This window comes from Accipiter gentilis, chromosome 10 (genome assembly GCF_929443795.1).
Source record: "Accipiter gentilis chromosome 10, bAccGen1.1, whole genome shotgun sequence".
In the NCBI taxonomy this organism is placed as follows: Eukaryota; Metazoa; Chordata; class Aves; order Accipitriformes; family Accipitridae; genus Astur; species Astur gentilis.
The window spans coordinates 13,976,886-14,265,243 of NC_064889.1; the positions used below are offsets into that span (position 1 = coordinate 13,976,886).

The 288,358-nt window shown below is 40.8% G+C and overlaps 4 protein-coding genes and 2 long non-coding RNA genes across 10 annotated transcripts in view; 2 read left to right on the forward strand and 4 right to left on the reverse strand.

The window, feature by feature from the left end:
* The first annotated feature begins 2,668 nt into the window (after positions 1-2,668).
* Positions 2,669-18,882, forward strand: LOC126043711 (uncharacterized). The gene is made up of 4 exons (XR_007507504.1): positions 2,669-2,742; positions 11,505-11,617; positions 18,545-18,685; positions 18,770-18,882. It is a non-coding gene; the product is annotated as an uncharacterized LOC126043711 (long non-coding RNA).
* FBN1 (fibrillin 1) lies at positions 17,623-176,390 on the reverse strand. The gene is made up of 66 exons (XM_049812484.1): positions 176,278-176,390; positions 175,824-176,098; positions 161,056-161,138; positions 160,034-160,132; positions 152,975-153,070; positions 151,303-151,398; positions 120,717-120,914; positions 117,296-117,421; positions 112,635-112,760; positions 108,559-108,717; positions 105,029-105,187; positions 103,592-103,732; positions 102,669-102,788; positions 99,010-99,135; positions 96,762-96,884; positions 91,778-91,900; positions 90,369-90,521; positions 88,087-88,140; positions 87,059-87,184; positions 83,760-83,885; positions 82,983-83,102; positions 81,895-82,032; positions 80,854-80,904; positions 78,132-78,257; positions 77,071-77,295; positions 75,072-75,197; positions 74,851-74,979; positions 74,213-74,338; positions 73,953-74,078; positions 72,937-73,059; positions 69,177-69,302; positions 68,226-68,351; positions 59,081-59,203; positions 58,410-58,532; positions 56,521-56,646; positions 54,854-54,976; positions 54,133-54,255; positions 53,083-53,247; positions 52,625-52,693; positions 52,387-52,512; positions 50,928-51,050; positions 50,122-50,280; positions 49,110-49,181; positions 47,148-47,273; positions 45,939-46,061; positions 42,836-42,961; positions 41,919-42,035; positions 41,390-41,518; positions 40,998-41,117; positions 40,430-40,555; positions 38,257-38,406; positions 35,789-35,854; positions 34,931-35,047; positions 34,446-34,565; positions 32,672-32,794; positions 32,117-32,248; positions 31,382-31,507; positions 30,621-30,827; positions 29,887-30,012; positions 29,547-29,669; positions 28,490-28,606; positions 27,565-27,693; positions 26,612-26,731; positions 23,009-23,240; positions 21,322-21,496; positions 17,623-18,901 (listed from the first exon to the last, which is right to left on the reverse strand). Exons 1-66 carry the CDS (start codon positions 176,383-176,385, stop codon positions 18,512-18,514), a joined length of 8,811 nt encoding a protein of 2,936 aa, XP_049668441.1. The 5' UTR covers positions 176,386-176,390; the 3' UTR covers positions 17,623-18,511.
* An 18,631-nt stretch (positions 176,391-195,021) lies between these two features.
* CEP152 (centrosomal protein 152) lies at positions 195,022-225,748 on the reverse strand. 2 transcript variants are annotated; one of them, XM_049812485.1, is made up of 28 exons: positions 225,660-225,748; positions 224,144-224,266; positions 221,216-221,316; positions 220,909-220,975; positions 220,341-220,685; positions 219,660-219,828; positions 218,748-218,888; positions 216,554-216,693; positions 216,062-216,262; positions 214,444-214,591; positions 213,127-213,218; positions 211,058-211,221; positions 210,269-210,476; positions 209,323-209,436; positions 209,070-209,200; positions 208,762-208,890; positions 208,482-208,617; positions 207,533-207,712; positions 206,709-206,981; positions 206,091-206,222; positions 205,140-205,790; positions 203,313-203,484; positions 201,655-201,834; positions 198,003-198,084; positions 197,781-197,887; positions 196,853-197,009; positions 196,501-196,604; positions 195,022-196,250 (listed from the first exon to the last, which is right to left on the reverse strand). In XM_049812485.1, the coding sequence occupies exons 2-28, from the start codon at positions 224,228-224,230 to the stop codon at positions 195,235-195,237; spliced, it is 5,427 nt and encodes a 1,808-aa protein (XP_049668442.1). In that variant the 5' UTR covers positions 224,231-224,266; positions 225,660-225,748; the 3' UTR covers positions 195,022-195,234. The 2 variants fall into 2 exon arrangements, with proteins under 2 accessions (XP_049668442.1, XP_049668443.1); XM_049812486.1 differs by lacking the exons at positions 220,909-220,975; positions 221,216-221,316; positions 224,144-224,266; positions 225,660-225,748 and having other exon boundaries at positions 219,660-219,802; positions 220,341-220,468.
* A 2,782-nt stretch (positions 225,749-228,530) lies between these two features.
* SHC4 (SHC adaptor protein 4) lies at positions 228,531-262,714 on the reverse strand. 2 transcript variants are annotated; one of them, XM_049812492.1, is made up of 12 exons: positions 261,375-262,714; positions 251,851-251,921; positions 244,663-244,726; positions 243,606-243,725; positions 242,218-242,271; positions 238,937-238,988; positions 237,475-237,601; positions 235,315-235,492; positions 233,878-233,938; positions 232,311-232,490; positions 230,597-230,850; positions 228,532-229,845 (listed from the first exon to the last, which is right to left on the reverse strand). In XM_049812492.1, the coding sequence occupies exons 1-12, from the start codon at positions 261,954-261,956 to the stop codon at positions 229,690-229,692; spliced, it is 1,899 nt and encodes a 632-aa protein (XP_049668449.1). In that variant the 5' UTR covers positions 261,957-262,714; the 3' UTR covers positions 228,532-229,689. The 2 variants fall into 2 exon arrangements, with proteins under 2 accessions (XP_049668450.1, XP_049668449.1); XM_049812493.1 differs by lacking the exon at positions 232,311-232,490 and having other exon boundaries at positions 228,531-229,845.
* Positions 262,715-263,181: 467 nt separating this feature from the next.
* LOC126043710 (uncharacterized) lies at positions 263,182-265,186 on the forward strand. 2 transcript variants are annotated; one of them, XR_007507502.1, is made up of 3 exons: positions 263,182-263,251; positions 263,585-264,236; positions 264,669-265,186. It is a non-coding gene; the product is annotated as an uncharacterized LOC126043710 (long non-coding RNA). The 2 variants fall into 2 exon arrangements; XR_007507503.1 differs by lacking the exon at positions 263,182-263,251 and adding an exon at positions 263,397-263,474.
* A 4,871-nt stretch (positions 265,187-270,057) lies between these two features.
* SECISBP2L (SECIS binding protein 2 like) overlaps positions 270,058-288,358 on the reverse strand; it is a 31,460-nt gene continuing 13,159 nt past the window's right edge. Inside the window, exons 4-18 of one of the 2 annotated variants that reach the window (XM_049812488.1) lie at positions 288,275-288,358; positions 287,617-287,846; positions 287,504-287,528; positions 286,591-286,706; positions 284,547-284,678; positions 283,911-283,994; positions 282,677-282,844; positions 282,371-282,512; positions 280,547-280,716; positions 279,189-279,321; positions 278,031-278,193; positions 277,120-277,340; positions 276,315-276,469; positions 275,623-275,842; positions 270,058-274,641 (exon numbers count right to left, since the gene is read on the reverse strand). The exon at positions 288,275-288,358 is cut by the window's right edge and continues 52 nt beyond it. In XM_049812488.1, coding sequence (XP_049668445.1) covers positions 273,965-274,641; positions 275,623-275,842; positions 276,315-276,469; positions 277,120-277,340; positions 278,031-278,193; positions 279,189-279,321; positions 280,547-280,716; positions 282,371-282,512; positions 282,677-282,844; positions 283,911-283,994; positions 284,547-284,678; positions 286,591-286,706; positions 287,504-287,528; positions 287,617-287,846; positions 288,275-288,358 — 2,720 coding nt within the window. In that variant the 3' untranslated portion in view covers positions 270,058-273,964. Of the gene's footprint in view, positions 274,642-275,622; positions 275,843-276,314; positions 276,470-277,119; positions 277,341-278,030; positions 278,194-279,188; positions 279,322-280,546; positions 280,717-282,370; positions 282,513-282,676; positions 282,845-283,910; positions 283,995-284,546; positions 284,679-286,590; positions 286,725-287,503; positions 287,529-287,616; positions 287,847-288,274 lie in introns of both variants that reach the window. The other variant, XM_049812487.1, reaches the window with a different exon arrangement.

A 288,358-nucleotide genomic window follows, 5' to 3' on the forward strand; every position in this document is an offset into this window, starting at 1 on the left:
GAGAACTGTGAAACTGATACAGCCCTCATCAGAATGCTAAGGGTACTGGCACTGCTTTAAAACTACCTCCGTAGTCAACTTCAATAGTTTCTATGCACACAGATCTTCAGCAAAAGACAAAGGATCGCACACTTTAATAGCCGTGGAAGTATTTTATTCTCTCTGAAAAAAGTAATTGGATTCATGTTTGTTAATGCCCAATACCCAAGGTCAAAAAGCACGTTCATATATTTGGCCAGAAACATTTCCTTGCAAGAGATCAAGATGTCAGAAAGTTATGATTGATCAACAGTAGGTGCCCAAGGGATTTGAATGAAAACATTTGGAAGTCTTATATCAATAGCTGTCAAGAGTCCTCTATCTATAAATGCAGTTGGTTTTAGTAAACATCTGTTGAGTGTTTTTAATTCACCTAAAGAAAATATATTGGAATTAATTTTTCTGGGACATCAGATCATTAATTGCCAAAGAACTCTGGCACAATTAAAAGGAGCAAGAGTCAGACAGAACACTTCAAACACTAGTTAGGGCAAATTCTGAATATTTGCTGAGTGAAATGCAACTGTTCAGGGTTTGTGCGCTACTTACTACTGAAAGATGACAAAATCTGCCTAAGGAATAATTACTGAAAGAGACAGCTGTGAGGTGGCACACACTGTTAGCCTCGTACGATCTGTATACAAGAAGCAATTAATATATAATTACATCTGAGATACAGTATAGTCGTAAGACTCAGAGTCCTTCTCTCAGAGTTCCTTTTCTCCATCAAAATGAAACTTAGAATGCTTCTGTTATTTTACAGACGCAAAGTTATTCCTAAGGGCAAGAACTAGTCAGCTATGTCACTGTCTCCCCAGGGAAGCTGTGGAAACCCCTTTGGCTTGATGCAGACAAAGAAGGGAAAAAGCACACCACAGAGAACAATCCTGCATTGGCTGATGGGATGAGTAGATGACCTAACGGGTCTTTTCCATCTATAATTTTATTCTGTGGCTTTGATGCTGAAGGCCCTGTTGACATCCACAGTGCTGTTGCTTTCCTGGAAGCTTTAATAAAGATCTGGTTTGGAACTGAGAGTAACTAACACCACTGAGCAAATAACTCTTGTATGGGGTGACAGGCAAGAAGAATGCCAGTGGGAACATGCCCCATCATGCTAGTTGTGTTTATTCCGGCCCTTAACATCAAGATTCCCCGAAATACTTGCATCAATATATAGTAACTGCAATGGACGTCCGTGTGCTGCTTACTTCAATACAGAAGAAATACAGTGCATAACCACTTACTGTACTGTTTACCCAAGATATTGCTTGGTTATATAAGGTCCCATGTCTGGCCTGTCCTGAAGACTTTAATTCATTAGGAGATGCAGGAATTCATCTAAAAATCCTCGGTCAGCAACAAACACGCCAGTATTTCTTCTCTGTTCTTCACCTAGTCTGTTACTATCAGAAGCCTACTTCCTCTTCACTACAGCACATCCTTATGTTAAGATTGGTACAAGCTCACAAGAGCCACTTTGTCACATTTATTCTTCAGCCGGAAGACCAGACTTTCTATTTTACCTTGTTGCCACTGGAGTCACTTCTGGGGCAAACACAAGTACAGTTATATCTCAAAGTAGAGCAGGAAGATTCGCAATCTCTCTTGTCACCCAAAACTTGGGCTTGATTCTCCATGTGAGATACACCACTAACCCCTAGGGCAGAACCAGTTTGCGAACAGTTTCTGTTAGTCCATAGGGGAGAGCTCCTCAGCTAGCAGTCAGGTTTCCAACAGTCTGCAAAGTCTGAAGGTATTTTGCCAATACAGTAACTGAATGAAACATGGTAGAATGTAGCCTATGGCAATGCAGATCTGAATCTAGAAATCTAGCCTGCGGAGGCATGGTGGTACCAGAGGAATATTCTGGCTCAGCTGGAGCAACTTCTCAGATCTGAAAGAAACTTTGCCCAATGGGAACTCACAGCAGGTCACAGCTCTGTTTCTCATGACGTTGGCTACATCTGTTCCCTTTTATGCAAGAGAAACACTTCATTAGGGCCCTACGTAACTTTCTGTTGGGCAATACTGGGCATTCCTGGTTTCATCAAATGATGAATCAGTGGGTCCCATTATTGCTTCATACCTCATCCAGTAAAGTTTTGGGTGGGTTCTTGGACAAGAATCTTGGCTCTGAAAGATGTGTTTGATATGATAGCCTTGGACACAGCTGTACAATAATTCAAACACTTCTTACAAAGTGTATGTGTTTACTTACATCAATAAGCATAAAATTAAAGCCATCTCTTTTGCTATTGTATAAAATAAAAAAAACGCAACTCCATTATATCTCTTGGAATTCAGGGGGACCCCCCATATACAGACGTACCCCGCTATGTGGCTTAGGAAGGTATCTTAGATTCCAGAGCTTTCCTTCTACTGCAGAGTGGCCCTGTGGAGAAACGGGCTCTGGAGTTGAAAGCTGACTGTAAGGGGTCAACACAGGCCAGCATCCCTGATACTCAGTGAACCAAACTGCACAGGTACGCGAGGCAGAGCAGAACCTGGCACTTAGTAACAAGTAAGTTGCTATTTTTAAACACCACGTTGGTATCTTTTTGAATGTTTCTTATGACTTCAGCAGATTATTACTTGGCTCTGTTACAAGCCAGTTTTCTCTCTAATTTCCAGAGTAAATTTGAAGTCTGACTGCATCATAAAGCAATGAAGAAGCACTGGGCTGTTATGTAAGGATTGAAGGTAGCTGCGATTTTAAAAAATACAGTGGGAGACTGACTGCTGCAATCAGTGGCATTCAGACTGAAATTTAACAGCAAAACTCTTATAATAGTGAATGGAGAGAAATATTTTGAGTCTTAGGCCCTCAGATGTCAGAGAAATGTTTTGAGTCTTAGGGCCTCAGACGTCATCCTTCTCCTTCCTTCAGTCTGGACTGACGCGGGGATGTTGGGCTAAGATTCTGGTAGCTACCCTTAACCCAATTGTAGACTAAATCCGGCGCAAGTACAAGTGGACATCAGGACTAAGACTTGCTTCTGCCACAAGTCAGGATTAGTTTCTTTCACTCATTATCCCACAACAATGAAATAATCTTTTCCAGTGACCTATGCCAGGTCCTGTAAAACTTTTAAGCATGGAGTTGAAGGTACAGACAGGACATTTGATCAGTACAAATCCACACTCAGACTTAACATGTCTAAACCTAAAATTGTCATTAGTAAAACAGGTAATTGAACATAGTGTCAACTGAAAGCCTGTTTAACAAATCAGTCTCTCGCTACAGAGACAAGTTCTTGGGTGGAGAAATAGTTCTGTTCGTTCCCATTCTTACCTTAATGTAATATTGCTGCTATATTTTGTCCTCCAGAAAGCACTAGAGACTGTGGCATTGCAGCTTTTTCTTTCTGCTAACTGCCTCACACAGATGACACACCCTAGCAGTGCTGGGCCTGAGCTTGGGAACATCAGCCTGTTCCAAAAACCAGTTCCCACATAACTACATAATTTGCTGCTATCGAGTTACTGGGCTAGCCACAAATTGACTAATGTAATACTCACTGAAGATCAGGAGGTTGTAACATGAGTGTTTAATTTCCAGGGGAGGGTGATTTGTCCTTTAATATCACAAACACTTTAATTATCAACACAGAAATAAGTACTAAATCCCCATCTGGCAGCCATGCACAGTACAAAAAGAAAAGGGAATCTGCAACCTTTAACTTGCAGCAATGTACCTAGACATTAGGGCTCTGAAATCTGTCAGTGAAGCTCATACCACTGGTGCTTCCCTATCTGTGGGGAACAGGCCAAGGACAGGAGAGCAGCTGGGACTCAGCACTGCAGAGCATTACTTGCCTTAGCGTGACTGAGGAACATCATTCTCAGGTTGGATATCACGCTCTCTCACTTGGTGCCTTCAGCCCATAAACCAAACAGCAGCAGTCGTCAAGAGCAATTCCTTTCCCCCCACATGCCTCACTGATAAAACGAAGCTTTTCCCGAGAAGTTATTTCAGTCTTAGAAAGTCAAATTAGACTTTTTCTAAGCTATAAGGGTCTTTTGAATTGCTCCTTGAACTTAGGCTTCACATCACTCACTGCTTATTTCACGTAGTCTATGAACCAAACTGGTTCATAACCTGCAAAGAAAGACACTGCTCCAGCTACAACAACAGCTTAGACTAAAAGAAAACAGCACCTACTTACATCTTCTTCAGTAGCTCAAAATCCTGAATGCACTGATCATGTTTTCTTCACCAGACCAGCTCAACAATATTTCAAATCCTCAGAATGCAGGGGAATGAGAAGAGGCTGTAATTATTGGCTGCAGATGTTTACACCAGCCAGTCTCCTGCTAACTACCTTTAATTGCCAGTGTCCTCCAGCACAGGAGAGCCACATAAACATTTGCAGCTGTCAACAGCCATTCCTTGCTTATGCAATTTCCCAAGGTTATATGAAGATTTTTTTGTACCGGGCAGGAAAGATTTGCACTGAAAAAATGTTACAAACAACCTTAGGTATCACACTGAATATACCAGAGAAATGACTGCAAAATAAAGGTAGTCTGAATTCACTGATTGGAAGCTTGCAGGGAGAGTTCATTGAAAGTCTGCTCACCCTCTGCTAGGGCTGCTAATCCTCTCTGTAACAACCTGCTTTCTGAAAAGATTTCTAAATGTCGAACCATAAAATCTAAGCTAGGAAGTTATTTTACAGTAGGTCATCCTTCTCTGGATATTGCAATACCAGCAATCTTTCTTAGCATTTAATTTGCATAGTAATCAGTGAAGAATTTGGTCCTAGCACTGTTATATCTCCAGCTAGCTGTTGTATTCACTACATTATTTCATCTTATTAATCTGAAAATGGTTATCATATTTCCATCTAGAATGACTTTATTTGGTCTACAACTACAATTTGTCTTAGTGGCATTGGTAAAAATATGAATTAATTTTGGAAGAGGTAATATTTTAACACCACTGGACTGCCACTCTGTGGGACAAAGAGATTTTTATTGCTGGCGATGAGCAAATAAACACATTCAGCTTCCCAAATCAGGCAGAGATGATAGGACCAAATGGTTTGCATGTACTTACTATGGACTTCATAGAATATGTTTCTTCCTGTTTAACCCCTCATTCTGTCTCGCTTTGCAATTACCTCTAGACTTCAGAGCTACCAGCAAGATCTATTTCATACAGTCGCTCAAAATAAACCATTTGGTTATTTGAGCTCCTCAAGCTCCAAGTGTCATAAGCACAGCTCACCCTTTCCCACCCATGTACATGGCATCCATAGATGTTACCTGTTTTCTGTCTTAACATCCTGAAGATCAGGTGAGACTGAAAAGTCAGTCTGAGCAGATTGCAGACACAGGGTCTCTTCCTGCCAGCTCTGCAAAGGGGAAGCAGTAAGTGCCTTTTGTTTGGTGCTTATGCTAGACCATGCAGTACTGAGAGTTAATAGATCAGTTTATATTTCTATCCTTCCTGAAAAGAAATTTGGCTTTACGCCACTTGCTTCTTCAGACCTGAAGGGACCAGGTACTATGGAAAAGGATGAAGATGTTCATGTGCTAGTCTAGGCGGCATGCTTTGGGGCACCATTTCATTCCCTAGAGCGACAATTCTGATGCCATGTAATTTCAGGAAGCAATCTGTGAAATGACTGTAAAAGCAGAAAGAAACTGTGCATTCAAAGGAGCAAAACGGGAAATAAAAATAATGGATTGGTTTTCAGAGTCCAACCTGAGATATATTTGGCTCTAAGTAAAAAACTCTGTGGTATCACAGCACAAGGTGGTCAAAGGATTCTTTTTTTTGTTTGTTTTTTTCTTTTTAAAGAGACATTTATGGCACTTTAGGTTAAAAAAAAAGAAAGTGAGAAACACTTTCCTAATTAGCCTCTATAATGAGAGGGAGGAGTGGAAAGGAACCCCTCATACAGCATTGATTGAAATCGTGTCAAGTGCTGTACAGCTGAACATTTTCACAGTGACTATAAACCATGAGCTAATTTTAATACTCACTGTTGCTTCGTCTGTATTTGTGCCTAAACGTCTCCTAGTAAAAGTGCAAAGCCACTGGTCAGCTTCAGCCAACCTGAACCAAGTGGTAGGTAAATGTCTAACAGCTGCTGAGCACATGTACGCCTTTCAGGGAAGCAGCAGTGAAGGATAGGCTGGATTAGTTGCCACCCAAATGAAAGGATGCAGCATGAGCTTCACCTGTATTATACTGCAGCAAATGGGAAGGATGCTCTGTCTGTGTGGGGACTAAACCTCACTGAACCTTGGCTCTTCCTAGACATCCAAAAAAATCCCTGTACAGGGCATGCCTGTAGGGTGCCAGACTGCTCTTACTTCAGATTTGAACTCCCACCCTAATATCAGTGTTGAAAGAGCTCCATATAGCAGAAGTCCCACAGTGGAGTTGAGAGATGAGCTCACCTGTGATCAGTGGGAGGGCGACTTTAAAATAGCTGTCAAAGAAAAAAAGTTGCTTAAATCAAAAAAATGGAGAAAACCTTTTGGTCAACTTAGCAAATGGGAAGGTATGGGAGAGTTGGCAAAACAAGAGGAAAGCAGTGAAATAGCTGTTAAATAACAGCAATTAACTTCCTTAGCTTTGTTTTCTGGAATAAGATGCTGATCATTTACTCAGGTAGATGGGAAAATATTGTCACCAGGGGTCGTATGTGCTGGGGTGATGGGAAAGTGTGTGAGCAGGAAGCAATTAAATGGTTGTAAAAGAGTTGGACAGAATGTGACGTAGTGCGCCAGGTCCAGCTAATGAACCTGCCTGAATTTATAGGTGGATAAAACATGTTAAGTTACGGGTCATTTGAGTTCTCAAATGACAGGTCAGATCTGTGGAGCGGCAAGCATAGCAGCATTACTGAAATAAGCATCGGCAAGTATTATGGGTCTGCCCTTATGTTTAATAACATTTAATTTTATAAGCAGTTCTGGATGATATCAAGTAGCTGTTCAGTCAATTAAATGCACACAGAGAAGTGACTGTGGATGCTGGATTACTGGCACAGGGTCAAGGCACTCCTGGGCGGGTGGGACATCTCTCCATCCATACAAATTTTTATTCGTTTGTTACTTACGCTCTGGCCCTCTGAAAGCTCAGGGCAAAACTCCACTGACCTATAAAGTTCTGCTTCTGTGCCAAAGTGTCTCCATCAGCCACTTCAGCTGCTTGACACCTATCATCTCACACCCAGGCCTGTTGGTATTACCAAAGTGCTATTCTCAACACATCTGTCCGAGCAGGACCCAGGCTCAGCTGAGGGAGCACCGGGGCCCTTCTCTGCTCTCTGCTTTCCCTTCCCCCGTTGGAGCTGTGGATGGCTGCGCGGAACATGGGTGAGATCCCAGGGGCGCTTCAAGGATTCAGGGTAATAAAATCTTGTTTCAGTGAAATCAATGGGAGTTTTGCCATTGACGTTGGTGGGGCCGGACTTCATTCATAAAGCGTTGACTGTTATAATAGATTTACCAGCCCCGCAGGCAGCCCATGCAGCAGTGTAATAGATCTAGCGCTCTTGCTTCTAGAAACGAATCCCCTGGCTCAGGCCAAGGTCTGCAGAGAGCAGCTTCCCTGGGCCAAGCCCTTTATCCGGGAAACCTACCACCCAGTACTCCACTGTAAGCCCGGGGCTGAGCGGGGCTGCCTCATGCCTCTGCCACAGGAGGATAGGCATGCACGCCGTCCAGCTCTGGGAAAATCCAAAAGCCCACGGAGGTGTGGCCCGGGTGGTTCTGCATTGCAGCGAGCTGGTCCCTCGAGCAATAGCAGCAAGGGTGGACTTTCCCGGCTTGCGCCGTGGCCAAGCTGGTCCTCGGCAGCCTCGGCACAAGCCACCGTCTGAGCCAGCATCTGCGCGAGCAATGGGGTGAAGCCTGGCCCATCTGTTACAAGGCAGGGAAACTGCTGCGGTGGCCAGCGCCGACCCTGTGCTACAGCTGCGGAGAGGGCTACGGTCTGAGTGCCGCCTGCCATGTGTACTGCCCTGGTGGGACATCCACTTTATTTAAGAAGAAAAAAAGGAGGGGAGAGAGGGAATCCTGCTCCATTGTCCTACTGCAAGTGGAAAAGGGCTGAACTAATTCAAACCAAACTCAGAACAGAAACTCCTCCCAGGCAGAGACATTTTTCTGTCAACTTTCAGCCCTGGGAGAATTTTTACAGCTGAGCAATAAACTCTTGAAACAGAGGTTAAGGGCCTCACTAGCTCCAGGCTTCTAATAGAAGCAGCAGCACAGAGCAACGGGCATTCTTTAATCTGTAGGAATGTGTCAGGCTGACGGGAAGCTGGAGGTACTGGGGGAAGGAGGGGGTTAATCGCCACCGTTGCCCGACAAACATTTCCTAATATTGTCACTTTTTACCCACAAGTTACCATTTCTCTGTTACTATAGAGGCAAGATGTTGATACTGGATTCATTTTCTGTGTTTTATTCCTTTTTGTCATTTTTCCCATGAACTAATAAGCCACAGTGGATTTGAAAGTATGAGCAAATGTGAACACTATACAAAGCACACTTATGTTCTATTGACATTTTCTTCCCACCCTAATAATTTAGAGCTGTTAACATAAAAAAAAAAATTAAGATGATCATACTTCCCATCACTTTCATTTCCCAAGTTTATGAAGGAAGAATCATGAGTAATTTCCCATAGTTATTGTTTGCAGCATAACACATGGTCTCAATTACTGGGATAAGAAACAGAGGGAGGGTATTGGTGAGGATAAATGATTTATCTGTGCATTTCATTCAAAATTCATTTTCCATGCTATAGTTTATATTACTCTGATCAACCATCATCTTTCTTGTTTCACTTTATACACACAATCCAACTATTCTGAGCAGGCCCCTGGGTCACGAGAGCTCAGTTTGCTGACATATTTTTGGAGCATTGAAGCATATGCAGAGTGACCCTCTACCAAACCTACTTGCTGCTAAAGGTATCTACCCAAGAAGGGCAGGTCTGGACAAATCTAGACCAATAGGACACAAAATAACTGTTGGCTTTCACTTTTGTTTTCATTTCCAAGGAAAGAAAAAGGGGCAACAACTAGTATCAGGATACACACCCCCATAGAACATAATTCTGTGTATTAATATGCATTTTCTTTCTGGCAGGTGGAGGTATTTCACTTGCCTTTACACTACTGTTGCCTTGAAAATGCCATTTCTGCATTAATGTAATGACTGGCTGCAGGCCTGTAGCTGATCTCTCTGCACGTGAGCTCTGTCTCTGGACCAGATGTACGGAAGCATCATGGTACATTGCTTCTTCTGCACAAGTAGCAGACCAGTATCATCAACACGTGACTGTGCTGAACCAACTGGTACTATAAAGCAGCAACTTTAGCATGGATCACAGCAGTTCGGATGTGGCAGAATAACTAGGTATTATTGCAGGACTTTGTTGTTGCAGTAGATTTGAAGAGCGTGCTACTGCCTGGCTGGGATGGGCTGGTGGCACTGCTGAGACTCGCACAAATGGAGTTTGGTTACTTGCAGATTTCGTGGGGATGGGGGTTCAGCTGACATCAAAGCCAGGGTTTAATTCTCTTTTGCATCTGGTGCTTAAAGCACAATGTTCAGCTGCTTCTCTCATAGGACTGCTCCTGGTTGAGATGATGTAGGACATGAAGTATTTCATGCTCAGGAGGCTGGTGGAGAGGTCCCTCTGTGTAAATCCTTTACCAGTTGTCTATTTTTTTAAATGAATTCCTGGCTGGTCTGTGGGGAACTCAAGACTGTGCTGTTTGTTAGCACAAATGAGCCCAACACAAATAATTGGTTTTTTTCAGCAGAGGGTTGTGCAACTCCTGCCATACTTGGCCTTCAACCTGGGCCTGGTGGTCACGTTGGGACCCACAATTTCCTCCCATGGTTTCGTCTGTGCTGTCACTGTGGAGCAGAAAACACTTTTGTTCCCAGCATATTTGGGGATATAGGAGTGCATAGTAGGCATATGTGTGGGTAACAACATGATCTTTAATAACAATCAGTCTCCTAAATGACATAAATTAAGTGTAAATGCATAATGGGAAAGTCCACATGGAGCTGGCTTAGTTGAAGAGTGAACTTTTGAAATACAGTTCTTTTTCCTGGTACGTGGCAACTTGTCTTTGCTCCGAGAACATGTGTAGCAGATATTTCTCAGCCTTTTTTTCTCCCTTTCATTGCTGGGTGCTGCTTTCAGTCTTAATCCATGTGACACAGACATCAAACATGATTTTCAGATAAAGACCAGGTCTCCTCAGGACCTCCGCCCATCCCTCACTCAAGCTTTCCTGTGCCATACAGCAGCTCTTGCAGCCCGTCGCCACTTGGGATTCTTCAGCTCTGGCCTCGTGGTGTATCACGCCACAGTTGTACCCCAAGAGTAGAAACTGTTGCTGGCCTAACACGTGGCAGCATCTTGCCTCCGTGGTGCTTTGAGCTTAAGAGCTCTACTAACAGAGAGAGGATCTCGGAGCTTTATGTCCTTTGTTGCAGCTACTTCTCTCTGGTGCTACGAGGATGTTGGGATCTTGAAAAAAGTACTGGGACATCTTTTACAGGAGCAGATTTGAAAATTGGAGGCAAAAACCCGATAGTGAAAAGCTTTCAGTGAAGGGGACTTAGGCCTTTGGCAAGTACAATTGAAACACGTGGAATGGGAAGTCTGTTAAATTCTTTCTTGGTCAGTTACCCTTTTTTTTAATTCAGTAAATGAGGAATTGTCTTTAAGGGCTTATTAATCTACACTCAGCACTTGCTTAGGTCTCATAACGATCTGGTCCCGACAGACCTTGGGGTTTTTTTCTGTTTGGTTTATTTGGTAACTTCTTACCAGCCAAAGTCCTGTGGGACAGCATTACAGTCCTTCTTAAAGGGCCGGTTGTCTCAGGAGCGTCAGCTGATGGGGAAGGCTTTGCAGTGAGGCTGGTGGCATCGTGGAGCTGGCTACTGTGAGGGCAGATGGCTGTCGATTCACGTCAAATAGTGGTTTTGAGCAGCTGCCCTGTAGAGCCAGCGCTGCCGAGTCGCTCATTCCCTTTCCCCTCTCTCCCAGTTTCCTGTTGTTTCAGCTTTGCGCTGATGTGAATACAGACTGACAGCGCGGTTCCCTTCATATTCCTTGCTGCTCTGCGCTGGCACCTTCCTCCTCCCTTCCTGCCCATCCCTCCTATCACGTGTTTCTCAAAGCAGCAGCAACTTGTGCTATCACCTTCTTCTCTGGACTCAGCACTTACATTCCCAGTTCAGCTGTTCATATTTTGCCTGACAGTTGAAGCCAGCTCCTGCTCAAATATTTTCCATCTACAGTTTATGTTTGGCGCAAAAAGAATCTCATGATCGAGGGGTTTAATGATGATATATATTTTTTTATTTAAAGAGACAAGTTTATGTCTGGAGATCCCTTTAAAGTGCCTGAGTGAATCTAATGAAATCTGCATGAGAAGTGTTTTCAGCTCTTTTCCATCTTTAAGGTATCTGTGCCATGGCAGAGCTGGCAGCACTGGCAAGCCGAGACCTGTAACCCTGTCGGGCACCTCTAGGCTGGAGAACTGGCACCACGTCGCTCTGAATCTCAGCAGTTCAGGTAGAAAGTCCATTTCCCCGCTGTGTGGTTGGATGTGAGCCACGTTTAAATGCTATATGTGGATGAGGACCATAGGCCTTGTTCCCCTGTGTAGATTCCTTAGCTGAATTTACCCCTCAAAATGCAAACACGCAGTACGATCTGGATCTTTGTCACATAAGCCAAACCTAAAGTCAATGCGCTCCAGGCTTGGAAACTGCACATTCAACTTCAGATTAAGAGTTTGGGGAAGGCTTAATTATTTGGAGGTTTTGCTGGGGCAGCACAAGCCATGTCAGACTGCTGGCTGGACATGCATGGCATCACCTGCGGTGGGGACACCACCCCCCCCACCACCCCCCCCCCCTTGCTGCTGGTGCAGCATCACAGCTGTGTGCACAGTGCAGGGCTTTGGGCTCCTACCCTGTGAACGAGTCTCTGCATGGTTTGTTCTTGGGACTCACCTCTTTGCTCTTGTTGTTTTGTTTTTACCGTCAAAATTCAAAATCAAAGTGAAACTCAGCCAAAGTGCCAAGAGTTAGATTTCCTGGTTACAGGTTGAAACCAAGCAAAGAGTCCATGGTTTGTATGGTTTCAACCTAAAATCATAAATCATCTCTTACTCACCTAAAATTTATTCCAAATTTACTCAAAACTTGGCCCAGATTTGCCTGAAACTTGGCCCAGGGTTGCTTGAAACTGAGCCCAGCTTCAGAGAGAGGTTCATGAACCTCAACAAACCTGGCCTGAGCCTTGAGTTTGTAATGAAACCCAAAACCAGGGGAGTTTCACCTGGTTTGGGTTTGGTTATAGACATTTCTCACGGCTCTAGTATTTATTATAATTACAATAACAACATATTTAGACAGAGCTGTGAGCGTACACACAACATTGCAAAGTGAAAAATTTCAGACAGCTTTCCTGCCTGTCCGAGCTTACTGGCTGAAGAATGTACTGCACTACAGCTACAGTCAAACATGGTCCCACACGGGCTGCCTAAAAAAAATAATTTCTTCTGGGTTGTCAGAGACAAAAAAAATAAAAATCACCCTGAAGCACCTCACATAGGAATGATAGGAATAAAGAAGCCACCTCCAAAGAAAACTAAGTGGTAGCCCTGTTTTCCTGGCTGGTTCATCCAGCAGCCTCAGAGACGAGCCAGGGAAGCTGGCAGAGCCCAGGTCCTGCTCACCAACAGTGTTGCTTCTGATTATCTCCATGCAGCCTGCTGACCTGGATACTTACCCCAATTTTTTTTTCCAACAGAAAACTACTGGGTACTGTCACTCTTTTTTTTTTTTTTTTTTTTTTTTTTAACTGGTGCCGCTGCATCTGCAGTGGCAGCATCCTGTGTGGAGTATCTATGGGGACAGCCACCGCAGGGCATGCGTGCTGGAGCATGGGGCCATGCCCCTGTCTTTCTGAAGGTGGGGGGGGGGGGGGGGCAGGGGCCCCACCAGGCTCTGTCTGGGACATGTTTTAGTGCAGTGGGGCAGTTCCCACAGCTTTGTGCCCACTGGAGCTGTCACGGCTGATGAGCCCATGTGGTTCCTAGTCCTCCTCTCCAGGGACACCTCAGTACTTCGGGGTTGCCCCTGGCAGAACGGCCATTGCCTATGGGCTCTCTCAACCCAAAACATCTGGTTCTCAGTTCCTACCCTGTAAAACAAGGATGACAAACACATCCCAACCTCGCAAGGGTGTAGCGAGTCTCAACACGTGTGTCTGCGAGGCGCTCACATCCTACAGCCCTGGGAGCCATAGAGAAGCTAATAAACAAACAAACCTGCAGATGTGAGAGCCAAGCCGGGGCGAGGGCTGGGCCCATGCTGCAGCCATGTGTGAGGGAAGGGTCCAGCCCAAGAGAGGGAAGGAGAAGAAGTCCTTCCTGGATACTTAGCAAAGGTTAGCACAGCGTGACTTTAGCCTGGAAGCACTGAGATGTAGTCATCTGTCTAGACTCTTCACAAAATACACATACATTTCTACATACACATATAAGCATGTGCCTAAGCAGGTTGAGGACTCGGCTGTATGCCAACAGGCAGCAATGGCACGTGCTGGACTGGCCAGCACCAGCACAGGGCTGCAGCCCAGCTTTCCCAGCACGCTCCTGCTGGCCACGCAGCCCCGGCCTCCATGGCCGCTTCCTGCCATCGCTGCGCTGCGCAGGCCCGTGTTCAAAATAGAAAGGACAGCCTGAAATACAAAAACAAATGCTTTGGTGACCTCTCTGGCGTCAAGGTTCCTCACTGAACTCAATGGGAAGCTCATAACTGAGGAGTTGGCTTGGGTGTGATATTCCTCAAAAGCATTTGTTACGAGGGTGTGAAATATTTGGCAAGTTTTAAGGACAGCAGAAGCAGATCGTTGGAATTTGTCAGAGCTGAAGTCATCGGCATCTTCAAGGTTTTTGCTGCACAGGAAGAGGGTCTCTTCTTCGCGCAAACTAAAGCACGCAGCCCACTCCAGAGGGACCAGGCCCTGCCCTCAAAGTCTCTCTGGGGGTACCAAGGAGCTCGGCGAAACACCGCTGAATGCGGCAGCACCACAGAACCCTGACGCTGAACCACCTCCACCTTCCTGGCACCAGCAGTGCCTCTGCCTGCTCTGAAAGCAGCCGTGGTGTGGGGCCAGTGCTGGCCACGGCAGCTCCTGCACGTGGACGGGCAAGTGACAGCTCAGGAGGAGTGCAAGGCACTAGGGCTGGTGCAGGACCAGCATCTGCGAGTGAAGCGGAAGCCACAGGCGTTGGGGCGTTTTGGGCCACTGAATGACTGCAGCATGCTCCCCCCTTCCCTTTTCTTTCCCTCGTGCTACTACTGCAACCTCTGGAATCATTTGCGGTTTCGTTAGTGTAAATGACGGCATATTTTGCCCCAAATTACAGCTGCCTGCTTGCCCCATCTTAAGTTTTCACAGCATCCAGAACCAGCGTGATCCTGCAGGTTAACATGACACACTGGACCTGTGCTGCCGATGCGCAGTTTGCATATGGAGCCCTTCTGCACAGAGGTGTAACCGCAGGAGCTCACACAGGGGCCGCGCGGGTTTCTGCAGGCGTCCAGCACGCTCAGGCCACAGGCAACAACTAGAAGCTCTGGGATTTTCTGAACACAGGTTTTAGCCGAGTGTTACTCTGCCAAGATTGCGATAATACGAGGGCTTACTGTGGGCGAATACTCTGGTAGGACACTGCCAACCTGGATTTACTGCATTAACCTGCTGTACACCCTATCTTGGCCTTAGCTGCTGGCCACTCCTGCAAACATGAAGCCAACCAAAGCAGAAAAACTTGAAGACTTGCTCTGGGGAGAGGGTGAAGCAGGCAAGATGCTGAGCCCAGACGTCCCAGCTTTGGGAAGCTGGTGCATCCCATTAGCTCCTGTCCTACCTGGCGCGGGGCAGCTGAGGGGCACCGAGAGGGGTACGCAGCTCCTGCAGCTCCGCAGGCAGCCCCGGCCTCGTCAGCTGCTGAGCTCTGGCTTCCCCTCTGTAACTACAAACACAGGATTTTCTTGTCACAGCAGTGAAGCTGAAAGAAGAGCAGCCGTACCCTCCTCGCCTGGCGCCTACTCGGAAAGTAGCAGCACTGCAGCACCACGTAAGCTGTTAACCTTGCTCATTTTGACAGAAGCCACCAGATCCACAAGAGTACTGCGAGGCTTTAATGGTCTAAGTATGGCATCCGTTTAAAGGGGGAATCCTAAACATTCCCTCACAGCAAATGTCAATTTTTAAAAGCAGCGAGAAGGCTTTTGCAATGCCAGCGCCCCCACGCCCAGCTTGGCCTAGAGCAGGGGGTTTGATGCAGGCTGCCTTGTACCGCACTTACCTGCCGTGGTGCGGCCGGCGGAGACCGGCGGTGCCCAGGCTGGCTCCCAGGGAGGCGCAGGCAGCTGCCAGGCAACAGCCGTGCCATGCCGTCTTGCTCTCCAAACAGCTCAGGCCTGTTTGTGCTGAGAAGTCTTGACCAGATTATCTCTTCCAAAGCACAAAGCTGAACTCGAATCATAGCGTAGAATATTTATCTTAGGGAAAACCTGAGTGTGACCCTTTGGGACCTGCCATAAGCAAGCAAACACTTCAGGTCCTTTGAAAGTCAGCTTAAAAGGGAGACTGTGGAAACAGTCGTTCTGCCAAAATACACGTCAGCTGTCAAGTTTACAAGATACTGTTACAACACACAACAAGAGAATGTTTTGGTATGTACAGTAACAAGCCATCTTTGTTAGACTCTGTTAACCAAAAATTGTATTTATTATCCATGCATGCATCTATGCCAAGTCATATGCACAATTGCAATGGAGGGAAGACACTGTTATTTCAAATAATTAAAGATTTCACCGTTTCCTTGAATTTGAAAAATACCCTGTAACTGCAAATGGATACACATTCAGAAATGCACATTCACACTCAACTTGGTCCGTCTAGTGCTTAAGAATCATTTTGGGATCCCACTGTCAAAGTGAACAGAGGAAATTATTTTAAATCACACTGTAGATTACAAACCACTTTTTAATTGCAGGTCTCACACAGTATTATTATGCAACCTTTGTGCTTCACTGAGACTCTAAGGAAACTGCAGAAATTCAAACTAATGTAAATAGTTGTATACATACAGCAACTCAAACTGACAGGCAAAAATGACACACCATTTAAAGGGCACTGCTGCAAAGAGACAGATGAATCATTGCACAAGAAAATGGATTTTTATGTGCAGATCAGTACAGCAAGATTGGGCTTTCCATTTTTAAAACACTAAGAGAGATGCTGTCAAGATTTCTTGTTTCTGCAGCATAACAAAGGTGATTTGCAGAACTGTGCAGGCAACACTGGGGCTGCTGGAAAACAATCAAGGAACCTTTGGCGTGATAAGGTGTTATACAGCAGCTTAAATGCTAAACCAACTCTGCTGGACAGAGTCCTGACAGGTCTTTCTGAAATCATTCTTCTCAGTTCATCTCAGTGTTTAAGGGCTACAGAGAAAATACTCAAACCATGCACTTAACTATAAACCATACGATCTTGCACACTGCCACTGGCACTAAAAATCACTCCCAACCTGCTGAAATAAGAGTGCCATTTACAACTGTAAAGTTCTGATTATATTTCACCATAGTTACGCAACATGTGGAAAAAATACACTCTTCAACATTTTGGCACGCTAATAAATAAAATCCAGACATGGTCTATTAAAAATATCAAAGTAACCCAGTGCACATGCTCCTTTTTATATAGTTACATTTGTTATGCAGAAGAAATCAAAGAGAGCTGAAATCTAATTACAGAAAATAATACAATTTGGGGTGAATTATTACAGTACACTTCCCCTCCAAAGCTATTATAGCTCAATATATGTTCCCTCTATCAATTACAGTGCTGTCCAATCAGCAGGTTCAGCGACACCGCTTGCTTCATGTTTTCTTCCAGATGTTATAGCATCACACCTCAGTACTGTTCTGCTGCTGCTAAAAGATACACCATGGCACTTGTGTATACAAGAACACCCTCATCATCAAATAATTAACTTGGTATTAAAACCCAGCTACAACTTGTGATGGTTTTTGATATTAGATTATCCCTTTGTTATCAGTCTTAGATTATTTGACAATAGCTGTTGCAGTGGGGGTAAAAGAATGGAATGTCTTAAGGCAGTTTTAGCAAACAAGACACTTCAATTAAATGTGTTTTCTGTATAATGATTTAACATTCACTTCTGCATGTTTTGGCTGTCAAAGTTACTTATTGACAGGATTATTCAGGTCAAGTCATTAGAAATGTTCTAACTTGCTTTCTGGAGCCACACAATAATTTGATAGAGGTCCACTGCTGTTTAGATTTGTGAAGGTTTCTGTAATTCTTCCATTCTTCCTTTGCATGAAGAACGAACAAATGGCAGCAGCACAGCTTCAAGGAGAAGTCACCTGTGCAGACAGACAGATATACAACCAACCCTACTGACAATGCCTGAAATTCAAGAATGCAGTTTATCACACTTTTAGCAAGAACACAAGGCCACAGAATAAACTAAAAAAAAAACTGTTTTATTGTGACATTTATGACATTGAACCCTTGTTGATATGAATGACTACGGGTACTCTTGACACGTTACATAATGTCATGGTGTAGGATGGCACTGATTGTCATCTGACTTTTGAGAATGTTTAATGGTCCCTACTGACCTCAGTGCATTTTGGCAAGTCACAGAAACTTTATCATCAGGTTTGTGTATACAGTTAACAAGTAGTTGGTCTTATAAGCACCATTACAAACCCTCACATTAAGGGTATTATTAATCTAGTTTACAAATGCTTCATTGATAAAAATAGCATGATTACAGTATACACACACTTAATTTACATGTAATGTATTATAGGCATAACTGAGATAAACTACTGAGCTAACTTTGGTTGATTGAAGTATTTAGACTGAATAATGGCAATTTTGGCTTCTAAGTTGTGTAAATATTACAGTGCATTTATAAATCTAGGTTGAAAATTTACTAGCACCAAATGGATATCATAAATGGCTGACCTAGTAAGTTGTAGTTGGAGAAGCGAAGTTTAAGAATTACAAAAATAGAGCTGTCCATCAGTTGAAAGCACAATTCTTGTACCTCTGCTGAAATGATGACGTGTCTCAGCATCAGTGGCCAACTTCCAATGATAAAAGTCCCAGTTTTCAAGATTCAACATATCAAGGTAGCTCAGCTACACTTAAAAGCCTGAGAAAGTGGTTGTTTTGAGCTAGGGTATTCATCCTGTACCTTGTTTATGTAATAATATAATAGTGCTTGTTCATACAAATGTACTCATGTAAGATTGTACCTATGATATGGAGAATCTGATTGGGAGGAATATTCAGTCCTACCTATCTATCTTTGGTTTAATTATTTGGTCTTTGGTTGGTGAATTAATGAAGCAATATCTGAATTTTCATTTTCAGGTTATCTCCCAGCTCACCACTGAGGTAGTCTTTGTCATGTTTCTCTTCAAGCTGGTTAAGTTCCTTCTTTTTATAGAGTGGAATACTACTGATTTGTAATGAATAGTTTCCAGGCACTGGCTTCTTCTTTGTGAAATGAAGGTAACTTATCCCGTCTTTCTTATTGATTCTAAAGTAACCGTCTTCATTTCCGGAGTCAATTAAATATCGGTTATGGTTTGTCAGTGTTGTGAGGGCAGGAAGCAGTTCCAGGATGCGATCTTTGTTACTGAGATCTGAGATGTTGATGGAGAAGACTGCTGCTTTCTCAATATCCCAGCTGGCGAGACTGATTGGCGGCTCCAGCTCTTGCTGATCCTGCACAAGAACAAACGATGTTAGTTGGCTCTGTCAGAGATCGTTTCACATGCGCCTATGTGGATGTATTTCTTACCCAGCTCATTCATTATTAATTAAATAATTTTAAAAAGGAGGTTCTGTAACATCATCTGTCAAATCCACTCTTATGGGCCTAGGACTTGTCAGGATAAAGTACGGTCTTCGTCACTGTCCCTGCATGGGTAACGGGAGCCTGAGACACGCACTGAAAGTTTCTGCACGTGGGCCCCGCTGCCTGACAAACAAAGCCTCTCTGTGCTTGGAGTCCACGACCAGTCTCCTACAAAGAGAGCAGCAAAGACATACTCCTCCTCTCTGTTGGGGGAACCACAAGCTCATGGGAACAACAATGTGCAGAAGAGAGCAGGGTCTGTGGGGGAGGCACGTCATTTAGGTGGGAGTTTTCTGCCTTGCAAGATTTGCTTCGCTTAGGTATGGAGCCAGGGCGGCCCGCGGGTGCAGCAGGGTGCTGGAAAAGCAGCGTCGCCCCGCACCTCCGAGTGGTGGTAACTGGGCTCCCCCGAGTCCCCTGTGCATGAGTCACCTGTAGCGGCAGCACGGTAACATTTCAGACCTGCTGTAACATTTTCAACCGGAAAGCAAGGGGAGCTCTAAGTCACCTCTGAGACTAATCACAGACAGTACGGAAACACACTGAAGAAACGCAGTTTACAACCCCTCTCTGCCCAAAATCAAACGTCCACACTCTTCTGGGCAAAGCACTCTCCTGCCTACCCGTATTAGCAGAGCGCCATGCACTGAGCACCTAACACAAACAGCTAACAGGCTCCCCAATCCATTTGTGTGGGGAAAAGCAAGCTCTTCGGCACAAACACGTGAGCAGAGAGTACAGGTGATAGTTAGCTCAGGGTAGCGATGGCAACATTTTACAAGAGTGTTCAGTGTCTCTTGGTTATATTTAGAATGCAACACACACGTGGGCACACCCAGACGTGTACTCTCAGCTGAAGGACTAATATCTGCACAGCCTAGAGACCTGCTATGAGCTGCTGCTTCTCTGGCCAGGTCAGGGCAGACCCCTTCACCTGTAACATCACTATCATCTTAGACCAGATGAAGAAGTGAGAAGTCAAATGACTGTGGGCTTGGTGATACTTCTCCTACAAGCTGCTTCCAGTTTGCGGAAGTCTGTACATAATTAATGTGAACAATAAGGTTTAAATCCGGTGACTAGTGCTGGACGTTGGATTGGATGACCAGACTGAGCAATTCTGACTTTATATTACACAAAGTTGAAATAAGCCAATGCAGGACTCCCTGGGAAATGCAAGGAGTTTGAATTTTGTGCAAGAGGGACTACAGTAACATTACACATTAGAAGATCATGCTTCTACCACATGACTTCTGCACTCATACTGCGAAGCCCAGCTGAAGAACAAAACAGAACTACAACCACCTCCATTCCATTGTGTCTTGCTGTTGCAATCAATTCAGAACAAACCCCAGCAGGGGGAGTTTGCTGAAAGATTTACTTTAATGCTTTTTTGAGAAATGTTTTCTAACACCCAAGGATGAGTGAAAAGGGATGCCTATCCTTTGCATAAACACAAAACTTGTCACACAGCAGACTAGTTTTCATGTAAATGTAAGTGCTCGAACCACTTATTAATATTTGCTTAATAAAAAAAAGCCAGTGACAACAGCTAAGAAGTGGAGTCTTGTGATCATCGCAGTAGATGATAAGCATTTCGCTGACACAATTACCCCACTCGGAGGCAAATGGAAACCTGCCTCTGTCCCCAGCGACTTCCGAGCAATGACAAATGAAGCTCTGCCTCCTGTTCTGCTGCCTGGACCAGTGGTGAGCACCGAGGCCGGCAGCCTCGGCCCCAGGATGGCAACCTGGGTGACTGACTGCAAGGGTCTGGAGAAGCCCCATGAAGGGCTGCAGCTCTGGACTGCCTCCAGGTGAGGTGTTTGTGTCCAGAGCTCTGCGTTTGCTTTGGAGAGGGCTCCAGCCCCAGACACACAACACAGCGCTGCTTGGCAGGGCCCACATCCACCCTGACCAACAGGTCCTGCTTTTCTGGCCACAAGGTCACACAAACGTTTTATGTACCCGCTGCCCTCTGACATCAAGAGCTTGCTTTGCTGGTGAGTGGACTGCTCTCCAAACAGCTGGATGGCCATTTATTTTAGTGTTTGATGCGACGTAGATATTAGGTACGCAGGGGCTTCAGAGGATGACGTTTGCCTAATGACAGTGAACAGCTTTAAAAAGCCAACACACAGACTACTCGACATCCAAAACCAGCTCTTTGGTCTTCTTGTTTGGGGTGTACATTTTTCCTGTGGGATTGTCTCTGGGCTCACCTCCTTCTGAGACTGGCTTTCACAAGACAACCGCAAACCCCTTCCCCCCAAAATGGGTCAATTACCTCTGCTTCATTTGCAGTTTCATTAGTGCTTCTGCGCTTCCTTCCTCTCTTGGGATAGCCATTGATTTTACATTCATAACAGGCTTCTGGAGAAAGGGAGTTGTCATCTACTTCTCCACTGAGCGAAAGTTCTTGTCCTTGACCTTTGCCTAGCCCCACTCCAGAAACACAGTGTCTGATGAAGGAAGAAATAAAAAATTAATTCCAGTGAGACGGAGATCTTACCAAAAGCTGAATTTGGGGGACTGCGAATACAGAGAATAAAGCAATTATTTTGCACTCATTTCCTAGGAAAAATTTCTGCTGAAGTCAACAGGCAAAATTCTCACCGAATCACAATGCAGCTACCTCCAATTTCAAGAACCTGGCTCCATGAGGCTTTGCCTAAATTAGACCTGCCAATATTTAACAGTTTTAAAAACACAGACTTAAGCTCTGAGAAGTTGTTAGTAATTTCTGTTATCCAACCTGGAACATGTTAAAAGAGATCAATTTTCAGAAACTGCTGAAAAATCTGAAAAGTGAGGTCTTTCATAATGTATCCCAAAGCTTTTAGTCACTTCTAAAATTTAAGCCACAATCTTTCTGCGCTCCATTTGAGTTGCTTGGTCCTACATGATGCACAGCCCTAACACTGGGGCAAGTGAAAATAAGAGCACACAGAATTTTATTTCAAAGACTGGGTGAAGCCACCTGTGTAATATCATTTGCCTTTGGAGCTTGTGGGGGATGTCATTATTAATTTTTTTTTAAAGGAGACAAGTGATACACCACAAATCATAGTGAGGGGTGTTAGCTCCCAAGTGGCAAGCTCAGAGAACTTGGCTAGCTGCTGGAGTGTGCAGCAGAGAGGTGAAAGCAGTAGCTTAACGTCCTGGTTTCAGCTGGGATGGAGTTAACTGTCTTCCTAGTAGCGTATAGTGCTATGTTTTTGAGTTGGGTATGAGAAGAATGCTGATAACACTGACGTTTTCAGTTGCTGCTAAGTAGCGTTGAGACTAAAGTCAAGGATTTTTCAGCTTCTCATGCCCAGCCAGCAAGAAGGCTGGAGGGGCACAAGAAGTTGAGAGGGACACAGCCAGGACACCTGACCCAAACTGGCCAAAGGGATATTTCATACCATGTGATGTCATGTCTAGTATATAAACGGGGGGGGAGTGGGGCTGGGGGGATCGCCACTCTGGGACTAACTGGGCGTCGGTTGGTGGGTGGTGAGCAATTGCGTTGTGCATCACTTGTATATATTCCGATCCTTTTACTATTATACTATTGTCATTTCATTAGTGTTATCATTATTAGTTTCTTTTTTTTCTGTTCTATTAAACTGTTCTTATCTCAACCCACGAGTTTTACTTTTTTCCCAATTCTCTCCCCCATCCCACTGGGCGGGAGGAAGTAAGTGAGCAGCTGCATGGTGCTTAGTTGCTGGCTGGGGTTAAACCATGACACTTAAAAGAGATAATTGAACCTGGTAGTCCTGACCACATTTCATTAAGCATTAAATCCACATTACTGCTGTCCCTTGATTACCTTTCCCCTCCCTCATCTCCAAAATCAGGAGGTGCATCCACAATCCTATCCCTCTTTCATTGGTGATAATCCTCCCGGTTCTGCTGCTCCACACTACAAAGAAAGGAGCGGATTATGTCCCCTTTATGTCTGTTAGTTTAAAATGAGAATCCCTTACCCTTGTCCTATTCTGAAGTAACCAGGTGGACATCCACAGACATAGCCACCTTCAGTATTTGAACAACCATAACTGCATGGGGCTTGTGCAGAACCGCATTCATTGATATCTTGGCAACCTCCACTAAACTGTTCATACTGAAATCCGGTAGGGCACATACATTTATAGCTTCCCAAAGTATTGTGGCAAGATGCTCCTCCACAAATGTGTGCACTGAGACATTCATTTTCATCTGGAAAAGAAGCAGAACATACCACATTAACTTTTATTCTCAGGTAACCTTCAGAAAGGTCGTGCTTGACTGTTGCTAAACATGCTGCCACATCAGACAGACAGAAACGCAGAACAGGGCTTGTCCTCACCTTTGGCTAGGGCAGCAGTCGCTAGGAGATGACTACAACCATACAACAGAGCAACATTTGGGCTACTCTACAGAAGATGTTTCATGCCACGTCAGCTCATGCTCTGGAGAGCAGAGAAGCAGAGGCGGCAACTTTTTTTTTGTTCCAGAAACAACCAAGAAGAATAAAACTTTGTACAGCCAACAATCTGGTCCAGTAATCCCATGTTCATAATGCTATTCAACATTAAAGAAAAAAAGAGCAAGGGATCAAGCTCTGACACCTTTTCCAGGCACTGAAAATCCCTCCCTACACACTCACATTTAAATATGAGGTACAGGTAAGGTACAGGAAGGAGTAGTAAAGTAAAAATAAAAGCAGCTGTAGATACAAAAGACTGCCACATTCTGAGCCAGCTCTTTTCCAAACTTCCCAAGTGCGGCACTGTAGGAGTTCAAGGTCAGTTCAGGCTTATTTACTGTAAATGGCTAGTTTTTTAAATGTAGACGGTCTGAATTTTTTTGTCTGATATGGCAAATTGCTTTGAAACATTCTGAATGCTATTGTTCCCTGTTTTCTGTGATAAAGCAACTGCATATGCACGTTGCGCGTGTGTGCACATGCGTAAGAAATGCCATCTGGACACTGTATGGATAAAATGTAAAGCACAAAGCAGCATCTCTGATCTAAGCATCCAGGTTACAGGAGAATAAGTGCTAATTCAGAGCATTATTGTCTTTTTCCAAACAATGTGACTGTTTGTTCTTTGTTTAAAAGCAATGCCTTTGCTTATTGCAGCCTGATTTATGGCATGGTGCACTACGGAATTGCCTGGGCAGGGGATGCAGTCACACACAGCACAAGACATGGGAGGAACCAAAGCATTCTTCAGTGATTATCTAACTATGTGTTGCAGCAACATCAAAAGTCCCTGAACACTTCATTAAATAAGCTAAAAAAGACACAAACTGTTTGCAGAATTGGGATTGCCAAGTAATATGAAGGAATTGTCACGGAAAAACCTATTACATGAATTCTTCCCCTGTGGTACACCCAGGAGATCTAGATAAGTATCTTAAGCATATACAGTTACAGACGTTACAATGTGAACATGTGGAGACCACAAGGTATTAAAACCTGGGGCTGAATTCTGTGTTACCAAAGCCTGTAGGAGTTTTGCCATTAACTTAGAGCGATGCTTCAGTACTTGTCATAACTAACACAGCCATTATGTCAACATCATAAATGCACATTTGTGCCCCAGAAAGTTACTGCACCAGAAGGAGATAGGCTCACTTTGCCTCACTCCACAGCAGCAAGAGTGTGGACACTAGTGAGGTTAGCTCCCATATTTTGGGTGACTGTGGAAAGAAAAAATATGAAGAAAAGTGAAAAAAACCAGTTACGGGAGCCTCGGACTCTGCATAAGCTGTGCTGTCAGGCAGCAGCCTTGCTCTCCTGTGCTCTGCAACACGCAGCTCTTTTGTGCTCAGCTTCAGCAGGAAGGAGAGGTGCCGTGAGGATGGAGGAAACCAAGCCTCCTTTCCTGCAGTTTTGGGTTTCTGCCTGGACTGCCCCATGTCCAAGAAGGTGGAAGCGCTAGCTGAGTCCCTCCCCAGTTACTGCTCTCAGTGTGATTTTCCCTGGTGAAGTTTCTGGCAATCAGTATTTGTGGTGCCAACGTTGAAGCTGTTCTTTCAATGGGGGCAATACCAGTGCTTGTGTATTTTGAAACTGATATTCCCTGTATAAAAGCCAAACAGTAGTCAACGCGCTCAAAAGCTGGAATAACAGCGCACACCTGGTTTGGAAATACACTTAGTTTTAACTGTCACCCAGGAAGACTTGGAAACTGCCAAGATGTTCCGCAAAACTGAGCGCTGCACTTTTTCAGATTCTACAATGTCCTCCAGCAGCCAGACACGGCAGTGCTGGTTTGTTTGGTTGTTTAGGTTTTTTTACCCTCCTGCAGACTAAGTTCTAATTTAACCCTAAGCTCTGCTAGTTTAATTAATATTCAAAACCACCATATGTTTGTGCTCCCTCCTTGTTCTCCTGTATGTTACAGGCATAGAATACTGGACCACAAGCAAGCAAACGTCACAGCAAGGACTGCATAAAATGTCAGGAGGTTTGGTAAGCGTAATTAAAAGCAGAGGCCTCCTTAGAGCACCACAGTGGTAACAAGCAAAGGCATTTTTATGTTTTTGCAAGCAAAGAAAGCCAAACAAAGAGTTATGAAGCCCTTTGTTCTCAAAGAGGTCATCAAACACATCGCCGGGTACCCACACAAGACTAGCTTGTATGAAGCCCATTAAATGTGACTAAAACCACACATAACTGTCACTAGAGAAAAAATGATTTATGTTTCCCTTGTTTGAATATGCTGCACGCTACACTGCTGAAACGTACAGAGACTTTTCCCGTGACTTCTGCAGAGGACCCAGTTCTGTCTGCTCAAGTCATATCCAGCATCAATGGTCTGCACGTGCAGCACCATCTACAAGGGCTCAGAGACTTGGGATAGAACCAAAGTTTAGATAGGGAAGAAATAAACATTTTAATTCACCAGTGTATTTACCTCTTAACATAAATAAAAAGCACTAGCATTTATTATTTATAACCAGAATTGTCCTATAAGCACTTGTTATAAACTGTATCTCAAAGCTGCAAGGAAGCATCTTTGGACAGATAGCAGGAGCTTTGCTTAAATATGACAAATGGTTAATTCTGTACATAGAAGAGGCTTAAACACAGCAGCCTTCCTGTAGGTGTTGTGAGAATGATAAAAGCACAGATCAAGTAGGATTTCAATAGAGTTTTAGATGCTTTGGGCCAGAAGTTTAATTTTACAATTTAACTATCCATATTTGTGGTTCTGAGTCTGCCAGGTTCAACCCACCATCAGCTCTCATACAGGACCTGTGTCTCAGTAGAGACTGTTGCGTGGCTGGGTAAGACTTCCTTTGTTCACACCACAAAATGCATGAGTAACACAAGTTCCCTCAAAGTCAATACAACTTCTAGCACCCTCAAGGGTAATTTTGTGCTTAAACACTTGTAGAACCAGGACATAGGCTACTGAGTGCTTCATATCCACTCTGCCTTTCACAGGAGTGCGCATTCGTAATGAAACCCCACTGAACTTACTAAATTATAATCAGAAAAAGAAAATACGACAAACTACACCATTGCCCTTCACTTCTTGTTGCTAATGAAGGTAACACGCATTTTAATGTATGAATTTAAAAAAGTGACTTGCCAACACATTGGTTCCATTGGTAATGCTGGAGATATCCTTGTGGGCAGCTACACCTGTATCCTCCAATTATATTTTGGCAGCCATGCTGACACCGGTGGTTTCCATCACATTCATCAACATCTAAAAAAGTGAGATATACTCTGAGTTTTGGAAAAGAAGCTCAAATTATGCTATATTTGACAAGTCTGTTACAAATAATCATATATATTCATATATCATATATAGAGGTATATTTCAAGATCTTCTAAAAACCTGACCAGTGCTGGGACATCACTTCAGGCCTTTCAGGTTTGGACTTCTGGCTCCACAGCAAGTAACTTAAGGACTGAAAACACTGAAAGCTCAAATTCAGCCACAATTTTCAGAGTTTTTGCATTCTGCTATGGAGCAGACAGCAGAAAGCCATTTGTATGTGGGACCCCCAAGGCTTTCCTAAGGCTCCCAGCTCCACAGCAGACAGTCCCTTGCTTTTACCCAAGCATCCAACCTAGGAATCCCAGGCTATGTCTTTTCAAAGCAAACCAAACTCTATCCCAGGAGAAGGCTCTAGAGGCTCTAGGGAGCCAGAGAAATAAAGTCTGCAGCCCTTGAACTCTCTCTTTAGCAGGTTACCTTGGAGATGCAAGACTTCGTGTCCTTGGTGAGTCCCTCAGAAATCTGTGCAGGATTCAACAGAAGTTACACTGAACTTACGAAGCTTAAACTAAAATATTCCAGGCTAAATTGAAGCCTCCTCAGAAAATATGTGTCCAGCTTTTTAGCATCCTGCAATATATCTATTTATTCAGGCCCATGGAGAGAAATACTGCCTTGTTGCTAAATTTCCATATCCCACTCCCCTTCAATCTACACATGCTTACTCCATAGGTGCCTCATTGGGTGACAGTATGGCTGAGAGAAGATGAAGGAAAGCAAGAGAAGGCCAAGTTAAATGCACTGTGTGTTGTACCTACCTTCACAGCTAAGCCCAGTTTGATCAAGTGAGAAGCCACGTTGACACTCACAAACAAAACTTCCTGGTGTATTCTGGCAAATGCCCTTCGCCCCACATAAATTGATTTCAGTAGCACACTCATTGTTATCTGAAGGAAACCAAAGCCTGAGTGTTACTTTTTATTCCTTGTTGTGAAGATGATCATTTAGCAATGCTAACAATGACAGTCTGTGACAAGAGGTAATGAAACATCAGTAACGTAGCTGTCTAACTGCCCTCTCCATTTTTCACTTTGCACCACAGAAGAAGAGCTTCTATTACCTTCTTTTTAATTTGAAAATGCTAACAACAGTGATGGGAAGGGAAACACTCCTTTTCTTCACCAAGAATACGAAGTTTGATGTTGTAGTCTTCAAACACCCCCAAATTCATACCAATACCACAGGATCATCAGACTGCCACAAGCAGGATCCAATTTGCAGAGCAGAAGGAGTGTTTTGCAGGAAGTAGTTTTGTTTAACGTTTCCACAGACACAATGGGTATATGTTTCAAGGACAACTGCAGAAACACGTTTCATGCTTATTGTTTCAAGAAGCCTTGACATGATCTGTAACATCGGTTCTCCAATAAACTACAAGAACAGAAATATAACTATTTTTTTTGCTCAGTGGGAAGAAAGGGTAAGGCAAGAATTACAAATTGGGTGTTTTTGCTGTCTGATTCTTGTAAGTGCAAAATTCAAAGACACAGATTATGAAAAACAAGGGAAGGTAGGAGGGAGGGCCTCTTTGCATCTTCTGCTCTGGTGGAACTGGGATCAGAACCTGGCCTATATTTCCATTTGGTTTCTCAGGAAGCCGATTTCACCTCCTTGCTACTTTGCTTCTGGAGTAAGAGTCGGTAATAAATTCCAAATCTGTGTCTACATTCCCATGTCACTTACCAATGCAGGCTGTATGGTGCTGAGTGAATCCAGGAGGACATTTACAAGTGAAACCCCCAATAGTGTTGACGCAAAGGAACTGGCAGTTGTGCTGCTTTGTTGCACATTCGTCAAGATCTAAAAAAACCCAAGAAAACATCTTTCACTTACATTCCCTGCGGAGGGTCTGACAGTTCAGCTGGACTTAGAGAGAAGTGATTGCAAATAAATACTGTATCAAATAAACCCTTTTGAATCAACGTCTCACATTCCACATCAGCTTCCAGTTCCTCTCACACGAAGCCACACATGCAATGAATGGGACTGTGGAGCTACACTAGTGTCCATGCTAACGCTGGGTTACAGACACCACTCTCATCTGTCTGAAAGATGCTGTTACATACTAAATGTTTGCTCTCACTGCAGTCAATAAATGGGAAGTCACCATCTTCATGAGAAGCAGTGGCAGACTGCTAAACGGTATTGCACTGAAGCATGCTATTACTCCAAAAGCAGTATTTAAATGCTAATGACAAAATACAGTCATTTCCCATGCCAAGTTTAGAATTGCTGCTCTAACTTGTGCGGTTTCAGTCAGATCTTTGCTACCAAGACACATAAATAAATGGAATTACAATGAACATTTCAAAATCCCTCCTGCACTGCTGTCCCTTATTCAGCATGCAGCAGAGATGGTATGTTAAAACTCTGATGATGCTGGACGATGCACTGCAAACCATGCTCATTTTTGCATCCATTAAGATACATTTATCTTAATACTGAAAAATATGGTTTAAACCAACATGCTTACCAAAATAAGACCAATCATATACACTGTTGGTTACAAAGTCTTTTAAGATCAGCTGCCATCAGCCTGCAAAAATTCCTGTGGATTTACTCTTCATCCAGATTATCAAAGAACTGAAACACCAGCTCCATCCTGTGCAGGCCACTTTCACTGTCTTTAGTGGAAATACTCACACGAATCAAGGAGAGAGATTTATATCATTTAAATGGCCTTGGATTGGTATTTGCCTGTGAAACAGTTTCTGCAGTAAATTCTTGTACTGATTTTTACCTTTGCAGCTTCTCCCATCTTCTTGCAGGATGTACCCTTTTGGACATGAACACTGGAAGCTGCCCTCTGTGTTTTTGCAGATGAAATTGCAAGGTTTTGGGGACTCATTACATTCATTCAGATCTAGAAGAAGCAAAACCAGATACCTCAGTGCTGGTAACCAAGATTTGTGATAATGATTTTCAAAATGCTCAAGAGATATCAGCAGGAAATCAAAATCCCCAAAGCATTCTAATGAATGACATTTTCTTTTCTCATTTTTCAAAATCTTTGTATTTCCTTCTTCAAGTTATCTCTTAGTAATAAACTTTATATACATACACCATAATAAGAAACCTACCTATGCAAAGAGTGCCAGTTATGTCTGTAGTATAGCCAAGGTTGCAATGACAACGATAAGATCCCCTCTCATTGATGCATTCCCCATTACGGCAGACATCATGAATAACCTTACACTCATCAATATCTGCAATTAAGTAAGGGTTAGTTCACAATGGAACAAGAACTGATTTTATACAGTTTCAATAGTTTTTTGTGACCTGACATGAAAAAAACCCACACCTTACATAAAATAAAAAAAACAACCATAAAATAATGAAATATTGCACAAATTAAGGAGAAACACTAAGTAGAAAAATACAGAACGTAGCATTAATCTAACTTTTAAATGCAATGAACAAGCCTTAAAATGGAAGTGAACAACTGAGCTGATCATGTATTAGCCTCCATAAATCAAACATCACTTTGCTTTCAAGTACGCATATAGCTCTTAATCTGTACCTACAACACACTCAAATGTGAGAGTGCAAACTCCCATTGGAGCGTGTGTCAATCAACCAGCATGCAAAATAAATATCTGCCAAGCTGGGATGGATGCCTCGTCATCCAGGGCCTTTGGCTATGCACCCTCCTCCCAAAGGACCGTACTCTCTCAACACAAAAACTCTCAGAAAATGTCAACTGATACCCAAACTATTTAGGACCTCACAGTGTTCAAATATGCAAAAAGAGAGTTTATAATTTATCGCTTAATTTGGCATTGTGTAAGAGAGCCTTTAGTAGAAAAGTCAGTACCTGCTCCATTAGACATGTATCCTCGGCCATGAGGGCAAAGCTTCTTGAAGGCCACAGTGCCTGGGAAGGGGCAGACCTCGCAGTTTTGGCCCCAGCCTCGGCCACCATCACAGCAGCATTCAGACTTGGTGACAGAGTTCCTGTTGCTTGATCCGATTTGACACATACTTTGTAAGACTTCAGTGAAGCAGTAGCCCTCCCTGTTGTCTGGAAGACAAATTATGCATCACAGAGAATCCTAATGGTGACAACCTCCAGAGGGTCACGAGATATTAGGAATTTAGACAGAAATATAAAAGAAAGGGCATACTTCACCCTGGGACTGTGGAACTGAGAGTGAAAGACTACCAGCAGTAAGAAAGAGAGCACAACATCTAAGGGAAACAAAGAAGATTTAAGGAAATTTAGTAAAAGGTGGAAGACAAGGTTCATTATGCTTATAAAAATATATGTTTCTGTTTGAACCCAGAGAAAAAGGACTCCCTGAAAATCAGGACCAAAGAAAAGAAAGCAATTCCCAGCTGACTGAAACCACTGAACAGTCAGCTTTCATAGCAAGTCAACCCAATCAGACTGACTGAGCAGGCATACGTTAGCATGGAAGAACGAACTTGCAGGAAGGCACCTACTCACAAAGGCACATTCCCGAAGGCATGTAAATTCAAGACCATGTTTACTCACTATACATTTCTAAGTTTAATTTCAACCACAATTTCTGCCATCAAAGCGATAGTTCATTAGGGTGTTAATGTCTGACTTACCAAGGCATTCGTTCTGGGCGTCACTGACAGTGAACCCCTCATTGCATTCACATCTGTAACTTCCCACTGTGTTTACACAACGGCCATTCTCACAGATCCCAGGTTTGGTCTGACATTCATTCTCATCTATGTTTTTCAAATGATATGACAAAATCAAGTCCATTACTGGATTAATGCAGGTTAAAGTTTATACGGCATTCTTAAGCTATGCATTCTGCCTGGTTAAACTTGCATAATTTTTTGTTTGTTTGTTTTAAATAAAAAGTCTCTCTTACTCAATTTTCAGAGGAAAGATGGCTATCTAACTCTCAATATTATATATTTTGTTACTATGTTTTCCCTGCAATATATTCCTCACCGGTTTTCAAAATTTTTCATAGTTACAGCTGCACTTCTGAATGCCATCCAAAGTTTAAAAACAATTCAGAACTACCCTCATTCGTGCTAACAGAGATAAAGAAGCTCACAGCAATGGGCCCAATTCTCCGCTTCCTTCACTCAGAGCAATTCATCAGCAGCAGTACAAGCTTACTGTAAAGAGCCACATTGAGATTTTCTACTTACTGCCCACATGTGTGCACACCTGAACAGCAAAGCAAAGCACCAGTAGATCCATTACACAGGTAGTTGTGTAATTCTTCCCCTGAGTTCCTTAACACTTTGTTAAATCCAAAATTTTCGGCTCTGGTGAGTAGCTGTGTATTTCAAGAGCTTCAACATGTCAGCGTCACTTACCTATACAGCCTTCCCCATCTGGTCTGCGCTGATAACCGGGTCCACAGATACACATATAGGTGCCAATGAGGTTTTTGCACTCCATCTGTTTTGAGTCACAGTCGTGAATTCCTTCTTCACACTCATTCTGATCTAAAACACAAGGTTTAGACTTCATTATATGGAGAGACGATCCTGGAAATTCACAATAGTAAATTCTGACTTTGGAATTTCAGTTGTAATCAAACTCTACATACTTTTATTGTGCTAAACCAACCATAAGATATACTAGCCTAGAGCAAATTGATTTCTCCCAAATGCCCATTTTCAGGGCAAGACAAAACTGTATCATCTGATATGAGCTCACTTTATGCAGATGTATAAGTTTACAGGCAGGACAGGGCTAATACAATCAACTGCATAATGCAAACCATAGAATTCATCCCAAATTCTTTCTGACTCAGTTACTTCCTGGGATTAAAACTCTGGCCCAATAGTGCAGTGAGTCAGAGCACTACCCCTGCAGGAATTTGAAATCATTATCTCGTAACTGTGAGAGTCTGGTAGGAGCTTTACCTCTGCACATTCTCCGGTCCTCTCGCAGAACGTACCCCGCAGGGCACTTGCATTCATAGGATCCAAAAGTGTTCACGCAGCGGAAAGCACAGAGCAGAGGGTTCTGAACGCACTCGTTGACATCTGGATTTGGAGCAGCGAAGACCATGAGGGAAGTGAAACATGCTTTTGTAAAACTCGGCAGACTTGAGTGCACAGGTTTTAGGTACTGGCAATACCACAGATCCCAGTTTACTGAGGGCTAAATTTTAATAGTTGGGGACCCATAGTTCTACTCATTATGGATTTCTGTGCAGGAGCAGGCACCAGACATGCCAGGATGTTTGCACAGCTACCTGAAGCTTCAATATCTTCAATGGCAAGCAGCCAATGGAAATAATTTCCAGATCCATGCTGCCAAAAATACTGTCTCAGTTAAAACTATCTTTTCCACATCCAGGCTCAGTTTTTATGACTGGTTATTTTTAAATTCTAGATGCACTAATTCAGCTTCTTTGTAAACTGAATTCCATAAAACAATATCCTTACTGGAAACGTTATTCTGAAGTGCATTTACATACACTCTGGACTACTTGAGCAATTACTGCCATATAACGACGTTTATGCTCTCTTCTAACTCCTCCTTTGCAATTTAAGCTTTCACCCGAATTCCACAGGGAAGTGAAAGAAGCTCTAACTGTATATAAAACTAATGCAAGCTGATGCAAAAATAGAAGCATTCTTTTGTATGGGCTTGCAAACAAATAGATTGTGGCAGATAATTTAAGAACAGCTGTGTCAGGTCAGAAGAGAGTATCAAAATGTCCTAGGACATTCTCCTCTCTCTGGTTGTAACAGGAGGTGGCGAGTATTAAAAAAACCCATACCATGTATGCAGAGATCTATCCCCTGATTCAGCCACTCAGTTTAAGGACTTACACAGCCAAAAGCCACAACCAAACTATCAAGCTTAATTTCCACAGATGGATTCCCCCACAAATTTGTACAATCTCTTTCTGAGTCAATTTATACTTGTGGCTTCACTAATATTCTGCAGCAAAGATTTCCACAACTGAAGTAAGTACTATGCATATAAAAATGTTTGCTTTGGTTTGTCTGACATGTTCCCTCTATTTTTGGTACCTTTACCACTTGTGGCTTTTTAAATTTACATCATGTATCTCTTCAGCCACATTTTCCACACTGAAAAATTCTAGTCTAATTAATTTTCTGTGTGCCCCTTCTATAACTCTGATCTTCCTTACTCCTCCCTCCTTTGTGCATTTTCAGATTTTTATTTTTGAAATAAGAGACCAAAGCATGAAAAATATTCAACCTAGGGGTACCATGGTAATTGTCTAATACTGTATTTACATTCTGTTTTGTTCCCTGTTTCTTCCCTAACAAACCCAAGCAGCTCATTTTCTATTTTCATCATCCACAGTGACTCTCTTCACTCAAGGGTCATCTAGGAGGTAAACAAAAACCATACACACAACAAGCTGCATTTCTGGGGACTGTTCTGGAGAGATCGTACCCCAGCATGCTCCTCTCTGGGCAGTCCCTTAGCAGATACCACCAGAAAGCCTTTTCACCCAACCTCCAGTTAGAAAAAGGTACCACAGTTCAAGGTAGATAAAAGGAGGAACCTATTTTTCTGTTTCAGATAAAGATGCATTGTTCTGAATGTCCATATTTTTCTTTTTAAGCTGCTTTACTCCCCTAAATTCTTTCCAAAATCAGGAAGCTGTTTCAGCACACAACAAAGACAGTCCTTCACACGTGGGAGTCTCACCTTCACAGGTCATCATCGGTCCTGGCTCAAACCCCTCAACGCAGGTGCATTCAAAACCTCCCACCACATTCCTGCAAGTTCCATTTCCACACGGGTTTCCAACAGCACATTCATCAGTATCTGCAAGCAGTTAAATCAAGGCAAGAATACATGGCTATACTCAACCAAAAAGGTGTGAAATCTACATTGTCGATGTACAACCAGAAAAATACAAACATACAAAATCCAAGAACTAACTTCAGTTACTGAATTAGTCACAGGCTCCTAGCATAGTTTGGGATCACTAGAGGTTATCTGAGTCAAACACTCAGCCAGAGCAGGACCAACTTGGAGCAGATTGCTCAGACCCTGCCCTGGAAGGTTTTAAGCGCCAGGGGGGATGGCGACTCCACAATGTTAGAATAATATAACCCTGCTAGTCCTTAATGCCATACTTAGCAATTCAGGAGATTCTTTAAAATGGAAGATGAAACAGTCATACTTACCCACACATTGAGCTCCTTGCAGGATGTAACCATATGGACATTCACAGCGGAAAGACCCATCTGTGTTGATACACTGCCCAAATTTACAGTTATCTGGATCAAGGCACTCATCCACATCTTAACCAGAAATACAAACAACACAGTAAGTGCAACTGACTTCATATGCTTTTAGACTTCTCTCAAAAAACAAGTGTTGCTCTGGCAAGAAATATTCCTGAGATTGCAAAAAAAATAGTAATATTTGAATTTTGATATATTAGGATGAGGGCACAGAAACTGTCTTGCAGGCCAGCTTTCAGAAGGCAGAAAAGAAACTGACTCTAAATGTCAGGCAAAAATCCTCTCCAAGTGGGGCTATAGGGAGAAGAGTAGATATGAAAAGCAGTAGTCATCCAGCGCTCCTTAAATGACAACTTTTGCCAGTAAGGCTGAAGTGCTGTTTGTCTTGGGAGAGAACAGGATGTACTGAAGGGATCTGGGAAACTGTGACTTGCACTTCTGGAGGATTAAAACCATTTACTGTAAACAGGCTATATATATTGTATAAGAAAAGACAGGTATGTGATGTGAACCATTCTCTAGATCCTACATAAGTTTCCTAGCAAGTCTGCTCAGCATAAATTAAAAAGCAAAATAAGCTACTCTAAAAGAAGTTTAATTTCTGATTTATAAGATATTCGAGCATGAATTTAAAATTGGTATGAATAATTGAAAAACAAAAAAGTACAGAAGTTTCCACAGTTCATGGCTTTTGGAAATAGTTGCAGAGGTGTTATTCTCAATTGAAAGGGAGTATGGCTCATGGGTAGAAAATGGCATACTGATGCAACAACAGCATCATGTAGTTCTAGCACTTACCCAATCTTGCATCACCAGGTCCAACAAGGATGCCAATTCCAAATGGACAAATCTGTCTGAATGCCTCTGTTAAAAAAAATTAAAATAATAAAATCAAACCATGTTAAATTCTATCTTGGCGATCAGCATTACTCATGAGCTACTCAAGTAACCACCAATACCAATTCATCCTCCTCATGTTCAGGTCCAGAAATATAGTATGTAAATGTATAAACTTGTAATTTAACCTTACATTCACATAAAAACTCTGTGCTCACTTTACATTTCATCTGATCTCCTGTATGTATATATGTAAAATCCTGTGAATAATTAGCATTATTTAACTTCCTTTAAGGAGCAAACTAATGCAACATTTCCACTTTTAAAGTATCAGTACTAGTGACTGCGTTCTTTTCTGTTGTAAATGAAAGATTTCCTAGATTTTCTGAAGAAGACACAATTTAATCTATAGTCACCACTTAGTGGCTCCTTAAAGGATGCCAATCTCTCTCTCTAGAGTAAGTAATAATTTTAATATAGGTAGGCTGAAAGTAAAATTTCTGGGTTCAGCTTAGAGTGAAGTCACCACTCGGTTTCCAAACCCACAAGGTTTTCTGTGTGGCTTTTGAAGATACAAAGATGTTATCATTCTTTTGAGAACAAGTCACTCTCTATTTTTTGTTGCAGAAATCATGTACTTCCTTACCTGTGCAAATCACCTGGTAAATTCTTGGCATTAGAATAAATAAGAAATCCTAAATTTCCATTCTGGTGGACCAAAATGCAATAAGGATGCATGTAATCATAAAGGCCCTCCAGCTTCAGAAACTCCTCTAGTTTTGGGTCTGACACACACAAAAAAAATTCAAGTCTTGCAACTGAAACTAACCTTCCACCTCTCCCCTCTAAACCACATCTTGAGCAGATGGATGCACACAGGACTGTAATTCAAACCATCTCAAGATGCTGCTGAGCCATATTCTCTACTAACCATGCTCAGAACATCACAGAACCCTTGACAAGATTTTGCTTTTTCTTTTGCAAATGCAGTAGGCTGCAAAGAGGTTTACAGTGCAGCAGTAGAATACAGTCATAGACGTAACAAATGTTATGCTTTCTTTAGCTGAAATACATTAGCTGATCTTTTTGAACAAAATAGAACTACATGTAGATGCACTCCTGCACTGAAAGCATCAGTGTCTGGCACACTGCTAGGCTCTGAGTGGGAAAGAGCCCTGGGCAGCTGGGCAGCACAAAACCTGCCTGTTGCTCAAGCCTTCAAAAGGATACTGAGGTGACACGTGTGTTTGAGGTTACCAGCCTGCATTCAGATAGCATGCAGTGGAGAACATGCATGAGATAACAACTGAGTTGTGTTTTTTTTAAAAAGAAACGATTCCACTGTCCATGACATGCCAAGACATAAACTTCCCAGACTCGGATATCTTAAAGCTATTTCTTTTTTAAAAGATGAGAAAAATGGCCTTGATACCGTCCTTTGAGAACAGTTTGGACTGTGAAAAATATATGTGCTGACACTTAAATGAAATGCTGCGATGTATACCATGCTTTTCCAACTGACTTTGGTTCAAATGTTCCAGGGCAGCGGAATGGAACATGCACAGGCAATAAGCCTAGGAGCAATATTGCAACTGGCACATCTGATTCTCTTTTCTTCCCTTGGCTTTTGTGAGGATTGTCTGCAAAACATCTACATGACTTATTAATGAAGTGAACTGTATTAATGTATTGCTGAAACCAGTAATGCTGTTAACCACATTTGTCAGCATGAATTAAAGTCCGTTCAGCAAATTGCACCATTATGGTATAAAGGTCTGTTGATTTGCTTGATGCCTAGTTACTTGGTCTTACAAAGGATACTAACAAAGGAAAGTTTCTTTGGCAGCAGTCCAGGGAGGCTTTCCTTCATCAAGGCTTGTGTTTTGTCACTCCATGGTATTTATGCAAGTCATTCATATTGATAAGATTGCAAATTTAGATCTTTTTAATGACAAAATGTAGTCACAAAATGTAACACAGTGATTCAGATGTGGATGTAATTTGACTGTTTTGTTGGGGTTTTTTTTTAATTAGATTTCATGTTTATGGCACTCCTTCCTATACTTATTTACAATTAGATGAATTCCATTTGTGTCTTGCAGGTATTTCCACTCAGAGCCTACCAAGGACCTACTTACTACTTTCCACTTCTGTACGTGACACTTCCAGAGCAAAATACTCAGCACCTAACCATACTAACAAATCTATAAGCAAACAAGCTTGAGACTGGACTATGCAAGGAATATGTCTTTTGAGACTGCAATGGTATCTACTTTACAGAGAGCAATGACAATTGTTAGGGTTAAACAATTAAACCTCTTAAAACCTCTGGAAAATTATTTTTCCTAATTCCTTCTTACAAGAATCCCAATCTTCTTTCAGTTCTGAGAGGCCATCATGACAGTAAGGTAACCTGGTCAATAACGCACCATCTGCTTCCTCTGGGCAGAGTTCACAGGGATCTCCCCATCCCTGTCCCTTTAAGGCGCAGCAACACTCTTGTTTGGAGTGGTTTCGGGACTTCGGTACAGAACATTTTCCATCTTCGAATTTGGTAAAGCAGTAACTTACTCTTAGATCTGCACAGAGAAAAACTTGTTATGAGCAGTTAGGGTGACTTTGCCACAGTTTTCTCTTAGAGGTGTTAACTGCAAAATTACAGGACCCCCCCCCCCACCCCCCCCCCCGCCCCAACAAAACACGCAACTTCCATCTGAGTCTATCAAGAAGGACCATTATTGTCTCTGACTGGGAAAGATCTGAAGAGGGCGGGAAGCTCCCTGCCCCGGTAAAGGAAAGCTATAGGATAGGGTGTTCTACTTCAGTCATGGAAAAGGAGGGGTTTTTCTCTTTTGTCCAGCAGAGATGCAAGTGCTGTACTCCCATACTACCCTCACTCTTCTTTCTAAAAACTGAATAGTGGCTTAATTTATTTATATTCTGTTATTAGTAAGAAACAATTGAGTCAAGAGATTTTAATCAACTTGCAATGATAATACTGTGTAGTGTTAAAATGAGAGGCAATTTTCAATACCGCTTTCCTTCCTCATTCTTCCCCGAAGTACACACAAAAAAACCTGGCCCAGTGGCACTAAGCTTTCCTCCCTTAAGCTGGGTAACCAGGATGCTGGAGCAGAGCTGAGATCACAGACCACAAGCACCCAGCAGGCAGAGAGCTGGCAGCTCCCTGCGTTGGCAGGGGGACAGCAACAGGGCAGTTGTGGAAGCAGCTGCTCATCCAGTTTTCCGGCTACAGCATCAATGCTGGGCAATGTCCAGATTTTACAAAAGTCCTAGGTAATGGGAAGTTTTAAACAAAACTTTGTTTGGCCTGAGATACTTGGAAAAAAAAAACCCCAAAACAAAACCCACCAGTCTTCTCCAGGGGACGGGGAAAAGCCCACGAAGTTCATACACACAAGCGTGCATTTTCCTCTGATGTTGTGTGTGAAACAGTGGTCTGCGTTCATAAGGGAGAATAGGCTACATTCTTTTTTATGATTTTGTTTCTTGGGGTTTTTTTGTGACTTTTTTCCTTACCTGAAGAGAACAACACCCTCAGACTGAAGATACCTCATTTACACAAGCTACAAACGCACAGCTAAAACAGCCGTGCTGCTTTCTTGAAGTTGAGTGAAGTAACTGTGCCAAACTGCATGGTGGTTTGGAGACTTGGATGAACGTTCACTGCAGGTTGGATTCATTTTTACCAAAACCACAGTTTCACATAGCCCACTGTGAAGTGAAGAACTCACTATGGTGTCAACAAGCATCACCGTTCTGTGCCAAGCCTAACTACAGACGTCCTTATAAAGGTCTTAGTCATCTGTGGTTCCCACTGTGCACACCGTGTGTAGGACATTTAATGATGTATCTATTTAATAATTTCTCGAGTCTTTAAAATAACTCACTCCCTAATTTGCTGTGCTTGTTCTTTATCCACAAAATAAACTAACCTGTGGCTTTTCATTACTAGACATTCAGCTTTTAGCATCTGATCTCTGTCTTAGTGCCCATGTTTAAGCTCTGAACAGTGTATGTGGTAATCTAGAAGCCAAAAGATGCTTCAGACTTTTCTAAGCAGATGGGTGTTTACTGTTTAAGAATTTTTTCCATTGATCTTTCTTCCACCCACACATTTGTGGAGAGGAATAGCATATAACAAATGTTACTGTGAATTTGATAAGTACTAAGAACAGCCTTATTCCTGGAAATGCTGCCTTTAGCAGTGCATTGCAGTAGTCTCCTGCCTGTGTTCGTGCTCCGTCTCCCTGTCAGACATGCCACAGTCTATACAGCGTCCAGTTAGCCTCAACATTTCTTCCAGGGGTGCAAGAAAGGGCTGCAGGGGAACATCATTTCCTCACTTAACCTGGTGCATTTAACATTACCTTCGCCCCTTTTATTGCATTGTTCTCTTTAATGACAAACAGATGGTAGGGAGAGACAGAACCTGGCCCCAACTACAGAATTATCATGTTTTCTTGTGAAAAACACTGTTTGAGTCAGAGTCTCCTTGTTATATTAGAAACAGGCAGCTAATAAGGCTTTTATAAAACAGCAAACAAATTTTGAAATGCCAGAAAATAGGAATGAACTTACCTTGGCATCGCCTTCCTGTAGAAGACAACACAAAGCCTTCTGGACACAGACATTTGAAACTGCCTGGAGTGTTGCTGCAAGTGCCCAGGGCACAAATTTCTGGCTGTTCCACACACTCATCAATGTCTTTAAGAAAAGTAGTTAAAGAGATGAGAAATAAAAACATTTACACTGGCAGCTGTACTATGTCAAATGTAACCTTACATCATCACTGATATCTAACAGATTTGAAAAACAAAAAGGAACAGACAGAAAGAGAAACAAGAAATCCAGGTGCAAAAATCTAGGGTTAGTTTTCAAATCCTCATCCAGTGGGCAAATCTCAGCAATGTACCATCAACCAAACAGCCTGGGATTAGATTTTTCTTGGGATTAGATCAGGTAGTTCTGGTTCAAACAAAAGTTGGCGAGACGTTTTCTGGGAAGTTAGTGACTTACTAGTGGCTACAGTTCAGAACTGTACACTGCCACAAAAGACTAAACATTACTCATGTTTAGATGCAGAGGGAAGAGGTAACAACTGTGAGTATCTAGAAAAGGGACAGAAGAAGAATTGTTCTGTACACACCTTCACATTTGTCATTCTGCAGGACATATCCAGGAGGACAAATACATCTGAATGACCCATCCAAGTTCTGACATGTGCCTGGTGAGCATTTTCCAGGCTCCAGTGCACACTCATTGACATCTAAAAGAAAAGAAAGTCAATTTATTTGAGATAATTGCCATTATCTCAATAAATCTGTGGCTGAGGCTGCTTTAATTTTGATTCCATCAAACTGGTGGTGGAACTTCCTAGGAGCAGAAGAGTCCTCTTCTTGTCCTCTTGTCATTGTTTTCTTCTGCTAGGTACAATGATGATAGTGTGAAAGTTTTCTCTGACCTCTTCTACTGTTTTACTAAGAGTATCTCCTCAAGGTTTGCTGCACTTTTCTTCCTACCCTAAAAGAAAGCACTCACCAACACAAGTCCTTCCATCCAGAGCCACCTCATAGCCATCATTGCAAAGACACTGAAAGGACCCGATCGTGTTCACACACTGACCATTCCTGCAGAGCATTCCATTTCCACTTGCACACTCGTCAACATCTAAGAAAAATAACATTGAAAGATATGTAAGGAACACCTACAACAAGTGAACTTGGGTAGGTGAGATTTGTTTCCACTATATTGTCATGGTAACTGATAACACATAAATAATCCCGTTTCAAAAGCAAGTGAGGGGAAAATATCACTATTGGTCTATGTTGTAAAACTGTCAAAGCAAGAGTAAAAAAAAAAGAATGGCATATATCACATGCAAACATTTAAGTGGCTACAGAAAAGTGAGGAGTGCATAATCAAAGAGGCCCTTCAGACTGAAGAAATCAGTTTTTGTCTTTAATCACGCAAGGTGTGATCCTAACTCAATAGAGAGGACTGTACTAATGGTAGTTTCATTAGAAGTAGAAAGTCTTAGAAACATGTCACCAGTCTCAGCACTCCTTACCTATGCAGTCATTGTTGTGTGAGAGGATGAACCCCAAATTGCAGCGGCAGTTGAAAGAGCCAATGGTGTTTCTGCAGGTTCCGTTGCCACAGGCGTCTCTCTCACACTCATTAATATCTACAAAGGAGAAAAAACAAGGAGCCAGAATTTTAATCACTGATGGGAAAAGGAAAGCCTGTAGCTATCCCACAGGCCAGAGAAATAATCCACTGCCAACACAGTGAATAGAAGGGAAAAAGATTATTATATCTCCCAAAAAGAAGATTTTACATAGCTTTATACACACTTGATATTAACATCTACAAAAATAATGAAGGGTCCAACAATCATTTATCTTACTGTGGGTCCTATCTCACCCTTGCCAATGGAAGTCTAAGCTATCTTTAATCAGAAGCATTCTGCAATCTCCTCATCTTGCTCAGACAACAGACACTACACTAACAGCTATGAACAGGTTAAATACAGAATTTCCTTCTTTATGAAGATGACTCCATTTCTGAAAAGGGCACTCTTCTGGCAAGACATCTACCCTTCACTTACTCTGTTAAAAAGCAGCCTGCATACAATTGCTGCACTGCAATATTCATCTATTAAATTTCTTGCCTGAAGGAATAAATGAGACAAGATACTTCAAAAATTCTGAGAAGAATGGAACATTTTACTGAAAAATGAAAGCATTAGCAGTTCATTAGACAGGATATGTATTTTTAAAGGTTCACTCTACTGTAATGAGATGTTCATTCATTATCAGCTTCCTGTCATCTCTAATTGCCAGCTATGGTGTTTTTGTACCTTTTGCCTGGTGGTAAATGGCTCACAATCTCAGTTCTTGTAACGCAACTCCTTATGACAGAGAGGATAGACTTAATTAACTGTCATAATGGAAGCCTAAGTACAGCTTAATTTTATATACTTGCCTATACACATCGTTCTGTCATCATTGGTCTTGAATCCATTGTGACAAATGCAGTAGAAACTTCCAACAGTGTCAATACACTGCCCATGGCTGCAGATATTGGGAATTTCTTGACATTCATTCCGATCTGAAAACAAAGAGGCACAGTGAAAGTGAAGTCCTCTAAACTACAGGGGTGGAAAGATGTATTAGCAGCAACCATGACAGTTAGAATCCAGTGCATGGCCCTAATCTAAAATAGTATTTTTAATTTATTAATGACAAAAGCATTACTAAGTAAATCTCAGAAATGGGGCTATTTGCTTGTAAACTACCTTTTCCAACATTAGTGGAGCTGAAAAAAATTTAGTGTAAAAATGATATTTACCAAACACAAATTCTTGCTGGAGGGAAAGCATATCACCATGGCTTTGAAAAGTAGAATTAATTACATGAAATTGTATAGGGAAATTTCTGAGCGTTCTACATTGACTGCAGCAGATATGAAAGCCACACAGAATTCACAGTTTGTATCCTTCTCATGAAAACAACTACTTGCTTTTAGCTATGTTTGATTATAGCATAAATTGCTTAACTCACAGAAATCAAAGAAAACAGAAAGGGAGATGAATCCCACACTTATCTCTCACTAAGCTTACAGAGAGATAAAATGCATTGTAGATTTATCTACTCATTGTGCAGAGATAAAATGGGTACATGTATACATATGTGTTGTAGCATCCATGCTTCATGCAATGTGATGATCCTGTAAAGTGGACAAAGGTCAAACAGCAAGAAGAGTTACTGCTATATGGAATCAGAAAATATTTTGCCAACAGCAGCAAACACTCAACTGCATAATTCTACAGAGAGATGGGGAAAGCTATCCTGCCACCATGTGATATGCTGCCTTACAATAGCAAGGCATCTATTACACTAGTTCAACAGCTGACTGCTTCCTACTACTCTTGTTATGAATGTTTTCGGGCAGAATCCAGCATTCTATCAATAGTAAATAAAACAAAATATTAAAAACCAAAATGTTCGCTGTCCAGCACATTTTTTTCTGTGACAAATCAGAAACATGATCAAATGAGGTCTTTCTGTTGATCTCATCACCAACAAGAGCTGGTTTGATTCAATATGCTACCTGTTGTTTCACCTGCTGCAGCTCCAAAATATGACAACTGAGATGCTGCCATAAGCAGCACCTGTATTAGAATCAATTAGATTTTAGTGTTCAGTAATTTTCTTTTTCATGCAATCTAAGCAAAGCAGATGCAGTTTCTTACCAAACCATTCCCAGGTCATTGCAAAACTAAGAGTCAGGTTGTTCCTAACTGCAAAGAAGTTTATGTACTAAATCTTGTTTTCCTGCCTCTGTTGCCTCTTCTCTACACTCTACTTGGCACACAGACAATCCTGATAGCCACCACCCCCAGGATTACTGTACATCAATTGGGGCCACTAGTAACTTTGGATGGGTGTTCACTGAGGACCAAGCTCTCCCAATGCTATTAATGATACTGCCGCTATTTAGAGTCTAAAGGAGGCAGAAAGAAAACCAATGCTGGATAACATGCTATCTTAAGAACTCCTAATCTTTGCAACTCAGGAGAGTGGAGATGAAAGAAAAACTATGACTCTCTTTGGTGCTCTGTGGGCAAATGAATACTGAGTTAAAGTTCCAGGGATAAGTCACTTCTTTTGGGTTAAACAGAGAACAATGTAACTTTTTAAAAAATCAGAAGGCAGAATTGTCTTAAGTGCCAAAAAAGAGTTTATATGAAAAAATATTTATTATACCATGATAGGTAGCACCAGAAGAATGCTATTTTGATAGTAAGATAAATGCAGTACTCTTAGTACTAGTGGCTGTGATACAGCAGTTTTGATTCAATAGCATATAAACTACTGGTGTGTGATCATTTTCCATGCAGTAGCATGACTGATCCAATACTGCAAGGTGCTTAGCACTCTTTGCTCTCAGCAGAGAGGTTGGGAATTTCCTTACTTTGCTGGATCAAGTACCTTATCAACCACTTTTATTTTGACTCTAACTGTGTAACTTTATTTTCACTAAATATAAAATCAGAGCAAAATACAGGGAAGTATTACTGTTTGTGCCAAGACATGTTTGGTATTGTAACCCATATCAGAACCTTCCCTGGCTCTTCCTGTACTGCTGTTAATGAACCCGTAACAACAACAATTACATTAGGAACATATTGAATATTTACATGTGCCACTGCATAGCTTAACAAAACAAAGTTTTAGTTCTCATAGTAGTGTTCTGGTTGCCCGTACACCCTTTTCCCTCAAGGGTCACATAAAACAATGAAAAACCACACTGCAGAGAAAAGTACACTTCCTAAAACTCCAGTACTCAGAAGCAAAAACCCAAGGAAAGTGTTACCAGTTTCCGCTGTAATTATTATTTTGTTCAGAAATGTATATAATATTTACAGCTGCTTGGCCCACAGCAGTCTTTAAAATCTCTGCAATTCTTCAAGTAATCAAGATAACATGAAGGCCTCTCTGGACTATGATATTGTAAGAAAGCAAATAGATTAGAGAACTGCAGTTTAACAATAAGCTTTTTAAGTTAGTTATTGCATATGGCCTAGCAGATAAGTCCACCTTATCAGCAGACACCGCAGCAAGCAGCGAGTTACTTGTAAAAATACAAGTGGCAAATAAATTGCTAAAACACATCTAGGAAATTATAATGAAAATCAAAGAATTTATGCAGAGGAAGGTCCTTGTCAGGACTGCAACTTAATTTTTAGTGTCAGAAAATAGTCAAAAGGTAGTGAATCAATTGGTCTTCCCTCCCTAGACACAACATGGGCTAAAGAAAAATGTTTGCTGTTGGTGGGATAAAGCGGAAGACAAACACCTGCTCAGGTGATTAACTCTCATTTATGCCTCTGAGATGGGCCCTTCAGCCTTCTGGGAATTACCAGAATGTTTATGGGATGCCCTAAAAGGCTTTAAGAGGAGGATTCTTGGAGCCTCCTGGGCTATACCATCTTTCTGAAGAGGGGAGATTATTTTTTTAGACTTCTTTTAAAACATGTGCTACTTTTTGCAGACCCTCACACAAACAAGCCAGAAGTACTCACCAGTGCAGCGGCCAGTTGATGTGAACCTGTAGCCAGGTTTACAGTCACAACGATAGCTACCAGCTGTGTTGACACATTCTGCATTCTGCTGACACACTGGTCCATTTTGGCATTCATCAATATCTGTCAATACAAAAAAGGAATTCGGTTGTTATGGTAAGCTGGCACTAGAAGGACACCAAAACCACTTTGTTTTTAGTGTAAAGAGTATTACCTTACCCAAATACAGGAATTTCTTCCTAATTCTGAAAAAATATATATACTGATAAAAGTAGGTACTTGGTTACATTTAGGTATCTCCCTGAAATGACCCCAAACCCACATGTTCCATTTGTAAAATTCATTCCTATTTAGAGAATTTATATAATGGTTTTCTTAAGGCGTTGGAGGGCCCATGAAAGGCCTGCTGCAACACTTCACTTGGGTGGATTTCAGTCATAAAACTGTGATCAGAATAAGTAAGCTGCTACGTCTGCATAGATCTCCACTGGAGATTATGAGAATCTCCCTTTATCATAACAGAGCATCAAGATCCCTATTGGATATTGGTAGCTTTCAATGTAAACACCACCACAAAATTTTAGGTAAAAATTTTTGACCAATTTTCCTTACGTATGCTGCAAAAAGATATCCTTATTTCCCTAGAAATGTAACTGTGTTTCAGTTAGAAGCAGCATACAGAAGATGCTTCTACTCGAAGCTCTCAATGCCTTGCTGGCAGCACCCATGTTTTCAGCAGTCATAACCCACACCAGAGAATGATGGCAATTCATACTGCTGTTTCAAACTTTAGTTTCTCCATTAAACTAATAGAATGTTATGAAATGTTTAAATTGGAATGACATTATCATGTGTTTATTATTTACAGAAATCTTTGTTCCATTAGAAAAAAATATCTTGGAATTAAAAAAAAAATCGTGCTTATGATCTGACTCAAGACTACTACTCTTTTCCTGGCTTTACTGTCAAATGTGAAAAACAATGTTTCTTCTCATGACTGCTGACTCATGCTCCTTCAAGGCCTTAGATGTCTGATGGAAAATCTGGTATTTTCTATGCAAAAGATTTCTACATGTCTGAATTAACATAATTACACTGGTATCAGTATTTTTCCCTCATTAAGGAGGACTTGCAAGTATATCAGATTTGCCAGTGTCTGAATTGCCAGCTGGTGAAATCCCATTTCTCTGAATGAGTTCAGCACTCTACCTTCGCAGATCAGTAGCTTGTCATTGTAGAAGAAACCCACAGGACACTCGCATCGGAAGCTGCCAACCATGTTTATACAGATCCCATTTTCACACACTCCAGGAATCTCTCTGCATTCATCAATATCTGGAAGAAGAAATTTTTTTAAATACTTGTAAACAGCACTTCATGAAATCTTCTGCTACATAACATGTCCTTATGCATTTATCCTTAAGAGAATTACCAAACATAATGTGAGCATAAGAATGTTCCCAACTGCAATAGACAGCGAGTCATTCCAAACTGTGGAAATGTAGATATTTCGTATATCCTCAGGTTCTGACTCTTCACTGTAGTGAAGATATGTCCTGCCACACAGGAGTGCAGAGGGTAGCACACGTCCTTCCCTCCTGTCTCCCACCCACAGCCCTGATGAACCTCCTCATTTTCCTGAGCGTTACAGTGGAGTTATCGGCAAAAGCCAAACAGAGAGAACATCACTGTCTTTGGTTTAATACAGGAGAGCACGACTGAATGCAAACACTTGTCAGGATTAGTTTTGCACTGTTTTACCCTTGCTAATCTGAAAAAGACTTTCATGTTTTTATGTAACAGTTTGAAACTGCCAATGCCAGGTAACATCTGAAGTGCTGCCAACATGTTATTAATTAGATTTATTAAGCCAGGAAGCCAGGGTTTGCCAATGTTCTATATACACCTGGATTAAGTAACTGATTTAGGCAGAAAAAAACCCAGCTGCTATTACAATTATGTGTCTTGCCTATTGGGTCCTGAAGTTACACATCTTTAATATTCTGACAACATGAGAGAGTTCAGAGACTCCTCCAAAGCCTCTCCCTTTAGTAAAAATTGCCACATGCACTGATGTACATAAGACAGAGAATATGGTGGTAAATTGTCAATTAACATGAATTTCCATCAGATAATGTTTTGGGGTTTTTTTATTTTGCTGCTGGATCAAACCTTTCATTTCCTACATTAGATTCTGTAATTCTGAGTCCCCTGATTATATAAGGGACTGCAACACTCCTGGCACACACATTGACTGCTACAGATGCACCTTTTACGTATGCATGTTAGCATGACCCAAGGTCTCCCAGCTGATGCTGATGAATGGCCCAACTAGCTTGAGGAGACTCGGCAACAATTTGGGCTAATGCTAATAGCTAGAAGGGGGAACTTTGCTTCTAAGCAATGACATGGTAAAAAATAAATACCGTACATTTCTGTAACTTCTTTAAAAATTACATACCCCATTTTACTAGAATTATTTCCATCTAACTAGCTGAACACTGCATCACAGCAACAGCTTAATGCTAAAGCACCTGATTACTGCCTGTATGCTGCTGCCTATGTTTGTTACAAGGCACATTATCTGCTTCTTATTTGCATTTTTGTGTGAATAAAAACAAAAGGAAGTCCCATTAGGGATTTACTCAACTCCTTGTCTTAGATTTCCTCATTCTCTCCCTCTTTTTGTTTTGCAATTTGTTACTCACGATTCAAATGTTACACACAATAACATATGTAAGAAATATTCCAGCTGAGCAGTAAAAAGGATTTTTGTGTCAAACCAATACACAGGGGGACTGATGTGAAATGTCAGATTAAATCTCTGCTTTCGTTTGAAGGAAAGACTCCTAATTCCTCTCAGACCAAATGCTGGTTGGCCTTAGTCCCAGACCTCTTATTCTCAGTATCTGTGCCCTGCTCATGTAGTAGGCCTGATTACAGTTTCTTTGGAGCTTTATGTTGCCTTGATTACAAGCAGCAATTATCATTGCTGCCAGCTAGGAGGAGCTAGGCAGAAAGTTTGTAGGCTCATTTAAACAGAGGGTTGAACTCCATTACACTGTTTAGTCGTTATTCCTCCCATGAAAACAATAATTGGGAAAACAAACCTCCCCTCTTCCCTGGGCAGAGGTAGCATGGAATTTAGTTCAAAACAGAAATACAACTCACCAACTGGTAGTCCTGTATAAATGTCAATGAAGAAGCCAGGCCTTTGACTTCCACAGAGTGTGGAGAATTCATCTGCAACAAAACAAAGCAGCAATTATAGTATGTGGAATTAATCAACAATCAAAAATTCATTACATCCTTGGCCCAAGAAAATTCTTCTACTCTTTCAGCACCTGCAAGGCACATAGAGGTATGCAGACCCTTCCCCAAGGGTCACCATGTGATGTGCTTAGTATGCACTTGGGTTCTCATTCAAAGGCCATTGAAATTAGCAAATAAAAAGATGCAGAAGGCTTGGGATCATATGCTGATTTTGCTTTGCATATGCTTATATCTGTGCATTACAGTTTTTGCATACAAGGCCAGATCTGAATTTTAAAAACCTGAACTGTAAGTTGGACGTTATCTGAATAACCGTCTAGGAATTTTGATCTTGAAGCAAACCACCTCGAACCAGAGTGGGATGTCCGGAGCTCAAATCTGCAGAGTCTTATCTAGTGTGGAGGAATCCTATATGCTCATACAATTAGCCCAGAAACTCCGACATCTTACATTTAGCTGATTGACACAGATCATTCTCAGAAGAGACCAAGGTACCTCTGTAAACCCATGGTTACCACAAAGGCCCTTTGTGGCAATCAACAGTCAAGGCACAGCACAGCAGACACCGTATTTGTTGGAGCAATGCCAATAAAACTTTGGTCAGTGCCTCAACACTGGATCAACAAGCATTTGCAAAGAGACAGATTAACCAATGTAGAGCATGCAGTCTCCCAGAAAGGGAAACTGGCTCAAAGGAGGCATGGCCCAGCAGCATGAACACAAACCACTCCACTTATGCCTTCACTGTGACTAGGGCTGATCACCTCCAGGCCAAAAAAGTAACTAATCCCTTCATTTTAGACATACAAGAGCAGACAAAGACATAGCATCTCTAACAATGTTACACCCGCTAGTAGTTAATTATGATGTTACCAAGACTTTCAAATAGTTTTGCAATGCAAAAACGTACCAGTGCTCGGGATAGGACACTGTTCACAAGGCTTATTCCATGCACGTCCAATGTTGTAGGAACAGCAGCACATTTTCTTGGTCATGTTAAAGAGCAGCTCACCATCACAGGTTTGGTTGTCAGCATAGTAATTTCTGTAACACAAACTTCTTCTCATATCTGTGAAAATGAAGAAAAACCCAGGCCAATGCATTAGCAACTCTTACAGGAGATGATCTACCTGAAGGGCTTAGGAGACACCTCCTTCAAATACGTACTTTTTAGACCCCTGTCAAGTAGATGCTACAGCACCGTAGAATACTACAGAACAGCTTGTCCCTAGAAGATTACTCTAAAAGTATGAAAAAGTGTTTGCAATACAAATATTCAAGAGCAACCAACACAGCTGTAACACCGATCAGAGTCATCAAAGGATTCAATATTGGCCTTTTGCCCAACACTGAAAAATATAAGCTAGTTTATGGTTCCCCCTAAGAACTGTACACAGTTTGTGACTTCATTCTGTGAAGTCTGAGTAATTTCAGTTGTGTTTCACATGTAGAAGCTTTTAAAGCTGAAGTGAAACCTGGAAGAGATGAACACAGAAAATATCAAACTAAAGGAGAGATTCTGACGAGGTACTGAAAGATCTGTATTAAAACTGATCTGCTTTGCTTTATTTAATAAAATTAATGAAAGAAGCTTGATCTTTCATTTAATTAATTCTTGTACAACTAAATTCAGAGAAATGGTTCTGATTTGTGCCTGGTAAAGCCCTGGCTCCAAGCACTAAGATAAAGCTTTAAAAAAGAACCAACAACCCATACCCATGCAGTTGTTTCCTCCATTGACTTGCATGTAATCAGGAGGACAGATGCAGGTGTAGTTCCCAACAGTATTGTAACACGTGCCAGGTCCACAAATGCCAGGTGTATCACACTCGTTCACATCTAGAAGAGAACAAAAAGGCAGTGAGTGGCCACAGAAGCTTTCGTATTGTGCTTCTGAGAATGAAAATGTCTCAGTAAAGACTGGAGTAGGAAGGTGCTGACGGAAGAGAGCTGAAGAGGCTCCGAGTCAGGTCATGGTGGAGTGAAGCCCACATAGCAAAGAAAGTGGTGGCACAGGTGGCCATGGAAAGCCCGGCTGTGACATGAAGATGGGAACTCTGATATGTCTAGGCTGCTCAGAGAAAGCAATTTGGGTTTTGCACCTGTTGCACAAAAGTAATATCTGAGGATCTCATCCATTCTGGATTCCCAGATCTGGGCAAGAACCAAAGCTGTTCTCTGTGGAGTGCCCATATCAATAAGTAATGGTGCTAAAACAGACTGATTGGATGGTTCAGGTCTGTTTGACTGGGGAAAAAGAACAATTTTCCCAACACAAGATGTCATGTTTACTTCATCAAGAGACTTTAACCTTTGTTTAAAAAAATCCAAACAAACCCAAACACAACACCACACCCAAAACACCTCAGTTCCTAAAAGTTCAAATGTATTTCACTAGCCTTACCATTTTAAAGTAGCTTTGACATACCACTAAGGAAAAATTTAGAGGCAGATTTCCTCTTTAACATTTGTTGATCTACCTAAGCACAATATGGATGAAGCAACTTGGCTCAGCCTTAATTTAGGACCTGAATCTTTTGTAATTCTGCAGTGTTTGGCATATCATAGGCACTATATTAACATTATTAACAGTCTGGAAGGCTGAAGTCAGCCTGGGCAATGGGAAATTTAAGGACTTGATGGGTTGCTTAAAGTTTTATATCCAGTACAACACGAACATGTACTACTGACTGTGCTAGGTGAAGGAAAAGTGTTTTGCAGTGCAACCAATGTTTTCAACTAGAAATTGAGATCAGCAGGAGAGAAAATAAGCAGTGGAAGAAAGGCATGGACACACTGTAACCAGCCCAGAAGACTCATGGAGCAAGATTGCTCTTTATTTGACTGCATATTCATTACCCATTACCAAACAGATATGTTTTATAGCTGGTTAGTAAATTTTGGTTTATTTAAAGAAAAATTGTTGGGTTTTCTGGTTTTGATCAAAATCTGATCATTGTAAACAAAAATTTGCATATATTTCAACATGGTCAAGAAGGAATTTTCTCTGTTTCGATGCAAGACTTCAACTTGTTCCAATTTTCCCACTCCTAAGCTTTACACTACTTGGTCTGCTTATGTTCCTTTTCAAGGACACATTAATTCTTCTGCATTTTGATCGGTCATCATTTTCTAAGAACAAAAGCAGAAGACTAGTTAAGTGAAGGCTACGTACCATCACACACTCGAGTCTCTTCATTCAAATAGTACCCTGATGGACACTGACACTGGAAGCTACCGAATGTATTAATACATTTTCCTCCTTGGCAAAGTCCAGGCAGTTCTTGACATTCATCAATATCTGTTCAAACAAAATGACAAACATTTCATTCATGCTATTCCATGAAAAAACAACACTCACTGAAGAGTTTCATAAATTTAGATGTGTAAATACAGGAAAATATAAACATTACCTTCTAATATAACTGTAATAGGGTTTGGTCGGAATCCTTCCCCTCCAGGGCAAAGAACCTTATATTCAGCTGAAAACAAAATAAATTTATGAACCTAAAATAGTAGAAACATTTTCAGCACACTTATATTTGAAAATTAATCAGATTATTACAGGTAATTTAAAGTAACAGAATAACCAGATATAAACATTAAGTTTTACGCTGTAACATTAACTGCTATTCCACTTCATAATGTAGTTTTTTGTGTAACAGCAAACTTGCTCAGAAGTGATAATAATATTCTGACTAAATAATCTTTTTGAAAGACTAGTAAAGTTTTTGGTTACGACTGTGGAAACCTGTCCCTTGTATGTACACAACAAATGACTATACTGGTATTTGAGTTACCTGGCTAAATTAGAAAAAAACCCCAACAAACACATTGTATTGTTGTGTTTAACCTAGGAAAGCTGACTTACTTGTGTTCACAAGCGGGCAATGTTCACAGGGAACTCCCCAAGCTTTGCCCAGGGAGCAGCAACAGGAGGCCTTGGAAACACCCACTCCAATCTCATTGCTGCAGAAGGTGCCACCATTATCTCCACGAGTTTTAATGTCCAGGTAACAGTTGCCAGATCGTGTATCTATTCAGAATGCACATAATGACAAACACATCTTATGAGGGAGCAAAACACAACACACCATTTCAGGATAAGGGATACCTTCAGAGAGCTCTCATTTCTTGTAGGACAGCCAAAGAAAGTAACTTGCATTGTCCAGGAGAGCCCAGCTTTTCCCACTTAGATAGGATGGTGGTGCCCCATTCCTTGGCTCTGTTGGACTTCTCACAAAGTAGGCAATTTATTCAGCACAACCAAGGGCAGTTCAGCCAGGCCTTTTCTCATTTTGATTCATATTTTCACCTGCATTTGTACATCCTTCCAGTTCCAGAAACCCACTGCTTTCTCCTCTCCTTGAGGTTAACAAGCTTGAAAGCATCTACTAAACATTAGGAATTTCAAATACATTTGAATTTAAGGTGCATCCCTACATCCTCTTAAACAAACAAAAGAAGCCAAAAAATATCAGAGGATTGCTAAGCAGTTGGAGCCTAATACAAGAGTATTTCCATTGGTCATGAAGCTGCATCTAGCCAAGCTGCGCTCAATGGTCCCAAGAGCATGGGTGGCTTTACGCCGCAACTTAATTTGCCTGCCATCTTGGGGCTGGCTGGATGTTAGTTTAAGCTTGTGGAAATTTAAAATTGTCTCATGCCTGCTGTAAATTGTGGACAGTTGTAACAAGCCCCAAGGGGTTGGTTCTGGCAGCCAGGCACTGCTGGCATGCTACATTACTCTGGGTATACTCCCGCTGCACTATTACAACTTCTAAGCCAGGGGCAGCAGGGTGGGAGTTGGAGAGCCTGTTCCAGCCCTTTTCCATGACCTGGGACTTTATTCCCAAGCAGCTAGCCTTGCAGCCCCTCTGTGCAACTTCACATGTAAATAACATAAGGAGTGATTCCTTACCAACACATCCAACTCGGGTGGGATTCAGCTCAAAATCAGGTGGGCACTCACAGGTGTAGCTACCAGCAGTATTGACACACGTGCCACTAATGCAGGTTGTGGGATCTGCACATTCATTAACATCTGCAAGAAAAACCAGCATGTGGTAAGCAAATACTCAAGGACAGTGCAAACCATCGATATATCACATATCATACGCTAACCACCACAAATCCATTAGTTATGAGATACTGATCTCCAGAAAGCTCTAAAAAAAATACATACACATTTTAGAATAACAGTAGTCTGATCATTTCATTGGGGGTGGGAGGGAGCAAGTGTTTTTCCTGGAAAACCAATCTACAAACTAAAATTCAAATAAAGTACTAAAAAAATACTTAAAGGAAAAAATAAACGACAAGATCATAGCTTAGCATCCAGTACACTGAATGGAAACTACAAGGCACAACACAGCTCTGCCTGGGAGATGTGGACAGACAGAGGGGTTCTCTCTGCTCTGTTTTTTCCCTTCTTCTCTTAAGCTAATGGGATATCAGAGGTTGACGAAGGGGGAAGAGGAGTGTACACAAGGCAAGAAGGAAAATTCTGTATTATACAGTAGGGAAGTCTATATTTTCCTATATCCGGTCTGATTTGTATAGCTTTTTAAAAGAATATCCTAAGGAGCTGACCATGACACTAACATAAAACTAAAAAGCATGTTGTACAAAATTATCTTTACCTGTGCAGTTACCACCACTTCTGTCCAACTCGTAGCCCACTTCACACTCGCATCGGAAAAGTCCAGGGAGGTTATGACAAGTACCGTAAACACAGATGTTAGGAAGTGAGCACTCATCAATATCTGATAGAGGAACAGAAGGGGAAAAATACAAGGTTTCCATATCTTTTTGAGATATAGACAGAGAACTGCAAAAAGGTTCAGAAAACATGGATCTGGAAGCCAACTGCTTCTGTACATTGTCTAAGACCAGAAAAAATAACATGCAAGATTTGCTTGGAACCTAAGGAACCTAATTCATAACCTTTTTTTTTTTGGGCAAAAGGCTCTTTCCAGTGTCTCTGGAAGCCATAGCAGAAACAATCTGAGCTTATTAGTGGGCTAATCTGACAAGTAGCAAAATTAAACATGGCAGGAGATATGCTTTAAAAAAAATAATAATGAAGTTTATTCTAAACCAGCAGTCATCTGCAGAAAGCTGAACATCAGCAAAGGAAAAGCTTGTGCCCAAAGGTTTCTGCATTTGACAGATCTTAAGTTTGGCAAGCAGAGCTCACTTTTGTGCCTTTTATCCAAATCACTGCATATGATTCAGTATTTACTGAATGCCATATGCACTGCACAAAGAACAACCAATTTGATACAATAAAAAAGTGTGTGTTTACAAAGGACCTTAAAATACTGCATTTAGTGTACACATCTGAGACATCAAGGAAACTCTGTTTTAGCAACAGGAGCTAGGCTCTATATAAGCTATTTAAAGTCAGCTAAAAGGCTTTAAAATAAATTGTTTCATGAAACATTACGAAACCTAATATTGTTTTAGTTTACACAAAAATTCACTCTCAAATTATTTCTCTTGGTAGATTACTAAAAAAAATACACGGAACACTTTTCAGGGGAAAAAATCCTATTTATAGTGATGTACTTATGAACTCCATCAAATACCAGTTGCTATGAGTTATTACTATGTCAGATGATATGGCTGCTGCTTCTTGACTGACTCAATTGATTAGCATTACATCAGCTGAGGATTTCAAATGTTACAATCAAATATATGACCTTAATCACGTTGGTAACATTTATTATTTTATTTTTGTGAATATTTGCATATTCAAAGCTCTTATGAATGAGTTGTAAACAGTTAAGTGACAACTCACTTTCAAAACTGAACAAATACTCCTGGGATATTTTTTTGGTGGTCATATAAACTTTCTGCAAGGCTTCAGACTCTGAGTCTGCACCTCACAGAAGCCCTCAAAGCATGTTCATTGTATTAGCTACCAAATCAGTGTTTTTCAGCTTCATATACACCAAGACAAAGTAACAACATTTTCCTGTTTAACTGTTATGAATAAAATGAAGAACTTGGTACAAATGACTAAGATGAAATGGCAGCTGACAGCACCATTTGGATCACCAATCAGACCCACAAATAATAAGTCATAAGAAAAGCTCCAAAAAGCCATTCTCTCTATATACAATAGGTAGATGAACACCTAGAGGCCCATAATAAATGTATAAACTGAAAAAAAGCCACTACTATTGACAATTTTCATGTAGTTCTCAATACAACCACAACTGCAACCAAATGTAATATTTTTCAAACATAAAATACTACTAAGGCAGAATTTGTTGAGTGTTGTTTAAAGCTTACAGAGAATTACCTTCACATGCTTTCCCATCTGGACTTGGCAAAAATCCCATATCACATTCACAGCGATATCCTCCAGGGGCATTGAGGCACTGCCCATTTTCACAGAGATTCAAGTTTTCTGAGCATTCATCGAGGTCTGTACAAGGAAGAGAAAATGCAGGTTTACAGTAAACATGGTTTTCTCACAAACATTTGTTTCAGCTGAAGCATGCAGTGTTCCTTCTATTAGCTCTGAACACTTCTAGAAGAAACTGCAATCTAGTTATGTGCAGAGGCTATTACATGTAACAGCTTGGTATATTTCCAACATGTTGAAAATACAGCTTCTAATCAAAAGGAAAATCAGAGAGGCACAGACTCCTAAAGTAGCTACAGTTAATAACAATTGGAGGCAGTACACAGGGTCAAATTTAGACTCAGAATGAGCACATGAATTTTATTATAGTTATTGTTTCTATTACAGCAAAGTCTAGAGGCAGCAACTGAAAAAAGAGGCTTACTGTGCAACGAGCAAACATATGGTAATAGGTAGTCTCCACGTCAAACACAGAAGAAGTGGCACTGAGGTGAAAGTAACTTGATCAAAATTAAACTGCAGGTTAACAGCTGATGAGAAAAAGAGCCTTGCTACTGGACTACACTGCCCTTCAGATTGTGGCCCTTACTTTCTAGCTGAAATTTTATACACCACAAAAACACCCTACTTGTTGCAACAGAGTAGCTGGCAGTGCGAGCTTGTAAAAGTCCATGGCTGGCAAACCAAAGGCAGTACCTACCAGGGTGAATGCTGCATGCTTTGGCAGAGGGCTTATAGAATAATTGCGTGCTCTAGTTTGAGTTCCAGGCACCTCTTGAATCCATGAACAACAAAGTAAACAAATTTAAAAAAAAAAAAAAAAGTTCTACTGAATGCAGAAACTCTGTAAGCACTCCATTTGAAAGATGTAGTTTATAGAGTCCTGGAAATCATCATATGGGAAATTAACAAAGAGCACTGGGCTATGAAGGCCACTAAGGAAGCTGAATCAGATTCAAGAGTAAATTATACAGGGAGAATTAAACAGAATTCCATGGTCCATTTATCATTTCGAATGATTCAAATTCAGCCTTAAACCTGCTGAGCCGGATTCTCAGATGGCATAAAAACCTGCTGCCGTTGATAGAGCGCTGCTGATTTGCACCAGCTGAAAACCTGGCCCACCAGTTGTCTATTGCATGGCTTTATTCCAAACAGGGTCACTCTCCATGTAGCATCACCAGCAACACTGATATCCTCCTGGTGACTAAGCTGAGATGAGCTAATCCCTTCTTCAAAGCAGAAGACCGAAGTGTGGGTCGGAAACATCTCTCTAGCAATGTTTTACAATCACATTTACAGTTTATCAAAATGAGGTTTCAGAAGCAGCTACTTCCATCATTCTACACGTCAGCACTGCATCCTGACACCATCTCTCAGGATGGTGCAGTAAAGAGGGCAGACAGCACACATTCACTTGTGGAAAGAACAAACATTTTTAGGCAATTTTATGAAGTAATTTTAATGTGTGTGCCCTATCATTTAAATATTAAGGTGGGTAGACAAGGGACTGGTTTACTAACTGGTCAAATTACATGATCAAGCATTGTTTTAATATTTTGCCACCCACTCCAACTAACAAGAAAAGCTCAAAGAAAACTTGCATTTTAACAAGTGAAAAAAGTGCCTGCTTTAGACTAGGTATAATACACAGTATTTCTTTCAAGTTATGGCAACGCAGGTGAAGTACAAGACAATAGAAGATGACATACTAGAGAATAATTTCAAATGTTTAAAAGCTGGTTTTGTGTATTGAATAGTAGACTAACTTAGGTTGCAAGGGACCACTGGAGGTCATCCAATGCTTTCCTAAGAAAGCTCACCTGTGCAAGTGAAGCCATCCCCAGTATAACCTTCTTTACAAAGGCAGCGGTAAGAGCCCATTGTATTTTTGCAGTCAGCATGTGGGCTGCACATGTGGGTTCCGTTGGAACACTCATCCAGATCTTTAAAATAATAAAAAAGAAGGAAAGGGAAAGGGAAAAGGAAAGGGAAAGGGCAACATTAGTTAAAAAAAACACACCATGAATACAGATTTTAAATAGCATATGGCACACAGCAGCTCTACTTTAAATAATCTTCCATAATAAAACCCACACATATGTGGGGTCATCTGACTGGAAAAGCGGGCAAAGAAGCCTGACAAGGTAACTGTGAATGAGGAAGCTGCGGGACACTCTCAGAACTAAGACCTGTATCTTATTTTCACAGGGAGCACCAGGAGTCCTCTCACTGCCTCCAATCAGCTGCCCTCAAGGACACGGTGTGGTCCAGTCTGTTTCTACCATCTAACAAGCCAAACATGAGATAATGCTGATTTCACAGTTACCACGGCAGAGAATTTGTCCTCCAACAGATCATGTCGAATCACCCTAACAAGCTTGATAACCATTTATCTTCTCAATTTGTAGGTATGGTGTTGTTTCTTTCAGAATTGCTAGGACCCAGTTTTGGTCTGACCTTACAAATAAATACAAATGCATGTGACCCTCACCTGTGCACTTGATACCATTTCCAATCCAGCCAGGGCTGCAACTACATTTGAAACTTCCTGCTGTGTTTGTACATATGGCGTGCCTATCGCAGTTATGGGCTCCAATTTCACACTCATTGATATCTGTAAAAACACAGAGATGTTTGAAGAGCTCATTGATCAAACTTCCTCATATCCAGATAACTGATACTGGAATTTCTCAAGAAAGACAATGTGAACATGAAAGCAAGCCTGCATTTCTTTATAACATGACATTTAAAAATGAAGCAGAAGCGAAATAAGAAAGAAAAGCAAAGAAGCATGTAGTGTATTTCAAACGTGCTGCCCTACTATCTATTTTTCTGATATGCATATAAAGCAGTACTTCTGCAGTTCAGTCCAAAGCCTGGTAAGTTTTATATTCAAGGAGGAAACAGTAACTCAGGTTTTCCTTCTTTTTCTAACTAGTGCACTCAGAAAGAATGTCAGGCCATAGCCTTTGGAAAGAAGAGGACTAGCGTCCATAAAGATTAACACTGCAGGTGTTCAGTATCCTGGGATGTATGTTTGTCAAGCAGCTTTGCAATAGGGTGTGTGTCAAATATGATGACTAAGAGCTTGTGTGAAGACCTGTGCTCCCCTGACAACAGAGAGATACCACTACAACGTGGTGGCTTGCATCTTGACCATACCTGTCCTGGTTTCAGCTGGGATAGTTAACTGTCTTCCTAGTAGCTGGTACAGTGCTATGTTTTGAGTTCAGTGTGCGAAGAATGTTGACAACACTGACGTTTTCAGTTGTTGCTAAGTAGCGTTTAGACTAAAGTCAAGGATTTTTCAGCTTCTCATGCCCAGCCAGCAAGAAAGCTGGAGGGGCACAAGAAGTTGGCACAGGACACAGCCGGGGCAGCTGACCCAAACTGGCCAACGGTGTATTCCATACCATGGGACGTCACATCTAGTATAGGAACTGGGGGGAGTTGGGGGCAGGGGGAATCGCCACTCAGGGACTAGCTGGGTGTCGGTCAGCGGGCGGTGAGCAATTGCACTGCGCATCATTTGTACATTCTAATCCTTTTATTATTGCTGTTGTCATTTTATTAGTGTTATCATTATTAGTTTCTTCTTTTCCGTCCTACTAAATTGTTCTTATCTCAACCCACGAGTTTTACTTCTTTTCCCAATCTTCTCCCCCATCCCACTGGGGGGGGGGGGGGGCGAGTGAGCGGCTGCGTGGTGCTTAGTTGCTGCATGGGGTTAAACCATGACAATACTGTAACACAACCGTGGGAAGGAAGACTGCTTTCCCACCTGCCCATCCTGGAGTCTGCAGAGAGGGACTCAGGTGGCTCCACATTGCACGGTTTGCTAAAAGGCCTCAGAGGCAACTCTGCTGCCCAGGGATACCTGGAATGCAGCATTCCCACAGCCCCTACCGTATCTGCAAGGATGCTGATGAACACCAGCTGGGCACCACCTGAAAACTCCTCCTAGGATTATCCCTAGGCAGTTAATGAAGCCAGGTTCTGCTTTGCCAGAGACTGTGTGGAAGGTGGAGGATGGGCTGTACCACTGTATTTAACATGACAGCTGATGGACACAAAGCTCATCAGGCATGCAGTTTATAAAGAACTCAGGAAACCTAACACAGTGGAAAAAAGTCAGCATCCTTGGAGACACCAGGCAACAAGTCATCCGATCTTCAACATATGCATTCATGCCAGCATGTTCTATTTCAGTGCTTGCTATTTTCACCTTATTTTCATTCTTGGACATTCTCTGGCAATGTCAAAATGTATAGACCGAAAAAAACAAACTGAACTCCACTCTTCCTTGTCACAAAGCAATATTAATGTCCCATGTAAGTACCTGGAGAATGTATAAACTCAAAGGCAAAGTTTTCAGAAATTACTACTGGTAACTAAAACAAAACCGGCAGGAATTTTCTTACACATCTGAGCCATGGATTTTACAATGTTTTCTGTAACTGAGCACACTAACTGTGCTTTAGTGCCATGCAGGATGTAAATTATCTAGAATTCACAGCAAAGCACTTAGTATTTATATCAAATTTCTCAGCCCTCCCAGGTGTCTTTGCTGTTGCAGTAAGCCAAATCATCTCATTCTGTACAATAGCTGATGGAAAGGGAAATCAAGCTCACAAACTCTGCGTGATTCACACACAAAACCCTAGCTGAGACCCCTCTCAAGAGGATAATTAAGAAAAGACATCAGCCATCAACCATGTAACAACCTTTGGGGTTCTCAGCCCCAAAACCACACGCTTCAGTTTCCCTATCATTGTACCTAAAAACAATTAGCTCTTTAAAAAGGGCAAGAGAGTGGAGCCTTTAGGGAAAGTGTCCAGGTACCGTCTTAACCATTCCTTCGTAACTGTTTCTTAAGTTTTTCTGCCTACCTTTCTTTAGACAAAAGGCTCTGTGTCCCTTCTCTATGCTCTGTACATATATTTTGTCTTTTCACAAAGGGTACATGTGACTCTGAGAAGCAGACAACATACATCTGTCACCCTACAATTCAATACTCAAGTCCAGAAATTACCCAAACACACTGTTGCTTTCAGGTTTTTTTTGGTGGGTTGGTTTTGTGTTTGGTTTGGGTTTGTTGTTTTTTGTTTTTTTTCTTTTGGGGGGGTGGTGGTGGTTTTGTTTTTTAAGTCTGTATATGGAACTGCATCTAATCTTACTTTTCTGGGTTTCTTTCTAAATGAGGCATGCATTGCTCTGAATCAAAACCTCAGACATGAGCATTCCCATAATCTGAATGCTGACATCTAGATATAGATCTAAATCTGGCAGCTGGAATCTACTATTAATGAATGTTGACTGCACCAACAAGCCTGAAAACATACAAATGGACACTTACTTTTTAAAACTTAAAAAAAAGGGTCAGGAGCAGATAATCTCAGAGCATACTTGCCTTTAGCATGTGCAGAAACTCATATGAAGATAACATCACCCTAAACAGGAAACTAGTGTCTGTCAAAAATATTAAGGGTGGTCAGAAAAAACCTCTCATTTTGGCTTGAACTGAAGGGAAAGACTAGAAGGAATTTTGAGAGGTCAGCTACAGTATACATTGACATAAAAAAGCTGAGGCAAACACTCTATATTTTAACCTTTACATGATTTTAAAACTCAAACTGTTAAACTACTGCTAACATTAAGATTGTACTGTATTTCATTGTTTGATGCTTTGAGACATACAAACAATCACATGCTTCCTTATACCCTGTGGAGGACAACAAAACACCACCAAAAACAACAACAAAAAAAAAAAAACAAAAAAAAAAAAAACAAAAAAAAAAAAATCATCGGTGAAGAGATTTCTGCCAAGACTTTTTTTAAACCACCAGCAAACACAAACAGAAACTTGCATGGAACAGCTACACCACAATGAAGTCATTCTCAGGCTCAAATTTAAGGCAATCTAAAACAAATTTTCAACTCTACATAAAGGGACTGTGGACTCCATCCCACCTCACACTGACCTGCTAACACTTTGCACCTGAGAACCCCCATTAACATCTCAGGGGAACAGCAGCACCATGACACTGATGCCCTTGCACTGGACACTTGTTTCCCCATCAGCTGTTTGACGCACACACTAAAAAGCTTGGAATTTTTTGCAGGATGAAAGTTGCAAGTGCAAATCTACATCCAAACACGGGTATTTATAATGGGATCAACTTTCTCAGACATCATCCACTGAAATGCCATTCCACTTGCTTTGAACAAAATCCTGAAATCCTTTTCAGGTTTTTTCCAGCAAAATTTTTCAACAGATTTCAGTGCTTTTTGCCTGGGTAAAGATCAAATAGGGAATGGAAAATATATTTTCTAATATCATCTACCTTTACAGGGACATTGCAAGGCTTATTTCATTGATGTATGGAAAGGTTTTCAGATACTTAAATGAAAGCTGACTGAGGCAAATAAAATACCATCACTGGCTTCATCCCAGATTTTACTTATTTTCAAAGCTATCTGCATTTAACTCAGATGTTGTTTTGCTATAATCCCTATTCTCTCCTTTCATTGAACAGCTGAGTTATAAGCCTAAATTTATTGCATTGCAATTATTTCCAAGACAAAGAGCTCTCAGACCAAACACGGTCCTGTGTAAATGGGGCAGTGAAATCAATGGAATTTATGCCTGCTTATACTGGAGCTTAATATGGATTTATGTTGCCATAAGTATTGAATTATGGCTTCACAGAACAAAACAAAAAGGAGAAGTTCAGCTCTGTAGGGGAAAAATTAACTCAACATAAATATCTTAAATAAGACCAAGAGTCCAGATTGTGCTGTCTGCATGGCAGTACAAACAGTACTATACTCTTCAAATACTTCCAACTATTTTCATATAATTGAAGAGAAAGGCATTACTCGGTCTGAGTAAAGGTATCATGACCCAAAGAGCACACGGGAGGACACTACTCAAGTTAGGGTTTCACATAATGATGGCCTATTCCCATTGACTTCAGGGGGATTTTCACTAAAGAATAAAGGAGTGAGTCACTGATTTATATCAACCTTCTCCTTCTGCCTTCAGTACGAGGCTGTGACAAGCCAAAGAAAATAGACATTCCAATCCCAGACTGACACTGCATCCTCAGCCGGTCCCATTGTGCCCCAGTCCTGCTGCACACATGTTCTCAGCTTTGTAATTGCACAACTCCCATTAATACTAAGGGAGTTGTCTGCCTACAACAGATGAGAATATGCATGATAAATAATATGCAGATCTGACATCATAACAATCCCAAGAACTCTGGGGGAAAAAAACTGTCAGTCACCCCATTTTGTTGGCTCCTTCAGATCTCTTCTCTGGACAAATATTTTTTTCTCTCAAGCCTTTGGCAATTAACAAAGCATCTCTTCCATTAATCACAGAGGCACAAATTTTTAGGGCTGTGGGTGTGGAGTAAAAATACACGTCATATGTACCTGTCATGTTGGCACTATGCTTGCAAACATGGCAACTAAAGGAAAGAAATGGCTAGCCGGTACCTGCACAGCGCATCCCTACACAGTCTGGAACTGGATCATTAAACTCAGCCAGCAAGGAGCATGGGGATAAGTCACTGTATTCTCACCTATGCTCTGGAAATGCCCAAGTCATTCCTCTTGTGTTTGAACAGAATGAGAGTGAACATTAACCCATGAAAATTCACATATTCATCACAGGGCATGAAAACCTCAAGGTACTATGTGTACCATCTATGTTTTCTGTTAGGTTTCATTGGGGGCTTGAATAGTCTGTAAAGGATTCTTAGCAAAGTGTGAATTTAATTCAGACTCCGCCTATAAATCAGTACTGTTTGTCATGAATTATGCAAATCCCTTAAGCATTTTCTGGCTTTTTAATTTTTTTGGCGCTCTCTGCATATCTGTACATTTTATCACACTGACGTTTCACTAGTATTCCAAGCTTGGGCCCAATTCCCACAGGGCCAGTCGTCTGGTGGAAGTCACAAGGCATTTCCTCCTCCTGGGTTGCTGCCCATGTAAGCAGGTAGGTAAAAGGGAAGGCTTTTCAGAAGGAGAAGACTGTGAACTTCAACTTAGCACTCACACAAGTAGAAAAATATATGGAAAAATTCCCCTACTCTGATCTCTAAACCTATAAAATTGTTTTCTCTTTTGGAATCACTCTTGCATTTTATTCAGCATACTGCACCGTAAGCACCTTTTGGAGTTTCACATGGGGCAGTTCAGCTCTTGCCTGCTATCCATCCTTGCGTCATCAGCCTGGGGCACAGCATGTTATTGCTGGACAGATGCCTACTCACAATATGCTCCTTCTGTAATACCCCCATTTGGCGGGCAGCATCTTAATATTATCATCTTCTGGTATTTGGCCTGATACAGCCAGCTCCCAGATTCATAAGGGGAAATGTATTTCTCTCACTGATACCAGAACTCTCTTGTGCCATCAAGACTGAAACACAATGTATTATTAATGGCCAGAAGCCAAAGGCAGGGGAGAGAGGCAAGCACATTATACGAGTCACAAAATGTTATGGACCTATTTTGGAGGGCAAATGACAGGGCTCACCTCTTCCTTTCACCGTATCAGGTGTCCTTCTCTTTATAACTATGTTATTGTCCGCCATGCAAGCATGCAGTGTGCGCTCGCTCCTCCTTGATCCACTATCATCATCATTACTGGATGACAGCAAGTAATGTTCAAGACCAAACTCTCCAACCTCACATACCACACCAAGGCCGCAGCTGAACATCTTCCACTAGCCTTTCTCCAAACAGCACCTGCATGGCCCTTGCAGAGTCAGAGCCTGGTCTCAGCCCTCCAACTCCCTAACCCTGCTGTGGAGAAATCCAGCTGACCTTTAAAGCATCTTTATTTTTGATCTGATGAGCATCTTGGGCAACTTCTGCCCCCACGTTCACCTCATTCAGGTTGACTTTGTGAAGAGCACCCTTAAGCCTGCACAAGCACAGCTCCACCAGGAACATGAGGTCTGCGCACACAGCCATAACTGGCAAGGATGGATGGGAGAGAGTCAGAGAAGAATTTGTTCCTCTGTGAAAATATCAGAGCGAGTAAATCTAAGGCTCTCCATCAATAGTGAAATATTGCACATTTACAGGCAATAATCCAGAGTGGTGATGAATCACAAAATACAAATGGAAGTCTCAATACAGGATTTCATCTCTGCACAAGTACATGTATACTTTATTGACAGAAAAAGCAGAGACAAGATATTTGTCATAAAGCTGGGCAATTTGGAACTGGGATAAGGGAAAACTTTGCAATCTTCTCTCTAGGGGCTATGTACCATTACGTGCCTAGAAAAATCTAAAATGAAGTGCTGTACGTCAGTCTTGCCACAGTTTGCCTTGTGAATGGAAATTAAACCATTCGTAGCACTTTGCCTAGGAAACCTGCATCTACAATGTAGATTTTTGCATAATTATTTTTTTAAATTATATTTTTGTTACTAAACTCTGTCCACATTCTTACTGAGAACCAAGGACGGGGGGAACTAACATCTGTGTGGGATGGGAATGTAAGTCAGTGGGTGGATTCTGAATACTGTTAAATGATTGGGGAAAAAAAACATGTTTATTTGTTAAAATGGAAACAATCGGTAATGACAAGGGAGCTGAAATATTTAGACAAAACTGTAATGGAACCCAGAGGATGTTGTTTAGTTGTTCTCATGAAAAAGAGAACCTCCCATTCAAAGTGTTGTACACATTTTTGTAATTTTTTTTCATGGGAGTTCCTAAAAACTGTGGATGCTTTTGATCTGTCTGCAAAATAAAAACTGGACCCTGGGATCCAGGTGCTGTTGGCAAGGTCCCTCCAGAAGAAGTCTTGAAGGATGCTCTCACGGTCTGCAGTACCTAAGCCTAGGAACTCAGCTCTGCTCTAATACTGTGCAAACACGAGGTGGGGAATTCAAACCTCTCCACCAGTAAATCAGACTTTTTAAAAAACACAATGTGAAAATCTGCACACTGTAGCCACAACAGGACCTGTATCCACACAGTTTCTTCAGCATGAAGCTAATCTAGAAAGTTCCTGTTCTGCTTCTCCCTTTTCTTATTTAAATCCAAAATATTTTTGTGATTTGGGTATGGTCCCATCTCAGCTATATCAGCTGATACTTCACCTTTTTGTCTTAGACCACTGGCCTCTTTCAAACTACTGAGCCCCTCTACAGCATCTGTTTTAATTAAGGTGTCCTGGTGGTTTTCCTGGAGAGTGCCATCCTCCCTGGGACACTGGCATATAGCCAAAAGCATCAGAGGATGGGCTGAGAGAAAGATAAAGATGTGTGAGGTGGTACAAGAGCCACATGGCAGACAGCGTCCATCCAGAGGGCTGGGCTTGGCTGGGACCAGGAGGGAGGGATTTCCCTGCCTCTCTGCTAACAAAAAAGTATTCCTTGGGACATTTGCCATTACCCTGTGTCACATGACACCAAAAATGGTGGCTATTTCCAGGCACTTCCCCAGAAGCCATACCTCAGATTCCTCCCCTGCCTCCATGACCTTTCTCTGTCTTTTGCCTTCTACTAGTTGCTTCATCTTCCGACTGCTCCTTACGCTGGGAGTGATAGCTGCACCATGTGTAACTGATCAGCACAAGGGTTTTCAGGTCTAGAGTACTGAAGGTCTTCATATAATTTAGCACAGAAACAAAGAACATTGAAATGTTGGTCTACAGGGTACAATTAGGGATTTCTTGGATTTAGATCAGTTCGTATGTAAGTCAAAGGCAGCTGTTACTAATGCACAACTATTCGTCCACAGTCCAACATGCAAAGTACAACTCCAGCTCTCAGATTGTTCTATGACAGCTGTAGAAAAATAGCTTCATATATTTGGGGCAAAAACAGAAGTATATTATTAACTCTGTACAATAAGGGCAGACTAAGAATAAAAGTTTGTCTCAAAGACATTGCCAGAAATGTGTTTACCCTAAGTCTACATTAAAAATTATATTAAACATATGTTTGCATTCATATTTGGGCAAAGCCTAAGACTTTCAACACCTTGGCTTGAGACACCAGCACTAGGATTATTAATATCATGCCCTCAGAGCCTGTATATTTGAATCTCATTTCTGTTTGCTGGCAATAATGCAAATTATTTGCTGGCAATAATGCACAAGAAATAATGCAAATTCTGATTTTGCTGACATAATGTAGTTGAGTAGCTGTATTGTTGCCACTTTGCAAAAACTGAAAATGTATTTTAGAACATATTTCAAGCCATCTGCATTTGCCAAAATAACGCTTGGAACAGATACCTGTTATTTACATGCATAGTATACAATTAAGTAATCCAAATGCACTGAGGTCTTCAGGAGTCTGTCAAATTACAGACAAAGGAATTTTCAGTTCTCTTAGACCAACAACAATGCAGTAATAAGACCCAATTTGTTCCCAGTGAACATTTTGTCACTCGTTTCGGCAGAAGCAGCATCAGGCTGAATGCTGTGCCACTGAAGTTCAGCAGAACACAAGCTTGGCAAATTTGCATAAGAGATACAATATTTAGCACAAGTAAGTGAAAAGAAGCACAGTGAGAGCAGGGTTTGAACACTAGAAAAAAGGGCATGCAGACTCATGAGTTTAACTAAAAGTTAATAATTAAACTTTAAAACATACCTGTGCAACCAGTTGTGCCTTTCTTGCCTGAATATCCCATATCACAATGACAGATAAATGAGCCTTTTGTATTCTCACAGGTTCCACTCAGACAGATGTTTGGATGCAAATCACACTCATTAACATCTAAAAAACCCATGAATTAAGATTCATTAAATAAATTCTTAGAAAGTCACTGGCAAAATCTCTTGAGACATGATGTTTTGGTACAAAAATGGGTCTACGTATGCAAAAAGAAAATTGCTTAGGTTAGTTATTCCTTACCTAGCGTACATTTTGAGATCTGGTTTAACACTGCTATATTACTGTATCTGTATTAACATACCTTTAATTACAACTTTCCTTAAAAATAGAGACTAAGAGTCAGCATATTATCCAAAGTATAACTATGACTATTTATTGATGCTTTCTATGTATATGTGTGTATACATTTATATAGGCATGCATATGTTATCTAGTTTTGTACAAACATTTCTCCTTAAATACGCTCCAGATTTTTAATTTAAATGTGAAAATTTGGTTTTGGAGATACACTATTTCATTACTTTGTCTACCAACGTACAGTACTTGCACGTAGTTTTGTCTTAGAGACAAGTTTAAATTAGCACTGGTGATTTATGTTGCTAGAAATTTTCCATGGCGTCATCCACCAGCACTTCCTTTCTGCAAGCACTCTTTCATCTGAGCGCATAAAAGCCTCACTGGAAGAGGACCCAAAGATACAATGCTATAGATCACCATGTTTGCATCCCAATCTACAGGGATATACAGAGATTACATCTACATTTGATAAACACAGCTTGTGCAATGGGGCTGGGCTTGTGGTCAGGTGGCCAAAATTAGGGCATAAGAGCAATGCTCTTTAAATATCATTGTCTGCCTACTTGGAAATAGCGCCTTAATAATTTTTCCTTATTTAATGCAGATTGGAATATATGTACTTTCACTTACCAATGCAAGTCTTCATGTCCTCAGATGCCATGAATCCATCATAGCAAAGACACCTGTATTCTCCTGGGATGTTTGTACACTGGCCTCCATCACAGATGTTAGGATTGTCTTCACATTCATCAATATCTACAGGGAAAAATCAGATTAAAATACACTACCTTTCTGCAATGCAACTAACAATAATCATGGCAAGCAAACATTTTAATGCTCTGATAAACATGACAAATCCTTGCAAATAACTGAATGGTACGTTGCAAAATTGTCCTGATGATTAGGGTCCTCATCCCAAGCTAAAGTCAGTGGCAAACATTCCTCTCAGACTCCAACGGGAACAGGAACCAACTTTGTAGGTAAAAAAGTCATTGATAGGAAAAAAACCCACAAACAAACAGAACCTTTGTCACACCACATGGCCACATACAATTGGAGATTCTTGGATACAATCCATCATTGTTGAAGTCAATGGAATCTCTGAAGTCAAATTCAGTGACAAAAATATCAGACTTTACAGAGCTTAAAAAAGCCATCGTACATGCACAATACCTCTACAGGTCTCAAGGGTGGTGACAAACTGGAAACACAGAGTCAAACTCACGATGAGAATAATTACAGTACATACATTTATTTCACTACGAGATTTTATGTGGGTTTTTAGCATTTCAGCTGACTGGCCAGGCCAGCCACATAGTTTACATCCTCTAGCATGTAAGTTGTTTTCTCAGTTCATCAAACTGGCCATCACTGATTGGGGGCCAAGCTGCAGAAGCAGACACTTTATTATATTAACGCAGCCATGCTAAGATCTGAAATCTTTCAGAGTCCCTGAGGTTATATTAGTGTTCCTTGTAAAAATCCTCAGAATCTCCCTGTGTCAGCACCAACACAGACCAGCAAGAGCAAAAATCAGAAACTCTGCCTAGTGACACCATGGGGAAAAATATCGGCACAAAAAGGACAAGATTCAGGAACCCCCTCCAGGAGAAAGGGTATAATTCATTACCAGACCGTTCTATTGTGGATTGCAGTAATTATGCAGCTACAGAAAATGAACTCACTTTAACTTAAAATATTATGTTCATTATTCTTCCATATTTCTAGTAGCTAGTGCTTGTGTGGATACACAACTTCTGCAAGGAGGAAGGCTGACCAGTCCGTGTTCATCTTAACAAGCAAATAACGTTGGCACGGACATTAGCCTGAAAATGTTAATTTGGAATGGAATTTGAATTAACATGCAAAATTAAGTTCTAGAAATGGGGATAATAATGACAGAAATAAAGAACTTTATTTACTAACCTGTCACTGTACTAATTTCACAGTTGGGGGAAAATCAGCTGACAAAGAACCTGTTGTTTCTCCTAACTGAGCTGATTATTTATGCATAACCTCACCAATTCAAACCTGACCTGCTACTGAACTGAACGGCATTCTTACCAGCTCAATTATCAAGAAATATATTCCGTAATGGCTTCCAGCTTTGTGTGATGTTAAAGATAGGACATGTTCACACAGAGAGCAAACTAAAATGTAAAATAGGTTTTTCACACACTCAGGTCACAGTGATGCTATATCTTGTATCATGCACAAACATCTCACACAGTAACACAGATACTCAGTGCAATGAGTAGAAAATGTCACAAAACCCACTTTTTCTTATTTTTCACTCAGTTTGGGCAGAGGCAAAATTTCAGCATGTGGATTTTGATTATTTACCAGATGCTTATATATGTAATTAACATCTCTTCAAGAGAAGGCAGCAGAATTTTTAGGTAGGTGAAGGTGACCCCTTACATCTCCGGATATTTTCTTAGGTAGAGTTTGACTTGACATCCAAAGGTGTCTGGTATTTCTGCTATTTAAACCTTTTTATGTGTTCACTATTGCATTCAAGTCTGTCTTAGGAGGAGAGTATGAAAATGAATAGCTAATAGCTATTACTGGCTGGCCTATGAATGAAATCCTGTTTTTCAGAGTCAAGACTGGATATGAATATGCAAAAATTCACAGCTAAGATCAGATGCTTTTTTATTCCTCACCCAGGTAAGATCTGACTACAAAACTTCTGACATGTTTATGGTCAAGTTAATGCGTGGACAAAACCACTGAGAATCCACGCCCTCCCCACAGCAAAGGCAACTGCTTCCTCCCTTTTTCATTTTGACAAGGGAAAGATGATAGTTCTCTATTCCAAAGGTTTTAGTTTAATATACAGGAAGGTGCTCTAAATGATCTGCTCTGGTTTTGGGTTTAGAGATGTCTTTGGGTGGCTAAGGGCAAGCAGCAGTAAAGCACAGAACTGTTTCTAGCCAGTAGACTTGAGATCCCTAGACTGTCCAAGTATACACAGTCAAGCCAAGAACATGGAAACAGAAAAGTGGATCAGAGACTCCTGCTCCCCCCAACGCCCCCTTTCCCTCTCATGTCCTTCTAATCCAGTCACTTGGGTTTAGATTTTGGCTGAGGCACAGTTTTGATAAACTGGTTTTATTTTTGCATTGAACAAGTGCCCCAAACACCAATGTTTGGGCAAGTTTTTGTGCGAACTTGCCTAACTTGACCTAAAGGAAACTATTTCTAATCTAAATATTTTAGGTTTTGAAATACTTAATTTCAGGGTCAGTCAAATTTGAACTTTTTCTAATTGATTTCTTTGAACAAGGGTTCAATGTTTGCTGAAGATTGGCTACTTCACATCTTTCTGACAGTGTAAACTACAATGGGAGGGAAAACTACATTTAACTATGCTTTAAGGCTCTTTTACCCTTTGGAATGGTAGCGAGTGGCCTCAGAGTAATTGAGATCCTGATCAGAGGTCTATAAATATTTACAAATACTAAATGTGAGCTCTCTCTATTAATTCAGCATAGAAAATTCTCCATTTGTTCAACTACAAAGGCAATTCTATTCCAAGGGATTAACCCTGTTATATTTCTCATCCTCTTTAAGGAGGTCTCGGATGAAATTGGCAAACAGCTGGCAAATATTCACATGCCGCAGTGGGCCAGTCGCTGTGCAGCAAGAAGTAAGAGAACAGTAGGGTAGAATTATCTTTCCAGTAACCTATGTGGAAATCCTCAAGTACAATTCACTTACTGGGATTATGACTCCCAGACTCCCAAAGGAGAACAACTGGCCATTACAGAACTCTGAAAATTTTCTCATAAACCCTGTTTAAGAGTGCAAGAGAGCTGTTTCCTAAGAAAGATTCACTATTCACATTTCAGTTTGTCTGAAAGTCATTCAGTTTTGAAGTAATGCAGCATACTTAAAATATGAATTTTCTTGCTTGCTTAAAAGCAGATACTGTACAACCACAGAACAGGGCAATCAGCTCCTTTTCTAGCATTTCTGTCTATTCTCTCTCCAACATAACCATACAGTACACATGCAGAGCATTTTGGCTTCTGTTCTTTCCATTGACTTTAACACATTTTGGATTTGGATTTAATATAGTACCTTAAAGGAGAAAATTCATCTCCCACTGAAAAAATTACAGCTTTTTGTTATAAAACTCAGAATCAACTTGTACGCTTTCTGAAATTATGAAGAATCAATTCCCTTCAAAGCAATTCAGTCTACAGTTGTCCAATTCTGATACCTTGGAGATGTTTACTTTAGAAAAAGAACTTCATTTTCCATGCATTAATTACTTCTTTTTTTTCCAGTGTATTTGTTACAATAGCTTTAATCTTAAAAAGATTCATTTTTAAACTGTTGAAATAAACCCTTCCAGTGGAAAAGTTCCCCAAACCTCCCTTACCAGTGCATGTCCTGTGGTCTGGCATGAGTGCAAAGCCTTGTTTACAGCTACATTCATAGCTGCCCTCTGAGTTTGTACAGAAGTTCTCACAGCCACCATTCATTATACTGCACTCATCAATATCTAAAAAGGAGAAAAATACAGTTAAAACCCACAATACTTTTTACTTTAAAGCACATTTCAAGGACACACTTTGAGTCAGCTTCCCAAAACAGCATCAATCCAGAATCTACACTTGATATCTACACACTCCTTGAACGTTCGAGTGTTTGCAAGTATAGGCATTGGGATGGATGTCAGGCAAACCAAGGAGGAAAAGAGACGATATTACCTGACTGCATATACAAATATCTCTGCAGTTCTCTTTCTACATACACTGTTGGGTTACCACAGCATCATGAGGGCAACAAAGTTTTTGTAAGGATCAAGGGAAAAAATTATCTACTAGGCAGAATTAAAGCCAGTGGATTTTTCATGTATTTCCGTGGCACAATAAAATGTAGGCATATAAAAGAGTGCACAATATGTGATTTAAGCTAAATGTCATCTACAAAACATGGCTTTAAGGAAATACTTACTGGAAAGGCCCTATATTTGTGACAATTCCAGGACAAATTAGGAAAAATTCAAGTGAACCACATTCTACTCCATGGTCTGTCAGGATCACTGATTTTTAATAAAACATAGAACTCAAGATTTAACAAGGTATATTCCCTCTTAATGATCAAAGTCTGAAGTCTTAGGCCATTTAAAATAGTATGCTATTTTATGCATCATTATTGATTTACTAGAGAAAACAATTTATTACACAGTTAACTGTAGCACTGCCATAATTTCATTCATTCCTCACAATAATAGATGTGCACGTTTTCTTCTTTTGCCTACTGTTTTGACAGACTGTACTAGATTTTTGAATCACAGTTAAAAATGTCTTTATACAACTACTAAAAATGAATCAATTATTTGTGTTTTATCTTCCCTATTCGCTAGAGATCCCATGTAGATTTTGTCCTTACCAACACAGTACAACTTGTCAGGTGTGGACTGATATCCAGGGTCACAAGCACACTGATACTTTCCAATCAGGTTGACACAATGTCCATTTCGGCACAGGCTGGTGCTTAGGTCACATTCATTAATGTCTATTGCAAAAGAAAGAGGAATGCGTTTTAGGTCTGAATGAAAATGATACTAAAGCAAACATTGTAAATGCATTTGCAGCACAAGAGTGGTATAAAAAGCTATGCACAATATTGATTTTGCCTGCATGTCTTACCTATACATGCAGAGATATTTGGCGATATCTGATGGCCTGGAGGACAATCACACCGAAAACTTCCCTCTGTATTGATGCAAGTGCCGCCTCGGCAGAGAAGGGGATTGCGCTGACACTCGTCGATGTCTGTGGGGAGAAGGCAAGGAACATCACTGCAGGGGCCAGCACTGCCACAGCAGCAGTCTATCCCTCCCCATAGTCTGCTACCCATCACAGCACCATCTGCCTAGGTTGGTTCTGGAGCCTTTCCTACACCTAGTCATCCCTTACCCCTCAGTGCAGTTAAAAAAATAAAATAAAATAAATTCAAAAAAGGCTTCTAAATTTTAATCTACTCTAACCTCAAAGTTCAGGATGGTATCCCACTTAGCAAAATGGGGATTGTGGGGATAAATTTAACATCCCACAATCCTGAACCTTGCTCATTTATGCTTTGGCATCCTGCAGAAGCTGCAAATTCACATTTGGGGTGGAAATCAAGTTAAAGTGAGCTTTAATAAGACTCACAAAATGAGATGGACCTAAACCTAGGTGCAATCAAACCTTCAAGAAAATACAAAATAAACAAAAAATAAACCATGTATAGCATACTAGCACATAGCATACTAATGCACATCTACAGTCTATAAAAAACATACCCATGCAGTTTTTCATCATCATAAATCCACTTTCATAGCCTTCAAAACATTCACATTCAAAGTCTCCAGGAGTATTGACACAGATGCCTTGGCCACAAAGATCGGGAGAGATGCGGCATTCATCAATATCTGTAACACAAAACACATTCACAGTATTTTCAAAGGAGTTCAGTTTTTCCTTTTCAAATCAAAGTTATGAGAGATACATCCATACAGTTTACCTGTGCAATTCCTCTCTTCAGAATCAAGGGCAAATCCACTGTCACATCTACACTTAAAACTGCCAATGGTATTTCTGCATTTTCCATGGGTACAAAGACTTGGGACCATTTTACATTCATTAATATCTAAAAATGAAACAGTAAGGACATATGATGTTATCACTTCATACAAGAAGAGTGCACAAAAGAACAATGCCAACTTCAGAGCTCATCCTCTTTCATGGTAATGACCCCTCCTTTTGGGAAAATTGTAGACCACACTACATAAACTGGTACTGACTTCCACCTAACCAACAATATAGGCACTCTGCACTGGAATTGCCAAGAGCACTTTCTGCCATAAAATGTTATTAGTCTCCTCTTTGTCCTGCAGGATCTGATCTGCAGCTCACTGAAGTCAACAGTAAGATTTCAGTGGACAGAGGATCAAACCTACAAAGGCAAAGAAACACTCTGTCTTCTGGTTTCTGAGAAAAAAATGTGACTTCCATGAGTCACAGAAAACATAGCAAGCATAAATAAAAGCACATGTCACATTTCTTTATGAATAATTAATGGCTTAGCAACTGTTTATTAAACTAAGGCTGAAACTAACAACAGCAATTGTCATTCATATATATTTCCCCCTCCTTTCAGACTTTAGAATGTTTAGGTTTTGGGTAACTGGCTTGCTTTATAAACATATTCACATTCATTTGTGCTTCTGACATCATCCAGCTTAACCCCACTGGTAACCCCTGAAAGACAGCTTTCAGCACATGCTGCTAGGGTGTCACTGTGTGATTCCCATTTAATGCTGGAAGTTTACCAACAAAAGTCATAACAAGACTTGGTTTACAGTAAATTAAATTCTGCTGATTTGACCTATCATACTGGAAACATTTTTCCCTACTTCTCCAAGTAGCTCCACAAGAAATTCCCAAAATTATTCACCCTCCCTTGCCTGCTCCACAGTAGAACTAGAAGTTATTGCACCCTGCACAGGTAAAAAGGATTGCTCATTCAAAGCTGACTGCTCAGTTTGTTCCAGTTCTTGTAGCATGAGGTGCCAGGTTTTCAAAGCTATTCCATCAGCCAGAGATGCCATTAGATGCAACACAGGAGGCAAAGTCAGGCACAGTTTAACCTTTCTAGTTGTCCTAGTTTCAGCTGGGAGGGAGTTAATTTTCTTTCTAGTAGCTGGGATATAGTGTCATGTTTTGGATTTCATATGAGAATAATGTTGATAATGCACTGATGTTTTCAGTTGTTGCTAAGTAATGTTTAGTCTAAAGTCAAGGATTTTTCAGCTTCTCATGCCCAGCCAGCAAGAAGGCTGGAGGGGTACAAGAAGTTGAGAGGGGACACAGCCAGGACACCTGACCCAATCTGGTCAAAGGAATATTCCATATCATGTGACTTCATGCCTAGTATATAAACTGGGGGGGAGTTGCTGGGGATGGTGGATTGCTGCTCAGGAATTAACTGGGTATCAGTTGCCAAGTGGCGAGCCATTGCATTGTGCATCACTTGTTTTGTATATTCCAATTCTTTTATTATTATTGTCATATTATTATTATCATTATTATTTTCTTTATTATTTTCTTCCTTTCTGTCCTATTAAACTGCCTTTATCTCAACCCATGAGTTTTACTCTGCCCCCCCCCCCCCCCCGATTCTCTCCCCCATCCCATTGGGTGGGGGCAAGTGAGTGAGTGGCTGCATGGTGCTTAGTTGCTGGCTGAGGTTAAACCATGACACTAGTAGAGACACAAATCTAATGTTTTGAAGCTGCAATATTATATGGTATTTAATGGTCTGTGATACCGACTGAATTATCTTGTGTTTTATTCTGGCCTTAATTTCCATGAAATCAAATTGGATTTTCAAATGTGCCTTAAGGTGAGTGAAGTGTCCAACTATGACTGAAATCTTCAAATCCACAGGAATTGTCTGAGGAAAGAGTAAAAGGAAAAGCCAGAAGGATTCGCTGGCAATTAACCACAAATGAATCACACACCTTTAGAGAAAGGTTTCCCAGTTATCTCTATCTTCGTAGAGAACCCGGATCCTCTTGGACAAAGAGCTTCAAATTCAGGTGATCCCTTCAGAGGGCACTCCTCACATTCAAAGCCCCATGCTGCCCCCACTGAACAGCAGCAAGCATCCATTCGGTGTCGTCCTGGTATTTGTGAGGTGCATTGCTCATCCTCATGCTGCAGGTAGCAACTCTCCAAGCGAATGTCTGTTGGGCAATTAAACAATATGTTGAGAGAGAAAGAGAAAATTTAGTTCACTGCAGAGGAATCCTTTTCCAGAATCCCTTCACTGGACAGTTTGCTCCATGTTTCTGTGGACTCAGAGGAGTGTACCAAGCACGCTGCATAATTTCTAACAGCAAAATATTAACGCTAAACTCAGAAATTAAGAGCTGAAGTAAGTTTAAAGCACTATTCTGAAAAATGGTGCTCAACACTTGAAGTAAATTTTGGATCAGAAGAGAATTTTAAGCATTCCAGCTTACATGCCTATACAAGGCCTTTTAATTACTATAAGCTACGCCTTGTTCTGAGACAAACCTTAGGCATTTACTGTCATAAAGGGACAAAGGTGCTTTGGATGGACAGCATACAAAATTTGGATATTCTGTTGCACTCTCCATTAAGGTGTGGGGTGTGGCTAGGGACACCACAACCCTCCTCAGACACCCGAGTCCCAGCCCACAATGGTGTCCCAGCCCATCCCCACCCCTCCTCTTCTAACCTTGGTGATTTCAGTGGGGCTGTGGATGAAATGTTCCAAGAGCACAGATGGTCTGTAGGAACGTGTCAGATGAACAATCTGGAACTAAATCAATGCTATTCACCAGCTAGCAGAAGGTGATGGGTTTTAGCTACTACCATTGGAATCTCTTCATATTCCAGTTGAACTAAGTTCATGTTCCTGATTGATTCCATTTGAAAATTACTTATGGGGACAAAAATAATTTTCCTTACTTGTAAAAAACCATGCAGCGCAAACATTGCTTACCACATAGATTTGCTCTTTCCTAGTAGGCCTGTAAATGGAATTAATACCTACCAAGACATGTCCGTCCAGAAGCATCTAAAGTCATTCCACTGGGGCACTGGCAAACAAACGATCCCAAGGTATTGACACACTGCCCATTTGTACAGACTCCAGGGAAGACCTCACATTCATTTACATCTATTTCGAAACAGAATGTGAATAAAAGTAATCACTAGCATGCTAAACATGAACAAATCAGAAAAAATATGAACATTCCAATGGGTTTTTTTTAGGATAAAATACAAAATCACAGCAGTTTACGTGGCCTGACAAAATCCCGAATATTTAGGTTTTCCTATGCGAGTCAGCCAGAACAATCACAGAAACCCTCTGATGATTAGAAATAATACACATTACTATTTGGCATTCCTACATATACTGAAATCAAACTCAAAAGTAACAAAAAAGGGAGGGGCATTTAAAAATTATATCAATTTTCATACTCACTGTGGGCCAGATTTTTGAAGCAAATGCACAAAGAAAAACAAAGGTAAGTGCACAATGAGATTATGCATTATTCCAATGAGATTAAGTTATGTTGTATTTTTTATGTTTTTTTAAATTTTTGTACTTTTAATGTTTGAGTCATATCAGGCACACCTTTGCATGTCTGGAAACTATACCACCATTTGAAATCTGGCCCTATGACCTTGTCAGCAATTAGTAACTTTATATAGATTAAAATAAACTCCTTATGACTGCACACAGAGTTTAACTTCATTAAGATTATATTTCTATATTTAGGTGACAAATTTAGCACTTTCGGGTAAGGCTAATTTGATTAACTGTGTTAGCTTGGCCTGAGCATAAATAAATGTTTAGTAATCTAAGAGTGGGGTCCTCCCACAGGTGTCCTTTGTGAAAAGCATATGCTTCACAACTGCCTTTAGGAAAAAGCCTCTAGCATTAAATATGGCCCAAGATGAAGAATGACAGTTTTTAAGACAGGAGATAAGAACAAGAAATGAGAAAAGAATGACTCTGATAACCTATAGCTGAACACTCATGTATAGAGTAATCAAGAAGTGGACAGGTTGGACTCACTAGGCCTCCAGACAAAACTCCTCACATGAACAGACTCTGCAGCTCTCAAACCGCATGGAGCAGGGTGGAGGATAAATGTGGGGGGGGAACATCAGTGGGCCCTGAGCTTGAACAGATATTATAAATAAAAGGTCCATATTGACTGGAAGGTAGGAAGTAAAGCCAGTGGACTATTAGAAACCACTGAAACACAGTTCATGGCCTGTGAACAATATTCCAGCTGACAACTCCAGGGCTCAGCCGTAAACCAGAGGAACACTGCCAATTTAGTTTGCTTATTTTCTTGCACAAGGTCCATTGCTCAATTTACATGGGCTGTGTATGGGAGAACTGAGTATCACCTTTTGGGAACTAAACTTACTCCCTTGTCCTGTCTCTCACTTGCCAGTAAATTTCCTAGAGATGTTCCCCTATCATGAAAAATGCTTATGTTGGTTGAAACCCAAAAATGGCTTCAGTAAGTTAAAAGCAGAGGAAACTACTCTGCAAGATCTGGGGCTATCCAGGTCCCATTGAAATGAGGAAGATTAAAGAATGTAATAGATGTAATCCAAAATGCTGGTAAAGGAAATGCTGAAAACAGTTATGTCTACATCTTGGATGGATAAACTTTCCATCCCAGCGGTGTTGAAAATGTTCTAAGACTTTCCTTGTGAAGAGAGATAGGTGGGGCCACTTTTTTTTCCCCTCCTTTTCTTTCACTTACACACTCCAGAAAGTGTTGCTGAGGTCAGATAAGTTATGTACAGTGGGTCTGCAGCACAGACGTGCCAAGGTATTCAGTCATCATTTGGAAAGCAAAGAATATGTGTGAGGGTGTTCCTTTTTTTGTTGTTGTTTTTGTTTTATTTTATTTTTTTTTGTTAAGGGGAAAAAACAATGTTTCTTTATGGAAGCTACATATGGGAGTAATTTTTTTAAAATATTTTAACTGCAGTGTCATGTCAGATGTTGTCAGTCAGGATGACCCACAGCAGTTTGAGACTCTCTGAGCTTCTGCATATTATGGAAATATGCAGTACTTTTCCAGGGGTTCAAATCAATTCAAATGAAGATGAAATAGGGTGGGACCTTAAATTCTCACAGAATAGTATAGCGTCATCTCATACCAAGCAAAAAGCTACACATTAAAAAAATCTTTAACCTTTTCTTTAACCAAAGTTTAACTGTGTCCTGATGCTTTTTTTTTTTTTTTTTTTTTTTTTAAAGACAATGAAACTATGCTTTGGAACATGTCAGATTTCATGTAAGAAAGCCGAAGTTAAGAAAAAAACCCAACCAAACAAAAACCTTTCATGTGAAATAGAGTCTTCAAACATTCTTATTCTAAAGCATAGTAATGCCTTGTCATACCACTGTATCAATAATGCCATGTTTTATAACATATATAAGATGCATACTTTGCCCAAATGGGTTACTCAGTTAACAGTATTTGAAGAGAGAGAACCATCTCCTTATACTGGTAGACACTATATTTGCAAGTGTGTACTTTGAGATAAACTGTGAGTATGTAGGAAAGTTAAACAAACTGAAACCAAATTCATCCCTGACATAACTCTAATGAAGTCAGTGGAACTACACGAGGTAAGAATTTGGCATACTGTTCCTCTATGCTAAATTAACCACTTAAATCAAAACACTGGCATTTTTTCATTCAAGCTCTGATTCATGTTAAGGCAACAATAAATACCTTCACACAATGTTCCTCTTATTCTTGAATATCCCTTTTGACATATTGGGTCTGTAAAACAAACAAAAGTGAACTTTTAGAATGCTACAGTCCAAAACTCACCATTAACTTATTGTACAAAACTGATCATGTGAAATATTATCTAGAGTTTACTGCTATGAGAAGTCTGAGTGCTTAGACAGTATCTCAGTATTTTCTGAAATAATAAAGAGATAAGATGAGGCAGCTACATAAACTCTATATAGAGTGTCAGCCATTATCCTCTTTTGCTTCCCATGTGTCTTAGCTAGCTAACCCCAAAGTGGTTGTATGATTCCTGCTTCATTCATATAAATTTAATTCATTTAACTTGATCACAGCACATTACAGCCCTATTTACCACACATGGATGAGGAAGAATTCTGTTAAGATATACAGGATGAATTTAACTAAAGATTTGAGCAAACTAGCAGCTTTCAGCATATAGAAATAACAACTCACATTTCTGCATTCATCAGCTCATCCCTGAGTTCCCAGCTCATCCCACAGTTCAGTCTAATTATCAAGTGAATATGCAGAGACTTCAACCCATTTCCTGATCAACCATATAATTCTCTAGGTCATCAGTTAATCTACAGAGTATAATAACAAGGGCTACTCCCTGTCCTCCCTCCATTACCACACCAAAGATCCATTTGTTGCAAACATTTTCTTGGGAGCTCTGGGGAACATGCATCTATTGCTACATCATTAGGACTTCTAGATCACTAATTATGACAAACCATGCTAAAGTTACAGACTGTAGGTGTGGTCCCTTCCCTTCAGAATTTAAAATTGTAAATTGTTTTCCATAAAAATCCAGACTTAGAACTTCCTATAGCTACATGCTACCTCTCAAATATTAAGACTTCTCTTTTTCAGACTGAGTAAGGAATGAGGGCTTGATAATAGAAAAAGTAAAAGTTATTTGTCTAGCCTGTGCCCAAACTTCTATGACAATAATCTGGACCAACCTCAGAATAGATAAAATCCTAGGTTCCTGAGGAAAATGAACAGCGTTACCTCGTTCACATGGTGTACATGGGCTTCCCCAAGCAGCACCTAGTGAGGAACAGCACTGGGACTTCAGAGTTGCTCCGTTGATATTTATTTCACATCTTCCATCCACTATGTTCTGCCAACAGGTACCCTTAACCGTTTCTGTAGGGAAAAAACCCCCAATGTATTGTCATGCAGATTGTTTAGCATTATACATTAATATATTTGCAAACACACTTGAATTTAACCATGAAAAAGAATCATCCTTTCACTATGACTTACCACATCAGATCTGAATTTATCCTTCTCTGTGCTGGACTATAGCCTGAAATCACCCCAGCACAGAGCCCTTTGCAAATCCTAGTTTATGCTTATTGACTTTAACAGGAAATCTCTCAACACCATTCAAGATCTGAGTCATTGTATTTATTATGACTCAGATTAGAAGCACATGCAGAAGAACAGGGTAGATGTGAACCCGTTCTAGGTCTTCCATTAATCCACCAGATCCCCCAGTCTGGATATCTGATCTTCCCGTACAGATAGTGGCAGGAGATAGCTAAGGATCAGCCAGAACTATAGTTCCACAGTTTTTCTCACTGACTAGGCAAAAGGGATACATTCCCATCCTGCCAGAACAGGTAAGGGAAGAAATTATGAGTCCACAGAGTATCTGAGTCACAGCATTGTCTGTAGCTACTCTTCAGCTGGTTTGGACTGTACACAACTTATTCGTGCTCCATCCAAACAGAAAACTGGCCTTTCCAGAGAGCAGATCTTAACAAGAACATGCCCACCCCTCTTGCAGGAGAAATTAAGTGGATGAGCATAGTCCTGAAGAAGTAGTCTTAGCATTTCTGTATTTGTTACAAAAAAATTTCCCCTCTCTCTCAAATTTGACATAGAAGCACACCACGCTCCCAAGTACTAGTCACACTTTATGTGCCCACAGTAACAGTGAAAACACTTTCTTAACATTGTTTCTGTAACATTTTCTACTAAATTTATCTACACAAGTTATTTTAAAATATTTTCTAAACTTGGTGTACAATGTCTGTATGTCAGTGGACATTTTTATCCAGAAAACATAAAATCTTTAGAAGAATAAATACCTATGCAGATGGTTCTGGTTGTATCCAAAGTACTTTCAGGAGAACACTCACAAGCGAAAGAGCCTGGTGTGTTTTTGCACACTCCATTAACGCAGGGGTTAGATTCGCATTCATCAATATCTAGAAGAGGAACACACTGCCATTAGTGCCAGGAAGTGTTAACAAAAATACATATGGCCTTTTTCAGCTTAGGGAAAAATGGAAGCAGCTTTCCTCATGACCACTTTTCCTGATACTCTGTTTTTCTATTACGAAACTCTTCACAATAGACTAATGATGCATGTGTCCTAATGACACACTACCACGTGTACCAAAACTACATTGAACTTGGAAGCAGCATCTCATTTTTCAGTGATATCCAGCTATTGCCCTGCTTTGTGTGGATGGACCATGCTGTTTAATGATCTGATACACATCCTGTCTATGGCTCAAAAACAGTTCAAACTAGGAGCTGTCAGGCTCTGTTCTCCACACAAGATAACAGATTTATAAAACTTGGTTCTTCTCAAGTTTTTCTCACCCTTGGCACAGTGTGGGCCCACTGGTAGTAGTCAGTAAGGAGAGTGCTAGTATAGAGCTAATACAGGCTATTCCCTGAGGTTACCTAATGCTTTCATTCTGGCCTTGTCTCTCCTCATTCCCCTACTTTCCCATATAATTTCTTTATATTTTTTTTAGTTCTACACATTATATCCTCATTAAGATTCAAAGTATTTCTGGCACAATCTGAGAACAACCCAAATGAATAAAACTAGGATGAAATGTGTTGCCAATTACCTTCACATGTCTTTAGGTCAGGAGTGTATACAAATCCTTTCGGACAGGTGCAGGTGAAACTTCCAGGGGTATTTCTGCATTGCCCATTGTCACAAAGCAGCATGTTCAGCGCACATTCATCAATGTCTATAATGAAAATCAAGAACTTTTTAAGAAAGGAAAGATTTCTGGAATAGAAGCCAGGGTAGAATTTCCCTCCCAACAGCCACATTTCATTAGATTTTGTGTATGTGGAAAGCAGGAGACAAAGGGGAGAGAGAGAGAGAATACTCACACACGACTTGCACTATTTTTGAAAGACACTGAAAAGATTTCTAGATTCTTTTAGTAGACAACAGGCTTGGAATTTCAAATGGAAATGCCCATTCCAAATAAACTAATACTAAAGATCCCACTTACTGCACCTTCCTTCTTCATGAAAACTATCATCAAAATAATGGAAACAATAATAGTTACAAGAATTCAAACTGCACAAATATTACCTAGAGAAAAATTAACATTTAAATTTTGTTATTTAAATAGGGAAAAATAAAAAAAAACCCCAAACACTTTTCTCTGTATATTTTTGTTCACTTTTCCCTGAGCTTTATTCTTTAGCAGGCTGCTTTGCTTTTATAAGAGCTCGTACTTCCTTTCTACACATATTCATAATATGTGACAGCCACACCATGTTTCAAAATAAAGCTGGGAATCACACTTTCATCTTGCCTATATTGTGGAACAGGTCTATGCAGTCTCTGATTCTCTGGACAGCAGCCCCCACAGTCACGAAAGAAATGAGGAGAGGATTGATTTGGAAAGGTTTGCTGGTCATCCTGGTCTTTAAATCACCATTTTTTCCAAGCTGGCTCTGAACTGTCTTAGATGTTATGGTTAACAAGGCCAATGCAAGTCTACACTTGCTTCAGAGGTGAAAAATTTAAATAGAAATGCTAGTGCTTAATTTCAAGAGCCCTTAGGAAGTCTTTGGAAGAGCTGTGGTCATTAGAGAGAAGTTGCAAGGTGGCAATGGGCCATAACTGGCAGGTGAAGACCAGGAGAGACCCCGAGAGCAGACAGAACAACTGGCTAAGTCAGAGGCCTCAGAAAGTGTTGAGAGAAGTTGGAAAGACTCAGAGGGTCAGTGTAGCAGCTGGGAACAGCAAAAGTGCTAGGAAAAGCAGGGAGATTTGTAGAATAAAACAGACTGTGTGGGAAGCTTCACAGGAGTTCAGAAAAATTGAGAGAGGGCCAGGTGGAACATTATGGAAGAATGGGAAACAGCTGTGATGGAGCATGGATGTGGGCTGCAACAGGGTGGGCTGGGGAGCAGCTGGAAAGCTCACAGATGGATAGGGAGAAAAGAAGAGATGCCATAAGCTACAGGCAGACACTGAAATGGGACATGGATAATTAAAGCCAAAGAAGCAAATGGGAAAATGGGATGAATTACAGCATGACTTTTATCAAAGATAGATCAATTCCTATTTTTTAAAAAATAAGATAGTGGATAGTTTAGACTGGGATAACACAGATGACTTAAGCTATTTAGGTTTAAGTAGAGAGTACAGAACCCAAATAAAATTATTATGTAAGCTGGAGATAACAGGAAGGAATTTAAGAACTTCAAGGTGGTTCCGGAGCTGGCTGAAGGACAGATTACAGTAGGGTATATTAAAAGGGGAGTAATCACAATGCAGAGAGGATATTAGCAATGCCTTTCAGGGATCAGTCTTGGGACTGGTCCTATAAAATATTCATTGCAATGCAGAAATAAAAAATGAATGGGATCAAAAACTGTGGGCAACACTAAACTGGAAGTTATTACCAATACAGAGAATCATGCAAGACTAAATTAATCTTGACAACGTGAATGAGAGAAATAAGATGAAATATAATCACCAATGACCAAAACCATGCAATTAGAGACCAATAACAATAATATGCTATAAACCAGACCTCATCAGCTGAAGGCTATCGAGAAGAGAAAGCTCTGGATGTAACTCCCAATTAGAGGTTGACTTTGACTGCAAAGTATAACATGTATTTGAGAAAAGATGAATGCACTCTATAATCAGTTTAGGCAGGATATTCCTAGGGGCAATGGAGAACTGCTGGCACCACCATACAAGGCACTGGTCAGACCTCATCAGAACACTGTATACTGGTCAGATCAGTTGTGTTCAAGAAAAGACTGCAGCCTCTGCTTTTATGAAAAGACTGAAAGTGTGGATTTGGATAGTTTAGCCAACAGAGTTTGAGAAAGGATATGATGATTCTTCATAAATACTTTGTGGATAAGTGCTGACATGGTGTTAAGTCAAAGGATAATATTTAGTACAACATCAACTGGTAATAAAATGGTCACAATTAAATTTTAACAGGAAACCAGAAGAAATTTATAATTAGTTGTGCAAAGGAGGTCTGGAACAATGCACCACTGCAGAAGTAGAAGAAAGGAATCTAAAGGTTTTTAAGTTATGGGCTTCTGATGGGACCATGTAATGGAACAAGACAATTGCCAGAACTAAAATTTGTAACAGGAGTCTGCAGGCATCTGATGGTTTTTTTTACATCCCAGATAGTCTGAGAAGAGACTGGACTGCTACTTATTTGAATTCTTTTTATCCCATGCCACAGTGCTTCCACTGGTCAACTCTAAGGAGCAAGATTTCACCTTTTCTGTGATGAAAAATTTGGCTTTAGATTTTTTTCACTTGTACAGCACAGGAAATCAGCCCTAGTTAGAGACACCATGCCATCAGATTCTGCTGGTGCTTCCAATGACAATAAATTTTCCTGTGTCTGGCTAGTATACTTAACACAGTTAAACCAGTAGCCCTGTCTGGAAGCTGAAAGGGAATTTTCTCCAAAGTCAGAGTTGGGAAAAACCATGTAAGTCTTCTGTAGCATATGGGATGGCTATCTTCTTATGATCAGTTGGGAGTTTTGCTTAAATTCCCTGCTCTTGGAAGCACCTAGCACACTGGTGATCCTAGATCCCTCCTGTGGTATACTGTAATTGCAGGATCTGGCTTCTTTTGATTTTGAGAAACATTGGTACTGGAGAGTGCATGTTCAGTGGACTTAACTGAACTGGATGTTTATTGCTTGGTTGCCAGTGATTTGAGTCATTGACAGCAATGGTCCCTTACAGCCCCACTGAGCATTGCAAAGCACTGAAATTAAAATAAGAATTCAGCAGAAACATCCAGAAATATCAGAATTGCAACTAACAGATCTGATGAAACACTGAAAAAAAATGTGTAAGAGCATAAACAGGCATCAAACTTCAAAATGAAAATTGGGACATTTCATACCAATGCAGTTTTTCCCAGTTGAATCCACTTCATATCCAGGGTTACAAATACATTTGTATGTTCCATGCAGATTCTCACACCTTCCATTTGGACAGAGATCGGTATCCAGTAAGCACTCGTTAATATCTACACAAAGGTAAAAAAACAAAACCAAAAAGCAGAGTCAGTTGTTGAGGGGTTGTGGGGGTTAATTCTCCAAACTAGAAAAAGATATATTTTCGATATCACTAACATTGGCTGCCCCATATTTATAATCATGTAGTTCTGATTAGGGAATTCACACCTAAATATTCACACTCAAGAGAAAAAAGCATCCTTTTCACACTGATTTAAGACCATTTCTAGCCCATAGACATTTAAGAGACTTGCAACTGTAGATAAGAACTGGGATATTAAACTGGGGTCTTACATTAGGGTACTAATACCCCCTGTATCTCCTGATTCATAGCATTTCCAGATGGCATCACTCTCCAAAGCACAAATACCCCTCCTTTCTGAATGCTTTCCCCTCTCTACTGCCAGCAAATATACCAGTGAGCGTTGGCTGACTTAGAGATTGCAGTTTCACAGTTCTACGACTACAAAGCTCTTATTGTAATCATTCACTCCTTCTCTGTAATTAACCAAACTCTGTCAGCCTGGCCTTTTTGACAGATGAAAACACATGAGAAAGCTCAGTGTTCAACATGGCTTTATTCTTCAGGATGATTTAAGCTGAAATGGGCAAATGACTTACATGTATGATTTCTAAGTCAAATAGATAACACTTGTCACAAATTTGCCATTATTTTGTAACAGCACCCACATACATTCCACAGCATAAAACAGACAGGGCGCACTGGTGAAATTGCATGCTCCACTCATTTAATCCTAAATTATTCTTACGTGTTGCAAACAGCCATTTGAATAAGCCCTCCTCCCATTCTTTCCTGCCATCATCCCCACCAGCACGTCTAACAAACCAAGGTTATCAAGGTAACACTTTTAGCCAGAACTGCTATAGTTTGAAGTACATTAGGTGATCTTACCATTTCCTCCTGCAGTCATGCCAGTTCCACTGCTGCACAGAGCCTGATATTCAGCTGGAAAAAAAATTAAAATCCTTACTGGAATATTCTTTCTTAGCTCATTGCTTTCAGCATCATCATTTGCAATAGGCCAAGTAATTGTTTGAATGAAATAATATGCCTTTCAATTATTCTAAAAACATTAACAGCCTCAGTGCTCTGAACCTGTAAAATATTTTAGCAGGTTCAGGGTCTGCATCTGCTCACGAAGACAGATGAGTAAAAACTTCACGTGGTGAACTGAGGCATTTAGGAACAGACATAAACTTCATGCTGGCCCTCCTACACAAATGAACCATAACATATTCACAGCAAGGTTCTCCAGAACTCATATGTCCAAGCCCTTGCTCAAGGTGCACACCCAAAGTGACGAGGAAACAGAAAAAGTTTCCTATAGATCTAGCCCATATTTAACTCCATTTAGCAGGAGTGTCTTCAGGAGTCCATAGCAGATCAAGGATCTCTTATCCTTAAAAAAATAACAAAACATGTATCAAAGTCTCTCAAATGTCTCAATTACTGCTCAGTTCAAGTTCTTCTTTTGAGTTCAGAAAAATTAACAGAATAAACTGACAGCCAGATCAGCATTAATTGTTGTCGTATAGGTCAGCAATTTCCAATACATTTGCACTTCAATAACAGCCCAAATAATTACACTGCTAAAATTAATAAATATTAAAAATATGCATGGAATTAGCTGTCTTCTCTTTAAGGAGAATCACAGGCAACACATCTCCCAGTATTATCATAACCAGATTATGCAGATTAATATGTACCCCTGCTTGAATCAAATAATTACTGCCACTGTATGTGAAAGCAGACCAGCTCTGGACATGCATCAGCAAAACTTTCAGGTTAGAATGGCAGGAACTTCTGCAAAGAGCTTCTGAGGAGCACAAAGAGATAAACGTCTTCCTTTCAGGAATTTTTTTCAGTCTCTCTGATACAATGCTCTTCTCTAAGAATTCTTCTCCTTCCCTCCCCCACCGAAAGCCCAAAGAAATGCTACATTTCACCCTATATGAGATGGCACTTTTTTAACAATTGAAGAGGTGGGCAAAATAACACAGGAAAAATAGCTTCCATGTATGTAAATGTTCTGCTAAAGTAATTGAAATACAAAACAGAAGTCAATGATACAGAGTCCGACATTTACAAAAGATTTCAACTCTACTGTACAATAAGAAGGGCTCACTGATATCAGCAGAGTCTGCTGGAAAGGCTCCTTCCTATCATTTCCTTGGTGTTTTGCTATTCTAAACAACAGAGCATGTTATAAAACTGTGGTCAGCAACTTCCAGCTGAAGAGCTCACGTCAGCTCAACCTGCCTGATTTGCTCCAACTGATTTTGTCTCCCTAATGCTTTTCACAAAGCTATCAGTTAAAACCAAGATTTAAAAAATAAATCTAAAATTATTTTTGCCTACAAAGTAGATACCATGTTAGCATGAGATGCTTTTGAACTACATATCAAATGGCACATTTTGGTTATATGCAACAACAAATTTGCTGAGTGAAAAGAATCACTCAGCAAAGTTGGGCTTCAAACTAGCTCCCTGCAGTCAGTCGCCTCCATGAAACCAGGGTCTCTATTTACTGGCTTCATGACAAGGACCATGTCAGCATAGTCATCTTGGAAGAACTGCTTTCCTAAAAGCAGATTCTGCCCATGAGAATGATTAGGATTGCTTTCTTGCCAGAAAGAAGTTATGTTCCACAAAACTTTGCTTGGTGGGGATTTTGGTGAGACACTCAAGTATTCTCAACCACTTAATTGAACATTTGGTTTTGCATTGACTATCCAAAAAGTAGTTACTGTATAAACAATTTCAGATCACTTGAAGGATACAGAATTCAGGCAGCAAACATCTGACTGACAGGTGTACATAAGAATTTGAATATATGAATTATTCAAGATGTTTCCATGAGTAACTTGAGTTCAAAATTGTATTTTTTGTTATCCACATTATCAAAATAGAGTTTGTTGTTTGAAAATCTGTTTCAATGCATGTAACGACTCTGGACCCAGATATTGGCATTTACTGTTGCCTCAAAAAATTATCTCCTGAACTCTACCAACATGCAAAATAGCAGATTGCTCAAAATAGGTAACATGTTATACGACAATTTAACCTTCCTGATTTAGGGTGCAATGTTAACACAAAACTGTATTTTACATTTCTAAAAATAGTTTATCAACGTAAAACTGAGATTAGAGTATGTGCCAGTAAATATGCCATACCTGAATTTTGTGCTGGGCAGGGCTGACAAGGCTCCCCAAAGGCATAGTCAGTGCTGGCACAACAGCACTCCGATTTTGTAACTGCACCGGTTAATGGTCTCACACATTGTCCTCTCTTGTAGCCACCATAGCATGTACTTCGCATATGTGTATCTGAGGAAAGAAATCTCTCTTAATCCTGCCATAGCCAACTATACTGCCATAAGTATTAAATGTAGCTCAGGTGTCATAAACACTGTAAAAGAGCTGTCAAAACAAAACATCTTTCACCATTTCCCTATGCTTTTCACCCACCTATACCCTCACTCCACTCAGGACAGGAAATTCGTCTTCCTCATGTTCTTAAGAGTTCAGCCGTACAAACTAGTTACTGCATTTAATGACTTAACATGCGTTAGTGAACTACTAGGGGAACAATCAATACTTAACCTTGAACTAGCAAGAAGCCACAGGGAAAAGAGACAAAGTCTCTGCCATGTGACAGGGACGTTACTCACTTGTAACTTGACAGGCCCAGTGGCAGGATCTCAGAGGTAGAACCAAGTATACCTCAAAACTCCCCAAAAAACACAGTACTGTGTACTTTATTCTCAGAGTTTGATTTTAACAAGAAGTATTTTTTCTCCCCCTCCCAACCTTGTTAGTTGTCTCTGATTCATCAAAGCTAAAACGAGCACTGGTGCAACACCCTGAATTAAGCCCACTAAGGCCACACTAAAGCTTCTGTTTTCATTTTATACCTGAAGAAAGGTGGAACGAGAGAAAAACTTGCATAAGGAAAAGATCAAAAAAATATGCTGCCATTAAAAAAAAAATAAAAATCTTTCTTTGCTTGTAAAAAACAAAGAAGTCAGTAATGCTACTCCAGTGCACAAGATTTAAAATGTTTATCTTTTCAGGTCCAGGGCCATGGGCCACTTTTTAAAAACTGGCCCATAATGGCTGTCAGACACATTAGAATTTTCAAATCAAAAACTTGAAACATCTTTCGCTTGTAGAGAAAGTGGAAAAATTTATATGTCCCACTTTACAAAGAAGTGAAAGAGTAATTAAATCCTTAAGCTTAGTGACAAATGAAGAATTTTACATTGACAGAAATGGGGCAAATTCTCACCTACTCAAAACTGATACTGCACTACTCACTTCCAACGGCCCTATGCTGTATAGTCTACCTGACCTTGTGATTTGGCCCACACATTTTTTCTCTTTAAATGCAAAGGAAAAGAAAAAAGAGCAAAATGGGCTATTACAGTAAATACCCCTGAGCTATTAGTATCCGCTATACCTACCACCCACCAATCCATGAAAAAATGGTTCATTCTACACTCAAACTTGATCTGCCCATCAGTCTAGTATTAATGCCTTAACATTGGTTAATTGTGACTTGCCACACATTAAACTTGTCTTACCAACACACACGCGTCCGTCCAGTCCTACTGCAAGGCCAGGGAAGCATTCACATCTGAAAGAGCCATCAGTGTTCACACAGCGTCCGTTCATGCATATTCCAGCTGTCTCGCACTCATCGATGTCTGTTGGAGAACAAAATGAGCTTTATTAGAAATTAAATTACATAGTGTTCAATGCCTGGCTGAAACTTGCATTTGTGCAGCTTATTTTCAATGTATCCTATAAAAAAATATCAAGTGTAAATGGAAACTAGTTCAAGTGAAGGTTTTATTAGGAATAATGATAAATTCATTCTGTGAAATGGAAGAAGAAAATGCAAAATTCAGGAGAAATAAACAGAACAAAACAATCTCGTGCTCTCCTTGGAGAGCGAAAAGGGACTACATTTTCCTAACTTGTTCCCAAGAAGTACATATTCCAATTTAAGGGTCATTCAGGCAAAAACATAATCGGAGGAAGGAGGAAACTGTGACTGCTAAGACAAAGGACGTCTGTAGTGTGTAACAGGGCATTCCCTTGCTGTTCATGCTGTAAGATATCAGTCCAGATAGCAAATGGAATCTTTTACCCCCGCTACGAGGTGCCTTCACAGGACCACCAAAGAATTTCCCTTCCTCCTGCTCCAGGTTCAGTTTTTGGAAGGATGTCTGAATCTCCACAGTCAGACCCTACCCCACACGTAGCGTGTGTCTGGTGATCTGCATGACAATTGGCTCTTCCTATCAGATGCTCATTACAGCCCATTTTATAAACTTTCAATGGACAGACTGCACTTCAGTCTTGAAAGGAATTTGTTAATGATTTGAGCCCTAAGCAACAAGTTACCATCTTTGCCCAACAATAGTACATTGAACAATAAGGCCCTTAGCAATGAAATACAAGAAGGAAGCCCTACAATATTAGACTACCACAAAGGGATGTTAAATTAACAAAAAAATTATATAGGCTGCATATCCTGTTAATAGTAAGATCATTCTCTAGACACAGAGACCATGCCATTATTTTATAACTGATTAAGAAAAGGAGTGTTTAAAATATTGTTTGGAAGTATGTATAACCTTTATAAAATAATCACTTCATAACAACTCTCCATAATATATACAAGAGACAGTGTGTGTGACAATTTCCTTTTTTCTGACCTTAAAAGGGCAAATTGAGAGTGAAACACCTCTGTGTTTTACTTAGCTTGTGTTGTTTGGCATAAAACATGGCTTGTATGATCCAAGATTCCTTTTTCAAACTGCATTTTAAAATAGAAGTTATATTTAAAGTACATGGGCTCAATTCATTTCTGCTTCATCCTGCAAACTTTTGTTCTGTTTCAGACAAATCTTAAATGCTTCTCCCACTTTAAATTTAGTCCTTACTCAGTGTAAGTAAAAACAGTTGGGACTTCAAAACGTGCCCATACTATTTAACAGTGTAGATAGTTATTTTGTTAGACAACACTGAACTCCTTTGACAGATACAAGTTCTCCTAAAAGAAAAAAAAAAAAAAGGAAAAAAATTAACTTTCTTTTTTTAAGGTTACTTACAGAAACAGAAATGCAAAGTTACTTTTTTTCCTTTTCCTGTAGTTCATTTTTTAAAAAGATTTTGTAAGCTAGTAAGGGGTGAAACGTGCAATCCATTTTCTTTTGCACCAGTTTACAAATGTGTTGAAAATACTGTTATAGATGTTTTACGGAAAGGTGAAGTGGGTCACTTAGAATTGCGCAGATCAGCTGAAAACCTGGCTCCAGTAAAGATGGGGTAAAAAGCCTCTGCTTTTAGCAGGGCTGAGATTCCACCCAGCAAATCAACTGCACATGCAGGCATGAAGTCCAAATTTCTAACCTCGACAAGGCTCTGCTGCCTTCTGTGGTAAAAGTCGCCATCTGGACAACTTCAAAAATACTCGCTTTTCCAACTTTTGCCAGAATACCTCAACCTGGTCCTGGAAAACCAACTAATGGACTCATTCTCCATGTCCAATGAGTTTTTGCCTTTTCTGCTTAGCTTGCTCAGTAGTGCCAGCTGGGCACACTAAGTCCTCTAATTTTAACCAGGAAAAATTTACTCAGACTACTAAACTGCCACTTTCAGTTGCCTTGCAATAGCTTTCAGTTTGGGGAATTTCTGTTTGGTCTAAAGACAAAACAATGTACGGAACAGAAATAATGCTTTAAACCTCTGCTTGCCTGATGTAAGTATTTCTGAAAAATCATCAGCAAAAGAAGCTAATGGTGAATAAGTTTATTATGTCTTGTATTACAGGGAATACACAAGACTATGGTGTAACATTCTTTTTTGGCACGTTACTTCATAAAGCCCGAGTGGAATTTTTTACCAGACAGCCAAGCACATGCCCTGTACTTATACTTAAATTCCAGTTTTATGGAACTAAGTGTCAATTACAGTATCCCCAATTTTGGGTTAGAAATTCTTCTTACTAGTTCAAAATTCAGCTTAGAGTGCATCAAATGAGATGTTTATAGGAGCAATGTGTTGCACACTGCAATTCTTATAATCCTTTGTTGATCCCCTAAAGAGTTTGGCATAAACACATGTTCAATTCCATATTAAAATTGCTCAGGCAGGTAGCCAATTTGCTGCAGAAATGTCATTTTGTGCATACACAAATTCCCAATATGCATGAGCACTGACTGCATGTGCAAGCACGAGGTTAGAGTTTAAGCTTGTGTAAGATCTTAATGCATCCACTTCACAAACAAATTCAGGATATGCAGTGGGAACAATGAGCGTTTCAAAGGCTGACCATTCTGTAGGACAGAAGTTATTTACTCTGTACATGTGGTGTGTACAGAAAGGACTCAATAAGGATAAGCATTGAAATGTACAGGAAAAGACATTATTAAAGATCACTCTTTTAAACTTTTAATAACATGACTGGAGACATTTACCAGAGAGTTGTGCTCTCTGTAGCCACTACATTCCTGGGAATTATTTCATAATACTTTGGGCAAGTGGAAGAAAGGAGACAAATATGAAGTTGGGAAAAAGTGTAATTTGGGTGTCAAGGTCTCAAAATCTGGTTTGATTTTGACCCAATAGCAATTTTAACACGTAATGAATGTTTCCATGCTCATTCATAGAGAACAAGGCTTACTGTAAGTGTTGAAAAGCAGTGGGAGAAATCCTTCATATTACTATAAGATCTGTTCCAACTTTCAGTAGGATCAGTTGAGTTGCCTGCAATTTTGGATAATTTTCAAATATTCTTCCTTTGATGCGCAGAAGTAACATTTCTCTAGGGCCAGAAACCCCTTTTTGGCTGTATCCATACTCCTGTTTAGCCAGGAGGCATGTAACAGAGGCTGTGAAGTTGAGTATCATTGGTTTTTAAGTAGTCTGAAGCAATTTACATACCATCTTCTTGGATGGCATTTCAGTGCACAGACTGATGTTAAAAAAAAAAAAAAAAGAAAGAAAGAAAGAAAAAATACCAAAAGATGCTCAAGGCAAAAATCAAGAGGAGCATTTGGGCTGAGCTTGCATCAATGAGTCACATCCCTGCTAATGACACTGAAAGCAGCCAGTGGTCTTTGGGAACATGACTGGCTGATGTGCCAAGGCCTGATGGGCATTGAGTTCTTCCCTGCCAAGTCAGAGACCAAGTCCTGCTGCCATCCCACACAAAAACCAGCTGGAAAATAAGCTTTAGCAAAGCACAGAAATACACCTACCACTCGGAAAAGAGGTAAGAATGGAAATAAAGCTGATTGCTCGAAGTGTGTGAAGGCTGCAGCCAACACAGCCAGTAACTGTAAAGCTAAGCAGACACTTGTATGGATCGGCACATTTGTTCATTTGAGAAACTAAGAACAATTCATTCTCCCAATCAAAACAACCCTATTACACAGCAAGAATGGGGTCATCTCTCATTAGAAATACATGATTCCCGTACCTGAAGGCTGGGTAGCACTGTCCTGCATACCTAGTGCAAAAGTTATCAAATGCAAGAGAAGTTCCGGATGTTTTACAAGATTTATTGGCCTGGTTTGGATCTAAAGTCTAAGTCTAGACACCGCACAGTTCAGATCCAAGACTGCTACAGTTCAAGAAGCAACAGGATCCAAATTATTTCACTTTTCCTGTCACTAACTCTGAAACCCAAATTATTTATTCAAACATTTATTTTTGTTATTGGTCCACAACATGATGCTGCTGTGTAATCTAGTGTGACCTTTTCTTAAATTTGCCAAAGCGTAAGCAAGCACTTCTTCTGCCTTGATTCCAAGAGTTAAAAGATTTAAAATTTTTCAAAAGAAAATCTGTAAGTAACTTGGCCCAGCACTTGTTTATTCCTTATTCCGACTTCTGCTTTGTGCCTGTAAAACTTGCTGAAACATGAAGATTTCTACACACAAAACTTCCAGTTTCTGACAGGACTGAACAGAAACTCTGATGACATAACTAGCAACCAGAAGTCTGCAGTGTCTCCCACTGGGGCTATTGCTGAGCTAGTGCAGCAAATGGAAAAGACAATCTTGCTGTGGTGCTCATGTCTGCATCTTGGTCACATGGGGTGCTGGGCACTCCTCGGAGATGCTGAATTGACTAGGAACACCCAGGCAGGAATACGAGAGAAATCCAAAGAAGTCAATGAGCCAGGATGTTTGGGTGGCCAAGGGCAGAAAACTTTAAAAGGCCAAACAAAAAGTGAGATATACTAGAGCCAAACTGCAGAAGACCTCATAGGCAAAAAAACCTGGAGTTTAACTAGGTCAGATCACAGAGTCCTTGATCAAAAAATATTTTCAATTCACTAGTTAGGGTGGTTGCTCATCACTGTGGAAAAGACTGAGTATTGTCTTGCACAGTGACAAATCATTCTAGCTGATTAAAAAAAGCGTATCTGACGAGAACTCTGCCCAGTATTTCTTGTCCCCAAGGATCACTATAAGGAAATAAGGCGATTCTTGAAGCTACTAGAGGCACATAACTCACAAGCTTTGGGAACCCGTAATTTAGTGTGCTCACCTCTGCAATAGCGTCCATCAGATGCTAACTGGAACCCTGGTTTACAAATGCATTTAAAACTGCCATCTTCATTGATGCACATCCCATTGAGGCACATGTTCCTTATGCTGCATTCATCCATATCTGAAAAGGTACATAATAGACATAATGCTCATAATGTTTAAGTAAAAGAACTCTTACTACTTCTATCCAAAATATAAACCTTAATTTCTTTCTTAGTTGTCAGAGGTATATGATAATCAGAAACATATGATGGGACATACTGCACCGTCCTAGAGGATGTGTCAAAGCAATGACTTCGTTTTTTCATAATGAATCATTAACATATATAAAGGTAGGTATCCAAAAAGAGCAAAAAGAATGAAAAACAGATGAGAATTGGACAGCTTAAGTTAGTAAAAACTGTAAAAAAGTGAGAAAGTTATGTAATTGAAGAGGGTTTGCAGTCCTGATGTACATAGAGGCCAAGTTAGAAACAGCCTCCTATTTGGAATGGTAAACACAACTTTATATTACTAAGAACACCTGAAAGGGGAGGAGTGGGCATTTGTGTTTGGTCCAAAAACTTTTGTAACCTCCACTGGATGAGTCTGTTTATAATGTGGGAGAATTCCCAGCACTGTGCTCAAGAATGCATTCTGTGGGCACTTTCACCATCAACTTCATTTTAAAATAAAACCTACCCCTTCCCTGGATTCAGCATGACAGATCACAGAGAAGGGAACTTACTAATCATAGCTTCATACTAGCATTATTCACCCTCTGACCTAATGGCATAGCATGAATGATTCAAAAAGGAAAAGGTGGAGGTCCCAGACACTGCTATTCTGAATGCTCCACAGTTACTTACACAACGACAAAAACCAATAGGCAAGTACAAAGAATGCTGTGCTTGATTTGAGTAAGCTTTTATATCCTCTTAGGCTTTATTTCATCCTGGCACAAATGAAATCAGTTTTGGATGTTACATCCAAAAAAATCAGCACGATTTACCAGTTTCACCTGAAGAACTATACACAGTTACATTAAGGTATGGCACAATGCCATGGTCTTTACTGATTAGTGTGTGTGCACATGTATTCCTAAGAGCAAAACTCAATGCATTACAATGCCAGAGATGAAACTGTTTCATAAGTGGATGCAACAGACATTCTGGCAACATACGCAATGGAATTAAAAATGTTTTACCAGACTGCCCATGTCCTGGTTCTTATTACTATTAGCACATGGTATTTGGTGGGAAAGGAAGAAATCAGAATCGAGTTTTTTTCCAAAATACGTTAATTTCCAAATATATTTGGTCAATATAGTTCCATAATAAGATATTTAAAAAGCAGCTTATAGTGCTAAACTGTATCTAAAAAAGAGTCAGGAAAAACAGAGTCTTAAAATGTCTGTCTCTACCAAGGATTAACAGAATCACTACTAGCACATAAAATCACTGGATTGTAATGACATTACAATATATTCAGAATCGTGCTATTTTCCTTAATATTGCAGCTGTCTTGGACAGAAATTACACTTCTAGACATAGTGTGTTTTCTTTTTACTTACAGGCTAAGTCAGACAAAAATAATTTATGATTTAAAAAAAAGAAATCGTGTATCTATCCCAACCAGGAATTTTGGCATTAAGTCTTTGAGCTGAATCACTGAGATAATATTCTGCCAAAAATGTTTCTAAGAACAGTGCTCGAAATTCCTTTAACGTATGAATAGATCATTGGGAACCCTCCCAAGGACCTTGGGAAGCATGATAAAGAACATTCTTCTTTTTCCCCTCTTTACTAAAGGTCTGGGAGGTAGGAACACATCAATTATGTTTACAAATTTTTCTTAAAACAGTTTTTATGGGTCAGACCAGACTGCATCTACATAAAACACATTGCTAGTCACCCAGTAAGATCTCATAAAGCATGCTGTTAAACACACAGTAAAATCAGGCAGCACGTGACTTGTGCTCTGTTTTAAAATGTACCACTCCCATCAAAGAAACTGCATTTTGCGATAGTGGTATGCGCTATTTCTCCTGCTGGACAGACATCCTGTTGAGGATTGCCAAGCCAAGGCTCCAGAACTGGCTGCAAAAGACAGTTTACTTGCCCTCCCAGATACAGCAAAAGGTATTTAGAAATTTGATTCCTTGTTTCCTACCCCCCCTCCCCCCGAGGTCCTTTTCTTTTTGATTGACACGAAGAACCTCTTGCAACTGTAATTACTGATATGTAATAAGTTCAGAAAAGCCTTACCTTCACAGTTTTTCCCATCAGCTGCCACTTGAAAGCCAGCATTACACACACAGTGAAAACTGCCATCTGTGTTTATGCATCGTCCGTTATTACAGATACGACCATTCTGTAAACATTCGTCAATGTCTGAAAGCCAATCAAAAAGAAAAATAACATTTTGGGGGTTTTCTTTTTTATACTCAGGAGGAATTTTTCCCATTTCCCCTTTCCCTAGGTTTTTAACCCTACATGGAAACTGTATTCACCTAAGAAATTATTTATTTTGATTTCCACAACCAAACGTTATGGGGGTGGAAAAAGTTCATCAGCTTGAAATTTCAAGTTGCTGTGGAAGAATTTCAGTGAACATTACTCTGCAGCTTGCTCAAGCAAGAATCAGACCCTTTGAATTGTTTTTTTGCATTTTTGTTCATCATGAAAATATTTTTACTTAAGTTTAACTTACCAATAGCTAACTACTGAAGGAAAGACAGGGGAAGCTTGTTTTTTTGCTGCTGCTTTGTAAGATAAGAGGAAAGTTCGAGACCTTCCCACCTCAGAAGATATTTCTCCTGCTTATTTTATATTTGAAACATCAGCTCTTCATTTCCCTCTCTCTGCAGGAGGTGCTTGGCAAGTGCTTTGGAGGACCTGAATAGTGATATCACACCAGGCTGGCAGCTCTCCCTCTCCTCCAAACGAGGGGAGAGGAGATGCTGAGACAGACTGTCTAGACATTTTTCAGATTGCTCAGTGTTCTCCATCAAGGCCTGGACCATCTCCCAGAGATTCCTGCACACAGGGGACTCTGCTCAGAGAGATCTCAATCAGCCCATGCAGACCTATCTATTGTGCAACAATGCTGCCTTCCCAAATATCCTGGGGGTGCCCTTCCACAGGCCCTCTCCGTAGAAGTGCATTGCTGTGCTTCAGGAAGAAGCGAAGCACAGGGTGTCCTCCCAAATGCCTCTGCTCTCTAGACACCTATCTAAGGGGGAACTGATGCGTCTCGAAATCATGAGTCTATATATTTGCCTTCCTAGCAGCATGGTAGTTCTGGGAAGCTGCTAAGAAATCCCTGAAAATAACTGTTTTGCAAGCAAGCAACCAGGCCAGCAGAGACAAGAGCTGCTTGAATGACAGGTCAGTGCAGTGGCAGCCTGCAGACCTCTTGACTTCCAGCAAAAGCGTACAGGCTTGATAACCCTCCCCTCATTTGATAAATAAGCATCAGCGATCACCAATGCATAAAAGTGAGTCTTCTCTCTGCTCAGTCCCTTTCCCCCCATTTTTGTGGCACTCGGTTGTACCTGAGCCTGGTTTCAGCTACTCCACCAGCTTTCTTCCTTAGGACAGGCAGAAATGCTACAGCATCTCAAGATTTTTTCTGGCTTTTTACTTTTTAAAAGAGTTCATTAGGCTTTGTACTTCTATGCATCTGATGCCCTCTAAATCATGGTGCAGAAAATTAACACAGAATCTCATTGTTCTTTACATATACACAGCTGACTAGAGACCCACCACTAGTTTATGTTACATTTCTAATATTTAAATTATGAAATAACATTGTGGATTATTTTTTCCATCCCCCCCACCCCGAGAAACTTGCAAAAATCAAAGCTCCCCTCTCACTGAAATGCCCATAATTGTTGCCATCTCCATGGAAGCTCTGACCTCCACCTCGCAGAAATGTCAGGTAGATTATAGTAAGCACTTACCTATTAAAGCTTCGACTCCCATACATTCATAGCTAATTATCTAATTTTTTGCCTTTTTTTTTGAGGTCCATTTTACATCCCCTCTTTTGCAATTAAAAAGCATTTCTTGTTTTGGTCACTAATCATAATTTTACAACCTTATTCATCTATGTCTCCAATTAACATATTCATTCAGCCAAATGCCTACTAAAATTATAAGGGATCCTAATAACGGTTGAATCAGGAGCTTGTGATACAGACTCCAAAGTTTAATCAGTCACCTATCAGACTCATCATGCAGAAAAAAACCCTCCCCTGGAACCTCAGAGCAAGGAATAGATAAACATCTGGTCATTATGGAGACTTCATTTTTCAAGAATGGACGTAAGGAATACATTTGCAAAACCGTATCGGCACAGACACATTTGTCTATGCAAAAAATAAAACCTCAACATACAAAGTAGTCATGCGAAGTAATTTTACAGCAAATGCTGACTTTGGCAGGCACCAGTGCTATATGCATATTTTGCCAAATGCACCCCACTAGCCTTTTTCTTTTCCTAAACTGGTCCTAAAACTTCCCTCAGAAAACAAAGATTCTGCACATCGTAGCATTTTCTGAACTGCCTGTCAAGCTAGCACAGTTCCCATAGACTGCAAAGGAACTGCTAAGTGACCACACTTAAATGCCATTAAGCTACTGGGCTTCTGACAACCATGTGTTTGTGTAATGAATCAGTCAAATTAAAAGCGTGTGACAAAAATGACTCATGAGTAAATTCATCACTGCTGAGACTCCACTTCAGCACTCCTTCACCACTAGTCAGCTGAACTATGAAGATGCTTCCACAACATGGCTGTTTGGCAGCAATTAGGTCAAATACTCCCAGCAACATGCAGCAGTGGTGCTGGCTCTGCATGTCCTCCTGGATTGGAGTAAGATTCTGTACCACAAATACCTTTCTGATTCACAAAGGGAAGAAAAAAAAAAATTGCACACTAATACAGATAGCTTTCTTCTGGCTTTTTAGAAACTCTTTGCTTCAGAATGAATGCATGCTCAAGGAACCCTACTCTTAGTGCAGAAAGCAAAATATGAAGACAAGCTGGGACTCTGAGCATTCAACATCCTGTTTCATTTAGATGCTTCACTTCTTATGGAATATCAAAGTAGTCATTCATTCTCCTGCCAGAAGTTTCTCATTATGACTTAACTATAAAGGATTGCATCCACCTTTACAGTCAAATTCCCCCACCCCCGGACAGTTTGGGAGCCACAGAACCCTGACAGAGGGTTGACCACTGAGGAGCTACACATTCCTCACTCCCACAGGAAGACAGGATGAAGAACATCAGGACTATTGTTGAGCCTGGTCTTCAAAACACCAATAATGGGCATTCTGCAGCTTCCCCACCTAGACCTTCCCAGTGCTTCACTACTTTTCCATACCTTATTTAAGTTTTCCTTGCTGTAATTTATGTTTAGTTCTTTCTCTGACAGCAGGCAGGAACAACACATGGGCACTGTACTACTATATTTACCCAGTGAAAGACTTATCTTTCCCCTCACCTCTCTTAGTCTTTTAACAGTAATAGGTAAAGGGTTTCTCCAAAGTAATAGGTAAAGGGTTTCTCCAAAGAAGGGATGTTTAATTCTCCTTGAGATCCTCAAGAAGCAAACGAAAAATGTCTTAATAGTTTGAAAAACAAAAACAAAACCAACAACCAAAAAGAAAATATGACTCTTCCACTTCAAAGCCATGAATGGTGCCAAGATACTTTCAGCACAAGACAAAATGTCTTTCTTCAAAACCCAGTTTGTGAGCAGCCAGCTCAGGCAGGATAATAATTTTTACTGCCGTATCTGATTTATTTTTTTAACCCCCCCCTCATATTTAACACATGTTAAATTCTGCTTAAAAACTGTCTTCCCTCCTGGTATGTATACAATAGTACAGATATGGCTGTAAAACCATAATTTACCTCGGCACTCTGTTCTAGTTGGCGTGCTCTGATATCCTATACGACACTGGCATATGTAGGATCCCTGGGTGTTCACACAGTCTCCACTGATGCATGGATTCTTTTCACATTCATCAACATCTGGAGAACACAGACAATGTATTTTTATTAAGACATTGGTTGAAAGTTATTCAGGTCTGTAGGGGTATTCTATTGTTTTGTAGCTGGAGAAATAGTGTGCTTCAATCTGAAAGGAAAGGGACACCACTGAATTCACAGTAAAAGGAACCCATGTTCTAAGCTAAACAGGAGCTGGAAAAAGGAGTACTCAAGAAGACAAGATACTGCAGGTGTCAGAGGTAGGGGCCTTAATCTCACACCTCCACATTCCCAGACCCACTGGAGAGACACATAGTGACAGAAGCAAAATCTTGCCTGTAAGAGACAGCTAATCATTGCTTCTATCATCAAGGTGTAGCCGAGTTGAAAAATTAAAGGGCTCAAGAGCCCAACAAGATACTCCTGATGAGCTGAAAAAGGACTTGTAAATCTTACTAAGCCGGAGATCATGACTGCCTTCTTTTTTTTTTTAACAATAGGTCATTTGCATACTCAAAGAGCTGGTAGCATTTTAAAGAGGTCATTTTGAATCACTAATAAATACACTATAGTCATAGGTTAGTAAAATAAGAAATCCTTACTTCTGTATAATTTTGTGGCAAGTTACAAGTTTTGTTAAATACTGTCTGAAAGGCAAAACTGCTGTAAAAATAAGTTTGCAGTTGAAAGCAATTAGTTCTTGGAAGTCTATTTACTTGGGTTTTTTTTGGAGGGGGGGTTGTTTTATTTAAGAACTCAGAGTTATTACGTTGTGTGGAAAATAATTTTTTTTTTTTCTTTAAAACAAAATTCCCCTCTGTGATTTACAGCAGAAAACCACATACCAATGCATTCCCCTCTAACATCCAGTTGGAATCCTTTGTTGCACTCGCAGCGGTAGCTCCCAGGAGTGGGAATACAGCGCCCATTGAGGCAGAGATGTCGGAACAGTTGGCAATAGTCAGTGAAGTTCACCGGCAAAATCACTGAAATAACAGAGTTGGAAAAATATTTTAATAGTTCATCATAATAATTTTTTGTAATCTGCAACTTGTGCAGCATCTTCCGTTAAAAGTCAACATTTACCTTCCATCATAATGTGAATTACGTAGTAAAATCAGCATTGGGAGAGAGAAAATGGCACTTTGAGTCTTAGAGATTTGTCCGAAAACAGCTAGCAACCACTGATTTTTTCATTGTGGCAAGTCTGATCCTGTTTTCCTCTTTTGCAGGACAAAAAAGGACCGAGCTTGCTCATACCTAGTGGTAAAGTAGGTACGCAGCACTGCAGGGACTCTACTAAAAGCTTACACTAGTAAAGAGCAGTCAGACTGATTCAGTTATCTGCGTTTTCACAGATAGCACAGTGAGGGGAGAGCAGGGATAAGCCTGGAAGGTATGCCTATATGGTCTTTGGCAGGCAGACATGAGCTGGCTGTGTCTGTGCTCCCAGCTGACCAGAAGCTGTGCAGCTACGTCAGTGCAGTGTCAGGCCTGAGTTAACATACTTTGCCTCTTAGGCTTATTAGCTCAGCTTGGTGCTGAACCAAGACTAAATAGTTTCAGCTGGTGCCAGCTGCACAGAGTATGCGTGAATTGAGCTTGTGTTTACTTGCAAAAGAGTATGTGGCTATGCCAAACAATTTCAGGTGGCACATGCCTACTGCAGACTTACAGGGGCATGTAGTAAACTCCCTAAGCAAGGGGCAGAATAAAGCATATATCGGTATTCTGCTCTGGCTTCCTCCTTGCTCTACAGAAACCTAACCCATCCATGTCTATCACTGAAAAAGTTCTTTCTTCATGTTGGGTCGGCCTCAGTGTCCAGCAAACTAGTATTTTTATTGGTACATTTCCTACCTGGCCAAGCGAGAGTGAGGAAAACAACCTGAAAGAAGCTGCTTTCTCCCAGCCAAGCTCTTTAATGTAACTATCACAACCTAGTCAAAGAACTACTCACGTTTCTCAATGTTGACATGCAAAGCTCATGATAGCCTTAAAATAACAGTAGTGTAACTACTACAATACATGGGCCTCAGTATAGACAGTGAGGATGTAATTTTTTAATCCTGTCTTAACAGGGAAAACACTACCAACGAAGTACACTTGCTGTAAGATACATGGTAACCAGGCTATGATTAGAAGGATGTCCAGAGACTATACATCCACATAAAGTAAACAAAAGATACCACCAGCTGATGGTAGCACGCTCCTGAGAAATGCATGTTTTCAAAGCAGCTAAATGCAAATGGTGCAGGGAAAGGTTATTATTTCCTTCTTACCATGAGGTGGTGGAGCCCGAGATGGATAGACGATTTCTGGCTGTTGAGGAGGGTAAACACCAGGAAGGAGTGGTGGAGGCATGACATCAGGACGGCCCGGAGGAAGGTCTGGTCTCGCTGGCAGCAGAGCAGCTACTGTGCACAATTTGCGATACTCATCTGAAACATGAAAACATGAATGCTGTCTTAGACTCTTCGAGCCTTTCCATTTAATCCAAATCTCCCCCTTTTCACAGCGTTTCAGATTAGCAATAACAAACCTTAAATAATCTGGAAAATCTGAGCCTATACATTTTATTCATAGTAACAAGCTTTGTTCTGTGAATTGAGTCATTAATCCACAGAAGGGTATCAACACTACTTCTCAGAAGGCTGCTAGTAAAAAGATAACATAACTGACATCCTGGATATGAAATTGAACAGTAAGGCGGGAACCTGATCTTGATCTACTTAGTCTTCTTTCAGGCAAAATCTTTGATGAGCTCAGTGGGAAGTTTACCTAAAGAAGGACTTTTGGACATGATCCCAAGTTAATTTAACACAAAGCTTGCCACAGAGTTAGAAAAACACTGAACACAGAAAAAAGCCCAGTTCCAACTGAATTTCTTAAAAGTTAACCTCCTAAAACAAAGAAATAGAAATACAAGCAATGAGGCAAAACCAATTAGAGAATGAATACACTAACACTATTTCCCTATGAAAATGAAGTTTGCTAATAAAAGCAGAAACCAAAATGAGGTGCAGTCTAAGGGGCACAGACAAAGAGAAACTGAGTCAGATCCACACCAAGTTTATCCTTTTCCAGATGACAGGAAAATGATCTATTTTGCTGTAAGCACAGTCTACACTGAGTGTTATGCATTCTCCTATTGTTTATCTCTATTAGTGGCATCTGCCCTACTGCCCCACTTTTCCTCCTGTCCCCGACTCTTTTGTCTTTGGTAAGTGTGGGTTTGGAACTTGCAATCCAAAGAATGCATGCAGAGTATCACAATTAAAGACCACATTTCCAGCTGACCTAATTCATGTCCACAATTCATGTGTGCACAAATAACTATTTGTGTAGTCAGTATCTTTGAACTTCAAAATTTTAAAGTTTATGGCACAATAGGGAAGAGGAATTATATAATGAAAACAAAATGCTACAGAGATGCATGAATTCCTGAAACAATATAAAAAATGAGAACTGAAGAATAAATTCAGTGTTGGAAGAACTAAGCTGGGTATTTCAGCCTTCAACACATCTATCTCACTTCTATTTCCACCTGTAAAACACATTAGAAGCTCTTCCCGAATCACAGAGGATTTGTTAAATAAACATGGTAGCCTGACATTCTGCTTTTCCTGCTTTTTTTCTGATCTTTGCATTTATTTTAATGCTTTTAAGTGATCAGTTTGTTTCATGTGTCACTGGATTTCCTTCTATTGTTCCTTAGAGTGATTTGAATCTTTAAATCATTCCCAAGATTTTATTGTATTATGTACTGTATTTTGTTTATTTGGGTTTTTTTCTTAGCTTTCTATTTTGCCTGTTCACATGTAACCTGAATCTACTCTCAATCAGTGGTCTACCTGTGATAAAATAGAGACATTCAGAAGAAACAATGTCTGTGTATGTACATCCACAAATTCCAACATGCAAATGTTTGCTAATGACAGTGGTTTTAATAGCCAATCCTCTAATCACACATTCTCTACAACCCACTGATCAGTCTTTGTGAAAGAAACAATACTGTATTTCTTTTTTACTCTAGATTGGTAATACCCAATTATCCAAAGCCAATGCACCAGGAGCCTAGGCCTTCCGTGCAAAAAAAAGTCACGGCCTTAGGGTTGCCCATTGGTTGAATGGAATTAGCACACATGAAGTGACTGCTAAGGCGAGAATTGAGCACACATGGCTGGATGCCTGAGATACCACTTCTAAAGTATTTATAGTGTCAATGGTAAACCTTGTCATTCCACATAAACAATTATTGCTGTGTTATGCAAAGAAATACAGTGCAAGCCTTTTTTATTGCAACTTTAATCTCCATGTATAATTTCTAGCAATAAACAGCCTATTTTATAGTAACATCTGGGTCTGCTGCCCACAATTGAAAATGCAACCGCTTGGTTACATTATGCAGCTAGTGCTCCACTTTATATTGCAGTAAATTTCCATCTCAGAGTTAGAGAGACTTTGGGCCACTGACAGCTCTAAATTCCTCATCTTGCTTTCTCAGGATACATTAAGGAATAACTGAACTTGATTAAATAACGACAGCAATACATGTAAGGCCTTTCAAAGAATTTCAAAGCACTTTGAAAAGAGTAATTTATAGTCTCAATTTATGTCCCAAGTCGGGGCGGGGGGAAGAAAAAAGTGGCATGTAACTACGATCTGGAAGACCTTGCATGAATTTATGAGTCAGGAAGTCCTGGGTTCTAGCACCTTCTCCACCACGTCTCAGTCTGTGGCCCTGGCCAAATTACTTCACTTTTCCACCCAGTTTATTCACCAGTTAGATATGAATAATTAGAAAGTAAGTAAAGAAAACAGAGACTGTGTTAAGATTGAAAGCTTTCTCCTTGTCCTCCTATTTCAGACAAGCATCAATAGATTACGCTATTTTGTTAGCATTGTTCTAGCCAGTCTTGGACATTTAACATGTTTAAATATTAATAATGAGATAGTGACAGAACCAGGAAGAGTCTTCCAAGAGTTCTGATCATAGATCTCTGCTCCAGTATTATGCAGTTTCACTCAAATAATTAAAAATAATAATAAATGCTCCCATACATGACCTCTGACAATTTCTTCAGAGCTACACTGCTATAGAGTTGACCCCCATTCCTCCCTAAACTCTGCGCCTCCCTTGAGCTCCTCCCATCAATCCTTGTTTCCTCTATTATTCTTTTCTAAAGCATTTCACTAGGTCTCCAGTCCTAAACAATCTCAAAAAATCTTTCCTTCACTCCCTCACACTTAGTTTCACAATCTGCTCACCATCTTCTCTAAATTCAAATCTCACATTATCTAGGGATCTCAGTACACAGGGAGGCGATAAAGTACAGCATATTTTGGTAGCAGACAGAAATCATGTTCTGTGTCAAACGTCAGGAAATAAATGGCACCTCAGAAAGCTAGACATAAGAGGAAGGAAAGCCCAGTTTTCCAATGAGAATGAAACTGCAGAGGCAATAGGGATCTGTTAGAAGGCTCTGGAGGAAGTAACTTGAGTCTGAAGAGGATGTTAAAAACAAACTCTGAATCAGGTAAGGTCAGAATAACCAGGCTACAAAACTTTAATCAGCAACAGATGAAATCCTTTGTTTATGCCTGCTTGCCCTAGCCTCCTAAGGGTCCCGAGCAACCTGCCACAGGAGGCTCTGCTTTGAGCAGGGGGGTTGGACTACACAATCTCCTAATGTGCCTTCCAGCCTCAACCATTCTGTGTAGTTCTTTAATGAAAAGATTACTGACAAAAGAAAATCACTGCCTAATTCAGTGTTCAACCACACTCAAAAGAATACAGGTGTATTCATACCGGTGGATCTGATCGGGCACATTTCAGGAGCGGTGGCTGCACCAGAAGACCAGCATCGGCCACTGTCACAGCAACACTGCATTTTGGACAAAGGCTGGGGGAGCTGATTGCCGCATCGCCCATTGGTCAGAGAAGAGAAGCAGTATCCAGGACGCACATCTACCGAGAGAAAGAAATGGATATGTAATCATCAGTCCAATGAGGAATGTGACTTTCACAAAAGGGAAAGGTCCCATTTTTCTTGGTTGATTACATTATCGATGACATAGCACTTGGAACATTACAACAATCAGAAAACAAAAGGCAGAAAACCATAAAAATCTAGATAATATTTGGGCTGCTTTGGATTCAGGTGTAACACCTCCTGTGAGATAGCTGAAGTGAAATACGGAACAGCAATGAATTAATGGAGGCAAAACCAGAATAGAAACGTGCATTCAGTACATAATGAAAAATGCTTTTGCCCCCCCCCCCTCCCCCCCCCCCCAAATTGCAGTATCATTTCTATTAAAGATAGTACCAGGTCAATTCTGTTTAAACTTTGATTCAAAAGCCACTGATACACAGCAATAAACGCACAGCATTGCAACTCTCAAAGCATTAATTCATTTTCCATTAGTCATGGCTTCCCCAGCTGAAGTATGTAGTAATTTGACAAGATATAGGCTTGCAGGCAAGAAAGAGCAACATGGCTTTAACTGGTGCCATCACATTGTTTATGGAGATGTGCTGGCTTCCTGTCCGAAAAGGGTAAGCACGTGCTGTACAAAGAACATCCTGTACCCAGATTTCATACGCTCAGCTCTAACAACATTGCACAGAGATCCCCCAGCTTAAAGATGGGACAGAAAATGTGGATGGGAGCAAAATAAAAATAATAACAATAAAAAAAAATAAAATCTTGTGATACAATCTGAAGCTCTGAGCAATTGTTTCACAATATGTCACATCATGTCAAACTCAGTATAAGCTGTGGTGTGATTTGATGCTGCACAATAAACCAGACCAAGTTTGTTTCTAAAATATACAAACATTTGCTGTCAGAACGTAGAGGAAGAAGTTGCAGATAGAACCTTACAATAGCAGACACCATTCCCTAAAGAAGCAGTATCTCAGTTATCCAGGGCATGGTGGATTCATCTGTCTAGTAACAGTGCTTTCCAGAGTTTACTAGCTATTCTAGTGGATATAAAAAAAAAGCAAGGAAGTTTCTTATTGTTTTGAGGAAATTGATATATAGTGATTTGTTGAGAGAGTCTGTGATGGTTCTGCCTTTTATTAACTGGAACACTGAACACGGATATTACTGGCAGTACAGCTAAAAGAGGTAGTTGGCCTTTGCTTCCAAACTTTAGTTAGTTAGTTCACTCATATTATCATATAATGGAAATCTGAAACAAAGGAAAAAAAAAAAAAATCTACTCAGTTCTATGACTGGTCCTCCATTTTCTCCTGGTACCCAACTAAACTGCCAAAACACATATGCTCCTTAATCTACCATTTTAAAAATCAAATAAAGTTCTGATACAAACTGCTCTCCAGAGAAGAAACTGTTCTCCAGCATCCCTGGAGAGATATTCAGATGCTTGGTGTAATGGTAGGGTGGATGGTAAGGAAGGAAGCCCTCTAACAGACCCTATCATCATCCTCTGTAATTCATCCTTCTGAGTTTTGTTCAGTACCAAGTTTTGAAACATTTAAAAGAAGTAATGGGCAGAAGTGGAAAAATGATCTACACAGGCTCTGTGAAAGCGCATCATGTGCCATAAAAAGGTAAACACACAGCAAACATCTTTGTCTACCTACAGGTGCAAGAGCTTAACAAAAAGACACATAGTTTTCAGAAAAAGACAGTAAGTTTGTGAGAAAAATGGCAAATCTTTCCATATTCTTAGTCAGAAATGATTCTTTTTTCCCTCCTTCAGTTTCTGTTCCAAATGGTAAAATACACAAATACGGGCAAGAACAGCTGGAAACAACTTTTTTTACTGTTTAAGCTTTTAATATTTTAATATTTTTCACTAAAAAAAAAATATAGTATTTTGAAAAGGCAAAAGATCACCATGACAATAACTTTCGAGAAAAATGTGCCTCTTTAAAAAAAAAAATAAAAAGGACAGAAAAAGAAAAAAGAAAAAGCCACCAAAAAGTAACACTGACCAAACAAATTTATGCCAACTGGAAGTATGGGCTAGCAGCTTGCTTTGTAGCACTCTTCATGTACTTGGGTTGAGATCTCCTGCTCTTGTTTCTGCTCTTCAGCTCTAGAAGATATTATCTTTGCTTTGTCTATTCTAATTTATAAGGTTTGTAATAATGGAACTCCCAGTTCTTCCTTTGGCTGTTTGGCTCCAGTGCTGCTCCATTTGAGTCCCATAAGGGATACATTTCTCAGAAGCACTTCCTCATCTCTAACAGAATAGACACGTTCAGCCAACACTTTTCACTTAAGACAGGCATGTTGTAATTAAATCAAGATAACATGTTTTGCCCAGCTCAAATACAGATTTGGGCTCTGTCCTTGTTAATATGGCAAATATACAGTCTGAATATTAGACATGAATCCAAAATATCTGCAGATAATTAATAGTGCTTCCCATTTAGCACGTTTTGCCTTGGACACAAAGCCAAAGTTTTAATGATGGCCCATAGTCTGGTGTATTACTTAACAGCCTGTCATCTTTAAATACCCAATTCTTTAGCTAAACTATTTCAGCCTACAAAAACAGTGGATAAACAAGGCTGGAAAACTGCAGGAATATAACATGGGTGTGAATGTGGGGCAGTCCTGACTGAACAATGACTATAACAAGTAAACAGCAAATGGAAGTTGTGCATCTCCAGAAATCTTTTGTTACAGAAAGGTGACTCTCCTTTGTAAATATTAAGTACAAGCAGCAATCAATGATTTAATGATCCACAGTCATTTAGGAGCTATTAATCTGAAGCAATAAAAGCAACTCCCACTGGCATTTTAAGTGTACAGTATGGATCCAATCTACCAAAATGCTGTTATTGATAATGGAAGAAATATAGGTCATTTCTCACAACCTGCAGAAATAGAATGGCACCATTCAAAATTAATCATAATCCAAACTACTTCCAGATCTCTTGGGGAAGTTAATATCATTTGGTAATTTGCGCTTTTTTTTCTTTTCAATTTTTTCCCAAATTATTTTCTACCAAAGGTACAAAACACAGGGTCCTCTCTTGAACCCCAGTGCTGGCACTGTGTATAAGCCTTTAAATAAACAAGCCAAAACTGACAAAATAAACCTTTCATTTAATTCTCAAATGACAATAATTGCTCAAAATTCAGCACTGGCAGTGAAAAAAAATTACTGCATGAAAATGAGGAAAAAAGAAAATTAATTGATTACTTGACCTGCCTCAGAGCAGGCTGTATGCTTCCCAGAAGCAGTACGTGCTAACACTACTCTTTCATGGCTTTGGCACTGCAGTGGCTGTCATTCAATTCACACAGTCCTTTGGTTCCTGGTCTGGCCTTTGGAAGACAGGTTCTCCCCTGCCACAGTGAAAGCCTAAAAGAACAGCACTGCCAAACCATCAGTATCATGAAAGCAGATACAAATGTCCCACACCCAGCTTATCACACTACTTCCTTTAATGAAAAACATCTGCATTAAGGTCCTAACACTTGGAATGAGGAAGAACCAGCTGCTTGAGGTGATTACCTTCTTTCTCAAGTATATTTGCTTTTCTAAATGACTGCTGAATATAATATAGACTAAATCAAAGACAAACATGAGAGCAAGAACATCAAGGAGATGCATTAAACCAGTTCTGCCTATTTTAAGGTAACAAATATGGCATAACAGAAAAACTGTAGTAAGAAAAATGAAAGGAAAGGTCACAACAAAGAGGGAAAGAGGAAACATCCTACAAATGGAAAACTTCTTTCAGAACACATATATAGGCACATGATGTACTTCTATATAAAAGAAGGATTTCAAGATCACAAGTTGAAATATGTTTCTGGTACACTGTTACCCATTTTAGATATTCATGAAAATTCATAACACCTACTGTCTTATTATTTACAGGATTCTACTCACCTATGCACTTTAAGCCATCAGGAGCCGTATAAAACCCTGGAGGACACTTGCAGAAGTAACTACTAACTGTGTTGGAACACTCTCCTCCATCACAGATCCCAGGAATGGTGCTGCATTCATCAATATCTTCAAGGCAAAAAAAGAAACAGGGGCAGGTTAGTTACATTGGTTCTGGCACAAGAATAGGTATTTTATAATTAATATTAATGATCAAATTCAATGTGGTCTGAGAACTCTCCTAACTTATGTACTAGGGGCATAATCAGCAGTTTTTAATCAGGATCTTTTCTTAGGCATCTTATAAACACAAGTGAAAACAGAACCTAAGAAAATATTGTATCTTTAAATTGCAAAAAGCCAGAGAGTTTGTTTTACTGCTTAATAATGATGGATGAAAATCTTAAACTGCAGAGGGGATTTACAGGCTGTAAGTAAAAGATAACCTCTCCAGTTTGAATTCTGCACACTAGAATTAAGAAAACTGTTATGGGACCTGTAGTGACCATAGCGATCGGGAGCTTAATTGTTATGTCTCGTGGCATCTCCAACAGCACAGTGTCTCCTGGCACCATACTAAGGCAATCATTCAATACTGACTCAAAGGGAAGCATAGCACCTCCTGAATTGCCCATCCTTCTTACTGCACTTGGGTTTTTCTTGGAAACCCCCATATAAAAGCATTGAGCAGCTAGGTACTCTTTAACTAATGCAATCTGACAGGATTATAGCTCAAAGCAGGATGACTGCAGGCAACAAAAATTACCTTTCCTGGCTTTCTCCCCTAAGTGAATGTTCTGAAGTTTCAACAGATTTCTAGACAGTAACTGAAATACCTACTGCAGAATTCAGGCAACGTCCATAATTCCCCTTAGATTTTGTCAGTGATTTTAAAATAGAAGTCTATATCATGATTTTTCTTCACTAACGAATCTCAATCCATATACTGAATCATCATCATAGATACAATGCAGAAAAATTTTCAAAGTCTACCAAAAAAACCCCTAACAAATATCTTCTTATACCTGATCATAGCTGCATACATGAACAGAAGGAACTTGAAGAGTTTCCTCCACAGCTAGGAGTTTATGTTACCTACAGTCATGTGAATAACAACCAGTGCCAGCCCCAATTGCTCCTTAATTACCGTCAGTAGCCTGCCTATGATGTGTAGTTACTTTCCCCCTGGTTTCCAGTGACTGTCTCAACAATGCAGCTGTATCTACTTAGCCCTGCTCTCATCTACTAGGAACCTGGAGTCCAGCTGAGCTTAAAAACAGCTTGCTTTTTTCCATGGTACCTACAAGAAGAATCAACAAAGCAGAGCAGAAAGGGAGGTTATTCTCTACAGTGATCAATGACAACTGCCTGTCACAGCCATCTACAATCACCCAGTTGCTCTCCCAACAGGGGGAATCCTATCAGAAATAATGGCATCACAGGACTCTATCCATCCTCTCCTCCAGAGATCTACAAACAGATAGACACATGGCTGTAATAATGATTTCACCAACCACAAAAATTTCTGAGATTAAATACTGCAACACCACCCAACGCGCCAAGGCAAAGAGTGAATAATATCATAGTCATTAAAAGCAATTGGAGGAATTTAAATGTAACGCCTAAATTGGAATTTGGCCCCAACAGATGGGGGAACACCCAAAGTCCCACAGGACCATTAACGAGCATTTTAGCAAGTAGAGAGGATCTCTGTTCTACTTCTCCTGTAAAGACAGTAATACAAAAATTCAGTAATATAAAAATTATCAATTCCTCTTCCCCTAGGTAAAGCATTGGATGCTCTTAATACCTTTGTGGCCCATTGCCTTTGCAGGAAAGGAATGGAGGGACTGGGGTGGCATACAGATAAGCAGACCTTGCAGACCAACCCACCCTAAGGGGTGCAGGCCTTGGGCCCCCTATGCACACATTCTTCCAGAGCATCTTGCTAGCTGTCGTGATGTGGGTCACATTCCTCGCTTGGGTGTGTGAGAGGGGTGTGACTTTTTGTTCAGTGCTACTTCGAGGGTGTTGCCAAAGCCTCAAGTCCGAGTGCCCTGGGAGCACTGCTAAGAGACTTCTGGCTTCTGCTCCAGGATTATACTCCACAGGAGTCCCAAAAGTCTCAGTGACAAAAAATGTGGAAATTGAATTTTGGTCTGAATAAAGCCCTTAATTAACAGAGAAAAATGCAGTCGTAAATGGATCACATTCAAGCATTTTCTGACTCAAATTCACCAATGTTTATCTTACAGTCAGTGTTGCCACTGTTTATATGGACTCCGATCTTTTCAAAAGCAAAATCATCATTCTTTATTTTAGGGTGAAGCCTAACCCAAACAGTATTTCACTATTTATATTAGTGTTGACATTCATATAAGCAACATTGTCATTGTTACATATGCGAGTTTTATAAAGGTAAGTATACTCGATGTACTCACAGACCTAAATGTCACTCCAGGAAAAATTACTCCCCCCAGTCACCACAAAAAAGTATTTACCTCAGCGTTGATACAAATGGAAGAGGAATGGTAATATGAAGCAGTGAAATAATATAACACTTAAAATACAGTTTTCCACCAGCTGTGCTAATAAAGAGAACTTTGGCCATCACACCTCATTTCCCATCTTGTTGCGTTGTCTCACTGCACCTGATGATTTCTATCATGATCTTACTTTAATGGGGCCCCTCTGAAAAAACAGTACTTGTAATTCAGCAGGTAGCTCCCAGTTCTACTAAATCAGTAACCAAGGACACATTACAGCTGCCAGAAGTCTTGCTGGATAGGAAGTTAAAACAAGCACATGATCAGATGTTAATTATTATGTATTAGAATTAATTACAGTTAATTACTATGGGCCAATACCTTGTCTTATATTGGAGATTTCAACTTAAAACTCAAAAGGATAATTTAAAAAAGCAGAATGGATATTCTGTTGTTACATGACTACGCTCTTAACTGTTGAATCACTATCCTATTTCATGCTGCTGGTATAAAGGTGCTACTTTTTTAATTCTTTGAATTGTATTAATACCTACACAGCTTTAATTAAAATTGCTTGGTACATGCAATATGAAGATGTACTGAAAGTAAGTCTCTGTCTGCTGAGGTTCAAAAATTTACAAGTATGAAATTGAAGAAAGAAAACTTCACTCTATCTTTGCAGCCAGGTGATTGCTCCAAAGGGATTTCACAAGATGGGGCAGGAAATTTGTGGCAGGATTTGGGAACAAAACAGGGTATTACAGATTCTTGGGTCCAGTCCCTCAAATATTACCAAGTGCAGGGTCTGAAGGTGATTGTTGTTTGGGGTTTGGTTTTGGGGTATTTTTGGTTGGGGTTTTTGTTTGGTGTTCTTTTTTTACATGATTCAGCAATCAAAAAATACCATAGGAATGTTTATACAATGCAGCCTATGCAAGCCTACAGTTCTCAGTTTTTCAAGTACTAATACTTATCAAGGCACATGTTCAGTCTTTCCTATTCACTATGTTCTTGGTACTTCATCCACAGAAGGAAACACTTGCAATGTTGTTCTACCCTAAATGTGGGTTACTTTCTGCCAAAACCATTGGCAATCAACAGGAAAACCATGCTGTGTACAAACTCTTCTGAAATTGCTTTCCCTAACCTGCAATTAAATTATGAAATTTTGCTTGAAATAGGGATGTTTCTTTTGAAAGAGTAAGTCATAATTCTTCCAAAACAACTAAAAAATTTTGAGTGCTTCTTTAAAGGCACCTGATGCAAGAAAGGGTGGTGGATGCACACCTTACTCTCAAAGTCACACGCTTTTATGATATTGACAGTTGGCACTCCAAAATCACTAACCACTTATGCAACTTGTCTGCTCAAATTAATTTAATTTTAGTCCGATGATTGAAAGAATCAGTTGTAAGAGTTTAAACATTACCTGGACTTCACTGTAAAGAAGATGAATCAAAATTGTGCAACTGACACATTTTAGTACTATGCTCCTGATGTATCAAAAATTCTCTTAAAGCAAAGGAGACTTCTATGCCTGATTATTATATTATAGAGAGAAAAAATACTATTAAATCACAGTTAAAAACTAGCAAGATTCCATAGTCATGCACTGCAAATTTCCACACTAGCATCTAGCACCTGCTGTACTTCCAAAAATAGGATGACCAATAAGGAAAGATAAAATGTTTGTCCTTTTTTAGCATCTGCAACTCTAAGGATGAGATTAGAATGTAGTCCTGCAGTCTTCACTCAGCAGTGTTGATATCCCATTAATGTTTAATACAGTTTACCTGAGTAGGCGAGAATGTGTTGAACCTTCCAGTCATATACACTTTTTGGTTAAAAGATCCACACAGAGACATGTGCCTCAAGCATTTCTAAAGCAACCTATCGGTTAAAAAGTATTTTTAGTTCTAAAGTTTAATTTGTTTCAGATGTACCTTAAGTCTGTAAAATGTTACATGAATAACAGGCTGGAAAAAGCTGCAGGGCCAGTATTTAAGATTCTCTGGTTTAGGAGGAGAAAGGACCATTATTCCTATTTGTTGTGAAGAAAGCTATTTGCATATTCAAGGCAGAAGGGACTGGAAAGTTTGTTACAAACTTCTAAACAAAGTTGGCCCCCAAAAGACGACCTTTCCCCCTTTACTTTCAGTAAATTCTAAAAGTTCTTACCATCGCATTTTTGTGTCACTTCATTAAACTTGTGTCCAGCTGGGCATTTGCACTCAAAAGATCCAACAGTATTAATGCAATTTCCCCCTTGACAGATCCCAGGGATGGCCTGGCATTCATCCACATCTATCATACAAAAAAGGAAAAAACACCCACTTTTAATTCATTTCTCAGGAACAGCCATAATAATTTGTCTACACAGAAATTAAAGTAAATATGCCTAAATCCATTCTTCACCCATCAAAATATTATGATACTTGCTTGCGAAGACAGACACTAATTTTGTAATTACTCTATGCAAAGTATGATTAAGTACAGTACTCTAAATATTTTCTGCAAGAAATCGCATGGTTATTATTGTTACAGACATTAAACATCTAACTGCTATTGCTTTGTTTTTCCAAAACATCTGGGGAATGGTGTGCAGAGAACACTGCCTGCCAAAACCCAGGTTCCTTTGAAGAATCTGAAGCTGGGCACCCAAAAATCACCTGCCCCTTGGAAAATCCTGGCAACTCCATACAGTGCATAGCCCACCCAGCACAGAGACGGAGGAGCCACAGAGGAACAGTGTGCAATGTGCATGGAGACAGCCTCATGGAGAGGCAAGGGGAACGGCATAGTCATTATTGATGGAAATTTTTAACTCATCACTCCAGTAAGATCAGCACCAATGAGCTTAGGCAGTTAGGATTTGACTCAAGAAGTTTCATAGCCATAAGTAATGTCTCAGGAGGAATTATTAATGACCCGCTTAGACATTCATAAATTTGGAAGGTTTTTTCCCCCTTTATTTCTCTCTCTTTGCTTTTAATTTTTTTCACTCAAGAAAACAAAACAACAAAGATGGTATCACAGGCTAGGTAGGAAGCTCAAGACAAACATTTTCAATTGGCCCCAGTTTTTGGCCTCACAGCTATTTTAGCACACGTGTATCGTCACTTAGCTGCGAAAGTGTTACTACAGCTTAGTAACAGCCTGAGAAGAGAGACTAAAGGAGGAGGAGTGGCCTTGCAATAGGAGACAGTGGAGGTCTGGCTCACGGTCCCCAGGGGCTGCCCTGTGTCCACTGCTCCCTGTCCTTCAGAAGCAAACAGAGCACTCGCCACTCTCCAACCCAAACGCCTGCGCTTCCCCCATCTCCCCAAGGAGTACCAGCTGCTGCTGGTAAAACCCGGTTTCTTGAATTCTTGGGCTTCACACTAGGATCGGTTTCAATGCAGGGACGCAAGCTGAAGGAGATGACGCCTTCAAATCTCCCTTTATAAATCCCGGAGAGCCAGCTGTAATGTGTCTTGTAGTCTGAAAAGCAAAGTATTATGTCTGTACAAAAGGCCAAGAGGCAATTTCCCTGGGAGCCACAAGTAGGAAGTTTCAGGAACGCCAAGGGGCATATCTGTACCACATTGCAGAGCGTGAAGTCAAGATCCCTGGGCCGACTGAACCGGGTCGGGGGGCGCAGCAGCAGAGCCAGAGCAGTGCTGTGCCTGAGCTAACTGCTGTGCTGGGAGGCGCTGAGAACTAGCACAGCCTCAGCACCCTCAACACAGCCACATCGCTGCTGGGACTTGAGCTACAGCGATACGCTGTGCTTTAACAATAATCAGCCAGACTTCATGGCACTGTACTGACTTTAAAAAAAAAAGATTAAAAAAATAGAAGCCATGCTCCTGAGTCACGATGTCTGTTCCAAAATCCCACCTTTTGGCTTTCATTTTCCTCCTTTGTATCTTTAAAAAATCTCAGCTGTGATATTAATTTAACTTTCAGCCAAAGTCAAACTGTGGGCAGTGATATTCTATTTACTTTTTAAAATAAACTTGCCCTCCCCTCCGTTTTATTTTCTCTGACTTCTCCACACAATAATAACAGTTCCTTTTTCTCTTCAGAGAACCTGGATTTTATTTAACCTGCTTTCCTTTATTTAGATTGCATATGGATGTGAAATCCATGAAATGTCTTCAGTCTGAATGTATGTTATCTGATTTCAAAAAGACTGGATTTACTACAATTGCATGAAAAATAAAGCTAATATGTGGTTCCATAGCAGATCTGTTGAAATTATGAACACATTACAAGAAAAGGGAAAACTGGAAAGTACAAGTTAAACACATAGGGCCAAAACTGTGTTGGCACCACATAAAGATTAGCATAAATGTAGCTGCATGCTAAGAAATGTGCAGCAAGCAGAAGTAGCCTTATTCTGAACTGCACAAACCCATTGGAGAGGTCACTGCAGCTTTTCCGTGACACAAACAAGAGGGATATAACTAGGTGTGGCATGAGTTCAGGGGTGTGGGCCACATTTTTATGCACATCAGATTTCAGAAGTGTCCAGAACCTCGATTCACAGATTTCTGCACAATTTAGTTCTGACCTTTAGTGAGAGAGGCAACAGAATAGCTGAGGTCAAAATACATGCACATTATGCGGCATACACAAACATGCCCATCTCGAAGTTCACCATGCCTGTCTGCAGGCACCAACGAGGACTTGGTGTGTGACAGAGGATATCTACATTTTTAATGCAATGGAATGCCTTGAAGTCCTTCAGAGGAATTTCATGATTAAATAAAATTACCCTATAGATTTATAATCTTTATCTCCCCTATTTTCAAAAATATTGTAACTTATTAGAAAATGTTAGACAGATTGAAATAAACTAGCCCCAAAGATATGGTCCTGGGAATGTATAATCCACATCAGTTCAATACATAGCTGCCCCTGTTAACTTTCTCCTGTTTCCTGCCAGACATCCAGACAATAAAAGAATTTATACAGCTGGAAGCATTAGAATAAAAGCCAAAAGCAGTGTAAGGACTTTCTATGGTAAGGCATGCTCTGAAAGAAGCAAGCAACATCTGGGTGGATTTTACAATTTGAAACAAATGCAAATGCATTTCCAAAATTGTATAAAATATATAACAGGGCATTTCAAATGGCACAACAAGCACTTTTCTCCAGGTTGAGGCAGTGTAGCCCGACAGATAAGACACCCAAGATGAATCCAAAATCAACAAATTTTAGCTACAAAATCCCACACTGGATAAATGGAACAGTATTGCCACAGATTGATTTTTGCAGGTTTTGAGCGCTTTCTGAAACAGAGTAAATCCCACCACAGAATGATCAAGTGGTACACTCAGAAAAACACCATTACAGAACCAAGGGAAAGGGCTGCTGGCAGTGAGAAATTCATTAAGATGCTGGCTGCTCTCACATGACCTAAGTTACTAATGTACTCACTTGAACATCAGGCACTCACTGAATCATGAAGTAATGCATCTGACAATGTTTTTCCATTCTTCACACATATAGCTGAGAATGCCTTAGGACAGGTTATTCACAGCAGTGTAACTCAATTAAGATTAATCCAGTAACAATTTCAGCAGCTTTTGGGGAAGCTTTGCTGCTAACTTACCTTGACAGGCCCCAGTTCGAATGTTTGGAATGAAGCCTCGGCGGCAGGGATGCGGCTGGGCAGGACACATTTCACAGGGGTGGCCCCATGCTCTCCCAACTGTTGCACAGCAAAGGGTTTTTGTGCAGACTATTCCACTGAGCTGTCCCTGGCACATCTGGTTGGTTACCAAAGTGAAACAAGGGCCGGTCCTGTAATCTGCACCAAAGACAGGAAACCTAATCAGCATCACAATAAAAATACACAACAAAACTCATAATAAAGCAAAACAGCACATTTAGTCAAGTCTTCTGCACACAAATTGCCCACCAGCCCATCAATTTTACTTAGCAGTGTTCTGCAGAGGATTTTTCTCAAGCTTTCTTCTCATTCAAATCCACTGAAAATAAGCAGCTCTATAAATACATTGCGACTATTTTACCAGGAGTATTAAACACTTAAGATCCTGCAGGTCCCCTTTGCTGCTTGGTTTAACCTCTAGTAATACTCTTTGGGGGGTCTTTTCATCAGTTTGTTTTAAATAGTCAGTGCATTAATTAAAATAATACTGATAAAAGAGTTCAGATATGTTTATTTCCACAAGTGTTCTCAAATGAGTCTCAAGGGAAGAGAATACAGACTGCAGGAAGTTTTTTGAGGACAGTTTTCACTGTTATTCAGGCATATGCTGTACCAGATATGTGGGTAAGCTTTGCCTACAGCTGAGTGGAGGGCATGTGGAACACATCTGCTTTGATTTGTTTATGGTAGGACAGACCAGTTAGCCAACAGACAGAATTAAACTAAGATGTTAATAAAATACTAGTAGACTTTATTTTGTTCCATTCTCCAAGGGCAAAAATGAAACAGTGGTACTGCCAGCTCCTGCTGTCTCCTGTACATCCGGGGTGCACGCTCCAGTTAATTCTTCACAAGTGACCCTAAAATGTTTTTTCTGTTATGGTGCACCAGGACAGAGTACAGCATCTGTAAGCATAGCCAACAAATTATGAACCTGATGCTTGCCTGTACTGAAATAGCTATCAGGTGCCTCAGCCAAGGTCACTAAGTAATCCACACTGCCTTGTAGTCATGACATTATAAATTCCTCCAATTTCATGCCACTTCCAAACTTTGCTAACAATGTTTCCACTAAGCCATTGATAAAAAGTGTTAAATAGGGCAGAAATAAGAACGGACACTTTTCCCACCTGCCCCATCTCCCAACACCAGACGCACATTGAAACCTATCATTTCGCTAATCTTCATTCCAATCCAGAGACGCTGTGTCCATATACTATAATTCTGCTGATTAATCAAGCCACTCTTAGATATAATAAATAAAATGGCTTACAGAAGTCCTATAAGCTATAGAGTAGTGCTATATTGTTACTATTATCTTCATCTATTAAACACGATCTTCTCAGAAAAGATATCAAGTTAGTTTGAAAGACCTATTTCTGATAAACTTGTGCTAAATGACATTAAATAACATTTACTCTTCATTAACTATGTATTACATCCTATAATTGCTATTCTATCTTTTGCATGTTTAACAGACCTATAATCACCCAGATCATCTATTTTCCTTTTAAAATATTGGAACAACAATAATTTTCTTCCAGCCTCTGGAAATTTGTCCCTGTATTTCCAGATTTATGGAGAATTAACGTGCATGATATGAGAGCCCTTTAGCTAGCTCTTTTCCGTCTCCCTGGTGCTGGTTAGCTGGACTAGCTGTATAAAAATATGTAAATGCAAATACTGCTGTTTAATGTCATCCTTAAATGCTATCAGACTGCAAATATAAAATTTCTGTACTATCCTCTCCAAACAGTACAGCTACATTTACTGAACGCCTCTCCCTCTTCTTCCCTAGTAAGTCTGTCAGTCTTATCATGGAATGGGTCAGAATCTCTGATAACATCTCTCTTACCCTTGTTTAATTAATTCCTTTTCATCACCTTAATTTTTTTTGGCTTGGTATTTCTCATTGTGTCCCTTCACTTTGGATATTAATTTTCTACACTACAGCTTCTATCAAGTTCTTTCCCCATTTTTAAGCATTTTTGTAATGGCTTTCATTTTCCTAGTCAGACAGGCTTGCTTTGTTTTTGTCAAAACTTACATTGCCTTCTTTCTCATTTCTCATGGTAGAAATGCAGCTTTGGAAGCATGTAGTACAAACCCAAATATTACTGGCTTTATCCTATTCCTTCAACACACAAATGAATACAAATAAGTCACGATCAATTATACCTATCAATTAAAAAATTTGAGTTCCCAGATTGATTCTTCATCCTTGAACAAAATGAGAATGCATGCTTTAGTGTATGCAAAACTTCCAATATTAAAAGTCCTAATATTAAAACAATAGACGACAATTTCTTTAGAAACACCACAGTTTTGTGTCAGCAACAGGAAATCTCCAGTGTACCTCCTCAGAATGAAGTCCTTCATTGTTGATTGTCCCTATGCTGTTTATATATAGATGGCTTAAAAAGGAGTCGTTTTGTTCTCTGTTGCAGTGGGAAGCACACATCAGACAGCAGTGAATAACCCGTCTTGTATTTTATGGTAGAATATGAATAGATCAGCATTTATGATTGTTTGCTTTCAAGCTATAAATGACTTAGCAGTGGCTAATATGACTTAGAAATACGGTGAACCCAATGAAGTTAACTTTATAATCATGCAAATCTTTCCACAAGGTTTCAGTAACAAGAGGGTCAAATATGCACCCAAACCCAAGCAAATACAGCTCCTATTTGTATTGTCCAAGTTCATAGCATATTAGTATGGAGAATTATAGGCTTTATTTTCACCTAATCTTTTGTCTTGATAAATTTTATTCTTAATACTCAGTTTTCTGCTGAGTACACCTTTCCTTCTATTTTCTCAAATACAATCTTTCACCTTCACAAGTAAGATTTTCTTTTGCGTTCTTAATGGAAACTTCTAAAGGTCAGAAAATGCATGAGAAAAAGATCATTTGGATGTACACGCCAACCTGGGGCCACAGAGAAATCCACACTTCAAGTCCATTTTTTTAATAGAGGCTTAATAAAAAGAGCTCTAAAATTAAAGCATTCTTCATATTGAGTTTATGATTTTTTGACACATTACAAGATTAAGGCCTATGAGAAGGAAACAGGATTCCACTAACACGATGCCAAAATGAAAAGAGAATGGTATCACATGTAAAGAGATTTCCTTGAGTTACAACATCTTCCTTGAAGGTGTTTGATTTTATGAATTACACTGATTTCAGAAGATGCAGTAAACCCTAGAGTCTATGCTGCGAGGCACTTATTTGGGATATGAGCTTAAAACCCCAATCTTTATTTTGTAACAACAAAGTTTCCTTATACGTTCATGTCATTTGCGATTACTCAAACTACTTCAATGAGTAAAGCTCAAACACAAGGTTCCAAGTGATCAGTCAGTAGTTGAAAAGAGAGAAAGGGAAAAATATAGCCAGAAAAGCTATTACACAGTTTATTTGGGGTTTTTTTCCAGAGGTAATTTCATTTTAACTGAAGAATGTTGAGACTTGAAATTATTTTAGAAAAATGATTTTTTTAAAGATGTGCAACTGACAATTCAAATGTTTTAAGTCATTTCTAATGCAAATTTCAGCATGTGCAAGCAGCCTTCAGTAAGACATTAGTCATGGTTATCTAACAACTTTATCTGCTTCTTCACATATTTCTTAGCTATTTTGATAAGGAATAACTCCACAGGGAGCCTCAGACAACTGAGAAGATGGCAGAAACTGTAAAACCACCTTAAGTTCATATACTGTCAAAAAAAGCAAGAGGGCAATAGAATGAGGCTGGTTTACACCATGCAAGAATCCAGCTTATTAAGTCCACAGGAAAGAATCAAACGGCATTTTGATGTAAAGCTCATTCCTGTTTCAGCCACAATCCTCAAATAATTTTAGTTATCCTCTCAAAAGATCCTTTATGTTCCTTAATGCAGCAGAGAGGCTGCTGAAATATGTAGTACTGGCAGGCTTTGATCAAAACCAAGCACAGCAATAAATAATGATAATTGTTCCAAGTAATGCTGGACAGCACCAAAGAGACTCCAAGCACCAGGATAATGAAGAATTTCTACACCAGATACACATCTTAAGCCCTCAGTTCATGTTAACCTCTGTTTGTTTTCAAGTACAATATAGGTTTTAATGTAACAATAGAGTTTAATAAATTTTTGAACTAATGGAACCCAGATTAAACAATTATGCCAGTGCAAAGATGCCGGATGAAATTTTGGTCACTCTTTCCTCCACGATTCATTCCTTATAAATCTCCTATAAAGAGTTCTTGATGTTTCAAATTAACAGCCAGATTTTGCAATCCCGTAACCACCTGTTAGGGAGGCTGACAGACTCCTCTATCGCTGTTAAAATAAATGGAAACCGAATGGGTGCAAAGGTCAAAGGATGGGACCCTAGCAAGCCAGCATTTATCTTATCATGATCAAGATCTCGTTACTGAAAACGGGAAAATGTCATCTCTTGTCATCACAAAGAAATGGATAACAATAAAATGAGTGCTGTTTTTCCAGTTCTCGGCTCACAGCATGCACAGCTGACACAGTACCTTGTTCTGCACACTGGCTGAGCAGCAAACCCAGAACGTTGCTTGGAGGGAGGAAGCATTCCTTCTAGCTGTTAGCACTTCACATGGGTAAATTCTGCATGAACCCCCAAATCCAGCCAAGACTGCCTTGTAACTGAAACCACCCTCAGCAAGGCAAACTGGCAACTTTCCCTTTCTTTAGTACAGGGGAAAAGGGAAAGAAAGGAATATTCCATTATCATACAAATGATGAAAGAAAGGTCAGAAAGGGCTCTAAGGCAAGTGGAATACCTTAAAGCTGATCTTTATTACAACTTACTTTCCTGCCTAGCAGTATCTTTTTTTCCTGCCTTTTGGTGGGTCGACTGGGGTTTTTTTTACCAGGCAGGGATAAAAGAGGAACATTGGAAGTGCAGAAACACAGTCTCGTCTCTACAAAGCCTACTCAGCGATGCTCATGTGTGACCCACTGCACTTGATAGCCCATGCCACTGCTTGGCCAGCCATCAGAAAAGAGAATCCCAAGCAGTTGTACCTGTGAATGCTGTTTTGGAAACTGATCTCACACAGCCAAAAAAAATAACACTAGCTAAAAGTTTGGCGGTCTGAGTGTCAAGTAGCAGAATCCTTTTAACATGGTACATGACTTCAGGCAAATTTCAACTATTTTTTCTCAGGTATCCAAAATGTGAATTTCTAATGGAAAAAAAAAGAATTTTATAGCAATTCTGTTTTTCAATGGCATTCTTAAAGTACAAACAGGAATTTTAAATGGTGAAAGAACTAGTAACTACGCAGTTACAAGCAGAAAAAAAAGACTGGGTAATTAAAATGCAGCACTCTGCAGGTGAGTGCAGGAACAGTATGAGAAATAGAGCTTCCATCTTTCCCTGGCCTGGAATGGCAGGTGCTGAGAATGCTCTATATAAGAAAAGATATCACACCTCTGATATAGAGGGGGAAAATCTGCCTTAAACACAACTTTTAGGTTAGAAAAAGTAGGATTAGGATTAGAAAAACAGATGACAGGGTTTCTAAAAATGTCCAGTGGCTAGACACATATATATGGGAAAAAATAATGGGGAAGAAGACAACTCAATGTATCAACTCAAAAGTCACCAATAAGAATGATATGAGAACGACATCAAACAAATTATGGGTTTGGAACAGGAATAAAGACAGTTTTTTAAAAAATTAGCTTTCAATGAGCCAAGAATAAAAAATCTTAAATTAATCATAAAAAACCGCACGTATAATCATATTTACCTAAGCTGATTTGGGTGTGCTAACACAAACAAAACTCCTATCACTTTTCCTGAGTTTAAAAACCAGGAATGGAAGAAATGCGTATCAGATATTATGATCTAAAATCTGAAATAAATGGTGACACAATGGCAGCATAGATGTGATAAGAAACACCAACTCGTAAAATTTCAGTTCTTTGAGAAGGTCATGTTTCTTGATAGGCTTGGAAACCATATGATACCTCTAACTATACAAACAACTATACTGTTAATGGAAAAAACACAGCTTCCATCACTGTATGTTTCACCGTACTTCAATCATTTCACTCTCTTCAGAGGAGGTAGCAATAGATGATGGAAAAAACCACCACGTGCCTCATTTCAGAAGGCGGGATGTGCTGTGCCTGAAATGAGAATTTTTGCAGTAATTCGAAGAATTACATAGAATCTCAGAACTGACACAAGAGCACGGCATGACCAAGCTGACTGCAGCAGTAAGCATCACCATAGCACAGAGAGTTGCAGAACACAAAGGTTTAGCATTTCAGGCTTAATTTCCAAATGTCCTTCAAAGTGATTCTAGGTATTTTCAGACATACTAAAATCTCCTGATAAGGACAGAGAGAACAAACAGAATGCTTTACACACATACCCTTCCCAAAAGATTACTGCAAACCTGTGTGTGTCACTGTACCAAAGAAATAGGGAAGAGCAATGCGCTCATAACTCCATTTTCACTTGCAAAAAGTCCATTTCAGTTGCTTGTGGGCTATCATGAAATCATGTCTTGAATACAGGACTTTGTGGCTTTTAACTGCTGGTCAGAAAAGTGAATGACCATGCTAAGGAACCCGTGGGATAACTATTATTTACCTGTGTCTTTCCTAATAAGTAACGTCGCACATCTAGCTTCACAGACTGAGTCAAGACCACACACCCCCCACAACATTCCCATGTTAGTTCAATGCAGAGACTTCCAACCATTTAAAAACTCAGACGCAATAATTCTCCATCCACAGGTGACACCAAAATGCCAGTTGATAAACGCATCCAATCACAATACTTTCTTTTCCACATGGGCCATTTCCTTAAATACTCACTGTTAAGCACTCCCTGTCCTCTCCTCCCCCCAGCCAGACACCATTACTCACCCCAGTCAGATCCCAATGTGTCATCGCTGGAAAGTACATGGCAAAGATATCAGAGGGTGTTCAGATGGAAAGAAAACAAAACTTTGTAAATATTTTAAAACTTATTTCCAGCGATGTCTAACACTTCTTACCAATGAGGTTTGGTAGGTTTAGCTGTGGTATGTGAAGAAATTATCACCACGCAACTTCTGTCTGCTCCCTTCCAGTGCCAGAGATAGCTTCACATATTAACAAGACCCTTTCCCAGCTGCTTCAGCGCACAGTGCAGCACAGAGCTCAAATTGCTGAGATTTAACACTGGCTAGCGCTAAGATGTCACTGGAACTAGGGACTCGGAGTGCAACCATTCAGGCACTGTTTCTGGCAGGGGTATAAATCTGGCAGCAGAAGTGGCTCAAAATACCACAGCTGTGCTGCGGACAGATCACAGCTCCAAGCTGCCTCTCGTTATTTTAACAAGAGTAAAAAACATCCATGGAAGCATATCTAACACTTGCAATAAATAACTTCCCCTGGTATCATAACTCTTTATTCTGTATTAGTCAGCCACAAAAGTTAGTTACTGCCTCATATATTCCAGCCCCAGGAATATTATCCTCTAATTCATGATTCTGATGACCCCATTTCTGCATGTCTTCCTCACCTTTGCTTGTTGCAAATTGTTCTCATATATTGACTTGCTGGCACACTTCAGCCTAAATTTATTTTCCATTCCGTAAACTGCTTCACAAATCCACTTCTGCACAGATGATCTGTTTAACATGTCTATCTAGCAAATATTATCTAGTCTTCCTAGGATACTGGTTAAAGAACAGGACTTTTAAATAACAGCTTACTAACCATGTGAGACTAACATTATCAGATGCATTTGATGTACAGAACAATTCAGGCTGACCATTTTCAAAAGTATTTTGGCAATCCATTTTCCAGAATAAATATACAACTATTTTCATGCCAATTTTGTTCTTGCAACTGACCCAGTTCTCGAAGTCTGTAACTGAAAAGTAATAACATTACAGTAATAAAATAAAAAAATAATGTTCAAAAAATTATTACAGAATTGGAGTGATTTGTTGCACACATTTTAATCCAACACGCAGACTAAGCATTTCACCAAAATCAAGGCTTTAGCTCTGTTGTTCCCAATTACGTGCGGCAGCAGTCCAAATACAGAAAATTGTTACCACATTTTATTCTTTTCCATGATGAAGAAAACAGTAAGCAATGCAGCTGAATGCAGAATAACTTCTCATTTCTGAATAATCAGTTACCTGACAAACTCTAACCCACCCTATTTTGCTGTATAAGCTACAAAGGAACATTTCTTTGCAGATTTTAATTTTTCCAATTTCTTTCACAGGCTAGCAACAATGAAATAAAATTCTGAGTTGATTTCCATGTCTCTTTTTGCAAAAATGTAACTAACTTTGGTGACATATTTATTGTCAAGACCAGATGATTATTAAGGAGAATGGATTCAATTGAAGAACTCTGGAAGTTTCACGTTAAAAGAACAAGTTGGCTGAAGTTTATTACTACTTTTTAAGACGAGTTCTTAAGAAGTGCCACGTTATAGAAACTCTCTTAACATACCACAAAGTATTAACTATTAAATAGCAAGGTAAAGACAAAGCTGGTAAACGAGCTCTGTATTTTTTTTTCCTCTTTGGCTCCAGAAGATACTCAGTATAAAAAAACTGAGACTACTCAAAAGGAGTGCAAACTTTATAAGAAAAATAGATCCTAATGATTTACAGTACATCAAAGTAGACCAACATCCAAAGAAAGGGAGAATGCTTTCAGACAATGCAACACACAGGATTTAAAGAGATACTGCTCATATTTAAAAAGGAGAGGGAGTGGTACAATACATTAGAAATAACCTTTTTTTTCCTAAAATATAAATGTTCCTCTGCAGTGTCATGAAACACAATACAATTGCAGAGCACTGGAACGAAACTCAGTCCAGAACTGAAAACGGGTTATAAATAAAAAGGGGAGGTGAGAGGGAGGAAGGGAGCCAACTTCACTGCTCAAGCTAAGTGAAATACAGTGAGTAAACATACAGCAGGAATGGTGAGAAGTTGACTCGCTTTCAGTGTGGATCACTTAAACGGAAGGCAGTAAGTGTAATAATGTTTTGGGTGTTCATAAGTGTGTATTATCATAATGACACATGGACAAATAACTTTTGTGGTCCTAATAGAATGCAGAACTTCTGAAGTCCTGGGAGCTTTTTAACAAGGTAATTAGAGCAATCAACAATTTCTTCTTACTCCTTTATAACAGCTGCCAGGAATCATCTGGCTTGTCCTAAGCAAGCTCCCTCTTTGCCATAACCCAAAAAGACCAGAACTCCTGAGAAATTATGGCAGTGGAAAACTTCCACCAAACGAATGCAAGGGGCATGCAGATTGTATTCCCATAAAGACTCTTCTCCACATGGCAGACAGCTCCCTGGCCAAATTTCCTCAGCCAGACACTTGCCGGGGTTTTTGCATTCACAATGCTTCTCATATACATGTATTTTTAGTGATATGATTTTAGTGATGACAGATTTGATATGATGTAAATACTAATTTTAAATTTTTTTTACTAGCCTGAAGACTTTGGAATAACTAATAATGTTCTTTTTGAGTAAGGTTGTAATGCAGAGTTTTATGTTGTAAATAGCCAGCTAAAAAGACACAAAAAACCTGAAAAACAATGACAACATACAGTATTTTGGTTTTCACAGAAATATTTTAACAATTATTTCATTTCATTATTGCGCAATAACTCCCCCCCAAATTCTCAGAAAATGTTAGAAATTTAAGTCAGTAATGTACAAAAATTGCTTCAGAGACTAATATCTCACCTCTAACTCTATGGTGAAACACATCAAGCACTTAATTGAAATACCATGCAACCCTCTGTGTTACAGGATCAGATTCCTTCCTCAGTGAAACTGTGGCATCACTCTGTGTGTACACCGGTGTAATCATGACCAGAATCTGGCTCACTTTGCATAACCACATATATGGGATTTGCATTAAGACTGTGGTCCAAAAATAAACACGGTAATAACATGCACTACTTAACTCTGAATAAGTCTGATGGTATCTCTGTTGAAATGTTACAGAATACATGCCAAAACTCTAGAAATATCTCATGGATTCAATACCTATTGCTAGAAGTAGAAAACATCTCTTCCCAGGAAGGCAAATGATCTAACCTTGACTCACAAGTGTTTTCAACTAAGCAAGTATAATTTTATTAAATATATGTATTATACCCACCAATATAAAGTACATGAGAAGCTAACACTCGTGTTTCATTACTCTCAATTTTTTGTACAATTCTAGAGATACTACTATGGACTCGATCTCTCAGTTATTATTCTTCTGGTCTTCTTTGGATTGCACAGGTTTTCAGTGAGTCTAGGGTTCTCTCTTCTTTAACACTTTCCTGTAATATTTACTAAAGCATTAAATTGCTCTGTTGCTAACTGTGAATGATCTTCAGAAAATCTAAGATACTCAGAGAGCTTCTAGACTTCTGTATTTATTGAAAAGAGCCAATGAACATCAGATATATTAGTATTTAATTTAAAAAAGTAAACACATATTATTTCTTTAAGGTCTACTGTCATTCCTGACTTCATTGACCATTTGGTTGAAGGAACCTTCTCTTTGCTTAGCACTAATGGCTGGATGTCCCCCAAAGTCAATGAATGACTAGCCTCAAGTGACTGAGGACTTCCTGTAGCCATCACATCTTTAATCTAAGGATTATAGAAACTATTTATGACAATTGTCAATTAAGTACTCTTTGTTAAGACCACATCAAAAGCCTGATTTTCCAAAGCAGTGAGAGAGTACAGAACTAATAATTAAGTATCTTAAAACAGGGAAAAAAAATTAATCTACAGACAATTATCAAGCTTAGGGTCAACGTCTCTTCTTACTTGCATGCAGCAGGCAAGAAGAGTGAAAGGCCTTTACTGACTCTCCTGTTAGCGATGTAATGAGGACGACATTTTATTTTTTAATTTAAGCTATTAATTGAGAACAATTGCAATTCTTTTAGAAAGAACTTGAATGACCATGAATACTCTAGGCAAACATGGGAAACTTTGTGCTTTTACTCAAAATGCAAGCAACTCACATTCTTAGCATATTGTTTAACATTTCTTAACTTTTTAATAGCATCTGTACTGATGCCTTTGGCCTTTTCTTATTTGTCACACATGCTGTGTATATATTATTTTAGCATAACAGGTATTGCAGATCTATTTTTACCTCAGCACTGGAAACTGGCATCTCTTCTACTTGTTGATTGAGAATGTCAGGTCCTAAGATTTCATTTGCCTCCACATATGGGGCAAATCATTAAAACTTGGGAGTCACCAGCCCAACCACCTTGAACATGAACATTCAAGCTCTGAGACTGAAGTCCTAACAGATTTCTGTTTCCTCCCTATTAGATATGGCTTGTTGGTTTTGGAGGTGCCCAGACACGGACATCCAGCATGAAGTCCAGGTCCCAGTTACAATTGAAGGGTTAGGGTCATTGACTTTGATGAGAGAATGACAATTCAGTGAGTGAGTCCTGTTGCCTGTGACTGTGCATGCACACATCCACACATAGAAAACAGCCAGCACTGGGGAGTTGAGGGGAAGAGAGAGATCCACCTAGCTTCACAGGCGTGTTTCCAAAAGCTGGGCCATACTGGATCAACCAAAAGTGACACACTCCAATTTTATTTTACTAATTATGTGCTCACAGGGAATAGCATGAGAATCTTGGAAACCGTAGTTTGTACTGAACAGTCCATTACACTGATCGCCATACAGTTTTGGATGATTTCTCACTACTCACTTTAGAGATTCTGGGTTGAAAAACAAGGTTTCTCTCACCTCCATGCCACATAAATCCCAGTGGTCCTTCAAAGCTGGTTTTTTTATTTTTTTGCCATGAAAATCACTGAAATCTATCTGTGTAAATGCACAGAACATCTGGAATTAATGATTTCAATTAATGGAGTTCATAAAAGTGGTGCTGCAGAACATACGTCAGTGAGAACCAGATAAGTAACTTTTATTTGGGGGATGTGGGAGAAAGGAATCAGGGGTTCAGCAAATGAGCCACGTGTCTGTAAATAGCTAACGAGGGCACTAAGAGGAATGAACAGCTCTGGCCTGTTCTTTGTATACTTCAACACAGTAAAGCTGATTTCATACAAAAGTGGGTGATAACAGTTGAAGGAGGATGATGGATATACATGCATATATATCCACACATAACTGCTTTTTTTTTTTTCTTCTCCTCCATTTGGGGTACAAAAGATTATAGCAGAAGTTCTGTTACCCTCTGGCTATACAGAGATTCTCCAAAAGGTAAGTAAATACTCAGCATAATAGGAATCACTCAGATTAAGGTCAGCAAACTGCAAGCCTCACTGACTCCCAACATAGGAGTACTTAACCTTTGAGTAACACGGGTGCATTAGCCTGTCACACGACCTGAGCCTCCCTTTCTCAGTTTACACCACATAGTGTAAGACACTACATAGTCTGGCGTAGCTACACATCACTGCTAATGCATCATGATATATGAGTAGTACTAGAACCTAAACCATATGAAAATTAGAGCCACAGAACACAGAAGTCCTTTAAACACATTTTCCATTCTTAAAAATCATTAAAATACCTTGAAATTAAGTATAGTATTTATAGATTTCACTATGCTATTTATAGATAAAATAATAATTTATGTAAAATTTACAAAGCCCTTACAGGCTTTGCTTCTGTTTACAGATAAAAGTATCCGCAGAAACTGCTGTTGATCCAGATGCCTGTCTAATACATAATACTTCACAGCCTTACAAAATACTGTGTATAAAAGGGTGGAAACTGCTTTTTGGCCTACTTTCTACACTGACATACTGAAGAGGAGGAATAGTCTTGTGGTTGAGACACTTGGCTGGGACTGAGATGACCTGGGTTCAGTTTCATACTCCGCTGCAGACTCCCTGTACGTCCTTACACAAGTGACTTAATCTCCCTGTGTATTAGCTCCCTACATGCAACGTGGGGCTGCCAATACTTCTGGATGCTGTTGGGGTTTTTTTTTCCTCTTCAGACTACACAGCCTTTGGGACAGAGACTTGTGTGTTTTGTGAATGATAAAGGGAGCCTCAAGCTGAGTTCAGGCCTCTTGGCATTACTGTAATAAAATGAGAAAAGATCTTTCATGTAATGTTTTCTGTGTTAAGACCCTTCAAGTTTTTTTTTTAGTTTTTTGGTTTTTGGGGGTTTTTTTATGTTCAATTAATTGTCAGTTTCTAGTAAAAGACCAGAGGAATTAGCTCCGGAGATTTTCTGTGCTGGGCGAGTGCAACAGCAATAGAACACATTCCACAGAGGAACTCATGCACAATCAATTAGGTGGTCTAATTAATTTTCCAACTCAATAGATGCTATGAACTATTATTTTTGCAGAAATATATCTATACTGGATACACATGTGTAAAAGCAATCCAAAAACTTTTAAAATTTTAGAGAAGGACAGATGATATTCACTTGAAAAGAATGGGATGCTACATGGGAACAATGCTCTCTCACGTGGGATTCATATTTCTGTCATGAAAGGAGAAAACACATATGGGGGGATGAGAGCATTTTCCAGTTGACAAGGTTGTGTAGTTACCATTAGGGACTGACCTGTTAATCAGCATTTAGAGGATTTATGACATTAGGTACCCCATAATTAGGAAGAGTGAAAACATTGGCTATGTGGAGAGAAAAAGCAAGAGAAGCTCTTAGAAAATAGGTTTGAACCTAACAGGGACAAAGAGTATGGATATTTACGGGGTTTTTAACCACAGATGACATGAGGTACGCTATAACATCTAACAACAGAGTTCTGTTTCTCTAGTCCCAACTCAGACAAAACTTCAGTTAGCATCAGCAGAAACTGTGTCTGAATAAAGACTCTGGAACAAAGATTGAAACAAGCAGGAGAATGGCCACAGAATTTTTATGCCTCTCTCACAGGGTCTTCAGCAGCAAATTTTCAACTGCAAGGAATTTTCTCTGCACTTCCTCTCCCATCACTGTGACCACCCAAAAGTACTTATTCCACACTAACATAATGAAGAGTTTGTGAGTGTATAGTTATAATTGCGATATCTGGATTAAAACAGTGAGTTGTGACATTTCGAAGAGTCCCAAGGGAGATGACAGTTACAGAGAATACACAGATACTTGATAATCCGCAATTATGGGAAAAATGACACAGAAGCACAACAAAGTGCTTCGGTTGGGATTTTATCACAGGCATTTCTAATAAGAACAGACTAGATTTATAAAGGAATTTACAAAAGTGCTTATAGGAAATAAAAAGTGCTAAACATAACCATTTCTGCAACCTATAACACTAATGGGTGTTCTGTTAGCAACTGTTGCAAATAATGTGGTTGCTAGATCAGATGAACCAACAAGAGTGAGACAGCAAGCTCTGGAAAAGATGCACGCCGCGTATAGGTAAGGGAAAGCCAGAGCAGAAAGCCTTCAGGGAACAAGTGTGAAGGAAGCAAGGATACAAAGAAGCAAAACAGCAAAAGAGCAGAGGGAAGAAAAACAGGAAGGCAGCAAAGAGGGCATGGATCAAAGCAAATTAACAAATGAGTGGGAGGCACAGAGACATGGAGAGATAAACAGTGGGAGCCAGCAGACACCATGTGTGAGAAGGGGAGAAAACGAAGAGGAAAGGAAGGAAAAGGCCGGCCAGCCCGAGAGCTTCGCCAGCCAACCAGGAGAGGGAGGTTTGCCAGGACAGGCCAGCCAACTAACTAGTTAAAAAAGGAGGTCCAAAGAGCCAACTAGTAGAGAGCAGCCAGCCAGGCAAGGCCATCCAGGAGAGGAATCCGTGTATCCAGTAGAGTGGGAGCAGTCCCGGCTCCACCCAGGAGCTGGGTGACCTGCAGCAAGCACTACACTTCGCAGGGGGGAAAACGGGCATTACAAGAGCTCACCTTCATGCTGCAAGAAGCAAAAAGGTGACTGAGAATGTCCCAGCAATGGGATGAGCTTCTCACTGACACAGAAGACCACAGTATCGTACCTGGCTATGCACCCTGAAACATTATCCGCTATTACCACTGGGTGACCAAATATGAATAAACAATGATTACACAAACTGCAGGTATTAACCATGCATTTTCCCAAGAGGCATTTTACTCCCATCTGCAGAGTTGTTTCAGTACTCTTTTTCTACTTTGATATTTTCAAGCTGATAAGGTACAAATGATGTACCCCAATATTATTTGTATAGTTCAATGTCATAATCCTGAATCAGGAAAAACAAACGCTAAACCAGTGATAAATGAGGATATGAGAAAGGGGTTACAAGCCACATGAAGAATAATCTAATCCAGCACTGACAACATACTGCTTATCTGTTAAATTAGGCAGCTCCTGTCTATCCATCTCAAAGAAATAAAATTAAGTGTGTTGAATATGGAAAAAATGTAAACTGTAGCTAATGGATCTCTAATAGATAGTAAATATTTGTGCTGTCTTCTCAAATACTTTTTACACTGAAAGAACAACAATTGAACAATTGATTGGAGCAGAATAAACCATGGCAAGGCCTAACTGTGTTCCCATCTTTAGATTTCTAATTAATCTTTCAAAAAAAGAAAATAAACGACCAGTAAAAGATATAAATTATTCCTGAGAATAACAAGCTCCCTTCCACAGTCACCAGACTGTTAAGCACATCCTGTTCATTTTTCTCTCCCCAACAAGTCTTCCTGCTGTAACTCAGCATAATATGAAGCAGGTACTGAGGTTAAGAGGTGGTCCTATCAAGAAATCAGGACTCACAGAAAGAAGAGAAGTAAGGTAATCCATGTGTGAGCAACGTCTCAATGCTTACCTTACCCTTCTGGATATAGGATCTGATCCACACCACTGAAACCCTTGAGTATCTTTTTCCTTTTAACTTCACTGGGCTTTGAATAAAGTATTAAGCTGTTAGGAAGCTAGCAATCCAAGTCAACTCCCCTAGCCCCCTCAAGCCAAAAGCAGATTCACAGCCGAGACAGAGGATACTTAAGGTATTAAAAGTCAACTTCTGCTTGGGATTGAGTGCAAGAGAATGGTACATGACAAGCAGCACCTCGGGGTTCCCACAACTGGTAAGAGGAGAGAGAGGAAGGGAAGCAGGAGGGAGCTCCCATCTACTGCTGGGGAGCAGCAAGGAGTTAAGAGGGTTAAGCGTATAGCGTACAGCATAATGCAGTTTGAAGTTCCTCTGTGGGAGCTCTGGCATCTGTCTCTGCTGCAAGGTTTAGCAATTACAGTGCCAATTTAAACTTGTACTTCAAAATATAGGAAATATTTTCTTTTAATTTTTAATAGAACGGGTACATTTATGAATCTAGGTGGTCAATGATGCACATGTGCATCACTCCAAGCAGTGGAACAACAGACTGTTCTGAGTGGTGTCTAAAGTTTCAGCTGCTTGTAAACCAGCCCTGTGGGAAAACTTTTAGGTGGCTTTAAAAAATTCCCACAAAACAGTAGAAAGTTCATAATTTAAGACACTTCAGTGGAAGAGAAAACTTCCTCCTGATTATCAGAGGTATTTTGCACTATATCCAAAAGGTAAGTAAGATTACTCCCAGAAGTGTCTTTTAACCACATCATTCTTGTCAGGAAAGTGCCTGAGCATCTATTTCAATAATTAAGCTTCAGGTTTCAACTACACTTGTGATAAATAACATTCACATTAGAAAAATGTTTTTAAAGCATCAAATAGTTTAGTCTTATAAAATAAAATAAGCTTGCAGTGGTTAAACTGCCCTTACATATGAACTTTTTATTAGTGTGTGAATATACTATAAGCCTAAATCATAAAGATAATGTAATTTAGCCCACATGTTCGATATGAGATAACCACTGGATTGGAACTCTTGCCTGGCAGCATGCTGATCTCTTTCTTTCCCCCATTTCATTTAATTAGGAACTTGAAATTGGATCAGCAACTTTTAAACAGCTGATTAAAAGTCCTGTCCACAAAAGTGATCTTGCTTGTTTTTCACGTGAGCATCAGGTGCCCCTCTTCAGGGCAGCAAGCCTGCTGCCTGCCTGTGATATCATTCTGCTTTGAAAGAGGTGTGGAGAATCACTGGCATCCTGAATACTCCACCTGCACTTCTGCATCAGTATCACACCGATGCAATTCACACATAATACTGACTATTAAAAAAAAAAAACAAAACCAACAAAAAACCCACCCACCCCACCCACCCCCAATAAACAAACAAAAAACCCACCACCACCATTAAGACGTCATCCAATGGAAAAAGGAAGGCCCCAAACTCTTCCACATCTGCTCAAATTTGAGTATAACCTAAATCCAACTAAAATGAATGCAAAGATCTCCTTTGGATTTAAAAGGGCTACTTACACTTCATCAGAGGCTATTGGAGGACGCATGTACAAATTTCTCTATGTGTTAACCAATGTACATTAACACACCTGCATTCAAGAAACACTTCAGAAATGAGAATATCACATGAAAGATTGTGCATGCAGCATGTAAACCCAAAAGAAAAAGCATACTATATTATAAAACTGAAAGAGGTTATATGTATTTTGTTTGCTATTTACTAGAATAATTCTTATTCATCATCTTGAAATCCCCAATTGCTGTTAAATAAATACCATTCCACATAATGATATTTTCTATACCCTACAGCCACAGGTAACAGTCTTCATTGGTAAAACATGCTCATGATTTATGCCTTTGAGCACTTCTTACTTTTATCCAAAATTACTGATTGATAGTATTGTGTGGGAACACAGCAAAGACCTAATTGCTTTCTCAATAACCTTGCATACCTTCTTGAAACCTGGCTGACAAGATCTGATCACGTCAACTCTGACTCCCAATTCAAAGCCCACCCAAGCCTTTGGGCATCCCTTTCTTTGACGTGAGTAGGTTTTGGATGATTCACGTAGTTACTAAGAAGTTTCATTCAGGCTTCAATTCTCTGAACAATATAAGACTTCTACCTCTGAGTTTAAAATACTGCCTAAATGTTTGAATATACAACTGACATGCGTGTGTCCGGACATAGCAAAATGAAGAGTTGTAGAATAAATGTAAGCCATTCCCTGCAGGGTTTTGGCAATTGTTTACAATAAGTGGCGAATCATTACTGCTTTTGATGTTCATTGTCATGTTACCCATCTTGAACTATTTTGATATTTCCTTGGATGCAATGGGCAGTTGCCTAGAAATTTCATTTGTGGTATTTAATGCAGAGTCACTGCGTAACATTGTATAAGATTACCCGAGCATTTATGAAAAAGGAGTAGAAGTTGCATGTGTATATGCACAAATCCCATCTGTTTAAATTATTTCAGATACTAAGCCCCGTAATTCTCCTATCAAGAATTCCTTCAGCAGACAAACATGAAGAACAGTCTCTCAGTAGTGGGAGATGTCAGTAAGAGTTCCTCTAGCTGCACTCCAGACAACTACAGCTGAAGTGTCAAAACTATCTCAAGTCTTCTGAGTAAGTATCTCCTCCATTATATTGAATTCAAAGGAAGTGCTACCATTTATTTCGAACAGGACCAGGATACCACTCCTGGTATGCTTTGGGGATAGTCTAATCATTGTAACAGCAGCAAGACTTTGCATCAGAGTAACAGAGAAATTCCTCCCAGCTTGAGACTGAAGTGGACATCAACAACATAGGCTGAAGGAAGTTGTTATTTCTATTCAAAATTCTAAACAGCTGTTTTCCAGGCAGATTAAAAGATTTTTCAATGTTTGGATTCAACTCAAGAGCTTTATCTAATGCATACTTTGTATTTGAGTATTTGTTGAATTAGAAATTTAATAGAGCAGCTGAGTATTTTAAAATCTTTTGGAAGATGTGAAAAAGGGATGTGAACTCTAGCACACCCTGTAAAACATAAATTTCTTACCAAAAGAATATGTTATTCATGTGCTCTGTACATTAGGTCAATTATTACTCACTTTCTTTGGAGAACAACCAAGTACCTCCACCCTTTATAACAGAGCACTGTAATCAGCTGTAGTAAGAATAGCAGAATTATTCTAATACACATTGGTGGCTCAGGCCCTAGCTCAAGCAGGCTTGAACAGTAAGAGACTACAATGGATTTGCCATGATCTTTTTCTTTTTTTTTTAATAAATTAATGTTTCCTTGTACACCTTTGTAAATAATTTCAATTTCACATAAATGGGGAAAAAATTATAAAAAGGAAAGCTTTAAATTGGTCCTCAAATTTAAACACTTGTGTTATTTAATGACAAATTGCATAAACATTCCGATACCAACACTTCTACTGCTTCTACTGCACGTCTTTCATTTCCGCTAACCCAGTTTAACCTCTCCTCTTCCTTGCAGTCAGCAGCTGTACAAAGCATTTTTTTTTTTTACTGACATCAGCAAGTGACTGAAGTGCTAGTGCTAGATTTAAAATGCCTTCTAAAAACACGACTTTTTGTATTGAATTTGGAACTGAGTTTGATACAACTTGTACTGTTAGTTTAATATAGTATCACCTTTCATGAAGCCATATCTTCTTGGGTTCCTGCTGGGACCTGAGAGCTGAAATAGCACAAGGTTTAATGCATGGCACTTCATTTTGCCCAGCCTGGCTCAGGCCAAGAGAAGCATTTCAAATTATTTAGATAACCACACAGATTAAATACCCAGCAAGATAGCTTGCTAAGTCATTCATCATTTGCCATTCCTGGACTGTGCTTGTGTCTAGCAATGTTTTTACTAGAAGAGCCGTTCAGATGAATGGAATGTACATCTCCGCTGGGTTTCCCCTGTCCAAGCAGCAGTCCAAACGTCTCAACCTGCCTTCAATGCTCTCTTTCTGAGATGTGTGAAAACTATTTGGCTAGATCCCCTCTGCCATCTTCTTCTTGACTACCTTCCCCCCTCACCTGCTTCTCTTGCTTTTTTCTTTGTGAGCCCCTGTAAATCTACCCAATTCCAGTGTATTAAAACATTACCCTCTCCTTATTTCAATCCCTCAAAAAAGCTCACAAATTGTCCACTTATTACTCCTTTGCTCTTCACTTCAAGAATCAAGTAACTGGAATAATTCACACTCTGTAGTGCAATTCAATTCCAGACATAGTATCTGCATCATTAAATTATATCTTATCTTAAAGCTTATTGGAGCCCAAGTAATCTAACACTGACTCTCCTTTCACAGCTATGTATCACTTACCTCTTTTTTTAACTGCCCATTTCAATGGTAGATCTTTTTGCCTTTAAAAGACTGCAGCCTGGAAGTAATTTTTGACCCTGTCGGGTTTTTTTAAGCCTGTATTAATCCGACTGTAAAGCTGTCATACTACCATTTAATGAATCTCTCCAAGTTACCACCCATACTGTCCCACCGGGACACAGAGATTCTCATAAAGACTTTCATCATATCCCAGCAGGACAATTATATTTCATTTCTCACTGGTTTTACTATTACCTCTTATAAACATTTCAAGCTCAAGTAGTATTCTGTCACTGTACTGCTCAAATGAACTAAGACATTTGGACATACTATTCCAGCACAGAGACTAGTCCAGTGGCCCTTGAAGAAGCAGTTCAAGGTGTCTCACTTTAAGATCCATCTTAATTGCGCTTTGAAGAAAGTGCACAGCATGCTTTTTCCGCTGTATGTTTGCTGCTTCATTTCTTCCTGTAGTTCTGTGAAACTTATGCAGACATAGGAGCTTTTGAGCTCCTAAAATCTCCCATCACTGAGGGACCCAGTTTCCTCCTAAATCAGGTGAAATTATCAGTCAAGTACCTAATGGGTCTCCCCCATCTTTTTGTTTTAAGTGACAAGCAGGTAAGTACAGCCAGTGTCAAGTTGCAAATAGGAAAATGCTCCTGACAGCACCTCTGTAGTTACTAGTGTTAGTAGGAGTTAAAACCATTCCCTATCCCACACCCCATGAACCACTGTAATTTTGTCATCTTATTTTATATTTTTAAACTAAATGTTCCATTTTTAGAATTTTATTAAGCAAGTACACTAGAAATTATCAGCATAACACATGCTTTCATTTCACAGCACTCAATCAATCACTGCCACGGGACAAACACCCTCTGGATAGTAGAACACACAAACAAGAAAAAACAGAAAACATCCAGGATTACGAATGCTTTGACAATGTTAGCACTGGATCTTCCTTAAATGGCTAGCAGGTCTGAATGATACAGTTGGAGGTGTTACAAATCACAGACTAACACATATTTTAACATATTTTCTAGAGCCTGGCTGGACACAGTCCTGGGCAACCTGCTCTTAGCTGACCTTGCTTGAGCAGGGGAGTTGGACTAGATGATCTCAAGACGTCCCTTCCACCCCAAGCAATTCTGTAAACTGAAATACTGTTAGAAATTATCCTCTCTCCTCTGTAATTCTTATGGCCCTATTTTCAAAAAAATGTAAATACATTCTTTGATAGGTAGAAGTTACTCCACTAAACAGTAGATATGCATTTTAGTATGCTGCCTGTTTTTGCTGAAAATAAACTGATTTCCCCAGCCTTCCTGAGAACTCATCTATCAATAGATTCAATGGAGCCATTGTAAGCAGCGGGACCAATGTAAAAGGACTTAGGGCAACATGGCTTAATCTTGAGACCAAAGAGCGCTAAAAGATTGCTGTATACAGAAACAAGAAAGAAAATGGTAAGTCTAATAAAATACCACTGAATTTATTAGACTGCTGCAAGGCCAGCAAGGACCCTTCTGCTTCAGCGCAGTGGAGCAGGGGCTTTGTCCTATGCTGTGCATAGTGGTGCAGGATGAAAGCATCTGCCACCAGCCACCGCTTCCCCAGGGAGGCAAAAACTGCAAGCCTTCAGGTTTCTGCTAAGCTCCTGTTTCTCTATGACTGTCAGCACCTCTGTGTTGGAAGAAAAAGCATTAGAGGGTCACAGCAGACTGTTCATCCCAAGGAGTAAGGAGGAAATGGGGACAGTACTGAAACTCCTGGCAATCACTGGGTAAACTTTGCAAAAAACATAAATGATGAGGACAGGGCCACTATAAAACACGAGCAAGATCCAAATTTGGTAAGCCAGGCTTACACGAGTTAAAAGCTTTTTAAAAGCAGTCACCACTAAGTTAAACATTCAGGATCAAGGAAAACAGTGCAGAGGCCACCCCTTCACAATGGGACCTGTAATCTGAATTACACCACCATGAAAATAAATTAAAGACTATGGCACAGCAGAGTGCAGTTACGTTAACCTACCTGTGCTAATTTAGCCTGGGTAATACCTGCAATAGACACATAGTAAATGTATAACATCCCAATCAAAAATCAGGTGCTTACAAGGTTTCACATTTCTTTTCTTAAAATGTAAAACCATATGTGTGTATATGAGTGTACACACACATATGCACTTCTGATAACTTTCATGGCGGTTTTTAATTATTTATACCTAGCCTTTGCACATCTACTTACAAAGAGAATATTGAATCTTGGTTTCTTTACATAAGGAAATTCCGCCTTTTTACAAAAGGACTTTCTTCTGGATAAGGACTGCGAAGCTAGGCTCTGTTTTACAGCAGAGCAGAATTTGGAGAGTGATATTTCTCTTAGGGCTCCTTTCTTTTCAGACCTTATTTAGGCCTCTCTTCTTTTCCTACAGCATTTCTCTAGAGTGCCAAACCGTACAAGCTGTCACCAAAAAAAAAAATCTGAAACCACTCAGTCATTACTCGTGAACTTCTCTAGGCAATTGGAAGTGTGAACGTGACTGTCATTACAGTTGCTCTTAGGTAGTTGTTTCCTACAATATTTTGCAATTTTTATGCTGAGATAAGACAGAAGCGATCTTTCTAAATGTAACAGTTTACTTTAGAACTGTTTTAATTTTTACAGAGATTTCATCAACTCTTACAAATATGTTGCAAGAAAACTTACATGTGACAAAACAGTTGCACTGACTATTCTGAGCACCTCTGCTTAAGATGCATTTTCATTAGCATTTTGCAGCTGACCTACATAAAAGAACTGTTTTACTTGGAAAAGTCCTTGTCAGTTTATCCTTGCATTAGGTATGACCTATGATGTTTTAAAAGAGGTTCTCTTTTCTTTGTTAGAGCTGACCATCATGAAAGTTTTAGACTACTTTAAAAAACCAACAAAGAAAAATGAAGTCCATAACACAGACTTGACTGAGGCATCATACATACTGATACTTCATTTTTTCTGTTGCAACTACAACAAAAATTTTCAGCTCAATAAGAAAAAAGGCACAAATGGAAAATATTCATATAAAATTTCAGGGTGATTCACAAGGAAAACATTTGTTTTCACTGTAACAAATGAAAGGATTTCAGGTAGCTACACTTTCTTATATCAAAATATACTGCAGCCCAGAAAAGAAGGAACAATTTTCTCCATAAATGGCTAAGTGGGCACTGTTAGATAAGTTCTCAGCTGCTTTTACTCATTCCCTGTATCATGTTCAACTCCAGGAGTCACCATTTCAAAAGCACCTTTTCTATGGAAAGCTCCATGCAAAATTAGTTGTGCTTAGGTATTTTATGTTCTACAATTTTTGTAGTGACCCGGGAATCAGGAGATGGCTGAGATTAGAAAAATAGGCATGTTACAATGGAACTAAGAGAGCAAGAATGGCTTGAAGACACTTATTCTGAAGATGTCAAATGCAACACCATGCTGCAATGACAACCAAAATCAATAGAAGTTAACTCAATCTTTCTGCACACAAAAAAAATCTGACTCTCACGATACAACACATCAGACAGATTCTTCCCAGTTCTCCCTGGAGCTCCACATAGGACAGATCTGGGAGTGCAGGCCATTCAGGGAAGTTCTATCTTTCAACTGCCTGCACTGTGTATATAAAAGTCGTATCTGTATTAATGTAACATCCCATAACCAAACAAACATAGGCATCTCTTTGTGTATATAACTTCAACAAAACCTCTTGATGAAAGAACAGACCTCCACCCTTCATTAGTTAAGACACTACAAGGCAGGTCACAAGTACCATGCACAAGAAAAGCAGCGCAAGGTTCAGCCCCTGCCTGCAACGAAAGCAGAACTGAATTTCTTGCATAGCAAACATGTGCCACAGGCTGCCAGCACACCTGGAGGTAGGCATCAGGTTCAACAACAAAGCTGCCTGCAGTACCAGAAGAACAATCTCAGCGATTCTCATGTGAGTCCCTTCAATGTCTTACATGCAAGAACCAATTCTTATAGATTAGAACAACGCAGCTATTTCATTCAGATGTTTCTATTATTATTTATGCCAAAATATGGGCTCCTCAATTTGTGATTAAATTTGTATGCGTCTCCACTGCTACAACAAAAATCAAATAAAACAAAAAAAAAGTCCAAATAATACCTTACTGCACATCTAAAGGTCAGTGCCCTTAGCAGCCAATCAAGAAGGCATGGAAATATGGAAAGGGCTGCCAAATAGTTGAATGAAAACTTTGGATTTGGATTTGTTTGACTGAAATCAAAACTCAATTTGGAACAAAATGTAAATGTTCAGCTTCATGTACAAAAGTTGGAGCCCTCACATCTCACAAGAGACCTAAGCCCATATGTACTGAATCATTTATGGATCTTGATTAAGCTTTAAGCACATATCTGAAGAAACATTTAAAACTTGCTGTGTGATATTTTGAGATGCACAAAGCATAGAACAAGCAACATAGGACCAGTTATAGGGTGCATTTGCAAGGAACAGAACAATGGATAAAAGCCTTCACATACAGAAGATCCTAAAAATGCTTTTTGGCATTAAATAACAGACCGATCTTTGTACCAAGTTCTGATCCAGACATCTATCAATTATATTGCTAAGTATTATAAACCATCTTAAAACACACATAGTTATTCTGCAGAGGCTGACTTCACCATTAAGCTGCAGCTTCAATTTTAAAAATTAAAAAACTCCTCATCCACTTATCTCAACCTCTTTTACAGAAAAGATAATCCAAGACACTGCTACTGAATTTTTGTTTTAAAACTGAAAAACATCAAGGGTGGCAACATGTATTAAAATATTTTAAAGACAGTAAAATGTCACTCTGTGACTTAATATATTTACCTTCAGCCTGAAGCCATTTTTCATAATTTTTCAGGGGGAAAATGGTGTGCAAGAATCCTTATTCCAAGCCTTCCAGTTTAGCCATCCTTTAGTTTGCTGCTATAATACTGTACATGCATTCATGTTACAGGGCTGCAGAAACTACATGTCTATGTCAACAGATGTGTTTCTTGGAAGACAGCTACAGAAATCAAGTTTATTCAAATGTTTGCCAGCTACCATATGCTGCAATACTACTTTAAATGCAACATAAGGCTTTGGGAACATACTTTTAGTGCTATCTACACTTTGTTATTTACTTTCCACTTAGACTAAATACCAGAGACGGGGCACACTAAGGGGTGCAGTGTCCTCTTTGTGAAAACATTCTACCCGTTGTAATATTTAGAAAGAAAAAAATATACACAGCACTACACTAGTCTCGACCACTTTCAGCGGCTGCACTTTCATGGAGAGGCTCTGGGCAAGATATTTTTACATATGGCATTAATTCTGGGAACTTTTAATAATGGCCAAATATAATTAAAAATTATGCAAAAATTCCTGCCATGAAGGGAGCAGTACAGAAACGACTCTGTTTGAAGAAAAAGCAATCATTTGCTCATACTCTGAGTCCAGAAAAAAACAAAACACACGTGGTACGTTTTTAATATTTGAACTACATCAGGCCCAGTTCTGCTCCTATGCAAAACGAGTGGCAAAACTCCAAAATGCAGCAGGATTGAGCCCCTCATGTTGTCACAAGCATTCAAATAAACAAACAGGGCTGTAACACATTCTAAGCTTCTACTGTGTTCCTCTAAATGGATCCAGACAGAAAAAGAAAAGCACATTTCATTGCAATTTTTGCAATACAAGGATAACAACAATGTGCAATTTTATATTATACAGAATTTGCCCTCTTAAAGTATAATCATCCAAATGTCCAAAGGGAAACAGATTCAAAGAGTCAAGAAAGCTGTTATGCACAAGTTTGGAGGACACAGTTCTACCAAATCTGATAGGGATGTCTGATCTCTCTGAGCTTTTAACATCACTTTTTCCTCTGGACTTTCATAAAGTGCATGACATAGGGATGTTTTCACATGACCCAAATGTGGGCACCTCAAATAGCCAGCTAAATCCCCTAGGCTATTTTACCGACAATAAAAATTGCTGTCAATGTTCCGAATCATCCTCCCAGTATCATAAGCTAAGACCCTGCTCTCAATCTCTTCAGCGAACCTAAAAGGAGCTTCAGAATCTGTAACTCATTCAAGTTATTCATCATTATAAGTAAAATGGCACAAAGATGGCATCCTGTTTTTAACCAGTAGAAGAAATTTTGCTTTGCTTGCATCTTCATTTTCTGTCACCTGTGAGTTCTTTTCATTAACAGTATGACTAAACGATATGCTAAAAGCTGAGTGCACCTCTCAGATCTTAACTAACTCTGAAGGCTTGGGCCAAAATCCAGTAAGGCCCTTAAGCACTTGCGTAATTTTAGGCATATTGACATCTCAGGTTTGAATTCAAATGCATGCCAAAGCCCATCACTGGATTGCAGCCACAAAACTCAGCACCTTCCAGAAGGAATCCTTGAAGTTCAAATTATAACTTAGCCAATATCCATGAAATATTTTCCTTTCTGGACTATGTATTTTAAATGTGTCTTAAATTGCTGTAAGAAGCATTTCCAACTCCACTACACTTCTACTGTTCAGCTTATGTCAAGTTCACCTTTTTGATGAACATTATCCCACAGAAAAAACAGTTCTGTTGTGCTTATGGTACACCTGCATATGCTTGACAGTACGCCCAGGAGGCTTCCCCCGCTCTGGAAAGGTGCAGAATACCATATGCAACAGCTAAGGAGCTAATGATACATGTGTGCCACTTTTGACCATGCTACAGTTATCAATCCAGCTCTGACAGAATGTATCTCACCAGTGACATGGTACAAACTCCCAGAACATGAACAGGAACTCCATTGATAACAATGAATCTAAAAGTTCCTTTTGCTCATGTTTATAGTTTTTTATACCATCATTAACACTTCGAAGTCACACAAAAAGCAATTTGTGTGCCCAAATGGTCGAACACCAGCTCTTACCTTCTCAAAGAATGACTGAATATATACATAAAAATACTCATGCCACAAATTTGATGGAGTTTGCTACACTGTGAAAGCAACAGATCTTACACCAGATAAAGCCCTTTCATTGTCCATGTATTTGAAGCTATTGACCTACACGGAAGTCTTGTAGATCTTCATTAACAATCATATGGTCAGCATTTACTGAGGTAATACCAATCAGGCTAATTTGTATTACAAATACGGACCAAATGTATGGAAAAACTAATTAAAACAGTAGACACAGAACTACACAACTTGCCTCTGGATCTAAGAAACTGGCTCTAACCTTGCTCCAACTACCTGCAACATTTTAATTGTTTTCTAGATCAGATTATTGGAATAACCCCCATGAATTTGGTTGCCCCAACACTGTTTTATTCAAGACAATTCTAAGCTATGACATATGCAGCAAAGGCTGGAATATTCTTTGGTCTGTGACATACGTGCCACAAACACTCTGTGACTGTTACTATTAGTTGATGCTTGTAGAGAAAAGCACTGCATGATATGCAGCAGTAAATTACTTGCATCACTGCTAGCTTGTGGCATGGCATAACCTAGAAGTCAAACCACAGGCAAACAGATGGAGAATGTGCATGCCATAAAACCGTATCACTTCACAATACATTTATATCCAGAAATGGTGTTTTCAAAACAATCTGCTTCTCCTACTTCCCCCAGAAATGTGATAGTTTGAGAGACTATTTCTCTTGGGTAATTTCCGTTTCCCCCTCCCCTCCATGCATAGACATGCTTTAGTTTTGTTTTGTTCTTCCCCCCCCCCCCCCCCCGCTTTTTTTTTTCTTCTTTCTAATAAAGACACAGTTTTACTCTACAAGGCATGAATCTTGTCAATTTACTGGATAACATCCATCCATATATACATCAGAAGCCCACCAGGGAGTGTCACAAATCCACATAACTTTCCAAAGCTAGACTCAAAATATGGACCTCTTACTTAGTTGACAGATGTGTAAAATCGTATGCAGCCAGACAACTCCCTAATGACCACACAGGTGCATGTGCTGAACAATGCAAGTTATTCTGACTAAGACCAACATTAGCTTATACTTGAAAAGTTATCTTCAGAAAAAGTTTTTCTGATGGCATAATGTGATTCTGGGACTAAAAACCACCACACCCTTTTTAGAGGAGGGGAACATATTAGCTCAGCTAGGTAGAGAGGCTACAGGAAATCTCTGTGAAAGAAGCCAAATTTCAGAGGTTTTCTAGGAAGATATGACTATCATTTGGCCTCAGTACTGCAGTAAGCATTAGCCAGAAATACATAAGCTCATTAATGTCTATCTTCTCTTTTATTGCTAACTATAGAATCAAACACATGTTCTAAGTAAAAATTGCCTATGGACAAGGCATATAAGTTACAGATTTCCACCTCAATTGTGCTCAGTAACATGCACGGGATTTCATGACAGCATGATTTGGCTCAAATGGCTCTGTGTCACCAGTTTCTCACTCCACCCCACACAAGGCAGGAGCCCTGAGGGACAGGACTGAAGCTATTAGCAGACTTCAGCCTTGAAACTCGCCCTAATGAGGTGGAGTCAAACTGGTCCCAGATCAGGCAACATAAAAGCAGCATTAAACAAATTTCTTCTGAACTTGCACTTTACAACTCCTCACTGGACTGAAGGCTCAAAACCTTCACCCATGGAGAATAAGCAGTCATAGCTTGAAATTCAAAGTCTTTGCAGTAATATTCAGTACATTCTTTACCTATAAAGCCTTCATTCTCTTCAAACTTAGGATTTTTAGCCTAATTTTCCATTCCTCTTGTTCATCTACAGCAGTGAAATCCCAAGATTCAGAAGAGAGCTACCTTTCAATCTTCAGAAAAACTTCATCATCAGTTTGAACTACTTTTACAACATCTGAGTGGACAACTGGCAAGACTTCACACAGTGCCAACACAGCAATTTTGTCTGCTGTAGGGAGTGCAGGAAATACCTGCTTCATCCTACCGTCTGCTCTAGCACAGAATGAAAAGCTTTGGTCCCCTAAGATTTGTTGTTCTGCATCACCCACCTATGCTGCCCATATAAAAAATCCAACCATTACTCCAGGTGCAGCACTGACAGCAGTGATCATCTGACACACTCACTGACAGAAATTTCACGTGCCAAGTACATCCCCTACATGCAAGCCCAAAATCAGGACATTAATGTCTATTCAGTCACAGGTTCTTAGATACGTAACACAACCTATTGTATGAGTAGTATGGATGGATTTCCAACTAAACAGATCAATTGATAGTTCTAACAAATTAAAATGTTTTATTTTTAATATTACAAAATTCAACAAAAGGATTATACCTAAACATTGTTCACTATATCTCCCTCAAATGAACCGTTAAATTGGTTTAATATCCCTGAAAAAAATCCATATACTAGGTAAGACAGTTGGTATAGCTGTGTTTTCATCTGGAAGCAGCTGTGATTATCACTATGGATACGCAAATAAAAAGCTAAAATTGATAACAATAAATCTGAACAAAATGGAAAGAAGAACTGAATAAACTCTGCCAAAACAAAACATGCCAAAGACAGAGGGAAGATGCTGCTTATCATTGGTAAGCAAACGTATCAGAGATACAAAGAGCTTTTCTGATGACTTAGAAAAAGTTTGAGTAAAAACACTTAACAATATTTTTTATTTGCCACCTCTAAGACTGGAGTGTTTTCACAGCAAAAAAGTAAATAAAAGAAAGGCCTTAATCAGTTGCATGTGCGTTTCATCCTGGCCTCTATCCTTATGAAGCTCACACATTGGTAAAAATGCTGCTTAAAATTTATTTTCAGTATTGAGACTAACAAAACCAAATCAAATCAATTCAACTATAGGTTCAAATAGGTAATGGCTCAACAACCCTACCACTAGAGTAAATAAATGTGGATTTTTGCCCCAGGAAAAAAAATGACACTTGGTAAACATACCATGAACTGAAGAACTAACCATTAAAATCATACCAATCAATGCTTGTGATATATAAAAATCACAAAAGAAGATAAGATTGAATATTTGTTTTTAAATCAATGCTAAAGTTTTCTTTCTCATTAAAAACACCATTTAGGAAAGTTGTTACCATTTTAATTTGTGTTATTCCATAACTAATATCTCCACATTTTTCTTAGACTGGAGTTTTCCTTTCAGTAAAGCTTCCTTATGTTGCATTCTACAAGAATGTTAATTCTATTTTACCTCATTCATAGACAGCAACAAAATATTAATATTTAAATATTTTATTTCATATTACTATTTAAGTATTTTTAAGTTACTATTAAGCAAGTTGGAACATCAATGTTTTTTCACTGTTTTAGGGCACATACCTCTTTCACACTGGGGTCCAGTAAAGCCATATGTGCAAGCACATCGGTTCGGAGCCACGCATCTCCCTCCATTTAGACATCCATTTTCACAGACAGCTGTATCAGAGGGAAGGCAAAAGTAATCTTTATTGAGCTATTTCCAAAAAGACATTAGATATGTACTTGACTAGCTCAGGTAAACTGGTAAACAAAACAGGACAGGATACTTTTTTCCAGAATCTACTTACAATCTTTTCTTATTTCCTGGCCTTATTAGCATCATGAATTCATCTTCTCAAGGGAGCACAATATAAACGCAGTAACAACCACAGCTTTTCTGACCTCTCAAAGCCTTTCTCTTTGGGATGGCTAGACAATTCCATAACTTCAAAATAATACCTCTTTCAAACTTTCAACAAAGAAACACCGAAATAGTAGAGATTGCAGATAGAAGGTGCAGAAGAAAATTTCATCTCTAAATCCTCTAAATTTTTCCCTATTTGGAAGCAAATTTAAAAATGTATTTATTCCTCTACCATAACAGAAAAACAATCCACTATTAAAAAGCTGTTTGCTGATGTTAAATAATTCATGCTATCAACTAGGATAGCAAAATGTAATCGCCATCTATTTTGACTCAGTTAATCCAAGATATTCTTCCCCTGTATGATGCTGTCATTAGATTCAGAACGTAGTTTTCCTCAAACTCCAAAAGCAGTTGCTCTCAAAAATAATCAGAAAATATAACATTCACATGAAAAAGGGGCTTTCAAATACAATTTGATGCTCATTGAGTAATATTATTCTTCGTTCAATTTCACATTCACTTCAGTAGAAAGGTTTCCATTTATCCTCTTCTACCACTTGATATTTCACAGAGAAGGCAGAAATACAATTCTTAATCCTTTCACCATGTGATCCTCTTCCAGATTATTAGGGTAAATTCCTGGTCCCACTGAAGTTCATGTAAAGTGTGCCATTGATTTTGACAGAGCACAAAAGGTTTTCATTAAATGAGCTAAACACATTTTCCCTGTCAGACCAATAGTTCACCAGATAGCAACATGACAGCCTTGGTTAAAATCAGTGTCTACATCTTTATTTGAGTTTCTTCACAGCATTCCAGCCAAGAAGAGCAAGAGACCACCAGAGTCAGTTTGGGAAAGATTTCAAGCAGCGGATCCAGGATGGCTGTTGGCTCGGGATTGATTGAGGTAATCAAAAATATGTCCATCAACTCTAACAAGACAACATCAAAATGAGCAAAATTCCTAAAGCATACTAGCTAAGTCTGAAGCAAACCCCTGAAATTAAAACAAGGCTTTGTATTAAAAAGCTTAATTTTGTCTGTAAGATGAAAGCTGAATCCCATGTAAAATCTAAATGTATGGCCTATTGCTCTAGTGAGTGGAAAGCCCTGGAGGTCAATGAGAATTATGGTAGTGTGAGAACTACAGGATCAAGTTATATCCAATTATTATGAATTCACATGATGTTTATTTTAATAGTCCTGATCAGAAAGAATTCACTCGGCATTCATTACAAAGTCATGTGTTTTCCTGTAAAATTCCACTGTACCTGATCAAAAACAAGCTCAACATCAGTTGAAATTTAGTGCTAAAGGGTGCCCAATCCACACACCCCAGAATTACTCAACTGTACACAGTATCTACATTAATAAGAGTGTACTTACGCTGTCCACAGTGTGTTCCTGTATAACCCTTCTGACAGAGGCAATGGTCATCACTGCAGCTACCTCCATTCATGCACCGGATGTTACAGTGTTGTACTTCAAAGGAAAAAAAGATTTTCCTCAGTTAAACCAGTCAGAAACACTTAACTGTCTGCTAAGGGTGGGGTTTGGTATTTTTTTTTTAGGGATTGAGTCTGTGAATCAGAAACCAAGGATGCATATTTTAGGACAGATACTTAAAATGGCAATACAGAAAACAATATTGATTTATGGATCCTAAGGAATACAGGACATGATGCAAGAATTTGATACCAGCCTTATTTACCAAAGTCAAAGGCATTTCATATGAGCATAAATGCACAGAATCTGTCTCCTAGTTTGCAATGATGAGAAAAGGCCATTAATAAGGGAAAAGTACTAAACTTCTGGCAGATACCACCAAGAAGAGAGTCTTATCATCTGCACAATGTGGGAGGGAAGTATTAAAGAGCAGTATTTAAGGGAAGCTCCAGAAGACAGCCTGGTTCTGCCAACACACGCAATATCAGAAGCTGATCTGCCCAGGTAGGACTTCTTGCATGAGAAGGAAAAATAACAGAGCAATTTCTTTCTGTATGCAAATCTGTGGGGTCACCCCATCTCCAGATAAAGGCGCTGCTAGCTGTGGTGCTTAGGGGCTGCGGAGCTCCCAGACAGCATTTCCACTGAGCCAACAACCTTCCCCTGCAAGGAGCAGAGGCGGGGGAGCAGCAGCACGCTCTCCTCAGCCACAGCCCCATCATTTATAATGACTAACATGCAGCTTAAGTCCCATGCCAGTAAAGCATAGAAGTCTGTGCTACATTTTTCTAATAATAAGGACAAATATATTTTTTAAGTAGATGTTAGGAACAACTTAAAGTATGTCAGGCTCTTCATCAGGCATAGAGAAGCAGGCAGGCCTCCCGACAAAGTGAAGTCCTCCTTACAGGTCCCGCTGTCCTACACAGCTGTGAACTGGGGCCAGCACTCCAGTAAGCAGCCGGGAAATGGTTTCCCTCTTAACAGGAACCACATGAAAGGCTCCTCCTCAGATAGGATTACGGTCAGATCAGCATTTCAGTAGATTGTGATGGAGCACTGGATACCTACACCATGCTGTCTGAAATGCTCAGGACTGAAAAAACAGAAATTGCATGTCCTGCCAGAGCCTGTTGCTAACAGGTGCCATGCCAACCACTGAATTTTTCCTGTTGCACAAAGCCCTTAAGCATCACTTGGCTTTTTACAGTTCAGAAGTATGTCAATGGAATTTTATTTTTATTTTCAAGTAGAAATAATCATTTTAACTGTATTGCCTTCTATAGCAATAGGAATCCACAGAACATAAGTTAAACATGCAATTGGAGAAAGGATTTAAAACAGTCGAGCATTTAAAACACTGGTACTCTTTAATTCTTCAATTATAAAAGTAAAAACTGTATCTTACATTTCTTATGTGCCTAATAGCTATGATACATCTTTGTTCTACTTCCGATGTACTTCAGTACTTCAGGCAACAAAAATGTACTAACATTCCTCAACAAAAAGTAAAATTGTCTGTGAATACAGAGTGAATATCTGGTGAAGATTTTTGGACAATGTCCTAAGTAGGTCAGAAAAAGGTGTATAGTTACTTTAAAACGTGTAGTTCCACTTAGCTTTATACAATCTTAGAAAAACAGAGGGGATTACAAAAAGCATAGGAAATGATATCATCTGTCAAGCAGGGAAGGAACTTGAAAACCACAAACTGATTTCAATTAGAGCAAGCTATGCCAAGAGCTAATTTCCATTCCCACATGAAGACCAAAGCCATTTAAATAGTTTGAACTACATTCGAGATAAAAAGGTTAACAGTAGCTTATATGATGATTTTCATATTATTTATTCGAGTAAAAGTAAAGTGTATTTCCCCATTTTGGGATAAGGAGTGGTTTTACATGTAACACACACACACACACACACACACACAGAGCTTCCATAATTTGCCTTACTGCTTCTTAAAGGAACTTTTCCAAGGTAAAATATGTCTTCCTCCTTTTTAAACTAAAATCATTATGGGAGACTGCTGGGACACCCAGACATCTTTATTAAAATGAGCCATTTGAATCAGTGAGCTTTCTCCCTTATTACCATGCAAGAAAATCAGTAAACTAACTATTTATTTTCTGCCCTCTTTTGAGGGAACGTTGAAAATAGTATTTCCAAACTCATACAGACTATTCTGAAATATTACCCTTTGAAAAGTTTATAGACATGCGAAGGCTGTCTGGAGCTCAGATGATGATTTTAAGACTGCATTTTTGAAAAGTAGCATATTAATGCGGGTCCATAGTCTCTTTTCTCAGCTCTATCAACAACTCCATTAATGTCATCAGAGATATTCCAGTAAATTAAATAACCTGTTCCAAGGTATCACACTGACAGAAACTCAAGGAAAAAGCACATGAATTACCATAAGGCTAGTAAATCCATGCATATAGCTTTGCCTTAACTGGACATCCACAGGAAATGTTAACAACATTAATAAATTATTGCTTTTAATCAATTATTGTTCTCCTTCGTGTCCAATTTGTAAACAGTCTGCACTGGGAAGTTCTGAAGTCAAAACAGGAATAACGGCAGGAACATAGCTTTATAAACCTGCAAAAGAGCCAGCGAGACCAAACACATCCACACACACTTTGTGTGTGGACAACATTTGCATTGTTTATCAAAGTGAAGCAACAAGCTGCACGCTTAAGCATAACAGTTCCTGACTTTTTTAATAAATTCTCAGCAAAACTGAGTAAAGACTTCATCACACCACAACCGGTCACGAAACATTCAGGAGCTCACCAAGCAGAAGGAAGGTAACACACAGGCCATCTACTCTGCGATCCCACACTAAAACACGCGAGGTGTGAGGGTCTGCGATCCTCAGGTGGGAAAACCAGCGGAGCCACTCGTCCAGCACCTCGGGCCGAGGGCACTCTGCAGGGCTGGCCGGCGGGCACCAGGAGGAGAAGCCACCTCTCGTCTCTCTGTGCCACTGCCAAGGAAACACTCCCAACCCCGGCCGTGCATGACGCAGGGCTTTGTCTGCCAGGAGCTGTAAACAAGGAATGACGGTCTCATCACATCCCAGATGCTCCGCGTGCTTTCTCTGTCAAGCGACTGACTCAGGAGAGGGATGGCAGCTAGCGCCAGGACGGGACACAGGCCTGCAGCCCTGCATGGGGTGCTTAGAAAACCCGCAGCAGCCTTGAAAGCTCTGGAAACATTTAAAATTCAAGACCTTTTACCACCTCTGACAGCAGCAGAATATAAGGGAAGGGGCTGAGCTCCAGGTTTCACTGCCGTTGAATGGACATCTCCCACACCACCCCAAGGAATGGGATCCTGGGGTGCAAAGCCAAGGGCCCAGGCTCCCGCCTCCCCCCTGGCAGCACACGGTCCCTGAGGAAGATCTCAGTCCCCGGCTGGTGCCTCTGAAGCTGCTAGCGGGGGAGCGGAGCAGGCCCCATTTTGCACTCAGGCAGCGTAACCAGCCTGCCGGGGGGGCGCAGACACTTGTCCCCGCTGGCTGCCACCCCCAGCACCCACCACAGGTCTCACTGCCTCTGCCACGGCTCCCTTCCTTCAGAGACAGCCCCATCAGTAAACGCCTTCCCTGTTTAGGCCGGCCCAAGCCATTCTGACTAAAACAGGCTGGAAGCAAAAACAGCGGCTGAACTCAGAGACACACCTGACCCGTAACCCTGGGGGCAGCAGGGGGTGCCTGGTGCTGAAGGAGAGACCCTCGTCCTCCTCATTCACCCCCCAGCTCCCACAAGGGCAGAGCAGCAACTCCAACAACACGGCAGGATGGTAAGATACGTCTGCAGCACAAACAGGGGCACGGCTGCAGCATGAACAGACAAAGCGAAAGCAGCCATGGCCCAGGTGGTTTGGGAGGTAGCAGCAGAGCAGCCACCACAGAGCTGGCACAGCACAGGGTGTAGGACATCTCCCTACACGCGCACCTGCCACGTCAGAGCCACCCACACATCAGAGCCAGCAGGGGGGATGCCTCCACACGTGGCAATCTTACCTCCAAGCCTACTGCAAGCATACCCAAAAATTCAGTAATTACACAGAAATAACCACTACTCGGCCGGCAAGTTCACTGATGTCACAAAAAATCCCTGCTGAGAAAACCACCGGTTGCTCTTTTCAACCATGAATCAGATTCCTAAAGCTGACTCGTAACCAGAAAAGTCCCAACAACTGACCTGCATAAGAATCAAACTTGAAGGCTTTGTTTTGCTTTCCAATCCACATGCTTTCCAGTTTGCATTAATTATTTGATTCCGGCAGACAACCAGTCTACAAGAGCCACCGTGAATTCGGTTTCTGCCTATGGTTGTACATGCTATAAAACCTGTGCCCACTACTCATTCTTTAAGTACTAAAGACACACATAGCTTAAAATATCCAAAAGATAACTGAGACACATCTCATATATCAGAAACCATACATTTAATCCTGAGAAATCGTGCCATTTTCACTCATATTTTTTATTTGTATTTTGAATGTGACAAACTTGTATCCTGTATTTTTTATTTTTTTTATTATTTTAAGAAGAGTTTTTTCTCATTTGTTAAAATGTATAATTAAAATAAGATTTCATGAATGCATATTCTGACAAAATATTAACTGTTACCAATGGGAGTTAACAGAAATCCTTTGATGTCAAACTGTGTTTTTAATGTGTATGTTTACTTTGTTTCCTAATAGCAGGTCTAAGTCATTGTGGTCTATTGTGTAAATACGTATTCATGGATTTTGTCTACAGTGCCAACAGAGCAAATGACTTACAGAAAGTGTATGTTCTATAAGCCCTAATGAGGTGCTGGATCATAAACATTACTACACAAGAGTGCACAGAGGCAGTGCAGTCTTTTCTCTCTACAACAACTCAAGACACTTTTGCTTGCAGAATTGGTTTGTTTAAATAAATAAAAGTGATATGACTGCACACACAGAATGTAGCTTAAATTATTGCACTGATTAAACAAGATATATACAATATATTTTTTAAGCCAAGTGCTAGGTCTACTTGTAAAGTGTTGATACTTGTATAGAGAAAAGCAACATTTGAGAGTGGCAATGTAAGGAAAATAATGTCAGCACTGATTAAAGAATATGATTAATAGAATATTCATACCTAGGAGAAGTAATTGTCAACAACCAAAATAGCTACATCATATAGGCTTTAGAAGCTGCTTGACTAAAAAGTAAAGTCCTTCTGTACCCACTTATCTGTGCAACTCCAATGAAGGCTAAAACTATGGAGATCAATGGTAGAATGTTTCAGAAAAAGAACCACAAGAAGAACCGTAACTTTACTCATATTCTATTTTTCTTTTAAATCTTGACTCATAAAATACTTCTGTGTGGCCTAAGAAAAAAATGAGGTAATACTAAAGCCCACTCGTTCCTGCCTTTTATGAAGGTGCCAAAACATGGGACAGACGTAGGGATATCTCTCTCCTTCTGTACCCTGAAGGGGACCTGGGAGAAGGTCATACTTTCCTTTACTGGCTTACAGGATTAAGGTGTATGCACCTGGTAAAATAGTAGCTGCAAACAGAGGCAGGAACGCAACAACACACACATTTGTGCAGCATTTTGCACCCTTCCTCCTTCCAGTACTCTCTGGGAGCTCCATACCCTCCTCATGCTGGCCTCTCCCCAACAGACATCACAGGAGCCTGAGAAAGGGGTTGAACTACAAAGAACAATATTTACCATTTTAGTACATGCCATTCCATTACATTCCACAGTTGTTATTGTTTTTCCACTGTTATTGCATGAAAAGGATGCTAGAGCCACAAGCTGAAGTGGTCAGTTATGTGGGAAAACTCTTATCAACTAGGAAAGCAAAAAAAAAAAAAAAAATGGCAAGGTAGAAAATACAGGGGCAAAGCAGACCACACATGGAGTCTGAAAAGATATTCAGAACTAAAAGGATGACCATTTTGCATAATATTACAGACCTCAGCTGAGTGCATCCCCCACTGACTTCACTTAACATGTTGTCCAGATAGTTATGGGCATTTGTGGGAAGCAGTTTCCTCCAAAATTCTTCCCAGAGACTTCACATTTTATATAAAAAATCAAAATCATCTACATTCTAAGAGACAAGCACCATACTCAAATGAGAATACAGTGGATTTAACAGCTGGCATCTCAGATACGGACTGAGATACTATCCCAAGCAAAATCCTACTTCATATCAGATGCTCCACCCATGATGAGCCATTGAGCTACCTGGTTCATTGAATGAATTTAATTTTACTTGTTTTTTTCTGGATCTCAGGAACCTTCCCTGAAAACGTGAAATCCAAACATTTCTAAGAAAAGTCATCTCTCTGAGAAGTTTCATTTTCAAAGCATCTGTTTTCTTCTCATGAAAAGCCATTCCACTTAAAAACCTTGACCAGTTCTGTGCCTCTAGCACCTACAGAAGTATCACTTGAATAAAGTCAGCAATATTAGATTCAGAAGATATGTACTGAGCCTGACAAGGAAATGCTATAATTCTTGTAGGCCTATGTATGTAAAATACAGCATAGTGTCTGGCTTAGTAACCCCCAAAACGAGAGCAGAGTTACAAAGCAAGTCAAATTCAGCCAATTGTCAAAAGTCATCTATCTCTCTATCATTGCAACTTCTGTGCTGTATATGAGTGCAAGTCCAGCGTTGAATAGAGATAAGGCATTTTCCAGAAAGCAAGGAAGAGTAGAATTAGTGTTACAAACTGGCAAATGAATATAGCTTCTCATAAAACTAATTTGGTTTTGATTTGGCAAAAAAAAAGTGTCCCCAATAGCTAGTCTCTGAGTCATTCTTCACTTTTGTCATAGAAGGCTACACTTTCTTTCCTGTGGTAAAAGTCTGCCTGGTGACTCAGAGGTTATTTGTCTTAAATATTGACCACTGAACTATCTTACATACCTTAGTAGCTTCACAGACTCAAAAGAGCAATATCAAAGACACAGAAGAAATACTTACTTGATTTTGAACCACAGGAGGGGGCTATCTGACCATTTGGGCATGTGCACATGTTTGGTCTAGAGCAAAATCCATCCCCACAGGAATGTCTGCAGATTGCTATAAAGAAAACATAAATGCCTTTAAAATATGTTTCAAAAACCCCAGACACACAAAAAACACCTGATAGAAAATATGCATTCAGTACCATAACATAAATACCTACAAACTCGTTAAATTGCATACAACAGATTCTAAACCAGCTCCTCCTGTTCATCTGCATCTCTGTAGTGGACAGCTAAAACCTAGACCTTCACAATCTATTATGAAAAGGTCTGGGAACATGCCGCAGGCCACACTAGATAGAGGGAGATTTCCTTGGAAAAGTGAAACTGTGGTCCATTTTACCAGACTACCCTTGGAGGAAGGATGGCACTGAGGGAGCATTACAATGCTCCCTTTATTTCTGCACCAGACACACACAAGCGTAATAATTCCCATCTGACAGCACGTTGCCTCAGTATCTCTGGAGAGGGTCTTATCAGCCTTAGGCAAAGTGCCTTTAACAATTATTTCTGGTACGTTGTACCATTACACATGAGTATGCATACAGCACTATGATGTATGTATGTACGTATTTATATCCCTACATATGTATTTCAGGGATATGGTCCAAACAAGCAGAGAAAATGTATTTGCTGGCCCAATGCTGTTGCCTCCTTCCATTTACTTAAATAGATTAACATATTCCACAGCTACTCGCTCCTGAGAGTCCACTCTCCCCTTGGATCCCTTTACCACAGACTTAAACAGAACATGTGGATGAGATTAATCCTTTGTTAAATACTGGTATCACATCACTGCAATGTAGCCCACAAAACTTTGTATATTAGCTTAATATATTTAAAATGGTAAAGAAATGATGTACAGCTGCTATTGAAACCATACAGAAACCATTTCAGTTCTGGTACACAATTAAAAATACCCTGACGTAGAGGGACAGAGATAAACCTCAGTCATAACACATAACTGGATTAACTTACGGACTATGCATTGGTTTCCACCAGGTAAAGTTTTCCATCCAGGGCAACAGTAAGCATTGTAACGTGATCCACACACATTTGGTCTGGAAAAAAAAAGGACGAATTCTTATTTTTACTCAGAAATATGTTTTAAAAGTAGAGGCATAAAAACGGAAAAAGTAAATCACTGCAATATACATTTCAATAATTAAATCTAGAAGTGTTGTATGTTTTTAGCAGAACTCTATGCCTTCAGATGTGGGGTTTTTTAGGTAACATGCACTTTCACAAATTGAAAATTGCATTATAAACACAAAATCAATTCAGTAACATCTGAACAACGGGAACAGAATGGCCAAACCTTGTCTCATATGACTCCATATCTGGAAAAGAAGCATACAGGGCTTTTGAGCAAAACTCCCATTTAAATACAAAATGAGGGATCACACCCAACATCATTAGTGAACACAGAGGAAATCTAGTGCTCTTTGATAATTTTTAAGCTTCATGTTGCTTTCTCTTCTTTAATCTAAATCAACATTACTCTTCTGTATTTTGTCCATGAGCAAAACTATGTATTTATGAGTGAAACATGCCAACCATGACATTAGCCAAATAAATGAGCCAAAATATGTAAATGCTTCATTCGCAAAAAATTACTTACTATCAAAAAAATCAAGGGTGGGATATGAGTGCATGTAAAGAGATAGGGTCCTGTGAAATTAATATGAAGGGCCTACTGCCCTTCTTAAAATAATGGATCCACAGAAATTTTTCTTTCCAACCCATTCTTCTCATCCGTGTTTACCCTTTCAAATAATTATATCACTAGAGTTTACAATGAAAGATGACAGGACATGACACTATTCCTATTGTGATTTTACTGGTAACAATAGAAAAGTTGAAATGGTTCTATTATTCACAAATAATAAATCTTTTTTTTTTTAATCTACCCTGTCCTATTTATTTAATGCATCTAACCATGCAAGTAAAACCAGTAAGAATAGCTTCAAAAATTGGAAAATGTGCCTACTTTTGTTGTATGTTTAATAATCTTATCAGAGGAAAATTTTACAGCTTCTATTAATATTGTGAGCAATTAATAAATTAATGAAACTTAAGCTAGCTATAAACTAGTACTTCCTAGAAACTGCTTTATTAAAATACTGTCTACAGATTAGAGACAGATTTAAAGTGTTTATTGTTTTAGGAAGGGTTTTCTATTATTATTTTGTCCTTGGTCTTTCAGAAAGTTCTTCATCCCTAATATTGCAATGTCTAAGTAAACAACAGTTACCTCATATGGTGAGGCAACTTAAGACAAACAATCTTGATATATACAAATATCTATTTATGCACATTTTCTAACTAACAAGACTTTTATACTCTATTTATTTAGGGATCTGCATTGTTAATGCAATTTCCAGTATTCTGATTACACCAGCTTTGGTGACACCTAGCCTTTTCATTAAGTGCTTGGCCAGAAATTACTTAAGTCAAAGCAGATACTACCATTACCTTCCACTGGTTCTGGATAATTACAAAGTGGTAACCGAGGTGAATGTGAGCAATACAATTGGACTTGTTGCAGGGCCCATTTCTCTTCCTGCAACTGGTGTTACAGGCTCAAAGTCTTATTCATATAATTCCAATGTATTCAGTTTTAGTAATGTCAGCTACTTCCCTGCAGGGCTATAACCATGTAACTTTCCTAGAGTTCCCTGTTCATCTATGCCAAATGTTGCTCCACGATCATCTGCCAAGTAAGACTGGCAAGCAGACAAGTGAGATTGCTTTTCACCTTCTCCAGTCAGAAGAAATAATGGAACTTATTAAGACAGACAGAATGGGTTTGTTGCTACCTGTTACAACCTACCGGCATAAACCACCCATTTCCGATCCGGGTTGGTAAGAATCTATAAACAGCTGACCATAAAATGATGTTTAGGTACTCTGTCAAATTTCAGTCTCAGCAAGTACATGGCTTTGGGGACCATCTGGTCCAAGTTAAGAGTCAGGAGCAGATTTCTGTGCCATGGGGAAACCCGATTTTTGAAATCTGTTTCCAAAATGGGGCTCTGGAAAACCTAGATGTGCCAGCAACCATGAAGTCAGAGACCCTGAGAGCTTTGAAGCTGTCCACAGAGTAGGCTACGCCGTACATCCAAGAAGCTCCAACTCAGATGCAGCGTGCTTAGCTTTAAAAAAAAAAAAAAAAAAAAAAAAGTCATCAAACTGTACTTCCATGGAACAGTTTGAGCCTGACAAGTGCATTTTCCAGTGGAACACTTTTTCGTCAGAAAACTGCTGTCTAGCTTATAAAAGAAACCTATATTAAAGTCTGAATGCTACTTCTTTGAGTGGGAGCGAGTGTTCTTTATGTGTGCCTATTTGCAAAATGTCTTTAAAAAGAATTAATTTTGACATTAAATTCACTGATATTTATGAGGTGATCAGACACTACAGCGATAAATCCCCATAAATAAATAAATAACGTATTCAAGGGAATAACAATTTAACTCATGTAAATCATGGAAACCATCAATCAAATTGTAAAGGCTCTATCGTGGTACTTACTTTAAACAGTTACCCACTGTTGTGTTTAATAGAGCATATTTTCCTGCTGATGTTATAGGCTATGAATACTAAAGAAGCATTTTATATTCTTATAAAACTGTTTTCCTGAACTGCACTACAAACAGAGTTCAGTTATAAAACCTGATTTATAATAGTAAAATAAGCAAAAATGCATCTATACATCCCAAGCTACCTGCGGTGCCCACAGCACCTTCCTTTCACTCCAAAGCCCAGAGGAGGGAGAGAGCATCTCAGGAACAAAGCTGTTCCCATTGCAATTTAAAAAATACAAGTCTTTCACTTCATTTTAGAGTCACTTGTGAACTTGTAAAGTATAAAAGGATTTCTGTAATGGTGCGGTGCTGAGAGACAGTATGACTGATGCCCAGAGTTTCATCAAAGATGTCCAAAATAAACAAAAAATTATGTCTTTGATTAATGATATGCAAGTACAAACTCAGTAGCAACATGAGTTGAATAATTATCAAAAGACATAACTCATCGACTAGAAAAGCCTTGGAACAGCAGAGAGAAAAACGTTCGTCTGGAAATTCTGATAACTAACACTTCAGAGCGACAGGTCTGGCTGACAGCATCTGCGTGCACCAAACTAGAAGATATTCTCCTTCAGGAACAACCGCAGGGAACCTCCACCCCGATTCCGAAGTAAAGCTTTGTCCTTCCCACCCACGTGGGGATGGAGCCCAGGCAGGACTGCAGCATCAGCTCCTTCAGATGGACACACGTGGTTCTGCCCCAGGTCAGCGCTGTGCTACCCCCGGGCTGTGGCTGCAACACAGTCTCCGCTCGTCACGCGTTCTCAAATAAACGGTCTCCTTTCTCCATGGGGCAACACTGACATTGTCTCACGAAAAGGACCAACAGGGTCCCACCCTCCCTTGCTAGTCCTGCTCGCAATGCCCCGTCTCAGCAAGGACGAATGGCTGCCTGGCTCTCCAGAACTGCACGCAATTACCCAGCAGTTGGGGGTGGATTTACGGAGCGGGGACACAAATGTAAAACGATGGGAAGCAAATCATGCTAAGCTTGGCAGTGCCTTCTTATCAGATACAACCAGGCAGCGAGGGTACGCGACAGCCAGAGAAGCGAGGGAGGTGTTCAAAAGCCCTGTGTGAAGCCGGTAGCTGGGAACACCACCCAGCTCAAGAACGGCGGGGGCACCTCCAGCATTGTGGCCGTCCCCTCCAGGGCCCCGGCAGAGACACAGTCGGAGCCCAGTGCTGCAGCCTGCCCGGGGGGGGTGTGCTAATTCTGTACATCCCTGCTCTGCCCTGCCTGTGACCCCTCGAGGAAATTACAGCCCTCTACCGAAGAAAGCATTGCCCATCTGCAGCTCCCACGGGAGGAAGAGTTTCTGGCACTGCTGTGAGCAAGGCTTCAGGCGGAAATTTTGTCAGCAGCACTGCCATGCACCGGCCAGCGCTGGCGTAACCCAGGCTGAATCAAACCCAAAGCATGGGTCTCAAATAAATTAGACAGAGAGACCAGACAGAGTGGGCAGAGAGCGGCTGAGAGAGTAAGACAGCTGATCCCCAGTTACAGCTGAGATGCAGGGATACTGGGAAGGGTTTCTAATTGCTCCCTGAACTCACTTTTCCTCTCCCTAGGGAAACACACAGGGATTCTTCCTTGCAAGCAAACGTGTAATGAAGGACTTCTATTAACTATTTGGCTGCAGTGGCTAACATATGTTTAATATAACGTAGGGACCCAATTTTCTGGCAGAAGAGATACAATTTAAAGCAATACCATCAGCCAACGGTTATTTTTAGAGAAGCCTTTGCCTATTTTTCTTCTTACATGGGTAACACTGGTACCTGCTAAAACTGTACCCAGAATTATTTGCTGATCATAGAATCGGAGTGGTGCTTCCATGCTTGCACTAGGAGTTAAAAAGCACGAAAAACCTGAAAAAATGGTAGGCTGGTCTTAAAAATGTGGTTGTCTAAGTCTGAATAAAACCAGCATACTAAGAAATAGTAGCCAAGTCTGAACACAACCAATGTACTAAGAAATAGTAGCTAAGGCTCCAGAACGTGAAGAGGAATAGCTTTTACTAGTCATTTTCCAGAGACGTAATCAGATCTATACCTTTTGCTGTAAAACAGCTTTATGTACCTTCCTAAACTTCTCAGGATCTCAGAGGAAATGCTAAAAGCCCAGAGCGGCCCTGCTCTGCTGACTCCACTGGAGCTTTACTCAGCTTTCCCACCGAATCAAGAATTTCCCTCCCTAAAGATGCTCCAAACCTTCGTGGACACAGCCATGAGCAACCCGACTTAAGTTTGCCCTGCTCTGAGCAGGGGTTGGACCGCATGGCCTTCCAAGGTCCCTCCCCACCTAAGCGACAGAAGCCACGTACTTGGTGCACAAATTAGAGGTCAATACAAAAAGCACCTCCTTTTGCTGCGCTGGTGCCTAACCCCTCCTCCTAGGAGCAGCAAGCAAAGCAGAACCGGGAAGGGAAGGTCCAGTTCCCAGTGGGACACAGCAGCTAACGGCTACAGCACGGGATGGGCAGCCTTCCCAAGCCACCTGACACATACCGCTCTGCATATGACAGCCCAGTGAAGAAGCCTGGTTGTCCTTAGACCTCACCGCTTCCAGTGAGCACATCCGCAAACTGAGAAACTTAACTACGTTGATGGGATAGAGCAAAAAGCACAAATACAGGTCTGCATTTAACATGCACGAGCCTCATTTCCAGGTACCCCAAATACTTTAAACAGGAATTGCTTCTCTGTTGTTTAGCTAAATATTAGAAAACAGGATGTTTTCAGTCAGTGTGCCCTTTTTCGTTATTTGGTGAAGATTATTAAGACGACTCTTGAAGCTATTTATTTCAATCATATAAAAGGAAAATCTAGGAAACAATGCTAGACTTTGAGAGCAAATATGAAATTTAGCTTCCATTATCCTATAAAGGATAAGCACGCATTTTTAAGCAAAATATATTTTTTACATGCAAAGGATTGCATCTGATGTATTCATTTTTACCATGCAATAAGTGAGCCTGGATGTTTGTGCCATGCAGAGAGCCTAATACGATAACTATTTCTCACTCTGACAGTAAGGATACCGCTGTCCCAGAATCCTGGCTCAGTTCAACTGAAAAAATAACATGCTGAGCAGCTCTACGGGTATCTTTGGCTCCGGCCTATGTGCAAGTCAAGAGTTCAAAATGACATGCAAGTTTCCTACAGCAACACTGAACACTTTTCTAACCCTAACTTCCATCACACTGTGACAGCTAAATACAGCCATCCAACAACAGCATTTGACATTAAGTGAATTCTTCCGCACTTGCTCTGAAAATCTGACCGTGTCTTTTGCAGGGACAGACTCATCTAACCTGACAGCCAGGCATTGTTCTCATTCATAGCCAGGGACAGACGCGTTTCTGGCACGTATTCCCTCATTGTTCTACTTGAGAATGTCAATGGGTCCAGTTTGACGCCCAATCTACATGGCTGTATAAGACATGTAAAGTACAAGTATGCCACTACAAAAAACTATCCGCTGGGCCAGACAAGAACAGCTGGTCAACAGTAGGCATCCAGCAGGTGCTTTCGTATTTAGGGGGGGGGGGGGGGGGGGGCGGGGGAGGGAGAGAGGTGCATTCAGGGGACAAGAAATGATAGCCTTTCTACCCTGGTAGCACTAAATAGCATCCCATGGGAAACATGTAACTGTGAGCTAGGGCAATGCTTAGCTCTCCAGACGTCACTTCCAATAGGCAACAGGGAGAGACCACTTTACACCTCCTGCACCACTTCCCACACTCACCATGCACCTGCTAATGGCTATCGATGTAGGTACACCTCCAAGAGAAAGCACACAGGCAAGCTCAGGATCTCTGCCAGCCAAGCCCCAAGGCCAGCCAGCCCCTTGTCAAGGCTTTCCCAGAGGCTGCGGGATGAGCTGGTGCCACCCACCATCCCTACCTTGGAGGAAATGCAAGCATTTAGGGAGTCTCATAAACCTGACGCTTCTATCAATACTTGTCAGTGAATGCCTTTAGGCCTTAGGCGTTAAGCAATGCCATTAACTTGTGTTTTGAAGTGCCCTCCCTTAGGCTACTGGAAGATTTTAGGTAACATAGCAGCTTTTCTCCTACTCTCTTCACAACACACCTGTATCCTACCCTCTGCCTCCTTGCTAGGATAGTGATACTGTGTTTTCAAAAGGCCAGTTACCTGCATGTCTCCCATAAGGCAACAGGAAAACCCTGTTGATACGGATCCCACTGGTTTAGCTCACCTTGTCCCTAGCGGCCACTGGTAATTTACTGTGTAAACAGGGAAGAGAAAAAGATGAAGTATCAGAGGAAAAAACAAAGAAGGAGAAAAGAGACAGGAAAAAAATGTTCCTGAAAGGAAACAAACTTTAGTTTGAAACCTCAGCTGAACACCACTGGATATTCTGATGTCCTCCAGCAAAACATGAGAGAGAGGGAATCTTGAAAAAGAGAATGAAAATGATTAAGACTGTAGACAAAAGAACTGCGGCTTTCATTTGGTATTTCTGAGGCTTTAATGGTCATGAATCATTTCATAAAATGAGAAGTAGAAAGGAAAACAACAGATTCTCCAGCAAGTCAACATTCAAAATATTCTTCTAGATGAAAGCTAGAACTCCTTCATACTTCAGTGAAGATGTATAAGCAAAACCAGAAGGCACAGGTTTTAATTTAACAGGCTACATTTTACCTGCCAAAGTACCTTCCAAAGAAGAACCTGACTTTACTGAGTTGTCACAAAAAAAAGCAAATGATTCTTCTCATGCCTCTATCTGCACACCAACCTTAGCATGAATGAGGCTGTTCAGTAGCTCTGAAATCCTTCAAACAAACAAACAAACAAAACAAAAAACCCCAAACCTGAAGCGGGAAAGTCAGAATGGATGAGAAAACAGCCAAAGGAGACATCCACAATACAAGACCAAAGAACTACAAATACATTTTCCAGCACAGTGTGATGGTTAATCAGAAACACTCCAGGCCACAATTGTTCCATTCTACAAAAATATTTACTAAGTCTGGGGAGTAAGACCAAACTGACACACAAGCATCTATATCCTCTTCATCTTTATGGTTCAGCAAGGAGATGAAGAAGAGGAACGAGATGGAAGGTGACCTTATTGCAAAGCAAAAAAGCTAATGATTAATTTCTTACTATTTCCATATGTATACATTCAAAGATCCCTAGCTCCTAAAGTCTTGTTTAAGCACAGATAGCTTTCTATTAGCCAATGTCTACTACACTTCTACCAAGAGGAAGTTTTCCTGGTGATCCATGTGGCTAAACAGTTTGGGTCTTGCATTCTGGGTAGTACTATTCTAATAATCCCAGGCTGCTGAGTCCATGAATGTATTTAAAGAGATCCTTGTCAAAACTCGTATTGAAGCTCATATGCAAAACATTGAAGTCGGTAGGATGGAAGATGAATGACAATGAAAAAAGCTGTCCTAAGTGAGCAGCACTGCTGAACAACACACCACAGGAAAGGCAAATAAGCATACAGGAAAACAGAAGCTGCAATTTTATTCAATAAGGACCACTGTAAATGAAGCTGACAGACAGACCGTCCCTGCCAAACCCTAACCCGGTGATCCTCCCATTGCTCCCAAATAAACTGAGAGCAGCCCTATGCTTACTTCAAGTCTGCATCCTAAAGCCCAGTATAGCCCCAAAAGTTCTGGCACAGCACTGTGAAGTTGCGCATAGAGTAGTAGCTTAACAAGGCAAACATACCCAGATCAGACCAAATCTGGTGAACAACTTGCAGAACCACCAATGAACACAAAATGTATCCTGTGATGTCTAACAACAGGGGAGAAGTCTACTTCTATAAACCTTAAGTGGGCTCTTGACTGAGGAAAGTGGATCTGTGGTTAGCATCCCAGCCATGTGCCAGAGGCTTCTTCTGCCTCCTCCAAATAACTCTCCCTGGAAACCTGCACTGCAACCTGCCAACAACTGCACCCTGCTGCAACCAGATGCACTCTCTGCAGGTGCTGTTCTCCCTCCCAGCTCTTTATGTCTCCAGTTTCTAAAGACTGAACACCACCTGTCCCCCCTCAATGAACGTTGAGCTAAACACGAACAGAGATCAGAAAGTCTCCAGCAAAACAACACCGCACAAAAGACTGGACAATTCCATCACAAATCCATGGAAGAAAATGATTACCTGGAACACAAAAGGAAAGAAACAAAGCCCAAACCATGACATCTCTTGTCTTCTGAGTAAGAGCTGTAGCATAAATCTAACTTGCCAAGAAATTAAGGCATAGCCACAATCAGCCTTACACAGGACCCCTCAGGATGGAGAACAGCAAAGTACCCGCCTGTGATGGGACACAAAGTGGCAAACCCCATATGAAATTCTCCACTCACTCTGTACACAAAGTACAAACCCATCACAGGCCAGCTGTGACCCATTCTGCAGCATCTGGGTCAGCATTATCAGGCCAGCCTGATACAGCCAAGAGCTATGCAGCCCTAAACAAACAAACAAGCAAACAAACAAACGAGGGGAAGAAAGGAAAAGAATTACATCCAATCCTGCCCTCCTGATCTTCAATGTGTCACCTTGGCAAAGTGGTGCTTGGTGACAGGAAACCTGCTTCATCTGTGTCCCCCAAGCCAATATTACAATATTTCCAAAACAATCACATTTCATACAGTACATCAAGAATGTTGCTATACTGTTCATTGTAGCCTTTTTCCTCTGCTCTATTTGTGACTTACTATCATCGTATGGGAAAAAAGTATTCCTCTAATGTATTTGGGAGGGGGGGTGTCTGATTCAAATTTCAAACAGACACATGGCACTTCAAAACCACTTGTGTCGGGCTACAATATAATATGAGAAAAGACGACTGGGGGAAGACTGGCTAAGCAGTTAGTAACAGAATCACATGTGCCTAAGACACTCACCAGTAAAAGGGGGACTACAACAGTACCCGCCAAAAGTTTTAACCATAGGATGGTTTTTCAGTGGCATGCCCAAAATGAATTGAGTCCTAAGTCTGCACTACTAACTATGCCGGCACAGAACTCTTATCCCCATAAATCATAAACCAGAATTGGGATTAAGGCCATGCCTTTTAAAGAGATAGTATCTGAATGACAGGATTTGGAAATCTAAGTGGAGAGTACAAAGACTATGTAGGCCTGAAGATTATTTACTTTTTACTGTTTTTCTTCAGGCTGAAGAACAACATGGAACTAAAACAAGAATGCTAGCATGGGAGCTTTGCATTGCTACTGGCTCTGCTTAAAGCAATCCAGTGCAGACTATTGTCAGACAGCTTTCATTAAATGAATTTTAAAACTTCCATATAGTATTTGAACTAGCATTTTCCAAGATGCAATTAAAACCTATTGTGACAGCCAGAGGAAGATATCTATAGGATCAGAACTGAAAATAATGTGTTATTCCCTCTTTAAATATTAACCCTTCAGCAAGTGTCAGTAACAGCTATTGCCAGCCACAGAATAGATTCTGTGCTGGCTTCTTGCTTGGTTCCATCTGCTTTCCCTACTCCTCATCCATACACCCTGCTCCCCAGAGAAAGTCACACCTACATCAAATCGCATCATACAGTCCTACTGAAAGGAAACATGTAGATGAGACACAGTGCCAAGATCTATGAACTCATTTCACTCTAGAAGTAGATTTCCAAGGATAATGTAATAAGAAAAAAATAGCATTACAACCATCGCAAATAAATTCAGAGAGGTGCAGAATCTTAACGCTACGTGTGGTTGCCAAGGTCTTCAGGTCTTACATTAGGATGCACTGGCATAAAAGTTCTTCATCCTCCATATAGGCTTTACCCCGTAAGGCACAGAGGACTGAAAGGAGGCTGGCCATGCCGCCTGGAAGCCAGGTGAGTGCTCAGCACATCAGGTATTATAGCAACTTGCAGGTATCTTTAATTAAGATTTTTATTCCCAAGTATTCAGGCTGCCTCCTGCTCACAGAGTGACACTGACAAGGTGTGGCACCAGCAGCTGGCCAGAGGTGTGCAGGCCAAAAGTGGTAACAAAAATGTTTGAGGTTTTTCAGTATAAACCAATATTTACCGGTACGGAAAGTCTCCTTTTCTTCAGCAGGCTTTTAGTGGTAAATATTGGTTTAAAACTAAAACCAGAAGCCTTAATTATATAGTTGAATACTGGAATTATGTTATAGATTTATAAGAGTTATTTTATTTTAGGGAGCAGTCATGCATAAAAAGGGTCAAATCCAATCAAGTTTACTCAAGTAAGCATATCAGTAAGCCTGTGGACTTCTTTGGGATGACCAAATGAAATTGGTCCAAAAAAACTCAATCCCCTGTTGAATAGCTTTAATCCAAGAGTTTTAGGAATCATTTTGGAGCCAACTATTCTGTTCCACAATATTCACTATCATTTCAACTTAATAAAACCAAAGAAATTAAATCATTCTTGCACAAATGCATTTAATTAGTGTCTTAATTAGAGTCATGTCACAATTCAGCTATCTTGAAGAAATTTTAGTTCTTTTAAAATTTCTGCTGAGCAATTTGTTAGGCAAATAATTGTTTTCTTTGGCCATTATGCTGAGAAGAGACTGATAAACATGAAAAACATTGTTTAAAATATTATTAAGAACTAACTGACTGATCCTCATTAGAGTTTGAGGTCTTTGTCTAGCATCATCAGAAAATGGGAAATCCTAATTAATTCCAAGATCTTTAAGCACAATACTTCTTGTACTCAGTCAAGTACCAACCAAATCACCAGTATTTTATTTTTTTTTTTTAACTTTATATTCAAATGATTGAAACACATATATGGTTGACTTCAAGTAAGTATCATTTAGAAAGAACTTCCCATTCATGGCCAGTTTTGTAGGTTTTATTTCTTCAGAAGTTGATGCTGCATTCTTAGGTGTTTAAGGGGTAGCAGCATAATAGCTTGATGCCTTATAATTCAATACATTAATATTTGTGTTAAAGTTTTGGGGATCCAGAGGATAAAAGTGTCTCAGTAATGGCTTATTATTTTAACTTGCTGAATCACAATGGATTCCAGCAACATTTCCATGAATGGAGAATCTAGTTATATTCTGCAATAATTACTGCCTTTATTCTGATTGCTTGCTGATCACTTAGAGGCCCCCCACATTAGCACATAACACACACTTAGACCAAACGCAGATGGCATTACAAGGACTTCATTGCTAATGCTTTCATAGCTGGACCAGTTTAAACTACATGAGCAGCAGGCTTAAGGTCTTAAAATTAGTACATAAGAGGCATTTCCAAATAATTTATAAAGTTAAAATATACTTCCAGAATCATGTTATATGTTCAGACAGCTCACTGGCATAAACAATGAGGCAAAGGTCACAAGGACAAAAGCAAACATCTTCTGCAATCAACAGCTTGGAGTAAAAAATGTAAGTGGGAAAAAAATCACAAGAATTGAAACAGATCTTAGGCTTCTTCATTTTAAAATACAAGACCAGTATTCACACAGAGACTAACCTCAATACCTTTAAATGCTAAAAGACGTTCAATAGTCATTGTAATCATACAGAAAGTCTAAATATAAAGGGTTTTCTCTAAAAATGTGTCTCCATGCTCCTACAATCAGAGCAAGAGTTCATGGCAGAAAGAAAAAATGTCTTAGTCAACTACACTAACATGAAATTAAAGTTCCCCAGCATCTGTTATGACTTGTATTACAACTCTCAGATTCCCAAATGTATTTGTACTGATGAACAAGTTAAAAAAATAGTATGTCTTCTTGTAAAGTCGTATTTTTAGTGTTTTAGTCCTTCAATAACAATGAATTCTCCTTGTCTAATGTATATACAGTTCCTGTACATTCAAAATATGTTTTCCATCTGGCTTTCCAAAGAATTAGTTCCAACCTTGTCTATTAAAATGACAATTCTTTTCATTCATGTTGTACAGTACAGTACCACACCTAAGGAAGCGCTCACAAGTTCTAAACTGGAAATATCCAGCAGGATTCACCCAACAATGATCAAGATGACTGTGTGTTAACAATCTGCTCCAAGCAATTTGGGAACTCTACACTCAGTCTCAAATGAGAGTTACAGGAAAAGGTCTGACAGGCAACCAAACTAATAATTTGTTTTGTCTTTACTGTATCTCAGATTATCTGGCAAATTATTATATCCTTGTTAAGAACCTGCTTCCTAAGGGCACTCATTCAGATTTGTAATATTCCAAATAATTGACCAAGACATAAAATACAAAAAATGGATATTGCCATTATCTCTAAATTTGCAGATTACTAAGCAGATATGTAACTCATAGATAATACAGAGTAAAAGGAGGAATCATCGCAAAGTACATAAAAAATGTAAGGCTTCAGTTAACCATAAAAATCAACTCATAAGGTTAAATACTTACTCTACCCCATTTTAGATTTCAAAAATAATTAACACTTGAAATATCATCTCTCGATGCACTACTATTACTGTCTAAACAGCACAGTTTTAGAGCAACGGTTACATTCCCCAAAGAAATTTTAGCCTCAGCTAATGTGCCTCTAACTCCCACCAAGTCCATCAAGTCAGCACGTGTGCTAGATGGCATACTCTGTCCCACTGATCAGAAAATGGTGTTTGTCAGTTTGATATTAACTCAGAGTTCTATAATGAGAAAGGTTATTAAAACTACCTGAAGAATAAAGGCACTTTCTGATAAATATTTTTCCTTATTGTCTTTTATTGTGCAATTAGTCCTACAAACTTTACTGCGTGTCCTCCTCACCTCCTAGTTTTTTTACAGGAAGAATCTACTTTGTCCAACTATTTCTCTCGTGACAAGGTATAAGGAAACGAAATGAGAGAGTCTGACCCTACAAAATCAGATCCTTGAAAAACAATACCGACAGCTTGCATCCATTTTTGCAGCATGGGGACCTAAAAACACAAACCTTTTCCAATCAGGCAAGCATAAAAAAACGCCAAGATTGCAAATCTGAATATAAATAAAAAGTACTACACAAGTATGAGGAAGTTAGCAAAGAATTAAAGCATATTCAACAAGGCCTCTAAAAATGAAGTTGTAACAGCTCCTTTTTGAGGAAATCAGGAAAAGAAAAGAAAATAGCTCGCATCCCTTACTGAAGCGTAACTATCTCCCTATGGTTTTTTCCTACATTTGCCCTCCGCCTGCCCGATGAGTGAAAAATCTGGCTACGGGCTGAAAAGGTGCATTGGAAGACCTGCAAAAGGAAAGCTCTTTTTTCTTCCAGTATTGCAAGCTTTTCACCTTTACCGTGAACTAAGCTTTCAAATGCACACGCACACAATGCCTTTCAGCTGACTTCACTATTTTGCATTGGAAAGGTGTTCCGTTAGAATCGGTAAAACAGTTTGCCTGACACAGATTCACCCTGTAAAAAAGCCACTCTGCTAAGCATGTACCACAACGTTTCGTAATGATTTTAAACTCGTGTATGCTTGGGCTCACTCATACTAGTACTTAGAGAGCTCCGATACCAAAAAATGGTCCCTGCTCTTCCCCCCCTGCCGTCCCCAGGTCACAAGGAACACCACACACGCAAAGACGGTCCACTTGAGCGCAAGAGGAGATGCACAGGTTTAAGGTGGAGATGAAAGAGGACAGCTAATGCAAAGGGCATACACGCCGTGGTCTCTGGGCCTCGTCGCTACTCTGCTTTATGCAAAGCAGAAATACGGGACGCCGGAGGAACGCAGGAGCCCGCAGTGTGCCTTTAGCTACGTCGCTCCTAGAAGCTAAATGAGGGACCTCCGAGCTGCAGCGCCTCATCCTCACGAAGCATCACCCACCCAAAGGCGAAGTGAGGCTGCAGCGCGAAAGGGACCCAGCGCCCTGCCCCGGGGACACCTTGGGGGGGGCGGGGGGGGGGAGCCGGGAGGCCGGCGGGGCTCCGCGCTCCCCGACCCCGGCGCTACCCCGGGATGCTGCGGGCGGGTGTCCGGCGCCCCCCCAGCCCAACCTGCCTCTCGGCAGAGGCAGCCCCAAGGGGGCGGGGGGGGGGTGGGGGGTGGGGGGGCGCGGAACTCTCCCACCCCAGCCAGCTCCCACCGCAACAGGGCAGCGGCTACAGATGCGCGCACACACGTATACAGCCAGATCTACGCCCGCTCCCCGCACGGCGGCACCCCGGGAGGGGCCCGGCCCCCGCACCTACCCTTTGAGTGCGTCGTGCCCGCCGCCGCCCTGCCCTCGCCTCTTGGCCCGGCTGGCCCGGCTCTCCTTGGCGCTCACCCCCTCGGCGTGCCCGGCGGCGGCGGCGCCCGCCTGGGACGCCCACAGCACGGCAACTCCCAGGGCGATCCCCAGCAGCCGCCCCCGCCACATCGCGTCCCCCGAGCCCCCGGGCTGCGAGCGGCCGCCGCCTCCTCTCCGCCGCCGAAGTCCGCCGGTCCCCGCCGCCCTGCCTCCGACCGGCCTCTCCAAGGCGAGCTGCGGGGAGAGACAAGGCGGGGGGGGGGGGGGGGGGGGGGGGAGGGTTAGGGACCGAGGAAAAGCGGGCGCGGCCGCCCCGCGCCCCCGGCCCCCGGCCAGCCCGGCGCTAGCCCGCCCGCGGGAGGCGGCGGCCGCGGGGGATGGCGAGGCGCTGCCCGGAGCCGCGCGGACTCTACCTTCCCTCCAACAGCATCCGCGGGGGCTGCCGCGCCCGCCGCGGACAGCCCGCGGCCGCCGCCACCGCTCCCGGAGCCGCTCCGGGGCTGGAAGCGTCTCCCGGGCATGAACCCTTCCCGGCTCCCCGAGCCGGGCACCGCGGCGAGCTGCGGCGGCTGGAGCGCGGTGCCCGGCCGGGGCGCGCCGCGGGCAGGGAGCCCCGCGCCCAGCCCGCCCGCCCCGGGAGAAGCCCGCTGCGAGGGGCGCGCACCCGCTGGAGCCGCCGCCGCCGCCGGCTGCCGTTCCCGCTGCTGTTCCAGCTGCGGCCGCTGCACCCACCGCTGCTCCAGCTGCGGCTCCAGCTGCCCCCTCCCTCCCTCCCTCCCTCCCTCCCTCCCTCGCCTCCTCCTCCTCCTCCTTTTTCCCCTCCTCTCTCCCCCCCTCCTCTTCAAGTATCGCCCGCGCAACACTTTCTCGCGAGAGAGAGGTGAATAAAAATGTCCCCCCCCCACCCCCGAACCGCCACCCGGGGGGCTCCGGGGGCGCTCGGCGGTGCCCGGGCGGCTCCCGGGGCGGGAGTCCCCTGGCGAGCCCCGCGGCCGGTCACCTGCGGCAAGCCGCCGGCCCGGGGCTAGAGCGGGGGATGCTCTGCCCCGAGAGCCTCGCCGGGAGCGCAGGCAGCGTGCGGTCCTGCCCGGGAGGACGGGGCTCTGCCGCCTCCCTCGGCCGCGGGGGAAGCCGCGGCCAGGCAGCGCTGCCTGCTCAGGTTCCCCCGCGGGTCCCTCCCCCCCCCCCCCCGCCCCGGCTTACACGGAGGCAGAAGCGTTAGCATCTGGGCTGGTCCTGATGCCGAGCAGCGAAGTGCGTAACACAGGACTGGGGGGGGGGGGGGGGGGGAACTGAAGGAGGTGGACGCCTGTGCCTCCGTCTAAAAATACATACAGGTCCTAGAGGTGCAGCGTTTTGCACCTATGTAGCGGCTTAAGGAAAAAACTTAATAGTATCTGTTTCCCTTATAAGGAAAAACAGCAGCGGTGTCGGCTTTACCTTAGAAGCTGCTGCAGAGCGAGTCAGGCGCTTTCTAGCAACTAGCATGGCACAGACACGGACGCACCGAGCTCTGCTGTACGTACTCCTCCATCTCTACAGCCAGCTCCAGAACAAATGCATGCCTCATCCTCATCAAGGAAAGGAAAAAAAGCCCTGCAGTTTGTACTTATGGTTTTAGGTTGATTTAGAAAGCCTGAAATGCTGAAGAAGAGCAAACCCCTACCACCCCTTGAAAGGTAGAAAGTTTCAATACTGAAATAATTCGGGGGGGGGGGGGGAGAGCAGTTAACAGTCAGAGTTCAAGCCCAGGTTGTATACCCCACTCAAGTAGCTCAGTGCCGAGATTATCCCATTTCAACATACACAGAAAATACAAAACAAAAAAAAAGCAAACTTATTAGACTGAAAGTAAATTATATTTATGCTGCTCTCCACTTATAAATATTTTGGCAGAAGTGTTACATTTCCTATTTCGCAGGTATTTTCAGGTTTTGTTAGTTTCAGGCAGGTACTGATGGTGAATGTTTCCGTATTATTGAACTGATGTCGCAAAAGCTCAGGTGCGCAATTTTAGAAGCAAGCAGCTGACCACCCACCCACAGCAGCTGCCAAACCACCCTGCCCAGAGATAAGTGCATGGTGTGTTGCGTACCACTAATACACTATTAGGAAAAAAGGAAGTACCATGTAAGATTTCCTAGCATCAATCTCTGTTTACAGCTGAAATGCAGTGGAGACACAAAATATGATAGATGCTATTTGAAATACATAGTTTGAATTGGTTTATAGCGGGTTTTATATTATGCATATAAATATGCATTATCCTTCTAAATGTACATAGAAGTATTTGAACTAGTACAGGAAATGCTGTATTTGTGTGTGCTCACCACAATAAGAGCATTCTAACCCTTGTGGCTGATTTTTATCAAGAGAAGTGGTGGATTCTGCAAATTACAAAACAGTCATTCGATTTTGACCATTCCAATGTTACTGTTTAACAGTTTAAGATGAAAACTTTCAGATAGACACAGGTAAAATGTAGATGTGCAATAAAATACTATGAGATATTGGCACAAGAAAGAAGTAATGGGATTCAGAGTACGGCTCTTCAGTGTGTCTGAACAAGGCTCAAGATAGTAGTGGTATAAGGTTTGGGTTGCTATTTTGTAACTTGTACAAATGAATCAAGGGAATTAACTGTAATTCTGCAGGGAGAGTAGTACTGATTTGCGGTTTGCACCATACAAGTAGATATCAGAGGTTTCAATAAATGCAAAATGTTGATTTTCCTGCTACAATCCAGATGGATAATTAGGAATTTGAGTTTTCAAAGCTTTTCTTCTTTGTCTGCCACATAAGCAAAGATAAGATTTTTTTATTTTTTTTTAAACGCCTATGCTTGTTGAAGAGACAATATAGCATCGTGTAAAGGGTTTTGTATTTCTTTTGCAGTGGCAAATTAAAATTTGCTCAAAAAAGAAAAGAGACCAGGATAAAGGTGGTAGTAACTGTCCCTGCTATTAAGAAAGCCAGGACATGCAGTACATTGATATACAAGTCTCTTCCTTTATTCTCATCTATGTGTACAGCAAAATCTAAACATTTATTTAGTGAATATAGAAGGTAAATATGCTTAAACCAAACCACTGAAAAAAAAAAAATGTTGCCAGATATTTACTAATTTTGTTTATAATGCGAAGATAGAATTTACCAGTAAACAAAATTGAGTTACGAAAGGAATTCTGGGGTACTATTTACTCAAACATTCTTTCAGTTTCAACATTTTCTGTTTGAACTGCTTTAATTTTCTGGATGAGCTACCAGAAAAATGTCTAGTCTGTGTCACAGGTTAGTGGGATGATTTTCTCATATCTTCTAGGACATTTTATGATGTATTATTTGAGATCTTGCATGGTTACAGAAATGTGGATTACACTATATGAAGTAATGTTAAATGGTATGTGGGCTGTCTGTTAATTAATCTAGTGAAATATGTAGCATATAATCAACCTCTGGTGTGTCATTTTAAACAATATGCTTATATATTGGAAGTACTTAAATTGTTGAAAACTTTAAAATAGTGCCCACCTCGGTTCTCAAACCACTAGAAAAATACACTGGTACAAGCAAAAGACTTAAAACAACTTCTGCTCTCAGCTGCTGAACAGATCTACTAATACGGGTCATCCACACACTTTCCCGCAGCCACTCGAGCCTTTGCAAACATTTGGACTCTGAAGAACATCTAGACAAACAGATTCCTATACGGCCTCCAAAACTCATCCACTCAGAAGTTTCACTCAAGGAAAAAAAACAAAGCAGCAATTCTGATGATCCAGTTGATCACCATCTCCCATGACAAATTAAAAGATGAACTCTTAGATTAACTGAGATCCAGAAGCTCTGTGATATTTTAGCTCCTTGATCAAACCCTGGAATCAAACCCAGAAATAAAAGACAGCAAGAACAAGGCATATAACATCATTGCTACATGTATAGCAGAATTTGCCATAACACATAAGCAACTATTTTTCCACAATGCTGATTCTTCCAGATGATTTGGAGGATCTTATAGCTGTTTCTTGGAGGATGTAGATGGCATGGACTGTGGTGCCAGGGCCCAAAATCAGGGAAGGATAATTATAGGTAGATTGATTATATCGGGGAAGGATAGAGAAGACTTTTGCAGTCAGGTATCGGCTTGAAAGCAATGATCCTAAATATTTACATAACCGCACACACGTTTTAAATCAAGTCCAGTACATTCCTCCAGTAAGATATAAGCTCCTAGCTAGCCATGCCTTAGTGCACCTCCCTGTGCTTATCAACATCATGTACATAAATCATTTTATACAGTGGCTAAATTATTAAAATTTAACTGATTGTCAGAGAAATACCCATTTGTCCTGCTTTTCAGCATTCATAAAAACATTGAAGTTTCCAGTGCTGCTGATCTTTGTGTTCAGCAGCAGTGATGATGCTAAGTACTGGTCTCCCTCCTTCGTGGCCTTTATCTAGCTGGTCCTCTCTTCATCTTATGCAAACATTCCTTCCTCTCCTCCTGTGGGATGCTTATCAGAATATTCATATTTTAAACAAATTGTTTTGAAATGTTGCAAAAAAAAAAATCTTATCACTCGAAGTACTGTGATAGAGTTGGGACTTCATTTCTTTGGGGTTTTTTATTTCAATTTATATGAACTTTTGCAATAATTGTATTTTTTGATCTGTAAATTTACTCTAACCCAAGTGAGCAAAAAAAAAGTATGTCCATCTTACATATTTCTTTATTAAGAAAGCCTTGATTATGCCAATGAAAACAAATAGTGTGGGAAAGTTTTAGTGTGTGTATTTTTTAAAGTACATTACAAGCACAAACAGTAATTGCATCCAGACAACCAATTAACTGGTTTAAATATTAAAAAAAAAAAAATAGGTAACAAACTAAAACAAACTATCACCCATTTTTCTTAATGCTGTTTGGTCAGATAAGCTGTGATAACTAGCTATGAAATCCACTAATGATAGCTTTTGGGGGACAAATTTTACTTAAGACTTTTACTTCATTTTTACAAATGGTTTTATTTGAAGTTTTCATCTGTCAGCTGAGGTTATAATGATGGAGGAAGAAATCCAACCTACATTAGCATAGAATTCCATAATTTGTGATACTGTGCAAAGTGTTGGGGTAATATTTCTGTAATAGTATAAGAATTAAAAGAAGGTCTCTCTTGGCTCAGGCATTAGGGGCCTATGTGCTTCTGGGGAAATTCCAGTATTTTATCTCAGTTGTATCCTAGATGACCTATTACATTTATAGGGATTCAGAACACTTCTCTCCTATTTATGCCCGTATGGAATAGTTTTAGCACAGAATTTATGTTGTTTAAAACAAAACAATTCCTTTAATTTTTAAGACCAAGGCAAGTTTTGGTATCACCCCACCAGAAACTGTAGAAGTCAAACAAGACTTGGATTTGTCCTTACTAAGATCTGAATGACACAGATGTTTTTAATCCTCTAAAACACCTGGATTCTTCAGTATCAGTGACAAAGAAAGCATGAGGCAATTCAAGACATGCTGAATTCAGATACCCCCTTCTCAGTAATATTTTTAGGAAAGTTCCGTACCACTTTCATAGCTATTTTCTTTTCTAAAACTAGGTCTCATTTTAAATCCATCCTTACCTAGTAAGAGTGAAACTGTTATACTACATCTCCATTTATTAAAGACACGTGAGATTACATTAACAGAGTTATTCATGGGGGTCCTAAAGAAAAGACAACTAAACCAGAAGAAATCCTATTACTCTTATTCTGTCCTCGAGGAAGGGGAAGCACAACCTATTTTTTGTAAGACGTGTTGAATAGAAATACAACTAAAATACAGTGGAATGGATTTATATTTTTTTTTTAATCCTAGTCTAATACAATACATATGTTGACATATTTAATTCTACGCGTACAGCTAGAAAACCTAAAGTTTAACAATAGCAATTGTTTCTTTGATTTAAAGAGAAAAAATTTAATCCAGCCCTAGTGAAAGAAAAGGAAATACATATACTACTACCTTCTGTCAGCTATAACCCTGTCAAATTTAATGGGAACTTTGCTAGAGTAACAGTTGCAAGCAGAGTTTCCTCAATCTTACATTTGTCCCAGATGAGCCCTTAAATCCCACCTGTAAACTCAGAAGCAAAGTGAAACAAATTTCATGGCTTAGCTTGAAATGCCAACTGCTGGGTGAATTTTCAGGCTAAGACATTGAGCAAAACAGATACAACTTTTTGTTAGAATTAATACATTCCTAGTGGGTGGAAATCAGTAACTAGGAGCCTCTTCTTGTAGCTCTCGTTTATGCAGAACTCCCTACTGACTTGAACAAAGACAGCTGAATCAGGCCCTACATTCCTTCAAACGTTGTGTCAGCAAGAGATTGGGTGTCTCTGCCTCTGTTTTCCATCCCAGTGTTCCTCTAGCTATGAGATGTCCTGGTTGATAGGGAGTTGCCCCATGATGCAGTTGAAATAATAAAATAGGTAATAAGAGACTAGGGATTAGACTCTGAACCCACCACATTCCATTTGCAAGGCCCTTCCTTTGAGAAATAACACTATGAGAGCATTGCATATGGCTCTCGGAATCAATGATGAATTTAGGTTGGAAGAGACTTGTGGAGGTCACTTGGTCCAGTCCCCTGCTCAGAGCAGGACCAACTTAAAAGCAGGCTGCTCAGGCCCTATCCAGCTGAGTTCTGAATATCTCCAATGATGGGCACTCCACTTTTCTGGAGTAACCTCCTCATTGTTTTCCAACCCTCATTGTGATTAATTTTTCTTAGTACTTAGTAGGAATTTCTGTTGTTAGAATTTGTGCCTGTGCCTCTCATCCTACCACTGCTCACCAACCAGAAGAGTCAGGCTCTATCTCCTCTATACCCTGAAGACAGCAGTAAGATCCTCCTTAACCTTTGCTTCCTAGGTTTGGGTGAACCGTCTCCTCAGAGAGCACTGCCTTAAGCCCCTAACCATCCTGGTGGCCCTCTGCCAGGCTCGCTCCAGGTGTCAATGTTTTGGGGGTTTAGGGACGGGGGGTGGGGGGTGGGGTGGGGTTTGTGGTTTGGTTTGTGGTTTTTTTTGTACCAGGGAGCCCAGAGCTGGATACAGCTGGATGCAGTTTCTCAAGTACCAAAGGAGGGGAAGAATCACTTCCCTCCACTTCCCAGTTATACCCCCACTAATACAACCCTATATGCAGTTGACTGCCTGCACTGCAAGGGCACACTGCTGACTCACGTATGATCATGATGAGTCTCCACTCAGTGAATAGTTCAGTAAAGCTCTGATCTGCACTTTCCTTTATTCAGTAACTTTCCAAAGGCTGACTTCATTTCCTCGGTTTTCTAGGTACCAGTAAATTAAGTGAGATCATTTCATGTAGAGTCTGCGATTTCTTACTGGGTATAAAATCATTTGGGGATTTTTTTATTCCCACCCACCCCACCCCACCCCCCCATCTGTTGAAAGTATTAAAATTTACTTACTGAGAATCACTGAGGGGTTGTTTTATCAGGTTCATAAGTTTCAGCAGCCAGTCTTCATTGCCTCAAAATGCCTATCAGATGCAAGGTCTTTTATACACCACACTGGATAGAACATTATCCATTTAACAATGCATACATCTTTAATGCATTGCATACATCTTTAATACATTGCATCTTGCACTTACTTGCGTATATGCACTCCACAGAAGTCAACAGGAAACTTCCTACTAACCTTAAGATTATTTTGTTTCATTATTAGCCCCTTGTCATTTATGTATTGGCTCAACTCACAGCAAGCTGACTGTGTCCTAAAACAAATAGCTATAAAGCGTATAAATAATGCAAATAATCAGGTTGCCATTCTTTATCAGGAAACAGGAAATAATAATTGCAGTTAATTCAAAAACATATTCATTTTATAGGTAACCAAATTAAGTTAAGGGAGCTATTTTGAGTAGGAAGTTGCAATACATTCCAAATACTGTGGCTCAAAGTGGGAATGAGAAGGGACAGGAAGAAAGCTCTGTAAATTTTGGGGCGTTTTTTTAAAACCTTTTCTTCTTCCCTACAAGGAGAATTAAGATGTAGGGATAATTTAAAATTTATTACCTAGAATCCTTGAAATGTGAGTAACTTTTACTAGTGTTTCTAATACAAATTATTCAGATTACAATTTAAATGGGGGTAGCAATTCTAATATTAAAAAAGAAAAATCTTTAAAGCCCTTTTTATAAGAAAAAAAAATATTGCCTCTAAAACATCCCTAATGGTTTGCAAGTTATCAACACCAGATCCACCCAAAATTGCTATTACTGTGATGAATGGGGTGGAGTTCAGAAGAGATTGGTCTGCTACATTTCTTTCTTAAAGGGACAGGTTTTGACACTTTACAAATTTTAAATAAAAATGTTGAAAACTGTTTTTAGCTTTGTGAACTCCTTTCAATACCAAAAAGAAAAAAAAACAAAACTCCATAACTTCAGATGAATAAGAACAGAGGTCAAACAGGCACACAGTCAGCAGAGGAAATGTCATCTGACACCCGTAAGGGAGAGCCAAGGAAAAATACTCATGGGCAGGAGATGCTTGGGAAAAAGGACATCTATATCTATCTGTCTATAGATATATGGTTATATAGTAAGGCTGACTTTTCCCACTCCTGTTCATCAGTAAAAGGAAGGAAGTCTAATTTTATGGATGAAACAGTGGGTGATGTAAATAAGGAGATTCATGCTGCCTCTTCAAGATAAGGAAATCTTTCAGAGGCTCCAGTCTGGGATGCAGTTTATGATAAACTATTAGGAAAACATAGCTGCTCTGCACTGCAATGATCTGGAGAAACTTCCTTTGGCACTACAAGCCTAGTCCAAAGCCTGAGATAATTTTTTTCCCCTCTACTTACTTCAGTGGACTCTAGAGCATGCCCTGACTTCAGTGTGGTGAACGCTATTCCATCAGTCAAGCTAAGTTAGAGCAGTGAAGTTTCTGAAAACAGCAAATTACATAGATTCTAATGCATGATGGAGAACTGGAAACAATTCCTTCCATACAGTTGGCTACAAAGCCTTTCCTCCTTTTCAAATTATGCAGTCCTCTGCATTCTTTGGTCCATACACAGGGCTCTTTACCTACGTGAGTTTTTGTCACAAACAGAAAAACAGCAACAAGCCTGTGCAGTCTTGCTGACTAAATACTCAGAGTCCTGCACACTGAAAATACAAAGAGAAATCTTGGCAGTGTTGTCTAAAACAAGAAATTAACACTTGTTGAATTTACTCCAACTTGTAAAAAGTAAGTCTTCAGAATTCACATACATATCATGCTCTAATACACACGTTCAGCAGTGACAAATTCGGAGCTAAATGCGTTATAGAAACAATTACACCATTGTATCAGTTCAGTGGATCACTGATATGCATGTGCTGACAATGGTCATTCCCCATGGAATCCTGGAAAAAGTTGCTTTTTCTAGGGCCTCTCAGCACTCAAAAATCTTATTAGCCTTTTCTGTGGGTTTTTTTTGGTTTGGTTTCCACATCTGCCCCTCCCCTCCAGTGCTATCATAAACTGCATTTTAAGGGTAAGTTGACTTAAGCAACCCTGGTAGCTACTTACCCTACTTTGACAGGCTTGTTTCACAAGCTGTCCTTCCTCTTCCCATGGTCAAAAACTATATAATACCATTTGCAAGGAAAAAAAAGAAAGGAAATATAAAAATGAAATATTTTTAAGAAAATACTATCATTTATGCCACTGGCTAAACCCCGTAATATGGAACACGCTAGCCCTGTGCTTAATCAAATCCCATCCTGGAGAAGAGAGCTCTTCTAACACATTTGGAACTAAATTCTGTGTTCTGTTAACTGTGATTGAAGGACCAGAGTAGAAAAAAAAATCTGAGGATTCTTCCACTCATGCAGAATGCAGGTGGGATTTAGCCCAGGAAGATGCTGGTAAGTACAACAGTGTGTTAATCTGCAAATCCCAGCTATAAACCTATCTGAGTCTGCACTGTTCAACCTTACTCCTGAGCTATCAGCAGACAGCTTTGTTTCAAGAAAACGCTGTCTGACAGCTGCCAGGTGTAGAAGTTGCTGTTCTTCAGATGATCAGCAAAATATGTTCCACAGTTGCCAGCACTTCTGCAAGAAAGCATTCAGCAGACAGTGTGGTGATTTAATTTATAAGGTTGTTCATATTCCAGCAGCTCTCAGAAACCCCAAGTGAGACTGTGGCCCTATTGCACTATACTAACAGCACTGAAAGAGAGCTCCAGACAATTAGCCATTGCCATTTAACACCAGGTCTAGGCAAACTGTAGCAGTGGTGGAAAGATGCTCTGAGAGCGAGGCAGAAACATATGCAGTAAGCAGTCCATCTCTAGGATGACTCCAGAACTTCATTTACCATAACTAGATCTTACAGCTTTTGGATATAACCACTTGCATAGTCATTTTTAAGACCTGTTTCCCTGTCAACAGTCTCATTCTTGTAAAACTACAAAAAAGGATGAGAATAATTATAAGGGGTGGGGGTGTCCTATTATTAGGGATTTTAGCAAATATTTCTTATCAGTCATATCATTGCTTCTGGTGGTAACAGAGAGCTTCCTAACAGAAGTGAAGAGCTGACATCTAGCAATGTTTTAAAGTACCATGTCACATACAGCAATCCATAGGAACTGCTTGTCGTGATCATAGATTTCTTCCTCCTCTTTCACTGTTGCTACTGTGAGCTGAAGTAATGGCAGTAGATTTTTTTCCCCACGATTGTTTCCTCTCCATCCTCCCTGTTCTCCCCATCTAAAATTAAGAACAGCTGAATATATACTTCAATGGTAGGAAGTATGCTGACCTAAAAGGCAGAAGCAGTAGGAATAAGGCAAAACCTGTTGGGGGCTGGACAACAGCTTATGGTCCAACCAGCCTCAACCATTCTGTGAATCTGGCAAGAACTCATTCACCAGATCCAAGTGGGCCCAACAAAGTAAAAGTAACCTGCCTTACCTCACACATACCCAACAGGTGTGTTCTTAGCCCAAATGAAACCTTACTGAACTACTGCTGAGATTTGTGAAGATGACTGAGCACTGGAACACGTTGTTCCATAGAGGTTGTGGAGTCTCCATCCTTGGAGATATTCAAAACCCCAGGCAACTGGCTCTAGGTGGCCCTGCTTGAGCAGGGGGGGTTGGAACAGATGACCTCCAGAGCTCCTTGCTAACCTCAACCACTCTGATTCTCTGCTCTGACAAGTAAGTAGGGTTAGAGGGATCACAAGCTTCATACTGGGATCTACTCGATCACTTCCTCTCTGATACTTCTACTGGGGCAGTGTTTCAATAGATTTTTATGTTTCAGAGACCTAGAATCATTGAGTCTGAATCCATACTGGCCAGGTTCCCTGTTCTCCTAAGCACAAGGACCCAGACGTCCTACTTTGACTCACACGTTAAGCTGCAGAGCTCTTAAATAACCACATCTGCTTCTTGGAGGAAGGTACTGGAGCATATGCATGCCTGAAACTGCAAGGTTATAGGACTACTACACAGATTTGATGCAGAGAGCTAACCAACTGAACCTGCAGAGAAGAATAACAGCAATACCACCAAAGGAGGCAGGGAAACTTGTTTCAATTATCAAGACCCAGTGCCTGCATTGCAGTGCTGGAGTGGCAGAGCTGGGATGGGCCCACCTGCAGAATTGCCAGATGTCAGGCAGGATGCCCCAAGCAGCAGTGGATCCTTCCCTACCCAGGCCCATGCACTCCCACAGGCAGGGCCTGCCAGTTCATTTGAGTAAAGAAACTCCTGCACCAGCTGCCCGCCTGTGTGCTTTTTACAGCTGTACAGATAATTTTATTTCAACATTACATATCTTACCTGCTTCCTACATGTGTATGATTTTGATTTAGTTTGACTGTTGACACTGCTGTTCAAAAGAAGAGTTAAGGACAAATTAAAATCCCTGGCTGATGAATTGGTCACAACTTCCCACAGGGACTGCTCAGACATCCGCAGTGATAAATAGAGTCAAAGCCTCTACTGGCTTGGCTCATGTTTATTAGAACTATCTGCTAATGACCTAAAGGGAACAATCTTGAGAAACGTAGAAAATAGTTTCCCCAGCTATTGGTTATTATAACATGCATCGCTGACACAGTCAAATAATCTCTTGTAAGAGTACTGCGGGAAGACAGGAGTTACGTTTTATGAAGGATTTTACTTTTCGCATTTGGTTTCCTTCCAGCTTGGAAGGAAACTGAGATACTTAAGTTTTCCACAAAAGAAAAATCATGTGGAAAAAAGGCCAGGTTTGGATCTCCTAAGCAGTTTCATTTCAATTTTGACTTTTTAGAGTTGCAAAAGTTTACAAACAAAGACTCATTTTAAAACAAAAGGTTCCACTCAAATAGCATTAAAAAAGTTTCAATTCCTGGAACATTTCCATTTTTCTTCCATAACTTAATATGAAGACAAACACAATTTTAAGAGAACTGTATTTTCAAATGGAAAGTTATCAACATTTTCTTTATTGACTCTCTACCCCTCTTATTCCCCTTCTTTTTTTCTTCCAAATACTAGTCTAAGACATTCTAGAAGAAAATGGAAAAGTTACGAGCGAGTAGTTTGAAAAGGGCAGCTAGCTTCTGAAAGGTGAATCCTCCATCTACATTTTTCTTAATATACTCTCTCTGAGCAGAAAAAGGAGACAAGCATCCTATGAAGTACCTTATCTTCTCCAAGGACAGTGTATTAGCAAGTCATTTCAAAACCTTTAAAATACAGACTCCAGGAAGCATAGAAAAATTTAGTTGAGAACTTACCCATTAACTATTGCTAAATTAAGCCTGTGCTGCACACCTGTATAGTGTTGATTACAACATCAGTACCTTGAGCAAAGAACCAGGGGATTGCTGGAAAAGTAGAAGTTTCCATTCTGACCCTGTAGGTTCTCATCTGTTTTCCAGCTAGTGGAAGCCACATCCTACACAAAATGGCCAACTGGCAAGCTTAAAGGAGGAACCCAGTCATTCTACAGTCTCCATATGTCCCACAACTTGCACAGCCCCAAACAGCATTAGACACGCACCAAAACTGGCATGTCCCACAGAACAAACATATAGCAACACTACAGATGTGACTGGGTTCGGCTGGTGTTTCTACAGCCTTGGCTGCAGTTTGAGTCACCGTGACATTGACACTAACACCCCCTGTGAACAGGTTTGAGGGCACAGAAAATAAATGTTTAGTATACAGCTTTAAGATTTTTTTGTACGTACTGATTTTAAAGCTGTGGGTGCAGTTTGGCCTTTAAAGTCAACACATAAAGAACAGTTTCGTTTAGAGAGTTACATTGGCAAGAATCCCAGTCACTTAACTGGTTTCTCTATAGAAAGAGAACATGAGCAGAAGGAAGGAGAAGTTACGAGTAGACTTTTGGTTTTTACAGAATATTAACACCATCCTTAAATCTATTGTGATGAAAAGTGTTACATAAAAGTACGTATAAGACCACTAGAGGGGAGTAAAGTAACTTAAAAGTTAATGTTTCCTCTACTTGGTTTTGCTGTACAAATTGCATTTGCACATGTTAATTAACAGCTATAGTAAAACCAAAGTATTAAAGAATTGCATTTGCTTAACATTCTAAGCAAAGCTGATTAGATAATTACAGTATTTCTGCACCATTGTCCCCTCTCACTAGGCTGCAGGCTGACAGGGAACATTAGTCATCTGGATGAAGCCAGAACACCAGGGATGGCATTCAGCCAGAACATTTGGCAATAGACATGAATTTCTTTACTTGTATTCAGATTTATAAAGAAGCAATGCTACATGATGAAAACAGACTCATTTTATCAAGTGTGAAAAAGGCACCAGGCTTAAAAGCTTGCTTGGTAGGTAAGCATGTACAAGAGGCAGGAAAACAACATTGGTTCTCACATAGATCACTGCCCAAGTCTACACAACAGTGAAATATTTACCCAAGCAACAAGAACAGAGAGAGAAGCATGATTAATTTGGAAGTGTGAAGTACTCTGCATCAGAATGCTGGGTGAAATCTCGCTACAGCTGCAAGTAATGTGCTCCTGTATCACTGCCAGGTTACCATCGTCTCCATTGTAACCCATCTACGCCGTGGGAGACAAGACTGTGCAGTGAATCTGCACAAAAGAGCAAACGTTTAAAATAAATTTCAATGGGAGATCTTAGCAACTCCCACAGAACAAAGGGAAACATGAGAACAGAGTTCCAACAGCAGAAGAATGGCTTTGACAGCAAATTTTAAGGATGAATGACTGAAATATATATATGTGACTGTGTATCTCAATACTTCTGGGAAGTATACCCAGCTTGAGATTTTATGGGAAAAGGGACACTATACAGTAGTAAGTAGATCTCCAAACTTCAGTGGAAAGTACCAATGACAAAATAAAGAGGTAAGGGGGTAACGAGATACAAAATTCCAAAGGTGTTAAGGAAAACCTGGGAATGCAAGCAAGCCAGAGCTCTCTTTAGTTGCATATCCACAGGTTACACTTACAGAAGTTGGATTTAATCATAGCAGTCTTGAAAGGCTTTCACAATCACGGATATGGTGTTTTGCAAAGATTGTAGTAATTCTGCAGAAGAACAGACAACCAGTTGAACCAGTCTGAAAACTATCAAACATGGTAGGAACAAAACTGTTTGGTCTAATTTTTTTCCATTTACCATTTGCTGTTCTTTGCACTATTTCCACATTTGCATGCAACAACAGACTTATGCATCTTAAAAGCTGACTTATGCAAAAAAAATTAAAAGAAATGGTGTTATTTAAGTGAAAGAAAACTGAGGAGGAAAATAGTAGCTTTTAAGCATGACATAAAAGAAATCCCTATTCAACGTCCTTGGTACATTGGAGAAGTAGTAGTGAGCTAAAACTGCAGCAAAAGAGTTCAGCTGAGACACACAGGGAATGGGGAGGCCTCCTTCCAGCAGTAAGGATAATACTGGAAAGGATTTGTCTGGGCAGTTGTAGAGTCTCTCTTATTGGAGATCTTTAAGAACACATTGGACAAACATCCATTAGGAGAACCATCAGCACAGATGATTCTGCCTTGCAGCAGCAAAACAGACTGCAGGACCTTTTTAGAAAGGTAAAGATGGAGAAGACTTGTGATATTACATAAATTGTAATTCATTAATATCACATAATATGATGAATTGGATAACACAAGAAAAAATTGTATCTGTCACTCTGGAGAAGAAATAAATAAAAATGAATCAATTTCCCACCAGCAAAGGCTGAACGAGAGTATGAGGGGAGCCACAAACACCTCTTAAAACAACTTTAAGCTCAAACAAAGGAAAAAGAAAAAAAAAGAAGAAAAAAAGAAAAAGGAGCCAATGCAAAGCCAAAGTGAAAGAAAGTCCAAGATTAAAACTGGGGCAAAGGGGGGCTAAGTGCAAAGCCAGAGGGGGTAAACCAGACTAGAAGAGAGGACAAAGCAAAGAAGTGTAAAAGCACAGTAAAGCCATCAAGTAGAAAGAAAAGGTAATTTAGTGGTTAAAGTACTAGCCTAGGATTTAAAAGACCTGGTTTTAATTCCCTGTTCAGGCTTCCTAACTTTCTGAACAAGCTACCTAAACTCTCATGACCTCAGTTCCTACTCATATAACTATTCTTGTGCTCAGAAACTTGCTGCAATAGGACACAAGGTTTCAGATGTGCATATATGTCTACCAAAAGTAAGGAATGTGGGAATTTAAATCTAGTTTATGCAAGACTTATTATTAATTCTTTTCAATAATAGCTACAGGTGTTGCTCATTCCAGCTGAAAGAGACCACTGAAGAGACAAGCTAAAACACTAGAATGCGAGACCAATAATTAATGTATTAATTTCTTGAAACATTAATTACACAAAACATGCATAAGTTAGACAAATCCTGTGCATTCCTGTTCTGTACATCATATATAAGCATCTTATGTACAATTAACTATCTAAAAGATGTTTAAGATGTGCATAAAATTTACATTTTGATTACCTTTTAAACATAGCATAAAAAAGACATCTTGGAAATAGTTTCTATCGTAATGGTATTTTAGTATGAAACAGAGCGATACATTTTTACAAAGAGATTGTTCTAAGCAGGAATGTACAGACATACTACACCTGCAGGATAAAGCGGCTAAAGAAAATATAAAGGAAAAAAATACAGCAAGGAAAAGAGTACCACTGCATTCTGCTACTTTGGGGATGGGAGTGGGGTGTGGTTAAACATTTAAGCTAAATAGTGCCAAACTGCAACATCACTAGAATACAATTAGATCTGGCTCCTATAGCATAAATGCAGTATTAAAACAAGGAATCATCTGCATCAAAAAGACATAACAGCAGGTAATGAATTCTTGAATAAAACAGGTAAGTTCTTTCAGCACTATAAACTAGTGGGTGAAAATACATGTCAAACTTAATTTAAAAGATTCATTTAGTGGCTCTGTTACAATCCCGGCTCAACTACGCAAGTCTGACCACATGTATTGCAACATTACATCCCCCTTTCTGACTGGTGTCAGCTCTCCAGTTTCAGGAGTTGCAACCCCCTATGCTAGCCTGTTATTGCTTCATTCTTTCCTACTGACGTTAGAAGGAGGACTGAGGAATGCTTTTGACTAGGAGTTGTTGATTCTTGGGCTAAATTTCTCCTTGTTCCTCAAACTTTACTCACCAGGGAATGATTGCTGCTGTTTGGGTATGGATCTTCCCTCCAGGCCCCTGCAGTCGATTCTCATTAAGGAAAACTTAAAATCCCCTCGGCAGCTCTGGAGCTCTCTGGAGTTGTCAGTGCAACAAGACACACAATAAACACAAGGTGAGCACAGATTTAACCGAATCTCTACCTACATCCATATTCTCACATGCACTGCAGTTTTGGTCACTGCAGTTGCCCAGTACCGTGATGTGATATAACTGAAACAGCAACCAAATCTAGTTGGGCACCTGATGTCCACGTTTAATTATTCTCTTTTACTACATGAGATTGGAAAGATTTCTTTCCTCCCTCCCTCCCTCCCTCCCTCCCGCATTTGCCCCATCTGCATAACATCTTCCTGCTCCATAAAAGAGTAGGGACACCAACAAAAGAACCTTTTCTCACATCAGGCTATGGAACTTGCTGAAGAATACTCCCCTGGTTTCCTCACTGTAACGGGGACCTGCTGCACCCTCAGCTTTCTCCAGAGCAGTCAGTAATGCAGAAGACCCCTTCTCATCAGTGCAGGACCCCAGCTTCTAAATAAAATATGTAAAAATCATCAGCTGTTCAAAGCTTCAGCAGGACTAGGATCATTAAGCACTTCATTGTGCAGTGAAACCACTGAGCTTTTAAACACAGGACATTTTTTTAAAAGCTACAGATTGATGACTTCAAGAGTTATGCATACAAACAACATTGAACAAGACAACAGAAATAAAGCGTACTGTAAAAAGTCACTTTTTAGGCGAAATTTAAAAACAGTTTGCACATCGGCATTGACCGTGGCATTTTAGGGAGCAACTACAGAGAAGCTCTTGAACGCACCTCAGATGAAGGATTACTTGGAAAAGTATGTTTGGTCCACACCAATGAGACGATGGGCCCTCAAGCTGCTCTGTCTGAATAGTCAGGGATGCTCTGCAGGACAGCTGCATGTTTACTTTTACAGATCCAGGCTTTCTTCATCTGGGGAACATTTCTAGACTAGCCCAAGGAATTAATTAATCTGATGTATCGGTTTAAACACTTGTATAAGTACCTCTTGCACAGGAATAGATGTGCTTCTTTTTTACCTTGCGCACTTCGGGAAAATGTTTAGGCTAACCAAAAAAAGCCACTCATCATTGAAAAAAAAAGCCTCCACATGGGGCTTAAAGGACAACTAGTAAAAACTTTCCCCTGCAGACGAGGCCACAGCTATTTCCTCAGCTAAGAGCTCGGAATTTGGCCCTTGAACTTAACTACTGCCCATGTTTTTTTAGGCACAAGCGGTCTCTTGTGGCCTCAGTTTGCTCCCACTGACAATGACAAACCCCACCTTCACTAAAGAGGAAGTGGGGTTGCATTTATGGGCAACATTAAAAGCCACCAAGAAATTCAGAAGTCTGTCATTAGATCACCCGAGAGAGTTTCGAGTCACAAACCAGTCCTGCGTACCCACAGTTGTAACGCATTCTGCCTTGCCAGTTGGCCTGAAATAAACAGGCAGGATGTTTTTGTAAAGGAAGTTAAACACATTTTTCTTCAGAAGATTTCTGTTGAATCTTGTACTATTTTCCTCTTAAAACTGAAAAGATTGTCAGACTAGATTGTGCTGTTTGACTCTGAAAGACCAAATGAGCATCCTTGCAGCAGTTAAATGTTGTTACGTACAAAAGGCATAGGTATCATCTTTGAGAGAATATTCAGTCTTTTTTCTTTTTCTAATATCACAGAATAATAGCAAGCAAAACCTTTTTCTTTACGTCTTCTGTATTCCTGTTGATGTGATTTGCTGGCTCATAATCATACTATTAATCGCAACAAGTATGATTTAATCACACCCTGTGTAAGCAAGCAGCAAAACACCTCCTTTCCTCACAGCATCACTAGAAATGAAATATCATCCCAAGGAAAGCAAAAAGTCTAGGAAAAAAGATAAATTTTGTACTTCTCTTCAAAATGTGAACAGGCCTTTAAAATATAAGCTTTCTAAGCATCAGGAGGAACATTACTACATCTTCAGTTTAGATTGACAACTTATGCTATTTAAGGAACACCTGCAAAACATGGTTATTCTAATTCATACTTTTCTTCTGCCCAGTACAAGCTATTTTTTGCTGCATCTAAGGGAAGAATACTTGAAATGTGATTTGTTATAATTATTTAATGGAAAAACGCAAGTATTTTCGCTTTTATTATGGGGACGCACACAGAGGCTTACAGGGGGTCCTTCAAAATGGGAGAGTCAATTAAAATACTTACTTCAAACAAATCCTAAAACATCTCTCATTGAGCTCTGAAGGAATTTTCATAACCATTTAAAGAGGTTACCACAAGTTACAGTAGTTTTGTTTTAGACAAACACTGCAAGCTAAACTTAATATAAAAATAGATTCTGTTTAATAAATTTGTATATAATACACAATAAACAATTATGAAAGCGTTATTACAAAGGTAAACAAAACTCTGCATTAATATTTCAAGTAACTTTATAGAATTTCTTCACGTAACATTCAAACTGTGTCACATTGGTCATGAAATGGACACAATAGAACAGGTTCTCCCCAGGCCTCACACTTTTATTTAAATATCAAGTTATATTTTTTTCCTTCAAATGAGTAAGTATTGGTTCAAGTTAGAAAGTGGGCTATCAAAACCACTATCTTGCTGAAGAGACTGGGGATCCCACGCTGTTTTTTTCTAAGCATTTGTTGCAGCGTTTTCCTACATTTGAATCTGGCAATACATCGAGTTGTGTGACAGCAGAATTTGATTTGTCAGAGTTGAGGAATGAAGTATGCTCTGGGTTTGTTATCAGGTGGCCTCTACTGCAAACTTCAGTGCTGCTTTTTGTGCTGAGAATCTTGCCATTGCCATTAGAAGTGTCTTTCCTAGTAGTAACAACATTTTCATCTGCAGGGGAAAATGACCTGATGTGAGGAAACTCTTCACAGTATGCAGTCTGCGCTTGCACATTAGTACTGGCTTTTTGTTCAAGGTTCATGAGAGGCGTATCACTGCCATCCAGACGCAGGCTTCCATTCACGGAACTCCATTCACTGCTGCTTCCTTCTTCTCTTTCTGGACTTTCTTGAAAATCAAATTCCTGAGTTCTTTTAGATTTAGCTTTCCATTTTCCACGTGACTGGACACATTTATCCTCCTTCAAGACTGTTCTATCATTCTTGCTCTTAAGCATATGATGAGTTGGCCCAGAGATGGCATGGCCACTTGTAAAGCTGGGTGCATGCATATTTTCTATTGTTACTTGAAAAGCAGATGGAGGAGCGTTCTGATGTGCTATAGTACTAGTAGCACACATGAGTCCTTTGTCTACATTTATGATGGGGCTGTATTTTTCTCTTCTTCCATTTTCATTTGGATAAAACTCTGGCAGAGCATCTCTTGAAGCACCATCCAGATTTTTAGAATTATTCCCATTCTGAATATTTGAAGTCACTGTTTCATGAAGCATATGTTGAGTTTCAGTCTGCATTGTATCAAACTGCTGTCTCAAGTCATGTAGTAGACATTTCTGGGCGACTTTATCATTGGCTTTTTTGGTAATGCTTTCACTACATGATTTGCTTTCCATACAGTTTGACCTTGTCTGAAGCATGCAATCTCTTTTTGAGTACTCGACTCCCTGTGGTAGATCAGAATTTAACAGCAGAGCTAGGAGAGGAGGGAAGGAAATAGATTAATTGAATGAAATGTTAGTGCTGGAAGAAGGACTGGGTTCTTCCGTTTGTTTGGGTTTTTTTAAATAAAGAATTGTAAGCATTGTCAAAATAGGCAGCTTATATTTACATTTCCATTAGCAAGCTTATAAATAAATAGTACTTCACTTTCCATTTGCATTTTCGTTACTACATGCATTAAATCAATATGATCAAGAAGACAACACCTGTAGAATCCAACATACCTGAGCAGGTAGATTTGCTTTGGAGAATGTGTCGAAGAGGTGTTTCAAGTCCTTTAGCCATCGTAGCAAGCTTACTGGCAGCATTCATTATTTTCTTTTCAGCTCTGCCAAGAATTGCAGAACATGAAAAAAAAAAAAAAAATAAAGTTTAAGTGTAATTCCTTTACAACTCTGCATTCACTGAAAAGACAGTATGCCAGACTGCTCGGCAGTGACCCCATGCCAATCGAAGCAGACTGGCAAGGCTGTCAGGCAGTTAGACACTGTTTTCTCCAAGGTGGACAAACACCAGACTAATGTCTACACACCTCTTTCAAAACCAGCAGTGATTTCCAAACATACTTGAACTTACCCTTCGTGTTTCCCATTATCAGTAAGAAGTTGTTGAAGGCATGTCAAATAGTATTTACGCATTTTCCGTGCCGTTTCTTGGCGCTCTCTTAAAACCTCCACTTTAATCATTTCAGCAGCTCGCTCCTTACTTTCACGGATATAACAAAGCATGTCACCTACAAACACACTTCATTAGTACCAGTTTTCTCCTAGCAGGGGAAAAAAAAGCCAACACCACAAACTGGGATTGTCTAGCAGACCTGGAGCAAGTCAGCAGGGGTCTGGATTTACCTGCCAACATTCCACCCAAATCCTTGTGCCAAATGTTGCCTACTGGGTAAATGCCACTAAAGACCAGAGCAGGTTGATATGAAGCATCAGACGGGAATTCAGTTGTCCAATTTTGCATCTTCAGCAGCAAAAGAAAGCACTAGGCACAGGGATTTGGGAGGAATATTGGCTAGTAAAATGCAGGTCTACGAATTCTTTGACAGCACTGCAGTTGGCATTTGGAGACCTGCTGCCCTCAAGTAAGACCTCGCGCTACACTTAACCCTCTCTCCTCAGCCAGAAGGTTGCCGATGAAGCCAGAAGCCAGGATACAGCACACGAGAACAGCAGATTCTCTCTCAGGACAAGTTGCAGGGTAGGTGGATTGTTTGCTGGAGATACGAGATCAGTTCTCAAAATACGCTTTACCACTTTAAAAAACATAACACAGTGCAACAAAGCAAGGATGGCATAACAAAGCTTCACCCATTGCAATTAACCTTGTCCAAGATTATGGTAACAATTCCATGTCTCACATTCACTCTAGTACGAAGGAAAAATTTACTTCTCATGCAATTTGACTGTCAGATTCCTGTGCAAGTTGGCTGAAGGAGGAGGAAATGACAAAGTAAATTATTTTGCTCTCCTAAATTTTCAGCTAAGACTTTAGTACTTACACTTAATCTTGCTCACAGCTTTAATGTACTGAGCACGCATTTCTTCTAGCCCTTTCACAGAGTCACAGGATGTACAAGGTTTTGAGACGCCTCCCTTTGACAGTGATCTGAAATGCACATAAGTCACACTGCACAAGAAAAGCAGCTTACATCTTACAAAAAAACCCAAAAACAAACAAACAAAAAACCCAACCATCAGCTTGTGTAGATTTTTTTAAATACCTTGGTGGTGTTCCCAGGTCTTTCAGTTTAGTCTTCATCTCAGAGTTTTCTGCAACTAGAGCTTGTAGAACCTTCTCATTTTCTATAACCAAAAAAGAAAAAAAGAAAAAAAAAAAAAGATGAACCATAATTCACTGCACTTCTCCAAATTCAAGTTAAGTTCAACAGAAGTTATTACATAAACTGCTGTTTCTGCTATAAGAGCTCAATGTCACAAAGCAAACGTACAGCTGTTGCAGTAACAAGCATACACGAATCGATCCCGATACACTTCAATGAAGCCTGAATATAAGTCATCTCATATAGTAATTAAGTAAGCTTAAAGCCTTCATATGCCATTACTAAGACTATGCTGGAGGCAAAACTTCAGAGATAACAGGTGTACATGTAGAGAAAGGACGGGGCGGCGGGGGGGAAGTGAGGCTTGTTTTGACAAACATTGGAAAAGAATTATTAATTTGCGGGTTAGCAATTGTGCCTTCTTTGGGATGGTGAGGTAAAAGATAAAACTTGGTAGTTGTTTTGGTTTTTTTGTTTTGGGGTTGTTTTTTTTAATGACCAAAAGCCACTATTACAGAGGAAGGCTGGACTTCCATACTTCCATGCTGAACTCTGCTCAATGCTACTAAGAAGCATATAATATTATAATGAGCCACCACAAAGAACAAGAAGACAGTTGAGCTGAAAAAGCCCGAAGCATAGGACTTCAGGCTGATACTGAAGGACTGTTGATCATGGCATACAGATAGTCCACCTGTGGGCCATCTCCTGAAAGTTAAAGAACCTTAAAACCTATTTGTTAGCTATGTAATCTAATCGAAGCAAATAATTATTTCAAAAAAATGTACAAGTGTTTAGCATAACTTGAAGAATTGATGGACAAACTTGGATAGACCTATAAAAATCAACAGCTGATTACTAGCTTTCCTATTTTAGGACAGAAAACCAACATGAATTGAACACCTAGACTCAGTGCTGGAGATACCTCTACTGCACCCAGCCACCAAATTTCTCACGTGAACCATGGCCTAAGGAAAACAATGACTATCACCACACAACAGAAGGCATGTCTTAAAGACAAATCTTCCTTCTGGAAGAATCAAGGCTTTCATCGGTAGAATATGAGGACCTGAGCCCTGGGAAAGACAGAGACAAGTTTGGCTTTCTTCATTCTCTAGGATGATGTGCAAAAAAGCAAAAAGCAAGCAGCCATCCTAGAACACAGATATAAGCAATTCACAGCCTTCAGAGATCCTCATTTGTGGTCCAAAACTCATGTTGAGCAGTTGAGAATTGCATCTGTGATGACCTTGGTGACAGCAGTAGGCTCTGTTTTCATTAACAGACCTCCTATTATCCTCCAATCTTTCCTCCAGTCCCAAAGAAGTTTACACACTATATGGTTGTTGACAAAAGAACACAGAAATAATATTACACAAATCTGTGCAACTTACCTACCTGGCCTTGATCACACATCTGCAAGCTGGCAAAAGCCTTTCCCTTACAAACATACAGCATTTTATGCCTCCTCACTGAGCACAAAATTTATTAGAGCAGGCAACTGAAATTTTTCATTTAAAAAAAAAACACACCAAAAAACAAAACACAACCAAAACACTCACAACACACAGAAACCACAGCCTTTGGCAAGTAATACTGTTTAGTCACTTGGTACAACCTACTACCTCACATCTGCTCTCTCCAAGCTGACCATTTACCAAACCTGCTTACAGTGGCCACAGTGACCTTTCACTGAGGCATGATCAAACAATTCTACAGAGTTACTGACCCTCAGGATGCAGTTTAAGACTTCTCATGAACCAGAACCTTCAGCAAGTCCAATTCCTGCCATGCTCTAAGGAGAGCCTAAAAACTTAAAAAAATGAAATTAAAAAAAAAAAAAAAATAAAAAATAAAAATAAAAAAAGCCCTGAACACTATTGTGTACAGCTTCAACTGATTAAAACACTGCAGGGAGAATGATCCTCTTATTCAATCACCAACATGTTTTCCTTCAGAGAAATCATAATTCTCTTTGTTCTGGTCCTTAAAACAAAGACCTCTACTGACTTCAATACAGCTGAATAAGAGGATAGAGTTCCTCAGATACCAAGTGAATGGGAACTGTGCTCCATATGGTACATTATGCTCAAGCAGGAAAGAAAAATTTCTTGAGCACAGGAACAAAGCAAAGCAGGCATTCCTCCTACAAATCCTCTCAGCAATAAACCTAGACAAAATGAATTCTTGTTGCTATCGGAGGCAGATGAATCAATATGACTTCCTCTGAGTGAAAAGCCTACATGCCAGGCCCATACAGGGAGACCCAGCCACCAGAGCAGTTACAGGTACAGCAAAGGTGTTTGATATGCTAAAGACTTTTCATCCTCGTTAGCCCAGATTTTACTATGGCCAGAGACTTCTACCAAGTTAAGTAATAAAGGATGGAGTCTATTATCCTGAAAGGACAACAGATGTACATGATGGAACAGATTCCACAATAAGTAAGCACAGGTATCAAGATCAAGTCAGGTAATATTGCAATTGACTAAACTGATGGTCAAGTCTCAGGGAGGTTTTACCAGCAGGCGCTATCACAGTCTGTGCACAGAAGGTGATACAGGTATTGAGAATGCAAAAAATAAGATGTTGGACAGCAAAAAGAAGGTAATCATAACAAAACAACAGTATCGCACAGCCGGGTGGATAGATAACACCACTACTGAATCAGAAGCAGTCTCCTACAATGGAGGAATCTCAAGCAAATTACTATGCACTATCTTCTTCCATTAGAAATAGCTTCAGAAAAGCCTTATTTCCATACTACAGGCAGAAGCCTTACTTTCAGTGACTTCCAAAAACAGAGTGGATATTTCATATCCGTCATTCATAGAGACAGTCATCACATAGGAAAGAAAGATTTAAGAACTAGAGACCTTTTCTCAGTCCTGTATTTCTCATTTCAAAGTGACACAAAGGAAAAAGAATGTCTTGACTTAAAAGGCAAAAGAGACTAAATAATGCCAACTTAAAACCTACTTCAAGGTTTACAAAAAAAAAAAAAAAAAAAAAAGAAAGAAAAATAGAACTACAGCTTCAAGCTATTATTAGGAAGGTACAAGAAAACTGTGGTCAGTGGCTTACTACTACTGGTGCCAAGAGGAACCAAGTAACATTTGGGGCCACTCTGCTCTTTATACTCCCACTATGGGGGGATGAGTACGTGCACAATAACAGTACAGCCCCGAAGGAGATAACTGAAGAACTCTCTGACTCATATACAAGTATATGTGTGTATGTACACACACATGCATTATCTGTATAAGCCTCATGGGCAATGGAATCCACATGTACACGTATTCAAAGAACATCTGCCACATATTCAGTTTTCCTCTATTCTTTTCCTGGTACACATGAAAGAGCACTAAAGCTATAAGTAATGTTTAAAGCCAAGTGGGTGAAGGGGTTTCTCAGGGGGTGGAGGGGAAGGTCAGTTTGGGGGTTTTTGTTGGGGGGGGGAAATGTGTTTTGTTTAGGTATGCATAAACACCCATTCCACCCACTGAAAACTAAATGATGCAACAGATGAGACTCATGCAGCCAGCAAGGCAGAGACATTCACAGTTGTCTCTAGGTGACAAACAATACTAACCTTGTATTTGTTCTGACTTAGCTTCACATTCTTTCACAGCAAGCTGAAGATGTTTGCGGGCTATCTCCAGCTCTCTTTTTAAGTCCTGGCACACAGCCTCTCTTTTTTCAAGCTCCTGGCAGCAGTGTTCACAGCAAAAATTTTCCTGAGACCCAAGGTTCCTTTTTGTACATTTCTGACCTGCAACAGTAATTGCTAAAAGTTACACATCAACAATGGGACAAAAAAAATTAAAAAAAATAATAAAAAAATCAAACCTGACATTACTGTTCCCAGTGCTCTACTTAGTCTTTCTTTTGCTGGAAATTATGTAACACATTAGTCTAATTAAAATAATCACAAGAGGCTGGAATCCTGTTATAGGAGGTGCAGCAGCATCTATCAAGTCGTTGAGCCCTCACAGCCTCAATGCACTCCCATCAGTAATGATTTGAGTCTTCAGCCAGCAATATGAGACTTGTAGGTTGAAATTATTTTTTTTTAAACAAAACCAAAAAACCACACACCAAAAAACCCCCCCAACCACCAAAAAACCAACCACCCCCACCCCGCAACAGCCAAGCATGGTCTTTTGGAGTCAACTGAAGGAGAGTCTCCCAGCTGGGAAGCCTCACATGCAGCTGAGTCTAGTTAAGTTAAGAAATTCACAAAGACTGGGCTACTTCCAGGAGAGCAACGGTTGCTCCCTATAACCAGGACAGGGAGCTCTAGAGACAGAAGAGCTGCACTGCTTGTATTGTTTTGTGTTTAATAGATGGTTTGTTATTTTGGTGTTGAAGGAATTCAAGCCACACTATAGGCATAAAGCCAAAGACTCTCTTGGGTTTTCTTGCTTTATGTTTTTTGGTTGCATAAGAATTCAAACTAAACAGAAAGCCCCAGAGAGATTGCTAGGCCTCCCATGAAGTTTTTCCCCAGCTACACTGTCTCCAGCCTTGCCATAGTACATGTGACAGCTTTGAGAAGAGCTACAATGCTAAAGTATATACTGTGGGAGAGAGGGGGAGCAGGAAGTAAGGAAGGAAAAGAAGAGAGAAGCATCACCCAGGGATTCACATTTTTTCAACTACATTCTTGTTCAAAAATATTGGAAAAAACACCGTGCCAGGTGAGGTATAATTCTTGACACAACAGTATCTTTTACATGAATGCAGAATTCCTTGTCTTGTCTAATGTCAAGAGCAAATAGTATAATTCGATCTTCAGAGCTCTGATTTAGTATTACCTATTTACACAACATAGTTCAGACCATACCTTGCTCATCATGATCAATACTGGCTTGTTTATAAGCTGTTAAACACCAAAGGTGTTAATGTTCACATCCACAACCCCCAAAGAGTATTTACACCTGCAGCAGATACAGCAGCTATTTCTTTACTCCTGAAGAATGGCTTTAAAAAGCAGAAAGCTAGTAGCATTAAATCAAAAAGCTGGAGACCAGTAACATTTGTTGCACTGTTTGTGACTTTAACATAGTACAAGGTAACACAACATTTAACAACCTCACAGTCAGAAGAACTGCATCTTCCTCTCTCACCCAAATATATCAACTAGCTTTGCATTAATAGTCATCAGTAAGACATCAACTATTTAAGACTGCTACTAACAAGCTTAAGTTGATGATATACAATTTGCCAGATTAAAAACAAGCCCAGTACCTTTGTCTGTTCCAGTTTCCTGCAAGGGTGGCCGTCTCCTTAGCCTCCCTTGCACTTCTTGGTGTCCAACATTGTACACAGGAGGTCTTGTCACGTCCCCAGTTTCTCCTTCACCACGTTGTAGGCAAGAGTATGCTTCTTTATTTACATTACTCACTAGCTCTTCATATTTCTGCAATTGAAAACACTCCCTGAAAATCCAACACATTAAAAAAAAAAAGCGTACCACACTACGTTAAAGTAGGTAAGTAGTATGTTAGCCATAAAAACAAGCAACCCTGGCCACCAAGTAGCTGTAGTAATTGTAATGCAGGTGCATTAAACTTGCAATAGAACTGTAGACTGCAGCTCAAATACTGAGGAAAATGTGTATTCTAGCATATAGAAGTTTTACTTTGTGTAATTCACTGCAACAGCAGTACCTGGCTATCCTGAGTTTTATTTATTTTGGAAATGTCAGTAGCCCTTAACGTTGCAGAACTATACAGTGTCTTTGAATAGGTGAAGCTAACTTGCTTTTTTAAACAGCATATCCAGCAGAAAAAGGGGTTGGACTCATTTAGAGCTTCTGCGCACATATGGGTAGTACAGGGACAGATAAGTCCTGTAGAAAAATGTAACTCCTTTGTTTATTGTTATAGTGGTAGCATAAGAGAAGACATTACTAAGAAATTACAAAGACTTTGCTGAATAAGGTAGTTCAAGCCAACCAACGTTTTTGAAGTTCAAAGGCATATCAGTTTACCAGGGGACATTCATATCTATTAGAGAAGATGCATCAGGCATAGCAAAAAAACTTCCGATTCTCTTTACAACTGTGAAAATAGCTCATGTCAAGAAAACTTTAAAGGACCACTTTCTGAACAGAAACATATTACCACTAGAAGACTCAGTAATACTGTCATGAGAAATCACTTCATACTCATTTCCCCCTGCCCCACCTTTTCTTGAAAAACCTTTTCTTTCTCTGTCCTATTCTTGGACAATTCCCCAGCTGCTAAATGCTGGGTGGCATTGGCATTTCCAGTGGGATGCTCCCCATAATCAAAAACTTACTACAAGCATAAGCATTGCAAAAAGAGGAATTTGCCAAAACAACAGAAACAGAAGCTTTTGGACAGAATTCTACTTAGCCCCAAACTCTTCTAGAAGAGGGTAGAATGTCTTTCCTCATTTGGGCAGGCATATTGAAAAGGATTTCCTAGAGCCACAATAAAGTTAAGCAAGACTATTATTCCCAAGATAGATCAGCTTATCAGTTATTCAGTTCTACTACAGATAATTTGCAAAAAGGATTTACTGTTTTTATCTTTATTTGTATCAGAAGCTGAAGGGGAGGGACGGGGGGGGAAAGAGTAACATGATCCACAATCACTATCCGATCACCGCTACAAAATGCTAAATTTCTTAAAAAAAATAAAAAATAAAAATAGCGCAGCAGCTTTACAAAAATCTAAGATGGGCCTTAATGACTGAACCCACCTAAGAGGTCACAGAAGCCTGCAACAGGCTCCCAAACTTAGGATGGAGGATTCATCTCCTTAATTTACAAATCTTGGCATTAGAGAGCAACAGTCCTAACCTGGCTTTCTCTTCTTTAAAGACTGAAGGTGTCAAATCTACACTCATCCTTTCCCTTTTCAGTTGCGAATGGTAGATTTAGCCCTCTCTTACAGTTTTAAAGGACTGTTGTTATCAATGAACTCAAATACTGGATTCTTGGACTCTCAGGACTACATAAATATTTTATATTGGGAGAAAACATGTCTGAGTCTGACTTCTCAAATCACTTTTCTGGTTGGCAGTTATAGTTTGCAGAAATATTACCTCTTTCCATTCTCGCTCTTTCTTTTCCAGAATCGTGTGAACTGTGGTTCTGTAGGCCTTTTGTAAGCAAGCCTTCAGTTTGTCTTTGCACTGGTGGTTTAATTGAACACAAGCATCAAAACACTTATCCTTCCAAGAATGCTTACTATGTGTGCACTTGACTAGCTCTTCATGGATTTCACTCAACAAGTACTCAAGCTCAAGCAGAGTCTTCTCCTCATACCGATTAATTTCATCTTTCAGTCTCTTTGCTTCCTGAGCCTCCCATTCTCGCTGCTTTTGGTCTAGTAACATCTTTATTTCTGCCTGTTTCTGAATGGAGAGGTCATTTTTCTGCTTTGCAAGATCCTCCTTTGCTGCTGCAAGTACCTCTTTAATTCTGTTTCTATGATCATCTAAGAATGATCGGTAGTCTCTCTCATTTTGCTCTTGTATCTGCAAGATTTCTTCTTGCTTTTCTTTGTTCCACTGAGCACGGGCTTTTGCTAGTTCTGCTTTGATAGCTGCAGGGATTTCTTCTTTCTTTAGCTCCAATTCCTTCTTGAGAGAAATTACCTTTTCTTCAAGTTCTTTCATTCTTGGTCCAGACATCTCTGTATTCTCATATTCTTTCTTCCATTTCTCTTCAGCAGCTGACAGAACTAGGGCTAACTGGTGAATATATAAACACAGTCATTATAAATATATGCATACATTTATATATGTATAAAATATAACCCTGGGTCATTATGAATCTATTGGAGATTATTTTCAAATTATTTAATAAAATATAATCCTATTAGGCAAAAAAAAAAAAAAAAAAAAAAAAAAAAAAGGATCAGAACCAGAGTACACTAGAAACATCTTTCCTTAATGATTCTCAGCCTATGTCTACATTCATTCCTCACTAATATATGGGATCTGGAAGACTGAACTGTTTATCTATACACATAAACAAGTATTTTGGGCTACCTGCTTTGCTGCAGTCTCTTTGTGTTCCTTTTCCCATTTTTCTTGTTCTATCTTTAGATTTACTTTGTACTCTTTGAGGTCTGTTAATTCTTGCAGCCACCTGGCATGAGCTTGGGTTAAAGCTGCATCTACCTACAAGCAGATAAAAAAAAAAAACCTGCTTCAGTCACCACCACCAAATACATTTTTATTATTACTTTCATGTAGCACCAAAAGAACAGGTTTCAGTTTGGATTGCCTATGTTTACAGAAATTGAAAGAATCAGACCAGCAGCATCTGATGCATTTCTTGATGCAAAAATCATACCAAAATGATGAATATTAAATTTATTTTTTGTTAACAAAATTGTATAAGCTCTAAGTCAGTGTTGCTCAGTTCTGTTCAAAACCCCTGCAAAACTTGTCCAACTGTGTGAAAAACTAACAGCTAGAAAAAACAAGCTACATGCTACAGCTTCTTCAGAACTTTTTTTTTTTAAATTTATTTCTAATATAGGAAATATCAACTACTGAGCTTAAGAGAAAGTTAGTGGAAGAGAACACTTTTTTTTTTTTAGATGACTTAGTTGCACATGGCAGTTTCACAGGATCCAAGCAGACAGAACAATTATTTGTTACCTGGCTGGCAAGATTTTTACGGTATTTATTTTCCAGTTCTATTTCAAACTCTTTTAAGGCCTCTTCAGAGGCCATATTTTCTTTCAGAGCCTTCTGGATCTGCAGCCTTTGGACTCCAACAATCCCTTCTAATTCTTTAGTTGAAGCTTCATCCACAACTGTTACTTGGTCAGTTTGGCTGCTGCAGTCATTACATTCAACTACAGTTCTTCTCGTTTCTTCCAGCCTACTTTGCCATTCCCTTTGTATTTTTGCAAAGGCTTGTTCTTTATTCTAAGGAAAAAAATATTTTTTCAGAAAATCTCCCCAGTATCCAAATAACTAGAATTTCACTGGTATTTAACAAACAAAACTTTGTTTACACCAATAATCTTCCCTAACAGGAGAAGAGAAAACCCATGCTCAGACAGGAGAGAGTTTGGCAACTCATAACAGCTTTCTTCTGTGGGATAGGATACACAAAGGACTTCTATACAATAACTGAATGAAACAATAGAAAGCATAACCACTCACCCAGGGATCAGGGTGGAAAACTCCAGCATGTTACCAGCTGTGACATTCAGGACATTCTGTATGTTACTTTACAAAGTCTAGGGTTTTGGTTTGTTTGTTTTGGATTGTTTTTTTTTTCCTAAAATCTTAAGCATGTGTAATACCTACTGACTTATTCAGAGGCTCCTTAAATGACAGATCCTTAAAAGCCACTTCAAATGGCAGAATAACAGTGCATAAGCCTGTCTACATACAAGTTCTCCTTCTGAAAATAAACAAAACAACAACACCACCACCACCACCACAACAAACCACTGGCCTAAGTTCCATACCTCTTTTTCTTCCTTCTCCCAGTGAACTTTGGCTAATGCAACTTCCTCTTCAACCTGCTGTTCTTTTTCTTCCAGCCACTGCCTCTTTGCTGCTATCATAGAACTGTTGTGTCTCTCTTCAAGCTCAGTCCTCAAAAGGTTAAGAGAGTCTTCTTTTTCTTCTAGTAGCCGTTTCTTGAGCTAGGAAAAAATAAATTAAAACATTTAAAATTTAAGCATTCTCCAAGGCATAGCAAACTGCTCTGGTGCTCTGGTACAAAGTGATGAGAATACATGAGAGACATGATAAAGTTTCTAGAGCCAGTGCACTGATCTTACTTATGACACCTGGACAAGAGATTCAGCTCTCAAAAGGAGGTGTTTTAAGGCCTGATAGCAGAGGTTATCATAGGCTATTACTCTAAAATGTTTCCTTATCAAGCATCTTTATTTATTCCCAGCATACTTTGAGCTGCACCTCTTTACCATACTTGCTTAGCAAGACAGTTGACCTACTTTAGTCATTTCACACTGGTATCTTCAGAAAAGCAAAATTTTGAATCAATATAGCAGCCTGCATTTATTATTACTTAAAAAGCCACAGTATTTTCAGATGACTTTTATATAGGGAGAAGAAAACATGTATTGTCATACAGTGTTTTGGAAAGCATCTTGTGAATGTAAAACCTCACACTGCTGACTGAACAGTCCTCAAGAGTGAAAATTATGAAAAGCTGACTACGTGAAAATGAATAGCTATTGGAAAGGGTTACTCCTACAATATTTTAAACCCCAGGACACAACAGCAGGTTAATTTAACACCCAATAAGTCACATGTATTAACTTTCTGATATAGCTACATCTCTTCCAAATATCTTCCCCAAACAATTACAAAGCTAAATACACTTACTGATATTACATCTTAAAAATAACCTGAAATGACGTGGTTTACAGATATTTCCATTAGTACCTTCTCTTCCTTCAGCTGCTGCTCTTGCTCAAATTTCTGCCTTAAAGTAGCTTCCAAGGTGTCCTTCTCCGCACAGACTCCAATGTAACATTCCTTCACTGCAGTCACCTCTCTGTTGAGCTCATCTATGTTAACCCTTCACAGGACAGATTACTTATTGTCAATTAGTCTTTACACTCACAGGACAGCAAATCTGTTTTTAATAAAGTATGACTAGCACTGAGACCCATACAGGAAATGTGAAAGTTTCAGTAAGAGTGGAAGAAATGTGAAGTCTTACTTGAATTGCGAGATTGTCTCTTCATAAGTTTGAATAAGCTGCTGTTTTTCTGCAGCATACCTCTCCATCAGGTCTTTCTCAAAATGTGCTTTTGTATCTTCATGATGTTGCTGGTAAGTTCTTTCACACCTACAATTTCAAGAAAGGAAAAAACTACCTTTTTTCCCCCTTTTAAACGGATCAACTTTTCCCTAAGAAAGAAACCAGCTTTCTAATGCTGACCTGCCCTTGTACCACATAGCTGGTACAAGATTATAGATGCAGGCTAAGAGTTCACAAATGGAACTAAACAGAGTTAACAGACTTACCTGTCAATGGCTTCTTGTTTATCCTGATCAAAATCCTGAACCATCTTTCTCATCTGACAACAGAGATCTTGATTTAAGCTTTTCAATTTTTCCTCACTTTCTTTCAGTTCTTCAATAGTTGAAGTACGGTTCTGGATGAACAAGAGTCAAGTAATAGGTGGGTTGTAAAGAACCTTTTCTAATTGCAGGTTTTAGCACAGGGTGGGGGTTGTGGTGGTTTTTTTTGTAGGGGTAAGCAGCATCCCTGTCTCACCTCAACTTCTTGCAGCAAAGTTTCATTAGCCTTTCTGAGTCTCAGAACTTCTTCCTTAAGATTATCAGAAACCAAAGGACTGGCCGCCAACTTATCATTCGGATTTGTGACAGGCTAAAAGTAAACAAAATTAAGATAACTTTCAGGATATACATGATTTAGAAGCTGATGCTTTAAAAAAGAGTTACAAACTGTCAAATAAAAGTTTTATTTGGAAAAAATAATTAAAAAGGAATTTATTGCATTCTAGATGAACTCCTGAAACTCATAGCATCATGAAGGTTTAAAGAAGCACACACTTGACACCATGTTTGCAAGCTGAATGACTACTATCATCCAACAGAGAGCACTCTTCTCAAGCATATTATATTCCTATCCCACATCCAGGTCACAATGTATAGATTACAAGAGCAGATGTTACAAGTCTTGATCAATTTATAGAGAGAAGTTAATAATGGGCTGAAGAGAGATGCGGTATCAAAGAGAGTCCTTGTTGATCAAATTACATAGTGAAGGCCCTCTGAAGGCAATCTCTTTAATGTTCCATTTGTATAACCTAATGATACTATCAGCTTTCTCAAAGAAATTACAAGGTCTTTTTGGCTAAAGAAAACCTACTTTCTCCAATAAAATTTAGTTCTGAAAAAAACAGAGTGGCCTTTAAGTGCTATCAAGCAAGACAGACATCATAACAGAACTTACCTAATAAGGCTTATGCTGCCCAAGTTGTGCTATTTAGCTTGTTTCTTTTTCACCAAACATACAAAACAAGGTATCATCCAAATGACAATACTTTCCTTAAGCTCAAAGACAAATTTACTTAGTTGCTATGAATACTCAGCTCTGAGTAAATTCTTTGGTCCATTTTCATAAGAAGTTTAAATGTTGGTTTAGTTCTCTAAAGTCCAGTGCATCTTTACTTTTTAAAAAGTGTAAAAGAACAAACCTCTGACTCTTTTGATGCTTTTTCTGCTTTCAACAACTGCTTGTATTCCTCTAATGTCTTCTGGCAATCTTTAAGATCATTTTGTAATTGGGTAATCTGGTTTCTCTTCATTTTATTACTGCTCAATAAACGTTCCAGCTCAGCTTTTAATTCTACAATAATTTCATCTTTAGAGAGCTCTTCATCCATGTCTCTCTTCTGTATTGCACTATTAGGGAAGACATAACTGCTTCAGTATTTAAAAGACAAAAGACATTTATCTGAAAGGTAGTGGTAGCAAAGAGAAGAGCAACTAACGCTACCAGAAATACAGATGTCTAAGAGGTAATAGTAAAAAGAGAGAACAAGAATACAGAAGCCATATGCTTTTTCATCAAGCTGCAATTAATGTACAGAAAACTTGTTCATTCAGCTGTTCCCCCAAAAGATTCATTCTCATATTATGTGAAGTATTTTGAGATAATTCAATTGGTTGTTTTAAGACAGCTTTAGCATTAAGCAACTATGTGGAATCTTTGAGCAAAAAGGTATCCGTGCATATAAACCATACAATCCAAGGAATAGCAACATCATCTCTACAAAAACTGAAGATTTATTAAGCAGCAATTAGGCATCAAATTTATGGTATTAGTCCAGTTTCCCATTTCCCAGATTACCCGGCAATACCAGCAGTATTTCGAATATCTACCAAAAAACTGTATGTTAATCCAGTAGGACCATCTTTTACATATCAGCTGTATCACTTCTTAAGGATTTTAGATTCTTCTTTCAACAAGAATCACTTAATACCTGCAGAACCTTGGTTTCTTCCCAGCGATTTTTTTAATTCCCAAATCTACATAGGAATCACCCAGGTTCGTATGCAGCTCTCCACCCGCATCATTCAAAAATACTCCAAGCTTGGCAGCAGATTCATACAAAGCTATTTCTTCCTTCAGTTCCATTAATTCTTCCTTAAAGGAAGAGACAAAAAAAAAAAAAATTACACTGAGCAGAGAAACTCCAAGCAAACACATTAGGCTCATGATAACTCTTCCAAAGAAAACAAACACACAGAGGTATTCTTTCTAAATATAGTTGTATTTAGCTGTATTTACTTGAATCATCTAGCATTACTTTTACTTATTTATACTATCATTTTTTATATCTCTAGCAAAGCATATGCTAGAACTACAGGGGCTACAGGGGTGGCTTCTCTGAGAAGCTGCTAGAAGCTTCCCCTATGTCCGACAGAGCCAATGCCAGCTGGCTCCAAGACAGATCCACCACTGGCCAAGGCCGAGCCCATCAGCGACAACGGTAGTGCCTCTGTGATAATACATTTAAGAAGGGAAGAAAAAGTTGCTGGAGCACAGAAACTGCAGCTGAAGAGTGAGAACACGTGACAGAAACAACTCTGCAGACACCAAGGTCAGTGAAGAAGGAGGGGGATGAGGTGTTCCAGGCATCAGCACAGAGATTCCCTTGCAGCCCGTGGTGAAGACCATGGTGATGCAGGCTGTCCCCCTGCAGCCCAGGGAGGTCCACAGTGGAGCAGATATCCACCTGCAGCCCATGGAGGACCCCACACCGGAGCAGGTGGATGCCCGAAGGAGGCTGTGACCCCATGGGAAGCCCATGCTGGAGCAGGGTCCTGGCAGGACCTGTGGACCCATGGAGAAAGGAGCCCACACTGGAGCAGGTTTGCTGGCAGGACTTGTGACCCCACGGGGGACCCACACTGGAGCAGTGTGCTCCTGAAGGACTGCACACTGTGGAAGGGACCCATGCTAGAGCAGTTCATGAAGAACTGCAGCCCGTGGGAAGGACTCACACTGGAGAAGTTCGTGGAGGACTGTCTCCTGTGGGAGGGACCCCATGCTGGAGCAGGGGAAGAGTGTGAAGAGTCCTGCCCCTGAAGAGGAAGGAGCAGCAGAGACAACATGTGATAAACTGACCATAACCCCCATTCCCTGTCCCCCTGCACCACTTTGGGGGGGGGGGGGGGGGGGGGTTAGGCAGAGAATTTGGGAGTGAAGCTGTGCCTAGGAAGAAGGGAGGGGTGGGGGGAATACATTTCAAGATTTAGTTTTATTTCTCATTACTCTACTCTGGTTTGATTGGCAGTAAATTAAGTTAATTTTCCCCAAATCGAGTCTGTTTTGCCTGTGACAGTAATTGGTTGAGTGATCCCTCCCTGTCCTTATCTCGACCCACAGCCTTTTATTACATTTTCTGTCTCCAGTTGAGGAGGCAGAGTGATAGAGCAGCTGTGTGGTGCTTAGTTGCTGGCTGGGGTTAAACCATGACATTATTACAGTTCATATATGAATTTAAGTATTATTTCTTTTGCCCTTACTTCTTTCCTGCTGCCCTTGTAAAGTAAAAGGGATGACAACAGAAAAACACATAGCTGGAAAAAACAGCCCATTACTCTAGTACTTATTAGGATTCATAATTTCCAAGATAATAGATTTAAGTCAAATACATAAACTGAATTGGAAAGACTTCCACTCATGTTACAGAGGAGTCTCTAGTATTCCCTTTTGCCGGCAAAAGGTAAATTTCAGAACATATCTCCAACTATCCCTATAGCCTAATTAAGTTATGAGATTCCCAGCACATAGAATTTACATTCTTCTTTTTCCATAAACAGGGTAGATGGACATATGATATCAGATTTGTGCTGATACATATGCCCTGCTGTATTTTAATTAAAAAAAAAAAAATCCAACTGGGAGATGAAATAGCAGGTAGTCCTTTACTAAAAGGAGATGTGCTTGTTTTCCCAACAAATAAAGAGTTTCAACTACCAATCTCTTAGCTATAATGCCCACCCCCCCCAAAATCAAAACAGTAAAATATTTAATAAAATTAACCTGCAAAGCCTTGTTCATGTTATTGCTTATCATGTGCGCAGACTGAGCTTGTTGCAATTGAAACCGTAACTGATTTGTCTCCTGCATCGAGCCTATTGAAGGAAAAAGAAGGGAGAGAAAGAGCAAGTCATAAATATGCAAGAAAGACTATGCAATCTGAAAAATCTGTGTCCTAGTTTCAGCTGGAATAAAGTTAATTTTCTTCTTAGTAGCTGGTATAGTGCTGTGTTTTGGATTTAGGATGAGAATAATGTTGATAACACACTGATGTTTTAGTTGTTGCTAAGCAGTGTTTATACTAAGCCAAGGACTTTTCAGCTTTTCACACCGCTCTGCCAGTGACTGGGAGTGCACAAGAAACTGGGGCATAGTTGGGACAGCTGACCCAAATGAGCCAAAATACCATTTTACATCATGTCCAGTACATAAACTGGGGGGAGTTGGCAAGGGGGCAACGGGACTTGGGAATTCGCTGAGCATTGGTCAGCGGGTGTTGAACAATTGTATTGTGCATCACTTGTTTTGTATATTCTAGTAGTAGCAGTAGTCTTTTCCCTTCCTTCTGTCCTATTAAGTTGTCTTTATCTCAACCCATGAGTTCTACTTTCCCCTCCCTACCCCCAATTCTCTCCCCCATCCACTGGGGGTGGGGAGTGAACGAGCAGCTGTGTAGGACTTAATTGCCAGCTGGGTTCAAACCAGGACCTTCTGGTAATAAGCAATACTCTGTTCCTATTTCCTTGAGCTCACTCACAGCTACTACATACATTACTATTAAAAGACTTCAATGTGTACAGGTAGGCACAAGCCACATACACAAAGAGCAGAACACTTCATATGCTGTTCCTACTGATATAAGTTTCCAAGAACCAGCCTCCAGCCACAAAAACTATTCTTTTCTCATTGAGATTTGAATTTAGAATGGCAATTCAAGTCCAATGCCTAACACAAAAAGAAGTAGCTTGCTCCCAAAGGCTATTATTTAGTCCAAAACTAAGTTTACACATATGCAGCATGAAATGCAAATAAAAATAGTTTAACTGCTGTTGCTTGGGGTTTTGGAGGGTTTTATTGGTTTGTTGGGGGGGGTGGGGGTGGGAAGAGGGTTATTTTTTATTGTAATTAATTTTTTACACTTCAGTCTAGACTTAACTAAACTTCATTTAAGTCTGACTAATGCCCTGCATAGAAAATGGTCTAGTAGGCATTTAGCTTGACGTTGATTCCATTTCAATAGGAACATAGATGTGCAGTTTCATACTTCAAAAACTGGAGCTGTTTCTGCAAGGAAAGATAAGGTATGAGTAAAGGGCTGACCTGTTTGCAGTAAATTTGCACATTGCTTTTGACTTTCTTCTAGGCTTCTTGTCAGTCGATTTATTATTTCAGTTTTTTCGCATTTGGTTTCTTCCAGCATTTTTTCAAGTTGCTTAACATAGTCTCCTAGATTTTTGCAAAGCTCTTTCTAGGAAGAGAGATTATTTTTACTCATGTTACAAACATCTAGCCATCTAGGACAGTTTTGGATATAGAAGTCGTCAATACATACAAGATACAGGAGAAAAAGAATCAATCTGATACCTAAAGGGGTAGAGGCCAGCTAATCAATCACAGATCAAATGCTATCTTTGGCTGACAAGTCATCTCTTACACCATCAAAGTTAAGTTTTCACTAGGAGACAGTAAGTATACTCGTACATAAACATACACGAATGTGAACCGGTTTGTACTTCCTAGAGCAGTTAGCTTTCAGCGTGTGATTTATTACAGGGGATAATCTGACATCTAGTTAGTCTACTGCAGAAAAATCAAGTCTTCACATTATTTATATTAAGCCTGAGCTTAACTCAATTAGTTTATTTCAACTGAGCTTAAGCCAAGCTAGCAAGTTCCAACAGTCTGTAAAAAAGGAACTGTAGCTTTTGCACATGACACCCAAAGTAGACCTTCATATGGCATTACTTAGTGTTACCTACACAGACCCAGAAGGCACAGTACCTTGTCTTCACACCTTTTGACTTTTCTATTTTCTCTCAGAAACAGGAGACGTCTCCCTAAGTACCCCAAACATACTACCATAAAAAACTTTTTTTGCAGTAGAGACAAGGCTATGTAAGCTTTGTTGTGGTACTAATAGACAGAAACTTAGCAGTGCATTCTTGTTTACAAGCAAGTGCTAGTTACCTTTTCAAACATACAACCCATTTATTTTTATACATATTTATGTTGAGACAAGAATTACAGACCTAGAATTAAAGAAATTTAATTCTATTTCCTTTATGTGAAATAAGAGGACAATTTATTAAGGCCTGCCTAGACTACATTGCTTGAATATTTCTAATAGTGTAATGGACGCTTACGACATGTCAGGCAGAACAATTTTAATAAGGTCTATAACCATGTGACACAGTCTATACCAAATTCCATCTTCAAGCCAGCATTCCTCTCCCCTTTCTCCTTTTAAATCTGTACTTCTAAAATATAGTGACTATACAGTGGTTAGTCATCCTTGATCATTTTGAGACCGAACCTTGACGATGGACTGTTTAATAAACAAACAGTTTTTCTTGCAGCAAAAATATCACATCATGTCTTACTTCTTTTCTTTCCCAGATTTATTTCCTGGTACCCTTTCAAAAGAGATTTTGCACAGAATGAAAGCTCAGGAGAGAAACTAAGACAATTAATTCTTGCATCCTCTGCATCTGCTATGTACAAACTCACAATTTGAGCTCACAACTGCCTGGAGATGTTTATAAAAACATACCACATAAGCGACATAATATTGAGACTTTTGTAGAATTTCCTTTTCATTTGCTTAGCAGCTTCCAGAAGGAATTATGAGAATTATAGGTCAAGAAGTGCAGTTTAGGAAACATGGGGAGTTCTACAGCCTCTACAGTACAGTACTCAGCATCCTGAAATAATTTCTCACCTGCTCTTGGAGTGCAGATTTTGTAGTATCAAGTTTCTGCTCTAATGATAATACTTGCTTTTCATACTTCTGCTTGAGTGCCGAAATAATGGCCTCATGTTGTTCTCTGGCTCGTTGAAGGGCATCTGATCGCTGAAGTTCTAACAGCTGCTTCTGCATGCTTTCCATGGCTACCTCTGCCACTTTTGATTGCTTCAATATCTGTAGGAACAGTATTAGAGTAGCTGCCAGTTACATACATTTTACTTTTGCTCCAATATTCTGTATGTCAGTTCAGGTTTTTTGTGCAAGAGTTGCTAAGAGTCCTCAGGTAATGCCTGGATTTTAATACAAATTATTTTCCACCAATGCATCCTATTCATTTATCATATATTCAGCTTCTGCAATGATCATGAACAGTGTTTCAAGAAACTAGCACTTATGTTTAATGCAAATGCACCACAAATGTAACTGTAGAGATCTTCTACAACAGTTTAAAAATATTTATAGTACCTGCTCCTCATTGGTAGTAAGAGTCTGAATTTGAGTTTCAAGGGCCTTTATTTGACCTTCAAGATGCACTTCCCGTTCCTTTCCATTCTGATAGAGTTTTTGAGATTCATGAAGACTAACAGCCAAACCATCCTTTTCATCTTAAGAAAGAGACATAATAATTGTGAGACAAACATGGCCAGCCACCCAACAACTTCATGGAACATGACTGTTCAGTACCCCTGCTCTACAGAACCACTTGCTATGAGACCTTTGTCTCATACTGTGGGCAACAAGCAGAAGACAGAACAAAAACATTGTCATTCTCCATCCAGTAACTACTTCCTTGCTCTGGCAGCTGGAAGCACTCTGATATATTGTACTTTCAGAACCCTAGTGGAAACAAGCCCCATTCTTCAGCGCTAGGAACTAGCATCATCCCTTACACCATTTAAAGGGAGAAACAAAATAATTCCCCCAGAGGAATAGCTAAAACACAGCTAAATGCTTGACAGCTGAAGTTTTTGCTGTTCTTTGCTCCTTTTACATTCTAAAAATTATATTCTTAATTCTCTAAGGTCACAACTTTTTTGTCTGTTCCTATAAGAAAAAGAACACCAAGACAACCACCAGTCTACCCTACAGCTTTGATCATTTTGGAAGAGCTTCTCTCTACATACAGTCCAGGAAATGGCTTGTTAAACCAGACAGCACAACACCCCCCCACACACACCCCCAATTTTTTCATAGATGTACACTTCTATTGGGGCTTGGGTTTTTTTCTTCTTTGTACTTTTTACACACTACTTGGGCAAACTTCTCACTTTTCTGTACAATATTAATGCCTGGTACATGGGTACTCTGGAATACAGTGGTGGTCTTCAGAATGCAGTAAAAGTTAAGACAGTCATGCAGTCAGGCACCAATCCAGAGAATTTTCCTTAGAACAATGTTGGGGCAAGAAGGTTAGGTCCACATAATCCCAAATCAAGTTTATAAATATGATCAATACCTGGAGAGATACTACCTAAGTCAAAGTCTCAGATTAAAAAGTTGCTAGATATGACACTGTCTTGCATGACATCCTTGTCTCTAAATTGGAGAAACATGGATTTGACCAGTGGACCACTTGGTGGATAAGGAACTGGCTGGATGGTCACACTCAAAGAGTTGTGGTCAACAGCTTGACGTCCAAGTGGAATGCAGTGATGAGTAGCATTCCTCAGGGGCTGGTCCTGGGACCGCTGCCATTTAACATCTTTGTCGGCAGCAGGGACAGTAGGATTGAGTGCACCCTCAGCAAGTTTGCTGATGACACCAAGCCGTATGGTGTGGTCGACATGCTGGAGGTCGACATGTCATCCAGAGGGACCCTGACAAGCTTGAGATGTGGGCCCATGCAAACCTCATGAAGTTCAACAAGGCCAAGTGCAAGGTCCTGCACATGGGTCAGGGCAATCCCAAGCACAAATACAGGCTGGGCAGTGAGTGGATTGAGAGCAGCTGTGAGGAGACTTGGGCATATTGGTTGACAAGAAGTTCAACATGACTCAGCAATGGGCATTTGCAGCCCAGAAAGCCAACTGTATCTAGGGCTGCATCAAAAGAATTGTGACCAGCAGGTCAAGGGAAGTGATTCTGCCTCTCTACTCAGCTCTCTTGAGACCCCACCTGGAGTACTGCATTCAGCTCTGGGGCCCCCAACATAAGGACACGGATCTGTTGGAGAGAGTCCAGGGGAGGGCCATAAAGATGATCAGAGGGCTGGAGCACCTCTGCTATGAAGACAGGCTGAGAGAGTTGGGGCTGTTCAACCTGGAGAAGGATCCAGGGAGACCTTATAGCAGCCTTCCAGTACCTAACGGGGGCCTACAAGAAAGCCAGAGAGGGACTTTTTACAAGGGCAGGCAGTGATAGGACAAAGAGTAATGGCTTTAAACTGAAAGAGGGTAGATTTAGATTAAATGTAAGGAAGAAGCTCTTCACTGTGGGGGTGGTGAGGCACTGGAACAGGTTGCCCAGAGAGGTTGTGGATGCCCCATCCCTGGAAGTGTTCAAGGCCAGGTTGGATGGGGCTTTGAGCAACGTGGTCTCGTGGAAGGTGTCCCTGCCCATGGCAGGGGGTTGGAACTGGATGATCTTTAAGGTCCCTTCCAACCCAAACCATTCTATGATTCTATGAATAAAATCTAAAAATCAGTACAAAACAATTTACCTTTGACCATTGAAAGCTGATGATTCAAGTACCTAATCTGCTGTGCACTCTTTTCTAGCTTTTCATTAAGTTCTTCCAGTTGTCTTTCTCTCGCTTTATTTAGAACTTGAAGTTGAAGAATCTGCATACTTTCTGAAGAATCTGCCAAATTTCAAACAGCACACAGACAAGTCAACATAGTCAACTAACCAAAAAAGTCATCCTTGTAAGTAATTCCTGCCCCAAGATACTTCTTTCGCACAGTGCCAAATTCACTGTTGGTTCACAAAATAGCATCATTTTTTAATCCCTGTTTGATTCACATCATGAGTTGCTCTGGGAGCAACGGCTGAAGGATTGTAGGAACTACAAATGCAATTCAAACCTAACAGCAAGCCCAGATAAAGGTTTATGTGCTATGAATTCACACACAGTCTTGTGGCAACTACAAATGTTCAAGATGTCTAACAAGCAAAGTAGTTCTGTCATTTAAAGTGTACCCAACGGAAAAGCCCAGTGTGGCATCAAGCGAAGCATGTTTCCTAAGGTATAGCGAGTCGTTATTTTCCTATATTATAAACAAGACAAAGTGCCAGCTAGACTTGAGATCAAGCCATCAGAAATAATTTCATTCACAGCCTCACTAGTCAAAACTACATTTTTAATAGCCTGAAACTCAAACACCCTGATCAAAAAGAGCCAGTTTCTAGATAAAGTGGGAAAAAAACCCACAACCAATGAAAAAAACAAAGCAAAAACAAAATTAGGGCTATTCCAATGTAAGCTTAGAGCAAAATAAAACATCACATACATCAACATACTTTTAGTTGTTCTCTTACTAAAAAATCTACTGAAAACAACAGGTTTTCTGTTGCTGATTTCCAGTGGACTTATCACATAAGTTTACTTCAAGTCTAAAGAGCAAACACTTACTATCATCATTGCCCAAGAATTCATGTTGCAAATCTTCAAACACTTCATTTTTTCTTGTTCCTTCTTGGATTACTGGAATTTTTTGATGAATGCCATTTTGGTATGGTTTATAAGTTACTTTGTAAGATTCTGGTGATTGGCCACTGACAATATCAGATGCAACAAATTGCTGTTGTGACAATATATACACAAGAGGAAATAAATTAAAACTACAACTGTAGTCTTGCTCGATGAAAATATTTTTCATTTTATAGGTTGACATTAAGAAGAGCTCTAGAAGCTCTTCATTTTCAGGCTCCAATCCAACACACGATTTAAGTGTGATAGAAATTTTCATGAAAGCTTCCACTTTAGGAGAGCGGTGAAGTGTCAACTTCAATAGAGTAAGCACACATTTAAGTGAATCATATTCATTCTACCTCATGGAATTCTACCTAGCCAACAAAAGCAAAAAAAAAAAAAAAAAAAAAACCAACACCCCAAAACCCAAAACCAAAATCATAACTTGCACATATGAAAATCCAATTATTTAACACTTCATTGGTTTAGACTACAGAAGCCTCCCATCACTGTTTAAACTGATAAAAAGAGACTGAAAGCATTTAGAAATATTACTACTAATAGTTAAAGACCTGTGAAAATTTTCCAAAAGACAGAAAAACGCATCAGCTTCTGCAGTACCTTAAGATGTTCCTTTGGAGCATCTGGAAAATTTATTATTTTACTTTGCAGATTGTTAAATTCTGGTTTATGGCCATTTGTATATGGCCTGAAGTTTTCAGAAAGATGATACACATTGTTCTGTTGGTAGCAACTTGGAGCATTAAACCCATCTCTACCAAGATACACATCATCAGGATCCTCTTGACCATTCTGGCCACAGTAATCATCTTTAACGTCATATAAATGTTTCTTCTCTTCATCGTTATGTAGGTCATTCCAATTCTTTCCATGTTTTTCAACACGATCATTCTGCTGGTCACACAAGAATTGTTCAGGGTACAGATCTTGCACTTGTTCATAACCCTATGAATGGATAAGAGGTTTAGAATTGCTCTCTCAAAACTCAGATTTCCCCCCACCTCCCTTTTTCTGGTGTTACTAGCCCACAAGTTAGAAATACCTCAAACGAATAGCAAAACATGTTACCTAAATGAGAAGTATTTCTCTAATTAATTTAAATAATACTTAGCATGTTATTATGAACAAGCAGTTCCTACTAATTACATCACTGCCCATACAAGCTTACATTTTGACGATCACTTATCAATTGATGATCATTCCACCTTCCATCATGCTTCCCAGACTCATGTGATCTAGAGAAAGACAAACAGCTTAACTATGTACTTATAACTTCAGGAAAAAACAAAACAAAGCATCCCTTCATTAAATTCAGTGGCATCTAGTTTGTTTCTCATGGAACACAAACCATACTGCAAACTGCACTGTAGCTCCCCTTTTTACCTGGATTGCTTTTACACACATTACCAGCTGAGAATTTGCTCTATTCTCACAAGCACAACATAACTAATAAAAAATGGTGCAAAATGCCTTACTGCTCCTCAGTCTCATGAATGCTACAGTCTGAATAGCTGGAGAGCTGGTCTCCACTGTCCTCCAGCATATCATGGGGAAGGTCTGTCAATAGTTGTTGCAACTGAAACAGAAGAAACAACATTCATTATATGATTTTCAAAAGAATGTATACAAGTTCAGTCCAAAGAGACAGACAGGTGAAATAGGCCACTTGCACAAAATCCTGTTTTTCTTCCTCCAAGGAAAAGTTCACAACACAGGAATTCAGAGAGACTTATACCACAGAATGCTTAATAGGCTAGAGTACCAATCAAATTATTTTTCTGGCAAGCTCCTGTTAAAAAGAGCTGTGCCAAAAAGATGTAAGGGAAATGCCACCAGATAGACATGTCCCAGGACAGACTACTTTTGAAGAATGATCTGCAAACTAATCATGCCAAGGTTCATCCTCCCTAAATTCCAGGCAAGAGAGGTACTGGACATTCAAAACATGCTCTTTCTGAGAAGTCTGGACTGAAATCCAGGTAAGAACTTGCCAGTCTGTGTTACTAGATGCAAGAAGTCATCACTGCAATGATTAGTGTCTGCTCATGTGTTCAGACGAAGTCACCAAGACACTGGACATGGACAGAGAAAAATACCACCACTTCTAATTCAGGAAATAGCTAGCTGTGCCACGAAAAAACCCAAAACAAACAAACAAACAAAAGCAAAAAAAAAAAAAAAAACAAAAAAAAACAACAACAAAACCAAAAACCAAACCACCACAAAACCAAACAAAAACAACCAACCCCCCCCCAAAAAAACCAAAACAAACAAACAAACAAAAAAAAACACACAAAACCCACGCCCACACAACCAAAACACACCTGAACTTACTTCTCGTAATGATTCCCATATAGAATGTACCTCTTCCTCCAATTTTCAGAGAGGCTTTGATCTGGGGCCACATATTGGACCTCTTGCAGATCTGAGCTATGCACTCTCTTTTTCTTATTAGGTGACTTGAGAACTACACAATATATTCAGAGTTATTACATGCAGCTTCTGAACCCTAACCCTGTTTTTCTCCAAACACTCAAAGCATGTGTTAATAACAGCAGAAACATTAGCTGCCCCATGCTAAATACCTTATTAGCTTTTCTTTGTTAAAAAAACAAACACAAAAAACCCCACAAAACAAAAACTACCATCTACAAAAAGTTTATCTTAAAGTTATCATGTTTTCTCAGATGCTATTTTAGATGCTTTCTAAGACCAAAGGATAGGCGAGAAGTTAAGGACAACTTTTCTAAATGTCTATAGGACAACAGAGCACCAAAAGATTGTTCCTAGAAATTCACTAGTGGCATGAAAAAGTTTCCCTATCGTTAGAGCATTCTCTAGATTTATTATATCTCAACTCCAGGAAGCAGGAAAGGCAAGGCAGCATCATTCACTGAAGATCCCCTTTCCTTTGTCCTGCTTGCAACCAAGGACATGCTCAAGCACCATATGTTTCGCTGGTCTTGCGCTGCTTTGGAAACTTAAAGTCAACAGAAAGCAGTGCATTCACAGTTCACAAAACATCATCATTGGAGTTCATATTTAAACTGAACTCAGCCTACCAGGTTAGCTAGCACAGTACTCCAGATCTGGGTATGGGTTACTCAATTCTTAAGTTAGTGTCAACGTACTCTCCTACCAGTAGATCTCTCCAATTTTCAACAAAAAAACCCACCCAATTTCCTGTATCAGAAAACTTAAACTAATGCAGAAAGTCTCAGATCATGTCTTGACCAGGGAACATAGCAGAGCCTGTGTTTTAGCCTCCTTTTATCAGGCTAAGTGTCACATCCTCCTGAAATATCTGTATGTACAGTTTTGTGAACCCCAACTTGCCCCAGTTCAAACATGCATGACCTATAAGAACTATTGCTAACTTACTCCAGAGAGGCTGCTTTGTGCCCATTGTCTCTTGTCCTGTCACTGGGCACCACTAAAAAGAGCCTGGCTCCATTGTCTTTACATCCCCCCCTTCAGGTGTTTATACACATTGATGAGATTCCTCCTGAACCTTCTCTTCTCCATGCTAAACAGTCCCAGATCTCCCAGCCTCTCCTTACAGAGAAGTTCAGAGTGTTGAGGGGAACACGATATAATCCTATTTATGCACTCTCTCACTCACCCACTGTAATAACCCTACAATTATTTCACTACTTGTTCTCCTGCACAAGCACAACATTCTCTCTCTGGGTAGAAAGTTTTGGAACAGACATCAGATTCTGTACAGTGTTTGCAATAGCATTTTTCCAAGTTGTACAGCTATTGTTCTACTACACATTTTTTTGAACATTTGTCTCTGCATTACCCACACTCTAGACAGTGATTCCTGAAGTATATATTGCAGACATTACCTGACATGAACATGATTTACCACCCTGTAAGGAACCATTATGCACATTCACATTAAACACATATTTCGCCAATTCTCTTTATGAAACAAAAAGAACAGAAACATCCAAAGTATTTAAACTCCAAAGAAATCCCAAAACTTTTGAATATATTTTTCTAGAGATTAAAGTATGTAATTTATAATCAGAATTTTTAAAATGGCTCATTCTTTTCTAAGTTAACCAAACTTTCAAGTGAAAGAGACCTGTTGCTTTCTAAGTATTTGTAATAAGTGAAAAAGCTGTCAAGAAATACAAAATGTAGGTGACACCAGGGTCTTGCATTTGATCTACTGCATAGGCATGGAGTAACAGTCTTCCAGCCACTACACATGACACTGCAAGGCTCTTAAGACACAGCATCTCATTATCTCTTTATTTTTTATGTCACTCTCGCAAAGCACAGTCTGCACTCCCTTTTGCTCTTAACAAAGACAGCACAAAACAATTAAAAAAAAAAACCACTTAAAAGAAATGGGAAGAAGCTAGATACACAAGCCTTCAGATTAAATTCACCTCTTGTTCTCTTGCATAATCCTCTTGGTCATAGTCTTCATCTTCATGTTGAGTTTGTAGAGCTCCACTGTCAAAGTCAAGGGACATTGTTTTCTAACAATGTTTTTGAGCATCCAGCAAAACCTATTGCAAGACAGGAAAACACCACACCTGAGTAAAAGCGTGGGGTGAACCAAAAAGTATCACCCTCACTTCCTGAATTAAGTAGCCAAACACACACAAAAATATCACTTTTGAAACAAACATTGCACATTACCTGTATCATCACTTGAGCTCCATATATCCAATGCTACTTGTTTCTAAAAATTTAGCACTTAAAACAGATTATTTGGGCTTTTCATATGCTGACATTATTAAATCATTGAAGTTCACTTAAAACCAGACATTATTTTCTTCAAGTTCTAACACCGTATGTTATACGGTGTGACATATATTGACAGTTACATCCACTTTTAAATCTTGCTTCATTCATTTCTAGATAATAACTATATTTTGTACTAAATACTGAAAGTACACTGCTGCTTGCATATTTGGATAATAGATCTGATAGGAAAAATAGGAAAAGTATCATGGAAGTAGGAAAACTATCATGTCAGTTCCAAGTTTAACTGCTTAAAGAAGAGACTCGGACTCCCAAGGACTTGTCTACACTGAGCAGCAAGTTCATAGCAAGCTGCAGTGTGTAGGTGCTGGCCCACATTTGGTTGCAAGACAAGTTACTTCCTGATGAAGAGACACTCCTGACAGGCAGTTATGAACTAGAAATGGTTGATTAATATGTTACAGAATGGCACATTCTTTGGGCATACAGGTGTAGCACATGCTGAAGTCTTCACTCGGTATAGAGTAAGCTTGACAAGAGCATTACTACCAAGTTAAAAGGCATAATGTGCCGCTTCATTACGTTTAATGTCACTGATATTCAAGGCAAGTCCCCAATACAGTTAGCAGGAGTCCTGACACCGCGAGTACTTGTCTCTGTGCGCGCCCTAAAACACCAGCTTCCACGGTGCGACCGTCTGCAACGCCTCTCGCCGAACTATGCTACAGCAGCTCAGCCGCCTTCCCCCCAGACCCGCATCGGCTGTAAACGACCACCTGCCCCCCCTCCCCCCCCGACGCCCGCCCTCTCCTCTTTCCTTAAAGCCCTTCCCAACCCCAGGACCTGAGGCACCGGGCGAAGGGACACGGCCCCGTTTCGCTGCCTCACGGCCCGCGAGAGCTGCCATCAGTCACGGAGAGCCGGGGGGGAGGCCGGGGGGCGGGCCGAGGAGCGGGCCGAGGAGCGCGCGCCGCCGCAGGGCGCGGGGGTCGAGCCCGCCAGCCGCCGCCTCAGCCCCCTCAGGGCCGCGGCGCGGGGCTGGGAGCTGGCGGGGACGATTACTGCCGTTATCCACGGCACGGCCGGGGACGCACCTCCCGCCGGGGCCTCCTTGGCCGGCTGCGCCCCGACCTCTGCCGGGCAGGAGGAGGAGGAGGAGGAGGCAGAGCGCGGTCCCGAGCAACCGAGACTCACCCGAGCCGCCGGGCGCCGCGGCTGCCCGCCTCCCCCCGGCACGACAAAGGCGCGTCCGCCGCTCTTCCGCATGACAACCGAACCCTGCGCCCGCCGCTCTGACTGACAGCCACGGGCGCCAACCGGCAGCCGTAGCATCGCCTCGCCGCGCAGGAAGGCGGGAGGGCGGGACGCGCTCGCCCCGCCCCCGCCGCGGTCGGCTGCACTGCAAACCCGCCTCCGCTGACTGTTTGAAAGCAGGCGCGCATGGCCGCGGGAACATGCCCGGCTAGTTGATTGGCTAAGAGGTCGACCAATGGCTGCGGCCGTTTCGCGGTGGGGCGGGGTCTCCGCGTGACGTTACGGGTGCGCGCGCAGGGCGGGCGCGGGGAGGTGTTCGGCGGAGGCGCCATCTCGCAGCGAGATGTGGCCGTTGCCTGGCAACGCGCGATGGCGTGGCCAGAGAGATGCCCTCGTGAGGTCACAGCCCGACGGGATGACGTCATGCGACCGGGGGCCGGTCCTCACGACAGCGTCGTGACGAAAGCTGACTGGAAGGCACGAGCATCTCTCAGCTCGGAGCAGCAGCGTGGCGGGGCCCGGGGGACGGTCGCGAATTACCGCCCCTCACCTCACAGAGGAGCGGCCCCTGAGGGAGCTGCCTGCAGCCTGTCCTCTTGCACGGGAGGAAACCCTTCGGGGAGACTCGGCCTTGGCCCGGTGAAGCCTCACGGGAGTGCAGGAGCAGCCAGGCCGCACACAGGCAGCCTTCCCCAGGGCACCCTGTGCTAAGGGAGCTGCTCTGCTTCCAGACCTTGCTTTAATCTGTTTAAAAATTTAAAAGTTTCTCTGAGCGAACAAACTTCTGACACAGAATTGCCTGTAGCAAGCATTCGGGGGGGGGGGGGGGGAAGGTTTAAAGGTTTTTCGAACAATGAGTGTTTGTTCAGCGATGAGGAAGACGTGTAACAGCTCCATCTGGTGACACTTGCCCTCAGCACTAATAATGGTGCCTGCCTGCCCTAGCCCCAGAAAATGGAAGCTGTAGTAGGAGGGAGGCGTTTGGGTCATTTGTTACAACATTTTTATGGATGGAAGCAAACAGATGTGTGTGTTAATGTGTTTCAGTGAAATTTATAGGAGCCTTGAAAAAGAACGAACATGGTATGCCTTGTAAATATGACATTATAGGCATAAGTAGCTATTTTTCCCAGGGGTTTCTAGCAACCATTAGAATAGAGATTAACCAGTTCTCCTCGGCATTTTCACAGGCCTGAAACAATTTAAAAAAAAAAAAAAAAGTCCAAATGTGCCTGACTATTCATACTAACTTTCTCAAGAACAGTATTTTGGAAAACTTTCCAAAATCCAAGGAATTTTTTTTTTTCTTTTTTAGCATAGTTACTTCTTCTAAGACTTCTGCACAGGAGCTGATAGTTTACATGAGGTGGCTGGTCCACAGAGGCTAAAAGCAGCATTAATAACTAAGTGAAGGCACATAAATGTTAGAAACCAAAAACTGAGTTCCTAGTTCTGGCTCCAGAAGAGTGAATGTAATTTATTCTAGGAAAATGTCTGTTGTCTGTAATGTATGGATGTGTTGTGTGTGAATTGTATCTGTAATTAGTTGGATTCTTTGTTTTCTCTCACATCAAGAGATTTTGAGATACTTGTTTATTGCACTAGCACCCAATTATCTCCCTTTGCTTCCTTTTTTCCTTCCTAGTTTTGCTTCGGAGACATACAAAAGATGCAGGAACAACAAAATAAAGATTCTGGTTTTTTTCTTCTAAGTTAGTGATATTCAAAGAGGGAGACTTAGACTGCGTCATACTGTGATCCAATCATCACACACTAGCTCTGGATGTTTTTATGCGTTTCTAAAGTGAAAACTGGTGAAGTGAAAAAAGTCCCTAAGTCGGCATCCTGACTGGCAAAGTCATACAACTTTGATCTCATACTATCACAATTCCAAACACTATTATTCTAGTCCCAAGTAACTTCGATTTGTACTAAAAATAGCGATAGAGTTCTGCGCATTTTCCTTCTATGACCTGTCATAAAATTCAGCTTTGATACAAAAATCAAAACTGCCCTATGCAGGTCTTTCCCCTTGACATGCCACAGAAGTAGCTAATTTTGCTTCACTGTTTGCTCAATAAAGTCATGCCAGGCACATTATGATGTTTGGTAGGACGTGAGAATAGAAAGGATACTATATTAAAGGATTTAATATTCCAGTTAGAGTTTCTTGCCAGCTATCCTTGCAGTAGCACAAAGCTTGAGCACAAACTCTTGCTGGGGGCCTTCTCCACAGGGGAAAACCTTGCATAGGATCAAACAGGCCTAAGCTTGAGCTTCTAGTTTGAAGGCTTGAGGTACCAATAATGCCATACTATTAAGCAAGGAAACCAACTTCTAATGTTTTAAAGCTTCTCACTGCTTCAGTATAGGTAATTGAGTATTTTAATAATGATATTATCGAGGAATTAAATCTATTTTATGCCTATTAGCTGAGGATAAGATTAAAGATGGTTTTTAGTCACCTCTAAGTGTGGCTCTTTACATCATATTTTCCCCTCCAAGGAAGCTTACGTCTTCAATAATTTTATGTGTATATGGTGCCTCTTGTTTTCTAGAGGAAAAAGCTCTTACTACAGTGTCCCATTTAACATAAACACAGGCAAAAGAAGAGAATGTATTTTTTTTATAATCAAGTCTTCCAGCAATTGCTGAACTCCACAACTATTGTCTGCCTAATGGAACAGAGCCGGTGGGCTGGGAGACAGAGAGAATGTCCCTGCTCATGCCAGAAGACATTGCTTATCTTAAAGGGACAACTTTCTCAGGCCATCACCCAGACTACCAGTTCATTCCCCAAATCCCCCCTGCCTTCTTCAGTTACTTACTAAATCACTGTTTCTTCATCAGCAAACCCAAGAAATCACTGTTCACTCTGAATATAGGATTGTTCATATTTAGAGTATTTATTGTGGCAAAACAATTCATAGGTTTCCTTTAAAAGACTTTTTTCCATGTTAAGGAATATATGGACTCTACGTGAAGAAAGGGAAAACCATATCTTGTTTTGGAAAGAACACTGAATAAGGGCACATGCAAAGTTCAAAGTCTTTTTAAATAGGCTTCTCTCAAAATGTATCGTTAGTTTTGTTCAGCTTCTCTAGTTTGTAAACAACTATGTAATCAATGAAAATATATTTAGCCTACCTTTAAAAAGAGATGTCTCCAATAATAATTGGTAATAATAGTAAAATCATATGCAAGACAAAAATATTAGGATCTAGCATGCTTGTCCTTTAACAAGTTCTATTCCAAAATTATATTACATATATTAATTTCAACTTTGTAAATGTTGCATAATCTCAAAGATTTGAGTAGTCAGACAGTGATAAAAAATTACTAAGAAACTGGACAACCTTTCTGTATTGTGAATGCTATTCATTTCAAACATTACTTGCTAGTAAAGTGCTGTTACAAGCAAAACAAAATTGTTAGTGTCTATCGAAAGCAGATGACATTTTAGTAATATTCAAATTCTATTTGTTTTGGCAAATAGTTAAAAGCTTAGACATGTTTGTTTAACCTCCCAAAACTAATTCAGTATAAACAATATTAGTTTCCAATAATTCTATGCTAAAAGGCACATACTAATGTTCCAGCAGTTCGTTCAAGTGAGCTTTTGCATGTAAAGGTTTAATTGTGCTTTTAAATAGTTACTGATTCAGTATGACCTTGAAAGTGACATTTGTGCATGTCTAAAATACTGCCTCACAAATGAATCTCACACTCTGAAGGTGTAATTTTGTTAAGATTAAGATTATATATATCTATATAACTATGCTTGTTGATCTCTATAGATCTACATAGATATACACATATACATATATTCATACATACACACACAAAAGGGTATCTTCTGGAACAGCAGCAGAAAGTGCAGTCTATACTTTTTTGAATTGCCTTCATAATAGACAGTTCTCAGTACAGTTTTCAGATATAAATTGTCTTGGGATTTGTGAGATCCAAGGGATTATTTGTGATATTGCATGTGTCCAACATTACTCTCTTTCCTTACAGGCTGCTTCAAGCTCACTTCACTTCCAGAAGAGATGATTGGCAAATTATTTTCCATGTGATACTGAATAAGATGACCCACACTATCAAATATATGGTCTTTGGTTCTCACCTAATGAAAGAAGCAAAAGAATATATTGATGGTTAGATTGTGCTTATAACTGGTTGGATGTGAGCCCAGCACATTAAAGTCAAAAGGCATTTAAGCCACTGAACTCTCTGGAGCGGGGTCATTAGGCTGTAGACAGCAAATTCAGACCTATCCTTTGACCTGCCTTTAGCTGACATGAAAAGCAGAGGACCCAGTTAAAGAGACTGTGTGTAGAACTGGGCTGATTCTGCTAAGGGGAATGAAACGACTTTTTTTTTTTTTTTTCTCCACAGAAAAGAGATTTTTTTCCCTAAATCCCACTGAGAATTACTTTCCTGATTTACTCTCTCCCCTGTGAGAGACGTCACTCAGGAGTGCTCTCCTAGCCCCAGGCAGAAGCAAGTAGAATTGAAGTGACAACAAACCAGCTCTACCTTTGCTGTATCCAGAAGTGTGTTACTAATCAAATTCATTATTTAATGTTAGAGTTATTTTTCTAGCAACATAATAATGACTCAAAGGATGTATTAAGTGTATACACTAATTATCAGCACCTGGACTAACAACAATATTTAATTACCTCACTTCTGTTTCCATGGTACTTTGGTGCTTACAAGTTCTTGAATTGAACTTTCAAACCTACTGGAGTCACTGGCTAAATTTAAATTAAGCTGGATGGAATCAGATCAGTTCTACTTCCTGGAGTGCACCCATGCATTTTGACTGAAATATCTGAGCAGCCCTGAAATTGCAGTATATGAAATGTTCATACCTTGCCCTCAGGATCGACCAAGAGCAGATGCTTTGCTTGCCCTCCCTGAAGTCCACTGAGGACGTACTGACCAGGTGACGTTGTGCTCTCTCGCACCAGAAAATCCCCATCGTTGACTAAGAGGCTCTCTGCTGCTTTCCTGTTTAATTTGCCATGGTAACAATCTTCATTCTTTAGCTGTTGCTTTATTTGTGGCAGAACACAGAGACCAGCTGTGTTGCTTGTGGCACTCTGCTGAACAGTTTCCGGTAACTCTAAAATTAAATGAAAGGGAATGTATGGGACACTTCACCTAGAACTTCATCCTAAAAGGATGCAAGACAATGTTTTTTATAGCTTTTAAAAAAATCAGATGCTTCAGTCTTGAAGCTGTGATCAAACCAACCTTACAGACTGTAATAATACACACGCATGAATGCTCCCAGCCCTCCAGTGCATTAGGTAAAATTATCACACCATCCCCTCCCGTACCTTAGATGGGAAAACCTTGGGTCGCTAGGCAACAGAGATTGGAAACAGGAATTTTTCTGATGCTTTACTGTTTTGGGTTTGAATTTCTTTGGTTGTATTAAAAAGTCAAATCTTCCCTGTAAAAACAAGATTTTTTTTTCTTTTAGCCTTTTTTTTTTTTTTTTTTTTTTTTAAATCTAGTTCTTCCTTCTTCCTTAACAAGCTCTGAAGAGATTGTCATGGATCATTGGGAGAATCATGTTGAGTGGCTCCAGCTATGTGCGGGAATGTAAGACAACATGGCCAACGGAGCCAGAAGGGAAGGATTACAGCATGATGCATCAGTTGTGAAAAAATGAACAATTACTGAATGTACTAACAAAACTGGGTGGTTTGGGATATAGCCAGGCAGACTGCAAATGATTCACAGGCAGGATTTTTCTAACAAAAATAAGAGGATACCACTTCTTCAATGGAATTGTGCAACCTAAGGCTCCTCAGGATATAGCCAGCTCCTTTTTAGAGCATAATACAGCCCCGGGCTGGAAATGTCTCAATGGTCACAGACTTCCCTATACTGTAGTTCTGTCCAGTGCTTTGCCCACTTTCTTGTGTGGAGCCAGCTCTGACAGAGAAAACAGTCAGTGGGAAACCATAAAAGGCAAAGTTAATAAATAAAGCATTTTCAATAAGGAGGACAATCAGTAGCAACTGTATAGTCATTTAATGGATATCCACCACTTTGAGTCTGTAAATCAAGACTTAATTTGACATACATTTAATAGATACTACTGATCAAATAGTTTGATTTAGAAGTTATTAGATGATGTTCAATGGTCACTTATGCAAGAATTGAGAAAAGATGGTCATAACGATCCCACTATGACCTTGCATGCTACTGCCTGTGAAGCAAAGGCATCTGAGGCCACTTCCACCTTAGAGTGGTTAAGATCTTGAGCATACAGGAGAACCCTCTTCCTTGAGGTATGGTGCAGTCCCAAGCTTTCACATCATCTTAAAGACTGTCAATCAGCTACAGAAGATAAAAGGTTACTCTGCTTGCTTACCATCACTACTTTTACTCTTTAATCCTCTTTTTGTCTTGAATTTAACAAGCAAAAAAAATCAACCAGGATGGCTTTCTTCCCCCCCCATCTTTTCTATATTTCTTATGGGGAAACCAAAATCTTTCTCCATGCACACAGATGACAAGACCCCCTTTTTTCAAAGCTTAGAAAGATATGGTGTTGCAATGGGAACCTACTGGCCTGACGCAGAGGGCTCCCATGGATCTGTGCTGTTGCTGTACCACGGGCTGTACAGACTGCAGACTGCACGGTCTGTGTGTTGATGTAACACGGATCATCAAAAAGATCTGTTTTGTAGGCAGGCTTCAATAATGTTGCTTCTTTTTTCATCTTCTGTGATCTTTCACCACAATTACCTGCAATTAGTATATAGTATGCACAGATTTCCTTCTCCCTTTTTCTTTTTTTTTTTAACCTCAGGTTAAAATAACTGTAAAAGCTGAAACAGGAACATTGTTGTTCTTATACATCCCACTGAAGTCATACAGAAGGAAAAGAAAAATTGGCAGATGAACTCGTTTTTCCCTATGGCTAGAAGGCACAAGGTACACCACCCAAAATGAGCTAGACTAAAGGTTTTAAAAAATGTTCCGCACTGGATCAGTTCTGCTTCAATGTCAGCAGTAAACCCCCCCACTGACTGAAAAGAAATTAATACATATGACTTTACAGAGATACAAGCCATATACATTCTTTGTTGCAAAACCCTTTCCTTCCCCTCTGCACCACAAAAAAAAGCTTGTGGGAAGCTGAACAATTCTCTCTCTTGCTATTCTGGTGGAGCAGGGAAGATGGAAGAGGTTGGCGCTTTGTGGCTCTGCCTTGAGAGCCAAAGCCACATCTGTCAGGTTAAGATTGAAGCCTAGGAACAGGCTAACAGAATATCCCCTACAGGGTATGAAAATAATAGCACTTCAGCTAGCCAAATAGCATGCATATTTTTGCTCTTTAGCAAACGTTTTATTCATAGATCTATTCATTCATTCTTTTATTTGTTCACCCTCTCTTTGTAGGAACCATTTGATTCTCTTTTCCTTAAATCAGAAATAACATAAGAAACTGCCTGCAGACAGTGTAATAGATCACTTTAGAGCATGCAGGTGGGAATTCAAAAAGGACCTCATTGTGCAACGAAAGAGATGAGCTGGGGAAATGTGCTCAGGGCAACAGCTGTGGCAAGGGAAGTCCAGAAAGGGATGGAGGCTGGTGATCTCCTTGGGGTCCCAGAGAGCAGGTTTTGCTAAAGGTAAATTGATCTCGGGCACAAAGCCACCCAAGGCAGGGGAAGGGCACAGTCACACTGAGAAGCCAGTGATACTGGAACCAAGGGCACAGGCTCTGTTGGAACAACCGCCTGATGCTGATAGTTTGTGTGTCATCGAGCGTTTGTAGGGGGAAGGGGTATTTTCAGAGACTGATAAGCAATGAAGTATCTTCCTTTTTCAAAGGGTATGTAAGGAAATAAAACAACAAAGAGTATTAAAGAGAATAAAAATAACAAAGAGCTACTGTACAGTATCATGACAAGTAAAACAAGTAAGTCTGCCAGCAGACATGAAGATAGATTAGTGGCCTTTAGAAAAGCTGTAAGGCTTTTTTGTCTGCCCTTCATCTAGGGAATTAGAAATGACCCACTAAGTAGAACACTTTTCACCATTGTATGGAAAGCCAAGGGACAGCTCTTCCGATCAGCCTGCCTTGGTTAATTCTGCATATGCATGAGAAGGAAAAGAGAGTACATACCCACAGTTTTGTTTTCTTCTGGACAATTTTCGTATATATTGATGAATGTTGGGCTGTCTGTCTGCAGAAAAATTGTAAAAACAGTCACATAAAGTAGTCCCATAGAAATCTCAGGTAACTTTAAAATATCCATGCACCAGTTAATTGGGATACAGGTAACTAAACTTATCTTCTTCACCAAAAAATTCCTATCTCCTCAAATCTCCTTTCATGCTGATACTCTTCTTTTTACAGGGCACCATGTCTGGACATACTCCAACACAGACGCCATTAACTGCCCAGTTAGGTATCTAAGGTTTAGTATATACAGTGTAACTCCTAAGTGATAAAGTTCAGGTTGTCTAATAAATGTTCCTTGCAATAAAAACAAGAACAAATAACTACAGGCATCATGGTTTGAAAGTGAAATGGTCACCAGGTTGTCTGAGCAGCACTAGAAGGTCATCAGAACTGAAAGGATAAACAAAAGTAACACCCCATGGAAGAAAGGAATTTGCATTTACATGCTGCAGGGTAACTCCTTGCAACAGCTCTGACAAGCTTCAAACGCAAACTCAGGATATAGTCAAACACCTTTTTAGAGAAGTGTTGGGGAGGCAGAGACCAGCAGGCCCACAGCCGAGATGTAGAGTATGCTTTGAGCTTAACAAAGCAAAAATGGATGGAGCAGTAGCACAGGAACGCACAGGAACCTGGGAGCAGTTGCCACCAGACACAAATAACACTTGGGAGCAGCAACTTTTTAGACAGCACCAACCGGATTCCAGCGGGCACATCTGAGTGCGCTCCCTCTGAGCAAAGCAGTGGTGCCTGCTTCCCTGACTGGGGAAATGCTGGTGTTTCCAAGAACTCACACAGCAGGCTTTGAAGTCTGCAGCCAGTCTGAACCTGGCTGGTTTTGCTCCCTGACTGATTGGGTTTTATTTCCCACTATCCCAGACAAGAGCCACAGATACATGCATCTTTCACTGCTGTGGCTGATTTAACAGAGCCTCTTGAAACACTCCAAAGGTAATTAATGTTGTATATACATTGCAGTCAGTTACTGTTGTATGTATAGGCTGTAGAGCATAATGGACAGGATGAAATATTTATCAGATCACGGAATCAGGAGACAGGAGGTCCCAGATTTTGCAGATGTTCTCTCAGACAAGCCATTTAAATCTGTATCTATTTTCTTCTCACAGCTAACGAGTGAACAAGGGAATATTACTTGGTCTCCTAAAAGTACTCTAAGGACAAACCAGTTAATATTCAGAAAGTGCTTTGGGATTCACTTATGTACTAAGCATCATTAAATCTAGCCTAAAAAACCCTTTCCCAGGATAATCAGGACCTGGTTCTGAAGTTAATGCCATGCTTTACACCACACTAACACTTTATTATTCATTCCCATAATAGGCAGTGAATAGTTATCCCAGAAGATGATGTACTTACCAAGCAATACTGCTTTTTGCACTGTATAAGACAGTTAGCCCTTTGGTCTGTTTGCACTTTCATTCGCATGTCTAACATTCCACCAGTGGGAGGCTCTTTCCCTGGAATTTCGTTGTAATATTCATGATCCTCCCTCTCCTGTGAATTCCCAGCTGATCCATTAGCATTTGCTGCCTCGCTGAAAAAAATACGGGGGAAAAAAAAAGCAACTGATGTAATCAACTGCTTTCTAGTGTAGGCAAACGTCCCCAGTGTTTGGGCATCGCACAATATACAGGTTAGCCATATAGAGGCTGTAAAGGGCTTTGGGTCTGAACTTTCAGAGCTGTTTATTTTTCCAGTTACTTCTTCATGAATTAAAAATAGAGTCATCACAGTTAGAGGTGCAGGGAGGTACTGTCATTTTCTTAGCACTGGGCAGCCCAGGTCCCTTTTCTTTGACTTGAAAATATAAGAGCCACCTACTGAAACTTTGACAGAAGAGTGCCAATACCTCGTTCTTTAAGGTGTCCAAAATGTAGACCATAAAACTAATTCCCCTGGCTTCTTGTCTCAACTGTATAAATCTAGAGATTGCCGTAGCAGGGACAGATAATTACATGAGACAATTAAAACCTCACGGCATTTAGTTAGACAAGCCTGCAACTGTTTTAGAAAATCAAATATTGCTACAAAAAAAAAAAAAAATAGTTTTCCTGAGTGGAATGTACCCTGATTTTAATAACCACAATCAATATAACTGTTCTGTTTCAGCTTGAAGAAAACACTGAATTACACAAAGGAGAGCATCCAATGTTTTTCTTGAGATAAACCAGAATGATGATAGTTTAAATGTACAGCTGATACACTGCAAAACAACTAGGTGCTTCCTGTACTGTCTCCAGTCCCGAAATAAAAAGCTCATCTCAAATCTTACTTCTCTGATTAACAAGAAAATAATTGGATAAAAGGCCTTGAGCAGGAAAGAGATAAAGTTCAAGTAGTTGATTATGTGATATGCACTGCAAGTATTTGATTATGTGATTCATAGTAGTTTGGAAGTGAGTGACTCATTCACACAGCAATATCTGACTCCTCTGCCTAAGGACGGTTCTCTGAGGCTGGCTGTGGGTTAGGCTCAAGGAAGGAATCTAATTAGCCTCTTCCATTTCTCCTTGCTCTGATTTACTTGTGGCATAACCTAGCAGAGTTTCATAGGAAAGGCTCTTCCTCTGGTTATTGTCCCCAGGGAAAACAGACCACTATTAACAGTGGAATGGCAAGAACCACTATATACGATGAAATAAATATAAACTGGAGCTGGGGCTGCTGTTATGTAATAAAACCAGTTCTGTTGCATTGCATCAGGCACTGTACCAGTGACACCGTCTGCACAGCGACTCCCAGTGCTCAGAACACACTTCAGCAGCATTACAGCTTTACCTACTCATGGGAGGTAGCAAGCAATCGAATTTGGGGTTACAGTAAAAAACAGACTGAGAAAAATAGGCATGGCTAACCTGTGAGGGGAGCCATAAATTAGAGCAGAATTGTGTCCCCAGTGCAATGGAAAAAGGGTAATTGAAATGGGGAACTGCGATCCAGAAATTAATCTAGGCCCTATATTTTGAGCAATGAGCAGAGGACAGGGCTTCATACTTTAAAATGCTAAGTGGTGGCTGTGTTTATTTCGGTACATGAGGCTGATGTAAGTCACACCAGGTGGAATCTGAGGCCGCTGCCAGGACATGAGCAGAACAGCATAAAGGTAATTTACAATAGCTTTTTTCTCCACCACACACTTTCCACAGCTGCAGCAAGCTTAAACTTGGCATGGGTCAGGACTGAGCTCAGTGTGTGTGTGTGCGTGTGCAGTATTTAGAGAGCTGAACTTACTTGGGCAGAGTAATCTGAACATTTGTTCAACTTACTTGCATGACTTAAGGCTGTTTTAGCTAAGGAACGGTACAGCTAAATTCTGTTATGCACCTGTACAAATGTCACAGAAATCAATGGAGTTTACTGGAATAAGCTCATTTTAGTCTACTGTACTCTGTACATACAGCATATATCACAATTAGCATATGTCCAGGAAACATAGCCAAAAGCATCTTATTTATGGATCATTCTTTGGAGTGTATTTTCCTGAAAAGTACTAAAGAGAAGGAAACCTGTGCTGACCTTTCATTAGACGTGACCAGGCCGGATGGGTTCTTCAGGTACTGTTTGAACCGAAGCTCAAAAGCCTGCCCTATCGTGTTTATCACCTCCTGCGCCATCCCATTGGGACATTCCAGTATGTGGCATGCTGCAAAGAGACACCTTTAATTAAGTAAATGCACTGTATAACAGAAAATAGAGACACAAGCTATATTGCTTACAGCAGAAAGTACGTACCTAGACAGCTTTAGGACATTATACAGAGTGAGATTTTTGATGTCTTAAGGAATCTGCTCTGGGTATTTTTTAATCATAGTAGCAACTTGTACCTCAATAAAAGAAACTCTCCGTTCATGCTTCCTGCCTGGAGCGCTCCTGTATCTCCTTTTCTCTCCCTGCCTGGCAGTAAGCAGAGGCAGGGGAGAGAACCAGCCCTGCCAGTGTGCAGTTCTCCTGTGAAACAGCATGAAAACACAAGTTCAGGTGCTCTGGCAGCCTGGGGCAGGGCTCCCTCGGGGCAAGACCACGCTCCTGCCACCAGTCCTTGTTCTCATGCACAACCTCAGGAAACTCACTCCAGTGGAGAGTGGCCTGTGCCCAGGACCAGCTCTCCCCTCTGCAAAGCCACCATGAGAGAGCACTCACTCAGGGATGGTGCTGGGCCAGCTGCCAGCCCTGCCTGCAGGCTGCCAGGCTACAGGAGTTCTGCACATCCCAGGATCATTACTAGGACTTACTGGTGAACTCACAGGGCGCCCTAAGTCAGTCAAAATAGCAGTGATGGAGCTACGGGGAGGTGGCAGGCCACACTAGAAGGCTCCAGCCCAGCTTCTCCAGAAGACATCGGGATCTTCTGAGCCATCCACGGCACCTTTAGAGGGAGCTCTCCTGTGAGCTGCCCCTACCAGCTTCATAGCCATCGGCAGTGTTGCTCTGAGAACTGTCTGGCATGAAAGAAGCAGCCAAAGGCCAGTCTTTCTTGTACTGCAGGCAAATAATGAGAGGGATGGAAAAGGACTTTATCCCCTGGGTTAGCCTCCAGAGGGGAGGAGGTCTCATACAGCTGATTATATACCCCCACTCTGCCTCCCAGCAACACACCCAGCAGTCTGGCTTAGATGAGAAGGCTCGTTCACTGCCCTTCCCTCAGCTGGAAGTTGTCCCAGAGCAGGGCAGCTGCCTACCTGGCCAGGCTCTGCCCTTCCTCCCCAGGCCAGGCCAGCTTGGGCCAGCTACCCCTGCATGGAGCCAGAACCTAGTACAGCTTTAGTCTGACCTGCAGATTCTCACTTTGTTGCACAAAGAATATGACATTTAAAGCCGCTGCCTGCATACCATCACCCATATCAATACAGGGAAGTCAAAAATTGTACAGAATATCGAGCTGTTCAGTAGCTTTTTAATTTTAACACTCAAACAGTTCCTTGGTACAGATAAAGCAATCATATAAACATGTATAACAATCTGAAAATTGTTTCCATACCTCTCTGATTAACAGGATCTTTTGCTACGTATGCGACATAGTCTGTTGTATCCTATAGGAAAGAAGGCAACAGATATCTTTAAAGTTATCATTATGAACAACCCTACCACCACAGCAAAGCAACTGCATATGGAGAGATACAGTTTTAGCTTTAAAAAGTGTGCTTCTTTCAGAGAAAACAACTGCAGGTACTAGGAAAGTGGGCTACAGGAAAGATCAGTGACACACTGGTAGCTATCAACACCATAATCGTCCCGGAATCTTTTTCTTGTAATAAATGCACTAGACCATTTGGCATTCTTTGAGTCTTCAATAAACCATGTATTCAGTTCCAAACTCTGCAACAGGAGTAGAAACACAACTGGTGCCTCATCAGCAGGCAATTCTGCTCTCTTCTGCTGCTCCCACGAAGCTCGAAGCCTCTCCTGTGTAATGTGTTAGGGCTGCATGACTGCCAGTCACAGTTCTTAGCTGGGTTAGTCCTTATCAGTATCAGTGGAAGATAAAACAGTGCTAATATACAGCCAAGGACAAGTTAGAATATTTCCGATTTGTAGCATCAAGATTCAGTTTTGAAGGCATCTCAGAGAAAAGTTGATCTTTAAAATACTGCAGAATACAATTGGTATCTGATCTCAGTTGCTGCTGCCTGATTTTAATCTGGCTACGATCAGGTTAAATTACTCTGTATCTCAAGGCTGCTGCTGAGATCAGACAACCTCAGTATAATCAGTTGTCTGTTTCAGATTCTTTTTCCAGCCAACATTGAAATAATCCTCACTTTTTCTAGTCAAACTGAAAAGGGAACTGGAATAGAAAAATTAACATTTCTAGTCATACTGCAAAAACAGAGAGTCACTTGATAATTCACTGTTATAGTAAAAATGGTGAGGTAATGAATAACATTATTTTAATTATTAAAGATGCATTTTGTTATTTTGGATCTTTAAGGCGGGATGGGGAAAATGCAATTCACAGCCTAAAGGCATGGCTCTCTTGAGGGAAGATGCAATCAGCTGGCAGGAAACAAGGCCCCCATTTGCAATATGCACAAGAACAATCATTTAATAATTCACAATGAATGACATGAGAGGCAGGTCTTAGGGCCAGCAGAACTTGTCCTAGATATTTTTTTAAAAATCTCCAACGTTAATATCATTAAAACAAAGCAAGCTAAATATTTCTTATGCATTTAGTGAGCTCAATTTCCTTCCTTTTCCTTTCAGGTTTTTCTTAAAAGTCCATAAATATTTTAGGATAAATAAATCAGATCTAGAGAACAACTAGAAACAAAAGTAACTGGAGCAGTACACACTATTTTTATACCTTTGTAATGCTTATGTACATGCATGGATGACTTTGCTTTAAAATAAAGCCAGAATAGGCTTTATTCTCAGGCAGAATTTGCTACTCCTTAACAGTGCAGAGCAACACTGAACTGCACTTAGACCCTGAATGTGGGGGCAGGTGGAGAGACATGTCCTGTTGGAAACTTATGTCCCATTTTAAATGTAAAGAGAGTTTTGGAGAAATTACTTGAACAAGCCGCCAAAATTGCCCATTATGTCAAGTGCCACTAGATTTATAGTTACCACTGCTAAGCAAGACCTCCATTTGACATATTGTCCCAGTAGGAAAAGTGTCACCAGCTGCACCACCAAGCCCATTTCCTGCAGCACATCTGTGCGCAAGCACATCTCGTGGTGGTCCCGCCATTAACCACCGACCAAACCCAGCCCCGTGTAGCCTGTGAGATCTGATGGGATCACTGTAGAAGACCAATCCAGGATAAGCACATTAAAAAAAAAAAACTTTAAAAAGGTAAACAAGCCCTGGGGAATTATTCATCCAGCCCACTGAAAAGAGGTCTGAAAACACATCCCTCAGTTTTCCAGCCTTGAAACGTTACATAAAGACAAAGTAGACAGCCAGCATCTAGGACACGGTACATACCTCAAAACCAAGTCAGCTCAAGGACATATTTAAATTGTTTAACCATCAAGAAAACTGGAATTTGGAAACGAAGCATTGTGATGCCGAGCACAACAGCGTGCTAGCACTTGGAGCTACCTGGAAATCCGTATCAGGAAGGGTCTGCAAAGCCCAAGGACTGTACTGTACAGTGTTGTGTATTAAGACAGCACAGGCATCGAAAGGTGAAATTTGAACTTCTTAGAATCTCAAAACGCCTTAAACTTCAAATGGGATCTTCAAGGATGTAGTACTCCGGCACCAGGCCTGTACTGTACCTCCCGTCTGGGTGCAGGACTGACAGCACAGACCCTGCACACGTCCTCCCTCCCCACCGCCCAGCCCAGCTGCAGTTCTCGGGCAGCTTGGGCAGCATCTGAGCAGAGCAGAGCAGAGCAGCGGGGCTCCTTACTGCACCCACAGGGCCCTCCAGAGAAGATCCGTCAGCCACAGAGGGCCAGTTCCCAGCTGTTCTCCCTTGCCTGCTCCTAAATCCAAAGAGGCAGAGATCTGTCATCTTCCAGTCAAGGCTAGATCTGGCTTCTACCCCACTGTTACCAAGAGCGTGACCCACAGCCTTCTCTTTTCCCGGTTTCACAACAGAGGAACAGGGAGACATTTAACAAAATTGAAGGGCAGAAAATTCAGAACTGATTAAAAAAACACTGGTTCCATACCACATGGAGTGTGAAATTCAGAATGCTGGCAGGGCTGGGCTGGCTTAGGTTTGAAGAGGGAATAGGGCACGTTTATGGATGACAAATTCCCTGCTTATGAACATTGCAGAAAAGAGTTTGGAAGAGGATAGAAAACCTCGTGCTTGAAAACTTCGATCAGTATGATACTAGGAGAAAAAAACATATCTGCAGGAAGAAGGTTATGTCACATCTGCCTCATAGAAGCTGTTTGACTGAAAATTAGTCTAAAAATTTAGAGGTGCCAGTGCTGAACACTTTTGTGACAGGTATTGGATTACAGGGACCACAGAAGTGATGCAATTCCTATGTTCATGTGTTCTTATTTTTAGCTCCCCAAGTCTGAGGGCTTTTGAATGATCTGAGGCTCACTGATGGGCAACAGGGAAGTTAACTATATGTATCTATCAAAGATCCACTGAGTCTCTGTACCACATCTCCCTTCCAGTCTCGGTTCCTTACTTTTCTTGTATTACTGATCATGATCCAGAAGTGCAGTGTACTCTGTTAATGGTTGTGGATAGGAAGGGATGAAGCGAAGTACTTGCAGGTACTTATATTCTCATAATAATTTCATTATACCTGCGGAAGTATATCTTATAAATCAATACTTACTGGGTCACCTCCAGAAGCAAATGAGATGGACTGCATGTGATGGTTGGCAATAATCTGAAAAGCATGACAAACTAGTTAAACATGCTCACGTGCCACAGATTTAGAAAACAGCAGAGCACATATCTTCATAGAGCAAGCAATTAAGGTCATGACAACCCAATCCATTAATAAATGCACATATCATTTGTGAAGGAAGGAGATAAAAAAAGGAATATTTCTGAGACTAGCCATTCATGTTTAGTAATGTCTAGATCCCCAAGTAATCTTCCTTCAAGGGTTTTCAGAACAAGTTCAACTACCAGCTTATAACCTGATCAGTATGAAGCTAAATGAGACTTTGAAAGGGGGAATAACTGGAGACGTTGGATACATTTACAAAGTCTGGAGATATTAATGCATTTTAAAGTTACCAACAATTTTATTTAAATGCCTGATGTATATAATGATGGTGTTTTTACAAACAGGCCCTACTGATATTCTGCTCATATTCTCTCTCACCACTAGCACCAAACTGTTACCTGGTAGAAATTTCACTAGCCAGATCAAGCATCAACTATTCTTGGTTTCAAACACTACCTCATCTCTGGAGACAAACTGTTCTTTATTATAAAATCAAGTGCAATAGATTATGCAGGTGTGAACACAATGAAACATGGTGGCAGCGCAAAAAGAGAATAAATAGGATTTTCCATTTGCAAAGGTCTAGTAATGAAAGACCTAGGAAGAATTTCAAGACAGCGTCCTGCGCTCCCATATGTGCAGTGACTGGGCACTTCAGTGTATTTGGAAAGAGATCTGTCCAGCCATCTTTTAGTCCCGTTACAAACAGGAACAGGTTAAAAGGGCCACGCTTTAGCTGCCAGCCCCCAGAGTTTTACCTGCTGTAGGGAAGCCCTTTGCTGCTGTACCTGAAAGGAAGGGAAGCATGCTGCCATAAATCCTTACTCCTCCTAGCACAGAGGTCCAGGGGACAGGAGACCCTTGAATAGCTTTGAATGACACCAAAGCCAAGCTCTGACTCAATACTTTTATCAATTTTTTCTTCCCTAGGACTTGTCAGAAACTCCAGCTGGGACTAGTACCTTGTTTATTAGGCACTGTACAGGCAGAAGCACAAAGAAAAACAGTTTGCCAAGCACTTAAGGATCCCTCCCCATGGAAGACACCATTGTAAACAAAAAGGGTATATGTGCTGGATGTCCAATTGCTCCAAAGTGCTCTAATTTTTAAATTCACAGGCATCATGTAATTCAGCTTTACCAGGCATGCACAAGAAGACTAAAGGGTGCTGCTTTCTCTTCAAAGCGCTCAGCCTTTCCTTCAGAAGCCACAAAAGGAGGAGAATACAGTAACATGGAGAAAAGGACACTGATTTTTATGTATCCTACCTGCTGCGTCTCAACATTAATCAAAGTGAGGCTGCTTGTTGAAATGGTCAGTTTTATATTCACACCAGAAAACTGAAGGTTACTTTTGCCAAGTACAGAAGACAGAAACTTCACTGGAGGCTTTGAACAAAGAAGTGAAAGAAAGAGGCTGTCAGCTGTGTCTGTCAGGGGCAGAAACATATCAAAGTCAAGTAGATTTTACGATATCTTATTGAGAATTTCAGTGGAGCAAGGATAATGGCTTGATCAAATGCAAATAGATCTTCTAACAAATACCAGCTTTGAATACAATACTTGTAGGCATGGTTTTTATGTCAATAATGGGAAAAAATTTTAAAGCAAAATCCCAGTGAGCTAAATGTTATAGCTGGCTCAGTAATTCAGAATGTGTAATTTTCCTGCTGAACTTTGCTTCGTTTTCTGGGGATGAAGCATTTCTGAGTAAATAAAAAAATTCTCTCACATACTCATTTTTCAGGAGCAAGTTCATTCCTCCCAAGCCCCACAGTTATAGAAGGGAATCAGTAAGTACCACCAGACAACCCAACAGCAGTCACTGATATTAACCCTCATTGCATCCCTGTTATTTAATAAGTGATAAGCCCATTAAACACTGTCATTTTCGTTGTGTTTAATTTTGTATATAAATATACATATTAAAAAAAACCCTATATCTAGATGGATAGATAGATATAAATAACAATCATGTTATCCTCCAGTGAATGAGCTCCCTTTTGCAATCAAAAAAAAAAAAATAACCCTCCGACACCTTACGAGCCAGAACCTAAAAACTGTAAAGCACCAAGCACTGCAAAGGCTGCTAGGAGAAGGAACTCTGGGCAAAGCATTAATCCTGAAGAAAATAAGGCAGGGCATGGTCTCGGCCCCAAACCAAGCAGGCTAAACACCCTGCTACAAGTGCTTTCACCCTGTACTGAGTTCAGGTGGATTAATGTGCACTAACTCCAGCATGGACTGAAGCCTGTTAGGGAATCATGTATCCAGCTTATGAAAAGCAGATATAGAAAATTAATCATTCAGCTAAAACAGTATTTACCTTGCGCTTTTTTATAGCTCCATTTGTACCTGATACAGCTTCACACAGTCGGCTTATTGCTTCCCTGCAAATAGAAAAATACAGCACAAACTGTTGGATCATTTCACGTGCATCATCTGTAACAGGGCCAGCAACTCTGCAATTTATTGTTATCATCCCACTTAAAAACACTTAAATCTTCCAGAAGGTTTTTCACAGTTGTTTTTCTTTCCTCTTTCCTCCCCCTGTTAAAAAAACCCAACACCCTATTTAACAAAATACAATGATTCAGCAGCCTGGTTTGTGTTCATTCTTTTTCTGCATAAAACACATCAGTTTCACCTAATGAAAATTTGTTTTTAAAAAACTCATCAACTAACTACAAGGAACTCAGACAACCTAATGCCTTCAAATCCTTTTTCTCAGTACAGTTGATAGGTCTTTTGCTTGGCAGGGAGGCTCCCCTTCCTCCCTTAATCCTTCTTATTTAGAGTAGCAGGGTGCCCTGATTGCCTTCCTGTTGTTTGGGGTTTCTCTTTTTTTTTAAAAAAAAAAAAAAACGGATGGGGAGGGGGGAGGTGTTGTCAGCTTCTCCAGTTCTTTTTCTAATCTGAGGCCTCAGGTTGTATCTTTCCATCTCTGGCAGGTATTTCCCAATCTAGACGTCCTTTCCAGCCACCCACCATTCTCTACAGGCACCTCTCAGTTAGGGAAGCAGAAGGGCAAGGCATAAAGCTCTCACAGTGTTTATTGGTCTATACCAAAGACAGCTAAATCACACACTTAATATAACATAGTGATGCGCTGCACCTGTTTTCCACACTTGAACAAAGAAAATTCCGATATATGCTCAGGCAGGTGACTGGTTTGGACATACAGCGGAGCACTCACCTGCCCTGACTGAGGTTAGCACAGCAGCTGGAAAAAATCCTTTTGCTGGCAGCCACAGGCTTTCCCTGACTGATACTTACTGTTTTGAAGTCAACAGAAAAAAATAGTGACTTACTGGGCTGGGATGTGCTTAGCAAGGTTCCTTAACCTTGCCTGGACGGCCCGGTCCACGCCACAGCTCCCGACCTCTCCAGCTGCCCTGGCCCTTTGCCACGGGGCTGCGGGGTGAGCTGCGCCGCCAGCCCCCATCACCCTTTCAGGCTTCGGTTCCCATACCGGCTGATTTTATTTTGAGGCTGTAGCCTCAGCCTTTCTCTCGTGGCTGAATTCGGACTTGGGCTTCCAAGGGATGGGATTTTGTTTTGTTCTTAAGGGGAAGGGAATTTGTTTGTTTGTTTATGTTATTGGATTATTATCCAAAGACATAATTAGGAAACGAGCTAGTTAGGAAAGTTTGTCTGTTTTCAGATCCCTGCATGTGTGTGGGAGGAACACACCACTGGCCTTCATTTCCTGAGAAAGTTTTGGTTCAGAAGAGCTAAAAAATATCAGGAGACCAAACAATGGCAAGAAGCTCTGGCCAGATACATCCCATGAAGCAGAGGTGCCCCAGCGAGGAGTGTAGTCCCCCCGGGACCCAGGGGGGTCGTGCCTGGGGAGCAGATCAGACCACAACTAAAGCCAGCACAGTGCCGGTGAACCGCAGCATCGCCACTGCTCCCTGCTTAGTGCCCCATGGACATTGCTACGCTGGTGGGCTACGTGCTTAAAGCACTGAAGATCAGTGATGCTACATCGAGTCTTCACGTCAGAGAACATCCTGAGAAATTCAGTCTGGAGACTGTTAAATGAATGAAGACCTCATCCATGGCAAAATAATAAAAATGTAATTAATATGTTCTAAGTGAAAACAGCAGGGAAGAAGAGGAGCCTCATTGTGGGCTACACAAGATGGGTAAGAAACACGGCCTTTTAAATATTGCCTTTTTTTAGCCTTTTAAAGCAAAGCACTTCTCCCTACACAGCTGAAAACATGCTTTTGAAATGAATTCCTGATATCCTTCTTGTTTAGCTCCTGTTCTATTCAGCTGTTACCAGTAGAAAGGCGAAAACTTAAAAAAAAAAAAAAAAAAGAAAGAAAGAAAAAGGGAAAGGCTTCCTACAGGATGATCTTGCAGATTCCAATAATCAGCTTGGAAAATGAGAGCTCATCTTCTCATTCAATATTAAAGGAAATTAAAATCAGAGCCAAGACATTAAGGCTACTTGGAGCCTTCAAGTCTAGCTCTACCTAGAAACAAAACCAGATACAGAACAAATTGGAAAAACAGGAAAATCATCTATTTTGGTGACAAATGACTTCTCACACACTTCAGGCAGCCCATGTGGAATCTGGAGTTGTAGGCAAAGTTGCCAGCAACAGACCCCGTTCTTGTACAAGCCACTGCGGTGACTGCCCACTTCACCACACTCCAAAGCACTTGTCCAGCAAACAGGAACCAAAAAGTAGGCAAATAATTTCTACTTAATAGTTTCTATTACCTCTCTTTGCTAGAGGAAATAATCTTCTCACAGACATTTCTTGCTGCATAGTTCTGGGTGGTTTTCCAGGTGACCTAACAAACCTTCTCAGATACTATTTTAAAGGTGTGAAAAGCAGCAGTTTGTAACACCTTGCTGCTACAATTGAACACTTCTAACCCTCGGTCATTTCCACAGGGCAGGCGGACCTGAACTAGAAACTGCACCATATATTAGAAAGAAAAGAAACTCTGGATACATCCATGATAAACTGAAATCGGATTTACTGTATCTGTGCTTTCTTCCTGGAAATCTGCTATTAATTCATTCTTACAGCTGTTCATTTTCAAACAGTTGCTTGGGCAAGTCTCTGCTTTTAGGTCTGCTGGATGGCATATACCTGTGCATAGCTTGCGTAGTTAATTGCCGTGTTCCTGGATGAATGTGCAACCTTATGAGTTCTGGCATTTGCTTGTCTTCTTGATATCTTCGAAATCTGAGGCAGTAGCAGAAAATGTGGCCTTGTTATTCCAGTCATGTGGCTGCTTTTTCTTTCTCTCCTCGTCATTCATCCCAAAGCAAAACACTTTGGTGTTTTTTTTGTTTTTCTTTTAAATCACCCTGAATGAGATAACTCCACTTGCATACTCTGCAGCAGCTCTTCTCAACCCTGGGAGCCACAGAATGAAATTGGGAGAGCTGTGAGGAATTAAAATTGTTCTCGCGGTTTAAGCCAAAGAAAATCTCACTCCTCGACTCCTCAGGAATCTTCTGCCATTTGAAGTCGAGTCACTGTCTGTCGGTCCTGCAGTGCCCACATGATTACAAAAACTGGTCATTGTTTCATTGACACAGTTTTCACTTTCCGTAGTGAATGGAAGAGATTTGGGTCGGCTCTTTTCACCATCCTGAAAAATATTACTCTGAAGCACTTTGGTCCCCTGGGCTGTCACCAGCAGCAGACCTACCGCAGAGGCAGAGGTCCTGCTCCTGGCCCCAGCAGATGCCCATCCATTGCAGGCAGAGTTTCCCAGGGGTTATTCTGCTGGGCAGCAGTTCAGAGAGGATCAAGGCTGGCACAGTTCCCTGTTGGGCACCGATGTGGGCTCCAGGAGGTGGGATGGGGAAGCAGGACCATCCCTCTTCGACTGGGACGCTGGGGTTCCTGAGCACACAGCTGTAGGCAGCTCCCCACCTCCTGGGCTGAGATGCACTGAACCGGGACAGTGCCACAGCCCCCATGCCGCTGAGTCCTGCGGAAGCCAGTGGCACAGTGAATTTTTGCTTTCTCCCCCAAAAATCTGGGGGGCAGCCCCCCAGCCCCGCAGGGCACTGCTCCCGCTGCTCGCTGGGTTAGCAGCCAGCCACCCAGCCAGGCTACGGCCACTGGGCAAGGGCTCAGCAAGCGCTGGGGCCGGAGGGAGTGACAAGGACAGCCCCGTTTTTGGCATCCCTAAGCCTTCAGATCAGATCAGCTGTACAGTCCACAGGTTTCCTCTGGGTCTGCACCTCTGGAGCGAAACCTGCAGCAGACACTCCTCCCCACTCCTCCCCAAGCGTGCAGAAGTGGGAGAGCGCCATGCTAGCAGTAACAGTGAGCCGCTTTGTTTATTGTTCCCCCAAATGAGAGCAAAAAACATGAGAGATGGGCTGATGTAAGCAAGGAAGCATGCTGTTGAAGATTTGCTGTTAAGCATCTAAGGCTCTGCCTACACTATCTAACAGAAAGGGATTGTGTAGCGCAACAAAGTTGAAATTAATCTTCCAAACAAAGTCAGCCTTCTTCCACCAGCCCTCCCCAGCAGCACGTTTCAGACGCCCTTTGCCCTTCGCTGCCTGACCGTTTTCAAGTTTGCAAGTTAATGCCCTGATCTGAGATACAGAATCCCTTTTCCCATAAATGCCCAAATACAATGACCAATAATAAGCTTGATTTAACAGAAGTGGGAGACGTGTAAGAGGAAAAGAGCCGAAGGGCTGGACAAGGGAAGTGCACATCAGGGTCCAGCAAAGGCAGGACTTGCCACAGCACAAGGGCGACAGCCCGACCACATCTTGTACCGAAAACAGCAAGCACAGCACAGCATGTTTATGGGTGACCATTCAAAAAAATACAAAGCCTCTCAAGGAGAGGAACCTGTTACTGTTACTGTTATTTCTTGGTGTTACTCTTGTCATCTACATGGAGTTTGGGATCACAAATTTCTGCAAAAAGGGAGGAATGTCCTAAGAGCTGGAAGAGCAAAATGCTGCGGCAAAATCTCCTCTGCCAATCTCCTCACTGGAGAGCCACCGAGGGCAAAGAGCACCTCAGTGCCTGGCCCTTCCCTTGCTACGCTGTGGTCGTTTGGCCTGATGGCCACACGGCATCTCTGCACCCTGTGGTCATTCATAGCGCTGGAGAGGCCACTTTCTGCCTTCCCCAACCCTGTGCCTGGTAAGCTAGTGAAAATGCAAGTCCAGCAAGAAACTAGAAAATTAATCCTCCGTGCTCGTCTCTTTTGACTCTTCACGGCACTTTGGCAAACATAAGTTTGTTGATCTTTCCAACATTCATGTGAGGTAGGTAAATAATAGCTTTAATTTTAGAGATCAGGAGCCTAAGAATGCAAATACACATAAAGCAAGGCAGGGAGCAGACATAATTAGAGACCCTTTCTACATCACTTTAGAACAGAAGATGCCTCTTTGTTTAGTGAAATGCCATCGGAGTAAAAATATTTTTTACCCCCAGTACAAAAAACACAGATGATTAAAATGGGATCATTTCCAATAACTCCTTGGTTGGTACATTGTGCATGCCATCTATAAACTTACTCCCCCAGGAGAACAATAGGGAAATAATCAATGTTATCTTCACTCCAGTCAGCTTGTAATCAATCAAACTTTAAAGTTTGCATGCATGAGCTCAGCACTTCAGCATTCGGTTTGCAAACAGTTTAAGTTTTGAATTTCTCATGCACAAAAGAGCCTGTTAAGGTCAGCAGTGGCATTTTTTTCTAGGTGATGGAAAAATTTCCATTGTTAAGTTTTCACATAGCTCTGGTTAACAAAACCTTACTATTTGGGCCAAATTTAAGTTGGCAAGCTCTTGTCACACAGTAATTCATATTCATTATTTTCCAGACAAACCATCCAAAGCTCTGTTTTGTAGGTGTAGCAGCATACGTATTCCGTGTCTTGCGAATGGGAGATAACCTCGCTCTTTGGCCAAGGCTGTTGAAGAATGCAGCGGCTTGGTCTGAATGAGCCAGGCTGATTGCTTTGGGCTAAGTGTACTCCATGGCTCTTTTTGATTGGTAAACGACTAGGCTGAGGGAAGTATATTTGTATCCCAGGCACTTCTCCATACGCACGTGCAGGAACTGGGTGAGTGCGTGCTTATGCTGATTGTAAATGTCAACAACCGCTGATTTTGAATACAAAACAAATCGGGCAGCTTTCGAGTGTGGTATATAGGCATTTAAGGACTCGAGTTTTTCCATTTCTTCCTTTTAGCTGATAAGTCTGGGAGCCAATAGGTAGAAAAGTAACACTTATCTCTTCATGTTCCTTTCCTTTCTCCAGGATTTCTTTGATACAAACACTCGAGGAAGCAAAGGAGCATCTGTAAATCATCCACCAGCAGGAAGGAAGAGTTGGGCAGGCACAGGAAGCCTCAACCACACTCCTGGCATCCTCAGCATGAACCATGCCAGAAAAATAGCTGAGGGGAGGAGGGAACAGGTCTGATGCCGGGCCAAAATACTCTGCATACACCCACCCCTCCAAAAAGCCTTTGGAGGTGCCAGGATGCCGGGTGGCTGCTGGGGCTGCCCAGCAGCACGCTAGTCCTGGCTGCTGGACCGTGAGTACATCCCAGCAGCACGCAGCCCTCTGAGCTGGCAAGAGGGTGCTTATTTTGAAAACTCAAACACTCCTGCACTGACAGACTTACAAGAATAAATGTAAAAAGAAAACTGGGCTTTTCTGATCCTGACAGGACATTCCACCAACCCCACAGGTGCATACATTAATAATCTACACCCAGCAACTGGCAGCAATCTGCAACAGAAGTTGCAAACTTCTCAAAAGACCACAAAATATTCCACATTTAAACCACATTCAGTTGTATCTGAGAGCAAAATATTCATCTTATTCTGGTTTGCAGCCTGGAAACTTAGGCCTGCAGTACAGTTGGAAATGGCTGTATTTCAGCGTGTTTTCCTTGCAACTCTGCTTCCAGCTGAGCCTGGCCTTGGTGCAGATGGGGTCAAGCAATGTCACGCATCTGATAAAAATTCATTAGATGACCTTGCTAGATTGAGGGACTGATGGCCCTTTCTGTGTCAGGTGTGAAGCAGCGTGGCAGAGGCCTGCGAGCGTCCCGGCTCGCCGCCTCGGCCACCCACATCCACGGCAGGACCAGCAGATTTACCCTGTGTCTTGGGTGAGCTGTGCAGGCAGCGCTGAGCCCAGTGTGCATGGCCTGGCTGCTGCCGGTACCCAGCTAGCTGGGGTTGTCTGTACCGTGCTGTGACTGCAGAGGGAGGCTCTCCGCATCCAGAACAAGAATTGGGAGAGAAAGTAGGTCTGTGGCTGAAACAAGCCGTTTTCCAATGCGAACAGCCTATTGTGATGATCAAATAATTCAAATCATCGCTTGGGAAAAAAACAAAACAAAACAAAACACACAAACTCCTATTCAAAATTGTTTCAGAGCTTGGCACACACCCTTGGCTTTGTCCTAGAAATTAGCTAGAAATTAGCACTAGGGATTTTCATTCTTGGGCTGAATTTCAGTTTGATACCACCTACCTGGTGACTTGCGTTCGCGTGCCAAAGTCCAGGGACCTCATTGACTGCAGCACTTCAATACAGCCCATGTACTAGGGAAAACGAAGAGAAAGGAGGACTTCGTTAATACCTAGCACACAGGTAAGAGGAGGATCACAGAAGGAAGCAAATGTGATTTAAGTGCACTAAGTATATGCAGAACCACAGTCTACATGGAAAATCACATCAGCCATCTTAAAGCTGCTTCCTAAATAGATCTTGTTTTACTGAAAAGTATAGAGAAGAGCAATAAAGATACCAGTGCCTTCAGCAACATAGCACAAAAAAAGGTAAAGCACTCTGGGGATACAAAATCCAAACATTCCTTTTTTCCAGTTCTGCTTAGTCTCACTGATTAGCCTGTGGCACTGAGCTGGGAGGAATATATGAATGTTGGAGGGAAATTTCCCAGGAGCAGAGGGGCTCTGGAAGCCCCACGGGACCAATGCACTCAGAGCCCCCATGCAGAAGAGCTGAATGTCCCTTCAGAGCAGTGGGAGGCATTACTAGGCATGAGGAAAACCACTGGCTCCATGCTGCTGCACATCTGATGACAAATAACCTCTGCAGAAGATGAAGGAGGTAGCATTGCAGTTCCGGCTCATAGCAACAACTCTTAAGGGCCTGCGCTACAAAGTGACCTGCTTTAAATCAGAGGCTGACTCCCACGCTTCCGTTGTATGGGGCAGAGCTGGGGGCTTTTTCTATGCTCGTTTGGAATTTGCATAGGACTGATTTTCAGAAACATCAAGAATGTGATGGCATGTCAGCCCATAAACTCCTTTGATGTTATGTACAAACCTATGGAACATTTTGATCTCAATGAAGTGGGCTCGGCTAAGTCTATCCACTGAGTTTACCTCTTTCAAAACATATCTTACTAATTCCTTCAGCATTTCTGTTGATATCCATCTCTCTGCTGTTGAAGCGCTCCAACACCTCCGTTTCACATGGCTGCCATAGGTCTGGGTCTCTCACTTTGCATCCCTTCTTCCACAACGACTTCTCCTGGAGGAAAAAGGGCTTTTGGGAGCATCCTGCAGTGCTCACACAGTGCCCGTGGGCTGCAGAGACAGCCTGCCTGCGCAGACCTCTGCTGCAGAAAGTCAAAGCCTCTGGGATACAGCAGATAACCTGGAAATCTCAGGCAGGGACACGCATACTCTGTCCTCTTGTTCTGAATGGACAGAGGAAGCACTCTCTGTCCAGAGAAAGGTACTGTATTTACCTCCTCTGCCTCACTTTGCCTATGAAATGATATTTCTGCTGGTCCATTCAGAGGGGGTTGGATTTAGGTATCTGTTTCAGCTTTGGAGTCTTTCAGAAGTGAATGCGTGTGTTAAAAAGAGAACATTATGTGTGCAGTCAAGCAGGGATTCCACAACAATTGTATTATCGCTATTTGGTTTCTTTCCAGATAGCAATGTAACCCTTGGGAGAACTCCAGAATTAGGTCAGAGACCTGGAAGGACATCAATAAGAATCTGAAGGGTTAGCAGAACTGCTTCCCTAATCAACATTTAATGACTTTGTAAAGGACTCTGAGAGCTATCTTACTTGTTAAAGATATTCCTGCTTAACGGGAACAAAGCAAACATGGAAAATACATCTAGAGCCTCGGGCTGGAGCACAATGGTGACCTCTGATCCTATGTTAAAAGGTCAAGCATCCTGTGAGCTGTTTGGCTGCTCCTCTATCCTTGAAAACAGAAAGATTTAGAGGAGTAGGTGAGTCACATGCTGCTAAGTGAGTCCCCACTGCATCCTGAACAGATGCGTGGGAAGCTACTCTAAGCAAAGATGAAAAATCAATATTAGGTTTTTCATAAGTGACCCTGAGTGAAGCTGAACTTATCAATGATTCACAAAAGACCTTTTTTTTTTTTTTTTTTTCCTTTAAAAGCCTGAGCAGGAAAGTGCATTAACATGGCACCTCACTGCATCTCTCATTTATTTTAGCTGCCATTGGTTATCTAAACCAGCACGGTTAGTAATGGCTGAACCTTCACATCTCAGTAGGAGGCTGCAGAGAACCAGCAGAGCCCTGGGCAGGGGGATGCCTCGGGGCTGGGGCAGAGGAAGTCGGGGTCACAGAGCTGGGAGAAGCCCGTGGAGCACATAAAAGGACAATGGGATACCAGAAGCCTATTCAAGAAAACAAAAGACACTCTCCGAGGAAGAAAGAATAATTAACAAATAAACAAGGAAAACATTAACCCCTCCATAGCTGAGTCTGACAAGCAGTATGACTGGTGTACGATAGGAAGGGGAACGCAGGAGGCAAGGGCAACGCCTGTCTCAAGACTTCTCCTGCGCCCAGACTCCAGTTCAGGTGGTGCCCCTACTCCCCATCCCGTATATCCCAAACAGCAGCTCCCACAAAAAGCTAGTGGGCTCGTCCAGGGATGCAGGGTCGAGGCCAGCTCCCACTTTCCTGCTGCAGGGAGGGTCGAGCTAAAGCATCAGCAGGGCAGCAGCCACGGGTGCCCTCCTGCAGTGCCCAGGGAGAAGAAGTCACAGCAGCGCACAGCCCCTGCCCCAGCCCAAGCTATCTGCCAGGTGCTTTGTAACATGGCGACAGCAATACAGAGGGTTCAAAGGTGGTGTCCGAGGAAAGAGGTTCATCTCCTGAAGCCCCGCAAAGAGGAGCACGGCTCGCCTTCACTGAGCAGCTAGGGGAAGCTGGACACAGGCACAAGGGTGCTGTAACCAGCCCAGGGCAACAAGCATAGATATAACTGCAGAATTCAGCTACCTATAGAAAAATAAAATGCCAAGACTGAAAAAACGCGAGTGCTAAAGACTTGACATCACCAAGGAAAGCAGATGCTGAACCCGCTGATCTGTCAGCAGCAGGATGGAGAGCTCTTGCCAGGACGAGCAACAGCTCTCAGGAGAGAAAGGAGACTTGCTGGCCCCTGCCGGAAAGGGAACGGCTCCTCTAAAGGCGACGTGCACAAAGCTGTCCCCTGTCTCCCTGCAAAGGGCTGGGGAGAGCATCAGCACTGGGGGTTGCTTTGTCTCTTAGTGTTTGAATCCGGAGGGTAATCCACGGCTGGCTGCTGTTTCTCCACGCCACCAGGATGGCGGGGGGAGCGGGGAGGGGAGAGAAGGGCGGTTACTGAAGATGCACACATCTTTTCACATCTATGTACCAGAGATGATGGAGAGTGACTGCAAACAGGATGAGGGACTGTGTGGGAGGAGATGTGAAGGCACTAGGCAGGGCCTGTGTGAATAAGCTTTTCAGGCACCCCCTAATCCAGACCCACGTCTCATTTCATTCCCTGCCATAACGCAGCTAGTGGCTCCAGCTCCAGCTTGAATGACAGCCAGTGATTCACCCGCAGGAATGGCACAGGAAGCAGCACACGGAGCTCCTAATTAAACAATACAGCTGCAGCCTTGCAATTTTACCTATTAGTTAACAGGCATTAATTCATGCATAATGCCAAGAGCAGCTCCTACAGACCCCACAGCCAACTAACAAAAAATCCAAGTGACATGCTTTCCTCGCAGAGGCAGTCAGGTAGCATGCTGCTGCTAAACAGCCTCTGTCCAAACATATGTGAGACTACATTCAAATTCCCTAAAAACATAACACAGACCCCTGGGCAGAAACCGGCCACAAGCAGCAGTGCTGTGTGTGCACATGAGCATGGCAGGGATCCGACTCCCATGCAAGCATTTCATTTCCCAGCACTGCTTTAACAAGGCGCTTTTCAAATGAGGGGAAAACCACTTCTGAGCTTCCCACAACCCTCTTTTCTCGCAGGCAAGGGCTGCCTGGGGTGAGTGCTGCCCCACCGGGGTGGGGGGGGGGTGGGGGGGCACGGCTCTCTGCCATGCAGGGGAGGTGGCTGCAGAGCAGCGGGAGAGTTTCGCTTTGATTTGCTTGAATAACTCACCTCCAGCTTGCGATGGATCCGGTGGGAAGGAAGACGGGGCAGAAGAGAGCAGCAGCCACCAGCACATGGCAGGACGATGGCACTGGAGTTAGAAGGTGAGAGGCCTCTGCCTTGTACACCAAAGAGAAATTACTTTTGCCTGTAACAGCCGTGGTGCTGTCCTCCCTGTGGCTGGCTGCTGGGCTCTGGGACATGGTCTCACATGTTGCAACACCTGATGTGCCTGAGACCCCCCAGCTCTTGCCCTGGCAGGAAGGTGAAGCGCTGGCCTCCCTCCACGGACAATGCCGGGAGCCAGCCAGGGAGGTGGGGAAGGAGCAAGGCACAGATCTCTGTAGTTTTGGTGGGGAAATTTTCTCAGCCCTTCCTTAGATGCTGCCTGTGATGACTTTGGGGTTGAAAAGCCACTGTGTCTGCTGGAAAGCAGAGACCACTGCGGCTACCCTGGCGGTGGCACAGCGTTCCTGTCAGCTCACAGGTTGCACCACGCTGCCGACCGGCCACTCGGCTCGGCTGCTCATCCTGCAACACACAGCAGCATTTTACCGGGCTGGGGTCGGTGCCACGTAACGCTGTTAGCAGCCACCAGTCAGGCTGTTAATGAAGAGCTTCGGCCTGGGTTTGCACCCTGCAGGAGATTCGACTGGCTCGTTCCTCAGAGCACAAAACCTGGGCAGAACGGGCTGAAAAACAGACTGAACACCTTCAAGAAAGAAAAAAGCCCATCAAAGACCATCGAGCACGTTAAAAAAACCCACTAGTGGTTTGTCAGTGCCAGCCTAACTCTCCTCATGTGCTTGCCCTGCTCTCATCTTCCTCCCTCCAGCAGCAGCAGTGCAGACAGACAGGCCGGCCCTTGGTCTGTCCCGCACCTCCTGCCCGTGCAGCATGGCTTCTTCCCTAAGGGGCAGCGAGCTGTGGCTTTTTGTGATGAAGAATGCCTTTTGATAAACGGAAATTTTCCCAGAAAAGCCTGACTTTTCATTCACAGGTGTTCCATTGTTAAACACGTTTTGAGAAAAAAACCCAGGGAAAAGTTTGTAAATATACAGACACACACACCCCTCTCTTCCTTTTCTTTTTAGTTTTGTGCTGAAAAACCACTTTCCGCAGCACTGTCCTCAGGCCAGGGCTCCAACAGAACTGGTTCAAAACTGTCCTGTCCCGTGCTCCCAGCTGCGACAAAGCAAGAGGTGCAGCCGGTGGGACGAGGCACGCAGGGCGGTGGGTGCTGTGGGGCTGCCACACGCCCCGTCCCCCCCAGCCCGCTGGAGCAAGCGCCGCCCCAGCACCCTACAGCCCGGCTCATGATTCACAGCTGCAGCTCTGAAGCCGTGAATCACCAGAGCCCATCTCCTTCCTGCGAGAGCACCGGCTGTTCGTACGCCTGTAGTTATTTATTTAAGACGGGCGAGATGCAAGATGCAGAGCAGCTCTCTGGGTGCCGTGTGCCAGGGATGTGGCTGCAGCTGAAATACCACAATTATTTCCCGGCCCTGAGCATGGGAGAGGCACCGGCAGCATCCTGGGACCAGGAAAGGGCAGCCCTGAAACCCCTCTCCCCACACAGAGGCAAGGAGCAGCTGCTGCAGGCTGACCTGTCGCACCCTCCATGGACAACAGAAGGACTGCACAGGGGACGGCGGCCCACGTGAACTCTTTCAGGGCATACTTCATATCATTCTGAACGCCTACATTAGAAGTAGTCAGGTTCCTTTTACTCTAGAGACAAGCAACTGATTTTATATATATATATATATATATATATATATATATGTGATGGCATACATCCATACCTAGCAGACAATCAACCTTTATATTGCTAAAACTCTGTTAAGACAAGGGATGCTGTAAACAACCTGTACCGTATTATTTCACTATAATACCATTATACTTTAAAATATCTGGCAATAGCATTTCCTTTCTGTATTTTAGTTAAATAGCACAATTTTAAACCAATCCGAACATCATCTCTCAAAGATTTGTGCATTATTGATTTAAGCTCAGCTACAGAGCCTTACTCTGTGTTAGGTCCAGTAACACCATCCTGCTGATTCTCACTGGTCTCAGAGGGGGAACTGGTGCAGGATAATCCTGAGAGCCAGCTTTTATCCTCCTGCTCAGGAGCGGCCACGTCCCTGGCACTCCCCAATGAGCAAGAGCAAGGACAGCAAATGCCTCTTGGAATATTCCTCAGGCTCATCACAGCTGTAACGAACACCGGTGGGATACATGAGTGCCGTGGCCACTATGGGCACCGTTCAGAGACAACCTCAGCTCCAGATGGGTGGCGTTGTGGGAAGGCACGTAACAGAATGTGAACAAGGACAAGGTAGATATCCACCTTGTAAACCCTGCAGCAAACTGCGTGCACAGCATGTTTTGAAAAATAACACTGTGGGAACCAGAGCTGTCCAGGCTGCTATTTCAATATTAACATTTGGGCTCGTTGTTATTTGCACAAGCATCTCGGGGGGAACAGGTGCTGTTATGGGTCTCGGCTTCCTCACCAGAGCCCAGGTGACACACAGCCGTGACACAGGTGCCCTGTCACCACCAGTCACACGTGGCTGCAGCTGCCTCCCAGGGAGACCCAAGGAGCCCAGCATTGCCTCTTCTTAAACCAACCCCAGAAGGACAATTTCTGCCTCACTCCAGTCTGTAGGGGACAGCTTCTGCCCTAAGGCATTTAATTACTTCACCATATTTTTGCCTTTCAAAAATAACTGTAGATCCTCTCCACGTAAGTGCCAAATCCTCTTCAGGCTCCAATTAAGCTTTTAAGGCCACAGATGTCGGCAGCAGCAGTCCCCGTAACGTAGACCTGACCTTCCTCCTAAAATGGTCTCTCGGGGAGATCCCAATGATCCCATACCCTAACAGGGTGCGAGAAGCTGCATGGGAACAGCGGGTGTCTCCAAACTCCACAGGAGGGAGGATGAGGGCCAAGGTGAGGGGGTAAAGATTGGGAGGATTGGGTAAGGATTGGGGTAAGGATTCAGAGCAGCTCCCATGGCTACCCGGCCCCTCGGCCTCTTGGCCCTGCTTTGCCTCTGGGCGAGACCATCCCTCCACACCACGCTCCTGCCACACTGCAGCCCTGCGCCCCTGGCCGCTTCCCAGCCCATCTGAGGGTCAATCGCCAGCTCCCGGAGAAGCTTTGTAGTCCCTGGGGAAATGAGCACCCTGCCTGTACTCTGCTGCAGAAGCCTCAGAACCCCCAGGCTACTCATTTACTGACCTGCTTGTTATTAAGGGGGCTGGTTGAAAAAAACCGCCCAGAGTTTGGCCAGGACACGTCAGCAATGCTCTTGCAGCTCTCCTGGGGCTGGGCCCTGCAGCCCCACAGCCACAGGAGCAACAGCAGTGGGAAGATGCAGGAAAGATGCAGGAAAACAACGTTCCCCTGTTGTGTTGGGAGGCTCCTGCCAGTGACCTCCTTCGGAGACATTCCCTGTGGAAGAGGGTGACTTCCAGAAAGAACAGCAGAAAACCATACTGGAAATACAACCTGGGGAGAAGCAGGAGGGGACGAGCCCTTCCCCACTTCACATGACCTCCCCATCAAGTCCTTCTCTTTTTTTGCTCTTTCTTCTGCCTTTCTTGCTCATGTGGTCCCTGGCAGGTGACACCTTGGTGCCTCTGGTCTCAGCCCTGGGCCACAATAGAAACCTGGGAAATTCCCCCTGCACTTCATCATCTCCGCCCCATGTCAGAAACTGAGGTCTTTAAGTGTACCTCTGGCGTTAGCGTTTCAGTATTTGAATCTCTATAGGTACCCCAAAGCCTTAATCACAAGCTCCACCGCGTTGGGCACTGCTCAAACCGCAGCACGCGAGGCAGATCCTGCACAGCGCGCGCTGAGCATCACGATGCCATCTGCCAGCGCAGGCCTTTCTGCGGCCGGGCACCTGGAGCTGCAGTGGCCCTTGCGCTGTCACTGTAAGTCACGCCCTCCATGCTATTTTAGCAGCTTCCTGGTGTCAAAACCTCAACTGCTCACATTAGTACTAGAATTTAAAGAAAAGTAAACATAAAAGGACAGATAGCAGCACGATGAAAGAGCGCATCCCCTCCCTCCACCTGCTGCACCCCAGGTGAATGTCCCAGGGCCTCCTGCGGCTCTGCTCACAGCAGCTGGTGCCATGCTGGGACACAATCACCTTTCAGCCGACATCCCATCAAACCAGCTGTGCTACCGCTGCTGGACACCAGGCAGGCATCTCATTCCTGCCTGGGGAAATGTGAACACAGCTATCCCTCCATGTTGCTCTTCTGCCCTCTGACTTGCCTGCCCTCCTCCTGCATTTAGAAAGGGACTAATCGATTTTTCTTGGCCTTGCACCTTTCTTTAGACCTCCCTGCTTGCGAAACATCACACAGGAGACACAAATTTTGCATGGCCTACAGCTTTTTTACTCCTTCTGGCACATTTTGATACTTCCCGCACACCAAACTGAGAGCTTACACACACCCGCTCTCTTAGCACCCCACCTGCAGCCCACCGGGAGGAATAGATGCTGGTTAATAGCCTCTTGTACGGCTTGTTTCTGTGGCACCCCTTGCGTGTCAGGGACAGGCACGAGGACTGTGAGAGCTACAGGAGCCCTTGGCCAGCCCGGCCATTACATGAGTATTTCTGAAGCAGATTTAGACTGCTTCCTCTGGCATTTCCCCATGGTCTGCACTGGCTCTCTCCATGCAAGCAGCAGGCAGTTTTTGCCCGAGAGTGCTTTTGACAGATGAAGCGTAAGCACTAAAATGTGCGGGGTCAGAGATTCAGAGTGTAGAGAGGAAGCAACAGCTAGCAAAGGGCAAGGTCTGGCCACAGAAATATAAAGTCCAGGAAGGAAAAGAAAATCAGAAAGCTCCCAGGTATGGCAGGGGTGGAGGGCGCGAAAGCACCAAGCCCAGAAGGCATGGTCTCCTCTTGGCCACTGACAGCTTAATTAAAAGACGATACCCACCAGCCCCAGTCCGCAACATGAAAAATACCCAGGAAGGCTATTTCAGGGTCTCTTCTGAAGAAACAGGCAGGGTTTTCTGTACATCATCACTACCAAGAAAATCAGACACAGCCCTATAGCATCAAAGAAGGAGGGCGGCTTTTGCGTCCTGTCCGCTCACCTCCCAGGGCAGGAGGCACGGGGGAGAGGTGTTCTGGGCAGCAGCAGCGGTCCCAGCACCTCTCCCACACCCTCCATGACAAATACATAAGCAGCGTGGGCCAGCATGCACCTAGTGCCTGGGAGCTGCTCTGCAAGGGATGGGAAGCCCTTTTCGTGGGCCGCCTTCTCCCTCCAACATGCATTTCAGGCAGAAGCAAGCCCTGTTTGAATTGCAGCTCAGCTGCACTTCTCAGAGAGTCTAAAAATAGTCTTTTGGAAATGGATGTTGTGGTACCTCTGGGAGCGGCTGTGGTCCTTTTAACTCCCTCAGTTCAACACCACAGCCCTACCTAGGGCAGGAGACAGGAAAGAGATGGGAGAAGTCGGTGGTTCGGGGCACTGAGTCCAGGAGTGGGACCACGGAGATCACCCTGCAGCCACCTGAGCAGTTTGCTTTGTCAGAGAACGGAAACCCTGTGAGAAGTACTCACCCGCACGCCATAGGTCGTTCCCGGCTCCCCCACGCTTTCACCGCTCTGCACGAGGCTCCCGTCCTGCCTGCCCGCAGAGGCGGCCTCCTCAGCTCCCCGCGCAGCGCAGTCACCCGCCGGCTTTGGGGTTAGGGCCAGCTTGTCCGGGTCGGGCTGTGGATAAGAGGCCGAGAGGCAGCTGATTTCAGGCGAGGTTGGGCTGCTTGGGATGGTAACACACTCCGTGAGTTTAATTCGCGGCACCTCCTTCGTTCCCAGACAGAAGCTTTTCAGGCCCGGCAGATTTGAGGGGTTGGCAAGTTTAATGTTAGCCATCCGGGGGATCAGCGTGCACAGGGTGGTGCAGGTGTCCTGGGGCCCCAAGGAGACATCTTCCGTCAGTAAATTAGGCGTTGAAGAATGGGAAGAAGAGGAAGAACCTTTGATATTTAAAGATGTATTTTGCGTACCTTCATCTAGGGATGTTATCGAATCATTTCTGAATCGGCTGTACTTAGCCCTGTGCAGCATTCCTGGATGTCTGAATAACCCTACATACAGGACGTGTCCACCAAGGCTCTGCTGGCTGCTGCGTTCTCTCATAGCCTTGGCAGTTCTGTAACTGGATACTCTCGCATAAATTGGCTCTTGTAGATAAATTACATGGAAACCGGGCAAGTCAAACCATTTTAAAAACAGAAACCTACGGGATATTTTTGCTGACTCCCTCTCAAGTGGTTTATTTTCCTCAACGGACGACGCTTAAAACGGCACGGACATCTGGTATTTTGTAAGCAGTAATAAGAGCGGCATACAGGAGAGCACACCAGCGGCACAGCAGCTTAAACTGAAGAGCTGCTACCCCAACCTGCCTTCACTGCCGCCTCAAGCCAGGCACTAAATCCCACCTAGCTCTGGAGACTCACAGTTGCAGCATCGTTAATCGCGGAGTCCTGGCTGCAGCGAAAGCTCAAGCATGTTCCACACAAAGCAGAGCAAGAGAGCTACAAGCTCAAACGCATTTTCAGACCGGCACGAACCCCGTAAGGTGCCCGGCTCTCTGCGTTTCCATCGTCGGCCGCCCCAAAGACGCAGAGCATCCCTGCGCTGCAACGCTCCTGCCCCGCCGTCAGGCACAAACCCAGTATTTTAGGAGAAAAATACTGAACAGCGCCGGCAGCTCTCGGCGTCAGTCTCGCTAATGCTTGCTTGGAAAGTCCTTCAGCACCATAATCCAGAAACAACTGAATATTCCTGCGCCTCCGGCGCTGTTTCCCGCAGAGCCGCGGGGCAGCAGCTCCGCAGCGCCCGAGCCGCCCCCGCCGCAGCCCCGGCCGCCGCCGCCGCCGCCGCTTTTATGAATGAAGTTTTTTTTTTTTTTTTTTTTTTTGTGAATGAGGCTCGGCGCGTGCAGGCGAGCGGCGCCGTGAATGGCGCTCGGCGGGCGGCCGCGGCCCGGCGGCCCCCGAGGTGCAGCCTCGCAGCCAATCGCCGCCCGCCGCCGGCTCACGCGCCCTCCGCGCGCAGAGAGCGGGGCGAAGGGGGGGGGGGAAGAGGGGGCGCGGGAGGGGGCGGGACCTTCCGGATGGTGCCGAAAATCCCTAAAAAGCCCCTTTCTGCCGCAGGTCCCGGCCCCGCCCGGCCGTTCCTCCTTCGCCGCCGGCACAGGCAGGGGCTGGGGCTCAGCCGGAGCCGGGGCTGCCGTGGCCCCGGGCCGCCCACCCGGCCCCGAGGGAAGGACGGGCTCGTCCCAGCGTCCCCCCCGCTCTGCAGCTCGGCTCCAGCCGCCAGCCCCCCCTGGGGAAAGCCCGTCGCCGGCCTTGCGCGTACCTCAGGCAGCGAAGGAAGCGAGCCGGGTTTATTCGACTCGCTAAAAATACCTGGGCCCTCAGCACGAGGTACCTCGGCTCCGCGTGGGGCTTCGACGCCACGGGCAGCGTGGTGGGAAGAGCAAGGCGGCACCGCGGGGGTCAGGCCGGGGGGGGGGGGGGGGGGTACGACGGCCTGGGGCTCCCTCCGTTAGCTGAGGTCTTTCCTCTTGCTAGATTTTTCGCCTTCCTCACGCTCCGGTGACACTGGCCTCAGCCTCCCCTCACGTTCAGTGCTGGAAATCAGCTGCTGGTGGGTGAGGAGAGGCCGAGCTGGCCGCTGCCCTGCCTGGGACAGGAGGGGAAAAGCAGGGACTGGGAGCTGGAGAGAGCAACAGCCGTTGCGTTTTTTTTCTCTTGTAGGAAAGCCGATGTTAATTCCGAAAGATGTAATAGCTGCTACAATGAAGTAGGGAAAAGCCCCAGTCCAGACTCTGCTAGTGAAATACAGCTCAAAGAAGAAGGGGCTGCTTTTGAATCAGCCCTTTTTGGGGAGGATGCCTCACACTGCCCACAGAATCAAACCCAAAGGCAAAAGCTGGACCAGGCACAAGTTATGAAAAGCGACTAATTTCTCAGGAAGCTTTGATGATGGCTTTGAGCACAAAAGGCTAGAAAGTGTTCAGAAGCGATTAGCAGCACTATTGATTGTACATAAAGCACAGAAAGTCTCTGAGCATTAACATTTTTTTCTTAAATCTTTCATTTCAACACCACGTTAAAACATGACATCGACAGGGCCAGAAGAAAGCGCCAGGATGGTGAGGTCGCTGGCAAGGAGGAGGGACTGGAGAGAGCTGTGAGCTGTACTTACCGTGAAGGGGACAACAAGGACCAGTGTTCAGGGAGATGCTGATGCCCCAGGCTCCTATCTCAAGGGCCTCCCAGATCGCTCTTTTTTTACCGCCATGGAAAACACGCAACCAGACAAACCAAATCTCTTCCTGCGAGATCCTGCCTTACCGTCCTTCCTACCTTTTCTCTGAGCACACAGCGACGGCCTTCCTGCCTTACAGTAAGTCCCTCGGCATAGATGATGGCACCAGGAAAGGCTGCCCAGTGCCTTAGCTCAGGTAGAGACTAGTTCATGGCCATGGGCTGCCTCTGGCCCATGCTGGTCCTCATTTCCTGAGCCCTTCTGCCAGCTGCTCCTTCCTCAGGAGGCAATCTGAGCCTTCCTTACCTGTGTGAGTGAGGAAAGGGGCAGGCAGGGTCCCTGTTGGCCCTGCAGGAGATGCAAACCCCACCGTGTCCTACAGCAGCTCACAGAGCTGGCAGGTGAAAAGGGTTAATGGGACTGGCTTTAAACCTGTGTGGTGAAAGGGGACATTTTCAAGAAAAAGAAACAATAGTGCAACAGCCTGTCCTTTGCTGATCACCCAAGAGCGGAGCCCTGTCTGGCAGCGCACCTGCTCTCCCCTGGCTGAAGTGTTGTTGCCTTTCCTAGGTGCCGGGGGAGGCTTCCCCAGAGATGCAAAGGAGGCCGGTACATTAACCGGCACGACTCGGCTCACAGGCACCAGAGAGTGCGATTACAGCGTGGGAGGTGAAGAATAGCTGGTGTTTTACAGCAAGTTCCAGAGGAAAATGCAATTGTGACAAACACTGTTTTCAGCAGCGATCAAGACAGACAAGCTCAAGAACAGAACCCAGCAAAGAGCAGCATTGTCCAAGAAATAGTAGCCGTTGTGGGGAAGGGGAGGAGGGAAAAGAAAAATGCCATGCCTTTGTAAATTAAAAAGCTTTTTTCTCAAGGCTAAAAACAAGATTTCTGTTTAAGATACTGGCAAATCGGCCTCTAACCAGCACAGAGAACAAAGCTCCTTTAAGCACTGGTGAAACTGAGCCTGCAGCCTTGTATGCCACCTAAAAGAAGCCTGTGTTTCTTGCTCACAGCTAGAGTTCCCAGTTGCCCACAGTGCTCAGGGCCCAGCTCGCTGCCCACCTGCCCACCACTGCCCTGGCAAGACACCGGGAAAAGTCATTTTGCCCCTTACGTGGCTGCTGGCATGCAGTGGTGCGTGCTGCCAAAGGGCTCCACTCTGTGTGTTTTCTCAGGCTACGTGGGAAAGCCCTACTGGTGCAGTTACAAGCTGAAACCTCCCTCCGTCACTATGTTACCAGCCCCATCACACCCAGATGCTCCTTCACACCCTGTTTACAGCCCCAAAGAGTCTCTCAGCCTCAAATATGCTGCATGAAATACTGATGTGAGCAGCCCCTAGTCAGATATTGTCAGAGGGAACAGGAGCTTTGGCAGGTGTAACCACATTGACGGGGTAGCACCATTACATAGGAGCTGGCAGTTAACCAGCTACAGCCACCTCTAACATCCCTCTAAAAGACCTGCAAAGTAGACAAGCTAGCAGCAGCCGCGTCTCCAGCATCACCGCAGGGAGCCTTTGCGACGGGAAGAAGCAGTGCCAGCCTGGAGCCCCAGGAGAACCCTCGGGAGTGACACCATTTCAGATTTGGGGCTGTGAGATCACAGCTGTAGCAGGGAGTTCCACACCACCGTGCAACCCTCTCTTTGGAGCACAAGGGCCAGGGAAGGCCGATGCCAGGACGTGCGCACGTGGTGCTCACTGGCAACAGGAGAGCTCAAGGCAAAAATTGGGGACCAATTTGGAAGAGAGCAGCCAGCTCATGTGTGGGTAGTGCAGGGAGCAAAGCTGTCACCCACCGGCCCAGCACACCCGAAAAGCAGTTGCACTCTTGCAGGAGCTTGGAGGAAGCTGTTGCACGCTTCTTGCAATTAGCATGACAGAGCTCAGCCTTTCTGTTAAAACATGGAGTAAACAGGGGATTTTTTTCCTGTATAAATAGCAACAGCAGAGTTAATTCATGCTAAGGTGCACCGAGCTGATCCACCTTCCTTCCTCATTGACATGCCTGGCTGACACTGGCAGAAATCAGCAGAGTGTTACAGAACAGCAGGAAAACCCCATCACCAGCAACATGGTGGCAGGTACCTTTGGGAAGCCCTGGAGCATGCTTATTTGCATTAGCGAAAGTCATACAGAGCCACTGTTTCTTTCAATTGAAAGAAATGTATTTTCCCACATATTGACTCATTCTGTTTTATTTCCTATAGATACTTCTCCCTAGTTCTCAGTGAGTTAAAACCAGGTGTATTTGACAACTGCAGCCCACCTCCTACTTTTCAGGAGAGTCAGAGGGGGTTTGCCCAGGCTGAAGACGCAGACCTGAGACCTAATAGGTTTGAGGAGGACAAAGGCATAGTCCTGGATACAAAAGCAGAGTCAGGGATTAGACTACCACTGCTTTTCTCCTGTTCTAGCTCCGAAAGATCCAACAGCGCTACCTCCCAGAAAACATGTCCTAAGGTGACTTACAGACAAGTTGCAATTTTCCTTCTCAGGCACCATGCTGTGTTCTGCTTGGCCCAATTTAAACCATTCACAGCTATGTTGCTTTGTCCGACACCGCAGCCGCAAGACAGCAGAAGGTGCGGGCTGCTCCACGCAGGCGAAGGGCACATCCCCACAGCTGAGCATGTGAGTGGCAGGACCCATCACGGCACACAACAGGGCTTAGCTGGACATGCTTCATGTCCTTCCTTTTCACCTTCTCTTCACCTGGCAACACCGCCACCTCCTCCCTCAAACACCGCTGGGCTTTGCCTTTTCCACCACGACAGCCCCGTAGCACCGGGGAAGAGCAATGAGCTGGAAACTCCTGTGAAAGGGCCCAAAATTCAGAGCCTGAAGGTTGCTCAACAGCCAGCCCAAAGCCAGTCCTTGCAGCTCTGGGGGAAAGCAGTCAGCAAAGACAAACCCCACGTGCCCCAGCTTATTGACAGCACTGGGGAAGAGGTGAGAGCTGAACACCGGAGGAAACCACAGTGTGGGGGACCCATGCCACAACCGTCCCTTCTGCAAGGTGGATGATGCCAACCTCTCCAAGCTCAACAAGGATGTACCAAACACATCAGAGCTAGCCCGAGCTGCTACAAGCCATCAGAAAACAATGTACTGCCCTAACCACTGCCTTCTGAAAGGAGATCTGCATACTAAGAGCCCAAAGATAAGTTCAGCAGTACTTGCTAGCCTGCCTCAGCACTGCTTGCAAGGAGGCTGAGCGGCCACGGGCAAAACCCAGCATCATCCAACGTCTGTTGTACCACAAAGTGCTGAAAGCAACAGCAGATTAAGCGTCTAGTGCCTGGCTCCGGCTTTGAGTACAGTCCCACAGCAGGAGGAATACAAAGACAAATTTCAGCCTAAAGTAGCCTAAAGCTTCCTCTCTGCAGAATTACCCACCACATGAAACAAGTTTCAGCAACAGCACAACGAAACTCCTCTCAGGTCAACAGGAAGCTGGAAGCAGTCATGCTTTAGGGGCAACACAGGGCTTGGTATCCTTGTGGCAGCAGGCAGGGAACATCCTTTCCTGCAATTCAGCTTAAAGCGGTATTTTTTGTAGGGCAATCCACTAGCATATATTTGAAAAGAATAAATCCCACAACACAGTTGAACTTCTAGTGTCTCTCTAGTGGCGCAGAGGAGACCCAGGGAAACATTGGAGAACATACCCTTACTCAGCATCTCCCACTTCCATCCTTAGATGGTTGCCTTTAACTTGGCTGCAAGTAAATCAGAAGGGAAACCTTGACACCAGGGCATTTCTGATTGCTTTGTTTTTTGTTAATTTGCCCTCTTCCTCTACAATCAACACTCCTCCATAAGGAAGGTTTTGCAAGAGCTTCTTCCAGTTCTTGCTACCCAGAGCTTTTTTGCCAAACATCCTCACCTACTCCTCAAGACAGTTGATGGCAGAAGGGGCACTTGCCTTCTTAAATGCAGCTGGCAAATCCCCAAGAGTTTGAAACAATACTCTCAGGGGCAGAATCCATCTGAAAATGCACACTTCCCCTGCAGGAAATGCATTATAAAGAGCTTAATGCTCTAAATAACTTTCGCTTAGTTTTTTTTCCTGAAAGATGCCACCCAACAGGAAGACTTTTACTGCAGTTTTTTGAAAACATACAACCCCTCCTCAAGTTTAGAGTGACAGTATTTTTTTTGTACCTTTGTAACTCTGCAAGAAATGAGTAACCTACTATATAAGCACGAAGCCTTATAAAAGCACAAAGTTGTTTTAAATTTAGCATGGATACACATTTAACTTCCCCTATAAATACAGGCTGAACCACTGCCTGCACACATGGTGCTACCACAGCCTCTGCTGTCCCCAGGGGAACCCGAGCACAGGCAGAGCTGCCACACAGATAGGTGTTGGAAATGCAATTTACTCCATGCCCCCTCTCCTATTTCCCTTTATATAAGAGCAAGTCTGTTATCAGTGTTACATGATTACCAAATTCCTCTTTGCTCATTAAAGTACTATCCTTGGAAAACAACAGTGTGAGATAGCTGGGTGTTTTAGATGGTGTCCAGATGGACACCCACACACATCCCCCTCGCAAGAGTGCTCGCCAAGCATCAGTGGAAAACTAATTTATTAAACAGCTACGAGCATACCAGGGGCCTGTAGCTGTTGCCAGAAAGTACATTCCAGCTTCGGTTTCCCTGCATTTTGTACTAACTCATAAGACACCAGAAGGTGATGAGTCTTCAGCTCCATCATTTCCTTTGGGGTTTGCTCGGGCCTTTTTTAAAGCACTATTGGACCACACACACAAGGCCCCCTCCCCCCCCCCAAAAAAAAAAACACCCAAAACCCCAAAGCCCCTAACTTTTATACATAGTGATCCTAAAAATCTGAAGAGCAATCTTTGTTGCATAAATAGTGCCATCTGACTGACTGGGGTCTTTCTCCACATTACAGACATGCAGATCCATAAAATTCCAGCTCAGTCAGTATCAACCTGGTATCCGAGAGCCCAAGTTGCTCTTCGAGTGTAGGCAATGCTAGTGCTGTTTGAGGAACTTCAGTGCAGCAATAGCAGGAGAATTTTTTTTTTTCTTGTGGTGGTGGTTCTCTGTGTGCAGCACTGTAAAGCACCCATTTAAAAAATTCTCAATAGAGGCAAGGAACTTTCCTCAAGGGCACTAGAAAATGTTTAGTTTTCTTAAATGGTGAAGAAAGGGAGAGGAAGAAGAAAATTCAGTTTGTAAGGCTTTGGGGTAATTAATTATCTTGTCACTTCCATAGCACAAGTCACAGGGTGCCACCTTTTTTGTACTTTCTAAAACTCCTATCAGGTTGAGAAGACACAGGCAAAACACAGATGCGAGGTGTAATTTTGACAGCAAGTGACAGCACCTACAAAGTAAGGTTTGTAACAAAAGCACTTTCAACAGAAGACAACTGCAATAGCAGAATTGAAATAGAGTTAAGGAACACAAATAGAAAATTCAAAATTACAGGATGAAGCTGTATCCTTTTTGAATTGCTACAAATATTCTCACACGTGGGAGTTGCAAAACCAGTTAATGACACTGTTACTAGAGCCAGGGAAGTGTGAGCAGTTAACCAGTGAGTCACTGGAGAACAGGGGACAACATGCCGAGAACTTTGTGTTATTTTCCAAAGGTGACTTCATGCACCAGTATAACAATAAAGACACATCAACTTAAATTCTCATACACTAGCAGCATGCAAGAAATCCTAGTTTTTGGAAGTGCCTGTGGTTATTCTTACTCTTTTACTCTTAAGTAAAATATTATTTCCATAGTAGGTTTTTCTATATAATGTTTTTCTGGTCATCATTGAGATGGTACATGACAACAGAGACCTGGACTCCATGGTGTGAAAAAATCCTCTTCCACCTCCTGTAGTAGAAGGGCAGCATTAGCAAACAAACTCAGGATAAAGTAGTTGTGAACAAACATATCGCTGTAACAGAGCCATAAATTTCTACAATCATTTTTATTAGTTATGGAAGAATCCCCACTAGTATTTACATAGTGCAAAAAAGCTGTTATTACTCCAAAAGTACGGTAGACAGAACAATTATCCTTCATACAGCAAAAAAGAAATGGAACAAAACCCTTCATATTGTATTTCATAATGATTTTTCTACTGCTTTAACCTAAATATTACTATAAATTTTAAGACATTAAACAGCTTTCCTTATTAGAATCTATTTAAAAGTAAAATATATGAACTATTCATGAACATTTAGAAGGTGGGCTGTGCCAACTAGGTGTCTAATTTCAGCATTACCATTCATTGGCAAGGAAGTTTCAGGTTAGACATTCTTACATTTCCTTGTGTGTGTGGCAGGGTGGGTAGAAAACCCACATTACTTGTTTTTATGGCTTGCTTCTGCTGGTTTTTGTTTTGTTAACAAATAGTCATGTCCAATTTTTAAATGGCTAACATTGCAATCAACTCAGTTTCATTAGTTGGCACAACTTCACAGGAAATACTTAATGACAGTTTCAGCAAACAGCAGCTTTTCAAACAATAATACTTTTTTTACATACATATTTAAAGTAACATTATTAAAATTTAAGCTTGTGTTAAAGAACTGGACAGAATCACATTATGTAAGCTCCCACCCACCCAAATGAGCATAAAGACACCTCTTATCTTTACCAGAAGAACACCAACAAGTGCATTACTGAACATTTTCTATAATGAATTTTTAAAACACAGGTCAATACCCTCTGTCACTGTTTAGCTCCAATCCTATAACTTAAGCACACAACTTAAGCAGATAAACAGGCCACAGATTTAAGCCAGTGGAACTAATGCTCTTAAGCGTGTATTAGCAGGATCAGGTCCTTAACCTTACTCAGACATTGTTACTTGGTCCAACTAAGGACAACAGCTCTTCAGAATTTCTCCCTTTTACATATTTGTAATCCATGTTTTTTTATTATTATTATTTTGACAGAGATACTTAAAGTATTTATATAAATAGGCTGTATACATAGCCACCTCTATCAGTTTTAAAGGTCCCTACCCCTACCACAGATACATTATTTTTGATTTTACCAGATAAATTAAGTGGTGAAATCATTTCTATAAAGAATGTCTTAAGAAAAGTAGATTTGTTTTCCAAATAATCAATTTCACAACAAAAATATCTATACACCTGTAACTACAGAAACATCTTTTCCTGGGGACAGTAGCAACCTGTATAGTAAACTGCATACTTTTATACCGAAATAGAAATTCAGCTACTTTTTAAAAAAATCGTGGTATTGTAAAACATTTGTATGCTTTCTTTTTAAATTCTGGTGATAACAGAATCAAAATTACCACAGTGAGATACTCTCCTCAAGTGCTTCAAGTGGCAAGGAACTTCCCTAATTTTAGATGCAAATGGATCACTCCCAAAGGAACTGCAATTTCATTCTCACAGTTATTGCTCAGTCCTAGCTTATCAAAAAGGAAGCACTAAAACCAGTTTCCTTTACTCAGTTTCAGTTTGCTCCTCTAAGGGTGATCTACCACATTTTAAAAAGAGACTAGTTCCCTATTTGCTGGCAAATTGAGAGATATTAGAAGTGCTATATCACCTTCAAGAACTCTATTAAACCTGTAGGAAAATTGCAGTTAAATAGTGGGCTGAATATTACAAGACTTCTTTGATACAAATGTCAGAAAACTTTAAAATGACAGTCCAAGTTCAGAAAAGACATACAAAAAGATGCGCCTTTGATGTTAATACTTCAAGATCAAAAGTTATTTGAATCACTGGCACTGAAAAAGCAAAAGGAAAAATTACAAACACCTTTGTTTTTCAAGGTTCTAGTGAAGTTTTGCCCTCAGTGTATACACTCAGCTGGCATCAAGACATGTGCTTACACATCCAAGGGCAAGTTTTGCTTGTCAGCAGTTCAAACACTTATCATTTCCTAAAGCAAAAACTCTTTCAAAAGATACAGACAGTAGAAATCTGCCATACGTACAGTAAAAGGTTTAACATTCAGGAGGCATCATTCCTTAGTCTTTGTTTTCCTATAAAATACCTGTTCTAACATCTAGGAAGATTACATTAAGGAACTAAGAACACAACAGAACAGCCAGTTGTCCTAGCAGCTCTCTACTGCTTATCTACATAGCATTTGCTATGCCTATACCTATCAAAGCATTATTTACATAATACACACTGTTTCAATTTTTCTCATTAGCATCCAAAAAACCCCAGGGGTAGAGTATTTCTAAACCTGGAGTCTTATTTTCCCAGTGCAACTTAAAATGCCAGCATCACTAGTACTATAAGCGTTGGTCCCATATTAGTAAGTGTGGACTAAATACCTAAGCTACCCATTTCTTGTGTTTTTCAGCCTACCCAGAGGATTTTTATGCATTTCGATACAAGTGATCAAGAAAAATGAAGTGGAATTAAGAGGAACATATGTTTCCTATAAAAGTGTTATTCATGTGAGTTACTCTTTGGCCACTCTTGTAGTGAAGCTCCTGCTGCTGGCAGTTTCAGTACCTCCCTTGCCAATAAAAGACAAAGATGGAAAACAGACTCCTTACATGCAAGGTTCAGACACATACTCCATCTTCAACCTGAAATGAATTCATCATCAGTTAATGGTTTTCACTTTAATATTCAGAACAAAAACACAGAACAATTCTCTAGCAACTTGTACGTTTCAGGGAGGGCCTATTTTTGTTTCTTTTACCTCTGAACCACTGAAATACCTCCCCATACTACAGGGCACTTCCTCCTTTCCTGGAATAACTACTTCCTTTTTTACTCTAGAGGTCAACTCCTAAAGCTGCTACAACTGTGAAAACAGACAAAAAGAGATCACGTTTTGATTAAGAGTTGTAAAGATATATCCTGAATTCAACATGAGGGTGGCCAGGATCAAAGCATGCAGATGAACATGTAGAAAAATTGACCCACCATATCATTCACACCTGCTGTTAAAGGATTATTCTTGCTTTTTGCAGTGTTATGTGGATTACAATATGCAAAATAGCATTCCTGAGGTAAGCGACAGGAGGAAGAGGAAGTCATCAGTTTACTAAAAGCCCTGGACAGGGATTATGGTTAATGATTCACTTAGTGTGGTTTGGCAGACAGCAACTTTGGAGAGCATGGGGAATTCTTGTTTTCTCTCCTGTTTTTTTTTATGCAATATTTCCACCTTGTAAAAAAAAAAACCCAAAACATTAATTATATCCCTCTGGTTTAAAGTTTTTCTGGAATCAAAGTTGCTATAGCTTATTGTAACCATCTCGATCACCAGCAGCTTTTTAAGAATGCATTCACCAACTAAAAAGCTGCATCTATCTTAGCATAAGAATCATACATAGATTTCTCTAGGATTTACTTTTCATTAAGACTGAAAATGGGGTTTTCTAGCTTTTCTTTAAAGAGAACCAAAGTTTTACTTTTATTTCTAGATAGGACTAGAAAATCATGGCCAAATACACTGACATGCCTGGCATAACACCATAACACACCCATGTAAAGTGTCAGTAATTTGTCAGTCTTAATGTAGGTTGTCTGTTTGAAATGAACTAAACAGTCACATCTTGAAAGAATTTTGCTTAAAACTGGTCAGTTACAAGATGTTTCCTTTTACAAAAGATCAAATGAATACTTACTGACAAATTTTCCACACAGTTTCTATTCTGGGAAATAGATATTAAGAGCTAAGCTAGTTTTTAAATCAAACAAGTAACAGACAGCTACAAAAATATTGTTGTGAATTAAATACACATATTAAATGTTTAACAGTGCAAAATGTTGAGATGAAGCTTATGAAATAATGGCTGCAACCTTTACAACAGTTAGTTTTTATATTATTTCTAAAAAGTTCCTGAGTTCCTGCTTATTTTTTACGGCATATAGATGGAATCTGTGTGTTCTTTATTCAGAGAACTGCAGATGGTGGGTTTATGTTGAGTGTTACTTGCGTGCTTATCATTTGTCCATTCCTCACCATCAGTGACTGGATCAGCCTGCTCAGAAGTCTCTATTTCTTCCTCTTCACTTTGTTCTGCATTATCTTCTTCAGCACCACTAAGGGTCTTCCCAAGCTGAAGAGTCTCCATAGTTCTCTGGGTCTCTGAAACCCAAGATTCAATTCTGCTATTAAGCTGAACCTCTACAGAAATTGGTTCATGGGCATAATCCTCCTCCTCATCATCTTCCTCCTCCTCCTCCTCTTCTAGCATTCCTGGTACAAGAGTACTGGTGGTACTGGTCATGGAGGAATTCAAAAGGTCTCGGCAGCTGCCATCCAGTGATCCTGTTTCTGTGCTCTGCTGTGAGGCCCATTCCAAATTGTCATCTGGTTTTACCTCATCTTTGTCACCTGGTGTAGATTTTCCATGATTTGTTGCTGAGGTAGTGCCAGTTGTAGCCAGAGGTGGTTGTTTTATATTAAGAGTGGCTTTTTCAATTTGACCATTACCAGCTTTTTCTGGTACTGCAGTCTTACATGAGGATTCTCTCTCATTTTCAGAGGTTTCTAACCCATCAGATGTTTCCACCATATTTCTCCAGTTTGTTTCTACAAGTTTCAAAAGAAGTTTAAGTAGAAAACATTAATTCTTTCTATATAAAAATATTTATCCTGAACATTCCAGAATTGTTTAAATAGCAATAGGAGCTCATAATTTTAACATTATTCTACACTTGCTAGAAAAATTTCAGTTAGAAGATGGGGGAAGAAGGGAAAGGGAGCAACAAGAGAAAGAGCTGTGAATAATTTTGGGTTTTTACAGCATCCTAAAACAAAGTTGAAATTTTGTGCACTTAAGTTTCCTGTGTAAACTGTGGAAGCACCAAATATAATGGTGAGTGTAAACAAAAAAGTTACTCTCAGGTGTAAATTAAAAGCAGAAAATTGCCACAGTATTAAGTCATCTGTTTAAGGATTTTTCAAAAAAACATTTAACAGATTTAGTTAATTCTTTTGTGGTGTCTCAAACTTAAACCAAGACTGTATTCTTTTCAATTCACCATAAGACTAAAAAAAAAAGGAAGTCTGACTTCAAACAAGCATTCTCCCTTTTATCACCTCTGTCATCTGGGCTTAAGCAACTGGATAAATAAATTGGCCTTTTTCACACACTAGAATCACTCATTGCCATGTCAAGTTTCAAAATTTAAGCTACATGTCCTATTTTCAGAGACCTCAATAATTTAGTTCCTATCCTTTATCATTAGTTTTTCTTCCATCATATAATCAGTTCTGTGTTTGGTACCAGTTTTATACCAGTTCAATAAAACTACAGAAGCCACCTCCAGTGATAAAAGTTAGGTAACTGTAACACTTCTGAGGATTAGAAATTAAAATTATTATTTTCGATAGGGGCAGGGGGGATAACTTAAAAAACTACCTGAAGACTAACCAATTTTCTCTTATCCCTGAAAACTGTATAATACCGTAAATTATGAAGAAATATTCTATTTTTAGCTACATTTTGCAATAAGCAACGTTTGGAAAATTCCAGCTTCTAATTACAGAAGTAAGTTTTAACACACTTACCATATTCTTTCTCATTCACTTCAGATATAGGTTCAGAAATAACGCTACAGAATGAGATAGCACTTGCTGCAGAGGGGTTACGAGAATGACCCATATGATGGGGTGCCTTCTTGACATTCTTCAAGGCTTCTTCTGCCTGTTCCTGTTCCATTGCAGCAACCATATCTCTGTATGCTTTTCTGGCCTCTTCAGTCAGCGATACCAGCTTATTAAATAGGTCCTAAGTATGAAGGCAGTTTTTATAATCAGTAGTACTTACTAAGAATTTTCACTTTAAATTACTCCTCTTAGTCAAAGGTATACCACATAGTGAGCCCTAAGCTTATCAAGACCAAATACCTTTACTTCAACTAAAAATTAGTTCTCTGTATTAAATAAAAACACCACTCCACGTTTACCAACTTTGAAGAGACATACTTAAAGATACTGTTTTTCTTACAATGTTAAGCTTTCCAGAGTATTTCAGATGGCATTTAAGTCTATTTGAAAGCTACAGAGATGTTGTGACCAAAGTGTTTCAACAGTCTCTCAGTTCTATAAATACTGAATTTCAAATAAAAACACACCCTAATATAGGTCAGGGCCATTATCAAATGCGTATTAGTTAGGTGTGCTCTCCATGCCAAATCAATTCTTAAGTACAAGAAACATAATTGTTTACTCCAGCCATTTATGTGAATGGAATTACTTACCTCAGCACCTGAGTAGTTGAAGATACCCACTACACTAACAGGAACCAGCTTGTTCACGCAACGGCCAAGAGCTTTACGGCCAAGAGCAAAGACAAAAGGAATTTCTTGTTCCCGTGCCATGGCTATTACATTATATAGAGCCTCATCTAGTCCACCTTGAAGAAAGCAATTTTAAATAAATATTTAGTCAGTTAAAGTCATAGCATGGTGCAATACAACTCTCCCATTTTAACTGTAATTAGTCAGTAAAACTTCAATACACACAATCACTAGCTACTATGTCCTACAGGATAACAAGCTATACATTTCAAGTATAGTGAGTGAGTATAGACCAAGGCAATATTCTGTATTGTCTGTTAGTCCTGCACACAAATTAAACCACAATTTTTCACAACTATTTGCTTGAGCAGAGCTTTGCTCTTCTCATATCTTAGGAAGCCTCTGTTTACGTTTCTGGTTGTGGCAAAACATGTTGGTTGGCTAACTAACCAATTCACATTCCTCTTAAGGAATCCTCCTTAAGAGCACCCAGAGCTCAGGACTCTAGGTGTATCAAAGACTGAATGCAATAAAATTGAAGTCTATTCTATGTGTTATAATATCCATTTTTCTTTAAGCTTTTCACCCCTCGTGAATGAGTTTCTTCCATAATGGAGTAGAAAAGAATGAATGCAGAGTGACAACTACACAATTGATTGTGGAAGGGTTACATCATACACAGTAACTAAAAAATACTTCTAACCTTGCTAATCAGCACAAGAAAACTGTAAACAGTTAAGCGCACCACTTGTTTTATCATTTATACCTTTTGACTGGATTTTTTCGCAGTTGGGAGATATGATAACACACTTGATCTTGTTTAGTTTCATATGCTTAGTAACCTCACGCAACCCCATAACAAGTCTTCTCCTTGCTTTAGCTCTCATGGGATCCTTTTGATAAATCCGTTCCTGGAAGCTGACAAGCTCTTGCAATAATAGAGTCACACACTCATCTATTTCTTTACTTAGAACTTGGTTACAGTATCTATAAATTCAAAAACATCAAATATTATCATAGCACATAATCACTACTATTTCACTGAGCCTTTTCTTTTACCAAAGAAAAATAATTTTACTTCCTCAGAACAGTTAATCTGTTATTAAAAGGATTTAAAAATCAAATTGTATACTATAAGTTAAAAATACATCCTGAAAACATTTCTATTTCCAGTAACATCCCTTACCTCAAGAAGTCAGTCAAAAAGAATATTACAAAATACAAAGAAATACTCCAATAAGTGCCACAAGCAACTATCCTTTTCCTTAATTTGGTACTCTATAAAGATACATTAATAAAAAAGCAGTAATGTATTAGGAGTGACTATTATAGTATTTTCAGCGTTCATAAGTATTCCTTCCTTTCCCATCCAAAGTATATGTAGTCCTCCTTTAAAAAAGATTTTTAGAGAATACTTCCACCTAGCTTATTTATTGCAGCAACCAAAGAAAGTCCAAAGCATGCGTGTGTACACATATATATACACACACACACATTTGGATACGTATATCTACACACACACACACAGAGCAACCCACCTATAGCAAAAAAAAAAAAAGAAAAAAGAAAATACTTGCAGAAACTTTTGTTGAAGAAAAGGTAGCTCCTCCTAAGTCAACTAAACCTATCCACACTTAAAAGATGAAGGTGACTGAATTAATAATGCAAAACTCTTACTCTCTGAATCTCTTGCTGTGAATTTTGGTTATTGCAGAAGATGCCATTGGACTGCCTATTCCAGAACTAGCAGGTGAACCTTGTGACACTGGGGTCATACAGTATGGAGAATTCTGACTTGCTGGTGAAAGTGAAGTATCACTAGGCATACTTAGTCCAGTTTCTGAAAGACAATTTTGAAACACTGTAAAATGCAGAGACATTTTCACATAGAAGAAACAGCATCACAGTTCTTACATGTCACTCCCTTGCTTTTTCCAAATTACATTCTGAAAACACTAAACAATATTCTTCCCTGGAGGGGTAGTTGAGGAGGGGGGAAACAAAACAAGCACATACACAATACTCCGCATACATTGGGTAAATAAGCAATATTTGAATATTGATTATAAAATATCCAAAGTTTAGTTTGGGCAATGGATAGAACAGAAGGGAAAACCTGCCTAAATGTTACAACTTCTTCCAATAATTCTTTACTATTTACATATATATAATATTTTACAAACTTATTCCTAGAATTTTTAAGATTTTCACACTTATCTTCAGTTAGGTGAAGTCAGTCAGGTCATTCAGAAGAAAAGTTCTGAAGCAGTACTTTTTGGAATATTGATAGACACCTCCTTCCCCACCCCACGCCAAACATGTCAAAGACATTGAAAATTCTTTGTAGTTTTCCAGTTGCTCAGAGCTATTGCTGCAAATTGACAGTCCAGACATTGCAGTTGACTTACAGTAGTGTTCAACAAACTGCAAAACCTTATTTGTCATTTGCAACTTCTATATCAGGAAAGCTTTCAGTATGCTTATCATTAAAAAACATTGCAATTAGCATGGCATGGTCGACAACAGGTCACATTTTGTCCGCTTATCAAAAATGCTATCAACTCTGACATGTTGGGAATACCTACTCAAGAGAAATTTATTAAAAGACTGTACAGAGATTATGTACTTAGAACCCATGCTTCCTGAACCTTCCACAGCTGAAGGACAGACAAGATATTTTAGAAGAGGGTTCCAATTCCTAGTATTTCATGTTAAAAAAGGTCAAATGGTAACATCAATAAATTGTGTTGCATAAAAAGAGAAAGACAAAATATTAAAATAAGCAGATCAGTACAGTGCGGGGGGGAGGGCAGGGGACTAGAGAGATAGACCAACCTTCTTGAGAGGCCAACTCCTGAGACTGATCAGCAGTCAAATTTATATGAACCTCTTTCTGTTCGTCAGATCCCAAAAGACTATGGTCAGCTGATAAACGGCCTTTCTTCTCTTCTCTCTCTTTCAAAATAATCTAGGAACAAAATCAAATCAGTATCTGAAAGTTAGTGATACCTGTAAAGAAAAATGTCCATTTGACTGAACATAAAGTTAACCAAGTTGATTTGAACCTTCCTACTCATGCCAGGGCAAAAGACCCTGAGATTATTTCAGTTTCCTCTTTGATCACAAACAGTATTTCATTCCAGCATTTTACAGATGGTATGCTCAATCCTCTCATACTTCTACGTAAATAGTGCTTTCAACAGTTTAAAGTACTTTCACAGCTTCTGATACATTAACACTCATTCATTAACAATTCCCCATCCCCACCCCGTAAAAAAACACCTTATACAGGAATACTAGTCATCTTTGTGAAGCACCACAACAGATAGAATCGTTTCTATAAAAGAAAGTGCAAAGGTAAGCAGCCATGGATATATTGGTATTGCTACAATAAATAACACCACCAACATAAAGGCATTGACAACCAAGTTTAGAAAACAGTTCTGAAGAGGTAGCTGTGAATTTCTCTAACTCAAGTAGATCATGGATAAGTCAGAAAAAAGATTGCTGGAGAGGGGAAAAAAAAGGCGACATACTCAAAGCCAAGCTTTGTACAAACACAGCTTTACCAGATTTTAACTGCCTGTATCAAAGTGATCTTGATAAGAAATGTGGTACAGGAATACAGGTGACTTTCATGCCTTTTTTTTTTAAAAAAAGGCTTTCACTTTCTTTTTTTAGGGCTAGTTTTTTTGTATTTTACCTTCTGATTTCCAAATGTACTGTATTCTCTGTGTATATACCTACTTTATGTGTGGATGCATATATAAACCCAATTATTTCTAAATTTACTCAATTAAAAATCATGTTTTTACTTCAAGTTCTATACCCATCTCTAATAAAAGAGCAGGAAAATTTAGTGTTAGCATACTACATTGCACTACAAACTAGGATTCAAAAACATACAAAAAAACATGCACGTTTTCCCATATGTCCTAGCACTTATAGTTAAAAAAATCCTTGCAATCTGTATTGAGATAGATTTATTTCACCTTCAACTAATTGTGGCTGTATAAAAGATATGCTATATGCCTAGATCTAAAGAACAGGACATCACTGTAACAGGAACTAAAGGCAGAAGCTCATGACTCCCTCACCCTATGCTCATAGTCACTAATCCTCAAGTAAGAAAATACCAGTTTATTTTTGAAGTATGAGTGCGAGTCAAGACACTCCAGGGTTGATATGTTTACCTTTTTAAGTGCTGTAGGGCGTTTCAGTTTTGCAATCTCTCTTTCTTTTCCTCTTTTCACTTTTGGGGCAGTTGAATCCAAAGGATTAAGGCAACCCATAGATGGCTGTCCCTTTGTTAAGGACTTTCTGTTGGCAGAGTCTTTGGTATGAAAGGGAGCAGCACTGCCAACTAAATACAAAAAAGATATTAGTTTCACCAAAAGACATGTCAACTTTATTTCAACACTGTTTTCAGAATTTCCACTGATGAATTCTCAAAGTACATTCTCCTTCCTTGGGAAAAAAAAGCAGTTCATAATGACAGGAAGATTACATCATCAGATATTGTTGCTTCCAGATGGTTTTATGCTTTCTTCAACTTAGCCTCATGTTTTAGGAAGCTATGGATTCCAGGAAAGAAGTTACTTTAATACTAGTAAGGGATCTCTCTCAAATGACTACACATAGCTTTATTAGTAAGGTGATAATAGTAAAAGAAGTTGCAAATATTTATCCAAACATTGATTTTTAGTTGTCAAAGACTTGAGTAGTTGACAGGACAAAACAGATGAGAGTGCAACATGCATTAAGTGTATCTTCTGCAAAAAAGAGAATAAAACAAATGCAGTCTCCAATGGAAATGCCAATTATTCTTTGCCGAGCTTTGTTTGATATAAGCTTGCCAACTTGAATTAATGTTTGAACACAGCTGAAACTCAAAGCAGGTAACTGAAGCAACACACAAGAGGGAAAATGGTAACTATGTGCATAACGAAGGACTCTAGGCTACATACTACTGCCTAGGAATGAGATTCATGGGCTATAATAGATAACTACAAAAATGTCAATTCTGTGTTCAGTAGCAAGCACAAAAAAGCTAACTTAATGTTAAGTGTTGATACAGAAATAGAGAACAAAAAAGTGTAATTAAGCCATTGCATACATTCATGATGGAACTACAACTTAACATTCTGTGCATGTCTGATCATCCTTATTTTCAAAAAGATACAGAACTACAAGAAGGTACACAGAAAGCGATATGGATTATCAGAAAAAACATGATTCCACAGTGGAATAAATAGACTAGGACTCTTCAGACTAGAAGAGAGATGACAGACCTCCAAGAACCATAGGTGAGGAAAGCAGGGAATGATTGCTCAGTCTCTTTGCGATACAAAGGCTATGAAAGCTAGCAAAATTATGAGTGGGGCACAAAAAACCCCAACCCTGAACCCCACCCCCAAAAAAACCACAGTAGAAAGAAGAGCTTCTCCATACAGCATGTAGTAAGGTTAGAATTCACTGCCATTGGACCTTATGGACAGCAAGAGCACGGGATAGTAATCACTAGTTTAAGAAACAGATTTGGTTTGAGAAAGCCTTGGGTCAGGAGGCCCTGAACTATAGTTAGTAGAGGCAGGAAGAATATCCTGGAGAGGTATCCCTCTGTATCATAGTCACAGGTATCCTCTCTAAGCTGCTTTCAAAGCGAATTCTGTAGTATCTGTAGTAGACGTTTGGTTTGACCCAATACAGACCTTTTCACATACTCATTGCAGCACTGAATTACTCTCAAGACATGAATCCTGAATTTTGAATAGTAGATCTTTTAAGAGAAGTTTGTCCTCAGTTTCTACATGCACTTTCACCATTGCATACTGCAGCTCAGAAGAAGAAAGCACAGGTGAATTTTTTGAGAAATGCATTAAGAAAGTTTTCTCAGGTTTTTATTATGTTTATATTAAAAAACTAAAACTTGACAGAAAAAAGCATATTTAAGATGCTTAATCACATTTGTATTGTCACAAAATGCATTTAGCAATAGTCAAGCAGATTAGCAATACCTGTGTATGAGAGGGGCCTGGTGTTGGTGATCTGACGAGCTTTCATTGCTTGCTGCTGCTTTTCAAGAGCTGCTAACATGTCACCCAAATCTAACTGAACAGGGGTCTTGCTCTTCTTTCCAGCCGCTTTTGATAAAGCCTCCTATAACAAAAACATCACATGCTGATAAATACAAGGAAATAGTGCCTGCAAAACATTCTTTACAAAGAGATTCTTGCTATTATAGAAAAAGAGGAGCAACAGCTAACTGATACTACTCTTAACCAACTATGGGGGAGGAGGCAGGGACAGACAGTGCTACACACTTGAAGTTTCTTCTGTTCCATGCTTATCTCTGAATACTCTTGAGCTGTCGCAAGTGCTGCTGCCAAGGCCTTCTTTTTCTGACTTTTTGCACGCTTTGGTACAGAGGTTGTAATGGGAATAGGAGTTTGGACTATATTGATTGGAGAATTCTCTGGTAAGTCATCCAACTAGGATTTAAAAAAACAAAACAACACAACACAATTAAAGACCTTTCTCTCAAGACCATAGGAAATGTGGTACTCCAGAAATGAACTACTGCTTTGGTCAGCAATATGACATCCCAATTATTAAGTAAAGCTAGATGAGACAGTAAGGTAGTAAAACTAGAAACTTATAATTTTTGTATGGGAAAACTATTATATTTGTCTCCAATTATGCCTTCAGAAGGTTTTCCAGTCTGGCTGCTAAATAAGGAAGTGGGTTGGTTTTTTTTTTTTCCCCCTGTGAAGATTTCATGTAGGACTTCATTTTCCTGGAAAGCAGCCAAATAGACTAAGTAGTCTAGATAAACATTTTGTTGCAGAACTGTACAAGTAGATCAGGTATTAAAAGAGCATCTTTCCAACAACTGTTTCTACAGCCTGAAAGCAGATAAAGTTTAGTTTATTTTCATTTCAGAATAAGCTGCACAAACCGTAATCATTTTTAAAATTGACACCATTACTACGTCTTTGCAGATTTAACAATTTTAAGAAAAGTCTGCATCAAAGCATCAGTCTGAATGCAAACCCTTTTAAGTCAAAGAAAAACCAGGATGTAGTTTATGTATTAACACAAAGAAAGCTCAATAATCCTCAAAACTATTTTTAATCTCAAAAATCCTGTTTCATCTACTGTTCACCCAAAATTTAGCATGCAACTTCAAAAAACACAAAACTTGTGAGAAACCGTCAGTGAGATGGAGAAGTCAGGAGTTGGGCTTGATGATCTTTAAGGGTTACTTCCAACTTGGGATATTCTATGATTCTAAGCATCTATCATATGTATCTTACAGTTTCACTTGCTAATGATCTCATTAGCAGGCAAAAATCCAGCAGTCTTTTTTAAAGAGAGGTTCTCTGCACCACTTATTTTAATTGCCATTTTTTTAGCATCCAAAACTGGTAACAAATGCCCTAAGAACATCACAATTACCACATTATCAGTATTGTAGCCGAGACTCAAAAAAAATTACACAATCAAGTAGTCTCAGAACAACTTAAAAATGCTTTGTAAAACAAAATAATTACTTACTACTTTGGGTGAAATCTTTTGCTGGATGTTACTACTTTTGCTGCTGCCATTGTCACTATTTAGCTCTGGAAACTCATCTTCATCCTGAACAATAAACAAATTAAGGAGTGAAGAGAACAGAACCAAAAGTCACATGAAAAGCATCAACTGAAATGGCCAAAGCTAGAAGAATGAATTGAATCCTGAAGTCCCACATAAGCTAGAAAGGCTTAAGAGTGACACAAATAGAAAGTGATGAAAAAATTAACAAATATTTCTGTATCAGAATAACCATTTTCAAAAAGAACAATTTATTCATGTTTTATATTAAAGAAATCCAATTACAATTAGAGAGGAGGGGAATAAACCAGAGAACAGAGTAATTTTTATTCACAAGTGAACAGAAAAAGTTACTTCAAAGTTGCTTATCTAATTTGTCAATCATGGATAGTTCTAAATTCTTAGACTTTCCACTACACCCAAACACAAGTCTTTGTACATCCAACAAATGAAAGCATCATATAATAATTAAATTAGTGCACTATATTGTACACCTCTTGGCGTCAGATGTTTTGCAACCTCTCCCTGTTGAGAATATCACTTTTTCTACACACAACTTGCATCACTGTAATGCAGAAAGTTTTCATACAACACTACCTCAAAATACAGAGGTTCAGGACTCTGCTCAGTTCTGCTTGACTGGCTTATAGTTAAAGGTTTTTCATGTCGTTTCTGCAAATTCTGCCTTCTTTCTGAAGACGTGCTGTGGTCTCTGCATCTGAAACCAGACTGAAAATAATGAATGCGATTACCACTTTGCAATTTCAATTTTTCAAGATGTGTGTGCACGTGTAAGGCATTTCTCATGTCTGCTAATTAGTAGCTAAGAAGGTACAGTTTTTATGGAATTAGATATAATAAGCTGTGCTCTGGTGTTTTGTGAGGTTTTTTTTGGTTATTTGGGGCAGAGGTGGGGTTGTTTTGGTTTGGGGGTTTTTGTTGTGGTTTTTGGTGGTGTTTTGTTTTGGTTGTGTTTTTTTTTTTTTTTTTTTTTTTTACAACTGCACATATTCTACAGATACTACCAATTATTCCCACACCCCAGCCCCCAAGCCAAATACAGTATCTCTATACATTCATCTCCAGATTTCTGATTTAAAAAAAAATAAATAGGGTCCTTTTGGCCAAACAAAGAAAACCACATGAATTGCTGATGAATCCATACAACTCAGACATGAATTCTGAGGAACTGTCTGTAACCTGATCAATCAAAAGAACTTTCTCCCACTATATAATTAGTCTGCATGCAATTATTGCCTTTTCAACATGTGTTTTATGACAATGCACAAGCGCAGAGTTCTCTAAAGACCAGAGACCCCAGTATAGTGGTATAAACATTCTTCTGTTTATTACATGAAAGGTTGGTGGAAACCCATGTGCAAGACTGGTTGGCTGAAAGCAAAGCATGATTTGAATCTGAAATTCTGGCACTCTCATACTAGCGTATTTCTCAAGAAAGTTTCCTACAGACCTGGTACAAATTTAGTTTCAAAGGAAGATAGTTTCTAGGACAATTCTGCCTTGAGGTACAGTGAATTTGGCTGGGAAAACCTCACATAAAACTCTGTGCCAGCTTTGTTTTTAAGTATCTAAAATAACTGCCAGATTTAGAGTCTGAACTGCAACTGGATGAAAGGAAATCTGGTACTTCCTACTCTCCCAATGCCATAAGCCACAAATAGTGGCTTCTAAAAGCCTCCGATTTGACTACAGGTTATAAAAAGATTCAGAACTGCTACACTGCCAGATATGAGCATCAACAAGCTTCTTTATATAATAAACCCACAGATACCAAATGGGAAGATTAAAGACAAATTAACAATTCCTTCTAAAAAAACTGAAGAGGGCAAGCTAGCTCACATATCTGTGCATACAGGCACATCTATGATAAAGCTCCCACTTATAAGATCAGCTACTCTTGTCTGCAGTAACTGAACTCAAACATTCAAGCAAAACCTATGTTTAAGCAAAGGCAGATATTTCAGCCCTCTCTCTGCCCCCACCTCTGCACACCACCCCCCCAGTAAAACCAGACTATCAAAATCAGGAAGGCCACCTTGTCCTCGCATACTAATTACAGAAATCCTGTCCCACTTGAAGGAAATTTCACAAACATATTCCAGTTTTAGCATAAAACAATTTTACTTCACTTAAAAATGCTAACAATATGGTATGTTAATATAAACGTAAAAAATAAAGTTTCAAAGACAACAAGGAGTGAGAACACAGGATTCTAGTTCACCATCACATCAGAATCTTTATTTAGAAAGTTTGAGATATTTTTTTTTCTTCTAAAACATGAATGGGTCAAACTGAACTAACTTTCCTACGCCCACACTGTCTTCATTCCACAAGTTACTTTACATATGCAATGTTCTTGCTAAGTAGATACATATAAAGAACAGGCTATAGGCAGAAGATTGCCAAGTACATGAAAATTTATATATATATGATATAGTGCTAGCTCAAGAAACATACAAGGTAGGAATATGCAACTTGACTTTTAGGTTGAGTTTCTACACTTTTTGTTCACTGTTTTCAATTATTCTTTTTATGTTAATTTTTTAATCCATTTTAAATTCCTTATTTTCATATATTACAAGAAACAGAATGCTTAAATTTAGAACCATTAACAACATACCTGTGAACTATTTCTTTGCTCAGCTTGTCTTCCACCTCTAGAAAAGGTCTGAGTTTTTTCAATCCAAGGTTTTTTTTGAGTTCCCTGGGAATTTACATTAGTCCAGCTTACACCAGCTGAAAGAGAAGTGCCATCTATGAAAATTAGTATAAAAAAGTAGTAAATCTAAGAATTAGTATGACAGAATGCATCAACAATACACATGCCATCTGAGCCAGGAACACAATTTTGATACAAATAAAGTTCTCCAAGAAAGTCTAATTCTCTGACATTTAATTCTGTAGCTATTTCTAGATGTTAGCAGAATTGCCTTTATGGAAGAGTCAGATTACAGACCTACAAATTGCCAACAACTGATCATCAAGAAGCAGTCAAAGGAAATCTCAGGTTCACATCCATACCAATTTCAGTCCAGCAATAAATAATAGCCACTAGCATTACCCACTACTAGCAAACTAATCAAAATATTTTTTCTGTTACAGTACTACTTTAAAGCTTCTAAAAAAGTATCAGTGCTTCTTAAATAGAGAATGAAAACTCTTTGGCTCTATTACCACCCAGGCATGAACTGCAGTCCAACACTGAAAGGAAGCTTGAGAATAAAATACAGCAGAAATACAGCTTTGTCTGAATGCTTCCATTGCAGTCTCTGTCTTTTTTAATCCTTTAAAGAAAGGCAGCTGTTGATAAATCATTAGTGACAGCTACTTATACCCTTGTTCATTCAACAAGTTAGAGGTTTTGGTGGAAGTGGTAGAAATCACACTAAAGACATATCTTCAGAAGTATCTGATCAGTTAAGAGTAGCATGCTGGAAGTAGATCGAGAGATGGTTTCTAGCAAAATGTGAAGCAAAAATACAAAAGCGACCCAGCCAAATTTTAAACAGCTCACCAGCTAAGACAATGCTTACTTGTATTTATTGATGGTTCTACAACCTGAAAAGGAAAAAACAAATTTTTTTAGTAATTTTTATTAGTCTGTAGGATACAAATATAGTTAAGTTATTCAGTTATGTTTACATACATTCATTGCACAAGAATCTGGATTTCTCGAAGTCACAGCTGCAGCCTGGTTATTGCCATGCTTAGGACTACAATAGCCACTGTCACTGTCAATGTCTGCTTCACTTGCACCCTGTTCACTAGAGGACTCTGCAGCAGGGTGAGAAGTTCTTCTGCGCCTGCCTTTTGATTTCCAAAGCATTGCAGAGGCGCTCTCAGAAAGTGACTTATTAGCTATATCTGAAGGAAAGTCTGCAAGAAATAACAAAAAAAGTAATTACTTGTGCAGGAATTGTTAAAAAACATGAAAAACCTACACATCATAAAAACAAATGGAAAAAGCCAAAGTCAAATTTCCTTTTAATAAAATTAAAAACAGCACTGAATTTAAACAAATTACATCTAGGTCCAACTATTATTATTAATCAACTCCCTTAAGAAGAGTCCATTTCTGACAGTGGCAAAGTTTCTGCAGGAGTACCATATCACTGCAACATTATGACGTGACATATTGAGTAGGTCTCTGCAACCATCAGCACCTTTTCTTCATTACCTTTTTGATCTGCAAAGATTCCTCTTAAAAGCCACATCTAAACCTGGTCCACCTTCTTTTAGAAAAGATGGTGACTGACATGTAGCTCTAGTTATTTCACACACCCAGAACACAAGAAAGAAATTACCTGTTTGCTGTGATGCATCAACCAACAAAACAATCTTTGATCTGTTCTCAGGACCTGATGAACTAGTCTCCTTTTGAGTGGCAA

What these genes read in the sequence shown, in the direction of transcription:
- CEP152 (XM_049812485.1), bottom strand. Translation starts at nt 224,230, where the DNA reads ATGTCCCTTGACTTTGACAGTGGAGCTCTACAAACTCAACATGAAGAT. An exon ending in AAGAAACCAAGGTTCTGCAG is followed by an intron (nt 210,477 to 211,057) that starts GTATTAAGTGAT and finishes CTTCCCTAATAG; the next exon opens with TGCAATACAGAAGAGAGACA. An exon ending in AGCAGCTGAAGGAAGAGAAG is followed by an intron (nt 207,713 to 208,481) that starts GTACTAATGGAA and finishes ATTTTTTCCTAG; the next exon opens with CTCAAGAAACGGCTACTAGA.
- FBN1 (XM_049812484.1), bottom strand. Translation starts at nt 176,385, where the DNA reads ATGCCCGGGAGACGCTTCCAGCCCCGGAGCGGCTCCGGGAGCGGTGGC. An exon ending in TGGAAACCAATGCATAGTCC is followed by an intron (nt 160,133 to 161,055) that starts GTAAGTTAATCC and finishes TTTTCTTTATAG; the next exon opens with CAATCTGCAGACATTCCTGT. An exon ending in CCAATGGAACCAATGTGTTG is followed by an intron (nt 23,241 to 26,611) that starts GCAAGTCACTTT and finishes CTTCTTTTCCAG; the next exon opens with ATGAAAATGAATGTCTCAGT.
- SHC4 (XM_049812492.1), bottom strand. Translation starts at nt 261,956, where the DNA reads ATGAGAGAACGCAGCAGCCAGCAGAGCCTTGGTGGACACGTCCTGTAT. An exon ending in GAACGACCTATGGCGTGCGG is followed by an intron (nt 251,922 to 261,374) that starts GTGAGTACTTCT and finishes CGTTTTCCCTAG; the next exon opens with TACATGGGCTGTATTGAAGT. An exon ending in AGAAGAAAACAAAACTGTGG is followed by an intron (nt 232,491 to 233,877) that starts GTATGTACTCTC and finishes TACTAATTGCAG; the next exon opens with GTAATTGTGGTGAAAGATCA.